Below are 288,358 nucleotides of genomic sequence, written 5' to 3' on the forward strand. Positions count from 1 at the left end.
ATCCCACAAGGACTCAGAGGCAAAGAATATACAAATCAATTTTCACTGCAAAGTAAAGGAGCTGTTACAGTGGAGGATTACTGGACTGAATGTCAATATTATGACATAGTATGAGTGTGTTTCATGTTTGGTAATTGCAATCATTGTTGCTTTTGTTGTGGTCATCCATGTACAATGCTTGGTGTCAGTCTATTTATCTGTTGTAAAAATAAAATACAGTGTGTGTGTGTGAAAAAAAAAAAAAGAAAAACCAAAAAAAAAAAAAAAAAAAAAGACTCATCCTGTAGAGCCTGACCTCCAAATTGGAGGGGTGGCTGAATGCTAGGTAGCACAAAACAACAAACATCAACTATTGGAAATAACAACAACAAAAGAAAATGAAAAGAAATACCCTCTGCTATTCACATGAATATTTTCTTAAAAATTCTTTTAAATAATTCAAGTTAAAGAAGAAATCAATGTTGAAATGACAATCTATGTGGGAACGAATGAAAATGTGAGCAAAATCAAAACTGCCAAGGCAATACTTAGAGTAAATTTTTTAACAAAATTATGTATTAGAAAATTACATATAAAAATTATATATTAAAAAATTGAAGATAAAGCACATCACTGAATAAAGTAAAAAATAACCACTGTTTCAATGACAGAATACCTGAAGATATGAATAATCAAGGGAAAACAGAACACAGTTGCAAATCTGTCACATCAATGAAGCTACTGGCCTACATTACTGAAAGGAATTCTACCTAATCTTGAAGGGATAGGTAATTCTATTTGAACTGTTCAAACAGAAAAAGACAAGAAGTCCACTAATCTATTCTATGTAGTTACAGAGTCCTCATGAAAATTACTGGACAACGATAGCATAAAGAAAACTGTAGATCAATTTTACTTGAGAGCATTAATACAAAAAAATATGAGAATGTTATTTTCAAATTAAGTACAGAAATGGATTGACAGAATAACCACATTCCAAGCATTGTTTATTCCAGGATTGCAAGAATGATACAACAATTGAAATCTATTACTCTGAATTAACATATTAATTGAAAAAACAAACACATATTATCTTCTCAATAGATGTCACAGGAGTTTTGATAACATTTAATATTCTTTCCTGATTTTTAAAAGACCTCATCAAGCTAAGACTAGAACCGAGCTTCCTCAGGCTGATAAAACGCTCTATCAGAAAATTACAGTACCCAGCCTAATAATTTCTTTTTTTAAATTGAAGTATAGTTATTTCAATGTTGTGTTAATTTCTGCTGTACAGCAAAGTGATTCGGTTATACATATATATATATGCACATTCTTTTTAAATTTTCTTTTCCATTATGGTTTATCATAGGATATTGAATATAGTTCTCTGTGCTATACGGTAGGACCTTGTTGTTTATCCATTCTATATATGACACAAATGAACCTAATAATTTCTGAAACATTAGACATAGCCTAATGTAAGTCACAGTAAGTCAGGGTGGCAGGCACTCTTGGTTGTCTACCCATTATCCATTCTTCCTTTCTTCCTTTCTAACAAAACGACACTGTCCTTTTGGGGGACGAAGATGCTCAGTTAAGTACTCATTTTCTCAGCTACTTTTGCTGTAAGAGGTGGTTATAGGATTGAGTTCTGTCCACTCAGTTGTACATGGAAGTCCCCTGTGCATTCTGAGAAAGCTTGTTTTTCTTTCTTCATAGAAGGAGGTACCAGACTGTCCCGAATTTCCCCTCATTCTTTTGCCTTGATTGTGAGAAGGACCCATTTTTCAACCCACAAATAGTGAGTCTAAGGAAAACCCAACATACTAAGGAAGATGCAGAGAAAGATATAAAGAGCTCGACTCACTGTTGACACTCTTCTTGAACAGTTGTACCACACCAACTACCTATGGACTTCTAACTACTGAGGGGAGAAGGAAACTTTAGTTGAATTATTCAGGACTGAACACATCTAACTGAAACAGCCAGAAATAAGACAAGAATACCCACCATAACCAATATTATTTAGTGGTGTATTAGAGCTTAAAGCCAATGTAGTAAGATGAAACAATTAAACAAAAACTTTAGGAAGGCAATAGGACAAATTTTCACTATTAACAGACAATATGCCTGCCTATAAAATTCAAGAAAGTCAAACTGAAAGATATTAGAATAAAATAGAACAGTAAAGTAGCTGGTTACAATACCTATGTTTACCTATGTTCAATGATCATCAGCTTTCCTAATCAATATTTACAACCAATTAGAAAATATGGTGGAGTAAACAGCCCCATTCACAAGAGTAATAAAATCATAAATTATTTAACAGGAAAAGTACACGATCTGTATATAATAGGAAAACAACTGAAGGTCAAATAAAGACAGGAAGACATACCATGTTCTTGGATAGAATGACTCAATGTTGTAAAGATGCCAATTATTGCAAAATTATTTTTAAAATTCAATGGACCATGCAGTTAAGCCCCTGGTAGGATATTTTATTAAGCTTAACAAGCAGGTTTTAAAGTTTCACAAAAGACAAAATGGACAAAAAAGGCAAGTATGTTTGAAAACATCAAAATATAAATGAATCTACCCTATCATATGTCAGCGTATTACAAAGCTATAACAATGAAAGCAATGTGGAATTGTCACAGTAATAAATCAATCACAGAACCGGATAGAGTCATGTTAATAATCAGTGTGTCTGTGTGTATACATATGTAGGCCCCAGCCTCTTCTATGTCTGGAGTTAAGGACAACACGATGCTTTGGAGATTTTCTTTTTATTAAAAGAAGCATCATTTAGGTGGGCTACATTAGTTATGTAAGTGTAAGTGACCCGTTGTCCTAGTAGAAGGGTACTCAAAGGTGCTAGTGAGAATATTGTTCAATTAATATATGGGAGGAAACGCCAGACCTCTAACCCCTTCCTTTTTATAGTCCAGTGTTGTTATAACTCTCTGATGACTTGAGATTGTCCCACTCAGATCTATTAGAATCAAAAGACATTAAGAACCTAAGAGGGTGCTCACTGGAAAGGCGGTGTCTTGTAGGGTTGAGGCGGGGTCCTCTGGATTGGCAACCAGCACTCCACAGCAGATCTTGGATTGCAAGAAAGAGTAGGGGGCTCTTTCTCACACCAACTGTAGCGAGTCTTGAACCTCCTTCAAGCTTTGCCACTCTGGCAAAGCGTTGTGATTTGGGGATGAGAGCTGAGCATGTGTGTGTGTGCTAACAGATTGGCCACTTTGGAAGAGAAGGCAACTGCAACTGCAACCTTGGAGACATCTGAACCAGCAAGGACACAAACACAGCAGTGGAAAAGTGATCATCATACTGTGTCGGGGTCAATGTTTAAGAGCAAGGCCCTATGGCAGGACAAAAGTGATGGTAATAGTGAATAATTTAGCCTTTTCAGTGCTATTAGTTTGTCTGGTATATGGAAGCAGGCTTGAAGAGGACGCCTCTCCCCCCACCCCCAGATTTTGTACAGAATTTAAAGTTAAGAAGGTGAGAAGCCTTCCAGAAAGATACCAGATTTCCTACTGGTAAAATATTTGAGGTTTGATGATTAGAAAAATAAATCAGATATGACTACATATGTTTCCCTGATTGATGAAGATATTCACAGTGGTGCAATAGATGAAGTCTATCTTTTCTTCTTAAAATTGCAGATGGAATTACAGTACAAATGTATTGTTATAAAATTTAACTGTTTTTACTTCATATATATTTTAGACTTATTCTACGTCAGTACACATAGATATAATCCATTCTTTTAAAGTGTTTTCTAAGATCTTATTGTAGGGATGTACAAAAATGTATTTATTTTGCCCCCTGTTGATGATTATTAATTCTTTCTAGGTTTCTGCTGTTATAAAAATGCAACGAAGAATATCCTTGTAACGATATCTTTGCAACATTGTGTAATTTATCTGTAGAATGAATTCCTAAAAGTAAAACTGCTGGATCAAACTGTATGTATAAAATATTTTGAAGCTACTGCCAAATTGAAAATTATGTTTCAGTTTATAGTCACCAAAACAATATTTGAGTGGGCCTGTTTTCTTATTAGCAAATATTGAATATTCTCAAACACATCTTTGCCAATCTGATATATGGAAAATTGCATCCCTTTATCACTTTCTTTTGAATTTCTTAAAACATGAGAGGCTGAGAATATTTCTGAATTTGTTGCAATTTATATATGGGTTTGTAGTTCTTTATATATGGTTACCTGAATTATTCTTTGAACTGAATATTTAGTAAGTATTAATATTACTATTTTTAATTTTTTCATTTTACTGATATATTTTTCCAGGTTTTGTTTTTAACCTTTCTGTGTCATTCTGTTTTATATATTTCCTTGGGAAATAATAATGAGCTATTTTGAAACTAATATAATATTCTTGATTTTAAATAGATAAGTTGAACTTATTCATATTCATTATAAACTCTGATCTGCTTGGTTCACTTTAGGACATATTATTTTATTTTATTTTACCTCTGTATACTGTGTTTTTTAAGTTAAATGTCCTCTCCCACTTCCCATTTCCTTAACAGTAAGACAAATACGTTTTCTGTTTCATCTTAATTCCTTAAGTGGTTTGGGCATGATAGATCTCAAGTATGTTCTAATAATAGCTATGCTTAAATTTTTAACAGACTTATTTGAATTATCTATCAAAATGAAAAATCTATACACTAACAACATACTATCAGAAAGAGAAATTAAGAAAACAATCCCATTTAAACTTGCATCAAAAGAATAAAATACCCATGAATAAATCTAACTAAGGAGGTAAAAAACCTGTACTTGGAAAACTGGAAATACTGATGAAAGAAATTGATGATGATGCAATCAAATGGAAAGATATACTGTGCTCATGGATTAGAAGAATTAATATTGTTAAAATGACCATACTATCCAAGGCAATTTACAGAGTCAATACATTCTTATCAAAATACCAATGGCATTTTTCACAGAACTAGAACAAATAATTTTAAAATTTGTACGGAAGCACAAAACACCCCAAATAACCAAAACAATCTTGAGAAAGAAGAACAAAGCTGGAAGTATTATGATTCCTGATTTCAAATGATACCACAAAGCTACAGTAATCAAAACAGTATGGTACTGGCACAAAACAGACACACAGATCAACAGAACACAATGGGGAGCCCAGAAATGAACCGACACTTACATGGTCAATTAATCTATGACAAAGGAAGCAAGAATATACAATGTGGGAAAGACAGCCTCTTCACTAAATGGTGTTGAGAAAACTGGAAAGCTACATGCAAAAGAATCAAATGGACTACTTTCTCACACCATGTACAAAATAAACTCAAAATGGATTAAAGACTTAAACATGACACCTGAAACCATAAAACTCCTAGAAGAAAACACAGGCAGTACACCCTTTGGCATCAATCTTAGCAATATATATATATTTTAATGTCACCTTGGGCAAGTGAAACAAAAGCAAAAATAAACATATGGGACTGTATCAAACTAAAAAGCTTTTACACTGCAAAGGAAACTATCAATGAAATGAAAAGGCTACGTACTGATTTGGATAACATATTTACAAACGATATATCTGATAAGGGGTTAATATCCAAAATATACAAAGAACTCATACAACTCAACACCAAAAAAACCAAACAACCCAATTAAAAAATGGGTGGAGAAACTGAATAGACACTTTTCTAAAGAAAACATACAGATGGCCAACAGACAGATGAAAAGATTTTCAACATCGCTAATCATCAGGGAAATGCAAATCAAAACCACAATGAGATATTACCTCATACCTGTCAGAATGGCTATTATCAAAAGGACAGCAAATAACCAATATTAGTGAGGGTGTGGAGAAAAGGGAATCCCATGCATTGTTGGTGGGAATGTAAATTGGCGCAGGCACTGTGAAAAACAGAATAGAGATTCCTCAAAAAATTAAAAATAGAACCACCATATGATCCAGCAATTCCACTTCTGGATATTTTTCCAAAGAAAATAAAAACGCTAATTTGAAAAGATGTATGGACCCCAATGTTCACTGCAGCATTATTTGCAATAGTCAAGATATGGAAGGAGCCTAAGTGTCCATCGATAGATGGATGAATAAAAAGAGATGTGGTATATACTATATATACAATGGAATTTTACTCAGCCGTAAAAAAGAATGAAATCTTGCCACTTGTGACAACATGGTTGGACCTAGAAGGTATTACACTAAGTGAAATAAGTCAGACAGAGAAGACAAATACCATATAATTCCACTTGTATGTGGAATCTAAAAACCAAAACAAATGAAGGAACATAGCCAAACAGAAGCAGAGTCATAGTTACAAGGAACAAACGTGGTTACCAGAGGGGAGAGGGGTGGGTGGATGAGTGAAATAGATGAGGGAAATTAAGAGGTACAAACTTTCAGTTACAAGATAAATGAGTTACAAGAATGAAATGTAAAGCATGGGGAATATAGTCAATAATAATATATCTTTGTATGGTGACAAGGGTAGTGAAAAGGTACAAATGTCTAGTTATAAGGTAAATAATTACTAGGGCTGTAATGTACAACATGATTAATGTAACGAACATTGCCCTATGTTGCTTATGAAAGTTATTAAGAGAGTAAATCCTAAGAGCTTTCAACACAAGGAAAAATTTATTTCTTTTTCTTTTCTTTTGTATCTATATGAGATAATGGATGTTCACTAGACTTATTGTGATGATCATTTCATGATGTATATAAGTCAAATCATGGTGCTGCACAGTTTAAACTTATACAGTACTGTACATCAATTATATATCAATAAGACTGGGAAAAAAACCAAAAAAATTTAAATGAAGAATTATATTATTATTTTTTTTTGTTTTTAAACATATTTATTGGAGTATAATTGCTTTACAATGGTGTGTTAGTTTCTGCTTTATATCAAAGTGAATCAGTTATACATATACATATGTTCCCATATCTCTTCCCTCTTGCATCTCCCTCCCTCCCACCCTCCCTATCCTACCCCTCCAGGTGGTCACAAAGCATGGAGCTGATCTCCCTGTGCTATGCAGCTGCTTCCCACTAGCTATCTATTTTAAATTTGGTAGTGTATATATGTCCATGACACTCTCTCACCCTGTCACATCTCACCCCTCCCCCTCCCCATATCCTCAAGTCCATTCTTTAGTAGGTCTGTGTCTTTATTCCCGTCTTGCCACTAGGTTCTTCATGACCTTTTTTTTTTTTTTCCTTAGACTCCATATATATGTGTTAGCATACTGTATTTGTTTTTCTCTTTCTGACTTACTTCACTCTGTATGACAGACTCTAACTCCATCCACCTCATTACAAATGCCTCCATTTCATTTCTTTTTATGGCTGAGTAATATTCCATTGTATATATGTGCCACATCTTCTTTATCCATTCATCAGATGATGGACACTTAGGTTGCTTCCGTGTCCTGGCTATTGTAAATAGAGCTGCAATGAACATTTTGGTACATGACTCTTTTTGAATTATGGTTTCTCAGGGTATATGCCCAGTAGTGGGATTGCTGGGTCATATGGTAGTTCTATTTTTAGTTTTTTAAGGAACCTCCATACTGTTCTCCATAGTGGCTGTATCAATTTACATTCCCACCAACAGTGCAAGAGTGTTCCCTTTTCTCCACACCCTCTCCAGCATTTATTGTTTCTAGATTTTTTGATGATGGCCATTCTGACCGGTGTGAGATGATACCTCATTGTAGTTTTGATTTGCATTTCTCTAATGATTAATGATGTTGAGCATTCTTTCATGTGTCTGTTGGCCATCTGTATATCTTCTTTGGAGAAATGTCTATTTAGGTCTTCTGCCCATTTTTGGATTGGGTTGTTTGGTTTTTGGATATTGAGCTGCATGAGCTGCTTGTATATTTTGGAGATTAATCCTTTGTCAGTTGCTTCATTTGCAAATACTTTCTCCCATTCTGAGGGTTGTCTTTTGGTCTTGTTTATGGTTTCCTTCGCTGTGCAAAAGCTTTTAAGTTTCATTAGGTCCCATTTGTTTATTTGTGTTTTTATTTCCATTTCTCTAGGGGCTGGGTCAAAAAGGATCTTGCTGTGATTCATGTCATAGAGTGTTCTGCCTATGTTTTCCTCTAAGAGTTTGATAGTGTCTGGCCTTACACTTAGGTCTTTAATCCATTTTGAGTTTATTTTTGTGTATGGTGTCAGGGAGTGTTCTAATTTCATACTTTTACATGTAGCTGTCCAATTTTCCCAGCACCACTTATTGAAGAGGCTGTCTTTTCTCCACTGTATATGCTTGCCTCCTTTATCAAAGATAAGGTGACCATATGTGCGTGGGTTTATCTCTGGGCTTTCTATCCTGTTCCATTGATCTATATTTCTGTTTTTGTGCCAGTACCAAACTGTCTTGATTACTGTAGCTTTGTAATATAGTCTGAAGTCAGGGAACCTGATTCCTCCAGCTCCATTTTTCGTTCTCAAGATTGCTTTGGCTATTCTGGGTCTTTTGTGTCTCCATACAAATTGTGAAATTTTTTGTCCTAGTTCTGTGAAAAATGCCAGTGGTAGTTTGATAGGGATTGCATTGAATCTGTAGCTTGCTTTGGGTAGTAGAGTCATTTTCACAATGTTGATTCTTCCAATCCAAGAACATGGTATATCTCTCCATCTATTTGTATCATCTTTAATTTCTTTCATCAGTGTCCTATAATTTTCTGCATACAGGTCTTTTGTCTCCTTACGTAGGTTTATTCCTAGATATTTTATTCTTTTTGTTGCAATGGTAAATGGGAGTGTTTTCTTAATTTCACTTTCAGATTTTTCATCATTAGTGTATAGGAATGCAAGAGATTTCTGTGCATTAATTTTGTATCCTGCTACTTTACCAAATTCATTGATTAGCTCTAGGAGTTTTCTGATAGCATCTTTAGGATTCTCTATGTATAGTATCATGTCATCTGCAAACAGTGACAGCTTTACTTCTTCTTTTCCGATTAGGATTCCTTTTATTTCTTTTTCTTCTCTGATTGCTGTGGCTAACACTTCCAAAACTATGTTGAATAATAGTGGTGAGAGTGGGCAACCTTGTCTTGTTCCTGATCTTAGTGGAAATGGTTCCACTTTTTCACCATTGAGGACAATGTTGGCTGTGGGTTTGTCATATATGGCCTTTATTACGTTGAGGAAAGTTCCCTCTATGCCTACTTTCTGCAGGGCTTTTATCATAAATGGGTGTTGAATTTTGTCGAAAGCTTTCTCTGCATCTATTGAGATGATCATATGGTTTTTCTCCTTCAATTTGTTAATATGATGTATCACGTTGATTGATTTGTGTATATTGCAGAATCCTTGCATTCCTGGAATAAACCCCACTTGATCATGGTGTATAATCCTTTTAATGTGCTGTTGGATTCTGTTTGCTAGTATTTTGTTGAGGATTTTTGCATCTATGTTCATCAGTGATATTGGCCTGTAGTTTTCTTTCTTTGTGACATCTTTGTCTGGTTTTGGTATCAGGGTGATGGTGACCACGTAGAATGAGTTGGGGAGTGTTCCTCCCTCTGCAATATTTTGGAAGAGTTTGAGAAGGATAGGTGTTAGCTCTTCTCTAAATGTTTGATAGAATTCGCCTGTGAAGCCATCTGGTCCTGGGCTTTTGTTTGTTGGAAGATTTTTAATCACAGTTTCAATTTCAGTGCTTGTGTTTGGTCTGTTCATATTTTCTATTTCTTCCTGGTTCAGTCTCAGCAGGTTGTGCATTTCTAAGAATCTGTCCATTTCTTCCAGGTTGTCCATTTTATTGGCATAGAGTTGCTTGTAGTAATCTCTCATGATCGTTTGTATTTCTGCAGTGTCAGTGGTTACTTCTCCTTTTTCATTTCTAATTCAATTGATTTGAATCTTCTCCCTTTTTCTCATGATGAGTCTGGCTAATGGTTTATCAATTTTGTTTATCTTCTCGAAGAACCAGCTTTTAGTTTCATTGATTTTTGCTATTGTTTCCTTCATTTCTTTTTCATTTATTTCTGATCTGATTGTTATGATTTCTTTCCTTCTGCTAGCTTTGGGGTTTTTTTGCTCTTCTTTCTCTAATTGCTTTAGGTACAAGGTTAGGTTGTTTATTCGAGATGTTTCCTGTTTCTTGATGTGGCTTGTATTGCTATAAACTTCCCTCTTAGAACTGCTTTTGCTGCATCCCATAGGTTTTGGGTTGTCGTGTCTCCATTGTCATTTGTTTCTAGGTATTTTTTGATTTCCCCTTTGATTTCTTCAGTGATCTCTTCGTTATTAAGTAGCGTATTGTGTAGCCTCCATGTGTTTGTATTTTTTACAGATCTTTTCCTGTAATTGATATCTAGTCTCATAGCGTTGTGGTCGGAAAAGATACTTGATACGATTTCAATTTTTTAAATTTACCAAGGCTTGATTTGTGACCCAAGATATGATCTATCCTGGAGAATGTTCCATGAGCACTTGAGAAAAATGTGTATTCTGTTGTTTTTGGGTGGAATGTCCTATAAATATCAATTAAGTCCATCTTGTTTAATGTATCATTTAAAGCTTGTGTTTCCTTATTTATTTTCATTTTGGATGATCTGTCCATTGGTGAAAGTGGGGTGTTAAAGTCCCCTACTATGATTGTGTTACTGTCGATTTCCCCTTTTATGGCTGTTAGTATTTGCCTTATGTATTGAGGTGCTCCTATGTTGGGTGCATAAATATTTACAATTGTTATACCTTCCTCTTGGATCGATCCCTTGATCATTATATAGTGTCCTTCTTTGTCTCTTGTAATAGTCTTTATTTTAAAGTCTATTTTGTCTGATATGAGAATTGCTACTCCAGCTTTCTTTTGATTTCCATTTGCATGGAATATCTTTTTCCATCCCCTCACTTTCAGTCTGTATGTGTCTCTAGGTCTGAAGTGGGTCTCTTGTAGACAGCATATATATGGGTCTTGTTTTTGTATCCAATCAGCCAGTCTGTGTCTTTTGGTGGGAGCATTTAATCCATTTACATTTAAGGTAATTATCGATATGTATGTTCCTATTCCCATTTTCTTAAATATTTTGGGTTTGTTATTGTAGGTGTTTTCCTTCTCTTGTGTTTCTTGCCTAGAGAAATTCCTTTAGCATTTGTTGTAAAGCTGGTTTGGTGGTGCTGAACTCTCTCAGCTTTTGCTTGTCTGTAAAGGTTTTAATTTCTCCATCAAATCTGAATGAGATCCTTGCTGGGTAGAGTAACCTTGGTTGTAGGTTTTTCTCCTTCATCACTTTAAGTATATCCTGCCACTCCCGTCTGGCTTGCAGAGTTTCTGCTGAAAGATCAGCTGTTAACCTTATGGGGATTCCCTTGTGTGTTATTTGTTGTTTTTCCCTTGCTGCTTTTAATATGTTTTCTTTATATTTAATTTTTGATAGTTTGATTAATATGTGTCTTGGCATGTTTCTCCTTGGATTTATCCTGTATGGGACTCTCTGTGCTTCCAGGACTTGATTAACTATTTCCTTTCCCATATTAGGGAAGTTTTCAACTATAATCTCTTCAAATATTTTCTCAGTCCCTTTCTTTTTCTCTTCTTCTTCTGGGACCCCTATAATTTGAATGTTGGTGCGTTTAATGTTGTCCCAGAGGTCTCTGAGACTGTCCTCAGTTCTTTTCATTCTTTTTTCTTTCTTCTGCTCTGCAGTAGTTATTTCCACTATTTTATCTTCCAGGTCACTTATCCGTTCTTCTGCCTCAGTTATTCTGCTATTGATCCCATCTAGAGTATTTTTAATTTCATTTACTGTGTTTTTCATCATTGCTTGGTTCCTCTTTAGTTCTTCTACGTCCTTGTTAAATGTTTCTTGCATTTTGTCTATTCTATTTCCAAGATTTTGGATCATCTTTACTATCATTATTCTGAATTCTTTTTCAGGTAGACTGCCTATTTCCTCTTCATTTGCTAGGTCTGGTGTGTTTTGACCCTGCTCCTTCACCTGCTGTGTGTTTTTTTGTCTTCTCATTTTACTTATCTTGCTGTGTTTGGGGTCTCCTTTTCACAGGCTGCAGGTTCGTAGTTCCTCTTGTTTTTGGTATCTGTCCCCAGTGGCTAAGGTTCGTTCAGTGGGTTGTGTAGGCTTCCTGGTGGAGGGGACTGGTGCCTGTGTTCTGGTGGATGAGGTTGGATCTTGCCTTTCTGGTGGGCACGTCCACGTCTGGTGGTGTGTTTTGGGGTGTCTGTGGCCTTATTATGATTTTAGGCAGCCTCTCTGCTAATGGATGGGGCTGTGTTCCTGTCTTGCTAGTTGTTTGGCATAGGGTGTCCAGCACTGTAGCTTGATGGTTATTGAATGAAGCTGGGTCTTGATGTTGAGATGGAGATCTCTGAGAGATTTTTGCCGTTTGGTATTACGTGGAGCTGGGAGGTCTCTTGTGGACCAGTGTTCTGAAGTTGGCTCTCCCACCTCAGAGGCACAGCCCTGATGCCTGGCTGGAGCACCAAGAGCCTTTCATCCAAATGGCTCAGAATAAAAGGGAGAAAAAAATAGAAAGAAAGAAAGAAAGAGGATAAAATAAAATAAAACTATTATAATAAAAAATAAGAAAAAAATTAAGAATAAATTTATTAAGAAAAAATTTTTTTTTAATTTTTAAAAATAGATTTATTAATTTTTTATAATAAAAAATAGAAAAAAATTAAGAAAAAATTTATTACGAAAAAAATTTTTAATTTTTAAAAATAAAAAATATGAAAAAACTTATTAAAAATTTTTTTAATTTCTAAAAATAGGAAATAAGGAAAAAAATATTAAGAAAACATTTATTAGGAAAAAAAATTTTTTTAAGTAAAAAAAGAAAAAAAAGAAAAAAAAAAACAGACGGACCTAACCCTAGGACTAATGGTGAAAGTAAAGCTATACAGACAAAATCTCACCCAGAAGCATACACATATACACTCACAAAAAAAGGAAAAGGGGAAAAATTAATATATTCTGCTCCCAAAGTCCACCTCCTGAATTTGGGATGATTCGTTGTCTATTCAGGTATTCAACAGATACAGGCACATCAAGTTGTTTGTGGAGCTTTAATCCGCTGCTTCTGAGGCTGCTGGGAGAGATTTCCCTTTCTCTTCTTTGTTCGCACAGCTCCTGGGGTTCAGCTTTGGATTTGGCCCCGCCTCTGCGTGTAGGTCGCCTGAGGGCGTCTGTTCCCACCCAGGCAGAACGGGGTTAAAGGAGCAGCTGCTGCGGGGGCCCTGGCTCACTCAGGCTTGGGGGAGGGAGCGGTACGGAGGAGGCGGGGTGAGTCCGCGGTGGCAGAGGCCAGCGTGACGTTGCAGCAGCCTGAGGCGCGCCGTGCGTTCTCCCGGGTAAGTTGTCCCCGGCTCACAGGAGGCTGGCAGTGGCGGGCTGCACCGGCTCCCGGGAGGGGTGGTGTGGAGAGTGACCTGTGCTCGCACACAGGCTTCTTGGTGGTGGCAGCAGCAGCCTTAGCGTCTCATGTCCGTCTCTGGGGTCCGCGCTGAGAGCTGCGGCTCGCGCCCGTCTCTGGAGCTCGTTTAGGCGGCGCTCTGAATCCCCTCTCCTCGCGCACCAGGAAACAAAGAGGCAAGAAAAAGTCTCTTGCCTCTTCGGCAGCTGCAGACCTTTTCCCGGACTCCCTCCCGGCTAGCTGTGGCGCACTAGCCCCTTCAGGCTGTGTTCACACAGCCAACCCCAGGCCTCTCCCTGCGATCCGACCGAAGCCCGAGCCTCAGCTCCCAGCCCCGCCCGCCCCGGCGGGGGAGCAGACAAGCCTCTCGGGCTGGTGAGTGCTGCTCGGCGCCGAGCCTCTGTGCGGGAATCTGTCCGCTTTGCCCTCCGCACCCCTGTGGCTGCGCTCTCCTCCGTGGCTCCGAAGCTTCCCCCCTCCGCCACCCGCAGTCTCCACCCGCGAAGGGGCTCCTAGTGTGTGGAAACCTTTCCTCCTTCACGGCTCCCTCCCACTGGGGTAGGTCCCGTCCCTATTCTTTTGTCTCTGTTATTTCTTTTTTCTTTTGCCCTACCCAAGTACGTGGGGATTTTCTTGCCTTTTGGGAGGTCTGATGTCTTCTGCCAGCGTTCAGTGGGTGTTCTGTAGGAGCAGTTCCACGTGTAGATGTATTTCTACTGTATCTGTGGGAAGGAAGGTGATCTCCGCGTCTTACTCTTCCGCCATCTTGCCTCGTCAAATTATATTATTAATAGTCTTCCTTTTTTAAACAAGACAAGATCTCAACCTGTTTTAACTTTCCTCCTTTCCTCCCAGTCTATTCTCAAAAATATTTGTTTTGCTAAAATAATCTGGAATTTTAGCTTTAGGTTGCTATTATTATTACCAACTTTATTTTATATTTCCCACTTGTATTTAAATAATTTTTTTTCCCTAATAAGAGCAGTCAATTTCACAGACATTATGAGCAGTGGCTTAGATTTACTCTAAGTTTTCCTGTTTGGAGCTTATCACTATTTCTGCTATAGCATGTCTTCTCCCTTCCTGAAGTATTGCTCAGATTCAGTTTTGCTTATTTGGTACACTTCATCAGGGATTTTTCTCCAAAATTTATTTAGGAGAAAAATAAATAGTATTTTTTTGTATTTATGTATTTAAAAATGTCTTTATTTTTCCCTCACATGGAAAAATAATCAAATTTTCCTGTTTATAGCTTTTAAATGTCACAATCTTTGAACTGAGCGTGTAGGAATGAGTTTGAATTCTAATCTCTAAGTTAACTGAGAGAGACGGGAACATTCCAGACAGAAGGAAAGGTATTTGGAGAAATTTTAAGGCACTGATTTTCATTAGATTTATCTTTGGATATAAGGAATGATGAAAAGGAATATATTGAAAATAAGGAGATAGTTAAGGAAGAAAACAAATGGAGTGGCTTGGGAAGTAGAAGAAAAAACATAAGCATAATGCTTTATGACATCATTTTCCAGTTGAGAAAACTGGTAGAAGTGGTAAGAGCATACAATATAAATGAGAAACCAAGATCAAAGAGAAGCATAAAGAGAGGTTCAAGAGTTAAAAAAGGAGAAAGATTCAGACTTAAAAAGTTAGATAGATGGACATAGAGAGATGATAGATGATAGATAGATAGATAGACAGATGATAGATAGATAGATAGATAGATAGATAGATAGATAGATAGATAGATAGATAGATAGAAAGAAAGAATTGGGTTTGGCTAGCAAGAATAAATTGATGCCTCAAAGAAGACAGTGGACATGAAAACTATAGAATGGTTTATTTGAGAAACTTGGTTTAAGGAAAAGAGAGGTCTAGTCTAGTAGTTGAAAATTAGCCTTCATACAGAAATGGTGAAACGGCTGTAATTGTCCTGTTTCCCTCAATGTGTAGAACATGCATCTGGAAATATAAGGAGGTCTGACATTGAACTCTATCTGCTTTTCCAAACAATTGTTCCCTCACTTGACTTTAACTTAAAATATGATTTTATTGTTTATTTAGCTGATGATTTCCCATGTTTCCCAGGAAGAGGTATAAATTCTACTATTTGGGAAATATTCCTGACAGGGGCATCAATTATGGTTATATCATAGCACTGACTACTGGCACAGGGAAAGCCTCCTCTGACAGACCTCCTTTGCTATCTCTGACCGCATGCATTTATTTCTAGGTAAAATGATTACTGCAAATGGAAGACTCTTCTCAATAAATTTCCTATGACATTCTTTGAGCGACCTCAGTTTACCTTCAAATGAGAAATGTTCAGGTAAGAATTCCGCAGAGACTGGGTTTAACATAGCTAAGATTATCTGTCCTTTGTAGTGGAAAATGTTTTCTCTCTCTTTGGATGCTTGGATTCAGCCCCATGGGCTTTCTCTTAGATGAAGCAAGGACATCAGTCTTAGTTACAGCTGGGGTCTGCCCAGCTGCTGGCTTAGCTTATCTAAAATTGCTCAGAGATGGAGTAAATATCATTGAGATGGTATAAGCCAAGAGGTCCACACTGGGCATGTTCTATTTGGTTTTATGTATCAGGCATTACAAAACAATTAAGCTATCTTAAGTAAACTTTTTTTTCCTGCATTTGCAAAGAAAAGCCAAGTAAAGAGAATGATTGGATATTAATTCTGTGCACAGGTATTCCAATTTTGAGGTTTACTCTAGGAGATAGAGTTTGTTGTAACCTCTTCATACCCCTTCCTCCTAGTCTCCTGGCACAAATAGCCTGCCACTGGCCCAACAGGGAGGTGATTTTGGAAACATTTTCTCTTCTGTCCTAGGGTAACATGTCTCATTGGGTAAATATCCCTCCCTTCTTCCCATCACCACCCCCCTTTAAAGAGCAGTATAAATGTAAATGGGTTGAGTGATTTACAGCTGCTCTCACTCATAAAGCTGGAGAAAATTGCTTTTATACGGAGCTGGTTCTTGCTTAGTGCTCTTAGATATTTTCTGATTTTTCCATAAGCAAGCTGTGCTGACCAGGGAGAGGGGGCGTGTGTAATCCTTCATTAACTTGACAGCAGAAAAGCACTTGACAATGTCACAGCATCCCAACTCCTGGCAGTGTGGAAAGGTGACCTGTCTCTTTATAGGGGAACAGGGAATGGAAGAAGGTATCTTTTTCCCTGAATGAAAGCTGGAAAGAAAGGAAACACTTATTATATATTTCTTACTCTGTATTGAGAACTGTATTAAATGCTTTTGTTTGCTAGTAGTTATTACTTTGACACTCTATGAAGTAGATAATAGTGTTCCCATTTTTATAGATGAAGAAACTGAGACTCAGGAAGTTTAAGATACTTGCTAAGGCCATGTGGCAACACTCTTTGGCCAATAGCAACTGTCCAGTCCTGCCGAATAGTGAACCTGATCATCAAATTCTTTGGCTCCTTTGGAGGGAAGAAGTGCTGAACTAATTCAGACCACGTGATGATCAAGTTCATTTGCTCCCAAAAAGATTCAGGAAAAGTTTAAAAAGCCTCTTGCACCTTCTAGTGCACACAGTAAACATGCTTGTAGGTCAGTGGGCGTGAAACATTTTCTAGAAACACATTTTATATTGTGACCCATAACCAAACATGCATACTGTTTTTCACAGATGTCTATTTCATTAGAAAAATGCTCATTGGTGCACCACGATTTCATGATCACTTATATAGTGGCCTGCCATCCTAAACCACAGAAATGAAAGAAAAAAGAAAGTTCAATCCCTAGCCTCACCCAATCTTTTAAAATATTTCTCCAACTTTCTCTGACCTTCTACTAACACTCCTCATTTCAAGATCTAACTGCTAGATCCACTTTTTCCTTCAAACTACTGTGTTTATTGAAGACCTTTGACTATCATGGGTGTATTTGGTAGAAGTTAAAATCTGGACTTGACCTTCAAAGGAAGTTTAAGATTTGGACTTGACCACTCAGAACCATATATTAAATTTTAATAAAAGGTAGAGGAATGGTGTTTGTTTTAATTTTGTGAATTCTTCATGTCAGGAATGGTCTTAAACCACATAGCATACTGTGATCCCTTGCTTTAAGATGTCATGGTATCAATATTTAAACTTGAAGATGCCTGATGAATGTTCCGCATTGGTGGGAGGCCAGAAAGTGGAACAGAAACTAGTAACTTGCGTTGCTTGAGTGATGGCCTCTTGGAGCTATTTCATTATAGCCACAGGGGTATCCAGAACTCCTGGGTACAAAACTTAGAATTCATCAGTTATACCATGAGACTTATCGTGAGTCAGAAGACTCAATATTTCACCTCATCTCCTTTTTTAAAAAATGATTTATGAGCAGTCTGACACTGCCCTTACCGTTCTATTTCTTTAGTTTGCAAAGTTGAATATAGTAATTAACTATAGAGGTGAACTGTAAAGGCAGAAATCATCCTGCATAAATGTTAGTATAAATATGTGACATTCTTTGCTCAACTTGTGTCCCAGTCCAAGTTCCAGAACCAAAAGGGATTTAAAGGCTTGTTATTGCTGGTGGCTCCAGGGGTTTCTGGGGCTACTGATTTGTAGCATCTCTGTGGGAAGTCAGCAAACAGAAGCAGAGGTGTCATATGCTTCAGTGGTGAGGCATATCATCAGGCTCCAGACAAATTGTTTTCAGTTCTCCTCATGGAATTCCACGCATCTTATGAGCTCAACAAACAAATATGTATTTTGTAGGAAAAACATGGGGAAAGGAGGACCCAGCAAAGCCTCCCAGAGCTGTTGGTATCTTTGGGGGGACAGAACTTCAGCAGAGCTTTCAAGCAAGTAACATTTATCTGCCTGCATATTTTCTAGGCTTTCAGAGTACAAGAAGGGGACAAATCCAGGTTGTCATTAGTCTCTCAAGACTGAGGCTATTGGAGAAGTGATTAAATGCTCTCACTGAAGCTAATCAGGGAGAGTTCAGGGTAAATAACCCTGTGCTTTCAAATGTAGTGCAGACCCAAACTAAATGTCTAAATGACTTTTGTTATTAACACCATCAGGGCAGGCTATTTCAAAAGCTGTCAGTTGTCTTGTTGTGGAAGATTTCCTCCTAAAACAGGGCAGGTCATAGTATAGATATTTATTTATTTATTTAATATTTCTTTTTTTTAACTTTTAATTTTATGTTGGAGTATAGCCGATTAACAATTTGTGACAGTTTCATGTGCATAGCAAAGGGACTCAGCCATGCATATACATGTATCCATTCTCCCTCAAACTCCCCTCCCATCCAGGCTTCCACATAACATTGAGCAGAGTTCCCTGTGCTATACAGTAGGTTCTTGTAGGTTATCCATTTTAAATCTAGCAGTGTGTGCATGTCGACCCCAAATTCCCTAACTATCCCTTCCCCACATGCTTCCCCTTGGTAACCATAAGTTTGTTCTCTAAGTCTGTGAGTCTGTTTCTGTTTTGTAAATAAGTTTATTTGTACCATTTCTTTTTAGATTCCGCATATAAGGGATATCATATGATATTTCTCTTTCTCAATCTTCCATCTCCATTTTTACCTGGACTAGAGAAATATACCCAGGCTTGGATGTCTTCCTCATATTAGTTTCTTACACACCATAAATTTTAATTTCTTAAACAACAATCTGCAAAAAGACTGCTTACTACTGCAATCTATTTTGCTTCGTTGCCTTGGAAATAGATTAATTTCTAATGTAGATAAAAACTCTCTTAAAACTCATTTCTATTTTTCAGTCAAGAAAAAGAAATAGGTTGGAAAAATATAATGCCATATGTAGAGGCACTCCAGTTCAAGAATTTCTTGACCTTTCCTCAAAACTTGATTGAACGTGAGTCCCCCAAGGATGGGTATCTTTGCTTTCTTTACTGATGTATCTCAAGCCTCTAGAACCTTGTCTGACATATAATAGTTGCTCAAAATATTTTGTTAAATCATTTGCTAAACTCTTGGATCTTCAGAAGTCTGGTTTCATCTTCCTCAGGGACATGACAAGATGCAATCTGGACTTACAATTGAAATCAATCATCCAGTGGGAATTTATGGAACACCTCATATGTGTGCGTTCCAAACTATTTTTTAAAATATGTTTGTTGCAAGGAAAGGCATTGAGATTGCCTTTGGGTAAAATATGGAATAGGAAAATTTTCATATTGCTTAGATTCCTTTCTTCTGCTCCCATATAGAGTAAATGCCCTGTTGCTCATTACCTTTTCTCCAGCCCACAGCACCTCATTTATCCTTGTTTAAGGAAGATATAGCTCAATTATTTACACCATAGTTTGAAATTAGGTAAAAAAGATAATGAATGGGAATGCCTAACTAAGTAGGGATAAATAACTATGTGTTCCTTTTAGGACAAGATTTCTCAACTTTGCACTATGGCATTTTTGGACCAGATGATTCTGTTGTAGGGTCTGTCCTGTGTATAGTAAGATGGTTCGCAGCATCTCTGAACTTTATCTATTAGATGCCAATAACACCCCTATTCTCCCCACTCCCTCTTACCCTGTTGTGACCATTGAAAATGTCTTCAGACATTGCAAATATCTCCTGGGGGAGTGGGAGCAAAATATCCTGCTGGTTGAAGACCACTGCTTTAGAGAAATATATGATTTCTCCAAGTATATTCAAGCTGAGTTTCTTGCTAGAGGACTTTCAAGAACCTACAATTGGTATAATAGGGAGGTATTTGTTGGGAGGTCTTTTGAAATGTTTTTAACGGGACTGCTTATTTCATTTGCCTTTTAGAACAGTCCTAGTTCAGATTCTTATGACCTTGCACCTGGGTAGAGGTTGAGTAAATCAAGCATCTATGGGATATCCGAGGACTCCTTTTGATTGTATATATCGGGTTAGACCTTGCCCCATCCTCATCCCCACTGACCTTGCCCCAGTTTTCAAGATTGTTGGGATACAATTTTTCTATACTTAATGATAACATTATAGTGATGATATGATTATGTTATTATAGTGATGAACTGGCTATGGTATTATCATGATAATTATAATAAAAATGCTAGTGAGTGCTTTGTATGTGCAGGCACTGTGTTAACTGCCTTATGTAAAATAACTCACTTAAACATTTCAGCAGCCCTGTGTAATGGATGACGATAACAATTGTGTAGCAGGTAGAGCAGATTTTATGCTAATAGTCATCATTATTAAAACCTGATTGCAGAAAAAAAAAAATCTTCCTGAATAGTTGATATGGGCAGAGTACCCTGGGGAATAAAAGGAATTATATCCCACACTAGCTGTCTTTAAATAGTTGTTAAATGGTTTATTGTGTCATCCATCCTTCTGCCTCGCAACTATTTGTATGCACGTCTGTCTCTCTCCACTAGACTCTTTAACTATTTGTGAGGGTCTCACTTATTGCTTTTGGTATCCTCAGTGCTCACCTCATAACAAGTACTTCAACGTGTATTGAATGTGTAACAGACAGAATTCCCTGGCGGTCCAGTGGTTAGGAGTCTGCACTTTCACTGCCGAAGGTCTGGTTGGGGAACTAAGATCCCACAAGCCGTGAGTAGCGTGGCCAAAAAAAAAAAAAAAAAAAAAAAAGTTGAATGTGTAACAGAATGGGTAAGCAAATAGCGGGTTGTTAAAGAGAACAACACAAGTTCTGCTGGCTTGCCGTTTCCAGATTATTTGGTTCAAACATCAAGACTCTTTTTTTTTAAATTTATTTTTTTATTTTCTTGATCCCTTTTAGTTTCTTTTTCTTTCATATCTACTATGGAATTCTTATATGATGTCTTATAAATGCAGTTATATAGAACAAATGTTATTATTTTGACTGAAAATTATAGTCACAACTGAAAATTTTTGGAATTTGCCTTTGTTTTCTTTTTAATTTTATTGAAGTATAGTTGATTTACAATGTTGTGTTAATTTCTTCTGTACAGCAAAGTGACTCAGTTTTATATATATATATATATATATATATATTCTTTTTCATTTTCTCTTCCATTATGGTATGTCACAGGATATTGGATATAGTTCCCTGTGCTATACATTAGGACCTTGTTATTTATCCATCCTACATATAATAATTTGCCTCTGCTAATCCCAATCCCAAGGAAAGGATTGAGAGTTTGGGATCAGACATCAAGACTCTTAAAAAGTATCCTCTCCCATACCTCTTGCTCTGGGGGTAGAAAGTTCTTAAGTCTTATTTTATAATGCCATCCTTGAGGGTCAGAATGAAAGAGAGAGTGGCATTTCCGTGTCACCCATTATGTGTTAAGCACATTCTCAGATGTTATTTCATTTTATCCTTGCATGGACCCTTATAGGTGGGCATTATTGCCATCAGCTTGACGATTAAACAACTAAGGTTTAAAGAAGCTGTTATATTCCTTTTGTTTCAGATTGATCATTATCTTTACAGGGCATTTTGAAAGCAGGTCTTTTGCTCCTTTCCTGTTTGCCCATTTCTGTTCCCCTCTAACCTTAGAAGAACCTAATTATAGGAATTGTGATCTGAATTCACACCATGCCTTGTCTAATCTGTTGATTCTTTTCCTAGATAAAAAGAAGTACCCCCAACAGCCCCCCTTAGCAATCCTGCAGGCAGATCACGCAGGCAAGAAAACATCTCAAGAAAGAGTCAGCCAGTCTGCATTCAATGGAGAATGATGCAGAACCCAACCTCCTGCCTTGATGATTCACTGAGATTCTTTCTCCCCATTTTTCCCTTTGAAAACTATCATGGCTGAGCAGAATCTTTGGAGTTGGTCTCTGGACATGAGTCCACCATCTCCCCAGATTGTTGGCTTTTCTGATTAAAGCAACTTTCCTTTCTACTGACACTTGCCTCTCGAGTTATTGGCTTATGAGTGGCGAGTGGCTGAACCTGGGTTCGGTTACAATTTCACTTGTACTGAATTTTTAATTTATAGTCCAAGATGCACATTGATCTGACCTTCCTCCTCCCCCAGAAAACTCTATCATATAAAATGACTGTGCATTCCAATGTAGGGACCAAATTTTATTATTGCCTTTCCTTTAACTTACTGTGGGATTCTGATGTCTCATCTTTCTCATCCTTAAAATATGAGCATTGTTCATTTCTGCCATCAGACCATGTCAGTGAGTACTTTGAAAACCTTAAATGAAAGACCCTACATAAACAACAAATACGGCATTCCAGTGGCAGTAAACAAGAGAAAGAAAGTAACTTGGGACTAAAGTGTCAAGTTTAATCCTTTGAAATCTCTTCTCTCCAAGCAGAGCCAGGGTGGATACATCTTTCCCTAAACTTCCCAAGAACCACACACTAAAGAGTTGGGAATTCTCTTTAGTTCTGCAAAAGATAAAGAGTTAAGTAAATCATACCAGGGCTTCAGCCCATGGCTCCAAGGAGTCTAGGTACATCAAACCAGATGTTCAGACCACTGAGCCATGCCCTCCAGCTGTCCCAGGAAAACATTTTTTAGACTAAGAATGAACATCTTACATGTCATTGTCGAGCTGCACGTAGCTTCCAGCAAAGTGAAGGCTGGTATATTTTTAATTTGTTTTGCTATTCTTAAACTTTGTTCATTCTTGTGGTCTACTTTATTTGTGTGTGAGAAAGAAAGGCTTAAGAAAAACCACACATATTTGTTCTCTGTTTCTTTTGGTATTTTCTTGGGGACAGTCTTAATTGAGGACAATTGGGGATTTGCCCATTGGCCAGTAGAGTCGTGCAGACTGTTGTCTTGTTTTCCAATAGGAGGATAAAGGCCAGCAACTGTTTCCTTCTGAAAACTGTCAATATGCAGAAATGTCTGGCCCCAGTTTTTGGGTGTTATCTTCAATTTTGTAGAAAATATTATTTTGACACTTTAGTGTTCCAGAACACCTCTACCTTCTACTATTTCATCCTTTATGATAATTGAGACTTTACCAGTATAAAGATGCAACAGCTGGAGCACAGCATTAATAAAAAGCAGGAAAAACATCTGGATTCACTTATCTTTTGGACATCTGCCTCTTCCCTTGCGTTTAATCTACCATGCACGAGCTCTGGGTACCAGGTTAGAGAATAGAATGTCCTAGGACATTGGTGTCCGAGATATTTTCCTTCTTCATGATATCAGAAAAGATAAAATCATTTGAAAAGCATTTTTCCATCTTTCAACTAGCAACTGTAAGGTAGAAATTAGGTTAAGTTCCAAACCAGTGCCTTGGTAAAGCTGATGTCTAACAAAATAAATGGGATAGGTAGCATTCCCCCCACCTCTCTTTGATGGCAGTTTTGACAATGGAAACATTGTTACCTTAGAAATATGCACCATTGCATAAAAGGCTTTTTATCTTGGGACCAAAATAAATGCTTTTGCGGTTTTAAATACACTAAAAGAAACCTCAAGAAAACCTGGAGCAAATTAGTCAATTGATGTCAAAATGACAGAGGCTGGTATATTTGCCTTCTTACTGTCACAGACTGGCTGCTACAACCTTCTGAGTTTCTAATAGCTTCCCTCCACTTAATTTACAATATTCAATGCATTTTTGTTTTGGTTATTAGGTATTGTTTACTTTCATCCTTTGGCAGACTAGCTAGTTCTTGGACAGAGACAATTTTTTTCTCCAAAGTGATGTAAAAGGAGGAAGTATACCATTTCATTTTAAATCCTGGGGTTTCTCAGAAAGTGAAACAGAGCTTTAGTAATATGCACTTAAAAGGAGTCAACCAGACAAAACTAGAATTCAGAAAGATACCTGCATCCCTATGTTCATAGCAGCACTATTTACAATAGCCAAGACATGGAAACAACCAAAATATCCATCAACAGATGAATGGATAAAGAAAATGTGGTGTATATATATACATTGGAGTACTACTTAGCCATAAAAAAGAACAAAATAATGCAATTTGCAGCAACATGGATGTAACTAGAGATTATCATGCTAAGTGAAGTAAGTCAGAAAGAGAAAGACAAATACCATATGATATCACTCATATGTGGAATCTAAAATATGACACAAATGAACCTATCTACAAAACAGAAACAGACTCACGGACATAGAGGACAGATTTGTGGTTGCCAAGGGGGAGGGGGTTGAGGGAGGAATGGAGTGGGAGGTTGGGGTTAGCAGATGTAAGCTACTATATATAGACTGGATAAACAACAAAGTCCTACTGTGTAGCACAGGCAACTATATTCAATATACTATGATAAACCATAATGGAAAAAAAGAATGTATATACGTATAACGGAATCACTTTGTCGTACAGCAGAAATGAACACAAACATTGTAAATCAACTATACTTCAATGAAAGAAAATCAAAAAAAAAAAGAAGTCAAAACCTCTGCTTATAAAATCTGTGTTTTGCAGCATCTTGAATCTTTTGCTATCCCTTGCCTGATACCAATTCATGAAAGGCACACTCGTGCTTGTAGTCAAGATTCAGGAAACCACCTTCCATTTCGAAACTGGGTGACGTTGAAATACTTTCCTCTTCCTTACTCATCTGAAATTAAAGCTTTGGGCATTACTGATGGCCTGACAGTGCCAATGTGGAGCAATTAATAACTGAAGACAAATATGTCCAAGGAATGCATTCTCAAAACAACAACTTAAGCCAAACTTTTTGAGAGACAGCATGGGTCCTGTGCCACATGAGTTCACCATCACATTTTCCTGTTGTTTTGCCCTCCCACATGTCTCACTCTGTTTCCCACTCTTCTTATATCCTTTATTCAGATCATACTGAAATGTATTGCCTTTCAGTCGGCCTTATGACTTGGACATGGTACGAACGCTAGAAACCTTACAAGTAATCAATTATGGAAAATGGTGAATTTCAATAAAATAAACACGGAAGTATAAGAAACACATTTTATTGCTGAAACTTGACTTCCCAACTTCCTTCCTTTTCCTCTTCTCTCCCTTTTTAAACTTTTATTGGTTCTACATCTTATTTGGGGAGAGGGGAGGTTCTGGATGCTCTCAAGAATCTGAGATATGCCATTATTTCAGTATAGTTTTCCAGAGTAAAACGATTAGGATAAGTATATTTGTTGGAGGTATATGATTTTTCTCCATCTTGTCATTGATTGGCATTAAGATTCATTAGGGCATTAGCAACAAGCTTATCCCTTAGGTTTCTTGGTTAGTATTAATAAAATATTTAATAAAATTCTATCTGAGGCATTACGGTATGTAAAGCACAGTGCACAAAGCAATTTTACAAGACCCATCATTGCTATATGAGCTTATGCTCACAGATACTCTTCAACATGATCTGGTGGGGATAAAGTTTGAATTAGGAAGTACAGCCCAATTCTTTCTGCCTATTCAAGAACTATTTAATGAAAAGATAGCTCTATGTGGCAGTACCATAGAACAAGTTACTGGATATACAGAAAAGTTATGTAGAAACTGTCAAGTCTCTTAAATTAGACCCATGGGATATGCAAAAAATGCAGACGAACAAAACTTCAAGATAATGATATGGGATTCAAAATATCCACAATCTTTCTGTCAGGTGTTTATGAGTGAATTTTGGGAGATATAAAAGATGAGTTTAACCAAATAGGAAATACAAGAAGAAAAATTCCGGGATTCTTTTTATGTCATGAAATTACATTGTTGATCAAGAGTAATTAAGATCATGTAACTTGGTTCCAAGTTACTTTGGGATACATTTTTTCATATGTATCCTCTGACTGAAGACTCACCAAAAAAATAAATAAATAAAAGAGTAATTGAGATCATAGTTATAGGTCTGATTTTTCACATGCCACTGAAAGGCAAAGTTTTAAAAGACTTTAATCTCTGAATATGAAGAAGGTTTAGAAATAAGCTTTTGGATATGGAAAAACAGTAGTTATGTTCATTTGTATAAATGAATGTTTTTGCTGGACTTAAATATATGTCTATACTTAATATAGTGTTTCTTATCTCCAAAAATCCTGTTATTTAAATTGAGAGTATATTAAAAATATTTAAAATATATATTTTATCTAAACTCTGAGGGTATAACAGTGACAAAAGTCCCTCTTCTCATGGAGTTAATCTTCTCAACAGAAAAGATAAGAAAAAATTTTGCCTTTGCTGAGTCTATCTTATGAGCTTAGTAAGTAAAAAAACAAAAACAAAAACAAAAAACCAGAAATGAAATGATTTAATTTAGTAACACATATTGTGGACTAAATAAACTGGGCTGTGAAGTAAGTTCTTTTTTCTCCCTGAAACTCAGTCTCCTCATCTGTAAAAATGAGGTGTTGATTTACCTGTTCTTGAAGCTCACCTCTGGCTTTAACAGTCTAAGGATCTATTGAATATGTACGTATTAATGAAATACACTAGCTCATATAAATTTTACAAAAGATGTATAAAATCATCATTATTACACTTGGTGCAGTCAAAGGGGCAGAAGGTCACTGACAAGTTTTGATGGGGATTGACAGTCAGCACCACTTTCGCCTTCTAGATTTAAGGAGAAGCTGGGGACTCAGAGATGGTTGGAACAGTGACCGAGAGCTGACAAGTTGATATAGAGAGAGCAGGTACTATGGACTGAATGTTTGTCGCCCCGCCCCACCCTCCTCCACCCCCGCCATTCATATATTGAAGCCCTAACCTCAAAAATGTGATGGTATTTGGAGGTGAGGCCTTTGAGAAGTGACTAGGTTTAGATGAGGTCATGAGAGTGCGATTTTCATGATGGGATTAGTGTCCTTACAAGAAGAGGAAGAAAGACCAGAAGTCCCTCTCTCCATTCACAAGCACTGAGGAAAGGCCATGTGAAGACACAGAGAGAAGGCAGCTGTCTACAAGCAGGAAGCAGGGCCTTACCAAGAACTGAATCTATCAGCACCTTGGTCTTGGACTTCTCAGGCTCCAGAATTGTGAGAAATAAATGTCTGTCATTTAAGCCCCCAGTGTATGGTATTTTGTTATAGAAGCCCCAGTTAACTAAGACAACAGATAATGGTGTTGACCAGGCCAAACAACTAAATAGGAAGGGTTAGAGACAGCAGGCATGCAGAGGAGTGAAGACCAGACTCAGAAGGGCTTGAACCCAGCCCTGCACTTTCCTGTTGTGTAACTTTAGCCAGTAGCTAAAGTTGACTTCTTCAAGCCACCGCCTCCTCATTCATTAAGAGAAGATAATATCTAATTTACAACATTGTGAGGATTCAAGATATGTGTATAAATAGACTGAAACATGACAGACACATATTATTTTTTTCTTTTTTAGGCAAGAATTTTTGAAAGGCAACAGGCTCTAAGGCACATCAACAGATTATGCAATTCTGCCCTAAAGATTCTCTGTGCCCTGCCTATTCATCCCTTGCTCCAACTTGGAAACCACTGATTTTTTATTGTCTCCAGAATTTTGCCTTTCCCAGAATGTCAAATAGTTGAAATCATACTGTATGTAGCATTTTTAGATTGGCATTTGAGGGCTAGTAATATGCATTTAAGTTTCTTCCATGTCTTTTCATGACTCTTTAGCTCTTTTTTTTTTTTTAGGTGCTGAACAATATTCCATTGTCTGGATGTACCACCATTTATTTATCCATTCACCTACTGAAGGGCATTTTGGTTGCCTCAAAGTTTTGGCAGAGATGAGTAAAGCTGCTATAAACATATGTGTGCAATTTTCTGTGTAGCCCTAAATTTTTAACTTCTTTGGGTAAATACCAAGGACCATGATTGCCAGATCAGAGTACTTCTTTTTCAACTAGAATTTGAATTATTAATGTTACAAATCCCCACAACTAATAGAGATTTAAACATTTAGATTTAACATAAATCTTATTTTGCTATTTATCTGCTTCTATTACTATTTTTTATTGTGGTTAAATAACACATAACATGTAATCTACTCTCAAAATGTTCTTAAGTGTATATTACAGACAGTACTGTTAACTATATGTGCATGGTTATACAGCAGATCTCTAAAACTTTTTCATCTTGCATGACTGAAACTCTATACTCACTGAGCAGTGCCCCATTTCCCCCTCCCCCAGCCCCTGGCAACCAGCATTCTACTTTCTGCTTCCATGAGTATGGCTACTTTAGTTACCTCCTACAAGTGGAATCATGGAGTATTTGTCCTCCTGTGACTGCCTTATTTCACTTAACATAATGCCCACAAAGTTCATACATGTTGTAGCATATGACAAGGTTTCCTTCTTTTTCAAGGCTGATTAATATTCCAAGTATGTATATAACCACATTACCTTTATCCATTCATTCATCAATGGACATTTAGGTTGTTTCCACCTTTGGCGATTGTGAATAATGCTGCAATGAAAATGAGAGTACAAATACCTCTTCAATATCCAATTTTTAATACTTTTGGATAAATCCCCAGAAGTGGGATTGCTGGATCATATGGTAGTTGTATTTTTAATGTTTTTAGAAAACTCCATGTTTTTCAGTTACTGCACCATTTTACATGCTCACCAACAAGACACAGGAATTCCAATTACTCCACGTCCTCATCAACACCTGTTATTTTCTTTTATTCTCTTTCTTTTTCTCTCACTCCTATACTCCCTCCCTCCCTTTCTCTCTCTCCCTTCCTCCCTTTCTTCCCTCCCTCCCTTCCCCTTTTCTTCTTTTCTTCCTCCCTCCTTTCCTCTTTCTTTCTTTCTTCCTTTCTTCCTTCCTTCCTTCCTTCCTTTCTTTCTTTCTTTCTTTCTTTCTTTCTTTCTTTCTTTCTTTCTTTCTTTCTTTCTTTCTTTCTTTCTTTCTTTCTTTTCCTTCTTTCGGCCATCTCAATAGGTGAGAGGTGCTATCTCATTATGGCTTTGACTTGCATTTTCCTGGTGATTAGTGATGTTGAACATGTTTTCATATACCTGTTGAACATTTGTATATCTCTTTTGAAGAAATGTCTGTGCAAGTCCTTTGCACATTTTTAAATAAGTTTATTTTTTTTTTGCTTTTGAGCTGTATGAGTTTCTTATATTTTTTGGTTATTAACTCCTAGTCAGGGATATGGTTTGCAAATATTTTATTTCATTCTGTAAGTTACCTTTTCACTCTGATTTGATGGTTTCCTTTGCTGTGCAGGAGTTAGTTTGATATAGTCCCACTTGTCTATTTCTGCTCTTGGTGCCTGTGTTTTGAGGGTCATATCCAAGAAATCTTTGCCAAGACCAGTGTTATAAAAATTTTCTCATATGTCTTCCTATTGGAGTTTTATGGTTTTAGTTCTTGTTTGTAAGTCTTTAATCAATTTTGAGTTGTTTTTTGTGTATTGAGTTGTTTTTTGTGTGTGGTATAAATTAAGGGTACAATTTCATTCTTTTGCATGTGGATATCCAGTTTCCCAAGCACTATTTGTTGAAGAGAGTATTCATTTCCCTTCATGTAGTCTTGGTACCCTTATAGAACGTGAGTTGACTCTATATGTGCGGGTTTATTTCTGAGCTCTCTATTCTATTCCATTGATCTATGTGACTGTCTTTATGCCGGTATTATAGTTTTGATTATTATAGCTTCATGATATAGTTTGATGTTAGAGGAAGTATGATGCTTCTAGGTTTGTTCTTATTTCTCAAGATAGCTTTGACTATTCAAAGTTCTTTGTGGATTCATAAGAATTTTAGAATTGTTTTCTTCTCTTCTTCAAAAATGCCATTGGGATTTCAATAGGAATTGCATTGAATCTTTAAAATGCTTTGGTTAGTATAGGCATTTTAACAATATTAATTCTTCCAACCCATGAACATGTATGTCTTTCCATTTGTTTGTGTGTTCTTTAATTTCTTTCATCAGTGTTTTGCAGTTTTCAGTGTATAAGTCTTTCACTTCCTTAGTTAAGTTTTATCCTAAGTGTTTCATTTTGGGGGGGCTATTGTAAATGGTTTTCTTATCCTTAATTTTATTTTCAGCTAGTATATTGTTAGTGTATAGAAATGCAACTGATTTTGGCATGCTGATTTTTTATCCTGCAACTTTATGGAATTTTTTTGTTAGTTCTAACAGTTCTTTTGGAATCTTTGGGGTTATATAATATCATGTAATCTGCAAACAGAGATAATTTTACTTCTCTCTTTCCAATTTAGATGCTTTTTTTTTCTTGCCTAATTGCTCTGGCTAGGACTTCCAGTACTATGTTGAACAGAAGTGGTGAGAGTAGGCATCCTTGCCTTGTTACTGATCTTGAAGGAAATGTTTTTAGTTTTCCCCTTTTGAATATGATGTCAGCTGTGAGCTTTTCAGATATGGCTTTTATTATATTGAGGTAATTTCCTTCTATCCCTAGTTTGTTGGAATTTTTATCATGAAAGTGTGTTAAATTTTGTCAAGTGTTTTTTTGGTATCTATTGAGATGATCATGTGATTTTAATCCTTTGATCTGTTAATGTTTTTCATATGTTGAATCATACTTTCATCCTAGGTATATCCACTTGGTCATGGTGTAAGATCATTTTAGTATGTTGTTGAGTTCTATTTGTGAGTTTTTGTTGAGAATTTTTGTATTTGTACTCATCGGGGATGTTGGGCCATAGTTTTCTTTTCTTGTATTGTCTTTGCCTGGCTATGGTATCAACGTAATGCTGGCCTCATAAAATGAGTTAAGAAGTATCAATATTCCCTCCTCTTCAGGCTTTTGGATAATTTTCAAGATTAGTACTAATTCTTTATTAAGTATTTAGTAGAATTATCTAGTGAAGACATCTGGTCCTGGACTTTTCTTTGTTGAGAGGTTTTCACATTCTGGTTCAATACACTTATTAGTTATAAGTCTGTTCAGATTTTCTATTTCTCCATGACTCAATTTTTGTAGGTTGTATGTTTCTAGGAATTTATCCATTTCTTCTATATTATCCAATTTTTGGCATATAATTTTTCATATAATTGCCATTTTGTTAATTGTTTTATGTTTGGTTTGTAACATTTTTATCCCTCTTTCCCTCTCTTGCTGTCTTCTTTGTGTTTTGTTGATTTTTAAGTGATATTCTTTAATATCTTTTTCTTTTTCTTTTTGTCTTCTATGGGTATGTTCTTTGTGGTTACCATTGTGCTTACATGAAACGTCTTATTCATGACAGTTTATTTTCAACTGATAATAGCTTCAATTACTTATAAAAACTACTATTTTACTTCTTCCCTCTCTCACCACACTTTATATTATTTATGTCACAATTTATATCTTTTATACTGTGTATCTATTAACATGTTTTTATTACAGTTATTTTTTATACTTTTTCCTTTTAACTTCTACACCAGAATTAAAAGTGATTTATCCACCACCATTGTTGTAATACTATATTCTGTATTTGTTTATATATTTACCTTTACCAGCAAGCTTTATACTTCCATATGCTTTTGTTACTATTTAGTATCCTTTCATTTCACCTGGAAGGACTCACTTTAACATATTTTTTAAGGCAGGTTAGAAGTGAGATACTTTCTCAGCTTTGGCTTATCTATAGAAATCCTTATTTCTCTTTCATTTTAAAAAACAGTTTTGCCAGAATTTGCATTTTTGGATGGCAGTTTTTTTCTTTTAGTACTTTGAATGTATCATCCTATTCCCTTTCTACCTACAAGGTTTCTGTTGAGAAATCTGCTGATAATTTTATGGAGACACCCCTGTATGTGATGAGTTGCTTTTCTCTTGCTGCTTTCAAAATTCTCTTTTTGTCTTTGACTTTTGACAAATTGATTATAATGTGTCTGGATGTTCACTCTTGGTTCATCCTTATTGGGATCCACTGGGATTCTTGAAACCAAATGTACTTTTTCTTTGCCAGCTTTGAGACATTTTTGGCCACTGTTTCTTTAAATAAGCTTTCTGCGTTTTTCTCTCTTCTTCTCCTGGGACTCCCATAATGCATGTATTGTTCTTTTTGATGGTACCCCATAAGTCTCCTAGGCTTCCAATATCGTTTTTCACCCTTTTTTCTTTTTACTTCTCTGACTGGATAATTTCCAATGATCTGGCTTCAAGTCCACTGATTCTTTCTTCTGTTTGATCAAGTCTGATGTTGAAAACCTCTCCTCCACCCCCAGTAAGTCTTTCAAATTCATTATATATTCTTTAGCTCCAAATTTCTCTTCGGTTCTTTTTAATATTTTTTTAATCTCTTAGTTTATATTCTCATTTTGTTCATGCATTGTTTTCCTGAGCTTTTCGAGCATCTTTATAAAGGTTATTTTGAATTATTTGTCAGATAATTCATATACCTCCATTTGTTTAGAGTTAGGTTTTGGACTTTTATTTTTCTCCTTTGAATGGCTCATGTTTTCCTATTTCTTCACGTGTCTTGTAACTTTATGTTAGAATCTGCATATTTGAAAAAAAAACCACTTTTCACAATCTGTATGAACTGGCCTCACAAGAACTTCACCAATCAGTTTGACTAGAGATTATGTGGACCTCTCAAACTTCTCCTGTGGAGGTATCTTCTCTGGATTTGTGGGTAAATTCTCAATTTGAGAAATTTGCTGGTGTCTTCTTTTAGGAATCTGTAATCTCTTGCTCCCTCTCATGTCTATCTGTGGTACTACAGGTGCTCCAGAGCTGCTGCAAGCCTCCCAGCTCTCTTTTTTACCCTCAGCAAGCCCCCAGGCTTCTAGAGTATGCCAGGTATCATCCATGCTCCAAATTTGTGAAACAGAACTTGGTGTCTCAGGTAGCTCCCGGAAAATCTAGAATGTTGTACACATGTTCCAACTCTTTCCCACCTCAAGGAGAAGCTGGAGGTTAGGGGTTTTCTCCTGCTTATTCCAAGTTGAGCCAGGAGGAGGGATTACGGTCAGTAAGTGCATGCTAGCCCAGAATGTCACCTTTGTCCTCAGTGGTTCCCAACCTGCAACCCTTTCCTTCCAGCACTGAGATTCAAGCAAGACAGAAGCCAGTCCCACAGGCAGCCCCTCAAAATGTCTGAATATTGGATGTACAGTCCAGTGTTCTTTTTCCCTCCTCAGGAACTAACCTGGAGCTGAGAGTTTCCTCCTAACTCCAGTGCACTATGCTTGTGGGAGGGACTATGATGAGTGAATGCCATGAATTTTCCTACCAGCTTTGATGAAACTGGTTTCATGCTCACTTGAGGTAGAAATGCCTCTTAACTGTTTTGTTTTGTTTTGTTTTGTTTAATTCCTCACAAAGGGAATTGGTCCATATATTGTTGTTCAATTGGTGTCTCCATGGGGAAAGGAGGATCTGAGGTTTCCTATTCCACTTCCTAACTGACATCATCTATTATTTTGCTATTTATAAGTGTAGCAAATTTTAGTAATCATTTTTTAAGAAGCATTTGATTAATATTTGGTAACACATATAAACTTAGTTAATTAAAGTTTTTAAAATATTTCAAAATGCGTTTATCATTTATCATTTTAATATATCTTAAGTACTTTGATTGTCTGATAAACCTTCCCAAATTCTTAAGTAGATTTTATAATCTAATAAATTAATTTTCTCTAAAAATCTCTTAATTTGTAATTGTATATTAAGTTTATAAGACTTTGAAACTTTTGAATATCAATTATTCAATTATACATTGTAAATTTGGAATCCTAAGACTGATCAGTCAAATTCTCTTTATATTGCACCTAAATGCCAAATACCTATCTTTTAGAACATAAATCAATAATTCTACTGACAATTAAGAATTGGAAGTGGATTATGTCCAGTTCTCTCAAGCCACTGTTATCAGAAACTTTCTCAGGTATCTTGTCCTCCCTCCACCCAAACTGAACCTATTGTCTTATGGAGCTGAGCATAACCTAGCATGACTTGGCCTTAGGGGAAATTTTATTCTTTTGACTGGAAGCATATTGATATCAAGAGCTCTCCCTGACTTGATCTGTTTCATCTGATGTCAGGGGGATAGTTTTGGTGGTTTTGAGATTTTCAAGGGCAGTGTTTATCATCTTCTTGGATCTTTCTAGCATAAACAAAACCTTAAAAATAGCCTCACTCTCCTTTTGCCTTTCCAGTGGCAGGTGGATCTGTACTACTTCTCCAGATTAAGGTAGACAGAAAAATATCTCCAGCATACTTTTCATCTTCCTCCTGTATCCTTTTGAAAGTCTCAGTTTACCATTAATGTCTCCACATTGCTTCACTGTTTTCATTTATTTATTTATTTGCTTGTTCCACATGGATGCTCTTTATTATATTACTGCAAGGAGGTTTTTTTGCATTTAATTATTTTTTAAATTTTAATTTTCTTCCAGTTTTATTGAGATATAATTGAAATGCAGCACCGTATAAGTTTAAGGTGTACAGAGTAATGATTTGACTTACATACATCGTGAAATGATTACCACAATAGTGAACATCCACTGTATCGCATAGATAAAAAATCAAGGGAGTAGAAAAATTTCCTTGTGATGAGGACTCTTAGGATTTACTTTCTTAACAATTTTCATATAAAACATACAGCAGAGCAATTATATTTACCATGTCGTGCATTACATTCCTACTACTTATTTATCTAATAGCTAGAAGTTTGTACCTTTTGACTGTCTTCATCCAGTTCCCCTTCCACCAACCCCCACCTCTGGTAACCACAAATCTGATCTCTTTTTCTATGAGTTTGTCTGTTTTTGAAGTATAATTGAACTCCAACTCTATGTTAGTTCCTGTTGCACAACAAAATGATTCAGTATTTCTGTACGTTTCAAAATGATCACCACGGTAAGTCTAGTTACCATCTGTCACCATACAAAGATAATACATAGTTATTGACTATATTCCCCACACTGTACATTTCATACATGTGACTCATTTATTTTACAACTGGAAGTTGGTGCCTCTCGATCTCCCTCACCAATTTCTCTCCTCCCCCCAACCCTCATCCCTCTGGCAACCACCTGTTTGTTCTCTGTATCTATGACTCTGTTTCTGTTTTGTTGTGTTTGTTCATTTGTTTTCTTTTTTAGATTGCACATGTAAGTAAAATCATACAGTATTTGTCTTTCTCTCTCTGACTTTTATTTCACTTAGTATAATACCCTTTTGGGTCCATCCATATTGTTGCAAATGGCAAGATTTCATTTTTTTTTTATGGCTGAGTAGAGTAATATTCCATTGTATACATATACCACAGCTTCTTCATCCATTCATCTATTGATGGACACTTAGTTGCACACTCAACTTTATGGTTTGGTGGGTCTGATAGCACCAAGTTCATGAAGGACAGCTCAGGTCCATGGTAATTTGGTGGACCATGCTCAAGCATTCAGTCTATAGTAAGGACCAGTGGCAGGCCAAAAGCTGTTTCTCAAAAGAAGGGTAATTATCTGCAGATGATGTCAAGGCCTTTCTCCAAACTCTGAAAGGCCTGTGCTGCAGTTCCAAATAGCATCCCTATGTATCAGTGACACTTCAACGTCATTGAATCTGCTGGATCATATGATCCAACTGGTGAAGCAGCTCACACAGCACCTTGGACCTATTGTAAAGCTTTCCCTTATTCTGGGCTCCACTCAAAACTAGCAGCTTTTCTGGTCACTCGATTAACAGGCTGGGATAAGACAGCCAAATTAGGAAGATATTGCCTCTAAAATCCAAAGAGAGCCACCGGATGTTGTGCTTCTTTCTTGACTATAGGATGGACCAAATGCAACACCTCATCCTTCACCTTAGAAGGGGGATATCCCAACATGCCCTACACCACTGTACCCTTAGAAATTCCACTGAAGTAAAAGGCCCCTGAATTTTAATCCAATTTATTTCCCACCCTCTGTCAAACAAACGCCTTACCAATAAGTCTTCTATGTCTGATTATTTCCCTTTCCCCAATGTATGGTGTACCGTGGTAAAAAATAATAGGTCATGGAACAAGATTGGAAAATTGGTGACAAAGAAATTTGGTAAGCGGTATATGGGTAGACCTCTCTGAATTGGCAAAATACATGAAGATATTTGTGTTCCACCAAAGGGTGACCTTAACAGAGGATGATTTTAATAATCAAGAGTCTACCCTTCGGTAGATTCCTGTCATTGCCCAACGGGCTCATGAACATATTGCCCAGGGTGGCAGGGACGCAGATTATGCATGGACTCAGAATCATTGATTTCCACTGACCAGTGCTGACCTGGTGATGGCCACGGCTATGTGCCCAACCTTCCAGCAGCAGAGACCAGCGCTGAGCCCCCCTGATACAGCACCGTTCCCTGGTGATCAGCCAGCTAGCTATCTGGTGGCAAGTTGATTACGTTGGACCACTTCCAACATAGAAGGGACAGAGTTTTTGTTGTAATAGACACTCTGGATATGGATTTGCCTTCCCTGTACACAATGCTTCTGCGAAAACTACCATCTGTGGACCTAAGGATGTCTTATCCATTGTCATAGTATTCCACACAGTATTGCTTCTGATTATGAAACTTATTTCACAGCAAAATAAGTGTGGCAATGGGCCCGTGATGGTGGAATTCGCTGATCTTACTATGTTTCCCACTATCCTGAAGCAGCTGGCTTGATAGAATGATGAAACAGCCCTTTGAAGACTCAGTTACATTGGCAGCTAGGTGACAGTAATTTACAGGGCTGGGACCTCCAGAAGGCTGTATATATTCTGAGTCAGTAGCCAATATGTTTCTCCCATGACAAGGATTCATGGGTCCGAGGATCAAGGGGTAGAAATAAGAGTGGCATCACTCAGTAGTACCTCTAGTTACCCACTAGCAAAAAGTTTACTCCCTGTTTCCATGACTTTATGCTCTACTGGCCCACAGGTCTTATTTCCCGAGGGAGGGTTGCTTTCACCAGGAGATACAACAATGATTTCCTTGAACTGGAAGTCAAGTCAGCCACCAGGCCACTTTGGGTTTTTCATTCCTCCGAATCAACAAACAAAGCAGGGAGTTATGGTGCTGGCTGGGATTATGTATGGGTCATAGGAGATCCTTTAGAGTGTTTCTTAGTGTTACCGTGCCCATGATTAAGGCCAGTGGAAAACTACAACTCAATCCAGGCAGAAAGAGTAGTGTCCCAGACCCTTCAAGAGTGAAGGTTTTGTTCACTCCAGCAGCTAAAGAACCGTGAACAGCTAAGGTGCTTCTGAAGACAAAGGGAATACAGAATGGTAGTAAAAAATGGTAGTTATAAATGCCGGTCATAACCATATGACCACCTACACAAATGAGTAGTGTAATTGTCATGAGTGTTTCCTCTTTATTTTGTTATGAATATGTTGTATGTATATATACATATATTAAGCAAATTGCTTTGTTTTCTTTCCTCTCTTATTCCCTTATCACATAGTATCAGATGTTAAACACTTTACATCAGTGTTTAGGGATTGCTAATTTCACATCTAGTATTTAAGTTACAGGATATCGGAAGAATAAACGTTATTTAAGGACTTTGCCTCCTCTTCTGGGGAAGGAATTAGTGAATTTTTGGTTGTATGCAGGATAGTTGTATCATGTTAAGTTGGATTAGGAGCTTGTTAATATATTTATTTGGAGATTAAGTTTGGTTTAAGGAGATGCATATGAATGCCAAGTTGACAAGGGATGGACTTGTGATTACAATTACCTCACTGGTTTTCCTGGTTCTCCAGCTTGCAGATGACAGACTGTGGGACTTCTCAGCCTCCATAATCACATGAGTTAATTCCTCTAATAAATCTCTGTTGGTTCTGTGTTTCTCTGGAGAACCCTGATAACACACTCATATCATTAACCAGTCATTCTTCATTGATCTGAATTAAAGTGAAAAGAGTATTTTACTTTTTGTTTTCTTTTCTCTCTGATAATTACAATTGACTTTAAGGCAACTCAGGAATAAACCTGATATATCTGATTCTAGCAGAATTAGACCTTGAGTTGATCCCTTCTTAAATTTTGTTCCCCTAGAAATTGTTATATCATCATCATCTTATCGCTTTCATAATTACAAAACTAGAGTCACACATACATTAAAATATCTTTCTATATTTCTTATCACATATAGGATTCTCTAAGTGCAATCAATTTTATCTCATGTTGCTCCCTAGTGCAGCTAGGGAGCTGCTAGATGTGGAAGCAACACAATATTTGAAAATTTCATCTTTTTATTGCATATTTGATGACAGTAAAAGGGGTGTTACAGAGGTGTACATGGTAATAACCATATATCCTAAAAATAAGTGTTATAGGCATTCTGAAGGAGACAAGATGACATCAGCCTGAGGTTGACAAGTATGGCCTTAATGAGGAGGCAAGATTCAAGCAGGAAGTATGGTGAGATTCAGAGAGGCAGAAAAACTTGGGATGATGGGAGCAAAGACTTGATCTGAAAGCATAAGATGAGATTTGGAGAAAGCTGATCTCTTTGGCTAGATTGAAGAATTAGAAGAAGATTGATGTGAGATTTAAACCTGTATGAGTTTAGGTAGAAGAGGAACAGAATCCTAGAGATGATTGAAATGTTAATGCCTGGAGCCTTGAAGAGGAAGTGGCCTTGACCTCTGAAGAGGAAAGTTTGGTACATGGAGGGAGCATGTGAATTAAAGAACGGCCTAGACTCTATGCTATTTAATATCCCCTGGTATTGAGCCATTCTGTTTGAGATAGCTTACAAAAAGGAAAGAAAGGAGATTGTTCAGAGGTTTATCAATGGATGTGCTGTCTGTAAGCATTTTTATAAAGTCACTGTGTCTTGCTAGCGTACACTTTAAAAAATTCTGTTGGTCTTCCTTTTCATGTTCATACTGCTTTGCGGCTCACCTGGAATCTTATAGTGCTTGTACAAAAAGGCTCAAGTCATGCTGGGCATCTCAAGAGCCAGAGATTAATCTGATATTAAATCTGGGTTTGGCTTGCATGTCTAGATGAAGAGATGGACTTTTTGTCCAAGTTTGGCAGTCGCTTAGATGTTGAAGTCTCAATGTTTCAAACTCAGCTCAAAATCCTTTGGTGTGTTTTGAGTTTGGCTCTTGGCAAGGGATGATTTCCTGTTTCTAAGAAAAAAGACTCATGAGAGAGCCTCAATAAAGCTTCTTGGACATCAAAACAACATTTTGATGAATTAATTGTAAATGAATCAGAAACATATGGATTCATTCTCTTGAGACACACATGTGTTTAAAAAAAGAGGGGGGCGGTTATTGCTCAGGGCTAAATGTGTTTTGGGTTTTATCAAATGCAAAATGCTTAGGGGGCAAAAAGAGCAAAAAGGATGTATTGGAACTTCTTCCTTGTCTTTAAATAGATGGGCCCATTAACGATCTTATTTACTGCCACCTATTTTTGTTCCAGAAGAAATTCAGCAGTCATGACTAATCACTACCAGTCACGCCTGGTGATTTACACCATTACATAGTTTTCAGTCTTAGTGGCTTGAGACCTTAAGCAAGGCGTTTGAGGCTTAGGAAAGAATAGGTCTTGTTTTCATATTATTAACAGAGTTAAGGTTGGTGAGGATTGTTGTCTCTTATGAATAACTTGTAAATCTACTCATCTTTTATTGAATACTCTTTTGTCCTCTTAAGTGTAATGGCTGAAATGAAGAGCAATTTTCTGAAAATCCTGTTTCAAAAACTAATGGAACAACCATGAGATACCATTTCACACACGTTAAGATGGCTACTTCACAAAAACAGAAAATAACCAGGGTTGATGAGGATGTAGAGAAATTGGAATACTTGTGCACTGTTTGCAGGAATACAAAATGGTGCAGCTGCTATGAAAAATGGTATGGCAGCTCCTCAAAAAATTTAAAATAAAATTACCATATGATTCAGCCATTCCATTTCTGGATATTCCCCAAATAATTGAAAGCAAGGCCTCTAAGAAATTTTTATATACTTATGTTCATAATAGCATTATTCACAATAGCCTTTACATGAGGTATCTCAAGTAGTCAAAGATAGACTAAAGATAGAAAGTAGAATAGTGGTTCCTATTGGATGGGGACCATCCAATGGAGGGGGATGGGAAGTTGTACTTTAATGGGTATAAAGTTTCAGTTTTGCAAGATGTCAAGTGTTCTGGAAGTGGATGGTAGTGATGGTTGCACAACAATGTGAATGTACTTAACACCATTGAAATGTACACTTAAAAATGGTAAAGATGGTCAATTTTATGTTATGTATATTTTACTACCATTTAAAAAAACAACAAACTAAGGGACCTTTATTTGAATACTGTCAACCAGAGTGGTCTCAAGTATATATGACATCTTCAGTCCAAAGGGTTTTGTTCTTTGCATTGATGGAGTCCAATTTCTAGACTAGAAGGATTTGGTTATACCCATGAGAAGGTGACTTGACCACACACACACACACACACACACACACACACACACACACACATACACACACACAGATCTGCCCCAGCCCCACCTCAGACTAAAAGTTCTATGACATTTTCCAACATATTCCCCTGGCCCAAAGGCTGTGCTTGGTGTTCATTTTAAGTAACTATCACCTGGAAATCAATCTTGTGCTTGGAGAAGGGAGCATAATTGATTTCCCAAGTTCTGCTTCCTTGAGGATGGTCCTGTTTATTTCTGCATATTATCATGCAACTTACATCAAGTTCTAATAGGGTTATTTACATATAGGAAATAAAGGAGAGTGTTGTTTCTTGGTTAAGCTTCATAAATGGCATTTTTACTACTATATAGAATACATTTTACCCTGGATGTTTCTTTCCAGCTTATGCCTATAAACACTTTATCTTTTTTTTGAGAAATGAGAAAAAATGTGTAATTTATGGATTATATGATTGATTTATACTATAGCTCATTCCAAAAAGGATGTGAAGTAACTTACAAATAAGATAAAAATAAATCGGTGGTAGAATTAGGATTAGTATACAAAATATATGCCATAGGAACGCTATCATTGCTACAGAGAGGTTAAAAATTTAACTCTGGGCTTCCTAACCAATAAAGCAAGGAGGAAAATATACATTATAAGACTCACAGAAGTGAATCTTTCTCCACCTGACAAAGGGCCTCTTGAAATAAATACACTAGATATCTTAGTCTGATTTTATTTTATTCTCCATATTTGCTTAATTCAATTCACCAAAAAATTTGTTTGGTGCTGTAGAGTGGCCAAGAGACCCAAGGTTTACTAACTTTAATAGACAATACTGGAATTGATAATCTATGAACTACCTGTTTTTTGAGTCATCAAGATCTTTGCTTATTCCTTCCTCCTTCAAACTCTTCTAATTCTCTATTCTTATTAATATCTCCTGGAAAAGAAATAAGGATTAGATGAGAGGAAATAAAATTCAAGTTTGTCAAGTTTTTCACTCTGTTTGCTTAGTTGATTCCTTTAGAAAATCTCAAGTTTAGTCACTATTTGGTTCTTCCTGTTTAAAATATTTACCTGGAGGTCTAAACAACCATGTGACTTTGGGAACCTTCTCTAATCCTTATTCTGTGCTGTGTTAACAACTGGGTAGATTGGCAGAGTGGAAAAGTCAATCTATTAAGAGTTAGCTAGAACTAGCACGTGGTGTGAGAAGTTACTGGCTTGTCTGTGCCTCTGTCCTGGTCTCTAATAACACAAGGAGGGTTATTTAGACAGTCTCCTAGGTCCTCCTCAGCTCTACATTATACGAGTTCTTTAATCTTCTTGCTCAGAGAAGACTCAAGTACATGGAAGTATCCTTTTGTGTAGTATTGTCTTTCAATCATCTCTATTCAACAACCTCTAGCTAGGAAATGTTGATAATAAAAAGACTGCTTAAAAGTGCCTCTGAGTTTTTTGGGGCAGGAGTCCAAGAAGAATGCTTTCTGTAATTAAAAAGACAGGGACATGAGTGAGAGACAAGGGAAAAGAGGTTGGGATATTACCTTAGGACGAAAATGACTACTCTGTACACAATGGAATTTGGCAGCCTAGATTGTTTTGCCTTTATTTCCATTCTCTTAAAACAAGTGTGTGCGGGAAGAAGTGTGTGGGAAGTGGGGATGGAGGAGATATAAGTTATTTTGGGTATTGTGCATTAGTCATTTTTCATCTGTGAAGTCACCACCTGAAAGAAACATCACATGGCAACAGACGTCATTCATAAGCAAAAGCGAGACTTTTATGGATGTGATTAATCCCTGTTAAACATCCTATGCCACTGGGACTGGAAGCCATTCTCATTGTGTATTCTCACTTGTGAAATGTCACGACTCAGGAAATACATGAACTTTAAAAACTCTTCTGGCTGGATCCATACATACTTTGGGAACGGGGGAAGGGAGATAGAGTAATCTGACTATTCAAGCCTTGAAGATTTGGAAATTTAGTCATAAATCACCCAGATGATTCCCTTAATTTTCTGTGTCCTTTTTTTGGAAGTAGATACTGTTGATTTTGCATCCAAAAGCAACTTTTTTTTTTTTTTCATTTAACTATAATACTTCAAATTATGTCCATGGTAATTTACTGGTACAACTTGGAGCAATAATTATACACACATTTACAGTAATTCTCTACAATGTTGCTTGTGATGGTCTTAATCTAAAACTGGTGGACAGGATTTATTTTTAATGTAACCTCAGTATTTTGCTAGAAGGAATGAAAAAGTCTTTACAAAAGGAAAGGACAAATAGCTTTTGTATTAAGGTAAAGCCCTGGGTTAATATATATGTCCAGACAACTCATTGACTAAACAGGCACACCAGTGAACAATCTGAAAGGGTGGTAGCCATGAGGTGGACCTGTGATGTGGGTTTTTCCTTTCCCAAATTTAGCCATAATTGGAAAATGTTCCAGACTTTATTGACAACTCAAATGATCAAATCCACATTTGATGTGAATTAAAATACGTTTAAAAATATTTTGAGAAAGAGCCCATAGTAAGTAATGCCATTTTTATAAATTTGAGTTAGTAGTGAGTTGTAATTTTATTTGGGTACATAAATCACTCTAGCAGTATGATGTTAATTCCTACCTTGCTGATATTTTAAAACTGGCTCCATCCACAGTTTAATTGATTAATTAAATGTAAAATACCGAAATGTTTAATTTGCCCTACCACTCCCTGGTTTGACAAAGACTGTCATGACACAAAACTACAAAACCAAAGACAATAGCAAAACCCAATGAATATGTGTATCCAAAAGCCAAAAGAAGCTACTTGGCATATTTTAACAGTTTAATTCTATTATAAACTTCCTATTGATTCAAATAAAACTCACATATAATAAATTCATTTGGAGGATCTAAGTTTGGTGACAAGAACATGTCTTCAGGGTAGTCTTTGATATATATAAGATGTAAAATTGGTGAGTGACTTTGTGGAAGTTCAGACAACAGGTGCTCCTGGAAGGCTTTTATTCTTAAGCTTTGTGAATAGACATTCACCTCTGAATTTTGAAGTTTCCTGGTTACTTTCTGCCTGGAACCTAGGAGCAATCCATCATTGTAGTTCCAAGGTATAAAACATCTTCAAAAGGTTCATATCTTGAGAATTGTTCAACTCTCTAAAGAGTGAGCCTTGATCCTCAACAATTTATTTTATCATCTATTTGGAAAGAATCTTACTTAGTTAAATTATAGTCCACTCATTTTAAAAAATTTTTAATTGTGTTAAGATACCCATAACATAACATTTACTGTCTTAACCATTTTTAAGTGTATAGTTAGCATTAAGTACATTTAGTAGCATTAAGTACATCAGTAGCATTAAGTACATTAAGTACATCAATAGCATTAAGTGCATTCACATTGTTGTGCAACCAATCTCCAGAATACTTTTCACAAAACTGAAACTGTATACCCATCAAACAATAACTCCCCATTTCCCTCTCCCTCCAGCCCCTGGCAACCATCATTCTACTTTCTGTCTATGAATTTGACTATTCTAAGTACCTCACACAAGTGGAATCAAAAGTATTGTCTTTTTATGTCTGTTTCATTTCACTTAGCATCATGACCCCAAGGTTCACCCACGTTGTAGCATGAGTCAGAAGTTCCTTCCTTTTTAGGCCTGAATAATATGCTATTATACGTATATACCACAATTGGTCACCTATTTATCTGTCGATTGACACTTGAGTTGCTTCCACCTTTTCACTGTTGTGAATAATGTTGCTATGAACTTGCTTGCACAAATACATCTTTCATAGTATTTCATTTTTTAAACCAAAATTTTATACCTTACAAATTAGAGAAGAAACAGCTTCTGAAGCAGTCAATCTAAAATGTATGCTTAATTCTTTATTAAAAAATTCTAACTATAATTCATAGAGGAGCTATTCCTTGAATTATCAATGTTAAATCCTCTAATACTTTGTTAAGAATTCCTGTGTGACTCGCATAATGTATATTGGCCTGACGTTGACCTTTCACTAGCATTTAATTAATGAACAAGAAAAGTTATGAATTAAATTAAATGAAATCACCTTAGATCTCTGATTCTTAAAATTAAATCAAAACCTATGCTTGATTCTACTTTTCAGAATCATGGTACATTGGAATGATCTTTAAATAGATCATATATCAATTTCCAGTGAAGTAAAATAAAATGGGGGTGTGTTCTGCTTTCTCCTTTTAAATTTCATCTTAATGATTTAACAACACTTTTCCCCCCATGCACTATCCATTCCCTAATTCAGTTATACAGTCCATGAATCTTTATAGAATCTCTACTGTTTCAGGCACTTTTCTAAGTGATGGGCCCATAGCTATGAATAACACAAAAAATGTCCTAAATTACACACTACTTACATTAAATACAAACAATAAACAAATAATTCACCTCCCCCTAAAGTATTTTTTTCAATTATGGGTAAGTGCTACAAAGGAGACAAATCAGGGCAATACGGTAGCTTGAATTTTATTTGATGTACAATATGATAGTTCTGAGAAGGAGAGTGACATATTCTGATTTTGTCGCTTAAAAATCACTCTGGCTTTTTGGGGGATAGGAGAATTGGGGGATGAAAGAATAATGGCAGAATCATAGGGACCAGATAAGAAACTGTTGCATTAGTTAAGGAGTAAGGTGACTTGGACTAGATGCTAACCTTTGAAATGGAGAGAAGTGTAGATATGGAGAATATATTTTGGAGAAAAGGGTGATGGAAACTCTTGTTATCCCACTCTCTTCCTGCCACCTCATAAACACACGTAGTCACACCACATATAGTCACACCAGTATAGATTTATCAATTAGAGTTCTTTCAGCCACAAGTAACAAATACCCCAAATCTAACTGGCATGAATTACATCGATTACTACTGAGTCTGACAATTCTTAAATGTTGTTTGGTCATTTCTGTGTCTCTTGTTTTTAATTAATGTCTTGCCAGATCATATGCTCTACTTTAGTTTTTTTCCTTTTCTTAGTGATTCATAAAAACTTTTAATATATTAAGGATATTAAACATTTGGATGATGTGTGATGAGAATGATTTTTTTCACTTTTTATCATTCACTTTAATTTTCTTAACAGTGATTTTAGTATTCAGATATTTTAAATTTTCAGAGTCATATATAAGTATATCATTTTGAACTCATTTCAATTTTTTCTTAGAAACAGTAACTATCACATAAAGGAGATTAAGTATACTTACACATACATTCTTCTATCATAAATGGTTTATTTGGTTTTTTATGATATTATGGACATGTTGTACATACAGATAAAAAGTAAATACATCATGATTAATCAAAGGCAATAGCTGTCATTATTTTGGTATTTATGATTCCAGATTCTTTTTAACATTAAAATATACATTGTTTTTTAACTTGCTGTTTTCACTAAATAATATATAGTACATTTTTTATCATTTCATATTCTATAAAATTATTTTTATAACTCTATGATTTGTATTTCTTTATTAAGAAAATCTTTTTTTCTTGAACATTTTCAATCTTCTGCTATTGTAAAAAAAAATGTTGCTGGGATACCATGGTAATTAAATCCTTGTGGACATTCATGATTATTTCCTTAAGATCTGTTTCTAACACAAATTAGTATGTCATGGGTATGTCTACTTTAAAGTCTCCCGTCAGGGCAACAGACTACTAATTTTGAAGTGGGACTATGAGGTCAGGCTGCTTCAGTTAGAATGCTGGTTTTGCCCCTCACTAACCATGTCACAAATTCTCTGTGTCATTTTTCTCATTTGTATATCATCTGTAGTAGTATCTGCCTCAGAATTGGTATGAGATTATGTGAGCGAATATATATACTAGCAAGAGTGTTTGGTACATAGTAAGCAATCAATAAATGCTTTTTATGGTTGTGTACAGCCAAATTGTTCTTGTAAATATTGTGACTATTTACAATTTTACCATTACATTAAAAATTCCCACTCCTACAGGTTGTTATTTTATTTAAAAATCTTATCTTATAATTAGTTTTATGTTTTAATTTGCATCTATTTAGCTTTCTAGCAAGACTAAACTTTTTAATTCATATATTTGTAGCTGATATATGTATATATATATTTCTGAATTACTTGCTTAAACATTTTCCAAAATTTGTATTGAGATGCTTGTTTCTTATTTATTAATAAGATTTTTTAAAATGCATTGATATTAACTCTTATACCTTAAATACTACAATTATTTCCTGTCAGTTGTTTGCCTTTTAATTTGTATACATGTTATGACTAATTTTGTTTGACTAATACTGTTTTTATTATCATGGGTTTATAGTATGTTTTACTCTCTGAGAGGATATTAAATCCTTTCTGACTCTTGTTCTTTAACATTTTCTGGCTGAACTCTCCTCTTTATTTTTCCCAAAAAAGTATAGGATTTCTTAAGAGAAAAATAATTAAAACTATTCCAGAGGGATTTTTTTCCCAATTTTTGAAAATTTATGTATACATTTGGTGAGTATTGCTATGTTTATAGCATCTTCCCATCTGGGAACGTTATATATGTGTAATTAATATTTTATTCTATGTCCCTAAAAGTAGTCATACTGTATAGTCTACCTATGTATCTATGTATGTATGTATGTATGTATCTATCTATCTATCTAGATATACATATATATATATACACACTTTGTGCATATTTAGACAATTTATAAGTATAAAATGGTTATGTACTCTTGCATATTTAATATTTTAAAATTTGAATTGCCAATGCAAGATTTTACTCATATATTCTTTCAGAGAATTGCTGATAAACAGCAATACTACTAGTTGTCAGACATTTATTTTCATCTGGATATCTTAGTAAATTATTTTTAAGTAGTGCATCATTCTCTTTAGATTTCTAGATAGGTAATCATGTCATCTACAGATATGAGATGCTATTCTTTTATTTCCCAGTAGAAATTACTTTTTTTTCCAGTTTCACTCACTTATCAGGCACTTATAGGATAGTGTAAATAACTGTAGTAAAAATTATTTCACCTTAAGTTTTGCTGTTCTCTTTACTTTCAAACATTTCTCAAAGAAATGGTCGAATGACGTTTTCTACTATCTAGTCTCCAAAGAACACCAGTTTTGACAATCACCCACAGGCAAGAGTGCCTTTGTGGAAGTCCAGGAATCCAGCAGAGAAGTTCCTGCATATCACTTGAGTGAAAAAATATAAAATTGATGCATCGACGAGGGTAAAAAAAAGTTTCACTTTACCTACATCACCCCTCACTCGTGGCAGAACAGGAAGTTCCAAGAGAGATGTTCTCAGCCAGAATTTCTCCCACAGGGAAAAGTGAGGGTATGTGAGTGAAAAGCTGGTGTTCCCAGAAGTGCACGCCACTGCCAAAGGGCTCAGTTTGGTCTTGCCCCATCAAGAATAGAGGAGTTCTGCATAACTAGAGGGCAGGGAGAAGCTGGGGGAACATCACGCAGGGTTTTCAGAAAGGACCAAAGGGACTTGGGTTTTGCTAACTACTGTAGGGTCCATCAGGAAGTCTGCCCATGAGTCACTGGGGGTGCTTTGACTGAAGATTCTCTCAGCAGTCAGTTGGAGGAATCTGGAGGTGGTGATTGCTTCTTCAGATTTGAAGATAGCAATGAAAGACTTCAAGGAACATGAAAGATCAAGGAAACATGACACCACCACAGGAAAACTAAAATTTTCCAGTTGCTGACCCCAAAGGAAAAGAGATCTGTGATTTGCCCAATAAAGAATTCAAAATGGTTATTTTAAGGACGCCCAGTGAGCCTCTGGAAAACAATACATGAACAAAACAAGTTTAACAGCTTTAAGGACACATATAGGTGCAAAACGATGGGCTAGAAAAAGGTATTTCATGCAAATGGAAACCAAAAGAGAGCAGGGGTAGCTATACTTATATTAGACAAAATAGACTTTAACTCAAAAGCTGTAACAAGAGACAAAGAAGATCCTTATTTAACGATAAAGGAACCAATTCATCAAGAGGATATAAAAATTGTAAATTATATGTACCTAACATTGGGGCACCTAAATATGTTGAGTAAATATTAACAAATCTGAAACAAAGAAATAGCAATACAGTAATAATGGGGAATTTCAATACCTCACTTTCAACGAAGTAGATCCTTCAAACAGAAAATTGATAAGAAACCATTGGGCTTGAACTACACTTAATACCATATAAACCTAACACATATGCAGAACATTCCATCCAACAGAATACACGTTCTTCTTGAGTGCACGCATAACATTCTCTAGGATAGATCACATGTTAGGCAAGAAGACAAGAGAAATTAGTCAGAGAGAGCAAGAGAAATACTGTATGATCTCACTTATATGTAAAATCTAAAAATGAAAAATTAAAGTTGAACTCATATAAACAGAGAGTAGAATGGTGGATACCAAGGGCTGGGGGATGGAGGAGATGGGGAGATCCTGGTCAGTCAAAGAGTCCAAGCCTTCAGTTATAAGATGAATAAGTTCTGGGGATCTAATGTGCTGTCTAGTGACTATGGGTAATAGTATATTCTTAAAAACATATTTTTTATAAGTATTCTTTAACACTTCTCTATGTGTATTAACAGTTACATTCATTCACTGATATAACACCTTTCTCAAATGTAGCAAGCAAGTAGCATTTTTAGAAATGTCCTTTTTTTAACAACTGTACTTAAAATATTTCTCTAAATGCATACAGAATGTACTTGAAATTTTCTGAGAGTAGACCATAAGTGTTCTCGCCAGACACACACAGAGAAAGGTCACGAGGCGAAGCAATGGATGTGTTAATTAACCTGATTGTGGTAGTCATTTCACATAGTATGACAAATCATCTATTTGTACACTTTAAATGTACACAATTTCATTTGTCAATTATACCTCAATAAACCTAAAAATTTCTTTGTTTTGTTAAAGAAAAAAGTATTTTCTAAAAATCAGGAATAGGAGTTCACTCATCAAATTATAATTGAAAAATTATTAGTCAATACTTCCTATGAGCACAGTATATCACATGTCCGATTGCATTGAATCCCCACAACTCTATAAATCAGGTATTATAATCTCAGTTATACAGATTAGGAAATCATATTTTGGAATGTTAAAAAAAACTTTTCAAGTATTATATTTGAAAGTGGTTCCTGAGTTTCAAATTCGTGATCTTAAATAATATTCTATGCTCTTTTTTTTAGGGTTTTATAAACTTCTTTGTCTTCTTTGACTTATTATAATGAATTAAAGTAACTAATTTTTCTTTAAATTTTTTCTTTCAATTTCTACAATTGGCCACGCCAGTTACTTATCGTGTAGTGTTGGATTCAAGTAGGTAGCACTTATTTATGATATATTAAATTATATACATACATGCTTCTCTGCACTTGTTTTTGTTTTGTTCAATTTAGAAACAAGAATTAAAGTATATCATACTTATGATCTCAATTTCTCTATTTTCATTTCTCTGGCCACACTCCAATCTCACATTTCTACCACATTATTCAAATTCAACTGAATTTGTCACTTCCATGCTATCTGTCAAATTTAATGGTCAATTCTCTGTCCTTATTCACTATCTTCAGCAAACTTTGAGACAGCAAACCCATCCCACTATCTTGAAATTCTTTCGTCACTTAGCTTCTGAAACGAATCACTGCCAGATTTTCTTTCTCCTTCAGTTTTCCTCTTTCAATTGCCTTTTCTCGGTCATTTTCCTCTTCCCCAGCTCCAAATGTTAAATTTTTCTAAGACTTAGTGCTTGGACTCTTATTTTCTCAAATTACACTCTCTCTCTCTAGATGATCTTAGTCAGTCTTGTGGCTTTAAATGTCATCTATATGCTAATGATATTTGTGTAGGAAAAACCCAGTTCTCTTCCTGTTTCTCCTTTATTCTCATACTACTACCACACTCACATTTCTGACACCAGATGTATGGGGTTTTTTCCACACCAAGTAATTCTGCAACACCAGCTGTGTGTCCTACAATTTAACTCAATTCTGAAACTATCTACCTAGAGATAGTGTCAGGACCTACACGTTACAGGGCCCCCTTCCCAACATCAAATGCCATTAAGGGCTCAGTTTACAAGACTGCTTCCCCTCCTCCAATTCAAATGCCAGTTGCATATCCAGTTTTTTACCTGTGCTGACCAATTGGCTATGAATTGGAGGTTCCGATGGCCCTCCCTCTTCAGTTTTGATTAATTTGTTAGAGCAACTGACAGAACTCAGGAAAAAAGTTTACTTAATTACTGTTTATCAGTTTATTGTAAAAGGATACAATAAAGGATACAGATGAAGATCCAGAAGGAAGAGATGCATAGGGAAAAGTATGTAAGAATGGACATGGAAATCCCATGCCTTCTCCACTCTCCCCACCTCCACCTGCTCACCAACTCAGAAGCTCTCCAAACCCCATATTAATTCTATTTTCAGCCCTCATCCCTCTCTGGAGAGTCAAGGATGAGGCTGCCAATTCCAAGCTTCTAATCATGGCTTGGTCTCTCTGGTGATTGGTCCCCATTCAGGAGCCCACCGAGATTCACCTCATTAGTACAAAAGACACTGCTATCAACAAATTCCAAGGGATTTAAGAACTGTGTCAGGAACTGGGGTAAGGAACAAATATTAGAACAAAAGAGGCTCCTAGTGCTTCAAGGACATTACACTTAGGAAATTATAAGAGTTTGGGGGGCCCTGTGCTGGGAATCAGGGACAGAGACCAATATCAATATTTTCTATTATCTCACAATATTCAAATGTTTCCAGTCGTGGTTTATCCAGTGAAATCCAGACTTTTGTTTTTTTCCAACTAACTTTTTGATTCCTCCATTTGGATATCTAGCAGAATTCAAAATTGGCATAATCAAAATGAAACTTAGGACAATTACCAATTTTTAAAAATAAGAAAAATGTTGTCTTATATTTACTTCATTTCTGTTGTTTCCAACCCTCTTCCACATTTCTGTCTGGTATCATACTCCTTCAGCCTAAAAATTTTCCTTTAACATCTCGTATATCTCAGATGTTCTGAAGAGGTTTTATATTTTATCTTCACTTTTGAAGGGTATTGATATGTTACAGAACTCTAGATTGCCATTTTTTCAGTACTGTAAAAATGTCACTCCATTGTCTTTTGAATTGCCTAATTTCTGCTATTGTTCTTATCTTTGTTACTTTGAATATAATTTGGTTTTTTTCCACCTCTGACTGCTTTGTGGATCTTGTATTTATCTTTGAGTGTTAGCATTTTACTATTTGTCTGTCTGTTTGATATTTATCCTGCTTGGGTTTCTTTGAGCTTCTTGGATTTAGGGTTTGATGTATCTCATTATTTGGGGAAAATTCTTGGTCATTTTCTCTTTAAATATTTCTTCTACCCATTCGACCTTTTCCTCTTAGGGTTTCAATTATCTGTAATTAGATTGTTAAATACTATCCAACAGCTCTTGAATGTTCTGTTTTGTTTTCAGTCCTTTTCCCTTTGTGTTTCAATTTGAATATTTAAAAAATAATGTGTATCAGCTTATTTTCTAGGTCACTGATTCTTTTATCACCTGCAGTAAATCTACTGATGAGCTCACCTAAAGAATTCTTTATCTCTGCTATTGTGTGTGTATTTATTTATAACATTTCCATTTAACTCTTTATCAGTTATCAGCTTAAATTTCCCATATGTTTATCCATGTTTTCCATCTTTTCCACTAAGCCTCTGGCATATTAATCACAGTAATTTTTTTTTAAATTTTATTTATTTATTTATTTATTTATTTATTTATTTATTTATTTATTTATGGCTGTGTTGGGTCTTCATTTCTGTGCGAGGGCTTTCTCTAGTTGCGGCAAGCGGGGGCCACTCTTCATCGCGGTGCGCGGGCCTCTCACTGTCGCGGCCTCTCTTGTTGCGGAGCACAGGCTCCAGACGCGCAGGCTCAGTAGTTGTGGCTCACGGGCCTAGCTGCTCCGCGGCATGTGGGATCTTCCCAGACCAGGGCTCGAACCTGTGTCCCCTGCATTAGCAGGCAGATTCTCAACCACTGCGCCACCAGGGAAGCCCCATAGTAATTTTTAAATTCTCTGATTGATAATCCCAGATCTGATTCATCTCTGAGTCTAGTTATAGTCATTGCTTTAGTTCTTGACAGAGGGTTGTTTTCTCCATGCTCTGTTCATGTCTTATAACTTTGTGTTGAATCCTGAACATGATATAGTGGATATTGAGGTAAATTATATCCATGGCTGGAAATGGACATGCATCTTTATCTGCCTTGCTGTTTGTGTGGAGGTTTCACTTATTTTAGCCAGGGGTTGAACTATCTTTGGGTTTTGTTGCTGCTATCATTACCTCTAATGCTCCACTGAATTCAAAGTTCTCTAACAGTGGTCTTCTGTTGTCTTGTGGTTAGGGTGGGGACTGAAATATCAGAGGGTTTTTGTCAGTATTTCTTCTCTGCCCTCAGTTTTCAACCAACCCTTCATGCCTGAACCACATATGGGGCTCTTCCCACGTTCCTTCCCTTCTCCCGGCAGCTGACATATCTTGTTTGTTACTCAGGGCCAGGTTCATGGCTGGGGCAGGTGGGTCTTCGTCCAATCTCAGTCTTAACAACCTCAGTCTTGCTGTGCTTGAATCTCAAGTTTAAGATTTCTCAGTGTTCTTGCCTGTCCTCTCCTTGGAAGGAAATCCCTGTCTTCACAGTTGATTTTGAGAGGGAGAGATTTTTTTACTCCCCCAGTGGTAGTGGACCTCTGCTTAGTCTGCTGATGATTTCTTGCCCTTCCTGCGGAGAGATAATTTATCTCATCTTTTTTCAAGCCTCAGTGCTTTTTCTAAGCATCCCTCTCCAAGGAGACCAATGTGTCCTACAGTTGGAAAGGTCTCCGATTTCTCCCCAAGAGGTAGACAGACTGTGCTTCTCTTCAATTCCCTAGAAGCAATCAGTCTTTATTTGTGCCAAGTCAGGAAGTGTGCTATTCTCTTACAGAAGTCCATGGGTGTTCTTCTGATGAGAGTGTTATACAAACTATCCAAAGACGCCCTCTGTATATTGGTTCTATGTTATTTATTTCTTTACAGCAGGCTGGCACCTTTAGCTCAAAAGCCTGCTGGGGCCACACTAAAATTTTTACATATGCATTTGCTCAAAAATATAGTCCAAATCAGCATATTTTTAGTGACTTAGAGCATGCCTGCTTTGCATCTTCCGCAACATTGCACCCAAAATCTGTTAGCCATAGATAAGACCAACACTGGGATTAGAAAAGACCCAAAACCACTGGTGCCTTTTGGAATTCTTTTCCCCAGAGACTCCTCAATGAACTGCTCAGTGACATTATCCAGACACAAAGGCTCCCTCACAAATTTCTCCCTCTCTCAGGAGTTCCCTAGTCTTTTTCCCCTCCTAGAGGGTAAGCCTGTACCATTGTCTCTGGAAGCTCTCATGCTATGAGGTACTCCCTCCACCATCCCACATGCAAATCTATCACAATGCCACCCAAATAAAGCTTATTGTTTGTTAGTCACCTTGTGGTCATATATTTTTCCTTAATCAGCTCCAAGTACATGAAATCACCGCAAGTGGCTATGAGGACCAGGTGATTTTTGGTGATGATCAAGGAATTCTATGGTGTCTAACCAGTCCGTAAAACAATCTATTGGCAAATCCATCCTGGACATCCTTGAGTGGTTGAAATGCCAAAATTTGGAATGCTTATGTGTTAGTTTGGCATGGCATTGCTTAGTGCTGTATTAGGCTCTATATTTTTCATGGTCTCCTCATGTGCTTCATTAGCCTGGCAGTACAACCAGTATTTGAGCAAACCCATACCATTAGAACTGACTTTGGGGGTCAGAAACACCGAGCTGCCCAGGGAAAGTGGTCAGCCCACCTGCCTGGGTTCCCCACTAAGCAGGTGTTGACTTTTGTAATACCTGGGGACATAAGTAGAAAAAGGGGAGAATTGCATGCCTCGAGACTAAGGATGGGCCACTGATAACCCCATAACCGGCTAAAGTGGCAGGAATTCCCCATAGCTGGGCCAGTGATTTGGGGTACTCTGAGACTAGAGGATTTCCTCACCTCTGAGGATTTGTGTAGTTGGTAAACAAGCCAATAAGGCACAAACATGAGGCTGCGGCCAGTCTCCAAAGTACAGTTGGAAGAATAGCCTTTGCAAGCAGCTAGCATGCCTCTGTGGTACTTAGTTATGCTGCTGTGATGTCATTATTGCAGTTTCCCCTCAGAGGAATATTCAGACCCCATCCCTTGGCCTGAGCTAGGTAGATTGTAATTTTAAGTGAACAAAGGCAAGGGGATTTAAATCCTTGTCCATCCCAGGACTCCAAAGAGATAACTGTGCTGCTGAACAGATGTTCCAAACCATAAGTTACGTGCTGGGCCTTGCTTGTGGCAGCTTCTCACCAGGAGGTCACACAGAGAGGAGGAGAAGTCCAAGGTCTTGAGGGAGATGATACAGATTGGAAAGACCCTAGGAAGGTGGATTGGTGCTCTCTAGATGAAAAGGCAGCACAGTGTCTCCATTACTGTGACTGGGATAATTTGCCCTCTGCTTTGACAGTAACCATCCACAAAGTAATAAGAAATACAAAAGTAAAGGGACAAATCTTTTCCCATTTAGGTTATTACAGGATATTGAGCAGAGTTCTATGTTCTACAGTAGGTCCTTGTTGATTGTCTATTTTATTTAATTTATTTATTTTTTGAAGTGTATTTTATTTATTTTTTTGTACAGCAGGTTCTTATTAGTTATCTATTTTATACATATTAGTGTATGTATGTCAATACCAACCTCCCAATTCATCCCACCACCACCACCACACCCCCATCACTTCCCCCCTGTGGTGTCCATACATTTGTTCTCTACATCTGTGTCTCTATTTCTGCCTTGCAAACCAGTTCATCTGTACCATTTTTCTAGATTCCACATATATGCGGTAGTATACAATATTTGTTTTTCTCTTTCTGACTTACTTCACTCTGTATGACATTCTCTAGGTCCATCCATGTCTCTACAAATGACCCAATCTCATTCCTTTTTATGGCTGAGTAATATTCCGTTGTATATATGTATCACATCTTTATCCATTTATCTGTCAATGCGCATTTAGGTTGCTTTCATGACCTGGCTATTGTAAATAGTGCTACAATGAACATTGTTGTGCATGTGTCTTTTTGAATTATGACTTTCTCAGGGTACAGCCCAGTAGTGGAAATACTGGGTCATATGGTAATTCTATTTTTAGTTGTTTTTTTTTTTTTTAAAGAAATTAGTTTTTAATTTATTTTTATTTATCTTATTTTTGGCTATATTGGGTCTTCGTTTCTGTACGAGGGCTTTCTCTAGTTGCGGCAAGTGGGGGCCACTCTTCATCGCGGTGCGCAGGCCTCTCACTATCATGGCCTCTCTTGTTGCGGAGCACAGGCTCCAGACGCGCAGGCTCAGTAGTTGTGGTTCACAGGCCCAGTTGCTCCACGGCATGTGGGATCCTCCCAGACCAGGGCTCGAACCCGTGTCCCCTGCATTAGCAGGCAGATTCCCAACCACTGCGCCACCAGGGAAGCCCTATTTTTAGTTTTTTAAGGAAACTCCATACTGTTCTTCATAGGGGCTGTATCAATTTACATTGCCACCACCAGTGCAAGAGGGTTCCCTTTTCTCCACACCCTCTCCTGATTATCTATTTTAAATATAGTAGTGTGTCAGATACAGTAGTTAAACATGTCAGATAAATGTATGTATAACTGAATCACTTTGCTGTACACTTGAAACTAACAGAGCATTGTTAATCAACTATGTTCTAATATAAAATAAAAATTTAAAAAAAAAGTAATGGGCCAAGAAGGAGGAGAAGGGCCTCAATTGGAGGGGAAACACAGCTTCTTTCTTACTGTGGGGACAAATCTCTCCTCAAGGAGCTAACCCAGGAAACAAATTAAAAAGGGGCTACTTTGTTATGTAGACTGTATCTGGTGGGGAGTGAGCTCCAGCTAACAGGGGCTGAATTTAAACAATTGGCTACTATAGTTTTGGATGCAAAAAATGGATTTGGATCCTACTAAAGCATCTTGCACAATTAGCTCAGAAGGTGGGAAAAATCCACAGAGGAAGCTTTGGACCCTGGTACACATATACTTTGCTGATGTGGATTTTCAAGTCCTGGAAAGCTATTCAGCCTACATTAGGTCTTATAATGGCCTGGGCAGACTGTCAATGGAAAATGTTAGCTGAGGCCAAAGATATCTTCCACCAGTTAGGGATTTTGTAGTAAGTTTATCAGGCAACAGATGGTGTTGTAGCATGATGACTTGGCAGGTCCAGAGGACGCTGATGAGTATTGAATCCATCTAGATGTTTCTCAGAGTGGCTTCTAAAAAATATAAGTTCTCTTTACTGGCAACGATGGCCAATACATAATTTAAGAGACCAGAGATATCCTGGATTTATAAGAAGTTCTGATAATCATGTCCCAGGAGTTATCCACACACATTAAACAAATGGCCTAAGAACTGGAACTCATGGCTGAATCTCATCATACTTTAGGGCCCATGGTGTTAAATGACCACATGATGCATTACTTATTGGCTGATGAGGGGAGGGGGTGGTCTGTGCCCTTGCTGAGACATCTTCCTGTAGATAACACTCATCAAGTTTTACTGATAATCAGAGACATGTACCAAAGGGCCATAATGTTACTCTATTATAAATAATTAAACAAATCAAAGTCTTCTTTTCATCTATCCTCCTGAATTTCCCCAACAAACTGGACAGACTGGCTGCAAATGGACTATGAAATCCTAGTTTGTGGCAATATAGGATTTTGGGTCTTTAGAATGCTTTATCACTGACTCCAAACTCAGGCTTTATGAAATAACTTACCCTTAGATCGTATAGCAACATGGGTCAAGGGATATATTGTAATACAAATGAGCCAAAAATTACCTCTATATATTGGTCCAATGTTTAATTCTTCACATCAGGCTTTTGAGAGTGGGACCACTCATCCAATTGCTTTAAGTATAGCCCATGAAATTTTGAGAGAGTCTAGAAATTAAAAGAGACTTTGAACTAAAATAAAATGGAAATACAGGGACTTCTCTGGTGGTCCAGTGGTTAAGACTCTGCACTCCCAATGCAGGGGGCCGAGGTTTGATCCCTGGCCAGAAAACTAGATCCTGCTTGCCACAACTAAGAGCCCACATGCTGCAATTAAAGGTCCCACACACAGCAACAAAGATCCTGTGTGCCGCAACTAAGACCTGGTGCAGCCAAATAAATAAATAAATATTTTTTAAAAATGGAAATACAACTTATCAAAAATTGTGGGATACAGTGAAGCAGTGCTTAGAAGACATTTTGTAGCATTGAATGCATATATTATTAAAGAAGAAAGATTAAAATCAATAATTTAAGCTTCCATCTTTGGAAATTAGAAAAAAAGAACAAATTAAATTCAAAGTAAGCAGGACAAAAGAAATATGCTATTAGAGTGTAAATCAATGAAATTAAGAACAGGAAGTCAATAGAGAAAAATCAATGAAGCCAAAAGCTGGTTATTTGAAAAGATCAATAAAATTGATGTAACTTTAGCCAGATTAAGAAAAAAAAGGAGAGGATACAAATTATAAAGTAGAAATGAAAGAGGGGACATCACTACATATCACATGGACATTAAAAGGATAATAAAGGAATATTATAAACAACTCTATGACTCTTAGAGAGCCTCATCCAACAGAGGGCAGACAGCAGAAGCAAGAAGAACTATAATCCTGCAGCCTGTGGAACAAAAACCACATTCACAGAAAGATAGACAAGATGAAAAGGCAGAGGGCTATGTACCAGATGAAAGAACAAGATAAAACCCCAGAAAAACAACTAAATGAAGTGGAGATAGGCAACGTTCTAGAAAAAGACTTCCGAATAATGATAGTGAAGATGATCCAGGGCCTCGACAAAAGAATGGAGGCAAAGATTGAGAAGATGCAAGAAATGTTTAACAAAGATCAAGAAGAATTAAAGAACAAACAAACAGAGATGAACACTACAATAACTGAAATGAAAAACACACTAGAAGGAATCAATGGCAGAATAACTGAGGCAGAAGAACGGATAAGTCACCTGCAAGACAGAATGGTGGAATTCCCTGTGTGGAACAGAATAAAGAAAAAAGAATGAAAGGAAATGAAGACAGCCTAAGAGACCTCTGGGACAACATAAAACGCAACAACATTCGTATTATAGGGGACCCAGAAGGAGAAGAGAGAGAGAAAGGACCTGAGAAAATATTTGAAGAGATTATAGTCGAAAACTTCCCTAACATGGGAAAGGAAAGAGTCACCCAAGTCCAGGAAGTGCAGAGAGTCCCATACAGGATAAACCCAAAGATAAACACACCAAGACACATAGTAATCAAACAGGCAAAAATTAAAGACAAAGAAAATTTATTGAAAGCAACAAGGGAAAAACGACAAATAACATACAAGGGAACTCCCATAAGGTTAACAGCTGATTTCTCAGCAGAAACTCTACAAGCCAGAAGGGAGTGACATGGTATACTTAAAGTGATGAAAGGGAAGAACTTACAACCAAGATTACACTACCCGGCAAGGATCTCATTCAGATTTGATGGAGAAATCAAAAGCTTTACAGACAAGCAACAGCTAAGAGAATTCAGCACCACCAAACCAGCTCTACAACAAATGCTAAAGGAACTTCTCTAAGTGGGAAACACAAGAGAAGAAAAGGACCTACAAAAACAAACCCAAAACAATTAAGAAAATCGTCATAGGAACATACATATCGATAATTACCTTAAACGTGAATGGATTAAATGCTCCAACCAAAAGACACAGGCTTGCTGAATGGATACCAAAACAAGACCCATATATATGCTGTCTACAAGAGACACACTTCACACCTAGGGACACATACAGACTGAAAGTGAGGGGATGGAAAAAGATATTCCATGCAAAGGGAAATCAAAAGAAAGCTGGAGTAGCAATACTCATATCAGATAAAATAGACTTTAAAATAAAGAATGTTACAAGAGACAAGGAAGGACACTACATAATGATCAAGGGATCAATCCAAGAAGAAGATATAACAATTATAAATATATATGCACCCAACATGGGAGCACCACAATACATAAGGCAACTGATAACAGCTATAAAAGAGGAAATCGACAGCAATACAATAATAGTGGGGGACTTTAACACCTCACTTACACCAATGGACAGATCATCCAAAATGAAAATAAATAAGGAAACAGAAGCTTTAAATGACACAATAGACCAGAGAGATTTAATTGGTATTTATAGGACATTCCATCCAAAAAAAGCAGATTACACTTTCTTCTCAAGTGCTCATGAAACATTCTCCAGGATAGATCACACCTTGGGTCAGATATCAAGCCACAGTAAATTTAAGAAAGTTGAAATCATATGAAGCATCTTTTCTGATCACAACCCTATGAGATTAGAAATGAATTACAAGGAAAAAAAAAGTAAAAAACACAAACACATGGAGGCTAAACACTACGTTACTAAATAACCAAGAGATCACTGAAGAAATCAAAGAGGAAATCAAAAAATACCTAGGGACAAATGACAATGAAAACACGATGATCCAAAACCTATGGGATGTAGCAAAAGCAGTTCTAAGAGGGAAGTTTATAGCTCTACAAGCCTACCTAAAGAAACAAGAGAAATCTCAAATAAACAATCTAACGTTACACCTAAAGGAACTAGAGAAGGAAGAACAAGCAAATCCCAAAGTTAGCAGAAGGAAAGAAATCATAAAGATCAGAGCAGAACTAAATGAAATAGAAACAAAGAAAACAATGCAAAGATCAATAAAACTAAAAGCTTCTTCTTTGAGAAGATAAACAAAATTGATAACCCATTAGCCAAACTCATCAAGAAAAAGAGGGAAAGGAATCAAATCAATAAAATTAGAAATGAAAAAGGAGAAGTTACAACAGACACCGCAGAAATACAAAGCATCCTAAGAGACTACTACACGCCACTCTATGCCAATAAAATGGACAACCTGGAAGAAATGGACAAATTCTTAGAAAAGTATAACCTTCCAAGACTGAACCAGGAGGAAATAGAAAATATGAACAGACCAATCACAAGTAATGAAATTGAGACTGTGATTAAAAATCTTCCAACAAACAAAAGTCCAGGACCAGATGGCTTCACAGGTGAATTCTATCAAACATTTAGAGAAGAGCTAGCACCCATCCTTCTCAAACTCTTCAAAAAAAATTGCAGAGGAAGGAAAACTCCCAAACTCATTCTATGAGACCACCATCACCCTGATATCAAAACCAGACAAAGATACTACAAAAAAAGAAAATTACAGACTAATATCACTGATGAATATAGATGCAAAAATCCTCAACAAAATACTAGCAAACAGAATCCAACAACACATTAAAAGGATCATACACCATGATCAAGTGGGATTTATCCCAGGGATGCAAGCATTCTTCAATATATGCAAATGAATCAATGTGATACACCATATTAACAAACTGAAGAATAAAAACCATATGATCATCTCAATAGATGCAGAAAAAGCTTTTGACAAAATTCAACACCCATTTCTGATAAAAACTCTCCAGAAAGTGGGCACAGAGGGAACCTGCCTCAACATAATAAAGGCCATATACGACAAACCCACAGCAAACATCATTCTCAATGGTGAAAAACTGAAAGCATTTCCTCTAAGATCAGGAACGAGACAAGGATGTCCACTCTCACCACTATTATTCAACACAGTTCTGGAAGTCCTAGCCACGGCAATCAGAGAAGAAAAAGAAATAAAAGGAATACAAATTGGAAAAGAAGAAGTACAACTGTCACTGTTTGCAGATGACATGATACTATACATAGAGAATCCTAAAACTGCCACCAGAAAACTGCTAGAGCTAATTAATGAATATGGTAAAGTTGCAGGATACAAAATTAATGCACAGAAATCTCTTGCATTCCTATACACTAATGTTGAAAAATCTGAAAGAGAAATTATGGAAACACTCCCATTTACCATTGCAACAAAAAGAATAAAATACCTAGGAATAAACCTACCTAGGGAGACAAAAGACCTGTATGCAGAAAACTATAAGACACTGATGAAAGAAATTAAAGATGATACCAACAGATGGAGAGATATACCATGTTCTTGGATTGGAAGAATCAATATTGTGAAAATGACTCTACTACCCAAAGCAATCTACAGATTCAATGCAATCCCTATCAAATTACCAATGGCAGTTTTTACGGAGCTAGAACAAATCATCTTAAAATTTGTATGGAGACACAAAAGACCCCGAATAGCCAAAGCAGTCTTGAGGGAAAAAAACGGAACTGGAGGAATCAGACTCCCTGACTTCCAACTATACTACAAAGCTACAGTAATCAAGACAATATGGTACTGGCACAAAAACAGAAACATAGATCAATGGAACAAGATAGAAAACCCAGAGATAAACCCACGCACCTATGGTCAACTAATCTATGACAAAGGAGGCAAGGATATGCAACAGAGAAAAGACAGTCTCTTTAGTAAGTGGTGCTGGGAAAACTGGACAGCTACATGTAAAAGAATGAAATTAGAACACTTCCTAACACCATACACAAAAATAAACTCAAAATGGATTTGAGACCTAAATGTAAGACTGGACACTATAAAACTCTTAGAGGAAAACATAGGAAGAACACTCTTTGACATAAATCACAGCAAGATCTTTTTTGATCCACCTCCTAAAGTAATGGAAATAAAAACAAAAATAAACAAATGGGACCTAGTGAAACTTCAAAGCTTTTGTACAGCAAAGGAAACCATAAACAAGACGAAAAGACAACCCTCAGAATGGGAGAAAATATTTGCAAAAGAATCAACAGACAAAGGATTGATCTCCAAAATATATAAACAGCTCATGCAGCTCAATATTAAAGAAACAAACAACCCAATCCAAAAATGGGCAGAAGACCTAAATAGACATTTCTCCAAAGAAGACATACAGATGGCCAAGAAGCACATAAAAAGCTGCTCAACATCACTAATTATTAGAGAAATGCAAATCAAAACTACAATGAGGTATCACCTCACACCAGTTAGAATGGGCATCATCAGAAAATCTACAAACAACAAATGCTGGAGAGGGTGTGGAGAAAAGGAAACCCTCTTGCACTGTTGGTGGGAATGTAAATTGATACAGCCACTATGGAGAACAGTATGGAGATTACTTTAAATACTAATAATGGAATTACTATATGATCCAGCAATCCCACTACTGGGCATATACCCAGAGAAAACCGTAATTCAAAAAGACACATGCACCCCAATGTTCATTGCAGCAGTATTTACAATAGCCAGGTCATGGAAGCAACCTAAATGCCCATCAACAGACAAATGGATATAGAAGATGTGGTACATGTATACAATGGAATATTACTCAGCCATAAAAAGGAACGAAGTTGGGTCATTTGTAGAGACATGGTTGGATCTAGAGAGTGTCATACAGAGTGAAGTAAGTCAGAAAGAGAAAAACAAATATCGTATATTAACGCATATATGTGGAACCTAGAAAAATGGTACAGATGATCCGATTTGCAGGGCAGAAATTGAGACACAGATGTAGAGAACAAACATATGGACACCAAGGGGGGAAAGCGGCTGGGGGGTGGGGGTGATGGTGTGATGAATTGGGCAATTGGGATTGACATGTACACCCTGATGTGTATAAAATTGATGACTAATAAGGACCTGCTGTATAAAAAAATAAATAAAATAAAATTCAAAAAAAAAGAAAGAAAAGACTTGTTCATCATTAGGAAATCTATTAAATAAAAAGGTAAAACCAAAAACAAATAAAATAAAATAAAAAATAAACAACACTATGCCCACAAATTTGATAACCTAGATGAGATGGACCAATTCTTTTAAAGACACAATCTCTCAAATCTCACACAAGAAGAAATAGATTACCTGCTTAGGCCTATATCTATTAAGGAACTTAAATCAATAATTAATAGGAAAATTAAAACAGGAAACACTAGGCCCAGATGGGTTTATTGGTAAATTCCACCAAATATTTAAGAAAGATATTATGCCATTTCTCTAGAATCTTTTCCAAAAGATAGAAGCAGAGATAATAAATCCCAACTCATTCTAAGCCAGCATTAACCCAATACCAAAACCAGACAAAGACATATGAGAAAAGAAAACTGCAGACCAATACCTCTCATGAGCATAGACACAAAAAGCCTCCAGAAAATATAAGCATATCAAACCTAACAATATATAAAAAGAACTATACACAGAGACTAAGTGGGACTCATCTCATGTATACAAGGCAGATTTAACATTCAAATATCAAGTAAACTGATCCATCACATCAACAAGCTAAAGAAGAAAAATTACATGATCATATCAATAAATGCAGAAAACGCATTCAACAAAATCCAACACCTATTCATGATAAAAACAGTCATCAAACTAGAACAAGAGGGGTACTTCTTCAACTTGAAAAGAACGTTTGCCAAAAAATCAACAATTGATATTATATTTAATGATATTAAATCTGAAACTCCAACTTATTCACCAAAATTAGGAGCAAGGCAAGGATGTCCTATCTTACCATTCCTTTTCTGCATCATACTGGAAGTCCTAGCTAATGCAGTAAGACAAGAAAAGGAAACAAAACCTATGTAGATAAGAAGGAAGAAATAAAACTATATTTGTTCACTTATGACATGATTGTCTATAAAGAAAATCCAAAAGAATTGACAAAAAGCCTCCTGGAACTAATAAGCAATTACAGCCAGGTTGTAAGACATAAGGTTAATACACAGAAGTCAATCACTTTCCTGTATGCCAGCAATGAACAAATGGAATTTGAAATTAAAAACACATTATCATTTATATTAGTACCTCTCAAAAATGAAATACTTAGATATAAATCTAACAAAATATATTTAAGTTCTATATGAGGAAAACTTACAAGCTTTGATGAAAAAGACCAAAGAAGAACTAAATAAGTAGAGAAAGATTCAATATTTATGCATTGTGAGACTCAATATTGTCAAGAGGTCAGTTATTCTCAACTTGATCTGTAAACTCGGTACAGTTCCATTCAAAATATCAGCATATTATGTCTTGTATATCAACAAACTGATTCTAAATTTTATATGGAGAGACAAAAAAAAGTCAGAATAGTCAACTCAATATTGAAGGAGAAGAACAAAGTTGGAGGACTGACATTACCCAACTTCAAGACTTTCTATAAAGCTACAGTAATCAAGACAGCGTGTTATTGGCAAAAGAATAGACAAGTAGATCAGTGGAACAGAACAGAGAGCCCAGAAATAGACCTCCATAAATATAGTTAACTGGTCTTTGAAAAAGGAGCAAAGGCAATATAATGGAGCAAAGATTTTTTTTTTTTCAACAAATGATACTAGAACAACTGGACCACCACATGCAAAAAAAGAAAAAAAAAAGAAGTAAAAGAAAAAAAGAAGAAAAAAGATGCATCTAGACACAGACCATACATCCTTAACTCAAAATGTATAATATATATAATGGACCTAAACGTAAAATGCCAAGCTATACAATTCATAGAAGATAACACAGTAGAAAATCTCCATGATGCTGTGCATGGCAATAACTCTTTGTTACAATAGCAAAGTCACAATTCATGACAGAAATAATTGATAAGCTAGACTTCACTAAAATTAAAACTTCTGTTTTATGAAAGACAATATCAAGAGAATGCGAAGACAAGCCACAGACTGGGAGTAAATATTTGTAAAAGCACATCTGATAAAAGACTGTTATCCAAAACGTACTAAGAACACTTAAAACTCAAATATAAGAAAGTGTACTACCTGGTTTAAAAATGGGCAAAATTACCAACCAAAGAAGGTATACAGATGGTAAATAAATATATGAAAAAGTGTTCATTATCATATGTCCTTATGGTATTGCAAATTAAAACAACAATGAAATAAACCACCCACCTATTAGAATGACCAAAATCTAAAACACTGACAACACCAATGCTGGTGAGGATGTGGAGCAATAGGAACTCTCATTCATTACTGGTGGGAATAAAAAATGGTACAGCCGCTTTGCAAGGCAAGTTGGCAGTTTCTTACAAAATTAAACATACTCTTAACCATATGGTTCAACAATTGCACTCCTCGGCATTTACCCAAATTAATTAAAAAGTTATGTCCCAAAATAAATGGGCATGAGGATATTTATAGCAGCTTTATGCATAATTGCCAAAAGTTGGTAGCAACCAAGATGTCCTTCAGTAGGAAAATGGATAAATAAACTGTGGTACATCCAGACAATGGAATATATTACAGCACTAAATGAAAATAAGCTATCAAGTCATAAGTAGACATGGAGGAAACCTAAATGCATATTACAAAGTGAAAGAAGCCACTGAAAAGGCTACATATTTTATGATTCCAACTACATGACACTACGTGACACTTTTTCTTACAGAAAAACCCGAAAGAACTTTTTGGCCAACCCAATATATTAGTGGATACACGTCATTACACATTGTTAAAACCCAGAGAATGTGCAACTCCAAGAGTGAACCCTAATATAAACTATAGACTTTGGGTGATAATGATGAGTCAGTGTAGGTTCATCAATTGTAATAAATGCATCACGGTGGTGCAGGACATTGTGAGGTATGAGTGCAGGGTGTAAATGGGAACTCCATATCTTCCACTTAATTTTGCTGGGAACCTAAAACTGCTCTAAAAAATAAAGTCTATTAAAAAAATCTGTACAGTTAATTCTCAAAGTACTTTCTCAAAACACTTTTTGGGTTTTTTTGTTTATTTGTTTTTAGGTTGTCTCCTATCCAGCTGCTGAAAATAGTCTAAAGTGGAAAAAAATACCATTGAGTTTTTGGTAAAGGATTTTTTACTTCTCTTCCTCTTCCTCCTCCTCTGTTTTTTTTTTTTTTTTAACCTGAACTTTTTTTTACTGGTAGACTATAGAATGTAGTGTTTTAGAGTGCCCTGGTGGTATCAGACTGACTTCATTCAAATCCAGGCTCCACCCCATACTTGTATGGCTTGAGGAAATTTACTTACCTACTCTAATCCTCGAGCTTCTCAGATATACAATGACAGGGGAAAACACATACCTCCTTTGTTTGTCATGAAGCATTCTGTAAATTTTAAATTCACAGAAGCTATTGTTAATATGATTGTTGCCACTGAGGAGGGAAATGGGTTGGTCCTGGGGAAATGGGTCTATTGTACAGAGAAGTCTACTCGAATCCCTGATCCTGTCCATTGCTTGGTTGTACTTAGTCATCCTAAAGAGTAATTTCTGCCTTTTAGGTTATGCCCATTACCTGTCTTTAAAGATTTGTTTTTTGCACAAAATTTATACTTCTTTGTGGACCCAAAGATGGAAGAGGAAGGAAATTTTTCTTCACAATAAGGAAGAACTCCATGAGAATAAGTCTCACTAAGAAATACAGATTGCCAGCAAACACATGAAAGAATTCTCAACATCACTAATCATTAGAGAAATGCAAATCAAAACCACAATGAGGTATCACCTCACACCAGTCAGAATGGCCATCCTCAAAAAATCTACAAACAATAAATGCTGGAGAGGGTGTGGAGAAAAGGGAACCCTCTTGCACTGTTGGTGGGAATGCAAATTGATACAGTCACTATGGAGAACAGTATGGAGGTTCCTTAAAAAACTAAAAATAGAACTACCATACAACCCAGCAATCCCACTACTGGGCATATACCCTGAGAAAACCATAATTCAAAAAGAGTCATGTACCACAATGTTCATTGCAGCACTATTTACCATAACCAGGACATGGAAGCAACCTAAGTGTCCATCGACAAATGAATGGATAAAGAAGATGTGGCACATATATGCAATGGAATATTACTCAGCCATAAAAAGAAACAAAATTGAGTTATTTGTAATGAGGTGGATGGACCTAGAGAATGTCATACAGAGTAAGTCAGAAAGAGAAAAACAAATACCATATGCTAACACATATATATGGAATCTAAAAAAAAAAATGCTTCTGAAGAACCTAGGGGCAGGACAGGAATAAAGACACAGATGTAGAGAATGGACTTGAGGACATGGGGTTGGGGGAAGGGTAAGCTGGGATGAAGTGAGAGAGTGGCATAGGCTTATATACACAACCAAACGTAAAATAGATAGCTAGTGGGAAGCATCTTCATAGCACAGGGAGATCAGCTCGGTGCTTTGTGGTCACCTAGATGGGTGAGATAGGGAGTGTAGGAGGGAGGAACAAGAAGGAGGGGATATGAGGATATATGTATACATATAGCTGATTCACTTTGTTATACAGCAGAAACTAGCACAACATTGTAAAGCAATTGTACTCCAATAAAGATTAAAAAAAAAAAGAAAGAAAGAAAAGTCTTACTAGTTTAGGGGTGATTAGCAGTCCTTACAAGCTTTTTTCAATTATTCATTTATAAAATGGAAATGATGATATTTATATTAGATCATGGTTGCAAAGATTAAATGAGATTCAGGGTGCCATGCTCTCAAAATATTAGCTCCTTTTGCAAATCCCTGTGATTTTCATCCTTTTATCTTATCTGAAAGGAACAAATCTCAATTTCCCACTTTTATCCATAGTTGTCAGGGTGCCACACATTATGCACAGAAAGGCCCTGTTTTCACCTTCTGCTTTAACGTAGCACTTATTCTACTGTAGCTAGGGCAAATATAAATATAAGTGCACGTACTTGAGGACAGAAATTTGCTAGAAAGCTAAAAATGTTCCAGCATCCCCTACTATACTTTTGTTCCTAACTTTTCATGTGTGTGTGTGTCTCCTATCAAGGAGGGAGGCAAGTATTACCCTTGTGCATGCACGCTTCAAGTAAGCATTCATGAGGGTAAATGGCAAAGCAGTCAACGAATGGAGACCCAGGTAGAAAGCAGAATTCCTGGGCAGGGTCCCTGAGTCCATCTCAAAATGAAAGTATTTCCCTCTTGCTAGTGTCAACATGTGTATATATATATATATATATATATATATATATATATATATATATATATATACAAATATATATATATATATAATATATATATATACATTTTAAACTTTTTATTTTATATTGGAGTATAGCTGATTAACAATGTTGTGATAGTTTCAGGTGCACAGCAAAGTGACTCAGCTATACATATACATCAATGTGTACATTTGATACAGTCATCAGGAAACTATATATAGCAGACTGCAGTCATTGAACTTGAATTCGAATTATTACACTGTCACTCACCAACTATGGGGCCATAAGCAAATTTACATCTGTGAACATGAATTTCTTCATCTGTGAAAATAGGAATTATACCTGCTTTGGGGTGAGATAATGAATATGCACAGAAAAGATAAATGTTTGTGTGACTCTAGTCAGAAAGATCTATGTAAACTTAGCAGAATACATTAGTGTCCAAGTGGAAGAACATTTCCTCAATCCCTCACTGCTCTAGCCTCCTGCAGTGAAAAACCCAACTTTAAAATCCTCACCAATTAAGACACAATTAATTTACTTTTTATGAGTAAGTAATTGCAGAATATCAAGTGCTTTGTGTTTGTAATTTCCATGTCAAGAAGAGTACTTTCAAGTGAAGATTTATGTCCATTTCTAAGCAGGATCTTAATGAGAAAGTGAATATTACAAAGTCCATTCAACCCTTTGTTCCCAGTGAATATTAGAAATGTCCATTTAGCCCCACAGCATGTGGTTATCTTCTTGATATCTAGTTTATAAATATAGGGAGTTCCGTGCCCTCAATTTTAAGTCCCCTTAATAAATATATACATTGCTTTCACTGATTTATTTATCCCTATCCCTTACAATCTTCTTTTCTCAAGAAAGACAGAATAGTAAAAGATAGGGAGGCACATTTGTGTCATATTTATCATGGCTCCCCTTTCTTGTGCCCACAGCAGACATCATGAATCAATAACAGAACTCATGGTCTCAGAATCATTCACAACACAGGGTTTCAAGTAATCACTACCGATCTGTAATGTTTGACTAATAAAATGAAATCCACATGCCATCCAGTCTATAGGGAAAGGAAGAATGCACAGGAAGTCAACAGGATTGCTTTACTCTCAACTCTCTTAAAGGTCTTAGATATATCATACAACTTGTCTAAGACTTACTTTTCACATTTGTAAAACAAGAGAATTGTAGTGGTTTTGTGATGTGTCAACATGGCTGGGCTGAATTACATACCCATAATTTCCTTTCCTGTGTGTTTCCAGCTAGTGCTGGCCAGAAGAGAGATCCTTACAGGAGACTTGGAGGACAGAAGTGAAGCAGCAGCCATTCTGTAGACCACACACACTGTCACTCATCTGCTGATTCACCTTGCTTGTGTGAGGCAGCAGATGGGCCTGTGATAGCTTCCCCTTGCCAAGGATCCTCTTTCTATTTCTCCAAGTCCTGGGCCAGGTATGTTTGTGTCCCTGGCTCCTGCAGGATATCCTCATCACCAAGTACAGAGGTGACAAGCCTGATGCAGGTTTCACACCATCCTTTAGCTTGTGTTTGTGGGTTCCCACTTGATCTTACTCTTTCTCATCCCTCACCCATCTTCCCTTCCCAACTTCTGTCCTGTGAACTTTAGACTCCAGAACTGGACACAAAAACCACAACCTTACTGAGACCCACAGCTGCATAGGATCAAGTCACTGTAACAAATCCATGTATAACCTAGGGATTCTGCTTCTGTGATTGAACCCTGACTGACGCAGGAATTAAAATCACATGTCAGATAATTTCTAAAATTTCTTCTAGTTCCTTCTTCTTACATATGGGAAGCTCAAACAGCAGAATGGTTAGGAGCCCACATTGTGTGGTCTAGGCTAACTCACGTTCAAATCTTAGTTCTGACACTAGCTGCTCATTTGTCTTTAGACAGTTTTTAACCTCTCTGAGTATCAGATTTCTTGCCTGTAATAGAGTGGTATTAATGTTTATCCCTGTCATAAGACCATTATGAGGATTAAAGAAAATTATAGAATGCCTAGCATAGTGCCTGACACTCAACAAATAGTAGCTTTAAAAAAATGTAACTATAGATCTTTAGTCTGATTACATTTTGGATTGACAGGATACTAAAATAAAAACTCTAAAAATCTTCTTTGATTAACTCAGCTGTGAATAAGCCACGTACGAGAAGGAAAAAAATAAAAATATCAATGTTATCAACAAAAAAGTATATTGCTTATACTTCTATTTTCTTTTCTTTTTCCTTAAGCTATAATTTGCTATAATTTGATATTTGATTTATAGTTCTTTATTTTAAATCAGTGGCTTTACATTTTGAAACAAAATACTTATCTGTCGATTAATTCTTTTTTATGCTGTCCTAAGTCTGTGTATGTCAATGTTGTACAGTGGAAAGTACACCCAGACAGCTCCAAGGTCCTGGATTCAAGCTTGACTTCCCTGCTTCTGACAGGGAACAATTAACAGAGCATTACTAAAAATTGCTTCCTTATCCATGAAATGAGGGTAATACCTCATAGGAAAACTTGACTTTAAAGGGTTGTCATGAAGGTTAAAGGTGAAAGAATGTTGGTAACTTCAGAGTGCTATATAAATGTATGATAGTGTCATCATTATTAGACGTATTCTTATTAAATGCCAATCTGAATTGTTCTCTTGCCTCTGTTTAGCCAAATAGTAGTACTATTTAATTTCCACTTTAGGAAGATGACTTGGGAAGCATGAAGTCCAAAGGGAATCAAGGTTTGCTCTTATTCCGCAAATGAGAATAATGCAACACATTGTGTTTATTCATTATTTAACCATTTGGAAATGTGGGAGGGAAAAATACAGAACTCCCAACTTTCTCCCATTACACTTCTTTTTGCATGGTAGGTGTTTATTTTGAATAAATGAATAATTAAATGCTAGCTCTAAAAAATAAAGTTAGCACACATTTATTCAGTGCTTAGAATAGTCAGGATACTTGGCCAGGTGTGATAAGCGCACCAAAAATGAAATTGATAGAATCTCTGTCTTTAAAGAGAAAGAGACCTAATAGGGAGAATAGATCATGTCACATGTACAAATTAAATATAATTCACAATAGAAGATGAGTGTCAGCATCTGGAGGAAACCCCAGCTTAGATAATCAGATAATTTCTTTCTCGTCCAGGGCATTTTTATAGGACCTTATACTTTTTACGACCAACTAGCATGATCCAAGTGAACTCCAAGTTAGGCAATTAGGCCAAGGCTTGGTATCTTGATCAAAAATAATAAAAATAGAGAAATAAAGAAAAGATGGCTCCATTGCATGTATTTGTTAGTGAGCCTGTTGAGAACGCTGAGAGGAGATGATATATTTAAACAAATCTATTTCTTGATCTTATTTGTGTAGAGAAGAATGTCATTTTTGATGAAATGTGATTTATTTAGACAATGACACTCGGTAATGCAAGGAAAGGAAATTTTTTTCACATGGTCAGGAATATTTTGGAGAGGAAGTCTAAACTTGGTCATGGGAAATAAGTTTTGGTGGAAAAAATTGCTCAGATAATTCCTCGTATTCATAGTTAAAACATGGGTAAATAGGATTTCCAACTATCAGATCAATATCTACTTCGTCTCTACTAAACCCAGATTCTATACAGGTCTTGATTTTCTGTCTGCACACATAAGGAGCTATTCATTCCAGATTTCTCTAGCACACTCTTCCCAATCCCTGGAATACTTTCTTATAAATTAAGATTCACTTGATTTCTTTTAATTACCTATCTTGAGTCACCATTTCTGCTATTTAGGATCATTATTAATTTTAGTTTATTGACTTTTTTGCAATATCTTATTTCCAATAGGTCATCAATTCACATAGATTTTTAAATTTTGTTTTCAAATTTGTGAATGCAACACACATTCAAAAAGAAAATAAAGAATAGATGTCCAGTACAATGAATAGTAAAATAAATATCTACACAACTATCGCACAAGTTAAAAAAAAAAGAAAGGAATACTGACAAAATCCCAGAAGTGCTTCTTATGTGATTCTCCTGGGTTTTCTATGTAGAAAATAAAATTGTCTTTTTATAACAAAAATTTGTTTCTTCATTTCTAATTATCTTATCATTCTTGTTTTGTTGAGCTGCATAGAATCTAGAGTATTATAATTACTATTTCTTATGTGGGACCGCATTTAAATGACATAAAACCCAAATAGAAATTTTGAGATACTAGATTTTCCCAAACAGGAACTGGCAAGTGGCATCTCTCTCATGGTGACTATAGAATCCCTTTTAGTATCTCGGATAATTAATGACCTTTTTTGTAATTTCCTGTCATATTGGTACTTTTTATTTATTAATTATATAATTTTTTCATGTTTTTGTTTAATAAATGTGAATTAGCAATTCATAAATGGACTCACTCACCAAAAAGTTTATGATCTAGCTGGAGCGCTAAAACATATACACATAAAACTTAAAAATTTTTACTGAATATTTAACAATGATGTAGTAATTAAAAAATGATGTAGACAATAAATGCTTTAAGATTTCTCGTGAGATGACATGTATAGAGAGAGCTGATTTACAGCTGGACTGGAAATGCTGGATCTTTATCTCTGGGGACCCCTGAATGTCTGGTTTTACTTTTAGCCAAGATAATGGCAGTGGTATTTATGATGCGCTGAAACTCCCCTAGTGACCTCTAGGTCAGTTTCTTTACTGAAGGTCTGTAACTGGCCTAACCGGTTTGATAACCTGACTTGATTACTTAAAGAGCCACTGAGAGCTTTTGGGAGGATTTCTCCCTAAGATCCCTGGCACAGATTTTCTGGTTCAAGCAAGAGGCTCAGTCCATTGCCTGGTGCACAGAGAAAGGGTCCTGGGGAGTTTGGGCCAAGTGACATCTCTTGGACCTCTGATACTCCCCTGCATTCTCTTTTTCCTGCTGTCCTGTACCCTTTACCTTGAAATAAAAGTCTCACGTGAGTGCACCCTGTAGAGTCCAGTGGTGGCATACCCAAACTGGAGAACACCTTAAACTTATTGAACACCAGACAGCCACCCAGATGGGACATCTGAAATGACACTCCCCAATGCTGTAATTTAGATAAGAAAGGCTAAGGCGTTGTCTAGGAAAAGGAAAAATGAGGTAAGCGGTTAGGAATGAAAACATTGTTTCCATGTGGTTTCTCCCTGTCCACACCTAGGCTGAGGTCCCAGAAATATTCCTTCTACTCATGAGCAGAAAAGCATTTGTAGACCCAGGGCCTAGGGAGGTAGCTAAATGGATAACACAAGGGATTCAAACAGAGGGGAAGTCGGTCAAGAAGATGTGTCTTTCTAGTGAATATAACAAAAAAGATTGGGATTGACATATACACACTATTATATATAAAATAGATAACTAATAAGAACCTACTGTATAGCACAGGGAATTCTACTCAATACTCTATAATGACCTATATGGTGGACATATGTATATGTATAACTGATTCACTTTGCTGTACAGCAGAAACTAATACAACATTGTAAATCAACTATACTCCAACAAAAATTAATTTTAAAGAAAAAGAAGCAGACTCACAGATACAGAGAACAAGCTAGTGATTACCAGTGCGGGAGAGGGGCAATATAGGGGAGGGAGAGTGGGAGGTACCAACTATTGGGTATAAGATAGGCTCAAGGATCTATTGCACAACACAGGGAATATGGCCAATATTTTGTAATAACTGTAAATGGAAAGTAACCTTTGAAAATTGCATAAAAATAATTTTTTTTTGTAAAAAAGTAAGAGGTGGCTTTTTGCTCCTGTCTGTTCTAACTAAAATGACTGAAAGCAGAGTGAAGCTACCAGAGTCACTGTGTTAGGACCTGTGACTGTCTGTCTGTAAGGGGGAGGAATGGAGTGTCCAGGAAGAATTTGCTTTGACTGGAATTTGGTAAAGAGTTAAGTTACCTTTTCCATACATTTTGCAGCTCTTTTTGGAATTGCTTTTGAAATGGAAATTGGATTTGGAAGGTTAGAGGTGACAGCCTGTGCAATCTTACTCAGGATCCTACACTGGTTTGCAGCCTTCCTAGAAATGGGTATAGAGGGACGAACTCTCACTCTGTTAAATTGCATAAATTGCATAAAGGCAAGAGTATGTGGTGTGTGCCCTGAAAAGGGATATTGCCTACCTCCTCTCTTACATATTAAATGGAATACCCTGAGGCTGCTGAAACGCTGGAAATGCTAGTAGCTTTCGATTGGTTGCATGATGATGCATAACCCAATACTAAGACTCTGACTCAGGTGATGACTAATGCTGAGATAAAAGGGAGCTACAACTTCGTGGAATCCTCAGTACCTACATCGTTGGGGGGATAAGAGCATGTGAGGGAAGTTGCCCCAGATCTCCTTGTTCAGCTCCCCTGAATGGGACTTAATGATAGGAAAAGAAAATTAAGAAGACTGAGAAGAAATGGAACAATAAGAATATGAGAGACAGGGGAAAAAAAAAACCTTGGACAACTGAACCAGACAGAAATGTCTTATAGTTGATTAAAAATGGCATGGAAAAGGAAGAGATCAATGAAGTAGTCAGTAAGTGTTAACGAATCACTATAAAAGATTACAAAAGCTCCAACACCAACTCCTCAGATTATAAAATGACAGTCACTCAATTTATCCTAGCTTTGATGGATTAAAAATCTGAGTATTACACATAAGCAAAGTCTAAAATCTCTTCAGAGCCTAGGCCAATGGAAAAAGTGCAGAGCAAAGAGAGGATTATGACTTTGAGTGATGGGAGAACCCAAGTCCCAGAAAAGCTCCAGCCAGGGACCCAAGGCCATTTACACTGGTCTGGTACCAGCAGCCTATGGGTGGTGAAAAAACTATTGGGATTGCTGGACATTGGTACCTAAACCTGCTCATGAAGGGTTTAAGGGCAATATAACTACATTTGGAGAATATGGTGATGTAAGTGTAGAAGGCTTGCAAGTGAAAGTATAGTTCAAAGTGGGGATTTATGAATACAAATTGTGCATGGTTATTGCCTCGCTCTTACAAAGAATGTATCATTGCAATGGATATGATGTCTGAATGGGGACCCTTCCCTTATCCGAATCATTGAGAAAGGGATGTTGTGCAAGTCTGCTCTGGTTAATTTAAAACAATATAGGATGCCCTGGAGAGCAATTTTGGCTTTAAGTATGGATCTGTGATATGCGGTGATATCAGTGACCACAAATCCCTTGTTTCATAGTTCAGTAAAGTCTCTAAGAAAAGCTGAGAGCTTGGAGGTTAACTTTACATAGTAAGAGAACTGAATAAGGAAATCAGTGATGATGGTGGAAGTTTCTACTACCTGCAGTTCTGCTGACTGGAGCTTCTGGCAAAAGTCTGTTACTGCCATCCAGCGGCAAAGGCCAGGATTATTGGATGAGGACTAATGGACTGGTAAAGTAATTTGGAAAGGGGGGCTTAGATGACTAGAAAATTAAAGGAACATTGAACTGGGGTCCTCTGTTATGGAAAGCCTTATGGATCTGAAGAAGGAAATTAAAGTGGGACATATTTTTGCACATCAAAAAGCCCCCTTCCCATTTCTAAGGTGACGAGCCAAAAAGTAAAAGCCCCACTTGCACTTTGAAGGTAGACTTTTGGATACAGGAGATCAGTGGCTGGAGAGACATTCAAGCAACGCAACAATGGGCAGGAAAAAGATGTATTCAACTATCCCACTCAGAAACTTGAAAGGTGATTAAAAATTGTTATTTTTGTTGACAAGAACATGAGAGACTAAAGATAGCCATGGGCTTCATACCAAGGTGATCTGGGTCCACCCATAGCTGGCAGGTAAATTTATGATTCTGTGGTGGATTCCAATGGGTCTTCACTGGGATAGATATTCATTCTGGGTTTGGATTTGCATATCTGGTAGCTGAAGTAAATTCCCCTAACACAGTAGAAGCTAGAACAGAAAATACAGTTTCAATTTGGACTTCTTGCTTATTTATCACCTAATCAAAGAACCAATTTTATGACAGGTACACTGCAATGTGAACTAAAAAGCATCATATACAAGGAAGTTTACCCCTACGAAGTCATGGGTTGACTACAAATTGGAATAAGCAGATGAAACACTTGCTTACTAAATTGGGAATGATCATAGACTGACGGGATGGCTTCCAAGATTGGATAAATGTGTGCTCAAATTTAATATGCATAGAAGTAAGGGGGGGGGGTGTTGTCATTAGATAGATTGTTGAGAAACTGTGGAGAAGATGGAGAGGAGGGGGTGGGGCATAGGAGCTTACATAAACTTTTTCTCTACTTGTAATTTTTTTTCTTTATCTTTACCTGATACTGTAGTGCCAGGACTTGGGTTTCATGTAAGAGTTTCCGATAAAGAATCAATTGCTTAACATGACACCATGATGGTAGCCCTAAATATCACTGTACAATTTCCTAAGGGAATGATGGGTTGTTTTTTTTCCCCACCTGCCTAAGCTGGATCTCTGTCTGCTTTTCTACCCAGTGAATGGGATAGTCATAAGCCTGTACTTATCCAACCCTACTCCATTTGACTGAAATGGACAAAGGGGAAGACATTGACAAGACTCCCTCTTGCCGCCTGTATGGGTCAGTCCTCTGCTGAACCTTACGGTTGTACTGAGAGGATGGAAGGAGGATGTGGATGAAAATCAATAACAAATTAAAAGAAGAAATGTTTTCTGATCTCGGGGGCTTTCAAATTACAATGATGGGGCAGACATAGAACAGATATTCCCTTTCCAAAACTGAGAAATGGCAAGGAAGCGGGGGGGGGGGGGGGGGTCATGGGTCCTCAACAAGTCTGAAAACTAGCAGAGCAAATTCCATTAGATTTTAAGGCTTGAGACTAACCCTCTTTGGTTGAACGCTTTGTCTTCTGGGCCCCTTGGTGGCAGCCCTGGGTGATGATCTGCTTCCTCTGCTTCTGGGAAGCAACCCCGCCCCTTGGAACTCATGATGTGGCCCTACATTTTGGAACTGAGAAGGCTCCCTTGACCTTTAGCCTCAAAGTCCTAATGTCAATGACAGATCCACTGGCCTCTGAACTTCCCTTGAGGTCATTCTTCCCTTTTCTCAAAGAATAACTGATATTCACAGCCAGATAATTCTATTTGCCTGTTTCCTGCCTGTAGAATCCCAGATGTCTGACAGCCTTCCTTTATTTCATCTCATCTCTATCTCCTTCAGTCCAAGCTGCATGTGTTTCTGCTGAAATGGTGGATTGGACTCACAAATCACATGCCTAGTCTCTTTAGCAAACGGTTGTCCAGCTACACCCCTGATGTTCTCTCTAGAACATGCTTCCTAATTTTCTGCAACGTGGATTGGCTGACAATTTCCACATCTTCACATTCTGGTTAAAAATTCCTTCTTTGGTTTATTACTTTACCCACTTACAATTTCTTCTTGCAGCCCAACAGAACACAATTCAGATAAGTTCTCTTCCTCTTTATGATAAGGATGACCTTTCCTCCAGTTACCCATAAAATGCTCTTCATTTCTGTCTGAGATACCCCCAGAAGCACTTTTAACATTCATATTTCTACAATAGTCTCTTCAAGGTAACCTAGACTTTTTCTATCAAACTCCTCAAACCCTTCTAGCCTCTACCGATTACCAAATTCCAAAGTCACTTCCACATTTTAAGGTATTTGTTACAGCAGCACTCCACTTACTGTTACTAACGTCTATATTAGTTTCTGGTGCTGCTATAACAAAGTACTACAAACTGGGTGGATTAAACAACATAAATTTATTTCACAGTTTTGGGGGTTAGAAGTCCAAAAATCAAAATGTTGGCAATGTTGATTCTTTCTGAGAGCCGTTCACTCCATCTCTATATCCCCCAACTCTTAATTATTTCATCATTAACTCCAAGTCTAAAACCTTATCATCTAAATCAATCAAATCAATTAATGAATGAGACTTGGCATATGATTCTGGTCTGTGCTTCTCTCCTAGTTTCTGGTCATTTCAGGCATTCCTCAGCGAGTAGATGGCATTCTCTCTACATCTTTACTTTGTCTTCCTTTTATGCGTGTCTATCTCTGTGTCCAATTCTCCCCTTTCTAAGAACACCCATAGTATTGGTTTACACCATAATGACCTCATTTTAGCTTGATTACCTCTGTAAGGACCCTATTTTCAAATAAAGCCACTTTCTGTAGTACTAGCAGTTAGGACTTCAAGATAGCTTTTTTGGAGGAAACAATTCAACCCATAAAATTATCTATATTATTTGCCTTCTCCTTGAATAACTTATTTTAATATTTCTTGAGGGTCTTATCTAATTGCGATGAATTACCTCAGCTCTTGTTTGTCTGAGAAAGTCTTTATTTTTCCTTCACTCTTGAAGGATAATAATTCTAGGTGATTGGTTTTTTCCTTCAACACATAAGATATTTCACCCCATTCTTTTCTTGCTTGCATGGTTTGTGACAAGATGTATGCTGTAATTCTTATTCTCCTACCTCCCAGCTGTCTTTGATTTTCTGCAGTTTGAATATATTAACCTAAGTATGGTTTTATTTGTTTTTGGTATTTAACTTGTTTTGTGATTTCTGACCTTCTCGAATCTATGTCTGTCATTAATTTTGGAAAGTTCAGGACCATTATTACTTTATATAGTTCTCATTTTATATTCTCATTTTCTTCTCCTGCTGGTATCCTTATTACACTAAAATAACAACTTTCCATTAATTAAATAAATATGTACTGAACACCACTATGTAACAAATACTATCTTAAGAACTAGAAATATACCTGTGTACAAAAGAGACAATAATATGGTAGATGAATTTTAAACTGTATAGAGATATGGTCAGAATGTTTCTAAATGATTTCACCTTTAATTAGAAACTGTATACTGTTGAACACTTTAGGTATAACTTATTTTGATCACATTATTGAGATATAATTTATATAACTTGCAATTCACCACTTTAAAGTATAAAATTCAATGGCTTTTGGTACATTCACAGAGTAATTCATCTACCGTCACAATCTGTTTTAGAATATTTTCATTGCTCCCAAATGAGAGCCCACATACCTTAAACATCACTCTTCAATCCTTCCATTCTACCCTCTAGGTGAAGACAACTAATAGTCTGATTTCTGTCTGTGTAGGTTTGCCTATTCTTGACATTTCATATAAATTGAGTCACAATATGTGGTCCTTTGTGACTCTTTCATGTGGCATAATGTTTTCAAGGTTTGTCTATGTTTTAGCAAGTAATCATACTTCATTTATTTTTTTTCTTAATAATATTCCATTGTATGGATATACCACATTTAATTTATCCATTCATCATTTGATAGACATTAGATTGTTTCTACCAATTAGCTCTTATGAATAATGCTGCTGTGATCATCCATGCGCAAGTTTCTATAAGGGCACATGTTTTCATTTATCTTTCATTTCATTTCATCTCTCTTGCTTGTACAACTGAGAGCAGAATTGCTGGGTCATATGATAACTCTATTTTAACCTTTTCTGGAATTGCCAGACTGTTTTCCAAAGCAGTTTCACCATATTACATTCACACCAGCAGAGCAAGAGGGTTCCAATTTCTTCACATCCTTGACAACCCATTATTATGTTATATTGTTATTTTTATTATAGTCATCTTAGTGGGTATGAAGTGTTATCTCATTTGCTGTGCACTTCCCTGATGGTTAGTGATGGTGAGAATATTTTCATGTGGTTTTTTGTCCATTTGTATATCTTCTTTGGAAACATAACAGCTCAGATCCTTTGACTATGTTTTAATTGGGTTATTTGTTGTTTTATCATTGAGCTGTAAAATGTTTAAAACGTATTTTAGATTTCATGAGTGCAGTTGAGCTGGGAGACAGAGCACAGCTGCCAGGTGTCAGAGTAGCCATGTAAAGCAACAAGGCAAAATTGAAGGAGTTAAGCCTTTAATCACTAACCAAGATGGTATAACAAGAGATTAAAATCAGAGAAAGTACAGACTCCCCTGTTCCATTTTTCCCCATGGAACAATGTACCATTCGAGGGTCATGTGGATCAGCCTGGTGCGGGGGTTGTCTCATGGTCAAGGAAGCCCCCAACAACAGCCTCTGGCAGTTTTATGGACCATGGATTTGGGAGGAGAAAGAGGGGTAAAGCTTGTGAAAGTGCTGGGTACTGAGTTGGGGTAGTTTAAAGTGTCTTCAAGGTGTTCTCCTCCTCCCCTACATAAGGAGGTCTTAGCAGAGGTGTTTGGGAAGATCTGCCCAAGGCTAGGAATGGAGCTAGGAATGCAAAAAAACAGCATGACCTTGACCAGCCAGAGACGCTTGAGTCCTTGACTACAACTCTCTTCAGAAACTGCAATGCGTAGCTATGCACCAAATTCGATGTGAGGAGGGAAAGCTTTCCCATATGAGGCCTGCCTGGTAAAGCCTTTGTAATTGCCTCTGCTCAGATATGAAAAATCACACACAGATTTTTACTCAAGAGTTGAACTTCTTATTAGATACAAGTTCTAGTACTAGATACCAGTACAAGTATACTAATTACAATATGTTTAGGGAAACTTTTCTCCTATTACCTACATTGTCTTTTCACCTTCTTGATGGTTTGGGAAGTTTATATTGATCTATCTTTAAGCTCACTGATTTTTTTCCTTAGCCGTGTTCAGTCTACGGATGAGCCCATCAAAGGCATTCTGCGTTTTTGTTACAGTGTTTTTGATTTCTAACATTTCCTCTTGATTCTTTCTTAGAGTCTCCATCTCTCTGCTTACATTACTCATTTGTTTTCACATCCTGTCCACTTTTTCCATTAGTGCCTTTAGCGTATTAATCATAGTTACTTTAAATTTCCAGTGTAATTCCAACATCTCTGCCATATCTGAGTTTAGTTCTGATACTTGCTTTGATCCTTCTGTCTTTTCTTGCCTTGTAGGCTGCCTTGTTATTTTTGTTGAAAGCCTGACATTACGTGTTGGAGAATAGGAAGTGAGCTAAATAGGCCTTTAGTATGAAGTTTGTGTTAATCTGGGTAGGAGTAGGTTGTGTTTAACGTTTACTATAGCTGTAGGTGCCAGAGTCTCCCAGTGAATTTAGTGTCCTTGTTTTTGTTTCCCCTGTTGACTTTGTACTTTCCTAAATATTACTCCCCAGAGGGAGTCTGTGTCTTGGAAAACTAGCAGCTGCAATCCACTGTTATTCTACTGGAGGCCTGTTGGTGTGGTGGTAATGTGGGGTGGGGGAGAAGAACCATTTTGTAATCATATGATTAAATCACCTTCTTTTAGTAGGTCTATGTCCCTGTGCTCCGACCTTCACAATTTTTTTTAGGAAACATTTTCAATTTTTATTCTCAGGATTATTAACCAAAATTGCAGAAGCTTATTTACAGAGCCACAGATCAATAACAGAACAGGAGGGAAATGAAACTTACAAGAGATAGCTTGAAAAATTCCAAAGGAATACACACTAGCTAAAAATCTACAGTTAAATTGTGGCTGCACAACTGGCTATAGTCAATCCTGTATTTAATCAGTAAGCTCTTCTTTATATCGTAGGCTTTCTCTTTTCCAACTTGTCACGATTTGGCTTTACATTCGAGAATTTTTTTTTTCTTCCAGTTTTAGCCTAGTGATAACCACCTTGCTCAGATGAACTTCCATGTGGACAATTGTACTGTTAGCCTTCTTGCACCCACTTGATGTAGATGATATGTTTCTTTCTGTGCACCTGCACTGCGTTGCCAATTTGCTGACCTATGTAGTGTTCCTGGGCCACCTGGAGCTCGTTGTCCTTGCAAAGGCGGATAGACCAGACGTTGTACTTCTGCTGCATCTCCTCTGAGAGCCAGGCAGACATGGGCCAGGGGGCACTGAAGTGGTGTTTGCTGCAGTCCTAGGTCACAAAGGGATTGAACTTCATGATGACTGTCTACCTGGCACCGGCTGGGCTCAGAAGTGTGCGCCTTCACATGTATGTGTTAGATCTCCTCACCTCCTTTGGTGAATCATGAAATCTAGAGGATGACGCAAGTGAGAGAAGTGCCCTTATTGCAGGTGTGACAGGCTCTGATGAAGTTTTATTTTTCCCTGGAGAATAGCCCTTTGTTATGGAGAAAACTTTAGGCATATTTCACAATTGTTACTCTTCCTCCTCTCCTGCCAGAGCCAGGAGGGGCTCTTTCTCAGAATTTCACCATGAGGACCTAGTGGGTTTCCTCGAGGTAAAGCCCAGGAAAGTGTGAGGCCCCATAAGGCTCCGACCACCAGGAGTTTCTCTCCCATAGGTTGGTCCAATTCAGTCTCCAGCAGTTTATCAAAATTACCATTGAAGTGTTCCTACCAGTTTATGATTCCAGTGGTTTCTGCTCTTCGGGTAAACAGATCTCAGCTGTGACTCTTTGGAGTCACCTGTCTAGATTTTGGGGTGGCAGTTTTCCCAACAACCTCAGTTCTCTGGTAGGTCCAAGAAGAGTTGTTGATTTTTAGTTCGTTTTACTTGGCTTAGTTTTTTTTTCTGGTTATAAAGATGAAAATGATGACTTCAAGCTCTTTACATGTCAGAGATGCTGGAAGACATATGTGGACTATTAGAATATTAACTCTTTATTCTCTGATTTCCAGAGTGGATGCATCGTCCTCTTTAAAAAAAAAAAAAAAATCCCTCTCAGTTCAGTTTTTTTTTGGTTGGAAATGACTGATTGTGGTATTTCATGTCACTGCAGGCAATAGGCAATGCACTTAAGAACTTGACTCTGAAGTCGAAAGATGAGAGTTTGAATTCTGGCTCTACTTCTTTTCCAAGTACGTTACTTTGAGAAAAATATTTCACATTGTTGTTCCTTAGTTTTTTCATCTGTAAAATGAGGTTCATAATAGTAACTTTCTCTCAAAAAGAGGATTAATTTTGTTAATACATACAGACATCTTAGAACAGTGTCCAGCACAAATTAAGGACTTAATAAATATTGACTATTAATAAATTTCTCAGAAGTTTATTTGTTCCTCTATTGGTGTGAGAGTACGGGTGTGTTTTTAAGACAGTGTTTTCACTGTCCCTGTAGAGTTTAGAGAACAGGCTCAGATTGGCATCAGAACTGATAGAAATCAGCAAGCAATGTCAAGCCATGAGCGTAGGCTATAGCAAAGGGTTTTCTAATTGAGACACGCCTTTGATTCTGACAACGAAGGGCAAAAGTCCAAGAGCTTTGTTTTATTTTGTTGAAATCATTGTGTTTTTGAAGAATTATCTTCACGGATAGTTTATGGATTCTGGAAAACTCCCTACAAAAACAAGACTCTTTGATCTACAACTGTTTGTTTTTTATCTCAAAAAAAACAAAAAACAAAAACAAAACAAAACCACCACCAACAAATAAACCCAATAAAAAATTTTAAAATAAAAAGTTTTGAGGAGGTTTGAAGGCCTGTCCTTCTCCCTAGAAAGCATCCCTCACTGTTATGATATACACAACTGCATTGCCATGACTGGGAATGTGACCCAGGTCCTTCAAGCGAAATGGAGATGTTCACGTAAAGGGGGATGACCATGTAGGAGGATGTTCTCTTCTGAGCTGACTGTTTGGTTCCACAGTGATTTTTTTATCCATGCCAAGACTGGCTAATAATGACATATTGAGGTAAAAAAGTTTGTCCTCAAGAATACCCAAACTATTTTGCTCTGTTCACCAGTTTCATCTTACCTTCAAGCCTATAAGCTTCCAGTATCATCAACAGCAAACATTAATAGGTGTCTGCAAGTTGTATGCAAATGTGTTGTAAATTATGAGAACTATCACATGGGGTTCTTGCTCTCCAAGGTTTCACAGTCTAGTCTTTTATGCTGCTCTTTGAAACTTCGACTTAGTTCTGCCTTCCTTGAATCTTACTCTTTATTTTCTCTTTAATTTTTCCACTAAATTACATACCCTTGGAGGGAAATATAAAACTCATTTAACCCCATTCATTTAACATTTTGTGGCAAAGATAATGCTCTCATGCTGTGTGCCCAACGTTTCAGCTTACCTTATATCTAAGGAATTCACTTTATTCACTAATTTTCAGAATTGATGTAGGTTATCCACTCTGTGGATATCATGGAGTTTTTGTCTATGGAATGTAGTCAGAATGATAGAAGCTATCTTCAGGTCTGGCTCTCAAATGATCCTACAAGGTCTTTCTTGCTTTCTCTCTCCCTGTGGAGCCAAAAATGAAGGACTCCAAAATAACAAAGGCACAATATGGAAGGGGACTGGTCCCTAAATTACTTCTTGTCAGAGTGCTACCCCAAGGGCCATTTAAGAGTCACCTGATAAAGAAAATCTTCATCCAACTTTGAGATCAGAGAATATAATTTATTATGTATTAATAATAACTGATTTATTAATACACAATAAATGAGGTTTTTTACAGGTGTTTGTTACAGCAGTTATCATTAAGTAATACCCAGGTAGAGAACTGAATCTCAGAGAGTTGAAGTAGTTTGTTCTAAATGACATATGGTTTTGTGCCAGGGCTGGAACTAAAAGTTTCTGATCTCTAATTTGATGTCATTTTCTCTTTATTCCTTTCACTGTCCAGTCTCAGCTAGTTATAAAAAAAGGAAAAAATATCAAAACATGAGAAATTAACATTGAGCTGTTTAATATATAATAATTCCACTCAATTACTTCCTCTCTGCACTTAAAAAACACAACTACTGAATTTCAAGACACTCATTCTTTGGGTACTTGCCATTGCTTCTCCTAACATAATTTCTAAAATTGTGAATTTCAAGAAGTCTAGCTAAAAGTTGGGGAGATGTATATGGATATTAGACAATTATTCAAAATTAAATCACAAGATAACTCTGTTTATGAAATAAGTCCATTTTCTGTCCCAGGGATGAAATTTCCCTTTGAATTGAAATGATAGTCACATGAGCTTGTTAATCTTTAATTCCATTTAATACTCCATCTATGCCAATGGGATGAGTTGGACAGTTAAATGGATCTGAGTAAATGAAATAATTTAGGGCCAAAGTAAACAGTTGAAATGCGTTGCAACAGAGCAAATGCAAATCTTAGTGGGTTTCTCACCATCAGCTGAGAAAATAATAAAATATTCATATCCCACAGAAGCATTTTAAAAAAGGTTGAAGACAGGGCAAGGTTTGTTACTTGTTTCCTCTATGCTGCAAATCTGAGATCAGTTGCAGTAAAAGTTGAAGATTACTTGAAGAAGTCTGGCCTGTTTCACACCGGGTACATAAAGTGTTCCCAACTCAAAGCTCTTTAGTTCAATGGCTCTGAAAGTAAGTGGTTATGGCTAAATCACAGAACATGACAACTTCTGAGGACCTGGCTGTCACCTCAAATGCTCCAGTGAGTAAATGAAGAATGCCAGCCAGCGATAGGAAGAGTATTTTCTTGCCCAATTCTCTTTTTTGGCATAGTGAAACATTTGCATAAAGTGACTCAATCAAAAGCAAACTGCATATCTGTTGTTATGAAATCTTACATTCTTCCACAGTGAAGGGGAAGAGGAAAAAAAAAGCATAGAAGAAGAGGGCATTTTTATTTTACAAGCAACAAGAGGTTAACTTTTTCTGTGAGTTTTTCCTTAGGAAATTGTTGGGAATCTGGTAGTGTTATGAACTATATTTCAGTTTTGATTGCTGGATTTTGCATTTTCCATTTTTGGAAACTTTCCATGTTCTGTTTCTTTCTTTCTTTCTTTCTTTTTTTTTTTTTTAACATTTGTAAAGTAATTCCATGAAATGACTTTTTAAAAATCTTTCCAGAGTTCTCTGCCAAAGATCTTTGAGTAACTTTTCCTACACTGTGTTACTATAGGTCTTTCTTCAGAACTGATGAGCTACTCAGATGCCCTAGGGCAGGGCTATATGGACAAATAAGAACAGCATGGCTTTTGAGACGTATTCATTCATATTATTTTGGCATTCATATAAAATGAATACACTGCACACCATACAGTTTCTATGTAGTAATTGTCTAACGAAAATATGTCTGTGTAGTATAAGGATAATTACTACAAAAATCTCATCATAGGGAGTATTCTAATGTGAACTTTAGAGAAGGTATTTTAGAATAGAGTCAAATATAGAGAGTATACATATATACTATCTTATGGTGTTAACTTAAACTTTGACATTATATGTAAGAAGCATTGACCTGAACAAGATAACCTATATGTTTTATACTCTATTAAAAGTGAAGAATTTCCTCATTCAATCCTCAGAGGATAGGAGAGATTGTGCTACATACACCCTTATTAATGCTGACAATCAGATTGACTTTGGACTTTGACCTAAAGCTCAAGGGCTCTGGACTATCAACTAAGGAAGCGACCTCATTGGAAAGACCAAAAACCCAAAGGAAAGCCACACCTGTTCTTCAAGGGGAAAACAGATGATAAATGACATGATGTACTTTCTCCCATAACTATTTTCTTTTTTCCGCTTGAGTAATTTTTCAGATATAGGCGGTCCCCATCTTGTAAGTTCACAAAGTTCATTTGTCAGGAGAACTGTTGGAACTGAGAACATAACATCCCATAAAATCAGTGTTATGCTGGTGGTTACTGAGGTTGATGTGGTTTGTTTTGGTTTTTTCTGGATAAATCCCTCCCTTTTCTGCTGTAGATAGTACCCCCTTCTCTACCTCTCACCCCATGGCCCTCAGAGAACACCTCCATACCCCTTGACAGCAACTTTCATCAAAGTTCAGTGATAGTCAAAGAAGAGGACACAATTTAACTTGGGGACAATCCTAGTAATCCTCCCTAGCCCTTAGTCATAATGACTTATCTAAGTGGTGGACATGTGGCTCCAGCTGAGCCGGGCTAATTGGATTCCTTTCCAGGAATATTTTTCAATGGAGCTGTAAAGAAAGAACTCTATTATCTCTGTTCGGAAGCTGTGAGGCTGTGAACCCACTGCTTCTAGAGTCAAAGTCTCCCACTGTGTGAAGACACCGGCTTATAATAAGAAAGAGGAAAACTAACAGGCAAGACCAGAGATGAAAAAGGAAGCGGGGGAGGCAGAGAAACCTGACAACATTGGATCCGGTTTTCATTACCTGAGGACCAGAACTGCCTTAGTTTCTGTTTTCTGAGGTTGGTTGTTCAACTCTTTGTTTGAGTATATAAGCCCCCAGTACTTTTCAAGCAAAGCAAACAAAACCTCTCTCATCCACATTTTTTTTCCTTAGGTCGTTTAAAATTGTGTTTCTGTCTCTTATAATCAGATGTCCTACCTAAAATGGTTGATTTCTGAGGCTAGGATTTAGAAATGTATTCTGTCTATAATGTAGGAAACTAGCCATTCCGATGAGTGTAAGGACCCTCTTCTTCCTTTTTCCTCTGATCTGCTTTCAACAAGGGTTCAGTGAGAGCACATAACCTAAAGAGAGAAAATTCAGGCCCAGGATTTTAAATTAAATATCTCCTCCCCTAGCTGTAATCACAAGTGATAACAATATAGTGAAAAGGGAACATATTGATATGAGAATTATTCCAGTTTTCTGGGACCCTCAGCCCAAGTAAAGAGTCCATGCAGACCTTTAATGTTGTGTAGGCTGACTGTTAAAAACAGTATTTATGAAGGAAGCAGGTACAATGCTGACAATAACTGAGATAGCCAGGGCTTTAATCATTTAAGAAGGGCTTTCATGGCATACTCACCCACTCATTTGTACTTTGTTTTGTTTTCCGAAACAGCTGAATCATCTCAACAATGGAAAAAAACTTTAAAAAAAGTACTGCTCAAAATAGCAGTTACATTATTGTGATGATTGTGATTATAATCAACATTTATTAGAGTAGTTCATTTCAGATGAGAATATTCTTCATTTTTAGAGAGGCGCGAATCCTCTGAGTCTCTGATAATACTTTGCCACACCCTAAAACAATTAATTCTTATGCACTTTTAAATTACAGATGTTTAATCTTATGTATGTGCTCTATCATCTCAATGACCACCTAAAAATACACACACACACACACGCACACACACCACTGCTTCTTGACATAGCCACACTCAAACCAAATACACCTGTATAACAGTGTCTTTGGTGAAAGGCAGGGGGTGATTAGAAAGAAGAGTACATCATTGAGCTATTAAGTAAAAATGTTTAAAACTATTATACACATAAAAAGGATCCAAAACAACAAAAAAAGATGATATAAAAATACTCAATAACAGAGTTAAATGAAATCAAATAGAACTTTTAGATATAAAAGTGACTTTTGGGGTTATTAGCAAGATCTTAGAATAGGATGTCCCAGCCCTTGTTCTCTCACAGAAACACTGATTTAACATCAATGGATGGATCAAAATAACTTTATGCAATTTCCAGAATCCAGTTAAGAGGCTGCAACGTCCCAGATGAGCACACATCCAAGAGTAAACTCATTGAAATGGATAAGAAGAGCAGTTTCACTTTTCCCATGTTAGACCCTCCCCCAAGCTGTCTCAGGTCAGCACTGAGAGAGATCACCTTGGCCTGAGATGTCTCTCTTGGGAGAAAGAGAGAGTAAAACATGCATTCAATGTCTCTAGTCTTTTGAGGCATTGCCCAAGAGACCTACTTCTGTCCCACTTAACCCAGAGTGAAGTGTTGAGGGAATCAATAAAGTGTGAAAGTCTAGGGGTAGATAAGAACAAAGAAAATGGGCAGTTGGCTCTCAGCAGCCAGCATAGATCTGCAAGGTTGGGAAAAGGTGTATAGGCCATGAAGCTTTCCCTTTAGGAAGGAAGGAGAGAAGTGGAACTTGCACCCAACATCCAGGCCATTCACTGCACCAACCTAATGAAAAGGAGTGGGTAATTTATGGTGACCTGCATGGCTCTGCAAGATTAGGAGAAGGTGCATACCTCTGAAACATCTCTTCCAGGAAGAAGGATGAGGAATGGACTATGCATGTTCATAGAGAAGGTTTTCGAGGGTCCCAGAATTTCAAGCCAGGATGATTAGTGAAGATCTTTCCCTGTCAAAGTCAGTCCACAAAGACTGAAGGGATGACTCCTTCTTCAAATGTGCCAACATGAATGCAAAGCTACAAGAAGTATGAAAAATCAGGGAAATTTCCACAAGCAAAAGAACAAAATAAGTCTCCAGTAACCAACACTAAAGTAACGGAGATCTATGAATTGCCTGAAAAAGAATTTCAAAATAGTCATTTTAAAGAAGCTCAGTAAGCTACAAAACATTAAAAAACTAAATTAAATCAAGAAAACAATACATGGACAAAATGAGAATATAAATAAAGAGAAACCATAAAGAGAACCAAACAGAAACTTTGGAGCTGAAGAATACAAAAACTGAGCCTAAAAATATAATAGAGAATTTAAATAGAAGACTTGATCAAGTAGGAGAAAGGATCAATAAACTCAAGACAGGTAATTCCAAATTATACAGTTAGAGGAGGAGAACAGAAAACAAGAATTAAAAAAAAAAAAGTGTAGAGAGCCTAAAGAACTTATGGAATACCATTAAGTGAGCCAATATGCATTACGGCTGAAAACGTCCCAAATCTCGGGAGGGAAGTAGACATTCACATTCATAAAGCCTAAACCTTCCAAAGAGGATGAATCTAAAGAAATCTACACCAAGACACTTTATAATCAAATTGTTAAAGTCATGGACAAAGAGAAAATTCTGAAAGCAACAAGGGAAAAGCAACTCATCACATATATGGGAGCCCCCATGACTATCAGCAGATTGCTCAGCAGAAACCTTGCAGGAGAGAGTGAGATGCTATATTCAAAGTGTAGAGAGAAAAAAAATTGCCAGCCAAGAATACTGTATTCTGCAAAACTGTCCATCAAAAAATGAAGGAGAAATACTTTTCAAGACAAAAGATAAGGGAGTTAAATCTTCACTAGACCTGCCATATAAGAAATGGCAAAGGGAGAAATGCTAAAGGGAGTTCTTCAAGTTGAAACAGAAGGACATTAAGCAGAAACACAAAAGCATATGAAAGAATATAACTCACTGTTAACTCTACAGACAAGTACAGAATACTGTGGTATTGTAATGTTGGTGTGTAAAACAATTTAATTTTAGTATAAAAGTTAAAAGAATTTGAAAAAGAATAGAAAAAAGTTAAAAGACAAAAGTATTAAGTATAACTACTATTACAAAAGTTTGTTAATGAATATCCAATATAAAACACGGAAATTGTGACATCCATAAGATAAAGAGTATGTGTGAGAGAAGTAAAAGTGTAGACTTTTTGTATGTGATTGAAGTCACTTTGTTATCAGCTTTAAAAAGACTGTGTAACTAAAAGCTGTTTTATGTAAGCATCATGTTAACCACAAGCAAAATACCTGTAGAAGATACACAAAACAGAAAGAAAAAGATATTCAAAGAATATTACTCTTAAAAAATCAACAAAACACACAGATAGCAAGAAAGGAAAGCAGACACAAAAGAACAAGAAGATGGACAGAAAACAATGATAAAAATGATGTAGTAAGCACTTCCCTATCAATAGTTACTTTAAATGTAAATTAAACTCCCCAATGAAAAGATATAGAGTGGCTGAATTGACTAAAAATCAAGATTCAACTATATGCTGTCTACCAGAGACTCACTTTAGACTTAAGGACACACATGGGCTGAAAGTGAAACCACAGAAAAAGATACCCAAAAGAGGGCAAATGTAGTTATATTTAGACAGAATATACTTTAAGCCTAAAATGGTCACAAGAGACACAGAAAGGCATTATATAATGATAAAGGATCAATTCATCAGGAAGATATAACAATTACATATAAATACATATGCACTCAATATGAGAGCTCCTAAATATATAAAATGAATATTGATAGTACTGGGGGAAAAATAGACAACAATAAAATAATAATAGGAAAATTCAAAACCTCATTTTCAACAATGAATAGAACATGCCAATAGTAAATCAATAAGAAAAGGGAATTTGACCAATACTATAGACCAAATGGACCTAACAGACATGTACAGATCACTTCATCCTACAACAGTAGAATACAGACATCACAAGTGCACAAAGAATGTCCTCCAGGAGAAATCATATATTAGGCCATAAAACAAGTCTTAAAAAATTAAGGAAAACTGAAATCATACCAACTATCTTTCCCAACCATATTGGTATGAAGTTAGAAATCAAAAACAGAAGGAAAATTGGGAAATTCACAAATATGTGGAAATTAAACAACACACTCCTAAGCAATCAATAGGTCAAAGAAGTAATTAAAGGAGAAATTTTAAAAATATCTTAAGACAAATGAAAATGAAAGCACAACATACCAAAACTTATGAGATGCAGCAAAAGCAGTTCTAAGAGGGAAGCTTCTAGTGATAAATGTTACATTAAGAAAAAGGAGATCTCAAATAAACAACCCAATTTTACACCTCAAATAAGAAAAACAAACTAAGCCCAAAGTTAGCAGAAGGAAGGAAATAATACAGTAGAGCAGATATCAACAAAATAGAGATCAGAAAAAATAGGAAAAAATCAACACAACTAAGATCTTTTTTTTAAAAAAAATAAACAAAATTGACATTTAGCTAGATGAAGAAAAAGAGAACACTCAAGTAAATAAAATTATAAATGAAATGAGACATTATAACTAATGTCATAGAAATAAAGTGCAGAATAAGAGGCTAAAGTGCAACATATGAAAAATTATACATCGACAAATTTAATAAGCTAGAAGAAATGGATAAATTCCTAGAAACATACAACCTATCAAGACTGTCATGAAGAAATGAAAAATCTAAACAGACAAATGTGAATAAGGATATTGAGTCAGTAATCAACATCCTCCCAACAAAGAAAGGCCCAGGATCAGATGGCTTCACTGGTAAATTTTACCAATCATTTAAAAAAGAATTACCACCAATCCTTCTCAAACTCTTCCAAAAAATTGAAAAGTAGGGGACACTTCCAACCTCATTTTATGAGGCCAGCATTATCCTGATACCAAAGCCAGACAAAGACACTGCATAAGAAGAAAAACTATAGACCAATATCCCTAATGAAAGTAGATGCAAAAATTCTCAGCAAAATACATTATACGCAACAGTTAAAAGCTGAAAGCTTTTCATTTAAGATCAGGAACAACACAAGGATACCCACTCTCATCACTTCTGTTAATATAGTATTAGAAATCCTAAGAGCAACTAGGCAAGAAAAATAAATAAAAGGCATTTAAATCAAAAAAGAAAAAGTAAAATTATCCTGTTTGCAGGTAACATATATAATAGGTTGTACACAAGCCTAAGGACTCCACAATAAAACTGGCAGAACTAATAATTCCATGAATTGGAGTAAAATTTTTAAAAATTAAAAGAGAAGTGAGAGAATGGACTCAAGGCACCAAGTGGGAATGCATTATGTTATGGAAGAATCTTTTACACTCATTCTCTTGGAAAAGAAGGATTTGGCAAGTTATGTAGTCTTTTCTCTTAGTAACTCTTCTATCGCTCAGATCCTCTTCACTATGAAGCATTGTCCATCCTTGACCATGGCTGTCACACAACCCTCAAATATTCATGGCATTTCACAGTAATTGTTTTTTTCCCAAGAATTCCAAAGAGAACGTTTCTAGGCATCTGAATGATGTTACTTGTAAGACCAGATATTTAGTTTTAGGTTGCAGTGTACTAACACAGTGTTGACTTCCAAGTGACAATAGTTTTAAAATATTCTGTGTGTGTGTGTGTTGTCATATGCAGGACATTTTAAAATACGGGATCCAAGAACCTCTCTTTCCCAAGTGTTCAAGTAGTACTGCCAACTGGAGTACTGGAAGGACAGAATAAAGAGAATGCAGTATTAAAGAAGGAATGGGTGGAATTTTCTCAGAAATAAAAGAAGACATAATAGCTTAGAAGCTCAGATTCAGGAAGCCTAAGGAATCTAGTGAAGGATAAATAAATTAGATTGAGCTAAACACATCACAGGGAACCTCAAGACACCAAAGGAAAAAGAGATTCTATAAATAACTGGAGATGAAAAGTAAATTTTCTACAAAGAACATGTTTACCATTAACATACTCATACTGAAGGAGCCTCAAAGAATGTACTTCCTGAAGAAAAACAATAAAAACCTAAGGAAGATAGGATATGCAAGACAGAATGGTAAATAAATAAATTGGTACACATGAGGGAAAGTATGAACCAACATTAATGGTATAAAATAATAATAATGAAGACTAATTTAATGGAGGGCATATACAGGTGCAACTAATATATTGGCCAATGATATGATGTAAGTTGAAAGGAGGATAATTGAAATTTAAGTGTTCTAAGACTCGAATATTTTGGGAGAAGAGTGAAAATTATGGTTAACTTTATACATTGTTGAGGAAATACATGTGCTACAAATTTGGGGTAATCAACCAACAACAGAAATATAATGTATAAATGTCAAACTTAGTGAATAAAAGAAAAAATAAAACAAAGAAATCTGTAGCAGCAACATGGTAAACAGAAACACAGAAAAAGATGGTAAACATAACTTTAAATGTATCGGTAATAAGACAAAGCTTATCAGCTAAAAACTTGTGAAATTTAATAAAAAGGAAAAAAGGGGACTTCCCTGGTGGCTCAGTGGTTAAGAATCCGTCTGCCAATGCAGGGGACACGGGTTCGAGCCCTGGTCCAGGAAGACCCCACATGCCGCAGAGCAACTAAGTCCACGCGCCACAACTATTGAGCCTGCGCTCTAGAGCCCACGAGCCGCAACTACTGAGCCCATGAGCTACAATTACTGAAGCCTGCATGACTAGAGCCTGTGCTCTGCAACAAGAGAAGCCACTGCAATGAGAAGCCCATGCACCACAACAAAGTGTAGCCCCTGCTCACCGCAACTACAGAGGGCCTGCAGGCAGCAACCAAGACCCAAAGCAGCGAAAAATAATTAAATAAATTTTTAAAAAATTTAAAAAGAATTTCGGTTACATAAAAACGTATCTAAAACAAAAGTGCACTGAGAGGTTGAAAGTAGAAAGATAAAAGTTGCAATAGACAAATCACCAAATAAAAGCTAGTGAAGTTACAGTAGTATCAGAAAAAATATTTTAAGGCAGAAACATAGAGATAAAATGGTTGCTGCATAATCATAGAAAGAAAAACTTATGAAGAAGATACAAATGTGTATGCTTAAAGCTTCACACTGTATAAGGCAAAACTTGATAGAATTACAAGAAGAAAAATATAAATACATCATTGTAGTGACAGAATTTAGAGTATGTCACTAGGTAATTATTTGATTAAGAAGAAAATATCTTGGTTAACCATATATAAAAGTTAAACCACACAATGAAAACATGATAGATAGATAGATAGATAGATAGATAGATAGATAGATAGATAGATAAACCATGATACATAGATAGATATGGATATATGTAGATACATATAGATATATACATAACTTATGAAATTACCTCTATTCAAAGATTTTTTTAAAATTTTTTTATTTTATTTATTTATTTTTGGCTGCATTGGATCTTGTTTGCTGCCCACGCACTTTCTGTAGTTGCGGTGAGCAGGGGCTACACTTCGTTGTGGTGAGCAGGCTTCTCATTGTGGTAGCTTCTCTTGTTGCAGAGCACAGGCTCTAGTAGTGTGGGCTTCAGTAGTTGTGGCTCATGGGCTCAGTAGTTGTGGCTCACGGGCTTAGTTGCTCCGCGGCATGTGGGATCTTCCTGGACCAGGGCTCGCACCTGTGTCCCCTGCATTGGCAGGTGGATTCTTAACCACTGAGCGACCAGGGAAGCCCTATTCAAACATTCTTGACTTAATACTGGCAATTAGTTTCATATGGTTCAATAGAGAATATAGAAGACTAAATCCATTACACATTCTTTTCAATCACTCTTGATAACTAAAAGTTATCACAACTAATAAAAGTTTATTAAGGTAGCTGGATACTAGAGAAACAAAAAATTAACTGCTTATTGTAGCCCAGAAGGCAAAGGTAAAATCTAAAAAGTAATGAAAGAAATGTTTATTTCCCAATTGCAATTTTAAAAGACCCTTAAAATACTACATAGAAATAAATTTAACAGAGCTACATAAGACAAATGATGAATTAGTAAATTTAATTATACAAGAAAATAATTTTAAAATGTTGTGGTGTTCTATTTTTAAGTATAAGAACACTAAAGACTGTTGACTGATAATTTTCTGGCAGTTTTCATCTCTACAAAAGAGGAGATAAAATATTCTGGAACTGATTTAAAGTAGTAAGTTTGTGGATGTGGCAGAAGGAAAGGAATAAAAAGGAACTGAGGGTTCTGGTAAAAGGGTAAGTGATTGTCTCTGGGGCCTTGCCTTGGTAAGATTAAGTGGTAAGTGAGGGTTGAGAAATTTTTTTTAAAAATGGTGGCTAGAAACATATAAAGGCAATGGTAATGGAAACAAGAGGACATATTCAAGAAATGCTAATGAATTAAAATAGGTAGAAATTGTGATTAAGTGAAAGTGGGGGTTGATGGTGAGAGAAATGCCTGGAATAACTCCAATGCTTCTGTCTCGGATAACTGAGTGCATTTATACATTAGGGAATATGGAAGGGGGAGCAGGATTAGGAGGAAAAGGATAAAATCAGTTATCAACAAATTGAGTTTAAGGTGCATGGGGATAATCCAGGTGACCATGTTTAATAGACAATTTTATAAATAGATTACAAGTCCAGCAGCATCTTAGGTCAGTTTGCCCAGGAGATTCTGGGAGAAAAATTTATGGGCAAGTGATTTATTAAAGTGCTTCCAGCAGTAGTGGAGGCTGAATGAGGAAGAGAAGTCAATCAAGGATGCAGTCTCTGGTGAAGTCCCAGCCTCCTCTGATCTTAAAAGGAACTCTGCAGAATAAACCACACCTCAAACTTGTCTTGCTCAAAACAAGGGAGCTGGGCTTTTATACTGTTGCATCCATCATTAGCTATGGTCTGCGCCACAGGACAAAATTCCAGGTACTTAAGTTCTTCACATGTTCAGGCAAAGTGGCTCCAGTAGCCCAAGAATTGCCTTCAGAAGAGGGATGCAGATGCAGAGGCAAGCCTTCAGAAACAAAGCATGCAGAACCTGAGGGTGGGCACATGGAACAAGAAAACAGGATGTGAGAAGGATCTAGCCAGAACACTGAAGCATCCAGAAAGAGACCTAAGTTTAGAATTCATCCACCTGTTTGTAGAAGTTAGAACAAGAAGTGGATGGGATGTGAAAACAGATGGTTTAGAAGATAGAAATGATCCTTGAGAATAACATTTCAAAAGAAGAAAGGCCTGTGAAGAAGCTTGAAAAAGCGAAGAAAACATCAAGAAAAGTCAGAGAGGAGCAGACCATGGCGATATCCTGGGATGTAATCATTATTGGCTTTTGATTATTTGCTTTATAACTATTCACATACTCGTACTGCTGTTTTAGAAGAGCCAGTTGTGGGTACCAGTGGAAAATACTTGTCAGAGTGGTACAGATGTCTCTCCTGGGGAAATCCAGGCATCTATCCCAGAAGCACCGTTCAGCTTCCTCCCCTACTTTCCATAGAACCCCAACTAAAGCCAAAGGACCCTCACAGCTGTGATGTACTGAGCCACGTTTGAATATGGAGAGTCTTGAGAGAGCTCAAAGCCTTCTTGACCAAATGTGGAGTGTTTTTAATTAGGCAATCTAGGAGGCATCAATAGGACGATCAAGCACAGACATTCTGAAAGGGTGAAGGGAAATTGCCTGAGGGACTCGGAAAAGCCTTGGGTAATATTTATTTAAAACAGTGGGTGAATCAGACTGTGCTCAAGTCTTCTGGTCTGAGTCCCAAACAGGAAATAAAGCTATAAGAATTGTGACTCAGAGGCTAATCTCACTACATACCTGGCGGGAAGAGGGAGAAGGGAAGGGAAAGGGGGAGGGAAGGGGAATCTGGGATGGGGATGGAAATCTTTCCCATTGCACAAGAAAAGTCTTCTGATACTCTCAACAATTCTGATTCTTTCCCTCCAGGTCCATCCTCTTCTTTTTGTTTTAAAGGACAAATTTTGCCTTGGGTCTGTTGTTATTTGATACTTGTTACATAAGAATTATTACTTAAATAACACAATATTTACTTTGGAAAAATGATAAAATCAAAAATTATTTTGAAAATCACCTACATTCTTATAAACATAACTTTTGGACATTTCACATGAGTAAAAGTGTTGATTCGTAGAGTTACATTGTGCTTTATTTTTATGTTAATACATATTTTAAAAAATAATATTGTCTTATGGCTATGCCTTATAGAATATCCCTTTGTAGAAATATCACAATTTATTCAACCTCTTGACTATTGTTTGACATTTTTTTTCTAGCCTCCTGTTTTGTTTTTTTTTTAAATTTATTTATTTATGGCTGTGTTGGGTCTTCGTTTCTATGCGAGGGCTTTCTCTAGTTGTGGCAAGCGGGGGCCACTCTTCATCGCGGTCCGCGGGCCTCTCACTATCGCGGCCTCTCTTGTTGCGGAGCACAGGCTCCAGACGCGCAGGCTCAGTAATTATGGCTCACGGGCCTAGTTGCTCCGCGGCATGTGGGATCTTCCCAGACCAGGGCTCAAACCCGTGTCCCCTGCATTGACAGGCAGACTCTCAACCACTGCGCCACCAGGGAAGCCCTAGCCTCCTGTTTTTAAACTAAGTACAATAAGCCTAACATAATAACTGAAATTTGAAGCCTGTGTGAAATCTTGGAATCCAAGGGGACTATCTCCAGTAGCACAACAGCCACCACTTCTCACTCCTCTTCATAGAGTAGGATAAGAAAAAAAATGTAAAATATACTCCCTGACCTGAAAGAAAAATGCCATCTAACTGGGAATGCAGAACAACATAGGCAATATAAAAATTATTCCTGCCACTCTCTCTACTGCCCCCCAAAATACCCTTTTGATATTCTTAACCTCTTTACAACCACTGCATTTATATCCAAATTTTATCAAACTCTCTCTGCCATGTCTGCACTTTGAGGCAAAATGATTCCAAATGCCAGTGAATTTGGATTCTATTTCTCTTACTAAACTCTCCTTATTTCTTTCATGCCACCTGCTCATTCCAATTTTTTCATCCTGATCTCCAAATACCCAAAGCTGTATGTTTTTTCTCTTAATTCTTGTAACTCATAGCTAGGTCCATTACCTTCTAAAGTTCTGGATCTTATGGTCAGACATTCAAAACCTTTTTTCATGAATAGCCTAGCATTCTTGTTTCTTTCATACTCCACATGTTTACTTCTGATTCCTAGTCCGTTATGTGTTGCCAAAGAAAGTCTCAAATCTAGGATATCATATTCTCTATAAATTCATGATTTTCCACCTTCATTGTTGTATTGACAGATGCTCAGCAATCCTTTCATTCACATTTTATGGATTTCTTATGGCATTATCCACAGCTGCTATTCCAAAACCTTTCCATACTCCTTTGAACAATCTCTGTAAATTGCTTGACCTGAAATATTTCCCCCTTTGTTATTTGCTAACAGAAACCCACTTTTATTCAGGAAGCAAAATGCTCAGCCCCGGAATAAAAATTGTGATTATTCTAAGCCAGTCATGCTAATCTCATTTTCTTTGCTCATTTATGGTCATTTATTGACCAGTATTGGTCAATGAGATTAGGGGATATTTGCTAGTGGCTTCTGTAAAACATTATATATGTGTGTGTGTGTGTGTGTGTGTGTGTGTATATATATACACATATATACATATATGGTGTGTATATTTATATATAAAATATCCATATGTAATATCTATCTATATTCAGGAGAAAATGTGTTTCTTTTCTATCTTTTTTCTCCCTTCTTTGGAGAGGTCATGTAAAATCGTGATGCAACAGCCATCTTACCACTTTCAGAAGAAGATGGAGAAGATTTTGAAAATGACATACCTGTATCCTAACATTTATTGAGTTCCTCAAGTCATCCTGGAATTGCCTGTTTCTAGGTTTCTTACATCCGAGACAGTCAGTTGCCTGTAAATTACTCTTAGTTGGCAATTATGCTACTTGTGAGCCAAAATATCCTAAGGGATCAACTTCTTAAGCCCCAAACCTTATTACTGCCTCTTGATCTCGCAGATGTCACTGCTTCCTACTTTACTAACTATCCTGCAAGGGCACAGCTAGATCACCACCCGTTCTATTCTCCCTTTCTTCTATTTAATAGGATGAAGCTCTCTTTCTTGGCAAAGTTAACTTATTTATCTACCCATTGGAGTCCCTCAGCTTATCCCTGCTCTAGGACATTGCTCCATCAAGCCTCTATTTCACTTGAGCCTCCATTTCTTTTTTGTTTGTTTGTTTTTCTTGCCTCCTCCTCACCATATTGGTTACAGAGGGATTCCCACTGTAGGGTTATGGGGATGGCCAAACACATGAAACCTGACACTGTACAGGTTCATTTGACAACAGTTTATTAGTCACATGTACTCACAGACCAGAGGAGGACACCACTTGTGACGCATGGTCACATGGGGTTTGCATTCAGAAAAGAGTGAACAACCAGAGGCTGCCTAACAAGGGCGTGAGGGGAATCCTGGTACCTATAAGAGGACGTGAGTTGTTTGTTTGAATAGTTCTGTGGGCTGGCAGGGAACTGAAGCCCGCTACTTAGGGATAAGGAGGTCTGTGCCTGGTCCCCATGATAAGGAGGGTTGTTTGGCTAAGGGAGCTTATTGAAAACACAAATGTGAACATATTGTTCACATAACAATAAACTTAACACCTAAACATAAACTTAAAATATACTATTGATATATTTTTAAGACTTGTTTTCTTTTAATTTTGTGAATACTTTTCCATTCATTTAAGCGTATACATCTACAGTGTATTACTCATGATTGTATTGTCTTTACTCAAAGACCAAAGTTTAGATACTTATTTGTTTCTGATGGTATGCTCTTGTTGTATTTTTGCCGACTAGTCTTATGGCTAGATATTTGCACATATAAGTGATTTTTTCCCTTTGAATTAATGCTAGGAAATAGAAATGTAAGCATTAGCTACATGTTAATTGTCATATAAAAAGTTCATCCTAATTTATACCCTCAAAAATGTACTAGAGTGCACATCCAATACTTTTGATAACACCAAGCTTTATACTATTTTAATTTACTTCAGTGTGATAAGTAAGAAAACTGTCACTCTTGTTTAAATCTTTGTCTCTCCATATGTTTATTGGCTATTTATATTTCTTCTTTCATAAACCAGGGATTAATATTATTTCTCATTTTCCTATGTATATGTTCATATCATTTTCTGACTGAATACTTATGGGATATTTTTGTTCTAGAAATAATTTTTTAAATTTCCTATGTCTAGTGACAAATATATTGTTGGAGTGGGTACTTTTTCATTAAAATTATCTAGTTTTTATTTAGGACCCCTCTGCATCTAAATATCAAAGTTTTCTTATCTTAGGGCAATTTTCCTCCCTTTTCTTTACTGTCTTCTCCTCAATTCATTTTTTAAAAAATTCCTATTATGACTACATTTGACCTCCCTATTCTGTTATCTACATTTCTGACCATTTCTCTCTTCACTTTTATGTCTTTATAGTCTTACTCTGATTTTTCTAAGTAACATTAAAATGTCCTCTAATTTTTAAGTTTCATTTTAAGCACACTGCCTCCCTTGTACTTTTTTTTGTTTAACAATCAAGTTTTGTTTAACTTCTATTCTGTCATGAGTTTCTTTCTTTTTCCAATTTCATACATGCAATATCTGCTCAGGTTTCTTTGAAAGTTTAATTAAAGATATTCTAAAGTTTTCTTCTGCTTCTTTCAGTAGCTGTGTTCCATAAGATATATTCACTTACTGATTTCTCCTCTATAGTGATCCTTCTGTTTATTAATCTAATAGAAAGAGACCATATTTTTCTATTTTAGAGAGTTGAAATGGATGCTTTTGGATAATGTTTAGGCCCCTGTTTAAGTCACTGATACCCTATAGGAGGTGGAAAGATTTATATTTATTAGAGTTTAACTTTGCCAGATCATATATCCAAGACCATTGCTGAAAACAGAGGGCTGTATCTCATGAAGGCAGGTTTGCTTATGTGTTAAATAGTTGCCCTTTACAAGGTTGTTGTGACAGCCTAATTATATCTTAGCCCATGACCCCCCTCTTTAACTAATCCCAACACTGGCCAGTGGAATATTACCCACGTTTCATTTAGCTTGTTCTTTACTCAGCAACTCAAAGGTGTGACTTTAAAAAGGGAGTCTTTACCTCCCCAAAAATATCAGTAGGCTAGAAAATAGGCTTTTACCAATCCCCCCAGAGACTTCTTCCCTTTCCGTGTCTTGTTTTCTACACCAGAAGATGTTATTATAGTTCTGCTGGGTAGTGAGTTCTGTGTTCCTAAAACAGACTTTTTCTATTATGTGGTAAACAGCAGGTCACTCAGAATTCCCTCAATTCTGTCTCACAAGCAGGTATATGTCAGATATTTTTCTTCAATATTATTCAAAGTGTTGGTGTATTGCTGGAACTATTCTTTTGTTTTTAGTGTCAATACAATTTTTCTCCCACTATTTTTATTTCTTATGATTATTTTTAAAAAACTTTGATAGGGATGAGGAGGGATGATTCTCTTCAGTGTGTATTAAATATTTTAAATGGATAGTTGGTACTCTTTTCTCATAATTTTTTAAAATCAATAACTCATTATTAAGTCCTTAAATCCACTTACTGTTTAGAAATATACAAGTAAAAATTCTGGTTATTTTAATTAGTCTTATTTAATAAGTTCTTACTTTTTCTTACTCCCTGTATCAGTCAGGATAAGCTATCTGTATGCTACAGTAACAAACAATCCCACCACCTATGCCTTTAAACAAATGAGATGTATTTCTCGCCCATACTGCATGCCCTTTGTGGGTTGGCAGGGGGCTCTGATGCACACACACTATGTCCTCATGCTTTGTCCCAAGCTAATGAAGCAGCCATTATCTGAACCTTCCATCACCATGGCAAAGGAAACAAAAGGAAGCATCGGGAAGTTCTCATTGACACTCAAAGCTTTCAATGGAAAATAATACATATCACTTTCAATCACATTTCATTAGCAAAACAAGTCAGGGAAACACAACCTTTAATGTACCACGAAGAAGAGAGAGCTAGAATATTTATGGACAGTTTTAATAACTACCACATTTCCTATCATTTTTAACTTTTAATACTATTGCCAACCCAAACTTCTAAAATTTCCTCTTTGTTTTCCATGACACGAAATCCCTAGCTCTCTGATTGTTTATCATATTTTCCTCCAACTTCTTCTCTTTTTGCAATGACCTAAGTGTAGTTGATCCTTAAATTTCTGTCCTTGTTCATTTTCCATTTTATCTCTTTTGTCTGTCCTTGAGTGACCCTATAGTAACATTAGATACATATTATCAACCCAGTCTTTCATCATTCATTTACCAGGCATTTATTGCGAGTCTTGTATGTGCTATGGGACATAATCAAGATAAAAGCCCTATCTTCAGGGAAGTCACAGATTAGTTGGAATGGCAAAACTCAAACAGTTTTAGGTAAAAAATGTGCTGCATGTTTTAGTAGATTTGTGGTATATGTGATATTAGAACTTATGATTCTGATGAGTAAGAGAACTAAGTAATTTGAAATCTGACAACATTTGAAGTTTTTCTTATAAAATTACATTTAAAATATGAATAATAGCAGCTAAATCTCTGAAATTCTTAATGGCATCTTTTACTTAATCATTTTCAGGTAAAATTTGCTGTTTGAATATTTACATGAAAGAACTCTGGAGGAAAACTATCATGAAAAGAAAGTTTCAAAGGCATGCCATTTTAAATTTAATACTTCATGTGGATTATTCCTGGTTGTGAAAACACTACTAATCTGGAAATTTGAAATGGCACGTGCCAAGGTTTTTTTTTTTTTTTCATTTTCTCTAAAATGATTAGAAAGTGTAAGAAATGGTTCTGACTACTTGAAAGTCAAACTCTACCTCTTGATCTCTGTGTCAAGCAAAACACTACACAAGGTAGTGCCTGAAAAATATTTATGAGATGAAATGAAATTGATTTATTCTCTATCTTAGGAAAATTTGGCTTTTTCATCCACTTACTACCTGGAAGTTAAAAAAATCCAAATGGAATATAAAGATTAATGAAAACAATAAAGTAAGGGCTATTAGAGAAGAATGAGATTGGAGATTTGAATCTACCACTGTCTGTGCATGAGCAAGTTACCTTACCTTGCTGTGGTTTGGTTTTCTAGCTTTAAAGCTTGAGGAATCAATGATTTTGAATTGGAATGGGATGGTGATAAGAACAAGTCTAAGGTAGTACCACTTTTCTTTTTGTACCTTTGGATTTATGTGTATTTGAGCTCTTCAAAGAATCTAACACCCTTAAAACCGTAACCTCCAATGCCAAAATCTGTATTATATATTATTTTGAGAGTGGACATGATGTACAATTGTTATAGGTAGTTTATGGAAGTCAATCTGCACCCATCTTAGAAAAGTAGACATCTGAGGTAAGTGTCCAAATTAATAAGGTAAAAACAAATATTTTCCCATAAAACCCAATAAATCACTGGCATTTCTCAAATTTAGTATAATGGGGACCTGAGAAAGAGGTAAGTAAGAGAGAAAGAAGTACTATTTAATTACTTTCCATTTCAGGACCTGAAGAGTCTCTGAATTGTATATTTTTATAAAATGAAAATCAGTTACTTGCAATCATATTAGTTCCCTAATACCTTGGAGAAACCCTTTATATAACAGATGTGTGTTAAGATCATTTGAACTATTAAGGAAGCCATACTCAAGCATCATTTAAAATTTAAAGAAAACAGTAGGGATTTGGTGAAAAAAGATGACCCTGAAGGGTGAGTCTGTTAGGTTTAAACCTGTAAAGGGACAGCCAGACTCAAACATGAGGGTGAGTGAACGTCCACATCGTAACTCAGAAGTTAAAGGCACATGTTTAGTATTTGGAGAAAATGTGAGACTTTTCATTAGCAGGTGAGACCCTAAATGACTCTGCAGGAAGAAAGCATCTTAATTGTGAATTACACATCAGCCATTGCAAATGCTCTCAGTGGAAACTTTCACTATAGCAATCTTCTCAGTAGATGACTAAGCCAGACCTAACTGTCTCTGTTAATTAAGTGCTCTATCATGATGTTTCTTTACTAAACCTTGTTGGAGCATTTAATTAACACATTAAAGTCTGGAATATTTTCTTTCTTTTTCAAAAATTTACTTATTTTATTTTATTTATTTTTGGCTGTGTTGGGTCTTTGTTCCTGCTCGCGGGCTTTCTCTAGTTGCGGCGAGCGGAGGCTACTCTTCGTTGCAGTGCGCGGGCTTCTCATTGCAGCGGCTTCTCTTGTTGCGGAGCACGGGCTCTAGGCATGCGGGCTTCAGTAGTTGTGGTGCACGGGCTCAGTAGTTGTGGCTCGCGGGCTCTAGAGAGCAGGCTCAGTAGTTGTAGCACGGGGGCTTAGTTGCTCCACGGCAAATGGGATCTTCCCAGACCAGTGCTCGAACCCACATCCTGTGTATTGGCAGGCAGATTCTTAACCTCTGTGCCACCAGGGAAGCCCTGGAATAATATTTTCTTATGTGGGACAAGAGTTTAGCTTTTTCTAATACAAGCTGAATTTTTTTCTTTACCCCTTTTATCATTTTTTTTGGCAGAAAATGGATAAAAGATGCATGATTTCCAATACAAATCTGAGTACATGCTTGAGGAATAAAAGTATAATGGATTATTTATGCTATATTGTTTTCATGATGTGCTTTAGAATCAGTACATTCAACTTGGCACCTTTAACTACACTTAGATAGTTGAAAATAATTTTGTTTTGGTTCCCTCCTTGGCTGTGGAGAGCATGATTTCTTTCCTAGTAGAACGTATGAGTCTTTCCATTAGATATATTTGAGTTTGGGACTCTGACTTCTCAGCTTATTGTTTCTAAGGAAATGGCTCGGAAAGGTCACACATCAGTTTTTTAGAGTAAAAATAATGAATGGGCATTTGAAATGAATAAGAATTAGTTCTCACCCTCTGTCCCACCTAGGCCACGTGTTTGCCTTGTGCCTCATTTCCCACAACTGGAAGCTCCCAGCTGAATAATCACATCCAAACATGCTGAGCTAATTGAAGAAAGGTGCTATATAAACACGAGGTAATATTATTATGGTCATTTTCCCAGACCTTGGGCTTCCCCACCCACTTCCTCTAAACTTACAATGAGGTGGAAGGCATTGCTTCCTCCAACTAGATGCAGAGTTTGAGAGCAATGCCTTTGGTGCCCTCAAGTGGTTGCCTCTAGTAGACATGAGCTGTGGAGCTGAAGCTCATGGCATAGAAACAATGCCCTAGAACACGCCAGTTTAGAGGGGGAAATATATATATATATATATATATATATATATACAAAAGCATATAAGGCTTCTTAGGTTAATATTTTTCAAACAAAATTATTTACATGTATTAAAATACCAGGCAGTCTTCACTATATTTGTTTATTTATTTTTATTTTATTTTTTTAACATCTTTATTGGAGTATAACTGCTTTACAATGTTGTGTTAGTTTCTGCTTCATAACAAAGTGAATCAGCTATACATATACATATATCCCCATATCTTCTCCCTCTTGCATCTCCCTCCCACCCTCCATATCCAACCCCTCTAGGTGGTCACAAAGCACTGAGCTGATCTCCCTGCGCTATGCAGCTCCTTCCCACAAGCTATCTATTTTACAACTGGTAGTATATATAAGTCCATACCACTCTCTCACTTCGTCCCAGCTTACCCTTCCCACAACCCTGTGTCCTCAAGTACACTTTCTACGTCTGCGTCTTTATTCCTGCTCTGCCCCTAGGTTCTTCAGAACCTTTTTTTTTTAGGTTCAAGATATGTGTGTTAGCATATGGTATTTGTTTTTCTCTTTCTGACTTACTTCACTCTGTATGACAGACTCTAGGTCCATCCACCTCACTACAAATAACTCAATTTCGTTTCTTTTTATGGCTGAGTAATATTCCATTGTATATATGTACCACATCTTCTTTATCCATTCATCTGTTGATGGACACTTAGGTTGCTTCCATGTCCTGGCTATTGTAAATAGAGCTGCAATGAACATTGTGGTACATGACTCTTTTTGAATTATGGTTTTCTGAGGGTATATGCCCAGTAGTGGGATTGCTATGTCATATGGTAGTTCTATTTTTAGTTTTTTAAGGAACTTCCATACTGTTCTCTATAATGGCTGTATCAATTTACATTCGCAACAACAGTACAAGAGGGTTCCCTTTTCTCCACACCCTCTCCAGCATTTATTGTTTGTAGATTTTTTGATGGCCATTCTGACTGGTGTGAGGTGATACCTCATTATAGTTTTGATTCACATTTCTCTAATGATTAGTGATGTTGAGCATTCTTTCATGTGTTTGTTGACAATCTGTGCATCTTCTTTGGAGAAATGTCTATTTAGGTCTTCTGCCCATTTTTGGATTGGGTTGTTTGTTTTTGTGATATAGAGCTAAATGACCTGCTTGTAAATTTTGGAGATTAATCCTTTCTCAGTTGCTTCATTTGCAAATATTTTCTCCCATTCTGAAGGTTGTCTTTTCATCTTGTTTATGGCTTCCTTTGCTGTGCAAAAGCCTTTAAATTTCATTAGGTACCATTTGTTTATTTTTGTTTTTATTTCCATTTCTCTAGGAGGTGGGTCAAAAAGGATCTTGCTGTGATTTATGTCATAGAGTATTCTGCCTATGTTTTCCTCTAAGAGTTTGATAGTGTCTGGCCTTACATTTAGATCTTTAATCCATTTTGAGTTTATTTTTTGTGTATGGTGCTAGGGAGTGTTCTAATTTCATTCTTTTACATGTAGCTGTCCAGTTTTCCCAGCAACACTTATTGCAGAGGCTGTCTTTTCTCCATTGTATATTCTTGCCTCCTTTATCAAAAATAAGGTGACCATATGTGCATGGGTTTATCTCTGGGCTTTCTATCCTGTTCCATTGATCTATATTTCTGTTTTTTGTGCCACTACCATACTGTCTTGATTACTGTAGCTTTGTACTATTGTCTGAAGTCAGGGAGCCTGATTCCTCCAGCTCCATTTTTCTTTCTCAAGATTGCTTTGGCTACTCAGGGACTTTTGTGTTTCCATACAAATTGTGAAATTTTTTGTTCTACTTCTGTGAAAAATGCCATTGGTAGTTTGATAGGGATTGCATTGAATCTGTAGCTTGCTTTGGGTAGTAGAGTCATTTTCACAATATTGATTCTTCCAATCCAAGAACATGGTATATCTCTCCATCTGTTGGTATCATCTTTAATTTCTTTCATCAGTGTCTTATACTTTTCTGCATACAGGTCTTTTGTCTCCTTAGGTAGGTTTATTCCTAGATATTTTATTCTTTTTGTTGCAATGGTAAATGGGAGTGTTTCCTTAATTTCTCTTTCAGATTTACATCATTAGTGTATAGGAATGCAAGAGAGTTCTGTGCATTAATTTTGGATCCTGCAACTTTACCAAATTCATTGATTACCTCTAGTATTTTCTGGTAGAGTCTTTAGAATTCTCTGTGTATAGTGTCATGTCATCTGCAAACAGCTTTACTTCTTCTTTTATGATTTGGATTCCTTTTCTTTCTTTTCCATCTCTGATTGCTGTGGCTAAGACTTCCAAAACTATATTGAATAGCAGTGGTGAGAGTGGGAAACCTTGTCTTGTTCCTGATCTTAGTGGAAATGGTTTCAGTTTTCACCTTTGAGAACGATGTTGGCTGTGGGTTTGTCATATATCGCCTTTATTATGTTGAGGTAAGTTCCCTCTACGCCTACTTTCTGGAGGGTTTTTATTATAAATGGTGGTTGGATTTTGTCTAAAGCTTTTCCATCAACTCTTTTTGAGATGATCATATGGTTTTTATCCTTCAATTTGTTACTATGTTTTATCACATTGATGGATTTGCATATATTGAAGAATCCTTGCATTCCTGGGTTAAACCCCACTTAATCATGGTGTATGATCCTTTTAATGTGCTGTTAGATTCTGTTTGCTAGTATTTTGTTGAGGAATTTTGCATCTATGTTCATCAGTGATATTGGCCTGTAGTTTTCTTTTCTGTGACATCTTTGTCTGGTTTTGGTATCAGGGTGATGGCGGTCTCGTAGAATGAGTTTGGGAGTGTTCCTCCCTCTGCTATATTTTGGAAGAGTTTGAGAAGGATAGGTGTTAGCTCTTCTCTAAGTGTTTGATAGAATTCACCTGTGAAGCCATCTGGTCCTGGGCTTTTGTATGTTGGAAGATTTTTAATCACAATCTCAATTTCAGTGCTGTGATTGGTCTGTTTATATTTTCTATTTCTTCTTAGTTCAGTCTCAGAAGGTTGTGTTTTTCTAAAAATTTGTCCATTTCTTCCAGGTTGCCCATTTTATTGGCATATAGTTGCTTGTAGTAATCTCTCATTACCCTTTGTATTTCTGCAGTGTCAGTTGTTATTTCTCCTTCTTCATTTCTAATTCTATTGATTTGAGTCTTCCCCTTTTTTTCTTGATAAGTCTGGCTAATGGTTTATCAATTTTGTTTATCTTCTCAAAGAACCAGCTTTTAGTTTTATTTATCTTTGCTATTGTTTCCTTCATTTCTTTTTCATTTATTTCTGATCTGATCTTTATGATTTCTTTCCTTCTGCTAACTTTGGGGTTTTTGTTGTTGTTCTTCTTCTTTCTCTAATTGCTTTAGGTGTAAGGTTAGGTTGTTTATTTGAGATGTTTCTTGTTTCTTGAGGTAGGATTGTATTGCTATAAAATTCCCTCTTAGTGATGCTTATGCTGCATCCCATAGGTTTTGGGCCGTCGTATTTTCATTGTCATTCGTTTCTAGGTATTTTTTGATTTCGTCTTTGATTTCTTCAGTGATCTCTTGGTTACTATTAGTGTATCATTTAGCCTCCATATGTTTGTAATTTTTACAGTTTTTTTCCTGTAATTGATGTCTAGTCTCATAGCGTTGTGGTCAGAAAAGATACTTGGTAAGATTTCAATTTTCTTAAATTTACCAAGGCTTGATCTGTGACCCAAGATATGATCTATCCTGGAGAATGTTCCATGAGCACCTGAGAAGAAAGTGTATTCTGTTGTTTTTGAATAGAATGTCCTATAAATATCAATTAAGTCCATCTTGCTTAATGTATCATTTAAAGCTTGTGTTTCCTTATTTGTTTTCATTTTGGAGAAAGTGGGGTGTTAAAGTCCCCTACTATGATTGTGTTACTGTTGATTTCCCCTTTTATGGCTGTTAGCATTTGCCTTATGTATTGAGGTGCTCCTATGTTGGGTGCATAAATATTTACAATTGTTATATCTTCTTCTTGGATTGATCCCTTGATCATTATGTACTGTCCTTCTTTGTCTCTTGTAATAGTCTTTATTTTAAAGTCTACTTTGTCTGATATGAGAATTGCTACTCCAGCTTTCTTTTGATTTCCTTTTGCATGGAATATCTTTTTCCATCCCCTCACTTTCAGTCTGTATGTGTCCCTAGGTCTGAAATGGGTCTCTTGTAGACAGCATATAGATGGGTCTTGTTTTTGTATCCACTCAGCAAGGCTGTGTCTTTTGGTTGGAGCATTTAATCCATTTACATTTAAGGTAATTATTCATATGTATGTTCCTATTACCATTTTCTTAACTGTTTTGGTTTTGTTATGTAGGTCTTTTCCTTCTCTTGTGTTTCCTGCCTAGACAACTTCCTTTAGCTTTTGTTGTAAAGCTGGTTTGGTGGTGCTGAACTCTCTTAGCTTTTGCTTGTCTGTAAAGGTTTTAATTTCTCCATCGAATCTGAATGACATCCTTGCTGGGTAGAGTAATCTTGGTTGTAGGTTTTCCCTTTTCATCATTTTAAATATGTCCTGCCACTCCCTTCTGGCTTGCAGAGTTTCTGCTGAAATATCCGCTGTTAACCTTATGGGGATTCCCTTGTATGTTACTTGTTGTTTTTCCCTTGCTGTTTTTAATATTTTTCCTTTGTATTTAATTTTTGATAGTTTGATTAATATGTATCTTGGCATGTTTCTCCTTGCATTTACCCTGTATGGGACTCTCTGTGCTTCCTAGGTTTGCTTAAACATTTCCTTTCCCATATTAGGGAAGTTTTCAACTATAATCTCTTCAAATATTTTCTCAGTCCCTTTCTTTTCCCTTCTTTTTCTGGGACCCCTATAATTCAAATGTTATTGTGTTTAATGTTGTCCCAGAGGTCTCTCGACTGTCCTCAGTTCTTTTCATTCTTTTTTTAAATTCTGCTCTGCAGTAGTTATTTCCACTATTTTATCTTCCTGGTCACTTATCCATTCTTCTGCCTCAGTTATTCTGCTATTGATTCCTTCTAGAGAATTTTTAACATCATTTATTGAGTTGTTCATCATTATTTCTTTGCTCTTTACTTCTTCTAGGTCCTTGTTAAACGTTTCTTGTATTTTCTCCATTCTATTTCCAATATTTTGGATCATCTTTACTATCATTACTCTGAATTCTTTTTCAGGTAGACTGCCTATTTGCTCTTCATTAGTTTGGTCTGGTGGGTTTTTACCTTGCTCCTTCATCTGCTGTGTGTTTCTCTGTCTTCTCATTTTGCTTAACTTACTGTGTTTGGGCTTTCCTTCTTGCAGGCCACAGGTTCATGTTTCCCCTTGTTTTTGGTGTCTGCCCCCAGTGGCTAAGTTTGGTTCAGTGGGCTGTGTTGGCTTCCTGGTGGAGGGGACTAGTGCCTGTGTTCTGGTGGATGAGGCTGGATCTTGTCTTTCTGGTGGGCAGGACCACGTCCGTTGGTGTGTTTTGGGGTGTCTTTGACCTTATTATGATTTTAGGCAGTCTCTCTACTAATGGGTGGGGTTGTGTTCCTGTCTTGCTTGTTGTTTGGCATGGGGTGTCCAGTGCTGGAGCTTGCTGGTCGTTGAGTGGAGCTGGGTCTTATCGTTGAGATGGAGAACTCTGGGAGAGCTTTTGCCATTTGATATTACGTGGAGCCAGGAGGTCTCTGGTGGACCAATGTCCTGAACTTGGCTCTCCCACCTCAGAGTCACAGGCCTGACACCCGGCCGGATCACCAAGACCCTGTCAGCCACACAGCTCAGAAGGGAGAAAACAAGAAAGAAAGGAAGAAAAATAATAAAATAAAGTTATTAAAATAAAAAATAATTATTAAAAATAAAAAATTAAAAAGTAATAGAAAAAGAAAAAAAAGAAAGAAAGAAGAGAGCAACCAAACCAAAAAACAAATCCATCAATGATAACAAGTGCTAAAAACTAAACTACAAAAAAAAAAAAAAAAAAAAAAAGGACAGACACAACCCTAGGGCAAATAGTAAAAGCAAAGCTATACAGACAAAATCACACACAGAAGCATACACATACACACTCAGATAAAGAGAAAAAGGAAAAAATATATATATATATTTCTTTGCTCCCAAAGTCCACCGCCTCAATTTTGGGATGATTCATTGTCAATTCAGGGATTCCACAGATGCAGGGTACATCAAGTTGATTGTGGAGATTTAATCCACTGCTCCTGAGGCTGCTGGGAGAGATTTCCCTTTCTCTTCCTTGTTCACACAGCTTCCGGGTTTCAGCTTTGAATTTGGCCCCGCCTCTGCGTGTAGGTCGCCTGAGGGCGTCTGTTCCCACCCAGGCAGAACGGGGTTAAAGGAGCAGCTGCTGCGGGGGCCCTGGCTCACTCAGGCTTGGGGGAGGGAGCGGTACGGAGGAGGCGGGGTGAGCCTGCGGTGGCAGAGGCCAGCGTGACGTTGCAGCAGCCTGAGGCGCGCCGTGCGTTCTCCCGGGTAAGTTGTCCCCGGCTCACGGGAGGCTGGCAGTGGCGGGCTGCACCGGCTCCCGGGAGGGGTGGTGTGGAGAGTGACCTGTGCTCGCACACAGGCTTCTTGGTGGTGGCAGCAGCAGCCTTAGCGTCTCATGTCCGTCTCTGGGGTCCGCGCTGAGAGCTGCGGCTCGCGCCCGTCTCTGGAGCTCGTTTAGGCGGCGCTCTGAATCCCCTCTCCTCGCGCACCAGGAAACAAAGAGGCAAGAAAAAGTCTCTTGCCTCTTCGGCAGCTGCAGACCTTTTCCCGGACTCCCTCCCGGCTAGCTGTGGCGCACTAGCCCCTTCAGGCTGTGTTCACACAGCCAACCCCAGGCCTCTCCCTGCGATCCGACCGAAGCCCGAGCCTCAGCTCCCAGCCCCGCCCGCCCCGGCGGGGGAGCAGACAAGCCTCTCGGGCTGGTGAGTGCTGCTCGGCGCCGAGCCTCTGTGCGGGAATCTGTCCGCTTTGCCCTCCGCACCCCTGTGGCTGCGCTCTCCTCCGTGGCTCCGAAGCTTCCCCCCTCCGCCACCCGCAGTCTCCGCCCGCGAAGGGGCTCCTAGTGTGTGGAAACCTTTCCTCCTTCACGGCTCCCTCCCACTGGGGCAGGTCCCGTCCCTATTCTTTTGTCTCTGCTTTTCCTTTTTCTTTTGCCCTCCCCAGGTACGTGGGGAGTTTCTTGCCTTTTGGGAAGTCTGAGGTCTCCTGCCAGCGTTCAGTAGGTGTTCTTTAGGAGTTCCACATGTGGATGTATTTCTGATGTATTTGTGGGGAGGAAGGTGATCTCCACATCTTACTCTTCCACCATCTTGAAGGTCTCTCCTCAGTCTTCACTATATTGAAAAATAATATTAGTATCTCTTCTGAATGGCAAAGTATAGCCACAATAAATTTTTTTCTTAATAATCTAATCACTCAGCAGGTTGTTGGGACAAAGCTTTCTGTCCCTACACTGAAAGCTGCCTTGTGGATACATGAGGGCTTATGGAGGTACTGAGCAGACAATCGGTTCTTCATAAATGTTTCCTGAATCTTTCTCTTGTCTCAAGTCAGCCACTATCAAGCTGGGTGAGGTCAGATAGTTACTTGTCCTAGTTGACCTATAATTTCTTTATTCTTAAAAGATAAGCACTTAAGCAAATGACTGGTTTTTAAAGTTATCTATTGGTTTGATCCTCTGATCCTCTTTTTATAAAAGACATATTCCATACAACTTCAAAATGTCAAATAAATGGGAGTGGGACTATTCTGGCTTAGGCTGTGTTGAAGAGGCTGACTTTTACCTGTTTAGTCTTCTTTTCTTTTTATCCTCACCCCACCCCCAAAGTCTTTGATACACCTTAGAGAATCCCAGAGCTCCAGAGAACACAGTTATAAAATCATAGTACTAATTATCATTATTATTTATTTAAGCTCCAATTTTAAAAACTGTTTCAAAATATTTAGTTAATTGCCTTATAGGTTCCTACAATTTTAATTTTTCTATTGTTCTGTAATAAAACTTTTTTTTTCACTTCAATCATCAACATGTGCACAAAGGCAGTAAAGTAGAAAAGATGAACTTTCAAGGTTCATATCTATCCTCATGCTTTGGAGACTTTATGAATCTATAAACAATTCTAATCACACACACTTGAGTATCAGAAACTCAACTTGATGTTGGATTTGGTCAGGATAAAGAAACTGGTTGAGGTATAATCTAATTGACAAAACTTTTGAAAACTATAAACTACTGTATCATAACTAATTGAATAACACTAAAATATATATGAGCGTTGAAATTCATGTGATAAAGTTGTCTGAATTTTATTGCTGTTCAGAGGAAAGGGAGGCCAGTATATTTTGCAGGAGTCAGAAAAAGGACAAAGTGAGATGAGCTGAGTCTAGAAGAAAGCAAGACTTTGGACAGACAAAAGGATCAGAGGTTGATGAGGTCCTTATACAAGTTTGGTGGCAGGACTGAATGCACGGAACCCAGCTTTGTGAGCCTGTGTGGTATGCAGAAGGACCAAGAGCTGGGGTCAACAGCTCTGCTGCTAGACCCTGACTTTCCTCCTTAGTCAATGAAAGAATGTTTGTGAAGACACAAAGAATATTTGGCACTAAAAACCATTCATTTTTTCTTCTCTCTTAGAGGAGGATATGAGGAAAAACTTAATCCACTCTGCTCCCACCTATATATTATTTTGACCGTGTCAAAATATTGGAAGAATACAACGTATTTATGGTATAAGTGCACAACTTATACTTTGAAATGTGTTTAAGTTTTGACCTTTACTCTAAGCAGAGAATTCATTTTTCATATGTAGATTGGTGATGTTAAGAATTGGTATAATATCTTCAAACGTGAATGCATATAGTTCTGTGAAGTATTTCTTACTGTCAGGTAGTCATGCGTAAGGAACTCTGCCTGGTAGGTCGATGCTGCCCAAAACAGACGGCACAAGTCATGGGGCATCAGCTGTTCCAAGAAGTGGGATATGTTATGTTGGAAATCTAGCTTTTCACATACAAGAGGTGGAATAAGACTAAAACGAAGGGTGAAATGTCATTTTTAAGGAACAAGCCCCAGATAGATAAGGTAGGATCAACTACTACCATGTTACCTCTTACCATATCTATCTGGGCTTTGTTCCTTAAAGAGGACATTTCACCTTTCGTTTGATGATTTTATAAATCATCGTTGATCCTATTTGGTGAAGGAACAATAAAAATCTACCCCTCCATAGAAGTTGGTGGTGTTTCTCCTCTTAAATTGCTATTATTTTTCTCTTTCATTTCGCACCCTGGCTCATGGGCTTTCTGGCCCTGAAACAGGTTGAAGCAAAAACAGGAAAACATCATTTCTCCTACTCTGTTTCCTGACAAGTCAGCACTAGGAAGTTCTAAGGACCTGGAGGTGTGGACTCAAGTCAGTTCCTGAAATCTTTCTAAATCAGTCTGTTTCATTCCCTGAGAAGGAGACTTGCTGTTAATAAGATTGTGACTCCCACCAAAAAAGAACATTGATAGAAAGTCAATTAACATATTTTATCACATATATAGGCCGAATGGAAGAAAAATATGATACTCTCAAACAATGCTGGAAAGCTATTTGAAAAAAGAAACTCAACATCTGTTCACCAATGAAAAATATTTTAGGACACTTGGAATCAAAAGATGTATAATACTAGAATAAACAGGCAATATGTTTTTTAGGGAAAATAATATATAAATAATGGAAAAGAGGACAAAGAATTATTATTATATGTACATGATGCACCAACCAGGAAAATGAATAAATTACTTTGACAACTATTTAGAACCAAGAGATTTTAAGTGCATGATTATAATATTTACATATGAAAATTATTAGATGTTCTCTTTAGAGCAATAACAAGTTATAATGTGAATGGGAAATATTCCACTTACAATATCAAGAAAAATGAAAACATCATGAATAAAACATACCAAGAAATGTTTTAGAAAAAATTTTGAAGGACATAGTAATAGAAAATGATTTAATGTAGATATAATCTATTGTGTTACGGAAACTTGCAAAGTTTATTTCTTTAGCTGTGTCAGCTTTGGGGTGCAAGAGGTAAGAGATTATAGCTATGCTACTATTAGGAAAATTCTCTGCTTTTCAATCTATGCCCTGAGCTGAGAATTCTGGACTTTTAAGTTGTTTCTCCCTATCTTTAAGTTGTCAATCACTATTAGGAGCCACCAGTTCACCTCCAATCCCTTGAAATTCTCATGCCCTACATATTCTTCCATGCACAGACCACTCAGACTTCCAAGCTTTGCCTGTAATGCACCTTTTATTACATGTGATCCCAGACAGCCCATGCATGCCTCTAGCTGCCAGAGTTCCAGCCCTTAATTGCACCAGGATTTTTCACTGCTCTCAGCACCAACTAGGCCAGTAATACATCCTAAATTTCACAAACTTTCTTGGTGGAATTGTTGTCAATTGCATTAGTTCAGTTGTAAACATGAGAGTCTAACTTATAATGTTAGGAGTCCAACAAAACATTGCTATAAGCAAAAGGATGATGGTTTATATAAGTAGGAAAGGATTATTAAAAGGATGGTGGTAACTGACAGAATCTCTTAAGGTGCCAGACAAATAGGTGTAGAGGTTACACAGAAAAGAATGCCTCAAATCCTACCCAGTACTCTTCTGCTGCTGCTGGGACGTAGGTAGTACATATGACTAAAACTGGACACTAATGCCACTGGAATGCTGTCGCTGCAGCTCTTGGAAACTAGAAGTAGCTGCTGCCTCTGCTACTACCTATCAACACAACGTGAATTTCCAATCACTAAGGGTGTGATTGGAAAGGGTGTGAGGGATGGTGTGTCTGATTGGCATGGCATAAACTGTGTGACCACAACTTGAGCTATGGAGGCTGGGAATACAAATACTTTACATTTACAAGTCTTCTAAGGAGGCAGCCTTAGCTTCTTCAGGAAAAGGAGTCCCTAAGCATAGGAAGGGGTTCTGTTGCCGGGATGCAAAAACAATGACAAATAGTAAGTAGGGGAAGTTCTTGCTCATGTATTTTCTTTCTGAAAAACATTTCGTCTCAACATTTCTATCTTATTTTTTGTTTCCAAAGGAACCATAGGGTCACATGATATGTTTTGAAATAATTAAGTAGAGTTCCAACTTTCATTAGAGTAGATTTAAATCAATCAGATAACTTGAAAAAAATTTACGTTTTATGATACCCAGTATTTCCATCTAGGAATATAGCATGACTCAATTGATTTACATATTCATTTATATTTTATAACAAAGTCTGCAAATATCTTCACGTGAAGATAAATTTACGAAATTTATTCCAAGGTAATTTTTCTGTTTTAAATGATGTCTTCATATGGTTTTTAAACTGGCGTTTGCCAAAATATAGAGAAGTCATTGATTCGTAAGATTGTTTTATTGAAATATAATATACATTTAGAAAAGTGTACATATCACATGAATTTTCATAAATTGAATATATCCTTATAATCAGCAACTAGATCAAGAAACAAAAAATTACCAAGCTTGACACCAAAGGCAAAAATCTTAGCATAATTTTCTTGAGCTCTATCCTTGTTGCTTATACGTATCAATAATTCATTTCCTTAGAGCTGAGTAGTATTTCATTGTATGTATATATCCCAATATATTTATTTATTCATCTGTTGATGGACATTTGAATTGTTTCTAATTTTTGATTGTTACAAATGAAACTGTTACGAACATTATGTGTAAGTTGTTGTATGGACATATGCTTTCATTTCTGTAGGATAAATATTCTGCCCTAAAAACTTACCTCAGGTTCCCATCCCCATCTTCATAAATCAGGGAAACTACACATTGAGTCTGCCTTCTTGTGCTTTGTCATGGAAAATCTTTCTAGGCTGGAGCAAATGTAAGGCTTACCTCTGTGTTTCTCATCATTCTGGTATCACTGTCTTTGAATTGCTAAACGTCCAAATTCTTGAAAACTGTTACTTAATGAATTTTTTCCAGTTGTTTATTTGTGTCTGCTAGGAGGGTTAATGCTACTCCATCTTGGCTTGAAGCTGAAGTCCTAGTAGATTTTTTTTTTTTTTTTAATAAATAGCTTTACTGAGAGATACTACACATGCTATAATGTTCACTATTTCAAAGTGCAGAATAATCATTCTGTAGGTTGCCTTTTTCATTTTGTGAATAGTTTCCCTTGCTTTGCAGAATCTTTTTAGTTTTATTTAGTCTCACTTGTTGATTTTTGCTTTGGTTGCTTTTGCTTTTGGTATTAGATTCAAAAACTCATCACCAAGACCCGTGTCAAGTAGTTTACCACCTATATTTCCTTTTAAAACTTTTATGGTTTTAGGTCTTATAGGCAAGTCCTTAATCCATTTTGAGTTAATTTTTGTGTCTGGTGTAGGATAGTGGTTCAGCTTCATTCTTTTGCATGTGGCTGTCCAGTTTCTCCAATACTATTTATTGGTGAGATTGTTCTTCCTCCATTGTATATATTCTTTCCTTCTTTGTCATTAATTAATTGAACATATCTGTGTGGGTTTATTTCTAGGCTCTCTATTTTGTTCTATTAATCTATGTTTTCATGCCAATACCATACTCTTGATTACTGTAGTTTTGTAATATAGTTTGAAATCAAGAAGTATAATGCCTGCAGCTTTATTCTTCTTTCTGAAAATTGCTTTAGCTGTTTGGGGTCTTTTGTGGTTCCACACAAATTCAGGATTGTTTGTTCTATTTCTGTGAAAAATGCCATTGGAATTTTGATAGGGGTTGTGTTGAATCTGTAGATAGCTTTTGGTACTGTGGACATTTTAACAATATTAATTCTTCCAATGTATGGGCATGGAATATCTTTCTATTTATTCGTGTCTTCTAATTTCTTTCACTAGTGTCACAATTTTCAGTGTACAAGTCTTTCACCTTTTTGCTTAAATTTTTTCCTAGATATTTTATTCTTTTTGATGCAGTTGTAAATGGTATTTTTTTTCCTCAATTTTTCTTTCTTGTCATTATTATTACTGTATAGAAACACAACTGATTTTTGTATACTGATTTTGTTTTCTGCAAGTTTACTGAATTTGTGTGTTAATTCTAACAGTTTTCTGGTGTCTTTATGATTTTCTCTATATATAATATCATGTCATCTGCAAATAATGACAGTTTTACTTCATCCTTTTTAGGGTTAGGATGCCTCATTTCTTTTTCTTTCCTTGGCTAGGACTTCCAGTACTAAGTTGAGTAAAAGTGGTGAGAGTGGGTATCCTCGGCTTGTTCTGATCTTAGAGGGGAAAACCTACACCTTTTCACCATAGAGCATAATTTAATTATGGGCTTGCCATATATGGCCTTTATTATGTTGATGTCCATTCTCTCATACCCACTTTGTTGAGAGTTTTTATCATGAATGAAAGTGGATCAACATAGTCTTATATTTTTCTTTGTACATTTGTTTTAAATCAGATAGGAGAAGAAAAGTGTTACAAACAAAAATACACTCATATAAAAGAGTAAATGGATTTCATTTTATTGCTGTTTTTTATTTCTTCAGTCAATCAAATCTTCTAGTGTCCTTTAATTTCAGCCTAAAGTACTCTTTTAAGCACCTTGTAGTGCAGGTGTCTTAGCAAAAGAGTCTCTCAATTTTTGTTGTCTACAAATGTTTTAATTTCACCATCTTATTTTGGAGGATAGTTTTGTTAGACATAGAATTCTTGGTTAACAGTCTATTTCTTTCAGCACTTTCAATAGATCATTCCACTGTCTTCTGGCCTCAATAGTTTCTGATGATAAATATTCTGTTAATCTTATGAGGATTCCCTAGTATATGATGAGTCAAAAGTGACTGTTGATGTTGTCAACATCCACTCTTTTTCTTGACTTTTGACAGTTTAACCATGATGTTTCTAGGTTGAAACTCTATGAATTAATTCCAGTTAATATTTGTTGAGTTTCTCAGATGTTAGATAAATGATTTTCCTTAAGCTTGGGAAATTTTTTGGCCATTATTTCTTCAACTATTTTTTCTACCCAATTCTTTCTCCTTTTCTTCTGGGACTCCAGTTGTGCATACTTTGGTATGATTTTTGGTCCCCACATGTCTTTGAGACTGTATTTTTCTTTATTATTATTTTTCAGGGAGAAGCCAGACGGGTCAAATAGTGACAATTTCCTGTTGGGTGTTTAATAAAAGTCTGTTGTTAACAACAGTATCTAATCCTTAAGTTTTATTGTATGTCATGAGAATCGATACCTGAACAATTTTGAGTCTTCCAATACATAAACATGGTTTATTTCTCAATTCATTTAGCTCCCTTTAATTTCTCTTAGCAATATTTTATAATAGTCAATGTATCAATTTTGTACATATTTAAAAAATTTTGTCCCAATTATTTCATGATTTTTGTTGCCATGGTTTATGGTATTTTTAAAATTTCATTTAAATTATTTGTTGATAATATGTAAATATACAATAAATTTTGTATATTCACCTGTTTGCTACACTCCTCTTTAGTTGTAATACTTTTACTGCAGATTATTGAAGATTTTCTACTTAAATTATTTTGTCTTCTATAAATAAAGACAATTTTACTTCTTCCTTTCCAAACTGTTAGCCTTTTATTTCTTGCCTTATTGCACTGGTTAAAACTTCTAGATAAATGTAGTGAGTAGATATTCTTGGCTTATTCCATATTTTAAGTATAATGTTATCCAGAAGTTTTTCATAAATGTCCTTAATCATGGTTGTTGAATTTTTTCAAATATTATTTTTCTTCATCTATTGAGAAAATCACATGTGTTTTCTTCTTCATTCTGTTAATGTGATAAATTACACTGATATTTGTGGTAAACCAACATTGCCTTCTTAGAATAAACTATGGTTAGTCATGATATATTATTCTTTTTAAACGTAGCTGGATTAGATTGTTAATAGTTAAAAAAATTATTTTTGTATTTGTGTTCTTGAGAGAGGTCACACTGAGCTTTCGTTTCCTGTGATACCTTTGTCTGACTTTAGATCAAAAGTATTCTGTTCTCATAAAGTGAATCTAGAAGTATTTGTCTCATCTATTTTCTGAAGGAGTTTGTGTAGGGTTGGTCTTATTTCTTCTTTGAACGTTTTGATGGAATTCATCAGTGATATCATGTGAGTCACCTAATACTCTGAGAATAGATACATGTATAGATTATAAATTCAATTTCTTTAGTAGTTATAGGACTACTGAAATTTTCTTTTTCTTCTTGTATCAATTTTGGTAATGTTTATCTTTAATGGAATTTGTCCATTTCATTTGAGTTTTCAGGTTTATTGGCACAATTTTTTTCTATAATACTCCCTAATTGCCCTTTTCATTTCTATGAGAACTATAGTACTGAAATCTGATTCCTGATATTGGTCATTTGTACCTTCTCTCTTTTATCTTGATCAGTTTAGCTAGAAGTTTATCAATTTTATTGACCATTTCAGTAAAACAGCTTTTGGCTTCATGGATTACTTATTGTTTGTCCATTTTAAATTTTATTTATATCTATTTATTACTTTGTATGTTTCTACTTACTTGGGTTTAATCAACATTTATTTTTCTAGCTTGTTAAGATGGAGACCTAAGATTATTAATTTTATAATTATTATTTATTTTCTAATATAAATTTAACTGTTTCTAACACATTTTGATACACTATGCTCTCATTATCATATAGAAGGGCTTCAAAATAAAAGAAACAAAAAAACCCTGATATGAAAAGAGAAATAGAAAAATATGTAAGCTACAGCTGTTTTATTATTTGTGTTTGTATAATGCATTTTTTCCTATTTTTTTAACTTTAAACTTATTTGTTTCATTAAATTAAAAGTGAATTTCTTAAAGACAGCATATAGTTGGACTCACATTTTTATTCAGTCTGATAGTCTGAAAGTCTGACTTTTAATTGGAGTATTTAGTTTATTTAAATTAATGTTATTGATAGAGTTAGATTTAATGTACCATCTTGATATATAAACTGCCATTTTATTTTTTTCTTCAATTTTATTGTCTTTTTTTGATTAACTAGTATTCTTAGTGTTCCATTTTATCTCCAATACTGTGTTGTTAACTAACTCATCTACCTTAAAATATTAAGCATTTACAATATGTATTTTCAACTTTATTAAGTCTTTTTTCAAATAATGTTATTCTAATGCACATATAATTTGGGACCTCTGTAAAAATATACTTTCATTTCATCCCCACTGCTTTCGTATACAACCAATTTTTAAGGAATAAAAGTTTTTAAGGAATTTAATAATTAAGAACAAGTAGGTTACATTTCCCACATATTTCTGTTGCTCTTCATTCCTTTGTTTGGACACCATTAGAAAATGAAATGCAAATCTCATTCTGAATTAATTTATTTGCAATGTATATATATGACAAGGAAGTAGGACCCTTAATAGATAAAACTCATAAATTAATAACAAGATAAAGCAAATAAAAATGGTCAAAAGATTTGAATTAACACTTTACTAAAGACGGTCTTGAATGGCTAAAATGCATGTTGAAAGATGCTCAACATCATTAGTCACCAGGAAAATATCAAGATGAGACTGTAATAGATATTATATAGCCTCTAGATAGCCTCTAGAATGGCTGTAGTCAAGAAGACTGAAAATACCATGTGTAGGGGATCTTGTGGAAAACTGTCACTTAAACACTGCTGGTGGAAGTATAAAGTGGTAGTAATACTCGGGATACTTTTTGGATATTTCTCATACAATTAAACATTTTGAGAATAATCATAAAATCCAGCAATTTTACTACTAGGTATTTATCCCAGATAAATAAAAATAGATGTCCATACTTGGTCTTGAACAGAAATGTTCACAGCAATTTTGTTAATAATAACTTCAAATATATATCAACAGGTGGATGAATAAGCAAATTACGGTGCATACATGCATTGGAATTCTACTTATCAATAAAAAGAAACAGTCCACCAATACAGGTATTAACACGGATGACTCAAAATATTTCACTAAATGAAAGAAGGCAGATGTATAATAATACACACTGTATGATTCCATTGATATGTTCTATATAAAACAAAGCTTGATATTAATAGAAATCAGGTCACTAATTATCTGGATTAAGGAAGAGGGATAGCCAGCAAAGGGGCAGGGAGACTTCTTTGTGTAAGGAAACATTCTCTGTCTTGATTGTGATGGTAGTTACATCGGTGTATACATTTTTCCAAACTCATTGATCAATTTAATTAAAGTAGCTGGATTTTATTGTAAGTAAGTTATAACTCAATAATATTGACCTAAAAAACAAAGAATAGAAGTTTGTACTTTAAAGGACCACTGAGGGCTGGTCATTTTGGGAGGAGAGGATTTTAATAACTTCTGCTATTTCCTCTTTGAAAATCAGTATGTTTTTAGTTCCTATGTTTTCTGTAGTCATTTGAGTATATATTACATATTTTAAAAATATTTTCCATTTCATTCATATTTTCTAATTTATTTGCATAGAAAACAAAGTTGTCTTCTATGTATCTACATTTTTCTCTTTTTCTGTGGTTATTTTCCATTTTTTAATTCTTTAGGTAACTTTTCATCTGTGTGTTTTGTTTTGTTTTTTTTACTAGATTTAGATGGTGATTTATTTTCTTACAGAACCATCTTTCTTTGTATTTATTAGTTTTACTCTGTTTTCTAGTTGATTTTTGCTTTTATCTATCAGTTTTGCCTTTTGTTTTCCTGTAATGGCTTGTTTTTCCTTTTCTACTTCTGAATTTATATGCTTAATTTATTTTTTTTAATTTTTTCTTAATAATGCTATAATTTTTTCTGAGCTATACTTTAACTGCAGCCTACAGACTTTCCTATATACCATCATATCATTATTTTTGGAAAATGTGAAACGTTTGCTTTATTATATAATTGACCCACAAGTTATTTAAGGTAAAATAATTTTTATTTACAAGCAATAAGAGCTCTTTGTTTTCTGGTTTTCTTAGTAGTTTCCAGTCTACTGCTTGAATCCCTTTTCCCCCTAGGATGTTTTTGAAGAGATTTTGCCATCTACTCCTTTGAAGAGGCTGGAGCAGTTTTGGGGAAACTTGTTGAGAATATCAGTGACATTGCCAGTAATATTTATTTTAGGGTCCTCTTCATTCTCATTCACACTTTTTCAGAAAAAAAGCAAAGCATGTGAAACTAGACTTCTACTAGAGAACGGACTTGAGGATATGGGGAGGGGGAAGGTAAGCTGTGACAAAGTGAGAGAGTGGCATGGACATATATACACTACCAAACGTAAAATAGATAGCTAGTGGGAAGCAGCCGCATAGCACAGGGAGATCAGCTCGGTGGTTTGTGACCACCTAGAGGGGTGGGATAGGGAGGGTGGGAGGGAGGGAGACGCAAGAGGGAAGAGATATGGGAACATATGTATATGTATAACTGATTCACTTTGTTATAAAGCAGAAACTAACACATCATTGTAAAGCAATTATACTCCAATAAAGATGTTAAAAAAAAAATAAGTTAGAGTCAGGGACTTCCCTGGTGGCACAGTGGATAAGACTCCACGCTCCCAGTGCAGGGGGCCCAGGTTTGATCCCTCGTCAGGGAACTAGATCACACATGCGTGCCGCAACTAAGATGCCACAACTAAGGAGCTCACATGCCGCAACTAAGGAGCTCACATGCCGCAACTAAGGAGCCCGCCTGCCACAGCTAAGTCCCAGTGCAAGTAAATAAATAAATAAATGAATAAATGGGGGAATAAGAAATAAGAAAGATAATAATCTTTAAAAAAGGATAGACTCAAATAGGGATTACTAAATGTACTGAAATTGGTTCTAAAGTCAATTAATTTAAAAAAAAAATTTCAAGACGTTAACTAAGGCAATGGAAGAATAAGTAAAGGAGATAACTTTCAATGGTGACTACTTTGAAAGCAATAACATTCATATGCATCTGCAAACTCTGCATTGTTTAAAAAAACATATTCTCATTGTATCAGTACAGTCTTGTTCAAAATATAACAAATTTGGAGTTAGCTACCTGAGTTGGCATCCTGCCTTAATCAGTCACTAATTGTGTGATCTTGAGCAAGTTCTATAACTTCACTGAGACTCAGTTTTGTCATAGTTAAGCATATAATAATAATAATGTCTCATAAAGTCATGATATGAGGGTTATAAATGTAGTTTATTGAAAGCACAAAACCTGCCACAATGAAGACATCCTTCAAATGGTAGTTATTTCTGTTTGTGCTGTTATCAAAAGAAGCGAAGTAAGAGCGGAAGTATAAGAATCCTCATCTCACTCATTATATTGTACTATTTTCAATTTTGTGAATCAGTAGTATGCAAGCTTTTTAAGAAACAGGATTTATGCATCTTCCACAGAACCCAGATATATGACTAATGTGGAAGAGTTATCCAAAAAATTTATTCATTCCGCGTTATCTTATCGAGCACTTATTATGCTCACAGAAACATAAAACTGAAAAGTAAGTTGAGAGTGCTTAGATCCGTCTTGTCTTGGTGTGTCACAGAAAGATTTAACCACGAGGTGGCAGCAACATATAGGGAAAGACTCTGACTTTCTCTTGTACAAGTTAGCTGGTCTGTGTCAGCATTAACCAGCGCGTCAGCTTCCCGGCTGCTGGTAATGGCCTGAGTTACTTCCTAATCGTCACCATGAATACATTTCATAGCTGATGCTAATGAAGGAAAGCCATAGGTTCTCTCCTGGACCATCCCAACAGGATTCTCAGAGTGATATTTGGGGATTTCTTTTTGTTTCAAGTGAAAAAAATTACTAAATGAACAATATACTTTAAAAGTGCTCCCATTGCACTTGGTACTATCTCTACTTCAGCTCAAATCAGCTTGTCCTCTGTCTGTTTCTGTAGCTGTGTTACGAGCCCCTGGTGAGGGTATACTTTTTTTTACCTTTAGCATATTTAAATTTATATATTATTATCATTCTTCAAATTTAGTTATAATATTCTCTAGGGGCATTTGTTTTAACCAATTAGAACACAGATTGTGGAACTAGCTGTGATTTTTCTAAATTTTATCCTTTTTTATTTTGGAATAATTTCAGGTTTATAAGAAAGTTATAAAAATAGTACAAAGAATCCCCAACTATTCTCCCAATGAGGATATTTTACCTCTCTCTGTAACCTTGATGGCTAGTACCATTCCCCACAGTTGAGAAAGAAAATGATTCAATAATAATTACTCCAGAAATAATCTTACTTCCGAAATGTATTGTGTAGGGTGGTTTTAAGCAAATACCAGAGTCCAGATGAAACTTTCTGTATCTAGTCACCATCCAGAGAAATCCAGCATCTGATAGTTACCTTTGTTTGCCCAAGGTTTTGAACCAAGTTGTTTCTTATTGCCATTTCAAAACTCTCTTCGTACCTGCCTGCTTGCATTTTATTCACAATTCTCAAAGGATTTTCATGTATTTACTCTTTACTGCAATCTTTATGAGTAGATGAAACAGGCATTACTGTGTCAACTTTACAGATTTTACAGATCATTAAAGTGACAATTAGAGACATTAACTACATGGGAACTAAATCAGTGTAGGAATTTATACTGAAGAGTTTGACTCCCACTTTACCGTTCTTTCTTCTCTACCTTGCTGTTTTTTCCTCAGTAGAAATATCATGATGCTGTCCTGCAAATACATCTTAATAAGAGGTAAGAATGAATTAGGCTCTAAGGCTTTGAACAGCATTTAATCTGCAGCCTAGACATTTGAAGACAATCTCTCTTACTCTACAGTTTTCAGTAAAATGGCTCAAATTGTCCTGGCAAGAACTATCCCTTATAAATAACCTTTGAGGGCTTAGAGATATAAAAAATTTCTCTTCATCCGACATTCACACATACCCTCTGTAACAGTCAGGGCCCTTTGATCACAAGTGACAGAAAATCCAGCCTGCCCTGCTTTACACACCAAAGGGATTATATTGATTTCTGACTAAAAGTACAAATGTGGGTCTGACTTCAGAAGAGACTTAATCTGGACACTCCAATCATGTTTTTAAGATTCTATTTTCTCTCTCTCTTTATCCTGCCTTCTGCAGTGTCAACGTCTTCCTCAGGCTCTGTGTGTCCTTTTTCCCGTCCCAATCTCCTTGTCCCCAAACAGCTCCATGAGCAAAATGACTGCTGTGGTTCCAGACCCCAGACTATACGATCTAAAGATGGAGAGAAATTCTCTTCCGGAAGATCCCAAGCAAATCCTGGGATTTATCTTTTCTCTTTGGCCTGAATAGAATATTATGACTATTCCTCAAACCATACAGAGCAGGAGATAGGATTCGCTGATTGGCTTTAACTAACCAGGGTCCATTCCCATAGCTGGAAAGGAGCTAATCTTCCCAAGTCCCAGGCCAGAGAATGGAGGCAGCCTCGATTCTCCAAAGTCTTTGGGCAGAACAAGAGGGAGATGGATATTGGGTGGCAATCAGCAAATTATACTTCCTTCACTGTGCCCCTGTTTTTAGGCTTCTTCAATATATTATTTCATCAATTATTACTTCCTCATATTTCCTCACAGTTACTTCCTCTCTTTGAATTGGAATACTTGGGGTGAGATTTATAATAACTGAGATTTTTCTGTAGTATCAAGACCTTTTATCAGGAGTCATATCTTGCTGTTGGCTAAACACCAAGATATTTAGCCATATTTAGATGGTTAGCTAGATTTTGCTGGACACAAAACTTACTAACCATCTAACTTAAACACATCACGAATTCTGAGTCAACAATAAAAATACTTAATTCTTGAGGGATTGAGATAGCAGAGGTTAAAGCACCTAGCAGAAAATTGGTTCCCTTTTTTCTCATGAATGTCTTGAATGGCTCAACTAGACACTGACCCCTCATCTACCTGAGTTCTAATAGGGCTTGGCACTAAAATGTATGTTCCAGAAAGCCCTCCATCCACTTCATCCAGGTGTTCTAACTTACCCCTATTGTCCAGATAGCTATTAATAAAGCCCCCTTTCATCCTAATCATGGAGCAAGCTTAGCCCCCAGAGTGAACACATAGAGCCCACACAGGGAAGGATTATATTTCTTGAGCGCTTTGCCATTAGACTAACATAAAAGTACAATTTTAAGTGTTTATCCTTCCCCTATGTTGTAATTCATTTTTTAAGTTTTCCTAACCCTTCAATAAAATCTGATCTAAAGTTGTGTCTGGAAAATAAAGAAACAGGCCTGTCTGTCTCACCCTCATTAGCAACCAGCAGCCAAGTACAGAGTTCAGTGACCAGAGAGGTCGTCAGAGGCAGATCTGGGAGAAGAGGCCAGTGGGGAGAAGCAACCTGGGTAAATCAGAAGGATTTAGGTCTTTTGAATTAACGTTTTTTGACTGGGGACTTGAAAAGCTGATTTAGTTATCAAAAGTTTTTTTGTACTTTAATCACATTCTCTGCACACTGCTTGGCTCCATTTTATTTATTTATTTATTCATTCATTCACTCATTCACTCATTTATGCATTTATTATGTATTCCTCATTTCCTGTAAAACTCCTATTTATCCTGCCTGAGTATTGGACGCTACGCCTCTCCCCTCAGGCGGATCTGACTGCTTTGTTCTTGCTTGTCAACCAGACATTTCATCCACTCTTTATATAGTTCTTGGAATTAAATTTGTTCCATGACATGACTTTTAAGTCATGGAGCAAATTTAATAACTTTCACGGTTATTCATCTACTCATGTTTCAACATACTCACATTACTGCTTGTGTTTCTCCTTGAGACATAGGAAAAAAATAAAAGCAGAGTCCTGGCCTTGTGTGGCTGGTATAAGAGAGAAAGTAACAATTACATTTCTGGATTGGTCCAAGGTCTGAAAAGTGGAGCTGAAAATGGAGGTCCTCCAGGCATTACGAGAAAGGAAACCAAAAATATGGAAGCCCAGAGAACAAATCTGGGGTGGAAAAGCTTAAGGCAGTATGCTCTCACACCTGGCAGGTCATCACATTACCTGTAAAATTTATAACGCATAGATGCCATGCCCACCACAGATATGCTCAATGAAAATCATCCAGATTGGGATCCAAGGATCTGTACTTTTGGAAAGCATCCCAGGTGATTCTGAAGAGCGATCAAGTTTAAGAAATTGGGCTCTGGGGATTTAAGGTGAAGAGCTGCCTTGCAGGTGTGACTGCACTTATGGATCCTGCCATATCTGGGGACAGGCTTACAGAGTTTCTGAGATGCAACACGTATTGCTGGCCCCTGAGTCCTGCTTGGGCCCAGCTTAATTTGCATCATATACCCTCCTGTACTCCAGTCTGGGGGGGCCAGGTCCTCACTGCCTGTGTTCCTGGCTTTAGGTAGAGCACTGACCTAATATATAGATCCCATCAATTTGTATTGGGCCTTACTCTCTTTCCCTTGGCTTATACTCATGGCACAAAAAGAGATGAGACTAATTTTTTTAAATTAGCCACAATCCCGTATATATATATTATTTTCCATAAAATCTGTGCCACAAGGAAGGAGTGGTTTCCAAGCCTGGGAAGCCTCTTACAGCTGGTGTGTGCGATTTTGTTACTGAGCTGCCTCTTCTGAGTGGCTTGGCTTATCTCACTGCTTGCTGCTGGAGATTTTTAAGCTACAAAATATTAATTGCATGATTTTCAGGGAATTGGCATAATTCTGTACAAAGGGACCTCCTGTTTAAAAAAGACCTTGCCCCAATCCATATATAATATGTCTCCTAATCTTGCACTCGTGATTTCTTTTAAAAATTTGAACATATTTATTTGTTCTTCTGTTTACCACACTTTCTTGTTTTTTTTTCTTAACTACCCTGTTATTAAGAACACCTTCCCATTATTAAAAAAAAACCAAAACAGTGATTATAGTAATGTATGACTTAAAAGTACAGTCTTCCCACAGGACCTTCTGATTTAGGTATATTTAATATTCTTAATTTGCAACACTGTTGTATATTAAGTGTAATGTGTACATATGTTTAAATATAAAAACACAGAGGCTCATAATTTGAAAGCATAAAAATAAAAACTAACCTGGTAAAAAGCAGGCTTGGAGTGTGTATCATTGAATGGATTCTGAGATGACATCCCTATACTAATTATATGAGTCAATGAACAAAAAGATGAGCTTACCCTCAGCATTTCAGGGTCATATCTTTGGGGTTTGGTATAAAAAATTAAAACTACATGAGGTTAAAATGAAACTCGGGGATTCCAATAGCATTTTATACTTGGTGAATTAGTGCCTTTATAAAAGAGGCCCCAGAGAGCTTATGAGGCCCCTTCCACTATGTGATGATAAACGAAGTCTATGACCTGGAACAGGACCCTCACTCTACCGTGCTGGTACCCTGATCTCAGACTTCCAGCCTCTAGAACTTTAAGGAATATTTTTTGTTATTTATAAGCAACTCAATCTGCTATTTTGTTATAGTAGCCAGAATGGAGTAAGACACTTTAATATAGTGGTCAGTGTCTGGTCCCTATTGAATTCATGATATCATGTCCTTGCTTCACTACCATCCTTAGGTACTCATCATTCAAGGCCAAAAATTAAAATTATCTAGTTTTATATTTCCAATAACTTTCATGATCTGGCTATAATCAATCCTTCAAGCCTCATTTTCACCTAGTTTTCTCTAAGAACCCTCTGTTTCACCCAGACTACACAGTTTCCTCATTCCTAGGGAAAATACCTTTGTTCAGGATTTCCCACTCTTCAGAAAGGGCAACCAAACTTTTTTCCATATATCTGAGTCCTACTTGTAATCTAACACCTAGTTTACATTGGACCCAAACTGAAAAGCCTTTCTTGACCTCCCAAGACCAAAGTGTTCTTTCCCAGAATTTCTGTATCATTGAAGGCCCATTTCATTCTTCTGGCCCTTAACATAAGTTGTCTGCACTGTCAGTGAACTTTAAAGCTATGTTTGTATCTTGTTATCTCAGTTATGTTGAAAGTCCCTAAGGATAGAAATTTGGAGGTTTCTTCTTTGTAATCTTTCATAGCATAAAATAGTGCCTTTCATACCACACTCAAATATGTATTTAATTTTTGGTACACCCAACAGAAGTAGATATAGAGTAAGTATTACACAACTGAATATCTAACTGTTTGTAACAGTAAGGTATTTTTTAATATATGAAAAAAGTTAGTATTCGTTCCAGTCACTTATTTTTTTATTTTCATATTATCTTTGGATAACATGTGAGTTTCTTTTCCAGTTGTTTTCAACAGTCCCTAATTTTAAATGTTCAAGCACAATTTTTAAAGAGGTTAAGTGGTAATTCTGGCTAAAAATAGTTCTTATTGAATGGCTCTGATTTGGGACTAAACTTTGAAAAGAAGACAATCAATGTTTTTCCTAGAGCTTCTTATTAAAAGCACAATAAACATTCCCAGAATTGTGGAGAAGTTATAGCACAGTTAAGTTTGTTTGTCCTGGAGCCAAAAATTCAAAGGAACATATGTTTGTCAAGTTAGTGGAGTGTGAGAAGATGGGTTTAAATAATCACAGGATAAATCTGTTGCTAAGTTTTTCAAGGATTTGAAAGTTTTAGATGAATGTGATTGAGATCAGGGGACTGAGGGAATGAACAGAGCCTGTAATTGTGGTCATTTAGTCTATATTTCTTTACACTTACCATGATTATGTTCTCCTTTCCCACAGCAAACAGATGTTTGCTCTGTAGTATTCCATTACTCAGTTGGAAAATCAAAAGCTACACATTTCCAGGATTGTTCAGTTACACACTGTATTAGGGCCAACCATCCTAACTCATTCTGCCTTCAGAGTTAATCATGTCCATAAGACAATTACATACATCGCTAACTTAATACCCTGACAATAACTGAGGTGGTATTTTCCAACTGCTTGTATTATAACTCACCTAAATATCCCGAGAGGACGAGACAGAAGTAAGGGGACTTGACTTTCCCATTCAAGACTTCAGAGAGTAATTTGGCATTTATTTGTTTCACTCTCAGAATTCAACTCTTTAAAAAAAGAAAAACCCATGTGGTTTTAATTAAAAACAGAGTACAGACTTATACTAGATAATTTGGAGGCAATAAACAAAGAAAAAAAAGAAAAAATTTTCTCATATTTCCATCCATCTGTCATGACCCACTATTAGTATTTTGTAGTATTACTGTTTTTTCTTGGAATAGATAACATATTCTCAATAAAATCTGAATCACATGATACTATTTTATAATTTTCTTTTAAATTTAACAATACAATGTGCATGTTATACCATGTTATACATTACTTATCTTCTATAATGTCATTTAAATATTTTTGTAGTATGCCATTATCTCCCTATTCTATATTTTAATTAATATTTTAGTAAGGAATGTTTATGCTTCTATTTGTAACTATCATAAATACTTCTGCAGTAAATATCTCTGCTTATTTTTTGTTACAGTCATTGCAATTTTCTATTATATTCATATTGTATCAGATGAGTTCTTTGTTCCTCTTTATATGTTTTCTGTGCAAGCACTTTTCTTCTGAATTCAGGACAATTTCTCAAGCTTGTTTTCTAATTCCCTTTCTTATCCAATCTAATATATTCTGCCTCCTCTACACTTCAGTAGAGATTATATTTTTCGTCCTAGAATTTTCCTTATTTGAGCTTTTTCCCCCCTCATAAAGGCCTGGCCTAATTTCAAGATGTAATATTTTATCAGATAACTTGATGAACAAAGATTAAATATTTACAAACATTTCTTCCATTTCACAATGTATGTGTTTCCTTGAGGGCTATTTGTTGATGTCTCAGCTCAACTCCTTTTTTTGAATAGCTGTCCTTTCATGTGCAGCTAATCCTCCCCTACACAATGATCCTATGTAATAAGCCATAAAAAGACACATGGTCTGAAAAAAATTTTTTTTTAATTCTTTTTTTTTTTTTTTTTTTATTTATTTATTTTTAGCTGCGTTGGGTCTTCGTTGCGGTGCATGGGCTTCTCACTGAGGTGGCTTCTCTTGTTGCGGAGCACAGGCTCTAGGCACGCGGGCTTCAGTAGTTGTGGTGCACAGGCTTAGTTGCTCCGTGGCATGTGGGATCTTCCTGGACCAGGGCTCGAACCCGTGTCCCCTGCATTGGCAGGCGGATTCTTAACCACTGAGCCACCAGGGAAGCCCTGAAAAAACATTTTAATGCAACTTCTGGGTGACAAAAAGCATGCTAAGAAGTATACCCTAAATGTTAGAATTTCTGGAGTATCTGGAAGGTATGTTCTCTACGATGGAGGCTGTCTGTCAAATAGTATTCTGATATTAATGGTTTCCTTCAAAAATGGACAGGATCGAAATTTATTTATAGATGAAATCACTGAAATTAATAAAAGGAAGACTAATGGTTAGTGCATGTTACTATTTATGTCAGCAAATTTTGTGCAGTCTTTTATTAACATGGCTTTACAGAAAGAAAGCAAGAAATCCATTTTATCATGTTAGGAGAATTTTTTCTAGTTTCAGGTCTATCTTGTAATCTCAAGACAGTGCTATTTTTAAAATTCTAACTTTAGGTGTAGGGTAAAAAAATCTCTGTTAATGGCTATTTCTCATTAGCTACAAATTTCTGAGTTTTATGTTTTGGAGGAAAGGGGTCAGGAGCGTGTGTGTGTGTGTGTGTGTGTGTGCACGTGCTTGCACAAGTTTAGGAGGAAGTAAGGGAGAGAGAGAGAGAAATAGAGAAATGGGGGGGGTTGTTAAGAGAAGCTCTAATAGAGAGGATCACTAAGAGACATTTTATACTGAAATCATCAAGAATGATACCACCTAAAATAAGTGAATGAATGACAACGAACACTCATCAGATTATAACCTTTGTGGGAGGGCAGGTTTGATGCCAGCAACTGGAGACACCTGTCATGCTGAGACGCTAGATGGCTGATATAAGTTTATGGCTTAACAATGACAAAATTCTTTTCAACTCCTGTTAAAACTGAGTTGAGAAAAACTAACAGTATCTCTCTATCTTACAGTGGTATTGTGTTACAATGTTGTGAGTTGCTGGGGCAAGGAATAAGATAGCGACTTTATTTGGAAAGCCAGTAAACCGAGAAGATGGTGGATGAGTGTCCTGCAAAACCATCCTGTCTGGATTTGGATGCTAGTTTCTTTTATAGAACAAAGAGGGGGTGATGAGAAGGTAAAGTAAAAAGAGGATAAGTTGTAGCAAATATTTCCTGGTTCCTGACAGACTTTGGTGGGAATGTGTTCATTTCTTCTTTCCTCCAGCCATTGACAGGTGGGCCTGGTCAGGATGTTTCCTGTGGGCTTGAAGAAAGGTGTTTTAGCTTAACATTTAGGCTTGGGAGGCAGAATTGCCAGTGATGGATTATTATGTATACTTTATGCTATGGGCAACATTCCTTCAGTGATTAACTTGTGGTTAGCAAAAGGCATAGAATACAAAAGTTAAAGTAAAAGAAACAGACCCAATATGGAGTCAGATTTGTTCTTCCTTATTACAATAATAAGAGATATATATCTTGATCCTTGTCCTTGACTCCTGGCCAGACCTCCTAAAACCCTTGTAATTTCCTAAATAATAAGAGCAAAAGGAGCATCTTTAGTTACATTCCTTTTTTGTCCCTAGTTCCTGAAAATGGCTTTGGAGCTATAAATGTGAAATTTGCATCTTTTCTTATTCATAACAGGTTCATTTCAACCTTTATTATGTTAATAAAGTGACTTTTGGAAAGCCTCTCAGGATGGGGGTGCTGGTTGCCAGGAGAAACAACCACATGACTAAAGAGGGTTAATCACCAATGACCAAAAAAATGGGCAGATGACCTGAATAGACATTTTTCAAGAGAAGACATATAAATGGCCAATGGGTGCATGAAAAAGTGTTCAACGTCACTGAATAGACATTTTTCAAGAGAAGACATATAAATGGCCAATGGGTGCATGAAAAAGTGTTCAACGTCACCAATCATCAAGGAAATGAAAATCAAAACCACAGTGAGATATCACTTCACACCTGTTAAGATGGGTATTATCAAAAAGACAAGAGATAAGTACTAGCCAGGGTATGAAAAAAATGGAAAACTTGTGCACTGTTCGTGGGAATGTAAACTGGTGCAGCCACTATGGAAGACAGTATGGAGGTTCTTGAAAAAATTAAAAATAAACTATCATATTATCCAGCAATCTCACTTCTGGGAATTTATCCAAAGTAAATAAAATAATTATCTTGAAGAGATAGCTGTACTCCCATGTTCATTGCTGCATTATCCATAATAGCCAAGTTGTGGATGTAAGCTAAGTGATCATCAATGGATAAATGGAAAAAGAAAATTATATATATAATTTAATATATATATATGTATTATATATATCTCCAACGGAATATTATTCAGCCTTAAAAAAGAAGGAAATCTTGTCATTTGTGACAACATGGAAGAAGCTGGAGGACATTATGCTTAGTGAAATAAGCCAGACTGAGAAAGACAGATACTACACGGCATTCCTTACATGTGGAATCTAAATCCCCCAAAAGTGAAACTCATTGCAATAGAGAGTAGAAAAGTGGTTGTCAGGGCTTGAGGGTGGGGGAAGTAGGGAGAGGTTAGTAGAAGGCTACAAACTTTCAGTTATAAGATGAATAAGGTCTGAGGGTCTAATGTATAACCTGGTGACTACAGTTGATAACACTGCGTTGCATAATTGAAATTTGCTAAAACAGTAGAATTTAAATGTTCTCACCAAAAATAATAATTATAATAATAATAAGGTAAATATGTGGGGTGATGGATAGGTTAATCAACTCAGTGAGGGAAATCCTTTCATAATATATACAAATATCAAGTTGTATACCTTAAATATCTTACCATTTTATTTGTCAATTACACCTCAATAAAGCTGGGAGGAAAAAACCACTAATGTCCAATGATGTAATCAACGATGCCCATGTAATGAAGCCTTTATAAAAACCCCAACTAACGGGATTCGGAAAGCTTCTGGGTTGGTGAACACATCAAAGTCATGGGGGCGGGGTGACACATTCAGAGAGAATATGAGAGCCCTGGGCTCCTGCCCCCCCATGCCTTGCCCCATTCATCTCTTCCATTTGGCTGTTCCTAAGTTGTATCCTTTCAAATAGACAGGTAATAATAAGTGAAGGTCTTTCCTGAGTTCTGTGAGCCATTCCAAGAATTTTTTTGAACCTGAGGAGTTGTTTAACCCTTTTCTATTTATAGCTGGTTGGTCAAAACTATTTGAGGCCTGGACTCGTGATTGGCATCTGAATTTGGAGCAATCTTGTGGGACTGAGCCCTAACCTGTGGGATTTGAAGCTAACTCCAGGTAGATACTGTCAGAATCGAATTGAATTGTAGGGCAACCAGCCGGTGTCAGAAAATTGGTCAGTGTCGGGAAAAAATCCACATGTGTGTGTTAGAAGTATTGAGTGATGGAGAAACATTTTTTTCCCCTTTCCTTACATATGTCTACCAAACTGAGATGTTAAAAGAGTTTTTTCAATTATTAAAAACACAGAGTACATTGTCTTTTCTCAGCAACAGAGAGAATCACCAAATAAAAGCTGTTTTATCAGCCAACTCTGAGTCATTATTTATTTATCACTTAGTGACCAGTTATTTGATATACTTTGCAGTAAAGAGTAGAAATAGAGTTGAATACACAGGATTGAGTTTCTGTGATACGGCCTATGGTAAATTAAACTTTAAGGATTGGAATAATCAAAGAAGACACTTTGTTAAATTAAGTATTGATGATATATGACAAACTGGAGTTTAGAAAATGTTCACCAAAGTGCCTGAAAAAATGGTTTAATATCCTATTCAAGAGTCAATAATTTGTCCTTAGACCCAAAACACCGGTGCCAATCATTACACCGGTCTTAAAGACAGCAAGATGGCAATCAACACAAGTTTTATATTAAGTATTTTGTTCTTGTTTTGATAGTATCTTAACATGTGCCTAATTTGTAGACTGTCTTTAGCTTTCCACGGTGCAATAAAGTCTATCTTTTCCTCTACTATCTGTGGGACAGGGAATATATTATTTTCTTTTTCTTTTTTTTCTTTTTTTTTTGGTTGGGTTGGGTCTTCGTTTCTGTGGGAGGTCTTTCTCTAGTTGCGGCGAGCGGGGGCCACTCTTCATTGCGGTGCGCGGGCCTCTCACTGTCGCGGCCTCTCTCGTTGCGGAGCACAGGCTCCAGACACGCAGGCTCAGTAATTGTGGCTCACGGGTCCAGTTGCTCCGCGGCATGTGGGATCTTCCCAGACCAGGACTCGAACCCGTGTCCCCTGTATTGGCAGGCAGATTCTCAACCACTGCGTCACCAGGGAAGCCCGAAGTAATATATTATTATCCCCTGTTTACTAAGAAGAAAGGACACGAGACTGGAAGTGATTTGTTGAAATCACCCAGCAAGTCAGTGGTAATTCCTGGGTCAATATATTGGTAGCTTGACTTCTCAGCTGCTGCTTGCTTCCCCTCCACCCATCCCTTCCACACATACCAGCAGAATCACAGCACAAGCTTGCCCTTGTGCTCAGTTCTCTTACTGCTCCTTATGACATTGTACACTTTAAGCACATTTCTCACAGTTCAGTTTAAAGGTTATATTTGAGGGCTTCCCTGGTGGCACAGTGGTTGAGAATCTGCCTGCTAATGCAGGGGACACGGGTTCAAGCCCTGGTCTGGGAAGATCCCACGTGCCGCGGAGCAACTGGGCCCGTGAGCCACAACTACTGAGCCTGCGCGTCTGGAGCCTGTGCCCCGCAACAAGAGAGGCCGCGATAGTGAGAGGCCCGCGCACCGCGATGAAGAGTGGCCCCCACTCGCCGCAACTAGAGAAAGCCCTCGCACAGAAACGAAGACCCAACACAGCCAAAAATAAATAAATTTATTAAAAAAAAAGGTTATATTTGAATCTTTTGATTGGTGCTGTTTAACAGGTAAATACTGTACATAGGACACATTTAAGATTTTCTCCTAATGTATGATTATATCTCATAAAGTTTCTACATTTTAATACTATTCTCTTCTTAATTTGATTTTTCTTCATTTTTCCTTTTTTATGTCATGAATTATGTTCTGAACAGCAAAAGGGGAGAGGGGCCAGGCACAGGCAGAGAAAAACTTGCATTTATACCATATGTTAGGAATAAGTTGTAATAAAAGGAAGGTTTGTTTTCGTTTGTTTGTTTGCTTGTTTTTGCGTGATGTGATTTTCTAAATACATATTTGGTTTTTGATAGAAGTTTAATTTTGTTTTTGATCTTAAGCTGGTGACAGCTGACAGAGTAATAGTTATAACATCAAAGATCAGCAAGTGAACTCTCTTCTTAGTTACCTGTATTAACCAGTAATTTGCTGTGTCATTTGTTTATTATCCTTTTGCACAGGTCTATGTATTCTAGCCAAGGTCAAGGTATATACAGTTAAATGTTGTCATATCTGACATGTTGACTATAACTTGACTTTGATGAGAGACAGCCATTCACCTTGAGGCTGAGCCTCACAAAGGATTGCTTCTTTTGCAATAAAAATCAGGTTTTAAAAAGGCACAAATGCATTAATCCTTCTTAGGTCCAATGATTCATATACATTGTAAATCAACAAATACGCATTCATTATCCACACCGTGATAATCTCTGGGACATAACGTAAGCTCTTCAAGAGTGTTCAGTCTAATATACTACTACTACTATCACTGCTATGATGGCGTCTGCCAAGCGCTATGTGCCAGACACTATTCTAAGAGTTTGACATACATTAACTTGTTGAATTTTCCCAATAACCTAGTGAGACAGGTAACATATTACATCTAAGAGGAAACTGAGACAAAGAGAAGTGATATCACTCTAACTAGTATGTGGTGGAGCTGAAATAAGACACATACGTGGAAAGATCATTGATGTTAAAAAAGAAAAAGAATTGCACTAACTGCCAAATGAGTGTTAGAGGCCGTAAGTATCATACAATAGTTGTTCATTAAAGCAAGAAATCAGTGTGGGCTGTGTATGGTCAGGGAATGTGTCTTGGTAAGTACAGGATCTTGGCAGATAAAACAATCTCTTTCAAGTATACTGTGAGCTTACTGGAGCATAGTTGATTAAGATATTGTCAAGCTCCATGATTTTTACCTAACCATATATTTGCAGTGAGAGTTCAAAGATGGGGGCAGAGATGGCACTTGGTCACTGCCTGTACTTCTTAACTATTCTTCTTTTTTATAGGCAATCCTCTGTTTTGTGGGTTTAGTGATTTCAAAGAAAACAAACCATTTAAAGCAGAAATCAAGGTGAAATAGATTAGGTTTGAACATGAGAAAATGGTTTGTAAGACTCTACTGAGTTTTGTTTCCCTTCATTCTCTTTAAGGCTCTAAATAAATCTGAAATAGCTTTAGCCATGTCTTTAATGATTACCTGAGATCTTTTCTCAAAGTGACTAAGTCGACTTTGGAATATACACAATAGGTGCCAAATAAATACTTGTTGTCTAGTAGACTAAACTGTAATATTAGCTCTTGATGTTGTAGACATATGTTGTTGATTGGATAGTGTTAAGGCAATACTTGAATCTTCCTAAATCTTTCTCCTCAAGGTGCTAGTAAACTTTTCTTGTTAAGACAGCTTATTTTTTTTTCTTTTATTGTAATATAATTGACATATAGCATAATATTAGTTTCAGACACACAACAAAATGATTCAATATATGCATATATTGGGAAGTGATCATCACAATAAGTTTAGTTACCATCTATCACCACACATTGTTACAAATTTTTCTTGTGATGAGAAATTTTAAGATCTACTCTCGGCAATTTTCAGATATACAATACAGTATTAGAGTCGCCATGCTGGGTATTATTTATTTTTTAACTGAAAGTTTATACCTTTTGATCCCCTTCACTCATTTCACCCACCCCTGATCCCAGCCTCTGGCAACCAACAATCTGTTCTCTCTACCTATGAGTTTGGCTTTTCTTAATACATGTTTACATATGAGTGAGATCATACGGTTTTTGTCTTTCTCTGTCTGACTTATTTCACTTAGCATAATGCCACAAGAGCCAACCAAGTTGTAGCAAATGTCAAGGCTTCCTTCTTTTTTTAAGGCTGAATAATATTCCAGTGTGTGTGTGTGTGTGTGTGTGTGTGTGTGTGTATCACATCTTTTCTTGATCTAGTCACCCTTGGATGGACACTTAGGCTGTTTTCATGTCTTGACTATTGTAAATAATGCTGCAATGAACATGGAGGTACAGATATCTTTTCAAGTTAGTGTTTTCTTTTCCTTTGGATAAATACCCAGAAATGGAATTGCTGGATCATATGGTAGTTCTTTTTTTTTTTTTTTTTTTTGAGGACCCCCCCCGCCGCATACTGTTTTCCATAGTGGCTGCACCAATTTACATTCCTCCCAACAGTGCCCAAAGTTTCCTTTTGTCCACATCCTCGCCAATACCTGTTTTTTTCTTGTCTTTTTGCTATGGCCATTCTAACAGCTGTGAAATGCATATCATTGATATATGATATATATCACTGTGGTTCTGATATATCATTGTGATTCTGATTTGCATTTCCCTAGTGATTAGTGATGTTGAGCACATTTTCATGCACTGGTTGGCCCTCCGTATGTCTTCCTTGGAAAGATGCCTATTCAGATCCTCTGCCCATTTTTTAATAAGATTGTTTGTTTTACTATTGAGTTGTATAAATTTTTACATGTTTTGGATATTAACCCCTTATAAACTTATGATTTGCAAATGATTTCTTCCATTCAGTAGGTTGCTTTTTCTTTTTTAATGGTTTCCTTTGTTGTGTTGATGCTTTTTAGTTTGATGTGGTCTCACTTGTTTATTTTTGCTTTTGTTGTCTTTGCTTTGGTGTGAAATCTAAAAAAATTCATTGCCAAGACCTATGTCAAGGAGCTTACGGCCTATGTTTTCTTCTAGGAGTTTTATGGTCTCAGGTCTTAACAAGTCTTTAACAGCTTGTTCTTTGTCTACTTTAAATCTGACATTTTAAAATTTCAATTTTCAATTTCCAGTGGATGTGTTTCTTAGACAAACTTAAAGAATAGACTTACTTTATTTCAAGATACATCAAAAATTAGTCACTTCCTATTATAAAACTCTTCAGCAATACTTAGGAAAGGAGTCACAATAATAAAATAGGGAAATGAGAACAATTTATTCATGGAGAAGGGAATTTTTACAAAGGGAAGTAATGAGCTAAGACAACCATCCAACCTCTTTACCCAGATATTTTAACGAAGCAGATTTATGGACCAAAAGCCTGAGATTAGAGGTTCTTAAGCCTGGCTGAGCATTACAGTCATCTGGGGAGCTTTTAACAAACACCAAAGTCTGGGTCTCACCCCTGGAGTATCTGATTTAATTGGCTTTGGTGATGTCTGGGCATTGGTGCTTCTTAATAGCTCTCCAGGTGATTCTAATGTACAGCCAGTGTTGAGAACCACTGGTCTAGAAACTGTCTCTACTGCCCCTATGAAATATACAGATAATATAATCAGAAGTACGTTTCATTGGTTTTTCTACTCTACCTGTTGAACTTAATCATCTTAAACTCCTTTCAGTTTCAGGAAATATTGTAGTTAGACATTATACACACACAGGCACAACAGAACACCCGACTGGCTCAGATCTTTAGAGCAACAAAGAGGTTCAGACTTTATCATGGTCTTTAAATGCTATTGCTCCAAATCTTCAAGTGGCAATACCTGTCACAGTGATAATCACTGGTCTTTAATAAAAATAGAATTTCACAGTTTGTGCCTCTAAGATTAAACATTGAATAAAGCTCTTAACTCTAGTAGTATAGACATGAATTGACAAATTCTTTGGGAGAGGCTGTCCAGCGATCTTTTATTCATTCCCTCTTGGAGGTGAAAGTGACGACATGTGGAGAGTGAGAGTAGGGATGTGGATGGGGGTGCAGCCCTCATCAAAATTTTCTTCCACATTGAGAAACTGCTATAATTCAAAGTAGTTGGGCTGAATGTAGTCAAAGACCCCTGGGAATATGCCCATAAGCTTCACAATTGAAGAGCAAATAGATAGGTAGGAAGAGAGTGGCAGGATTCAGCATGATGAGGAAGGAGGTAGGGTCTCCCTACTAGAAACATGCAAATTTTTTTTTAATAACCATTTATTATTTACTTTTATTAGATTATACTAGTAATTTAACATACTTTCAGAGATTAGTTGGAAGTCAGTGCTGGACAAGAATGAAACATTGACTAGGTAGCAGAGTTGAGGCGAAACATTTTCCACCAATATATTGGAAGCCAATATCCAAGTGTTTTCGCATAGATTTCTCTTCCTCAAAGATTAACATGAGTGGACTTCCCAGTCCCCTACTCCCCAGATTCTGTTATTGCGACCTAGGCTTGCATCCTTTCCTTCTGTACTATCTGAATCCTTCTCGGCCATTGGCAGGGTGCCTATTGGAGATCCCATTAAAATTCTGGCTCATAATACTTATGTGACATTTGTCAACCTCAGTGTGTAAAATGGAAATGATATGACTTGTCCTATGATTTTTATTAGAGCAAAAATTAGATTAACGTATGGGAAAGTATACTGTAAACTTTTGCTACTCAACCTTAACCAAAGCTCAACCTAGGAAAATTCACGTTGCTTACTTTCTTTGTTTTTTACTGCCAAAGATCAATGTGGGAAGTATTGCAAATATGCTGATCCTATTAACATATTCAATGTCAGTCTGTACCTCACTGCCGTCCTATAATTCTTTTCTTTAACTTTTGTGGCCTCTCTGTTGCATTATCTAAAATGGTTGTTTCATACTTTTTTCACTTGCCTCAAATCTCTACTTCTGCCTCATTTCAGCTCCTGTGAGTAGATGGCCTTGGCTCTATTATCAAGAATGATTGGGTCCGTCCAATGGGAGGTCCCTTTAATGATTTTGCATTTTATCTGGATGTATTTTCCTGGATTGTCATCTTTCCTACCTCTCTTTGCTCCTGCCCAAAATCTCTCCTAAAGATTAGCTTGACTGAAGCCCATCTTCTCCTGCTCCTATGAAGCCTAAGTCATTATCCTCTCTCCACTCAGCCTCTTCCCTCACTCCCTACTCATTGACTTGTTGCCTTCAGACATGTTCAGGTCTCACTACCTCCATATAAACTCTCCTTCACCCCGGTTCTATTTTATATTACCATGATATCTCCCTCTTTCCTGGATCCCAAGTCTCTTATGTGAGTAGTCTTTCCTCATCCCCCTTTCAATATTTAACCCTCGTTATTTCTCACACCCTGTTTCCTGTGACTTTTCAGTTGTCCTTCCCATCTTTGTGGCACTAGCATCTTCTTTGTTCTCTGTGACAATGGCTGTCCTCATTTTTGTCTTACATCTCACACTCTTTCACTGACTCCCTTTTCTTTCTTGTCTTCCAAATAGTTTTACACTAAATCCATTCCACAGCCATCTTTTCATTTTAGAATTTCTCCCTTAAGATTATTAACCATTCTCACAAATTCTAATATGTACATAACTCTCAAATTTGGTCAATGCCAGTCTTTTGAGTTCTATTCTTGTATTTCCAATTGTTTGATGATTACCCCCACCAAACTCATATTTAAAATTGAATTTGTTGTATTTCCCTCAAGCACATTTTCTCCAGTCTTCTTATTTCTATTAATGACATTATCAACTGTATAATACTGGCATTTCAATCTCACTCAACCACTGACTCAATCATATTAGTCTAAATGTCTAAACGTATTAGATTCATATTTAAAATCATGTAATCAGTCTAGTCCATGCAGTGAAAACACCTCCTAAATACACACACACATTTTTCCTCTTTATCATTTATTTTTGTGAATAACATGTAAATATTATGAGTATGAAATTGGTTACTAAGGATAATCTGATTTGATGGCATTGTATTTATTGGAAGAAAGGAATGTATTTATAGTAATTGGACATGCAACTATTGTCCAGGAACTAACCAAATCAAATACATATTGTAGCATGACTGTCTTTTACAGTAACAAATGCATTCTGCCTTTAGTGTATTTTAAAATTTGTCTTATTTTATATCTTAGGTTGAAATGTTAAGTGATAGCAGAAATTGTATTCCATTCATCTCTGTTTTATCTGTGGCCCCTAGAACTTGCTCTTGTAAAATAGGTAATCAGTAAACATTCACTAAATTTACAAAGGCATTCACAAAGTTCTTGAGGTATAATGCAAAAAGCCACCCCAAATGTTGAATGGCTAGTGGAACAATTGCTGACAACAGAGTAGAAAGGTTGCAAAGAGCAATCTTTACTTATTTATGCATTTTTTCCTAGGCCCAGACATTACTGTGGCATCTTCAGTAAGAAACAAGGACATTAATACAAGAAATGCATACATTTCTACCCATATTAACACTTCGTGTTTTTTAATTTTTATATTATTTATTTACTTATTTTTAAACTTCTTCATTGGAGTATAATTGGTTTACAATGGTGTGTTAGTTTCTGCTTTATAACAAAGTGAATCAGTTATACATATACGTGTGTTCCCATATCTCTTCCCTCTTGCATCTCCCTCCCTCCCACCCTCCCTATCCCACCCCTCTAGGTGATCACAAAGCACCAAGCTGATCTCCCTGTGCTATGCGGCTGCTTCCCACTAGCTATCTATTTTACATTTGGTAGTGTATATATGTCCATGCCACTCTCTCACTTTGTCCCAGCTTACCCTTCCCCCTCCCCATATCCTCAAGGCCATTCTCTAGTAGGTCTGCACTCTGTGTTTTTTATATCCCATCTTTTTCGTTGTGATTGGCAAGCCCTACATATTTAGCTTAATGTTCATTCTGGGTGTCCTTCTAGAAATATCATGAGATTAGCTCACTTATGAAACTTGAGCAATTGTACTACATGATTATTACTTGTAATAATGATAATGAGTTAATAAAGAGAAACATGGATTCAACAATTCTCAAGACCAACAGAGCTCTATGGAACCATTTGAAGTCCAATTGGAGGCAGTGCTTAAAGAGACAGTGAGCAAAATTTAGACATTTTATAAAAGCAGTCTGTGCCAAGAATTATGAAAACATAAACCTTAGGGAAACTAACTTCCAACTTTATAAATTTCCTCTTTAAGTTTCAAAGTTATTTGTTTAAAAAAAATTATAAAATTCCAGTACTTTCCATTTTATTTTGGAACTGGATTGTCTCAGAATCAAGCCACTGCTCTTATCTGACTTTTGGTTGGTTTCATACTGCCTTTTTATTAGTTTGGCTGGTGTTGGTTCTAAGCACCATGCCTAAAATTGTGGGCATGTCAACAAAATCCAGTTTTTTATTTTCGTTGCCAGCATGTTATATATACCCTCATAGAATACTTAGTGGGTAAGCGGAATAGTCTCCATTCTTTGTGGCAATAGGAATTATTTTCAAATGAGTCATTTGCTGTAAATGAATGTGCTGGTGTGGGCTACCGCTTATACCAGCAGTGTGTAAAGTTAGAAACATATTCTAAGAAACCTTAGAATATGAAGACATGATTTAAATCTTGGAAAGTTTTTAAATTGATAGTTTGATATTTGATTTCTTAGACTCACACATGATGTATGGAATATTTACCAGGGAAGAAATAAGGGGAAAAAAAGGAAAAGAAAGGAAAAAAAAAACCCCACAAATACCTTTTCTTTGACTTTTATTTTTTCTTTTAGCCTACACAGATAAAACAAAGTTCAGAATTTACTGCCAAACACTTATTCATGAGTGTAAGTCAAATTAAATAAAGACAAGTTAATAACGGCACTTTGTAAAATGATAAATAGCTAAATAAAAGGAAGGCATTATTATATTGCAAATCATTTAAAGCAATATTGGACAATATGGAGTTTAGGAAAGATTTGAATTTATGACGGATTGTAAGCTCCTCAGTGTCAGGAAAGAAGTTCTGCTTCATCTTTGTATCTATTCAGAAAAGCGGTATATTTTAAGTGAAGATATAGATGTGAATGTATTAATATAAAATTTTATATTTATATATAAAATATATTAACATATAATTTGCATATATTATATATAAATGTTATATATATATGAAATTTTCAAAGAAGTAGTGCAACCTTAACAAGTTTTTTTTTTAAATTACCTTAAGAGTCACCAGTATATGTTTCTATTGTTTTATGGAAACATAAAGAGTTAAATTCAGAAAAGTAAGAGAAAGCAGGGGCCAGAATTCTCCAGTGTGACACACTAGAAATATTCCTACAAAACAGAAATGTCTATGGATTGATGTGTTGTATCTCAAAATATGGCCCTACAAATATAATAGGATGAAGAAAACATCTTGCTGACTCATCTATTTTCAATAGATGCTCTAATGCAGTATTGTAAATGGGAGGTATTCCTGTCCTAAAATAACACACCCAAACCTGTTAAATAAATTCAACTTCATATGTCTGTTTCTTTACAGGAAATTTTAAAGCCAGTTGTTAACACACTTTGGAGACTTAATAAAGGTTCACCAAAAACACAGAATAGACTTCCTCCCCTGTTCATTAATCCTACCAAACCCTCCAAATCCAGGTCTCACTTTCTCCTGGACACATCCACACTGCAGAAAGGAAAATTACAAATCATCTTATCTGGCTGTTATTTCACAGGTGAGAGGATTGAGCTGTCGAGAGGTTATGTGAGTGGCCTGAAGTCACACAGTTGTTCTGAGGCCAGAACCCAGATCTTCAAGTCCAAGTCTACTTCACTTTCACCACTTCCTCACCATCCCTAGTGAATTTCTCAGGCTTTGAAGATGACCAATAAATGCAATTTAGGGAGGTAGTGTTCTAGGAAATGGGTGAAATGTTCCGGGACCACCTCCCTAGTAGGGTCTTTCTGACAAAGAAAATACGTGTAAGAGGCTTCTTAGAGGTGAAACCTCACTCTTTAGTTTGAGGGGGTGATGTTGGCAGTTACAACAGAGTGGGAACAACCTCCTTGCCAACATTATTATAGCTTACCTTTGATATCAGGAATGAGTGTACGTTCTAGAACACTGGTTTTGAAAACAAATCAATAAATGGACTTCACAGGCTCAGTACTTCTCATGAAAATCTATGCAGAATTTTGTTAATTTTTTTTTTTTTTTTTGCATTTATTGGCCAAGTCCAAAGATTTCCTCAAATTATCTAAGGGCTTTATGAGCCAAAGAAGACATAAAAATCACAGATCTAGACTGTCAAAGGAAGTAAATCCTGCTCTAAAACTGCAAAGTTGATGCTTTTATGTTTAGTATTTCCAGCCTCTCCTTTCTGTAATATTTTGTCTTCATTAACAATATTCTGTTCCAGTCATTTCCTTCCACCATATCAATACTCTGTTCTGATGGACTTTTTCTCCCTCTTCAAAGCCTGTCTTCAAGAAAAAAAATATTCAAAACTCTTTCCTCCCCACTGAGATGGATGTGACCCATAAAGCGGTCATTCATCTACTCCCGTCTGTTTAGTTGAGCTGGAGGTTTGAAGGTGTCCAGCCACTTCCCGCTTTGGTAATGAGAGGATGTCCTCAACATTCCTTGGCTATTTGCCATCCTCTCTTTCAGACCAACTTTAATGATTCCAGATGGGACATAATTCTTTTCCTGTGTTTATCAACTTCATGTTCTAGAGAACATGCAGTTTTTTTTGTGAAATGATTACCACAATCATACTAATTAACTTATCCATCACCTCCCATAGTTATCATTTTGTGTGTGTGTGTGTGTGTGTGTGTGTGTGTGAGAGAGAGAGAGAGACCTACTATCTTGGCAAATCTAAAGTATACATCATTATTAACTCTGGTCACCATGTTTAACATGAGGGCTCCAGAATGTATTCATTTTATAACTGACAGTTTGTCCCCTTTGATCAGTGTCTCCCCTTTTCCCTTACACCCCCATTCTCTGGTTACTATCATTCTACTCTCTGCTACTCTGCGTTTGACTTTTTTTTTTTTTTTTAAGATTCCACATATACATGAGAAAAGGACTGCTGGACTAGCCTGAAGAGAAGGGATCTGCTTTGGGAATTATAGGAAGTAAGGCTGAGCACCTACAGGAAGATAAGTTATGTAGGGTCTTCTATTTCTATTCCATGGTGAATTTGAACAGTGTTATCTTTACAGATTTAGGTACAGAACATGGTCTCTTTGCGGGGACTTTTGGAAAAAAAAGATGCTCAAGAAAGTGACTTGCCTGCAAGGGGGACTCTAGAGGTGCAGATGGGTAAAGGGGACAGAAGACGATTTGGTAAAGAATGCAGGTGGCCAGTGAATCAGGTATTCAGAGCAAAATAGTAGGGAATTTAGGCAAAGGTTAGTTTTCAGATTTCGGCGGGAAGGTAAGGAAGTAGTTGTTATTTGTGAAAATTCTTCCTGGATGGCAAGATTCTTCATACTGACTTAGGTCTAGGGCAGCACTCGAGTCTTGAGGTGGGACTAAGACAGGTGTCCGGTTATCTCTCTGTACAAATACACATGTGCACGTTTGCACATACATTATCCCAAATCAAAGACACAGGACAGCAGGCTAGGCCACCATTTGGTTAGGCTGGTGGAGGAGTTATATCAGTTGTACAACTTGTATCCAGAACTCTTTTCTGGAAATACAAAGCTCTGGGTTAGCAAAAGGGACTCAGAGGATAAAGTAGCAACCCAACCGGTACGACTGGACCACCCCTACCCCCTCTTCTGGTAGAAACAATTCTTAATCTAAAAAATTCCAGTGTATCACAGAGAGTATTGAAAAAAAACTAGAAAAGCTCTCTGTTTCTACTTGATGTTTTAGACTGTTGCTGAAACATCTCACTAGGGGCTAAATTTATGCTTTTAGGTGCATTGCTAACTTTCTAATTTTGCCAAAAGAGATTCTGTGCAACTGAATAAAAGCTTTTGCTCCAAGCCATCCAATGTCCTTTCTGGACCAGTAAAGATCTTCATTTCAAGAATGGGCTAGACAATGAAAAAGAATGAAATAATGCCATTTGCAGTAACATGGATGGACCTAGAGATTATCATACTAAGTGAAGTAAGTCAGACAGGGAAAGACAATTATCATATGATATCACTTATATGTGGAATGTAAAAAAAAAATGATATAAATGAACTTATTTACAAAACAGAAACAGATTCACAGACTTAGAAAATAAACTTATGGTTACCAAAGGGGAAAGGTGTGGGGGAAGGATAAATTAGGAGGTTGGGATGAACACGCATACACTACTACATATAAAATAGAAATCAGCAAGGACCTACTGTAGAGCACAGGGACCTCTATTCAATACTCTGTAATAACCTATATGGGAAAAGAATCTGAAAAAGAATAGATATATGTGTATGTATAACTGAATCACTTTGCTGGACACTTGAAACTAACACAACATTGTAAATCAACTATACTCCAATAAAATTTTTAAAAAGATGTGCTAGACAGAACTCAGGGGTGACACCCCAGTTTATTAGGCTGGAATGGAATAAAACTCAGGTTTCTGGGTAGCTTGAGCTCAAATTACCTACCCGATACCTCCTGAGTGCCTCATTCTGATCTACAAGATCATGTTTGCTCAAAATGCCATCTGAAGTTTCCCTGAAGTAAACATTGACAGGCCAAAACGAAGCTAGAGTGACAGTAAGAGCATAGAACCATGGTTAATATGCACGTAGGGCTTTTGGAGAAGACCTGAGTGCTACACCATTTACGCTGGGATCAAGCATTAATGAGACGTGATAAAGAGAAGCAGAAAGTAATCATGACTCACTTTGTCATCTGGTACAAACCACACCCTCTGGTGTGCAAACATGTCCCTCTTTCCCATCCAGAAATGGTGGGAACAGATGGCTTTGGAAAAACTTGTTTTGTAAGATGAGCCTCTGAAGGGTCTAGTGTGTTTTTTACATGACCCTGATCTCCAAACACAAGGCCCTCAAATCCTGTATTTTTTCTCACACTGTGTGTGTAGGGGGCTGGGGGAGGGAATGCAAATTCTCTCAGTCCATGCGAATAAATCTCTTGCCCTGGCCCTGGTCCATTTCTGCCTAAATGAACTCATAAGAAATACTATAATTGGAGCCAAGGTTTGCAGCAAAAAAAAAAAAAAAAAAAAGAAAAAGAAATTTTTTTTGACTGAGAGAGAGAACTGACTTTATTTCCTCCTGGGACTTTTTAAAAAGATAACTTAGCCTTGTTGACTCCAGCTTTCTTATCAGGAAAATAAGTAGGTTTGGCTAGAAGGCCCCCCTAACTAGTTATTCTGTAACTCAGATCCCTGATACATTCAGCAGCATTTCTGTTGGGGTTAATAATGGTGTATTGTGCAAAGCAAGCTTGATTTTCACAGCTCAGTCTTTCCTTTGCTTGGTTCTGTCTTCTCCCTCTCCTCCAAATTATCTTCTCGCCACGCACATTATCAGTTCACTTCACGTCACATAGCACCACCGGCCTTCCTGTCCCTTCTACCTTTCATTAGTTCTAAATTCTAAATGTCCTCTCCTCATTTCCTCACTGGTTCCTCTCTCTCAGCCTTCAATCTTGTACCCAAGTCATGATCAATCATTACAACTGTTCTCTTTATGTCTTCAGCCTGCTTCTTCCTAAGTCTTGTTTATTCTTTTTTTTTTAATTGGGGTATAGTTGCTTTACAATATTGTGTTAGTTTATACTGTACAGCAAAGTGAATCAGCTATACATATACATTTATCCCTTCTTTTTTGGATTTCCTTCTCATTTAGGTCACCACAGAGCACTGAGTTTCCCTGTGCTATACAGTAGGTCCTCATTAGTTATCTATTTTATACATAGTATCAATAGTGTATATATGTCAATCCCAATCTCCCAGTTCATCCCACCCCCTTTTCCCCCTTTGTATCCATACATTTGTTCTCTACATCTGTGTCTCTATTTCTGTTTGTAAATAAGATCATCTATACCAACTTTTTCAGATTCCACATATATGTGTTAATATACGATATTTGTTTTTCTCTTTCTGACTTACTTCACCCTGTATGACAGTCTCTAGGTCCATTCATGACTCTACAAATGACCCAATTTTGTTCCTAAGCCTAGTTTATTCTTATAAGAAGTTTTCTTGCCTGGACAGAAAGAATCAATAAAACACGACCAATGAAAATATTGCCTCTCTCCTGCCATCTTCTCCCATACGTAGTGTGTTATTTAATCATTGATTTTATGATATTCAGGTCACCGGTTCTTGATGATAAATTCTCAAAGAAGAAAAACGTTCTCTACTTGAGCAGTGGGCATGGGAGAACCCAATTCTCGTGCTTATTTTGTTACTTGTTTCGTGATCTTTGGCAAAGGACTGCTGTATGATGTATGCAAATTCATGTTAGTACCTGTCGCATGATCTCAGAGTGTCATCATGGTGTAAATGAGTTGCTTTCTTCCGTTGCTCTATTTTTTTCAAAAATGCTCAGATTAGGAGCTTATGTGAGCCTCTTGAAGGTAGTTTCTTTAGTGTCTGCTCTGTGTGTGTGTGTGTGTGTGTGTGTGTGTGTGTGTGTGTGTGTATGTGTATGAGAGGGAGAGGGAGAGAGAGAGGGAATGTGAGAATATAAAGAAGGTAATGAGTAATCACTTATGGAGTGAATGAATGAAACTGGTTAAAAGATATGAAAATCAATGGGGTGTCATTTTCTATTACTAATTAGAACAGAGAAACACATTCACCTACTAATTTATTTGTACTTAAGTAAGAAAAGCCAAAGTTTTGAAAAATTCAATGAGATTTTTTTTGTAGCTCCCACTTTTCAGATTTATTTCAGAATTTTCCAAACCCCACATCTTCTTAGAAGGTGTATTTAAGGTTTTTAAATGTAAGTAAAATAAATCGTGCTTTCAGGAAAATGTCACCATGCTAAGAATTAGTTGATTTCAAATTCTCAGATGACTATGCCTATTAATTCTCAGTTGATAGGGACTTTGTGAGCACACTACACTCAATAGCGTGAGATCTGCCAACAACAGGTATATTTTTGTTTCCAGTGAAAGGTGTTACCTCTTTTGGCAAGAGTAGAACTAATTTATAAATCACTAATTTACACTGTTGTTGTGTGTATACACACACACACACTTACACACATGTATATTTATATATGCATACAGTCTCCCAGCAAACAGCCCAGCTATCCAAGACTGCATTCCAATTTGCCAGTATCAGTAAAATTGGCTACAATACCAAAAGATGTTCTAATAAAATTGCGTGTCTATCCCCAAATGGTGAGAATATTCACAGGCTTCTGCACGAGTATTTTCTGTAACGTTGTGACCATGAAACGTTGGAAGCAATCCCAGCAAAAGTGCATTAGTTAAATTGTTGTACATCCATCCAGTGGAGCACTGGGCAGCAATACAAATGCTTCAGAACTGTACCTATTAAGTTAAAAGATCTTCACAATACATTTTTAAATGTAAAGGAAAGCTATAGAACTTAATATCATGGTCTCATTTTGGAAAAAGTAACACACATATAGATGTGTTGAAAATTTTCTAAATGAATATACCCTGGTGGGAACTTGTCTCTGGTGTGGAGAAGTTAGAGCCTTTAAAAGCCTTTTTCTCTTTTTTTGCTTGTTGGTACTTTCTGTTCTTCTTTACTCAACATGAGTTAATATGATAATAAGGAAAAACACTTTCAGGATGGTTATTTGGCCATATATGTTAAAGCCCAAGAATCATCATGCCCTCAGCATAAGAAAAAATTTACACTTTGGAATAAGACCCAAGAAAATGATTAGAATGTATACAACGTCTCCAAAATATTGGACTAATTTCCCCTTCCTTCAGCAGTGATATCCTTGGCAATATTAAGCACTATCATTTTAAAAATCTGTGCCAATTTGATGGGTGAAGAATATGTTTATTTATATTTATATTTTATATATTAATCTTTAATTAATGTGGAATTAGTATATCAGACAGGAATTCTAAGTCGATGTTTTTCTTTTCTATATAGTTAATTAGTTGGACTCACTAATTAGTAAACCTACTAATTAATACCATTTATTGAGGACCATAAGCTGGTATGAAAATTTAACCTTATTATACACTAAATTTATAGATATATTATGGTCCATTTCTGGGCTATCTAGTCGATCTCATTTATCTGTCTGTTACTCTGCCTGGACAAGACTTTTAAATAGTGTAGCTTCATGATTTAACTCTGGTGAAAATTTGCCCCTCCTTCTCCTCACTTTAATGAAGGGGTGTTTATTAAAATGAATAGAGAATTATTAATCAAGGAACTCAAGAGCATGAATAGGACTGTTTGGGGACCCCTGACAAAGTTTTGACAGGTAAACCTGTGATGTATTTCTCTAGGTATCTGGGTCAGTGATATCACTACGACTTGTTTGCACGTATAGACAGTGTTCACCTGCAGATCAGTATTTCTCCTAATCAGCTTTTCTACTATAAATGTTCTTACTCCTTGCCACCCAGCTTCTTTCCTAGGAACAAGAAATAACAATGTAGAAACTTCAGATAACTCCTTGGGTTCTGTGGGTCATGTTTCATTCTGTTCATCCTGACCCCATTCACAAGGTTGTTCCTGATAAATACCTTTCCTATATATAGTAAGACATGTGCTAAGGTTTGCACCTAACAACTCTGGTAAGTCAAGCAAACTTGGCAGTGATTCATTAGAGAACTGCATACTGGAGACATCTGAGATTGCTTCTGCAAGTCTCTGTGATCTATGAAGATAGTTCAAGACAATATTTGTACATGATGCTCTCATCTCCCATTCTGCATTCTTCTTATTCTTCCAAGTATGTTCTCCTAGAGCTGTACCTTTTTCTTTTTTTAATTTAATTTTTATTTTATATTGGAGTACAGTTGATTTACAATGTTGTGTTAGTTTCAGGTGCACAGCAAAGTGATTCAGTTTTATATATATATATATATATATATATGTACATACACATATATATATATGTATGTATGTGTATATATATATATATATATATATATATATATATATCTCCATTCCTTTTCAGATTATTTTCCCATATAGGCTATTACAGAGTATTGAGTAGAGTTCCCTGTGCTATATATTAGGCCCTTGTTGACTATCGAACGGTACCTTTTTCTTTCAAGTCCTGCCATTCGTGGTCATCTTCCAGGTGAAAAAGACTTTGGTTAATTTTTTTCTATATTCTTGTCTCGAAATTTCTCTGTGCTTCTTGTGCCACCTTGTCACCACACCACTGCTCTCTTTTCAGGCTTTCCATTGTGCCTTCCAGAATGACTGTGGCATTGTTTACAAAACCTGTGTTACTTTTGACATCGCTTCACTTCATTCATCTCTAGCAAGGATAATGTACATCTGTAGCTTTTTAGTAGACAATCCTCATTCTATTACCTCCTAGGTATGCAGGAAGCAGTGTTCAGTTTTCCTAAGTTTCCCAGCTATTGGTATCTTTCCTCTTCTACATGTGTGCAAATCTTTTTTCCTTTGAAGCTGGGCAGCACTCTATATTTGTTTAGCCTCCGAGCTACTTCTGCGTATTCATCTACAAGTTAGCACACTTTTCACAGATTTTCCTCTTTCAAACCCTAGTTTGTACCATCATCGAAGTGAGTACAGTGTTCATGTAATCTGATAAAAAAAGCTGAGCTTATCGCTCGGTTCCTTGACATTCTGTTGCATTTATCTTCCCTTTACGTCATTCTCAGAAACAGCTTCATCCTCAACCTGTTCATCACTCTAAAATTCTCCAGTCTTGGAACATTAAAAAAAGTTTTTGATTTCTAATTTATTATATAAAATTAATAATGTTCACTTTAGAAAAATTTTAAGAGAATTTAAGTATATAAAGAACATACAACTCACCAGTAAGCCCAGGATATTGATAATTTGTAAGTTATATATCAATCTACCTCTATATCGATCTATCTATCCATCTATCTATCTCTCCATCCATCCATCCATCCATTTATTGTCTATAATATGCATGTTATCTAGCTAGCTATTTACCTATAATTCTCCCTCTCAAAACCCTCAGCCACACACTAACACACACGTACTAATATATAGGTATACATACATCACTTTTTCTACGTCTGCATGAAGTGGCAATTGAAACTCATTCTGGCCCAAACTGCTAAGCATAAACACGTGCCCTGGAACTATGGCTACGTAGATGAATTCTCAAAGTTGTAATGTTGAGATCCAAGCAGATTTGAGCAAGAAACACACAGTTTTAGCCTTATTGATTCTCAGAGTCTAAACAGAGCACCTCTTTAACTGCCTATTGCTCTTGAATAATCATGAATAGTGTGACCAACAGCAGTGCAGCAACTATACTGCAAGACACCCAAGTTCCATCATGTTCTGTGTACCTCCAGGGGACTTGTAGTGTCTGGAGCAGAAAGATTAACTCCCTAGGCTCACATGGCCATCTGACACAGGTGTTCTTGTGCATGTTTTTTTTCATTACAGGTAGCTCTCTTTGCACATGTAAGTGTGTTTCCTTCTCATGGCTTTCTTCACCTGTTATACAGAGATTTAAAATATATGTACTTTGCAGGGGGCAACATATGACTCCTAAATTGTTTTATATACCTTTTAAAAAATTATTTTAACAAGCACGCTTTTTTTTTTTTTTTGGAAACTTGAGAGCAATACTTCGTTGCCTCATTTCTGCATATATTTTTATAGACCTCAAGTTGGTTATTTTATCTATATTCAGTTTGAATGGAAAGATATCATTCTAGTTCTAGTGTTTCCTAATATACACGCTGGTGGGATTGCAACAACAGATTTATGAATCCTAATGTCCAACATGCTCCCCCAGTCCCTCACCTAGCCCCTACCCCTTACTTTTAACACATGACTTTGCTCTTAGTTTATGGAGAAAGTACTTTTCATAGTGTGTATACTTCTTCACCAACCTTCAGTAATACTTTTTAGATGTTCCTTTACCTTAACAATTTATAATCCAGAACCTTAGTTTAATCCATTTATAAACCCTCACATAAATGATCAATTAATATTTGACAAAGGAGCCAAGAATACTTAATGGAGAAAAGATAGCCTCTGCAATAAATGGTTTTGAGAAAACTGGATAATAACACACAGAAGAAGGCAGTTGGACCCCTATCTTATACTGTACACAAAAAATAACTCAAAATGGATTAAAGACTTAACCATAGACCTGAAATCACAAAACTCCTAGAATAAAACATAGGAAAAAATATTCTTGACAATGGTTCTGGCAATGATTGTTTGGATTTGATGCCAAAAGCAAAAGCAACAAAAACAAAAATAAACAAGTAAGACTACATCAAACTAAAAAAATTAAAAATAATAAAACAACAAAAAAACCAAAACTGCACAACAGGTAAACAATTGACAAAATGAAAAGGCAACCTACAGAATGAGAGAAAATATTTGCAAATTATATATCTGGTAAGGGGTTAATAACCAAAGTATATAGGAACTTATACAACTCAATAACAAAAAAATACAATCCAATTTAAAAATGGGCAAAGACCTGAAAAAACATTTTTCCAAAGAAGACATACAGATGGTCAACAGGTACATGAAATGATGTTCGATATAACTAATCATCAGGGAAATGCAGAACAAAACTACAATGAGATATCACCTCACGCCTGTTAGAATGGCCATCGTCAAAAAAACAATCGATAGAACGTGCTGGTGAGAATGTGGAGAAAAGGCAACCCTTGTGCACTATTGGTGAGAATGTTAATTGGTGCAGCAACTAAAGAAAACAGTATGATGATCCCTCAAGAAATTAAAAATAGAGCTACCATATGATCCAGAAATCCGACTTGTAGGTATTTATCAAAAACAATTGAAATCAAGATCTTGAAGAGATGTCTGTACTCCCCTGTTCAGTGCAGCATTATTCACAATAGCCAAGATTTGGAAACAATGTAATGTCCATTGATGGATGAGTGGATTAAAAAATTTATATATGCATACACTGGAATATTATTCAAGCTTAAAAAAGAAGAAAATCCTACCATTTATGATAACATAGATGGACCAGGAGAAGGTTATGCTAAATGAAATAATCTAGACATGGAAAGACAAATACAGAATGATCTCATTTATATGTGGAATCTAAAATCATCAAATTCATAGAAGCAGAGAGTAGAATGGTGGTTACCAGGGGCTGGGGGGGAAGGGAAATGGGGAATTTATGGTTAAAGGGTACAAAATTTCAGTTTTGTGTGGTAAATAAGTTCTAGAAATCTACTGTACAGAACAGTGCCTAGATCTAACAATACTGTATTGTATACTTAAAATTTACTAAGAGGGTAGATCTTATGTTAAGTGTTTTTACCACACAAAATAATAATAATAGTAGTAATAAACAATAATTTACAAAGGAGGTGGGAGGAAACTTTAGGAGGACTTGGATATATCTATGGCCTTGATAGTGGTGACGGCTTCACAGGTGTATACTTATCCCCAGACACATCAACTTGTATACTTTGAATATGTACAGCCTTTTACATGTCAATTATACCTCAATAAAGTGGTTTAAAAAAAAGTCTGCTGATTTAAATGTTAATCTCATCAAAAAACCTTCATAGAAAGATCCAGAATAATATTTGAACAAATATCTGGGTATCATGGCTCAGCCAAGTTGCCACATAATATTAACCATCACATATTTATAAGTTAAATTCTAAATCTTAATTTCTTCAAACTCTTCTCAGTTCCTTGGCATTCAGTTGCATTTATCTTTTCTCTTCTTAAGCCACTCTCAGAAATGGTTTTATTCTTTTTTTTTTTTTTTTTTAAGGAAAGTTTCATTCTTTTTTTTTTAAATTTTATTTATTTTTGGCTGCGTTGGGTCTTCATTGCTGCATGCAGGCTTTCTCTAGTTGCGGCGAGTGGGGGGCTACTCTTCGTTGCGGTGCACGGGCTTCTCACTGCAGTGGCTTCTCGTGTTGTGGAGCATGGGCTCTAGGCGCACGGGCTTCAGTAGTTGTGGCACGTGGGCTCCATAGTTGTGGCTCGCGGGCTCTAGAGTGCAGGCTCAGTAGTTGTGGCACACGGGGGCTTAGTTGCTCCGCGGCATGTGGGGTCTTCCCGGACCAGGGCTCGAACCCGTGACCCCTGCATTGGTAGGCAGATTCTTAACCACTGCGCCATCAAGGAAATCCATGGCTCTATTCTTGACCTATTAAGAAGATCTGCTCAACACAAAATTAATTTAATTTATGAGTAATTGAATGGTTTTCATTCATACATATAGTGCATAAATGATCACACATTAATAAGAGCACGGGTTAGCAGCTTTGCTTGGTTAAGTCCAGAGAGAAATCAGAAAGGATCACCCAGTCCTATATTCTTATTCTATCAAGCTTACAGAGCACTTCTTATCAACCCAGAGCATGTGACACAGAAGTAGAGTTTGTAGAATGACTAAGTTACAAATAAATAAATTTGTTGAATGTGACTTCTGGAACAATGTTCTTCTATACAGTTTGTATAAGAGTAAGGACAATGCCTTCAGCCTCAAGGTTTTTGTTGGTCCTGGTTTTCATGATCCCACCAGGTCAAAAGATGAACAATTGGGTCTGAGAACCGACTCAAAAAACATTTACTCAGAACTTGCAATCAGCATCTTGCTTTCACTTCCTGTTGTGAAAGTTCAGGTGTTTAAAGTTCATTTTAATTAACCTGTCACAGCTTTGGGCATTATTACTCATGTGGGTATCCCTTCCTTTGTACAGTGGGCCCAAGATTTCTAATCCTGAGTTGATCCTCTTTGTCTGGCAAAGGATCTCTTGGAGAGCCCTCTTTGATATGCAAATGTAGGGCTAGCAGGAACACATTTTTCTAGGATTAGAGAATTAGTGTATAACCAGTTCTTTTTTTTTCTTTTTTCAATGATGAAATAGCTGCAATGTGGAGTACATCTCTGTGGAGGGAGTGACAATTTAAATAAAAAGCCCTGGGCTTTCTGGAAGGAAAGAGTCAAATCCCAATCTATATGCCCAGTGTATGATTAATTTTCTATGTTAACTTGGCTAGACCACAGTACTAAGATATTTGGTCAAACAATATCCTGTTCCTGTTAAGATATTTTTGCAGATGACATTAACATTTAAATCAGTAGACTTCAGCAAAGGAGATTATCCACCTTAATATGTATAGGCCTCATCCAATTAGTTGAAGGCTTTAATAGAAAAAAGAATGACCTCCCCTGAGAAAGAGGGCATTCTGCCAGTAGCCTGCCTTCAGACTTGAGCTGCAATCCTAACTCTTCTGGGTTTCCAGCCTGCTAGCATACCCTGCAGATTTTGGACTCGCCAGCCCCCACAATTGTGTAAGGCAACTCAGGGAATACTTCAGGATATGAGGACCAAAGACAGAGACCTCTGAATTAAATAGCATGTGGGAAAAGGGAATTTAAGCTGGAGAACAGGCTTTAGACAAGGCCTTAAGTTTGACTGAGAAGAGTTGATTTGAAGCAATACGCAGCTGCCACTTCCTTTAAATCTAGCTATCCTTCCATGAACAAGCAATGTGAACAATAGCTAATGAAGTCAATGTGAACTAAGAACCTTAGTGCCTTATTTGGAGTACCATCACTATCCAGGGAGGGTTCAGAGCCTGTAAAAATACTTCTATATTATGGACCAGTTTTTCCATCCAGTGACAAAACAGTTGCAATAATAGACCAGTCAGAATCCAGTTCCCTGTCTCTGCTTAATATCTTGAAAAGGCATGACGTACTTTCAACTATGTGAATCTGTAAGAGTTTTGAATGATTTGGGGAATGGAAGGGTGTGTACAGAGAATTATAATGGGTTTCCTGTTAAGTGTGTAATGGGGGCTGAAGCAGGTTACTAAAAACTTTCCTAAAGTTAAAATATATATCAGAATTTTGTGTTAATAGATAAAAGAATTTTTGCTCCAATTTTTTAATGTTTAATTTAAATTCATCCATTTAAAAAACATTAACAAATATTTATTGGGCACTTTTTCTAAAACATGCACAGTTCTAAGTGTCAGAGCTAACTTATTGAACCATTACTTGCTTCATGGAATTTACATTCAAGGGGATGAGAGAAAGGCTTTCAAAATGAATAAATAAACACACAAATGCATAATGTAGAATGTTGGTGTGTAATAAGTGCAATGGAGAAAAATAAAACAGAAAGGGTATGAGTTGTGCTAGAGAAAAGAAAAATGGAAATTTCTGATTAAGTTACATCTCATTGAGAAGGCAATCTTTGACCAAATACTTGAACTAATTATTCAGGTACATATCTGAGGGAAGAGTATTTCAGGCAGAAGGAAGAGTCACAGCGAATGCTGAGGCAAGCCTGTGCCTGATTATTCAAGAACTATGGAGTAATCCAGTGTGGCTTGATTAGAGTGAGCAAGAAGATGAGCTCAGACCAGAAGGGACTGAGGGGTGAGTGCCGAGTGTCAGAGTACAGGTCCTGTACAGCCTTGAAAGTCATTGTAATGGATGGAGTTGAGTTTAATTAGGATGGTGAAGATTTTTCAGTCAGTCTGGATTTTCAAGTGTAGGAAGACCATGAGGGGACGACCATAAGAAAACTTTCTCTACCTTTGATTGTAAATAAGAGGAATGAGATTTCCCTATGGGAGTTTAAATGTGAAATCAACACATAATGAATCAAAACAGATATAAGCAGAATGCCTCCCTGGTCCCTTTGGAAAGGATTACTGTTTGATTAGGGAACCTTATCCATAAAAATAGAGTAGGGAGGGGAATTTGTAGTTAGGCCAATCCAGGCCCTCTTTTTTTTTTTTTTTTTTTTTGCCATATCAAAGCACACATATTATTGGATCTTAATTTTAGCTTTTATACCAGATGAAGGGAAGGGGAGAGTGTAGGTCAGCAATGGAGCACAGAAAAGCTAGAAGAATCACAGATATAAAGATGGACAATGTTTATTCTCATTCCACCTGGAAGACAGAGTGTTCTGACAGCTCTATCTGCTTGTTAAGTACATCAGATTATGCAAATGATGCATCAGTTTGATTGGACTCAATAAATCTCTGTGATTAGCTACTGCTTTTTAATTTAGATATTGTATGATGAGAGGAAAGGTCACTTCATGTTACAAAGAGCCTAATGCAATGTATCAAGTCTTAAATAATAGCTAGGAATTCAGGGTGATTCAGTGTGAGAGGAGTTATTGGCTGATTATAACAGTAAAACTTAAGCAAGAAAGTAAAATCTTATGTAAATATAGCACCTGAAAGGAGATAACAAAAACCTCTTGGCTTTCGTATGTAAAAATGTATTTACAGAGCTTAAAAGCCAATAGCTTTCTTTCTTTGTGTTACACTATCTACTTACCACAGGTGGGAACATAATAAGTTAGAAGAGGAAACCTTAAGGCTTTACCTTTGTTCTGGTTTTAAAAGACTAACAGCGCTTTTCTCTCTTTTCTTCTAAGACTCAGCTGCTCATGGCTTGTAGATCAGGGGCTCTACTTGTTTTTTGAGTGATTCTCCTTCAAATCATTAAATCAGTGTGCAAACATATATTCATTAGCTACTATTTTCTAAGCACTATGTTGGGGTCTTGAGGGTGCAATGATGACTAATATGTATCCTCAAGGAGAGCTCAGTTTAGGGGAGAATAGGTCTGTCTATAGTTTTGGAAAATATTTTGATTTTTGTGTTTACTTTATGTAATTTTTAAATTATAAAAATAATAGCAACCACTACTTAAAAATTAAGAAATACAGAAAGAAAAGAGGTAAAAACACTCATCTTGCCAGCACATACAGAAACACCTCCCTAAATATTTGGGAATTTTTTTGCTTTTTTTTTTTTACTCCAAATAGGTTTTTGAAATTTTTATGTAGTTGTGATCATTTTGTATATAAATTTGTGGCTTCAGTTTTATTCCAATATTATAATGTTAAGATTTCCCATAATATTAAATTTCATTGTAAGTGGCTTAATATTTCATTGAGTAGGTATGTAGTTGACTATATGCCCATCTCTTTATTTTTGGATATTTAGTTTTAGTTTTATTCCTTATAGATAATGTAATTAACATCTTGTTGCATAAAACCCATTTTATATTTCAGACAATTTTCTTAGAGTGATTCTCAGTGGTTGAATTACTTGTTTAAAATAGAAAATATTTTAAAATCTTGAATTTGATGACCACTCTGTCTTCCTTTAAACTCTAGGTTTGTATTTTTGTTTGTTCTGTTATAGAGATGTGATCCAATAAATTTTCAACATGTGTACAGTACGTGTATAGAGCAGGCAGAAGGAATGCATTCAGCCGTGTTAACGCCTGAGTTCCTTATGTTCTACAACACATCCTTTAATAGCGTCTCTGGAAGCTATTTAATTTACTCAGTGCGAGCTCTGTGTAGTTCATTTCTGGGCACAGGGAAAAACAAAGGTGGTGCCTCAGTATTCACTGACCCTGTAGTGTGTCTTTGGGTTGAAGGAATGGTACCTCTCTGTTCCAGAAGCAATTTTGTAAGAGCATAGCAGTGTAGGAATGTTTTAATTAAATAAAAACATATTGAAGAAAGATCCTACACCCAGTGGTCCCAAGATTTGTCACACATGCTCAGAAAAGATCAATACTGGGACTTCTCTGGGGGTCCAGTGGTTAAGACTCCACACTTCTGCTGCAGGAGGTGCAGGTTCGATCCCTGGTCAGGGAACTATGATCCCGCAAGCCAGAGCGGCCAAAAAAAAAAAGAAAAGATCAATATCAAGTCTTTGATAATTCAATGACACTTCCTTCTCTAGGTTCTAGGTTGTGGTGAAGATGATTCATGTTAATACAAAGCAACTGGCACATTCTAATCACACAGTAAGCATTTGCTCCTTTCTCTCTTCCTGCTAAGAAGACTCTGCATCCCCTTGGTCTGAGTGGCATCAGGTAGGTGGTGACTGAATCATCCTTTTCTCCCAGTTCCAATACTAACACCATTTGGTCTTTTTTCTATGTGATGTCCTTTGAACTAATCCGAACGGAAAGCAGAAAGAATAGTGAGAATTCTGGGCTGAAAAGAGATTTTTGTGAAGTTCTTTTGAGGAAAAATACAGTCTTCCATGTGTGCTATTCCTCTTTGCCCTTAGTGAATAGGGACAGAGCTATAATGGTCCTGGGAGGTGAAACAGTGACAGTAAGATCTTCCTGGAGCTTCAGTGAGAACCCATCTTGGGCAGAGTTCAAGACTTGATCTCTCATTCATATGATTTGATGATTCTAAATAATTACTGTTGAAGAAATTTTGAAAGCCTTGAATGACATAAACATACAGAGAACACAGCAGAACGATTATATTTATTAAATCTGATACAATCTATGAGTCTTAGTAACCTACCCATAATTGGGTCCTTTTTTTCCCATGATCCCACTCTCGGTTTTAGGTCCATCTACTCCTAAGAGGTAAAGATAAGGTGTTTTAAACCTTGATCACCTCCCCTACCCATTTATCTTTGTCTGTTTCTCCAGAAGTTTCTTTTTTGAGGCGTGCAGCAGGGAGGAAAATAAGAAGGGAGGGTATCCTATTGTGGTACAGATACTCTGCTCCAAGAAACACTTCCCAAAGCATCAATGAAAAGGCAGAGCTCAAGACCAGATCCTCCTGGATACATTGATCCTCACTGTCTGTCTCCTGCTTGGTGCTGTGGGGTCCTTTCACTACCAGTCTTTCCCAGCCAGCATCCCTAAAGGATTTCCTTTTTCTGATAATCATCTCCCAGTGAACTGTGGCCCTGAAGGATGGAATAGGATCTGAGTAACTCCAATGCTACCAAAAAACAATCCTTCATAAGCTACACACTGCTGGAGTCCCTGCAAAAACTCCCTTAATACATCTGGACCTCAGTTTCTGCATATGTAACTTGGAGTTGTTGATACCTACATCGAAAAATTTTAATAGGAACTAGCGACATCACATACAGTGCACTTCAAATGGCATCAGGCATCTATTAAAGGGAAGGGGCTTTACAAGTGTCTCATACATTACAATGCATAGGAACTACACAATCTGGAACACCAGTTCAAAGTGGTAATGTTCTGACCTGTGTCCGGATCAGATTTCATTCCTATTTTTAATCAAATGATTCAAATGGATCATCTTGTGAGAATCCTCTTTTTAGGTGACATTTAACTAAGAGAAATTTGTGTAGAATAGAGGATAAAGTGAACATTTTACAAACGCTTTTCAAATGTATATTATCATCTGATCCTTATAAAGTCCAGTGAAGTAGAATGCTGGAAGTTATTTGCTACGTGACTTTGGAACTTAACTTTGCCCGTAATCAAGATTTAAGAGAAAGTTATATTCCCAGTGTAATAAAGCAAGTGGCAGAGTAAGAACTTGAACCTGTATTTTCCCACTCAAGATCCTGTGCTGATATCACAACATCTTCCCATTCCCCCAGGCACTCTTTGCTCCAAAAACACCAAAACATTACCAGCCATAAACTAGTGTGTTATGTGGCATCCTCCTAATTTCTTCTCACAGTTGGTTCTTCATTGATCTCATTGTTCTTGCCTCCAGGAAGCCTTCCTTGCCCTGCTAGGATTTCGGCATAGAGGTCACCTCTGACCTCTGACCTCTATGCCTAAATCTATCATAGCACTAAACACAAGGTACTGTGATATACGGACAGTACTCACTTTGCACAACTTCATGGTAACCGTTCTTGCCTATCTGCCTCACCAGACTGTAAGCGTCTCAAAGGAAATGATTGTGTTTTCAGCCATGACCTCAGTGTCCTACGCATAAGATACTAATGAATGTGTACAGAATTAATGGAGAAAAACCATGTAATCATTTAAAAACAGATGTATTCTTTCTGTTCCCTGAAAGAAACAAACCAGTAGAACTTGGATGGAAGAGACAAGACACCTGTGAGATTCCCAGTCCTGATGGCTGAAATGTTCAATAACTAGATTAAAAAAATTCCCTTATGCTTGTTGGCCAATATGTGTATTATCATTTAGAGATATCCCTTTTCATTGCAATCACTAGTATAAGAATGTGCTTCAGAATCCATAAAATGATGCATAATTTTAGTGGACCAGGAATGGGTTTTGTAATAATACTTCAGGGTTTTTTAGTAGGAATTGTATATTTATTTCTCAACAGAAATATAACTGGGTGTATAAATCAGCTCCATAAGTAGGAAGCATTAGAGCCTGTGAGTAGGAGATCAGACAACACCAGGTCCAAATTCCACTCCTACCACTTACTAGCTAGGTAACTTTGGGCAAGCTGCTTACTCTTTTTATTCTATAAAATGAGGAAAACTGAGTCTTAATCTTCTGAATTTTTAATCTTTTTAAACCCCCGTTTTTTTTCATATACAAAATACGGGTAAGATGATATTTATCACACAGGAGTATCATAAGAATCAGTATGATAATAAGTATAAAGGACCTGGAAATTAGTAAGCAGCTCTAATTAATATTAGCTATTTAATTAGCTATACTGTGTGATATCTGGGCATGCCAACTTAGACTCACTACCACCTGTGACAACTCCTGAAATTTTCCTGGAAATTACATTTTTTGAGTCTTAAAGGCTTCCCCCAACCCCCTTCTCTTGGTTGTTATTGATGATACGAATACCCTTGGGGAGCTGAAAAACCTTGAGCTTATAGAGTCCTATATTCTTATTTCATGATAGTTCAAGCTCCCTGAGATCACCATTGTGGAAGAACAGGCTAAGGATACAAAATAATTGGAAAAGAGAATTTTATATAATAATGGGATTGGATCAGAAATTGCTTCACTGAACCACATGTATATGTGAGAGAATAACCTTCTCAATACATTTTTGCCAACATAGCAAATACATATATAAATACATAAACATGTATTTATTTTGCTTTTTATTTTTAAAATTTTTATTTATTCATTTTTTTATTGAAGTATAGTTGATTTACAGTGTTGTGTTAGTTTCAGGGGTCTGCAAAGTGATTCAGCTACATATATATATATATACTTTTATATATACATGTATATATGTGTGTGTGTATATATATATATATATATATATATATATATATATATATATATACAAATATATATACTTTTTCAGATTCTTTTCCTTTATAGGTCATTACAAAATACTGAGTATAGTTCCCTGTGCTATACAGTAGGTCCTTGCTGGTTATCTATTTTATATATAGTAGTGTGTACATACACATGTATTTATTATACACATAATAAACCCACACATTTATCAAGCTACATTGAAGCCACTATTGCAGTGGCTTATTGGAATATAGTATTTTATTGGAAATGTACTACTTCTGAGTGGGGAATATGGGGAAGAAAGAAAGAGAAACAATAGCGTAGGATCAAGGCACCTTAGAGCCAGACTGCGGCCAGAACTTCCGCCTGTTGTGCCATTGTCACAGGACCATAGCTCTGAGGTTGTGCAACACCTTTAGTAAACACTTCCTGAAGCAGAGACAAGAATGAGCCCTGAGGTTTCATTCTGTCTCACTTGAGAGGAAGGTTCAGACCCAGCAGCGCACGTCTGCTTGAGACAGAAGGACAGACACCAGGCTCCTGGGATCCCCCAGCATGTGGCGAGGGCTTCTTTTGACGACCACTTTCCTCCTTTCTCCACCTCCGGGTAGGTGTTTAACTCCTTTTCAGGTTCTGTTAAATACCCAGGGAACTGGCTGCTTTTCATCTTCTCCCAGTATTTTTTTTTAACCAATTTTACTACCCAGTTGAGCTGGTTTAATTTGTTGTTTTGGGGGGCTCTGACTGATTTAAACACTCAGTGTAAAGGAGAGGCAAGCAGACTTATTGAATCAATATTTACACATCTGATCTGAGAACACTTAGAAATCAAAGGGGAAATTTCATTCAGCATCATTTAAACAATGAATGTGATCTTTGCATTAAAGAATGGAAGGCACCAAAATCAACCCTGTCAGTTTTTAGAGCAGTTAAGATGAGGCAGAGTTGACTGGTTATTGTGGTACAGAAGGCCTCAGAAAGTATCTGTTATTATTATTGAGGCCAGTTTGATTTGTCCTATTCCTTTCGATCACATTTTTATATTTAGTCCTTTCATTATTGGTGATGATAAATATGACGAATTAGAAATAAGTAGTGGACCCATTTCATGTTTATAAAGCACTGTGATATTACTTGATCAAAACAATGTTGCCGTTGAACTTATGTTGATCATTCACTTCCATTTTGCTGGTTAGATCAAACATTTGTCGACTGAAAAAAAAAAAAAGCACAATGTGAGAGTTGTGAGTGAAGTTTTATTTGGGGCAAAATGAGGACTATAGCCTGGGAGCCAACCTCTCAGATAACTCTGAGGAACTGTTCAGAAGAAGTAGGGCAGGGAGATCGGTATTATGTGTTTTGTTGAAGGGGGATCCATGGAATCAAGCATACATTTTGGCAGGAGGTTGCTGCTAGTCACCGTGAGCGGATGTCTCCATTAATAATTTTAGAGCTTTTCTAGATATGAGAAAATGCAAGAAATTGGGTTCATAACATCTTCTCCTAAAAGTATCTAATTATCTGAAGGTCTGTTCTGCCAGTTTTTCCCAGAGTACAGAGTGTCTCATTTCTGATCTTTGCCGGCCCTGAACTCCTGTTTCAGGCTGTGTGTTGAAGGTCAACTACTGCAGTGGCCAGTGACTTCATTCTTGAAGTGCCATATGGCGAGCAGCAATTTTTAGTTTAAGAATTCAAAAGTAGAGTAATATTACTTCCTAATAATCAATTATATCTAGCATGTCTCTCCATCTCTGATGAATTCTCCAATTAGATTTTGGTTAAATTAGATTGGCTAACACATTTCCTTTGTTTATTTCTACTTCGAGAGCTTATTGAAGTCAGCACGTTAGCGTCAGTGCGTGAGACTCCTTCCCTGGTAAACCTTCTCCTGGGCTTTAGAATGTTTGCCGGGACCTAGAAATGGGAACAAATTATCAACAAGAAGGATGGGGTTAGGTAGGGAAATATTCTCCTACCCCTTTTGCCCACACAGTACTTTGTCACTAAAAGCGACTTTCCTTTCATGCTGGTTTCTGATTTGTTTTTCAGACTTGGGAAAGTTTTAACTTAATATCTTTTGGTATAGAACTGTGCTAGGAATTTAAATTATTGACTTTAAAATTCCTATTTTTTGAGTCAAAGTTATTAGAAATCTTCTTTCCCTACATTCTCCAAAAGTAGGATCACTGAACACTCTCTGGGACACTTTGCTTGGTTGAAACATAAGAATTGTTTGTGTACTAGACTTACCCAAGAGCATAAAGATCAAGCTGGATCTGTTAACAGAATAACATAGCTACCAGTGCGGTCCACCCACATTATATAGCCTTTTCGGTGAATTTGGGCATACCAACTGATTCTGTTCTCCTGTCTTTGCATTCACATCATTTGCCCCAAGAGACAAAACATTTTTAGAGGTCGTGTCTCAAAGTGTGCCGTCTCTGAATACTTGGTGAGAAGGGGACAGAGGTTCTGCAGTGGCTTTTGAGAGGATGGGGGGACGAACAGAAAGCTGCCTTTCTGTTGAACTTAAGTCCAACTTATCTTCCATCTGGAACAGAAAGCTGCCTCCTCTTTTTTATTTTCCATCGTGTACTTTCAAGAATGTCTCCATGAATCTGCCTGCCAATTCAAGGGACACAGGTTCGAGCCCTGGTCTGGTAGATCCCACATGCCGCAGAGCAATTAAGCCTGTGAGCCACAACTACTGAGCCCACGTGCCACAACTACTGAGCCCACGTGCCGCAACTACTGAAGCCCATGCACCGAGAGCCCGTGCTCCACAACAAGAGAAGCCACAGCAATAAGAAGGCCACGCACCGCAACGAAGAGTAGCCCCCGCTCACCACAACTAGAGAAAGCCCGCGTGCAGCAACCAAGACACAATGCAATGCAGCCAAAAAAAAAAAAAAAGGAATGTCTCCATGGTCACTGAAATAACTCTGAAATGAAATACCCACTGAAATGTAAGGCGTAAAGCAATTTCCATTTTCCCATCTCCTCCTTTTTTTGTTTCTCTGCCCCCATCATCCAGAGAATAAGTATGTGCCCCTCCAACCATGACTTCTGCCCAGTTCTTACATACGCAAAACTTAAAAATGAGGTCAAATCAGGCCAACTGTTTGTAATGAGCTTTACAATCCCCTGAGAAAAATAACTGATAAGATTTCATTGTAGGAAAGGGAAAAAAATTTAAAGAATGTGACAGGTGCTTGGGGGTGAAGAAGTAAGGAGAAATTTCTTTACTTCAGCAGAATATCCAGGGGGTACAGTACTTTTTGAAATTATTTTATTTCAAATTGCAATTTCTTCCTGTCTTCATAAACCGACTGGAAGACCCCAAAGAGTATACGTAATTTAATCTTTATAGCCAAAGTGATAGACTTAATTAGGATGTGTTTTTTCCCTTAGTGTTTGTACTCACTTTCACTGCATGAAGTTTAAAATCACCAGATAGTTTGATGGGGTACAGAGAATCCCAGAACTTAAAAGTCCATGTCATTGCATAAACCCTGATTCAGGGCTTAACATCATGTGTTTAGTTTGAAAAGACATTGCTTTCAACAGTTTGGAACAGATTTGAAGAAAAATGGAAATACCAGTATTATGTACAAAGGGGCTAAACTCTAAAATGGCTCCAAACACATTAAAAAATAAAGTAGCCATCCAGACTAATGTCTGGTATATTAATCTTGTCAACAAGATTTAACTTTTCTAAAGACAGAGGGAGGAAGGCAGAGAGAGAAAGAGAGGTAGAGGAAGGAAGAAAGAGAAAGAAAGAAAGAAAACGGTTGGAAGGAAGGATGAAGGGAGGGAGGAAGGAAGGAGAGAAGTTTCCAGATTAAAAGAGAGTAAAGAGACATGGAAACTAGATAAAATACCTGACCCTAGAGTGGACCCTTCACTGGAATGGGGAAAATGCTATAAAGGATATTATTTGGTCAATTGACAAAACTGGAATACAGATGGTAGATTAGATAAAAGTACTGGCTCAGTGTTAAATTTCTTAAATTTGAGAGCTGTGCTATGGTTGTGTAAGAGAATATTCTTATACTTGGGAAATACTCAAGTTTGTAGGGGTAAAGAACCATGATGTATGTAGTGTAACTCATCCTCAAATGGTTAGAAAAAATTGTGTGTATGTGTATGTATATTTATATACATATGTATGTGTATATACACATATGTATATATGTGAGAGACTGAGAATATTCAAAATCTCAGTGACAACAACCTCAAAATATTGGTGGCTTACAAGAATACTTTATTTGTCACTCATGAACATGTTGGCAAAAGGGTAAATCTGTGAATTAGGTAAATCTGGGTGAAGGATATAAAGACGTTATTTGTACTATTCCTATTCTTGCAATTCTTGTATACATTTGAAATTATTGCCAAATAAAAAGGGTTTAAAAGTACCCCCCCCCAAAAGATTTAACTTTTCTAAAACTAATAAACAGTGAAAATAATGATCTAACCCAAAGCCAAATAACAGTTTTATTTTTCTTGATCCGGTTTTGCTAGTCAAAACTAATCCATCCTGTGAGTTCTGTGGGAGGGAGAAAAGCAAGTATTAAAATGAATTAGTAGAAACATACTGTGTTTCATCTCAGCTTTGTGTAATCCCTGGATGACAGTTAGTTGTGTTTGTTCCACAGGCCTCAAAATAATTAGTCTGCTGTTATTCAGCTGGGAGGAGACTGCACCATCACACTTTAGGATGAGTGAGCCAAACAACACTTAGGTCTATTGCCTCTCTTTAACTGCTGTATAGTTTGTTGTATCTCAAATCTCATTCTTTCAGGGCCTTCTTGGTTTCAGAAAAAGAAGGGTCATTAAGGGAAATTCTATCTGTTATCTTTAGAGAATGTACCCTGTTGCAAGAATGTGAAAAGCTGGAAATCTTTTCACTTCAAACTGAAGAAAGTGAGAGGTTGCTGGAGGCCTCTTCAAAAATATCCTGGTTTAGGGGCTTCCCTGGTGGCGCAGTGGTTGAGAGTCTGCCTGCCAATGCAGGGGACACGGGTTCGAGCCCTGGTCTGGGAAGATCCCACATGCCACGGAGCAACTGGGTCCGTGAGCCACAACTGCTGAGCCTGCGCGTCTGGAGCCTGTGCTCCGCAACAAGAGAGGCCTTGATCAAGTGAGAGGCCCGCGCACCGCGATGACGAGTGGCCCCCACTCGCCGCAACAAGAGAAAGCCCTCGCACAGAAACGAAGACCCAACGCAGCTAAAAAAAAAAAAAAAAAAAAAGTCAATTAGCCTTTCTGAATTCTGATATTAAAGCCTATTTTAAAAAAAGCAGATAATGAGAGAACTCATTAAAAAAAAAAATAATAATTACGTTTAAAAAAAAAATTCTGGTTTAGTTTATTCATTGATTTGTTTTGGTTGCCATTTGGAAGTGCTTGGCCATCAAAGAGTTGGAAAGAAATTTCTCCACTGATTTACAAGTTTAGACTCCATATTTCATAGTCAATTGGGAAACATTAGCATTTAGATACCAACTAGAGGCATGGAGATCAATGTGTATATCAGAGAAAACTTGTGTTGGTTGGATTGGCCTGTCCCCTTCTCACCACTTCTGATGGGGAACATGTGAGTGTTATCCCTTTCTGCTTTTATAAAAAGAATTAGTTGGGTAGTTATTATTTTATGAACTGAGGGCAGCTTGGACTAATATTTCCCATCAGAATAATGTGTGTTTCATGCAGCATTTTTAGAAGAGTTACTCTGGTTGCAATGTTGGTGAATATATGGCTTCATGAGCTCCATATTAATGGGACTAATTGCATTGATTGAACACAGTCCTACAGACAGCATGCGGGTGCCTTATGGTGTACTTAGAGAGCAACAGGAGGCTGTATGGAATTGTGTTGCTATCATCAGTTAATTTCTGGCAAGAGTAATTTTCTTACTCTTGGCATCCTATTATTTTGAAATAATTATGATAATTAGGACAATTTTCACTCGATGGAAAGAAAATGACTGATTTACTGTTCCTTTAGGCTTTGGAACCTCGCTTATTGTTTTAAAACTAACGTTATTATTTTCCTCTACCAAAAATTAATTAAATAGAAATAAAAGATGCCCAGTGATTAGCTCTATAACAGCAAGAAGTAAGTGACTGAGGGAACTTGTGATGTAATTCTTGAAGTGTGACTGTGTAATGAGACATTTTATCACAAGGTTCTGATTAGAACATTATTGAAATGATCATCACCTATTCAAAGAGATCACTGGAGATTCTGTATTTATCTGCATAAAATTGTAGACTACTTGAATTGTTCTTCAAGATCATTTAATCTGCCCCCTCTTTTCACAATTAAAAAACCCAAACTAAACCCAGAGTTAATGTAGTCTAGTGTTGATGCCATGGCTTTAAGTGTTTTTGAATTATTTTTAACAGTAAATCTTGAGCCAGTGAAAGAAACGCCATTTCATCACTTTAACACTCCATTTTTGACCCAGTGAGCCTTTAGCAAATTTAATCACTTTTTCTATTCTTCAAAGTTAGATGCAAATGGCTCTTGAATGGTCAGATGAATGAAAGCCATCCTAAAATGATAAAAGAAAATCGATATCACTAGGAATTTTGAAAAGTTTCTACTTTAGTTTCTGAAGAAACTTTGAAAAAATAAGCATTTATTCTCTGGGGCATCACTGGGATAAGTGTACATTCATGCAAGGTGACTAATGAAAAATACTGTTTTATTTGCTAAAAGATCAACCCCAGTCACATAAATTTATATTACCATAGAATTTAGGTCTGCCTATTTTAACGAGCTAGAATTACCCTCTAGTCATTTAAAGCCTGTCCAGTTCCAGTTAGGAAACTGCTGGGTTGGGGCCATACTGTGGATCCCTGTTCCCCTGTACCTACATTCTCTGTGGATCTGCAGCCCCTTAACCTCTAAAGAGCTGCTCTGTTGACATTTCCTCAGGCACTTCTTTATACAGAGCAGGGACTGGACCATGTGGGCAAATAAAAAAGAAAATAGAAAATTCAGCGTCAGCTTTGGGAAAACTGAATTTCTCTAAAAAAAGTAACTTCTAGAAACAACATTGAAATGAGAATTCAAGATGCCAATAGTAGGTTGAATCTTTCCAATTCTCTTTCAATATAACTGCAGGTCCAGAAGTTTTCTTTCCAAGCCAGTCCTAGTGTTTTAATTGTCTGCTTCTCCAAGTTTCATATTTTTCATGTTTTGTATTCAAAAAATGAAGGTATGTCTGTACTGCAAAAGTCAGCCCATTCTATGGAGCTGATATTGGAGCCTTTTCTTACTGATTTCGTTTCTTTCATTAGTGTAAAATATTGCTGTTGGAAAACCCAAGAAAAATATATTAGAATCTGAAATGGCATCCATTAGTTATTTCATTTTTATGACACTGTGTAGTTTCAGAGTGCTTCAACTTGATTATTCTGACACTGATTAGCTTCTTAGAGGATTAGTTTGGCTTCTGTTCTCCTGTCCTGGCTTTTGCCTGTACTGTTTGCTACCTTCCCCTAGGGGACACAAAGTGGTAAAGAGAAGCGGGAAAATTCCAAAGAAATATGTTCACTAAGCTGAGAAACACCGGTAAACTTTCAGTGGGAAAATATCTGAAGATATAGATTAAAGATCTGAGAGGAAGAGTGGGCTTCTGATTTTGTTGATCTTTTCTGGTATCTGCACTTTTATAACTCTCTCACATAACTCAGTTAAAGCCCCTGCGTGTGGCATCATTCATCAGAAACGCAATCCAGATGACCACTACCGAACAGCCTATGTTACTTCTGCTTAGCTGAATCTTCTCTAACTTTTTTTTTTTGGGCTCAGTAAATTCTATAAAAGAACTCCCTGGAGTGAAAAACTATGAAGTGGTTTATCCCAGAAGACTTCATCCACTACATAAAAGAGAGGTCAAGGATCCAGGTCAACAGGTACAGCTTTTGATTTAATAAAGAATTTTGAATACGTGCACACACACACACACACACACATACATATATATATATATATATATATACACACAGACATATGCATATATATAACTATATTTAATATGTAGATATATATACATATTTTTGTATATATACATACACACATTTGTGTAGGTTTTTTAACCTATCTTATCTTTATTAATCTTCACGATAACCCAACATTCTATTATTAGCTTTATTTTGATTTTAGAGTTCTGGCAGTTGAAATTAACTGTCCAAGGTCACACAGAGGGTAAAGTTTAATTATTTATGGTAATTTATAACTTATTCTGTTACTTCTAAAGAATTTGATGCAACTTCTTTTATCTATCTCTTTATATATCTCTATCTATCTATCATCTATACATACACACATACAAACAAAACCGTGAACACTAAAATTGAAGTAAAAAATAAAATATTGTGGGTGAATAAATGCATATATGTGTAGTAAATTAGGATTAATTACTGTAATTGAACATAAAATTTACCTCTGTTTTTTCAAAAAAGTCGGCTATTAAAGTTTGTAGAATTCTTACCACTTGACAAAACACACATTCTCAGTCAAAAGAGGAAAGCTAAAACATGATGATTCATTCCACAGCAATTTTCTAATTACCTACACCTGGAAGTCTTCTGCTGGGAACCAGGAAAATACAAATAAATGAGACATAAATGACAACTTTTACATCTACCTATTGTGAGATGAAACTCACTGGAAGCTCATATTCCCCAACTGGACAAAGTTTCTCACAAATTATTTTTTCTAAAGCAAACACATGTATAGCAACAGAACCCAGAGTAGACTCTGTTTCCCAAAATAATTGTCTCTCAACAAAATGTTTCTGCTAAATTTATATAGGACCCATATGCATTGGATTCCCTGTCAATATGGCTTTCTTCAAATGCTTTCTGGCAGTCTCTTAAAAATGCCAGCTACATTTTTCACTGAATATTTTGAGGTGAAAGCCAAGTTCCTAGAAATTAACTTTGTGGTTTCTGTGTTGAGACTCTTGGTCTTCCTTGTGCAAATAATTGATTAGCAATTACTCGAAACATTTAGAATTTAGAGTGCATGGGACAGAGGGGATCTCTGTATCTACATAGATCTCAGTCTGGATTGATCACTTCTCAAGGCAGTGAAGAGGAAGACTCTTGTACTTATTATTATACCACTGTGCCCTCTGCTGGACCAGAGAACTAAAGCACCAACATTACCTGTCAGGTATGCCAAGAACATGGCCCATCTTTCTGACTTCGTCACACCTGGCCACATTACTTAAGATTTGAGCTAGAATGAAGTAATCCTCTGAAAAATTTTCTGGAGGAGGCACTAACAGCCAAGGCAGAATCTTAAAGATTTGATTCATGATTGTATCCTTGATTGTATTTTACATACATGGCATAAGGAGACCTGAAGAAGCGTTTGTTGAATAAGTGAGCAAATGAGTAAGTAAACAAATAGACAAATGAATGAGTGTAAGTGGAATACATTTCCTATAAACCTGCATAGATGTATAGTCAACACATTCTCAGTCAAGGTCCCTGATGTTGAAACTTACATTCTAAAGGTGGTCACTATTCTTCCTAGGATTCAGTCTTCAGATCACATGCTTCCTTAGAGGCCAAAATCATCTTGCTGTTGGTCCATGCCTTAAAACAGAATATCTGGCATCACAATGCTTCCCCTATTGGGAACAATGTCAGGCCTTAGCTAGGTCCACCAGGGCTTTCAGAGACCTCAGATTAGTGTATGTTATCACAATAGTTGGGCTACAGGGTTTCCTTTGTGTACTCACAGGCATCATGTTGACTTTACACTTCTGTTTCCATCTCAGAACCATACAGGAATCTAACCGTCCCAATCCACCCACTAGACCTTACCCATGGTGTTTCCTGGAGGAAATTTTTATTTATATGTCCCTGTGCCCAGCTAATCTTACTCAGTGGGCTCCAAATCATTTCCTTCTAGTGGAAGCTCTCCAAATCAAGGTGCCTATTTCCTCTCCCAACCCATAGCTCAGAACCTAGATAGAATACAAATAAGACACACTTCTTATTAGCAGGCATTGTTCTCCACCATGAGCTTCTGCTTGAGAAGTACAGTTATAACATTACCCAGTGCACCCACTTTCGTATAGTCTCTGGTTTTCTTCTTTGCTGTTTTCTTTCATCCATACCCTCTATGGTAGTATTGGCTAAAACTCCCATTACCCAATTATCTTTTCTGAAACAACCTCCAAATAATATTTTATCTGAAAATCTACTAAAATCCATTGCTGACAGAAAACAGATATCTGGAAGGCTCTTCTGTATGGAAGGTCATATCTGGTATCCTCCTAATATTTTCATTTTATCTGGCCTTTCTTAAGCCTGAACAAGAAGTGGTGACAACAATTCTCCATGACGTTTGTTTTCAACCCTCAGGCTTTTTTCCAGCTCTTGTTATTCATGAAAGTGAACTGAATTATAGCAGCTTCCCCTCATCTAGACCCACAATGTAGGATATTTATAGTCTGAGATTTTTGACAACAGAGAAGGCTTCAATAACTGAAAATTTAAAGGAAATTTTAGCTGAAATAACTGACCTTGGAGATGGCAAATCCCTGCACAATATTCTGACCAGATGGCTCTAACTTTCTTTTTTTTATCAACAATTTTATTTTTAAAAATTTTTATTGGAGTATAGTTGCTTTATAATATTGTGTTAGTTTATACTGTGCAGCAAAATGAATCAGCTATATGTATACATATATCCCCTCTTATTTGAATTTCCTTCTCATTTGGCTCTAACTTTCTATTGTCCCTGGATGAGCTCAGGTCCTTTTCTCTCCTTCAGGAGAGGGAGGAGACAAGAAAGCTTGACCTTAGGTGTAACACAGCAGCGGAAGCATCACTGAGTCCATAATAACCGGTGCTCTATCACGTTTGTTCTGCCATATTGGATCTCTTTAATAACGACAATGTCCTGGTACTTCCCAGTGAATTGGTAGATATTACGTGTCACCATGGCTAATAACCTTGTTTTTATAGAACAAAGTCAGAATTCAGTACCTGATAACATCTTCTTTAAAATTCTTCTGTATAGACCTCTCTATCTCCTCCTGTATATATAAATCTAAACTTAAAATAGTTCTCCTTTTCCACACAGTTTACTAGAAGTGACATTTTTTTCTCTTTCTGAACACCCGAGACTATGTTTTCTTCCTGATGACTTATTCCTGCCTTGGGGTACAGATTCCTGTTATTTTGTCCATATTCTGCCCTCCATGTAGCCTTGAGAAGACCTCTAGACCAAAAATCATCAGTTGAGAGGCTTGCAGGTCTTTGGGTCTGTGTGCATAGTAGTACTTCTTCTCAAATAACTTCCCCACCCTGTGTCACCTGGCTAATTCATATCTCAGCTTACATGTTCCTTCCTCAAGAAAGCCTTTCCCTGCCCTTAAGATGTTAGACATCCTACCCTGCTTCCAGATTCACACCCCTTATCATATAACTCACGTTTATTGTCTGTCTTTCCACAATATTATAAGCTTTCTGACAGTCAGCACCGATTTCTCCTGCTCAGAGGCCAGTTTCCAGAACTTAACAGTGCCTGGCATATAACCCGCACTCACATCGTCTTTGTAGAATGTGAGGCTGGCTGGATGGATAGATGGGTTTGTATAAAGGTCTCAGATAATTTGTCTATTCAGTTGGCAGTTGTTTGACTTGTTAAAAGAGACAGAAGCAGACATTTGGAATTATAGAGACCACTGTTAAAGAAAAGCAGGCATTGCTTTCTAATGATGAGACAGATGGACATAGCCAAATGAATCTGTGTGTGTATGTTTCTAATCACCAGTAAGTGTTTGTGCATTTTTGCAGGAAAAATTTGAAACTGAATTGAAGTATGAAATGACAGTTAATGGAAAAATCGCAGTGCTTTACTTGAAGAAAAACAAGTAAGAGTCTTTACTTCTGATACTGTCCTCACCAACAGCCAGTTAGCATGTGGCAAGTGTGATAATTGAGTCTGTTACTACTTATGACTCCCACAAACCTTGGCTAATCATCTTTTACTCTCAACTGACCCAAGGGCTTCCGCGAGTATTTGTTCGTACTGAAGTAGTAGAGACACTGAGTAAGGTAACAGTTTACTAGTGTTCTGCTAGTTGAAGTCATAAAACACAATGAATGAGGTGCAAGCAGACGTATATTTTATCAACTTCTATGAAACAGCACATAGATTTTTAAGCCTCCCCCATGCATCACTGCATTTTGTTATTTTAACACTGAAAGATTAGATATTAAAAAATTTTGCAACTATTTTCATCAGAAAAACAAGACATACATAAGTTAAATAAACTCTAGAGCCAAAAAACAAGTCAGTGGTAAAAACTGAATCAGGGTCTTCTGATTGCAACGCCAATGCTCTTTCTACCCAGCCAACAACTAACCCTCCATTTTCTCATACATTACATTTTCCTGTATTCCTTCATTCTCTTCATTCGGTTCATTGAAATTCAACATTCTTTTTCAAATTTCACTACCTCAGCTCTCACCCAGATCTTGACCATCCTATATCTAGACTATATCCAAAGTAGTTTTTTCCTAATTCTATGCATTCAAGCTTTTTTAATCCCTAAATTGTTCAATATAGGGCAACGAGATTTTTTTTTTCCCCTCAAATAGACTATCACCTTTTGCAAAAAGTCACAACTGTCGAGAGTTTGGAAACAGTGTGGTACAATGGAAATAGTACAGGCTTTGAATTCAGGCAAATCTGGATAGGATTCTTTGCCACTTGAACTGTTTAATCTCATCTGAAAAATAAGGAGAACAATATTTATCTGGTAGGATTGTTGAAATGATTAAATGATATGTGTAATAGGTCTATCCCAGTGGCCAGGATAGAGATGGTATAGAATACATATTAGTTACTTCCTTTTCTCCTTGCCCTGCCTCTTTTAAAAATATATTCAGACTCCTATTTGCTGGTGGATAATTGAAAGAACTTTAAGAAGCTCAGTGAGAATGCTGAAAGAGCCCAAACTACCAAGTGCAAGTCAATTTTCAATACACTTTCCACTGCTGCAACTGTTAACAGTCACTGGTAACTGACAAGGACTGGGTGAAAAAGGCAGTCATCCTTATCTGTGGGGAAGAACACTGCTCTTTTCAGTCATTTTTATCAACTTTGCCCTACTCAGTTCTATTTCTTCCTCAAATCTCTCCTCAGACAAACATGCAGAGTCTGATGAGGAAACAGACATTGTTCCACACTACTCAGGAATGTCCCTGCCCTTCCCACTCTCTCCAGTTTAAGCATCCCTTTCATGCTTGGATTTGTCCTGAGGGGCTAAGAGGTAAAACTTTTCTCCACACCCAGGGAAAGCTCTCGCTTTGATCACAGGACTTTGCAATTAGCATGAGTAAACATGACATTTTCCCCCCACCCCCAGGGGTCTCCTTGCACCAGGCTACACGGAAACATATTATAATTCCACTGGAAAGGAGGTCACCACGAGCCCACAGATCATGGTAAGACAGAGTATCCTAAATTCATTGCTAATTGACATGTGACCCACACACTCAGAGGCAGTGTCATTGCCAATTAGTGAAAGTGAAATGGTGTTATAGCAACGATGTTTTTTTCAGCAGTAGTAATTTCTTTTTTTTAATTTTTATTTTATATTGGAGTATAGCTGATTTACAATATTGTGTCAGTTTCAGGTGTACAGCAAAGTGATTCAGTTATACATATACATATATCTGTTCTTTTCCAGATTCTTTTCCCATATAGCTTATTACGGAATACTGAGTAGAGTTCCCTGTGCTATACAGTAGGCCCTTGTTGATTGATTATCTATTTTATATATAGTAGTATATATAAGATGTGGTACCTATATACTATGGAATATTACTCAGTCATAAAAAAGAATGAAAAAATCCCATTTGCAGCAACATGGATGGATGTAGAGATTATCATACTAAGTGAAGTAAGTCAGACAGAGAAAGACAAATACCATATGATATCACTTACATGTGGAACCTAAAAAAAATGATACAAATGAACTTATTTACAAAACAGAAACAGTAGTAATTTCTTAATAGATCCTCTAACATTTTTACAGTTTGGCAAGAACAAATGTATTCCTTGACCACCATGGTAACCCTTTCCAGCCTTTAAGGACTCCTTATAGGAGAGTGGGCAGAAAGAGCTTCTTATTTTCATTTGAAAAGTAAAGAATTAAATGTATCTGGTGTTCTTACTCAGTGCCAATCACCTTTCAGGATCATGTAGTCTCTCAAACTCAAGACTATTTCCTCAGTGGTAGAATTCTATGTTTTCCCTAAATAATTTCCACTCTGGACTCTTATTCAGAGAAGAAGACAGGATGAAGTGGTATGAGGAGTGTTTTATCCTTGCCATCTATTCCGAGGAAGTTTTTCAAGCATTTTCTTCCATAGCAATGCACAGAGGTTTATGTGGGCCAATACCTCACCTGTTCCAAAGTAGAAAGGTGAATCTGACTGAAGTACATCCATGTGAAAAAGTGCTAAGACTGAGCATTTTGCTTTGAGTGGATACAGGGATGTTAAACTAATCTAGTTAGTCTGGTGGCACTCTTTGGATAAATCAAGAAATAACCACACAAACTGAATAATCCATTCATTGGAAAGAGCTCATCAGTGTTAGGAAAATTTAATGAGCAATTAGCCAAGGGAAAGAATGAATGTCTGGTGTTTTGGGGGCTCAGGTTTTAAACTTATACCTGTGAGTTGGTTTTTTCCAGACTGTATTCATCCCTGTTATCCTTCTTCTGCAACAACAAAATTTACAACAGTGTTTAGTTAATGCCCCCTAAGCATTTGGGATCATTAGCTAAATAGTAAAGATTTTAACCACAAAAGGCTGCTTTAAAAAAATTTTTTTAGGTAGATTTCCCTGGTGGTCCAGTGGTAAAGAATCCACCTTCCCATGCAGGGGATGAGGGTTTGATCCCTGGTCGGGGGACTAAGATCCCACATGCCGTGTGGCAACTAAGCCTGCATGCCACAACTACTGAGCTCGCGTGCCTCAACTAGAGAGCCCACACACCACAACTAGAGAGCCCACACACCACAACTAGAGAGAAGCCAGCACGCCGCAACGAAAGATCCTTCATGCCTCAACAATGATCCTGCGTGCTGCAACTAAGACCCGATGCAGCCAAAAAAAAAAAGAAAGAAAGAAAATAAATTAAAAAAAAATTTTTTACATCTCTAATTGACTGTTGTTCAGCATAAAATGATTTGAAAACATTATAGATCTTGTTTCAAGATTTCAAATTCAAATTTAGTAGCACACTTTTTACATGCACACTTTTCCTTTGTCAAACCCCTTTTCCCTTTTCTCTAGGATGACTGTTATTACCAAGGACACATCATTAATGAAAAACTTTCTGATGCTAGTATCAGCACATGTAGGGGTCTAAGGTAAGGCTTCATAATGGTTTGTATGTACCTGTGATGATGGGTGTGTATGTGTGTGTTAATTACCTAAAGAATCTCAAATATAATAAATTATACTATAGTTGAGTATGAATTCTAAGGGCTCAAAATTTTTGAAATTTGAAGGAAACATGGCTTTTCTTGGTAGTAGTTTGTAAGTTACCCCTCTGAATTGCTTGCAGAGTTGTTTTTGTTTGTTTGCTTGTTTTCAAAATATAGGTTTTCGAGTCCCAGTTTTAGAGTCAGAATCTTTAGGGAATGGGAGCACCTCTCTTCACTCTAAACTCTCTCTAGTGTGTCCAATCCATGCCTATGACATCCATTTCTTTCGGGATGTTAATGACTTGTCATGTATTTGTCTACAGTAAGATATCTCTTCTGATGCCCAGACTTCATTATCTCACTTCCTCTTCCATATCTCCGTATCTCTCCATATCTGGATATCTTAAGGAAATCCCAATCTTAATATACTCCAAATCAAACTAATGATATTCTCCCCAATGTGGTGTTTTTCCAGTGTTTCCTAACTCAATAAAAGATATAGTCAACCAACCACCTAATACAGAAACCTAGGTTCCTTGATGACTTCTTGCCTTTCAAATACGCATTTTCAATCCATTTAACAAGCCCTACTGATTATGTGTTCTAAATATTCCCTGAGATTAGTCACTACATTCTCTCTCTACTGCCACATCCTAGTCCAAACTGCCATGATCCTTTAGGCAGACTATTGCAATAAATCACCTAACTTATTTCCCCAATCCACTCTTCTACTTCCATGTATGCTTAGTCCAGTCTCCCTGCTATATATTCTCAGACTTTTTCTTCCTAGCAATTATCTGCCATAATTGCATGTATTACGTATACATCATATAATTGTATATATTTGTGGATCAAATGTGATTATTCGATCCACATCCATCTTCCTTACTTGAATATAAGCTCCATGAGATGAGAGACCACGACTCTTTTCCTTTTACCTTCTGCCCTTGCTCCAATGTCTAATGAATAATGGGTGCTCCCTAATTCATGGTTAAATGAATCTTAGCTCAGGGCTTCAGCAGAGAGAATCGAGAAGAAATTGATAATATTCATTGATTATGTGCCTTACGTATCATCTCCTTCAATCTTTACAACTATCCTATTAGGTAGGTATTATTATTCCCATTTTAGAGGCGGAGAACTGAGGCTATGTGAGTTTAAGTCATTTTCCCACGGTATCACGGATAATAAGTGATAGACCCAGAAGTTTAACCCTATCTATAAGACTTCAAAGTCTCTTTTATTGTCAGTGTATCTTTAGAGCAGACCAGGCATGAGAATCGGAAGGACACTTGACTGAGAGTCAGGAATTTTCCATTCTAGCACCAGTTCTGACACAGGTTAGCTATATGACTGCAGCCGTTACTTCTCCCCAACTAGTCCAATTTCCTCATAGAGAAAATAAGTTTAGGTAATCTCTAAGGGTCTCTTCAGCTATAATGTTATAATATATTTTACTGCCATGAGCTTAGAATGCTTTGGCATTGGTCATTTTTTGAAGTCGACAAGTCGTTAGTGCTCAGAACTGGAATATTTTTAGGAAGCTTAGATTCTTGTGTTTTTCAGGGGTTACTTCAGTCAGGGAGATCAAAAGTACTTCATTGAACCTTTAAGCCCCACAAATCAGGATGAACAGGAACATGCACTCTTCAAGCACGATCCTGATGAACAGAGGACTAACAGCAACTGCGGGATGGATGACATGTTATGGGTACCTGAAATTCATCAGAATGCAGTCCCATCGGCCACCAGTCTTGTGGTATGCCTACTTTTATTTTTTATTTGCAGTGCTCTCATGTATCTCATCCTGGCTGCTCAGGGCTCCAGTCTTAGTAGCTCCAACTGACTGAAACTTTACAGTCATTGTTGAAACTAGTAGGTTACAGAGACATTAAAACCTTACTGTGCATTGATGATTTATTTAATGAGTGTGTAAGAATCAACTATTATTAACAATATGTTGTGTGCAAGGGTTAAAAAGATGCATAGATGTAATGCTGGCCTCCTAGAAGCAGACAACTTTCATGATGCTACAACATACAACAAAGGTGTAAAGTATCATTACTGCTTTGAGATAAAATACCCTGCTGTCTCCATGAATGAATTTATTCAATAAATCTTTCTTAAAGTACTGCCATAGGTGCTGGGGATATAGCAATGAGCAAAATAAATATCAGATCTTCCCACAGGAACTTAGAATATTCTTTCATATCTGGAATTCAGCTTCTGGTCACAGAAGGAAAATGAATATTGCTTGTGTTTGAAACTATAAAATATATACACAAAAACTTTGTCATTATTACCTTCATTTTCTTTAGGATACACTTCACATCCAATCATCTCTTCTACTGATACATGTTCTCAGAATGCATAAGCACTGGACAGAATAGGTTTGAATAAAATAGAATCTCTGTTGGGTTCAATTTGCTATGGGTTTAAACTCTACCAGCGGTATGATATCTAAGGGTCCAGGAGAATCGCTCTGAGCTATATGTTCCTATGAATGTTGATCTACTGGTTTAGCTTGGTACAGGCCTCTAGTCTTTCTGTCTCAATTCCTTGGTAACTGTGTGCAAATAACCTCGCTCTCATGACATCTTATTGTTTGGCTTTGCTACTCCTTCTCAGTTCCTCTCACTGTTATCCCGCCTCTGATGGACCACTAAATATTAGAGGCCTCATGTAACTCAATACTGGGTCCCATTCTTTACTTTATCTACACATTCTTCCTAGGTAATCTCATCCAGTGCTATGTCTTATTTAAATAGGAACTCTGTGCTAATTACCATCAAATGTATATCTCCAGCCTTTGCCTTTAGAGGCCAGACTGTTACAAGTAGCTACCTACTTCATGCTTCTAACCCTTGTCTGAATCTCTCATCTGGCCTCTTATCAATTTGTATTGATTAAAGAGTTCAAGAACCCAGGTCAGTAAAAAATCTACTGTGAAACATGGTTTTTGTTTTTGTTTCGTTTTGTGGAGAGGAAGAAACTGAAAATAGGGAGGCTTGGAATGTGGGAAGGCGATCAAGAACTATCTGAGAAGAAAGGACAGACTGGGTGCCGTGGTGGCTCTGGGCTTTGCACCATTGGTAAAGAAGGGTGTATTCACTGGGATAGGAATAAAAGGCAACCAAAACAAAACAAAACCCAGGAGGATGCTGAAGTTAACATGCCTCTACTTCACAGCAGGCTAGTGGAGAAAGTCCACCGTTCAAAAAATATGAAGACTTTGGTTTTATTTTTAGCACTCAGTTGTGTAATCCTTTACACTCTTTGGTAGAAATGAAGGGGCTAGACTAGAATATCACCAATGTCTCTTCTACCTCTGACATTCTGAGCCTTGTCTATAGATGATTCTGGATGGTTAGCTAGAGTCAAAATGGTAATATTGTCTTCCTTCATTCCCAGACCAACCAACTCTTACAAAATTATACATTTAAAATTTAAGAATGACTCTTGCAGAGAAAGATGTTGTCTTAGTAATCTTCTTTTTTATGTTTATTATAGAAATCCAAAGACCAGAAGGCTTGGGAACAAAATAAATACATAGAATATTTTTTGGTCCTGGATAACGGTGAGGTAATTATATCAGATAAATGTGTCTTTTAAAATGCTATACTACATAAATTTATTACGCAAGATATTAAATAATGGATGTTTTTAAAAATAATGAGTATGAGCTATTCTTTTTTACAAATTGTTTTGAACCTAGGAAATATGACATATAATTAGACTGATATGATCTTACCTTTTAAGGAATGTACACCTAATATGATATGCATAAACTGATTTTTTTGCACTATAATGCTCCTTTCTCATTGTCTTAAGAGCCCCAAACTTATTTTCCAATTAAATTCCTTTGTCACTTTTTCTTCTGTTAAGTAGTTAAATCATTGGTAAATTAAAGTTTATGCTCATCAGGGAGTGGTAAATAAAAAAAAACAACAACTAATGGATAGAATTTTCTGAAAAAAATGATTTTTTGGTAATATTCATTGTTAATCTTCTTTTATAAGAATGCATTTTATATATTGATTGTTCTAAACCTGAAGTCCACATGCATGCTCTCAAAAGGAAAAATTTTGTGTTATGATAATATGAGTTAGTTCAGACCCTAAAATTTTGACCTCTCTTATTATACTCAATTCACTTACTGCTCATATTTTTTGAAATAAGTAGACTATTCCTTGCACTAGTGCTCCACAGCTTAGGAAACCATGGTATTTAACTGAAAATATGTCTGCAATAGCTCCTTAGAGCTTTACACTGAGAAAGTACTTCAGGGGACAAAACATCATCTCTTCTCCCAAACTGCTTTAATTTAGGTAGAGAAATAAGGAAGTGCTTCGTTTTTAATGTTTAAATATTAACTTTTATAACTGATCATTAATTATAATAAGTAAAATAAAGTGAAATTGCTTTTTTTTACCTTCCAATTATATTCATTTCTATCAATGTCTATATTTTGCCTGTAGTTTAAAAAGTACAATCAAGATCAAGAGGAAATAAGAAAGAGGGTGTTTGAGATGGTCAATTACATCAACATGGTATGATATATTTTATTAAGTGTAATTTTAACAATTTGCTAGGTGGTGTCATTGGGTGTTTCTATGAATGCTCATGAAGCAGGGAAGAAAAGCCAATAGTCCTAAGACTAATACTGCTTACTGGCTCTTGAAGGGTGACCACAACTTTGGCAACTTAATTGAATATTAATGTTACATGATAGAGAAGTAGCTCACATACTCACCACACTATTCTCAGGTCCATGAAGGTATAAGATGTGGTTTTGTTTCATGGTTTTTGTTTTTCTAAAACCCAGTAAGAAAATGCTGACATACAAATCCCAGTAGAAAACCAATCTAAGGAAGAAAATGGAAAACCAACCAACCAACCAACCAAAAAACAAAATAAGCCAAGCTCTGGTACAGTAGCAGCTTTCAATACCTAATCTCATTTAATCCTTGAACAACACTAACATATTATTAAACGTAATTTATAGCTAAGAAATTAGTTTCTAAGATGCAAAATAACTTGCTTAAAATCACAAAGTTAGGAAATGGTAGAGAGAAGATTTGAACTTAGATCGGTTAGATTTCCAAGCCTACTTCCATTGTACAACTGTTGGTAAGGTTCTTTAAACATGATTTTATTATCTAATTTCTAAAAACTTTTAAAAAATGATTTTTATATCCCTTCTATTTAAATCTTGTTAGTTTCCTATTAGTTGAACATTTGGTTACCTACTTAGTTGAAATGGCTGAGTCACTTGTGGTCCTCCAAATCCTCTGAGGATAGAAATAAAACAAAGGTGGATACAATGACCAAGGTCATATCTCATCTTCTCACCACAAACAGTATGCTGACTCCTCTTAAGGAGCCCCAAGAACTGGCCATATTTATTGAGCACCCACTTTGTGTCAGGTACTTTTCTAGATTATGGAAATAAAATGGGGGACAAAACTGACAAATATCCTTTTTTCAAGGAGTTATCCTTCCCTTCAGGAAGTTAGCATCCTTGTTCAAGGAGGCAAACAAACAAGTCAAATAAAGAGTACGTAAGATGGTGATAAGTGCTATAAAGAAAAATAAAGCAGAGTTTTTAAAAAGAGAGAGAAAGGGAGAGAGAGAGAGAGGAGAAAGATTGAGATATCTTGGGTGCTGTGTTAGACAGGGAAGTCATTTCTAGTAGGGTGACATTTGAGTAGAGACTTGAAGGAAGGGAGAGAAGTCTGAGCCTAGGCAGAGCAAAGGACCTGAGGGCAGAACCTAGATTGCCTTGTTTGAGGAATAAGGGGAAGGCCATTGTGGCTGGTTGTAATAAGCCAGGGCTAGGGTGGGAGATGACATCTAAAGGTAGCAGTGACCAGAACCTGAAGGCCCTGTGGGTCTGCATAAGGACTTTGTCATTCTTTTTTCTTTATTGAAGTATAGTTGATTTACAATGTTATGTTAATTTCTGCTGTACAGCAAAGTGATTCAGTTATACACACACACACACACACACACACACACACACACACACACACACACATATATATACATTCTTTTTCATATTCTTTTCCATTATGGTTTATCACAGGATACTGGGTATAGTTCCCTGTGCTATAAGTAGGACCTTGTTGTTTATCCATCCTATATATAATAGTTTTCATTTGCTAATCTCAAACTCCAAATCCTTCCCTCTCCCACCCCCCTCTCCCTTGGCAATCACAAGTCTGTTCTCTATGTGTGTAGTCTGTTTCTGTTTCATGGATAGGTTCATTTATGCCATATTTTAGATTCCACATATAAGTGATATCAGATGGTATTTAGCACTTTGTTATTCTTAATGAATGAGGAAGACATTGGAAAGCCTGAGCTGAGGTGTGACATGTTCAGATCTGTGTCCTTAAAAGATTACGTTGGCCATTCTGTTGAAAATAAACTGAAGGAAAGCAAGGGCAGAAACAACACCAGGTAGGGGAATCGTGTCATAATTCAGGGCAAGAGAAGATGGTGGCTTGAGAAAAGGTAGTGATGGGGGACCTATTGAGAAGATCTGATGTCTGGATAGAGTCAACTGGGTTTATGAGGTGGGTGGAAGATAAGAAGCATAAGAAAAAGAGTGGAGTCAGGTGACATCAAGGGTTTTGACCTAAGCAACTTCAAGAATGGGGAACAATGGTGGGGGATAATGGAAATCTATCAGAGGAAAGATTAGGATTTCCATTTTGGACACATCAACTTTGTGATATCTCTTTGTATAAAAATTTCTAGGTGGAAGTGCTGGAGATACAAGATTGAAGTTCAGGGCAAGAGATGGCAGATCCAGGTCCATAGATATAAATCTATGTCTTTACCACATATAGATGGCATAAGACACAGGTTAGCAAACTGTAGCCTGTGGACCAACTCTGGCCTGTTGCCATTTTATTCAAACACAGTCATGCCCATTTGTTTACATTGTTTATGGTTGCTTCCCTGCTACAATACCAAAGGTGGTGAGTAATTGCAACCAAGACCACATGGCCTCAAAGCCTTAAATATTTTCTACCTGGACCTTTGCAGAAAATGTTTGTAAAATCACCAAGGGAATGGGTGTAGATAAGTAGGAAAAGGACACAAAGTTATAAACTCGAAGTACTTCTCTAAGGAGGAGTAAGAGGGGAGGAGGTGAGAGTGGAGGTGAGACCACGGAGTAGACAGTGAGATAGGAGGAAATCCAGGAGAGGTTGTTATTCTGGAAGCTACTTGAAACAAAAATCTATCAAAGGAAGACATGATCAATGATGTGAGATGCTTCTGAGGGCCAGGGACTGGCCACTGGATTTAACAAAGTAGAAGTTATTGGTCTCCTGGATGAAGCAAGTTTCTGTGGAGTGTAAAAGCATGATTCCAGGGAGTCCAGGAGACAATGAGAGAAGTGGAATTAGAGGCAGCAAATACAGAAGTTTGGTTATAAATGGAAGCAGAGAAATGGGGCATAAGTCATTGGAGGAAGAATCATAAGGAGAAATTCCAGCCCCGCCATGATGAGGCATCCTTTTTATGCTGAGGAGAACCATTGCACGAAAGGCTAAACACTGACAATGCAAAAAAGATGGAATAATTGTTGGAGGAATCTCTTTGACCTGGGGAGAGATGGCAGGTCCAGTGCATGCGTGGAGAAGTTGCCCTTGGGCTCACAGTTCATTCATATAGTGAGGAAGGGGAAGCACAGGTTGTTTGAACAGGTGTAGACCAGTGGGTGGTCTGGGTGGGAGCTTGTGGAAATTCTCTTCTGGTTGCATCTATGCTCTTCGATGAATTTGGCAGCAGGGACATCTGCTTGAAGTGAGGATTTAAAAGAAAGTGCCAGAATTTTTGAGAAAGAAGAGCAAGCATGAAAAAAATGTATAGAAGGTTGTGAGAGTGAATGGGTTTTGGAAATGCAGCAGGTTTGCTGGAGGGTGGTTCAGACCACTTGAGGTTAGTGGTCATGGCTTCTAAGTGAAAGCAGCCAACATCATTTGCTTTCCCCTGTCTGTGTTCGGGGCTTGATGGAGGAGAGACAGAAGGGAGAGTTTGTTTTAACTGGGATTGGAGTTTTGTCAGGTGAGTAAAATAAAGAAGAGAGGAATAAGGAAGTTGGAAAAAAATCAAAGGCAAGATTTTAATCTGATTAGATTTTTACTTTACTTTTGATGATAATTGCATTCCTCAACACATTTCTTGTTTTCTTGTTTTTTTTGAAAAAATATCTCCTCAGGTTTCTCAGCAGAAAGTTGTCCCAGGAGAAAGCCTGTAACTGTAGTTTTTCCCCCAGCTTTATTGAGATATAATTGGCATATTACATTGGGCAAGTTTAAGGTGTTCATTGTGTTGATCTGATATACTTATATATTGCAAAATGATTAGGTTCGCTCACCTAATAGGTTGGCTAATACCTCCATCACGTCACATGATGCCACCATTTCCTTTTTGTGATGAGAACATTAAAGATCTACTCTCTTAGCAATTTTGAAGCATAGAATACAGTATTATTAACTTTAATCACCATGTTGTACATTAGATCCCCAGAACTTATTCATCTTATAACTGGAAGCTTGTACTCTTTGACCAACACTGTGCAGTTTTATAAATTATAGTAGTAATTTAAGTTTTTATCTTTAGAGTAAGTGTATTGTCTCATAAGCTTAACTAGTTATTTCTAAAGGTTATTCTATATGCATTGTAGATTATTTGGTTCAGTCCAGTTTCAAGTATTAGAGGTCCTTTACTTTATTGTAACTCACATATGCAAGACTTTTTCATGTAGCCTGTTCCTTTTCTGATGTCCAAATCAGCACCGAGTCAAGCCTGCTAATTCTGAAAAATTATGACTCTGAGGAGGTTACATAACATTTGAGGAAATATATTTATAGTAAAGTCATAGTCATGAACTACTAGCAGGAAATTATAATATTTTTTGAGGTTGCAAGCAGGAAAAGTTTTAGACCCTTTGTCCCAAAAAAGGGAGTTTATAGACCTGAAATATCTAAGGGTGTCTGTCTTGCCTACAAATGGGGACGCTAGTGTCTGCCAAAAGAGATGGTAACTTCCATTTCACAAGTATGTTTGGAAAGAAGGTTTTTACAGTGCTGTTGTAAATAAGTTTCAAAATCTAAAGTACATTGAAAATATTAAAAGATAATAACACCATTATGCATTGTTACTTTGCAATTTATTCTCTTTCAACAGCTTTATAAAAAGCTCAATACTCATGTTGCCTTAATTGGGATGGAAATCTGGAATGACAAGGATAAGATAAAGATATCCCCCAATGCAAGCCTCACCTTGGAAAATTTTGCTAAATGGAGGGGGGGTGTCCTCCTAAGAAGAAAGCGTCATGATGTTGCTCAGTTAATCACGTATGTATAGATTTTCCCCTTTGTATGTTCTGTGGTATTTGCCATAGACATTTTTCAAAGCCTTGGCAAAGCAAATGGTATCTCAGGTTACAGGTTTACACACAGAGCGTTAAAGTTTAAAAAGTATTCATTTGGATCGTATGTTGCATGTACTCTTACTTTTGTTCCCACTATTTCTTTTTCTTTTTCTTTTTTTTTAAGAGAGAGGCTAGTAAGTGAGCAATGATTCATAACAAGCTTGTTTGTTTTGATTGTGTAGAACAGAAAGGAAAGGCAGGTTTAGATAATGGCAAGAGGGATTTAGATTCAATGTTTTAAAAGAATGGATTAGCTTTATGCACCAGTCAGGACAAACTTCTAGGACAGAAGGAAAATTGAACATGATATTCTAATCCCATACTTCTACCATCCTGCCAAAATGACTAATTAGTGACTAATTTAAAAAATAGGGGAAATAAATCCAACAGCTATACATGACACAAGACTGCTAAGCATATGCCTCAAGACAGTTCTGCTGGATGGTTTGCAGCTGGAATCAGTTTGCAACAAAGAGTGATTTAAAATTACTTGAGTTTCACTACCTAAGAAAACAGTGGGTGTCATGGGAAATAAGTGGATTAGGTCCTGTCAGAATTAATTGATATTCTGTGCTGGTTATCTATGACTGCATGATGCATCAGCCCACAACTTCCAGACTTAAAATAAGTCTTCTTCATTTATATGTCTAGTGACTTGCCTGGGGTGCTGGTTGGTCATCTCTTTGCATATACAGCTTTTCATGTGGCTAACTTGGACTTCCTCCAATATGGCAGTCTCAGGTTTCTGGAAATCTTAACAAGGTGACTAGCTTTCCCCAGAAGAAGCATTCTAAGAGGCCCAGGAGAAAACTTCAAGGCTTGTTATGACTCAGTCTTAGAAATCACACATCACTTCTGGTGTATTCTGTTGGTCAAGAACAAGTCATAGACCTATCCAGTTTTAGGGAAGGTGCTACACAGGATATGAATATCACAAGGCTGGCTCATTGGGTTATCTTTGAAGGCTAGCTGCCACAGTTCCTTAATTTGGAAAGATGTGTTCCAGACTCAGGGGCCCACCACAAGACATAGCTCATTTTGGGGAGTGGTTTGGTGATTTTCCAGGGTCTCGAAGGTAGTGAGTAGTAAGGGAATTCAACTCTTACCAGACTGGTCCCAGGACAAAGCCAAAATTGTAGTTGAATCCAGTATTGTGAAGTAATAGGGTAGAGAAATATAAATTATAGACAAGATGACAGATGTATAGATAAAAAATAGTAATCCAGTATCAAGAGTAGATTTCCTGAATAGACCAGAATAAACAGGATAAAAGAACTAAAAAGATAAGGATGGAAGGAAATAATTGTCCTTTCATGTGTAAATTGAAAGCCTTACCATTTACCTGACAAATTAACAATATATACCCATACCTGGGCATAACCGGGTATGAATCTTAGAGTCCAAATATACTCTATCTACTGAAAAGAGAAACCAAAATAGTTAATCCCATAATAGAGGAAGATTTTATTTTTTTATAAATGAGCTAGTAGTAAGAATTAAATCCACAAAAATGTAGACTTAAGTATAATTTTACAATATAATTTTAAAAGAGAATATAAATGCCATAAATCTTTAAAATATCATGTATGATACAAAATATCATTTCAGAATAACAGATATTGAAAACTCCATAGGGAATGGAAAGTGGCAGGAAGTTCTCTAATTTCCTCATTTTTCATGGCAAAATGTGTACTTGCCATTCTTTATGTTGATAAGTGGGAAAATATAGGTTCAACTTTTTATGTAAATGCACCTATAAGGGAATTTTTAAAATGATGCATACTTGCAAATTTCTAGATGCAAATCAGGGTCAGATTCTTAACAGACAATAATAACAGAATAATAATAACCAAAAAAGCACATGGAATTATTAAAAATTGAAAGAAAAAATGAAACAAAACCAAAATAGAAATTAAAATTACTAAAGACCAAATATATCATCTATGTAAATAAATGCAAGTGGTTCAAATGTCTCTCCAATAGGACAAATATTGCAAATGCATAAATGCTTCAATAACACAAATACTTATAGAATGAGCCCAAACTTAAATCAAGCTACAGCTAAAACAGTGCAAAAATAAAAGTAAACGTATATAAAAATACATGAGGAGAATATAAATTAAAGCGAGACATGTTTCATCTTAAGTTATATATTTATATAGATTTATACGTACATATGTACATATAAAGCAAAACATTTGTTAGAAAAAAAATCCCCCTTTATTTCCTGACAAGAGATGAATTCCACAATGAAAAATATAAGAATCATGAGTAAGAGATATAAAATATTAAAGTGATTACTCCCAGATGCTTGCATTTAGGTGGTATGAAAACCATCATATTTTTAAAAATGCCTTCTGCAAACTCAAACGCTGAAGGAAATATTTGAGTGATGATTTGCGATGTGAGTTTCTCTGTTAATTAGTTAGGGTTCTGGATGAATTGTCTATAGAAAATATACTTAGAGTCATAAGCTTTATCAATTTCTCTCTTTTTCGCAGGGCAAGTGAATTTTCTGGAACAACTGTGGGCCTTGCTTTCACGTCTACAATGTGCTCTCCGTATCATTCTGTTGGCATTGTTCAGGTTTGTTTAAACTGTTGGTTCTACAGCTCAAGCCTGTCAAATGCTGTTCTGCTCCATCTATTGAGAAGGTCATGTAGTTTTTCTCCTTTGGTCCTTTGGCATGGTAAAAAACAGTGACTGAATTTCAAATGTTGAATCAATCTTGCATATCCAGTATAAACCCAACATGGTCATAATGTATTATTTGTATATATGCTGGAGTCAACATGATAACATATGTTGAGGATTTTTGCATCTATATTCATGAGGGATATTAGGCTGTAGTTATCTTATCCTGTAATGTGTTTTTCAGGTTTTGTTATTAGAGCAAATATCAGGGTAAAGCTGGCCACATAAAATGATGTGCTCCCAACTCTTCGATTTTCTGGAATATTTGAGTAAAATTAGTATTATTCCTTCCTGAAATGTTCGGTATAATTCGCCAGTAAAACCATATGGGTCTGGCATTTCTTTGTGGAAAATTTTTAAACTACATTTTCAATTTCTTCAATAGATATTGGACTTCTCAGGTTATTTATCTCTTCTTGAGTGAGCCTTGGTAGTTTGTGCCTTCAAGGAAAGTTGTCCATTTCATTTAAGTTGGCATATATTTGTCGATGATATTCCTTTACTATCCTTTTAATATCTGTAGGATTTGTAGTGATTTTCCCTCTATCATTCATGATATTAGTAATTTGTGGGGGCTTTTTTCCCCATGATCAGTCTGGCCAAAGGTATATCAATTTTATTGATCTCAAGGAAACAGTTTTTGCTTTACTGAGGCTTTCCTAGTTTCAATTTCATTGATTTCCGCTCGTCTCTTGATTATTGATTTTTTTCCTGCATTCTCTGCATTTAATTTGTTACTCTTTTTCTAGTTACTTAAGGAAGAATTTTAGATTGTGAATTTGAGGGTTTTCTTCTTTTCACATATAATCATTTAGGAGTTAGCAGTTAGGAGTTAGGGCTTCAACATATGAATTAGTGGGCAGGACACAATTTAGTTCATAGGAGTCTGGGAATATACTTCGTAGAATTTTGATATTTTAAATTTTTTTGAGGTTTGTTCTTGGTCATTACCCCATATGAACTTCAAAAAGAATGTGTCCTGCTGTTGTTGGAGTGTTCTGTAATTGTCAATTATGTCAAGTTGACTTATAGTGTTGTTCAGTTCTTTTGAATCGTTTATGGAGAGAGTGTTTAAGTACCCAAGCAGAACTGTAGATGTGTCTGTTTCTTCTTTCAATTCTATAAGTTTCACTTCATGTATTTTGAAGCTCTATTGTAAAGTGAATACACAGAGTTGTCATGTCTTGTTGGAGAACTGATCCATTTATCATATTATGTCCCTCTATTTCCCTGAAATATTCCTATTCTGAAGTCTACTTTGTTCAAATTCAGTATAATCACTCCAATACTTTGTGGCTATAGTGTACTTGATACAACCTCTTCCTTACTTTTATTTTTAGCATATGTATTTCTTTACATTTAAAGAAGGTTTCTGCTAGACAGTATATACTTGGATTTTATTTTTTATCTAATCTGACAATCTCTGTCTTTTATTTGGTATGTTTAAATAATTTATATGTAATATCATTATTGATATTGTTGGATTAAAATCTTTCATTTTGCTAGATGTTTCCTATGCCATCTCTTCTATTATTTTCTGCCTTTTTAGGATTGAGTATATAAAAAAAAATTTCATTTATCTCCATTATTAGCTTTTTATTGATTTGTTTCTTTTTAATGGTTACCCTGGGGCTTATTATACATCTCTGCTTGTATGTTTTACCTTGAAATGGTATTAACTGGTTCACATATAGTATAAGGACTTTACAAGGGAGCACCTCTAATTACTCCCTTCCATCCTTTGTGCTATTTTTATCAAATGTTTAACTTTGCATGTACTATAAATACAATATACATTGTTACTAATTTTTCTTTAAAAGTCATCTTGCCGTGCAATTTAAAATGAGAAAAAATTAGTTTTCCATTTATCTTATCTTTACTGGTCCTTATTTTGGTTACATTACCAACATTCTTCATTTCTTTGCAGAGAGAAAATTTCTATCTGGCATAATATATTTTTTCTTCCATAAGAATTTTTTAAAAATATTTCTTATAATACTAGTCTCCTGTCCATGAGTTCTTTCCATTTTTTTAAGAAGATGACCTTATCTCTCTTTCCTTTTTGTATATATATTTCACTGGGTTTACAGTTCTGGGTGGATAGCATTTTTCTTTCAGCACTTTCAGTGATTTAACTGTCTGCTGGAGTTCCTAACGAGAAATCTGCTGTAAACTTTACCTTTGTTCCTCTCTAATGTGTGTGGGTTTTTTTTTTTTCTGATTTTAAGATTTTTCCTTTGTCCTTAATTTCTTCAATTTGATTATAATTATAATTATGTTATAACTAAGGGGTTTTTGTGGGGAGAGGTAATTATCCTACTTAGTGTTCCTTTGTCCTGGGGCTTGGTATTTGTGATTAATTTTGGAAAATTTTAGGCCATTATGTCTTCAAATATTTCTTCTATTCCATTCTCATCCTTTTTACTTTCTGGGATTTCAATTACATATAAGTAATTGAACATATATGTACGATCATTCTATATTACCCCACAAAACTTGTATCTCCATTGTTTGTTTCATTTTGTTTGGTTTTTCCTTTTTATCATTTTTTTCACTTTGTGTTACCATTTGGGTAATTTCTGTTGAAATATTAAATCCACTGATTCCTTCCTCAGCTATTCCGGATCTACTGTTAAGCCTATGGAAGGCATTATTCATCTCTGTTACTGTCTTTTTCAATTCTAGTGTTTCCATTTGATTCTCTCTTATGGTGTCCAACTCTCTGAAATTTTCCATCCAGTCTTATATGATATTCATCTTTTCCACTGGAGCTTTTAACATATTAATCATAGTTATTTTAAAGTGCCTCTCCGAAAGCACTAATAACCTGAGTCTGGTTCTGTTGATTGGCAGGGTATTGTTTTTTCTTGTTTCTTTTTCTTTTTTCTTTTTGGATGCCTTATTATTTTTTGTTGAAAGTTAGGCATCTCGTGAAAGGCAATAGTCTGAGGTGAATAATTTTTTTTTTTTTTTGGCCTGGAAATGATCACTTCTTTCCTTCTTCTAGGACTTCAGTGTGAGGATTTGACTCAATCTAGCAGGAGTTGAGCTGGGTTCGGGATTTTTTGGTTGGTATGGCCATCTTCAGTACATCACAGATGTTACATTCCTTTCACATTACTTTGTGTTTAGAATGAAGGATGGTTTGCCAGAGTTTTTCTCACTGTGTGTTCCACACTCGTCTTTAGGGCTTTACTGCACCTCACAGGGAGTCTCTTTAAGCTGTTATCCATCTCCCATCAATAGGTTGTTGTTACTTGTTACTGGATGATTGTTGGACTTTTGGTGGGAGGAGGGCATTCCCTTCTGTTCTCATTAAGCTCAGTCTTAGGCAAGTCCTGCATCTCTTAGTTTCTGGCGTGGACTCAGGAGTGAGGAGACTGAAGCTAAAATCAGACTGAAGCTAAAATCAGACTCTCTACTCCACTTGACTACAGTGAAAATACTTATTATGTCCTGAGTGATAAGTCAATTTGCAAACCAGAGGATCTGTCTCCCTATTCTCATCCTCAGGACCACAGTCACAACATGCTTAGCGTTGCAGGGACCATGGCCCATGAAATGGGCCATAACTTCGGAATGTTTCATGACACCTATGCTTGCAAGTGCCCTTCTACAGTATGTGTGATGGACAGAGCACTAAGGTGAGCCTTTCTGGGAAGATGCTATTTATCCGTGTTTTGGGTTCACTCTGGGCTGTCATCTTCAGTGACATGTTTAAACTTTCAAGTTATTAAATGGCAGTATCAGGACAAAATCATGGATGTGTATCTATACCAAACTACCTTGTACCTCATCTATGTGTAATGTTTTTCATTAACTGAGACATAGTTTAAACATACTGTCTCTTTGCTGTTGGGGTGATGTGTCACTTTATCCTCATCTTAGCTACACAAGATCTGGGTTCAGAAAATTATTAGCATTTATCACATTCTCAGTGAATTCAGACTGGGTGGTGGTAATGGAGAAGTTTTAGAAGAAAAATGTAAATAAAGAAGAATGAAATTAGAACACTTCCTAACACCATACACAAAAGTAAACTCAAAATGGATTAAAGACCTAAAGGTAAGGCTGGATACTATAAAACTCTTAGAGGAAAACATAGGCAGAACACTCTTTGACATAAACCACAGAAAGATCTTTTTCAATCCACCTCCTAGAGTAATGAAAATAAAAACAAAAATAAACAAATGGGACCAAATTAAACTTAAAAGGTTTTGCACAGCAAAGGAAACCATAAACAAAACAAAAATACAACCCTCAGAATGGGAGAATATATTTGCAAACGAAGCAACCGACAAGGGATTAATCTCCAAAAATATACAAACAGCTCATGCAGCTCAATATCAAAAAAACAAACAAACCAATCAAAAAATGAGAAGATCTAATTAGACTTTTTCCCAAAGAAGACATACAAATGACTAAAAAGCACATGAAAAGATGCTAAACATCATTAATTATTAGAGAAATGCAAATCAAAACTACAATGAGGTATCAACTCACATGGGTCAGAATGGCCATCATTACAAAACCTACAAACAATAAATGCTGGAGAGGGTGTGGAGAAAAGGGAACCCGCCTACACTGTTGGTGGGAATGTAAATTGGTACAGCCACTATGGAGAACAGTATGGAGGTTCCTTAAAGCACTAAAAATAGAGTTACCATATAATCCCACTCCTGGACATATATCCAGAGAAAACCATAATTCGAAAAGATACATGCGCCCCAATGTTTATTGCAGCATTATTTACGATAGCCAGGACATGGAAGCAACCTAAATGTCCATCAACAGAGGAATGGATAAAGATGTGGTACATATATACAAAGGAATATTACTCAGCCATAAGAAAGAATGAAATAATGCCATTTGCAGAAACATGGATGGACCTAGAGATTGTCATACAGAGTGAACTAAATCAGACAGAGAAAGACAAATATATGATACCACTTATATGTGGAATCTAAAAAAAGGGTACAAATGAACTTAGCTACAAAACAGAAATAGAGTTACAGATGTAGAAAACAAGCTAATGGTTACCAGGGGGTAAAGGGGGGGCAGATAAATTGGGACACTGGGATTGACATATACACACTACTAGATATAAAGTAGATAACTAATAAGGACCTACTGTATCACGCAAGGAACTCTATTAAATACTCTGTAATGGCCTATATGGGAAAATAATCTAAAAAAGAGTGGATTTATGTATAGGTATAACTGATTCACTTTGCTGTATATGAGAAACTAACACAACATTGTAAAGCAACTATAATAAAATTTTTTTTAAAAAAAGAAGAATGTTCTCACAGGAAGATGATGAGAGTCTTTGAAAAGAGATTACACATTCCTGCCACACCTTAGGCAAAACTGCCCTGGAATTTTATTTTTAAGAACCCCACAATCCCTTTTATGTGTTCATTTCCTCTCCCAGCTCATTCAAGCTAGGGTTAGTCTCCCATGCCTTCCCACAAAATAGCATATGGCTGCATGCCAGTTACATATCTTATGCTATCTCTCACAGATATTACTGCATTTTAAAAATTTTTTTAAAATTTTATTTAAGTATAGTTGATTTACAATGTTGTGTTAATTTCTTCTGTACAGCAAAGTGACTCAGATAGATAGACATATATATTTTTTTCATATTCTTTTCCATTATGGTTTATCACAGGATATTGAATATAGTTCCCTGTGCTATACAGTATGACCTTGCTGTTTATCCATCCTATGTATAATAGTTTGCCTCTGCTAATCCCAAACTCCCATTCCTTCCCTCCCCCCTACTCCCCTTGGCTACTGCTTTTTTAACCTCATTGTTATTTGTGGAATGAAGAGAGGCTGTCAATAGAAATCCCTCTGAAGGAAAATGAATTCTTAAACATGTAAATAAATATAATTTTAGTGCCTTTAGGACTTCAAAACCAAAATGACCGAAGACTGAATGAGATTATCTGGATAAATTAGAAGGGTTTTTAGTTTATTAAACAGCAGCCTGGATGCTCTATTTTGAGATGTGACCATACTTGCCTTGCTCATTAAGCCGGAGGTGTTTATACCTGCCCGGGTGGGCTAATTCAGGCGCAAAAATAAGAGCTCATGATTTAGCAGTTGGTGGGTGTATTCCCTTTGATCTTTTGGGTCACGTTTTGAGCGTATCACACCCAATGTCTGATATTTCTCCTTATCTGCTCAGCGTGACTGTATTCCATTTTCTTTTTCCTTACCTTTACAGCTTCTACATACCTACGGACTTCAGTTCCTGCAGCCGTGTCAGCTATGAAAAATTCTTGGAAGATAAATTATACAATTGCCTCTTTAACGTTCCGCTGCCTACAGATATCATATCCACCCCGATCTGTGGGAACCAGTTGATAGAAATGGGAGAAGACTGTGACTGTGGGACCCCCGAGGTACCACCAAGTTCTTTCTAAAATGATCTACTTTGTTTTTCAATTGCTGAGAGATAAACTATCAAAGAATGTGCAGTTCACTAAAAAAATCACACTTCTTGTAATTTTGTAAATGTTTGTTTGTAGACATTTGTCAGGCCAACTTTGGGACTCAGGACTTGTTACCATTCGAAGTGCCTGGCTTGGTCCCATCCTCTTGACAGGGCAGCCAGGATTCTGAATGGGACCTTTGCCCCCATCTTATTAACACCTAATGCGAGTACCAGGCCAAGCTCTCAGGGGGTCAGCTTTTCAGTAACTTCAAAATAGGATTACACATTTATCCCTTCTGTGAGAAAAAGGAATCTTTCCCAGATGATGTTTGTTTGAATAAGGGCAAGAGTTTTAACCCTAAAAATTGGTAACTGAAAATATCTCACTCTGAGGTTCCCAAGGTAGGAGTTTCTCCAAAGCCTTGTGCAGATGCCTGATTTCTCAGAAGCAAGGTGGGGAGAACAAGACAAAGTATACTGCTTTACAGAGAGCTGAATTAAATGTCAAACTTGAATAAAGAACTATATTTTTAGATTTTCAGTACATGCTCTAGAGATTAAGTTTACTGCTGCATAGATACAAAATTGATGAGCTGAACTAATTATGTTCTATAACTATTCAGAGGAATTTGATTTTCAAAAACTGTCCCTTTCTTTTGTTTTCTCTCATATTTCACCAAAAATAGACCATGTTCAGTATTACTATGGGAGATTGGGGGAACTAGAAAAGATATTCAAATAAAAAAATGATATAAGTAGAATTCAGATAAACTCAGTATTTCTTTTTTTTTTTAAATTAATTAATTTATTTATTTATTTTTGGCTGTGTTGGGTCTTCGTTTCTGTGCGAGGGCTTTCTCTAGTTGCGGCGAGTGGGGGCGCCACTCTTCATCGCGGTGCGCGGGCCTCTCACTATCGCGGCCTCTCTTGTTGCGGAGCACAGGCTCCAGACGCGCAGGCTCAGTAGTTGTGGCTCATGGGCGTAATTGCTCCGCGGCATGTGGGATCTTCCCAGACCAGGGCTCGAACCCGTGTCCCTTGCATTGGCAGGCAGATTCTCAACCACTGCGCCACCAGGGAAGCCCCCAAACTCAGTATTTCTAATGTTAAACTTTGTACTTTTTTTTTTTAAATTTCCCCCCAAATCATTTTCAGACTGCATCAAAGAAAGGTCTGTGTGATGAATAAATTGTATTATGAACTGTGCCGAAATGAGACCAAAAGGTAATCTTGCATTTGCATTTGTTTCTGGTATTTCTTAGGAATGTACCAACGTTTGCTGTGATGCAAAAACATGTAAAATCAAAGCAAATTTTCAATGTGCAGTAGGGAAATGCTGTGAAAAATGCCGGGTAAGATTATTATTTTATTCTATCTTAATAATTATGATTACTCTTTGTTTTTTCTGTATTAAAATCTTAGGGATTATGTTAAAATGAAATAGGTGAAGTAATATTTTTCTGTCTATAAAATAATGTTACCTACCATCTATCAAGTCCTCACTGAGTACTCTGCGAAGATGGGCTCTTTAATCTTCCAACAGCCTTTTGAAGTGTATATTATTATTTAATTTTGTTTTAGAGGGGACAGAGTCTCAGAACAGATAATGTACAAAATAATACAGCCACTAAATGGCAAAAGCCAAGTATGATCAGTTCCAAAGCCAATGCTTTGTTACTCCCACCTGCTATTTCTTCTGATGCTGTGTGACCCTCTTGGACCAAATCCAGTAATTGCTTGCATATCCCTTTTGTCGGCAAAAAATTAATCAGTCGATCTAAGAAAGAAATGGAAAATTTTATTCTAGCCAAATTGAGGATTATAACCGGGGAAGAGCATCTCAGAAAGCTCCAAAAACTGTTGAGCCAGTTAGAAGTCAAAGCACAGTTGTGTAAGTTTTTTGAGACAGAGGGCTATACGTTAAATGGCATATGATTGATAATTTACACAATCAATATCTAAGCGTCACCATGGTCCCTTACAAGATCAAGAAGGAATGTTATCTTTTAAGGAGTTATCTTGTTGGTGCTGGGAGTATGTTGGTCTTTATGGTTGAGCAGGTATTTCTGCTGATGGGGAGGTCTGGTCAATGCCTAATGCAGATACGCAGTGCACGGTGTGGGGAGAGAGGAGGCCAGAGGGCAGAGACAATTTCTTATGTTTAAATTTTCCGTGTCTTGCCATAAAATATGAATTTTATTTCACACTTTAATATGGTGTAGTGGAAAAGCTTTTAATTTTAGTAATATAGGGGTTCCTCTGTCTTCAACCTTTGAAGTCACTTCCAGGTGAAATTCTTAGAAAAAAGACATAAGATGAGGATACCGTGTCATTTTCTCTGGGGGGCTTTTTTGACTTTCTCTTCCAGCTAGAGTTCAGCATGTTACATTCTACTGTTGCAGAGAATTCTCTGTTATGATTATTTGTTTATGTGTCTTCTTAGTTAGACTGGTTCTTAATGTCTGGAGTCTGATTCATGCTCACGTAACACAGAATTGCGTTCATTTTAAAAGCCCAATAACCATCTGTAAAAGGAATGTGCAGATGGCATGCCAGGTTATAGGCAGTGTTTGAGATAGGGTTTTTTTTGTTTGTTTCTTTTTTCTTTTTTTTTTTTTAATGTTGGAGGGAGAGGAAAGAAATAAAGGAGGCCAAAATGAAGAAAATTTGAGAACTTAAGCAGTATTCAACAAGTGTTTATTAAGTCTTGTTTGTTAGAGATTATGGGTGATAAAGAAAACTAGTATTTGACTTCAAAAAACTTGCTATTTCTTTAGGGTGATGATATACATAACTAGAACAGACGAAAATATAATACGTGATTAAATGCTCAGGTAGATTTTATAATGACAGACGGCCATTATATGGGTAATAGTTTCCACATATATTTTCACTTAATGTTCATAATGACCTTATAAAGTTAGTATTGGATCGGGAAATGGATTTTCAGAGAGATTAAATCCATTTGCTAAGGGTACACATCTAGCCACTGGCAGAGCCAAGATTCAAACCTGTATCTTTCAAATCCAAATCCAGGGCTCTTTTCCTACCACATGTAGAAAAGATGAACAGTGATTTGCATTGAAGAGGTCAGAGGAGACTTCATGGAAAATGAGGCTTTCAATTAGTCTGGAAAGTAGTGAGTAGATTTTAGATAAATAGAAAGAAAAAATTCCAAGTGAGCAGGCAAGGAGAAAGAAGAAAGAAAAGAAGATATAAGCATGGTTTGTGTGACATCTGGTAAGAAAGCTAGTCTGACTGGAGTAGGGGGGGCTTGAATTTGGAGGGTCTCATATGTTCTGATGAAAATTTGGATTTTTAAAAAAATATTTATTTATTTATTTATTTGGCTGTGCCGGATCTTAGTTTTGGCACATTCTTTCACCAGTGTAAAGATATGGAAAGCCTTTTGATGATATGAGAGCATGCCTTCTCACTTCAACTAGAGAAGGGTATGCTTCCAATATCCACACAGGCCTCTTCAGATTTGTACGAATGGCAGAATTTCTTTTCCTAAGGTTTCTCTGAGCTCATAAGAGCAAGACTCGCAATAATAGATTGCAATGGAATTAATTAACACATGAAATGAATATTTGGTTGTTTCCTCCTTCTGATAAATCATTCCATAGAAAGACGTGAGTTGAAAAGAAATATCTGACCATACAATAAAAGGAATTAAGGATTAGGAAACTCTATGCCTGGGAAAATCTCAGAGCATGCTGATCTGGGCTTGTAAACTTATCTTCCTTACTATGGAAGATTTACTTCACCAATAAATCTCTGAAGCTGCAGATTTAAATCTCCTTGAAAAGCTTGTCAAAGATGCATTCAGCAAAGGGAGAAATAACTTCCTTCTTTCCATCTAAGATATTGCTCAGTTTTCTTCTGTATTTTTTCATTGTTATTTCTATAACGTTTGCTCTACAAATTCAGAATTATTGATTGCTTAAAGACTCAGGGCTTGGCCAAAGTCAACAGAAGTGACATTATAGGAGATGGCTTTAGCTTATACAATGAAAACGTGAACTAAAATAGAAAGATGCCTCTAACTACGTTGCCAATAAAAGGCCACAGGGAAAATATTATTTGAATCAATTTGAGACATTAGGGTTAAGTCAGGTGGAAAAAAAGCCTTCTCTCCAATTTTATTTCCCTACAGTTTAAAAAGGCTGGTGAGGTGTGCAGACCAGCAAAAGATGAGTGTGACCTGCTCGAAATGTGTGATGGCAAATCCGGTCTTTGCCCCGATGATCGATTCCAAGTCAATGGCTTCCCTTGCCAAAATGGGAAGGGCTACTGCTTGATGGGGATGTGCCCCACCCTGGAGGAGCAGTGCACCGAGCTATGGGGACCAGGTAGGAGGACAAACCCCAGTGATGCTGGCACTGCCTTTGTACATACAAAGGAAAATCGTATCACTCCAAGTGACAGTGTTTAATCATGGCCAAAGTAGCATTCTGTCCCTTTCTTCCATCTTAGAAACTGTGCCACTGCTCAAAATCCTGGATAAGTGGAGAATTTTGGTGCTGCTAGATTTAGCAAATAAAAATAAGGACAGTCCAGTTAAATTTGAATTTCAGATTAACAATTTTTTTTTTTTAAGTATCAGTATGTCTCATGCAATATTTGAGTTAGACTTATGCTGAAAAAAAGTCTTTGTTTATCTGGAATTTAAATTTAACAGGATGTCCTGTACTTTATCTGGCACCTCTAACCAAAATCCTTCCCAGTTAAGCAGACCCTTGGAATTGTGTGTGTGTGTGTGTGTGTGTGTGTGTGTGTGTGTGTGTGTGTGTAGGGGTGGAATGCAAAGGAGCAGTGAGGAAAACTGAAAGTTCTTAAAATGTTTATTTTGTCCATAATACCAGAATTTTAGAGGTCATATTCTCTGATTACACCATAAAAAAGAAATTAAAAGTAAAAGCATAACTTAAGAATCTTCAAAAACTTTAAACCCAAATTTAAATTATGCTAAATAACTTGATTAGAAGAGCAATTTTTAAAATATAAATTCTTTGGACTTCCTGGATATGATGTATATTGTGTACATATATTTAATTTTCATACCATTTTCTGCTACATTTCCAGATTCCTACTTAAATGGCTGAAGGACTATTTTTAATAGGGAAAATACATATTCCTAAAAACATTTGAAGAAGGTTATCATATGCTGGACACTTTCCATAATTCCTGAAAATATACATAAGACAAGACGAAAGAAAGCAACAAAAATCACTGATTGACAGTACACCCAGAAAAAAAGAAACCTGGGAAATCAATGAACAGGAACCTAGAAAAACCCCTGAATGAAAGCCTCTGTATCAGACTAGGGTGAGCTGAGACACAATTTGAGGAGAAAGCTTGATACCATTGGTGCATCAGGAAGTGCTCTGATGGTCTGGAATTCGGTTCTGGCTCTCCTCCAGTTTATAGGTAATGCAGACGGACGTGCTAAGTTACAGGTGCAAGCAAAGATGGCTTTGCTGGTTAAAGAACTTGTACTTCCTTGGCTAACTTCAGTACATGGCAGAAACCTGGGGAAAGGGAATCTTCAGCACAGAGATGAAGCTCTGAACATCTCCTTTGTTACTTGGCTATAAATCACTGCGATAAAAACTATTACTTTTCTTCTTTTTGCCTGACCCTTCAATATCGCCTCCCTTACAAATCTGTAACTTTTCTAGTACCTAGACGCTGTTTTGTTCATAGTTGTTATTCCCAGTGTATCCTAGCACAGGGCCTGACTTTAGTAAATGTTCCAAGTGATCTATTGAATTAATGTTGAATATATTTATCCGATATTGGAAGAGAGAAGAACTTCTAAATCATATATTTAAAGGTGGCCTTTATAAAAGACCAGAAAAATAGATTTGCCTAAATAAAATTTCAAATTTTACAGTTCACAAGGATCACACCTTTATTTTAAATTAGTCTTCAAAGTTTGAAAAGTCTTATAACACATATAAGGGGGAAAAAATCAGTCTTTAACCTCCTATAAATCATTTGGAATTCCAAATATTGAAAATGTGACCAAGGAATAAACAGGCAATTCATCATAAAGAAGTACAAGTGTTTAATAAACATTAAAATCATTTTAACTCACAAGCAAGAAGTATGAAATACTATTAATACATCAGCACATGCAATATATGGTAAGAAATATAAATGAAGACAAGTTAATCTTCTACACTTGTTAAATTGCAAAGCTTTGTTACAGTTAATGCTTAGTGTTGGTGAGGATGTGACAAAACACTTAGTTTAATATGCTCTGGTAAGAGTATGAATTAGTACAATCATTTCACAGAGAATTTGGAAAAATGTATGTGCAACCTAAAAAGAAAATGTGCTCCTTTCCTTAGCAATAGTACCCAGGAATATTTATTTACAAAGGATTTTCAGCCAGCATTTTCTTTCTGAACCATGTACTACAGAACAGGCACTCTTCTCAGTGGCTCACATATATTAACTCATTTAATTCTCATAATAACGCTATGGGGGAGGTACTATTATAGAATCCTTATTTTTACACAGAGCAAACCAAGAGGTTAAGGCACTTGCCAAAGACCACACAGCTCTTACTTAACGCCTGAGCTCTTAACCACTGTGTTCTGTTGCCCCAGTTGATGGGGATCTGAGGAAGATTACATGAGAAAGTAAACATGCGATGCTCATCTCTGTGCCTGGCAGAGTAGAAGTTTGACTAAGCACAGCATGTACTTGTCACAGCTGCACCCTCCAGCAGGATAACATTCCAGTATCTGCCTGTGGGCTGCGACTACGATAACTACAGCTCTTCCAGCTAAGTCTGCAATCATTCAGATGTTTCCAAATATTTAGATAGCCATTATTCAAAAATAGGCTATCTAAAAGATTGTTTTAACTCCAGCCATCTCTCTTGATATCAAACCAGTGCAACCTATATTTACAAGAAGGGTCAAGGGGATGATGCTAAAATTGTATTCCTCATGCTGGTTTTCTGTTTCATGAATCCTTTAGGGCACTGAACTATTTATCTCTTTCCTTTTCAACTGTGTGCCTACTGACTATGCCTGGTCCCAGGAACCCAGGTTGCAGATAAGTCATGTTTTAGCAGGAATGAAGGTGGGTCAAGTTACGGGTACTGTCGAAAAGTGGATGACGCACGCATTCCCTGTAAAGCAAAGTAAGTGGCCTTGTTATTTGAACCTTCCTGCTCATTTTGACACATTCTGATTTATCCCATTTAAAGAGAAAGTGAATTTGGACATCATTCATTTGATAAACATTCATTGAGTTACTATTATATGCTATATTTTAGGCTGGGCACTGAGTTAAAAAGACAAATAGGGAATGATCCCCTTTTTCCAGTCTCTCATAATGGATGCTTCAAAGGACACCAAGTACAGCTGTTGTTAAATAGAATGAATGTTTGAGACCGAGCATGCAATAGTTAAATGGGCCTGCTTGAAAATTTGCACACTGATTCTCCAGTATACTTTAGATGCTTTTCCATCTAGTGTCTTTCATTATGATTCTAGGGTATAAATATGTATCTACTCAGAGGAATAAGCAATACGATGATTGTACAGTTTTATTTAAACTTGCCATGGCATTCCATAAAGAAAAAATACAGTAAGGGAAAGATTGAAAATTTACCTAAAGCATTTGTTTTCCTTTTTGTATTGATAGTCTGAAAAAAATGATAGAACACCATAAGCAATGAACTTGAGATTTTTCTATATATTTTCCTTCGATTCTGCAATTTTAAGATGACATTTAAAATTCAAATGATAATAGATTAAACTTTATACCTGCTCCAAATTTTACACATACAAACTAATGTGTAACCAGAGATTGAATGAAAAAAATCAGCATTTCTCAAAGTTTTTCTATTAAAATAACACTAATTTTTCTCAATGATAGATATTACCAAACAAACTATATTTTGGACAGGTCATCTCTTGGGGAGTCTGAGCCTCAAAGATAATCATACCCTGTGGGCTCTTCTTTACAGGAAATCAGGGAAAATTATGTAAAAGGCAATATGTGTGGGAGAGTGGGGTGGGAGTGTGGCACTATTTAGTCTGAGAGGTCGTGACAGGGAAAAGAGACTAGGGTAACTCCATCTTTCCTCTGTAGAGTGTATACACCCTTGTCCTGTATAACTTTGCGTGAACACTGGGTAATTTCTGCAACCAGAGGCACAAGCATTTCATTTCTTCCCACAGGCTGACCTCCTGGTCACTTCTTGATAGTCTTTGGCTGTAGTGGGAAGTAAGCCTGAAAGTCCCTGTGTCCTAGAGCTTTTCCTCATAAAGCTCTCCTAAATGATTCAAGAAAAACCCCCTCTCAAGTCTGGAGAGAATGCGTGCCTTTCTCCACTCCTCAATGGTATTTTCTAAAAGCCTCAGAGACATCAGAAGAATCTGATTCTACCACTCTCAGAAGAGGTTTTCAGAGCATTCCTCTAAATTCTGCATAAAGCAATTGTTTCCAATTTTGTTGGCGATGACTTTTTTCCTCTTGCTAGTGAAGGCAAGGCTTTAGTTGAGCACTGAGCAGTTTCAACTGAATTTGCAGGGGTTCTTTCAGTAACACACACGATGCCTTGGAGTGACAACCAAGGCTCAGCCTTATACTGATACAACTATAGTCGAGGGAATTATTCTGCTGCCCTTCATGGCAATAAATAAGCTTAGCTGAAACAAGACCGAAACTGATTTCCTAGGTGCCCTCCGTGATGTTAGACATCCATCCTCCTTATAACTTCTTTCTCCATCATACGTATGACCTCCTCTCCCAAATGTTTCTCTCGGTCTGTGATGGCTTCTCCAACTCCAACCGTCATATTCCAATAAGCAAAAAGGAGAAAATATTGAGGAGAGGACATATACCCTCACGTAAGGCCACCCTCAAGAATCTGCAAGAATCTGTTAAGATTCTGCTTCCTTCCCATTGGCTACGATTTAGGCAACTGGCCAAAATTTGGGAATATGGGAGACATGGGATTTTTTTCTTGAGCAACATTGTGCCCTGCTAATATTCAATGGTTCTATTACTGAAGAATAAGGGGGAAATTGGTATAAGGGAGAACTAGAAGTCTCTGCCATAGGGGGAAATACCATTAGTTAAATATCGATAGGGGGCTGATTTACATTTGTATAAAACTGCATTTGGGATCCTGCTATTTCAAAGGCAGCAAATTTTGGCTTTTCTTCAGTGATGCCATGTGTGGGAAGTTGTTCTGTAACGGTGGGTCAGATTATCTGCTCTGGAAAGGACGTATAATAACATTCCTGACATGTAAAACATTTGAACCTGAAGACAGCAGTCAAGAAATCAGCATAGTAGCCAATGGAACCAAGTGTGGAGAGAATAAGGTACGTTGAAATGGTGGCTTTTACTCAAAATGTCCTGGTTGTTTGTTCGTTTTGTTTGCTTGCTTCTCAAGGCCTCCTTGCGTTTCATGGAGCACAGTTTTCAAAGCAATGTTTATGCCATTCATGTATACGTGACTGCATTCTTCCCTTCAATGTTATTTAATAAGTACCTATCATGTGCTTAGCACTAGCTTGTTAAATTTAGGTAAATTTGATTTCCCCAAAATTGGTAGGTTCTCAATAAATGATAGCCATTCTGATGATAATAATGAAAAAAATCATAACAATACTATTTATTTTTACATGAATGATAATTATCTTAATATTGGAGATGATGTGATATTACCATGTTTTCCATAGTATTTTTGTTTAGGATGGGTACCTTATATCATGTGCAATGCTTAGCTCAGTGCTCTCAGTCTTCAGAGTTGGACTAAAGAGGTGCATTAAAGATGACCCATGAGGAATGACGTGAAGTAAGGAAATCTTCTTTAAAGAGGACTTCCTAAGTATTTTATTATAAAAATTATCTAGATGCCATATTCCTATTTTCAAAAGGATTTGGTGATTTCCCTAATAAAAAGGCAAGCTTAATAACAATAAGAGTAGCTAAAAATACAAGGCTAAATACCAAAGAGTCGACAGTTTGCAGAACTGAAACCACTGGACATTCATGTCTACTTTGTGTTTTTCATATCACTTTCAGGTTTGCATTAATGCAGAATGTATGGATGTCGAAAGAGCTTACCAATCGGCCAATTGCTCCTCTGAGTGCAAAGGACATGCTGTAAGTCTTGACAACGTTTCCCCAGGCTTGCTGAATCTTGTGTCATTTTAGGTCAGACAGGTTGGATGATGTTAAAATAATGTTTCAGCGTTGAATGATTGAAATTATTATCTAACTCCTCACTAGTTTGATTCAATGAAAAATTCCTTCAAAGAACCTGGTACTGAAATTCCTATTACTGATTCATACATTATGTAGACAGTTGAAAGGCTACAGAGCAGAGGTTATTCTTTTTTTTGGAATGGACTTAATTATGGATGAATCGGCCCTCGGGTTGGGGATTAGTCCAGAGAGAAAACTAACAGGATCATTGCTCCTCTAGGTGTGTGACCACGAGCTCCAATGTCAGTGTAAAGAAGGATGGGCCCCTCCTGATTGCGATGGTTCTTCCATGGTCTTCAGTAAGTAATACTGCACATCTAACGTGAGACAATTTCTCTCCTCTTCCAAGCTTTTATTTCCTGTTACGTAAGATTTCATTGCCTTTTTTCCACTCCTCTTGGAACTCCTATTCTGTAGATATTGAATCCACAATATTAATCCCCAAAGTCTCTCCAGCAACTTTTTAATCATATTTTCCACATTCTTATGTTTTTATGCTACATACAAAAAGATTTCTTGAAATTTTATATTTGTCATTTTATTTTAATTTTCCAAATTTTCTTGCTTTATGATTGTTCCATTTTCATAGCAAACTTGACTGAATGTATACTAGATATAATATCCTCATAAAACTCTAAGAATATGACATTATTTTTGTAGGTTCACTTTGTTCTCGAGATTATCTCTATTTCTTTTGAGTTGAGTTGTTTTGTTTTTTTCACCCTGTCTCTTGTATTTCACTGCGCTGTTTTTCTTCAGGATGTATGATCCTTCTTTGAATGTGGGATTAGGTTGACTTGCTCTTTATAACTAATAATAATAATAATAATAATAAAATATTTTCTTATTTTTTTGGCCATTTGGATTTTGTCTTTTGCAAAACATTTGTTCAAGCCATTTTGTTTATTCTTCTATTGGGTGTCTCCCCTGGCCCCTTAATAACTTGTGTAAGTTTTAATATATTCTTGATATAAGCTATTTTTTCATTTATATATGCTGCAAATAACTCCCTTCATTCTGTCTTTTCTCACTCTCTTTGTGATGTCATGTGATTAAAGAAGCTTATCTTATTATTATTATTATTATTATTTTTAATCTATTTTTGGCTGCATTCGGTCCTTGTTGCTGCTCGCGGACTTTCTCTAGTTGCAGCGAGCGGGGGCTACTCTTCATTGCGGTGCACGGGCTTCTCATTGCAGTGGCTTCTTTTGTTGCGGAGCACGGGCTCTAGGCGTGCGGGCTTCAGTAGTTGTGGCTCGCGGACTCTAGAGCGCAGGCTCAGTAGTTGTGGCGCACAGACTTAGTTGCTCTGCGGCATGTGGGAATCTTCCCAGACCAGGGCTTGAACCCGTGTCCCCTGCATTGGCAGGCGGATTCTTAACCACTGCACCACCAGGGAAGCCCTAAAGAAGCTTTTAATTGTAATGCAGTCAATTTGTTAATCATTTCCTTGATGATTAGTTTTTTTTCTTTTTGTGTCCTTTTTAAGGAAATTTTTCCTATCCTGAAGTTATGAATGTATACCCATATATTATCTTCTAAAAAGGATTTTTGTATTGCCTTTTCAAATTTAAGTCTATAACGTATCTGGAATTATTTTGTGTGTGATGCAAGTGTTCAATTTCGTTTTTGTCTCGGATAGATGCCCAGTTGTCACACCATTATTCATGTAATAGATCATCCTTCCTTAATGCTCTGTAGTGCCAGTTTTCTAATAAAGCACGTGTGTCCATGCACGTGGGTTGTTCTGGGATATCTGTTCTTTTCTGGTGGTCCTATTTGGCTATCCTTATGCCAGTATAACACTCTTTTATTACTGTATCTTTAAAAAAATTTTGTTATCGTATAGGAGGTCCTTTAACTTTGTTCTTCAAGAACGTTTTGGCTGTTAGCTTTTGTATTTCCACATATATTTTTATAATCAGATTCTCAAGTTATACACACAATTCCTGTTGGGATTTTAATTTAGTGTAAACTACAACTATAGATTTACTTGCAGAAAATGAGCATATTTAAATTATTGAATTCCAAACCTACTGACATGAAATATCTATCCATTTACTTAGTCTTCTTTAATTTTGACCAATAATAGTTAATGGTTTTCACCATAGAAATTTTACATATATTTTGTTTGATTTGTTTTATAAGAAATTAATTTTTATTGTATTTTTAAATGGTATTTTTTGAAAAAATATTTTTCAACTATTACTAGAATATAGAAGGTCAACTAATTTTTGTATATTTATTTTTATATCAAGCACCTCTGCTAACCTCTCTTAATAATTTTAGTAATTTATTTGTAGATTCTGTTAGATTTTCTACATATTCAATCATTCTGTTTCAGAAAAATGACGGTTTTGTTTCTTCTCTAATCTTCACAATTTTAATTTCTCGTACTTGTTTCCCTTCACTGAGTAGTACTCTTGTGCAATGCTGAATAGAAATAGAGATAGCAAGCCTCTTTATTTCTTTCCCAATCTTAGGAAAGACTTTCAGTATTTTGCCCTGTTATCTGAAGGTATTCTGTACATATTGGATCCTCTTCATTTGATCAAGAAAATTCACTTCTATTTCTAGTTTGCTAAGAATTTTATCAAATACTTTTTATTTATTGGTTAAGATTTTTACCTCTTTACTCTGTTGGTATTGCAAAATAAACTGATTGATATTTGAACATTTATCTAACTGTTCGTACTTTGGATAAACCCAACATGGAAATAGCTCTTACGGATACTGATGGATGATGTTTGCTATTATTTCATGTTCATGAGTGGTGCCTGTACTTGCTAAATTTGAGTATCATGGTTATGCTAGACATATTAAATGAAGTGGAGCGTTTTCATTCATTTAAATTCTCTGGAAGAGTTTGTATAAGAATGGAAGACTCTTTCCTTAAATATCTGGTAGAACTTGTCAGTAAGCCATGTAGGCCTAGAATTCTGGATAATATTGTAGTTAAAGATTCAGTGTCTTTAGTAGCTATAAGACCCTTCAGGTATTTAATTTCTTCTTATGAAAGTTTTAGTATGTTATATTTTTCCTAGACATTTTCCCACTTCACCTAAATTTCAATGTTTTGGTTTAAGATTGCTCATAATACTCACTTATCTTTTCAATATCAATAGTATCTGTAGCATTGTTTTTTCTCTTTTTTTATATTATCCTAACAAAATTTTAAAACTTACTTATTATTGTTTATGATTTATTTTTTTAACATTTTTTTTTGCTATTTCAATTTCTACTTTATACAATTCCATTTCCTTAAGTTTATTTCATCTTTAAAAAAAAAATCTTGAAAGGAATCTTTGGCTCATTAATTTTCAGTTTGTAGACCATATCATAATTGGTATTTTCATTATCATTTGGTTCAAATTATTTTCTATTTGCCATTTGCTTTCTTCTTTGGCCCTTGAACAGTTTAGACATATATTTCTCAACATACATGCATATGGAGATTTTCTAGCTTTTGTTAAATTAATACTTAGCATAATTCCATAGGGATCAGAAAACCTACTGTGTTGAGAATATGCTGAAATTTGTTGACACTTGCTTTATGACCCAGCATATTCCCATATTGTAAGTGTTCTGTCTATGCACACAAAAATGTGTGTTCTGCACTTATGTGCAGTGTTTTCCATATGTTTTTAATGCCATGTTTGTTAATTGTGTGTAATATATTAACCCTTACTGATATCTTGTTTGTTTGTTGTACCAATTACTGAGTCAAGAGTGTTAAAATCCCCCACTATAACTGTGAATTTGGCTATTACTTCTGGTTCTATCAATACCTATATATTTTGAGACCATGCTGTTATCTACAATAAAGTTTAGAATTGTATGTCTTCCCAGTGAATTAACACTTTTGTCATTATGAAATGCTTTTGTGTATCTCCAGTCTTCTTGCCTTTTAAAAAGTCCACAGTTCCTGGAGAAAAATATAGCTGTACCATATTTCTCTTGGTCTCTTTTGCTTTGGTGTAACTTTTTCTTCATACTTTTACTTTCATTCTTTCTGAATCCTCATGTTTTATATCTGTCTCTCATTAAAAAAAATACAGATATATTTTAAAATTTTAGTCTCAATCATTTTTTAAAAACTTAGTCCATTCAAATTAAATGTAATTATTGATATATAGTTGGGTGTAATCTACAATCTTATTATATGCTTTTTATTTGTCCCGCCTGGTTCCTCTTCCTTTTTCTCTCCTTTCTTGTTTTCTTATGGACTTACTGAGGATTTTAATCACTTCATTTTTATTTTTATTAATTTGGAGATTACACATTTATTTTATATTCTTTTAGTGGCCAGCATAAAAATTTCCATTTTATTATTTTTAATAGAGACTTTACTTTTTAGAGCAGTCTTAGGTTCACAGCAAAACTGAGCAGAAAGTACAGAGATTTCCCCTATATCCCTGCCCCACACGTGCACAGTCTCCCACGGCTAACATTCCCCAACCAGAGTGGAACGTTTGTTACAATTAATGAACCTTCATTGACATGTGATTATCATCCAAAGTCCACAGTTTACATTAAGGTTCACTCTTGGTTTATTTACTTTTCATTCCTTTCTGCATTTCTGAGCTTCCTTTTATGATCGTTTTCCTTCCTGTGTTTCTGAGTTCCTGCTTTCTCAATCCAAAGTAATTTTCTCTCACTCCAAAATAATTTCCCCCTATTTCTTCAGCACTTCTGTGCTTTTAGGAAGATTCTTTTTTAAATTCATTAGTTGTTTTTAGTGAGAGAGCTAGTCCAAATTTCCTAGACCACCATTTCCAGAAATGGCTGAAACAGAAAGGGCTGTATTTTTTGTTCACTGACATCTTCAGCTGTAAACCTGCTTCCTGTTATAATACTCTCCATCTACCTTATGCCCCGGCTTTACCTCTAGACCACATCCTTTCAAACTATGGGTGTCTGTGAAGTACTGCCAAGTTCCTCTTTATTTCCTCTGGACCGTGTCACTCTTTTGAAAATAGCTACAATTCTGTTGTTAGTGCAAGTACACTTTTAAAATTCTGAACACATCTATACTGTTTCTAACACAGATGCCTCAGAACTTTATTTCCTTTGACTTTTTGGGTAGGAATTTTTATGGAGGGTAGAGAGTATTAGGTATTTGAACTGTGATTATCTTACCTAGAATTCTACTTCTGAGGTCTCTATCTTTCTGCATGTATGTGTGCTCACACTTGTGAACTTTATGCAAAAATCATTCTTATTATTGATTTACTGATCTCCACCATCTCTGTAATAAGAGAGCAGTAGCTGTTTGCATTGCTCTTCAAATTTGTACCTCCTGGTCTTTGTGCTTTCAGATTATTATAAGAGAAATGAATATATGAGATAGCAAAAGATTGAAGTTGCATTCATTAATTAGATTAGTAGGTAAAAAACACCCTATAAACCAAAAAACTTTGTTAAAACCATTCCCCAATTCACAAGGTCACATAATTTTTTTGTCCATAATAATTCCACTATAGAGCAAACATCAGCAGGACACTCACTTGTGTCCTATCTATCTATCTATCACTTATCAGTTATCCATCAATTCTCTTTTTCACGTCTCAGCTTCTTACTTGCTACTAAGAGGAATATGACTTCAAGTCTTCAGATTCTTTTCACTGGTTTTATTCCAAGGCTGAATTTTAACGTTTCCCTCTTCTTCCGCATCCTCCTTACTTCATATTCTTTCTGATCTCCCAGCCTTTTGTTTTCAATTTATTACAAACATCACCCCTTCTAAGAATTCCCAGTAGTATGATGCTTTACCTATCTCATGTAAAATGTTTTCCCTAGACATCCTCTTAATTTCTTCTATCTAAATAATATTATAATAATCATTATCAAAATATATTTTCATTTTACTGGCTATGAGAGATTTTCCAGGGACTGCATATTCTTTGGGGAAAAGGTAGGTGGAGTTTGTGATAAATAAAGAAATAAGGACCAGTGTGATGTATATTTGTGAATTTCCCATATTCTCACGAGGCCCTCATTCTCTTGGTTGCAGATTTCTCCATTGTGGTTGGGGTGCTGTTCCCTGTGGCCGGCATATTTGTGGTGGTTGCTATAGTAACCCGATACCAAAGCACCAGAGGAAAGCAGAAGGAAGTCCAGAGGTAGGCATTATCTTGCCTTGGGGACTTTTTTGGCCTCTAACTCACTTTAAATGTAAGGACCCAAATTATCCAATTTAATTTTAGTTTACTTCAAATACACAGAAATAAGTACAGATACATTTTTCTTGGACCAGAGGCTGGTTATTCTTTTTATTGGGAAATTCTTCACAGTAAGATCTCCTTTTTTTCTTCTCTTAATCACCATTTATAATTAATAATAAGAATAACTCTCATTATTAAAGATTTTTACGCTCATTATCCAAATACAGTATCTAAAATGTATTGATCATAGCTTTATGACAAGCACTCTGCTTAGCCCTTTTACATATATTATGTCATTTAATCTTCATAAGGAAATAATAGTTACTATTATTTCCATTTTATAGATGAAAAGGTGTTATAGATTGATCCTCACAACAATCCTGCAAGGTCAGGCACTTCACTTTTTTACTGATGTGGAAACAGAAGCTCAGGGAGATAAACTAACATGTTCAAGGTCTTACAAAGTAAGTAATGGAGTCTAGGTTTGCACATAGATCAGTCAGTCTTTCAAAGATAATCTTGACACTACAGTCTCTTTCTAACATTTTTAAAAATTGATTTATTCACCCAGAATGGGCTTTTAATAAATATTGAATGAATAAAACAAATCTATAATTAAATGGCATAATTTAGATAAAAGTTGGATTCAGCACCATCATTATTAGGTTTCAGGGATTGGTAGAGAATGGAAAAGAAAATTAGTGGTAATGATTATTAATTACAGGACAAGAAAACCTGCAGGATGTCCTAGGGAGCAGCTGAAAACCCAGTCAATTACCAAGTATGAAACAATGGGCAGAGGAAACTAGCAGACTTCTCTTGAATCTCCCTCTCATGGGGAAGGAATTTCTAAGTCAGTTTATATGATATGCTTTCCCATACAGGCCACTGTCTACCACTGACACCGGGCCACACAAGCAGAAGAGGAAACCACAGACGGCGAAGACTGTTCAACCCCAAGAGGTGAACCATAGTCTGTACTGTGTTTGCCCTGGGTCCCAGTTTGTGATTCTCTCACTCTCTTGTCCTGACCAGCTGGCTGTCATTTCTACCCAGCAGTGTTTTACAAATCCATCTCACTAGTTAGTATGTAGCAAGGACTGTGGGCTCTGTAACTACACATTCAGAAAATTCACCTTTGCCTTTTGTTCAATGCAAAAGAGTCTCTCTACAATTCAGAGGCTGCTTTGCTGGGGTTCACAAAATGCAAAGAGAATAAAGAGAAAGGAGAGGGCAGATGCCCGCTCTCTCTTTCTCTCTCTCTCTGTGATTCTAGGTTGATTCCTTATTCCTTTTGCAATATCCCAATAATGGCAATAACATGTATACTTGTACGGCAATACCTGTAATATGTATAATCCTTAATGCCCTAGTTGTGTCCTGCAAGTTTAAAAATTTAAGTGGCAGTTACCTAATGACAGTGACATTGGTAATAATGTTTCTGATGGAAACTTACCCATCTCTGATAGCTCTGTACACAGCAGAATGCAGCAGCTGGGCCACTGTGATTTTCCATCCAATCTCTTAGTGTCGTCTTAGTTCTGAGCTCACACGATCAGAAAGGGGTGCTTATTTGGAAGCTGAAATTAGGATACCAATCGTTTCATTTTTTTAAATTTATTTTTATTGAATGAAACATTCTTTAAATTCTATAGTGCTTTACAATTTTCAAAATTTTCACACATGATTTCATATAAACCCATTTTAAAATTTTATTTTGTTCTTTTTAGATGAAGCTTGACACACCTGACCTTCCGGCAGAGGAGGATGTGCCTCCAGCTTCTGTTGTGAGTTGGTAACTTCTCTTAAAACTCCCTTCCAATCTAACCTCAAGGGAATACTAGTGAAAGACATAACCCACAATGCCCAATTATTTCTTCAGGAGAATGTTCAGATCTGTGTGAATATTCATGGAAAATATGGATTCTTCTGCAAAACTTTTTGAAAAGACGAAATACGAGCTTGCCTTTCCATTATACTACTAAATTTAACCCTTCAACCTGAATTACCGGGTCTGAAAAGCTAATTCATTAAAGAAGAGAACCGATCTGCTTCATAGAATGCTATCTTCATCATATGTCTGTTGGCATTGAGCTTATTTCTGAACTGCATGTGTGCACCTAAGTGAAAGCAATTAAATGTACAGGTTTAGAAGATTCCTAGTCTTCCATTTCTGAAAGTGATTTAAGCCTTTCCGTTAAGCACACCTGTTTTCGAGGCCCCGTTTTTTAATTTTTTTATTTTTACCTTCTTACTAGCTAATTACGAAGCCAGATTTTTCTCCACCGCCGATTCCTACATCTGTGTCATTCTCTTTCCTTGTAAGTATCAGATGGTCACTGGCGGTGTTTTAAATGTCTCTTGTGCCCAATGTGAAGGGTGTCTTCAGATTTCTGGGTTCCCTTTCAGGGTATGCTAAGGTAACCTGAGATATCATAGCCCATAGGAATATCTGAGAAAGAAGGCCTACTCACTGTCTACAAATTAGAATGGCTATTAATTTTTTACTGTTAAAAATAGTTCTACTGTTACATAATTGTTAAGAAATGATAAATGGTTCTGCTGTAGAAGTTGAATTGTCTCCTTCACAGGTTAGTTTCTAGACGCTTGTTTTGGAGGATACAAAATTGTATTATAAATTAGACTGTACTTGTTTATTCTAGATAGAATAAGGCCTATATTATTCACAGTTTTCTAGAGCAGGAAGGGTATGAAAAATGGAGCACATGAAGGCAAACCCAGAATAAAAGCCAAGCACTCATGAAGTAACAGGTAGAGTCATTCGCTCAAGTGAATCCGGAACATATTCCCCTCATACTTGGTACTTTGTTGTGAGTAAATGAGAAGGAATTAAAACTTAAGGTCATTTTTTTCAATAATTTTTACATTTTTGGTGGGAAAACAAGTCATATGCATATGGAGCACTTAACTCCTCATATATTACGTGTGCCAAAGCAGGCAGTACTACTGAGAGAAGTATGGTGAGGGGACAATGAATGGGGTAGGAATGGGAAAGTAAGAGGAAGGTCCATTGACTAAGTGGTTGGAATTTGTACTGGACCCTGAGAGTTGGGTAGAATTTAAAATAAGTGACAAGGAGGTAAGGAAGGATTTAAATAAGGAAATAAGTATAGCAAAGATGGGAATTGCACAGCATTCCTAATGCCCTACCATTATTTTTGTCCCTAATATAGCATAAAGACACAAAAAGACTTTCCTCTACTGTTTTCAAGGATAAGCCAATGTCTACACTTAAGGTAAGAGATCTATAACCAAACTATTCTAATCTTGTAGCCCTCCTAGAATCAAGGACAGAAGTTCTAACCATGTCTTCCTAGAAGATGTTCACTAAGGACAGTGTCTATATGAGTATATTTTGGGTTCTAGTATACGTCTTCCTTCTGAGCTTGGACAAAAACCAAGAGAAAGAAGATGTAAGGGTCTTTGCTAGAAAGTGATGATGACCCCAGTATTCTTTGTTTTCTCAGAAAAATTACCCAGGGATAGTGAGATGGAGAAAATTCTCCACAGAAAAATTACTCAGCATGGCATAATTCTTCTCCCGATGCCCCACCCTCTACATTTGATAAGTGGCCAGGTGGATAGTTGAATCCCAGTGTGATGTTTTTCTCTCCTTTCTCTACCCTCTTATGTTTCCACTCCTTCACTGTGAAGTGTCAAATAAGCTACAGAATAGGAAGTGTGACTACAGAGAAATCATTTTAATTTCTTAATAGTTCAAAGTTATGTAATATCTAAATTTTTAGAAAAGTTCATTATTTAAGAGCTCTGTCTTTTTTTAGGGCTCCAATCCAAAAGTCTGAAGTAACAGCTAAGCAAGGATTGGTGGGTAAATGACCAACTTAGAAGACTGGACAATCTGGATGGAAGAGAAATGTACTAATATTGCTGTTGACACTCAAGGAGGTTACTATTTCTTGATTATACTTTGAAGACATAAAACTTCCAAGAGAGACATACTCTTGAGAATCTTTGTATGAATTAAAATTTTCTGTTCTCTATACTCATGGGAAAGAGGATGGCTCTAAAGAAAGAGCTATAAGGCTGAAATCTCTAATTAGGTGAATTTCCTAACCTTTCCCACACACACCCCCCCCTTTTTTACTGTGATGTTGACTAATATTTGTTAAAGGGTTTTGAGCACCTTGATTTTCTCATTCAGTAGGAATTAATTCACCCTCTAATGAAAACAAAAAACAAGAAATCACAGGAAACTGGGAAGGATGGGAGAAAATTGTATACTCCTCATTTGATGACTAGCAATAGCTTAACTGTTTTAACCCTGAAACTGTCAAATTAGAACCCTCAGTTACAAAGAAATTTATACAAACATTCTCTGGTTTTTATCATGTCTTTCTCCTACCCTACATTATCTTCTGGAATTCTTATTAGCTGTGTCATTGGAAGTTCACTACAATTGATTAAGACTTTATTAATTAAATTGTTTTTTCATAGAAATTTGTATAATTCAGTTACTGGCAAGCTTAAAGTGAACATTACTTTCTAAGTAGAAAAAGTTTTAGTTAAATAAATTAATAACGTAAACCAGAGGTTGTAAACTGCTGGCCAGCAGGATGTGTCTGGACTGCAGATTTATTTTATTTGGCCTCAATGATTTTGGCCAAAAAGTATTTTTTAATGTTTTGAATGTATTGCCAATATTTAAAACTTGGGAGATCTTGCGTAAACATCCAGATCCCCAGCATTTTAAAAGTAATCAAATGGTTTGTCAACACTGGAATCACATTGCCCACAGCAACCATCAGCTTAGTTGACTGGTGATGAAACAAACATTGTAGGTTACCTACCAAAAACTCCTTTCTTGCTTTTCAGAACCCAAATTTTGTTCAGTTTTCCATATGCATTTCCATTTTCATGCATGCATGAAAAGATAATCTCTGTAATAACCTATATGGGAAAAGAATCTGAAAAAGAATAGATAAATGAATACGCATAACTAAATCACTTTGCTGTACACCTGAAACTAACACAACATTGTAAATCAACTATACTCCAATATAAAATAAAAAATTAAACAAAAAAGATAATCCTAACTCCATCTCCTGGATACATTTCTATCACTCTAAGTCAATCATAATAATCTCATTTCCCTTACCAGTGGTTGATTGATTTGGAGGTAAGTGTATTAACCCACCCTACCCCCATCCCCCACCTTTTTTGCCAATGGGACAAGACAGGAGATATGCTGGGGAATTTCTAGGAAAGATATCCTTGTCCCTTCTGGCTATTTGGATAGCCTATCTGGCATTGTAGCAGCCATGTTGTGATTATGAGGGCATGGCTGATATACTGAATAAGATAGGGCAGAAAAAGGAAAAGACTAAAACCTGGTCTTTTAATGATGTCATGAACTAGTAGATTAATAACTGCCTGAGTCACCGTGTACTTTCTTGGGACTTCTGTTGCATGACCAATAAAATTTTCTTATTGTTTAAGCCATTTCAAGTTAAATTTGCTCTTTTTTGTGACAGAAGCCATCCTGACTAATAAAGTAGCTGCTCCTATTATTAGGGCACATGCTTTCCACTTCATCATCACCGCTATATATTGCTTCCAGAAAAAGACCTTCCCTTGCCAATGACAACTTTAGACATTGCTTAGCAATGAGTCCTGGACAGTCTGCTATTCTGCTCAACACTAATACAATATTACTATTCTTAATCTGCTAAATAAGTAATATTGTTATGGAAACTAAATCCCTAAGCAGAAGAAAATTATGGTATGCAGTTTACTATGAAAGTATCTCCTTGTTAAAATTTAATTCTTTTCTCTCTCACACCTGGTGTTGAAGTCCATACTCTTTTTAATAAAATAAATTTTTAAAAATGTATTGTGGTAAGAATATTTGACATGACATCTGTCCTCTCAACAGATACTTAAATGTACATCAAAGTATTGTTACCTGTAAGTACAATATTAGACAGCAGCTCTCCAGTTCTTATTCATCTTGCATAACTGAAATTTTATACGCATTGACTGGCAACTCCCCATTTTCCCCTCCCAGCCTCTGGCAACCACAATTCTGTTTTTTGCTTCCAAGAGTTTGCTTATTTCAGAGATCTCATATAAATGGAATCATGCAGTATCTGTCCTTCTGTAATTCACTTATTTCATTTAGCATAATGTCCTGCAGGTTCACCCATGTTGTTGCATATGACAGGATTTCCTTCCTTTTTTAAGGCCAAATAATATTCCTTTTTACGTATATAACACATTTTAAAAACCCATTCATTCATTGATGTTACATTGCTTCCACATTTGGGGTATTATGAAGAGTGCTGCAATGAACATGGGATTGCAGATAACTCTCTGAGACCCTGATTTTAATTAGTTTATATAAATACCCAGAGGTAGAACTGTTGAATCATATGGTAGTTCCATTTTAAATTTTTTGGAGGAATCTTCATACTGTTTTCCATAGCAGCTGTACCAATTAACACTCACACGAACAGTGCACAAAGTTTCCCTTTTCTCCACACCCTCGCCAACTCTTCTGATCTCTGGCCTCTTTGATACTAGCCATCCTAACAAGTGTGAGGTGATATTTCATTGTGGTTTTGATTTGCATTTCCCTGATGATCAATAAGGTTGAGCACTTTTTTATATACCTGTTGTCTGTTAGGCTCCTTTGCCCATTTTTTTAAACCTGGTTGTTTTTTTGAAAATATATATAAAAATTTTACCATTTTAACCAATTTTAAGTTTACAGTTCAGTGGCATAAGTACATTCACAATGCTGTGTACCCATCACCACTATCCATTTTCAGAACTTGTTCATCATCCCAAACAGAAATTCTGTACCCATTAAATACTTCCCATTACTACTTTCCCCAGGCCTGATGATAACCTTTCTTCACCTTCTGTCCATATGAATTTGCCGATTCTAGGTACCCTAATAAGTGGGATTATACAGTATTTTTTTCTTTCACAGAACTGGTTTATTTCACTTAGCACAATGTTTTCAAGGTTCATCCATGTTGTAGAATATATCAGAATGTCATTCCTTTAAAAGGCTTAAGGGCCTAATATCATTTTAATATATTTATTTTCTCCTTAAAACAGCTGGAGGCAATTTGTGGGGTTCCACATCCTCACGCACATTACCACTGTTTTCAGACTTGCTCATTTCCTAACCCACTAATTCTTTTTATATGTTGCTTCTTGGTGAACATATTTTTGAGTTGATCATTTTACTCACTTTATTCTTAGTATTTTAGAACCTTGTTTTAAAGCAAGGGTCTTGCTAGCCTCTTCTTAGCAAGAAACATGTCTTAGGTTGCTTTCCTAGCCTTACCAAGCATCTGCATGAGCTGAGTGTTGAAATCCTTAGTGTACAACCCTGATGGGGACCTAAAGGAAGCTGGTAAGTTTGTCTAAGTGAAAAACAGGGTGATAACAATCTGACTATAGATAATGGTCTCCTCCTGATGTCCCAGTAACTTCTGATGAAGGTGATTGCAGCCTCTGACTGCACAAATTGTTGCATTTGAGAAAGCCCCTGATTCAGAGGCCAATTACATAATGACTCAGTATATAACATTTTCCCTCCTAAGTCAATGTGTGTCACCCGTTTGGCTTTCTAAACTCCAACTGCTGTGAAGTAGCCTGCTGAGGTTTGTGTGTCTTTGGGGACATCTTATAACTATAATTAGAATGGAGTCTACAGCAGCCAGTTCTAGGCAGACTCCTTTAGTCCTACTTGCCAATAGCAGGCCGAGCAGACCCAGCGAAAAGCTGAAGTGTCAGATGGGGACCCGGAGAAAGTCAAGAGCAAATTTAATGGAAATGTTCAGAAAAGAATCAGGAAACGTTTTAAAAAAATGTTATGTGTGGGGGATATACAATACACAGGGATAAAAGCAGAGACAGTTCTCCCAGCTCTTCCATTAACTAGCCTTTTAGACTTAGTAAATAATTTGAACTCTGTGGGCATCTTTAAATTTCCTATGAAATGCAATTAACAATTCACAAATTGCCAATATCTAAAGAGGGTTTTCTAAGAAATGTGTAAAGGTAGTATGAAAAACATAAAAAGAAAAAGAGAAAAGAAGAGAGATGTCCATAGTCTAGAAGGGCTGATAATGTCCATCTGTCAAGGATCTACCCATAAGATGCTTCCATTCTTAGATTTGTCAAAGGTGGAGCCCTTCTCTGTACAGGCTACTGTTTCACGCATCTTTGAGCAGGAAGTAGGGCAAAGTTACTTATTATGTGTAGATACTTCATTGGTGAGCCTCTATTTTTTTTAGTGTTTTGTTGCGTCTATGAAGTGCTTTTAGAATTTGTCTCCATACCCTTATTCCTCCTCTTCCATTAAGTCTAAATCTCAGCCAGAACTTCTGGGTTAAATCAAACACTGTCCTAGATTTGGGGCTGCCATGTAAAATGACCTGGAATGATATCTGAGGGAAATCAACAAGCACTGGATCCATAAAACTATTACAAAAAATGAAATCACAAATGATTGTAAATTTGGTGATTTTTTAAAAAGTTAGAATATCATAGGGTAATGATAAAAGTTTACAACTGTAGAGTACAATATGATTTATACAAGCCTGTGTGTATGTGTGTGCATGTATGTCTTCGCTTAATCCTTACAACATTGTCCTCATTTTACAGATGAGAAAACAGAGATAAAAATGAGAGTAGGTTATTTTTCTCTAGATTACTCAGCTAGGACGTGTTGAAATAGGGTCTCAAACCCAACTATTCTGACTCCAAGTTTTTAGTCCCTTCTACACAACCATACTGTCTGCAGCAAAACTATTTTGAACAGAAAGGCTCATTTAACGTTATAGTACTAAGTAGAGAAATTCCCCTTTATCTCCAGCTATAATTTCCTTTCTACAGTGTTACCAGTGAAAATTTATCTATTGCTGGAGTCAAATTTTATGCCCCTTGGCTGTCCACTCCTTCTGAAAATAACTTTTAATTTTTCTCCCCATTCTTCCCGCTATTGATAGCACAGAGCCTGGAAAATGGTAAGTACTCAAAAAGTCCTTAACAAAAGTCTTTGGTCAAGACTCTGGATTTAGCATTATGCAACTTACACTTACCTGGTTGTTTTCTTTTGTTCTTTAATGCAAACATTTACAAAAATGTCAATTTACTATGTTGACTTTTGGGATAGAAAGATTAACCTCTTTCCCTGCTGTCCTGGGACACACAGCCTCGTTCTAAAGACTGATGTAAATAAATATAGAAATAAATTTATTGCTAAAATAACAGCACCAGGGAACACGGGGGAAATATTTATCAAAGCAGGGCATGAGAAATTTCTCAGGGAGGTGCCATTTAAACTTAAAATAGCAGGTTTGTCAGGCCTATAAAGGAAACAAGAAGAAAGGGGCATTCTAGGGAGATAATGAGATTCAACAATAGCATGTATGAAGTTATGGTTCATCAGGTTTATCGAGGTTAGCCTGAAGTAAAGCGTTTTATTTATTTATTTTTTAAGGAGTCTCTTTATATATTTACATACACCACCCTTCATTAAACATACACACACATTGTGCACACACAAATTGTGGAGGTTTCAAAAAGTATAACAAAAGGAAGAGAAACAGTTAAGAGAATTAGAAAATAAGAAAGCAAGAAAGTTCCAGAAACCATAAAGCCATGGGTAAGATGAGACCAGTGAAATATAAAACATACAGCCCTACAAGTTTAAGTATGAGCTCTAAGTTTTACTCCAAACTATCTGAAGACAAAAAAGTAAACAAACAAGAGAAGTAAACAGGATTGATAGGAGATGGATAGCACCCATAAAATAAAAACAAACATACTATCAACAAGGATAATAAAACTACATAAACAGAGCAAAGCCGACCAAACAAATACATAAAAATTAGAAGGAGCACAGCTCTTCCTGTTTCTGAGAGTTTTCATGGTGGTATCGTTATTGGATCAAACTTGAAAACCTGACTTTGCCTTTTTCCTGAGCTCTCACACTGGTATCCCCCAGGTATTTCACAGATACAGATTCTCGACTGCTTGCCCTAACCCATGCTATACTCACACCCAGTAGGAAAAGAACCTCAAAAGGGAGGAATGTGTAGGCTCAATTCAGCTCATTGGCCCAACCTTTTCACCAGTGACTTTAATCCATTACTTGTCACAGTAATGGAGTAATTATTTCTAACTAAGCTGTAAACCATGAATTGAGAAACCAGATAATTGACCTTTCTCATGCTAATATCTCATATCATCGCTGAACAAATGAAATAGGTATTTTAACCTGTTTTAAGAGTACTTGCAGCAATATGGATGGACCTAGAGATTATCATATTAGGTGAAGTAAGTCAGACAGAGAAAGACAAATATCATATGATATCACTTATATGTGGAATCTAAAAAAATGATACAAATGAATTTATTTACAAAATAGAAGCAGACTCACAGACCTAGAAAACAAAGGGTTTTCCAAAGTGGAAAATCAGGGAGAGGGATAAATTAAGAGTTTGGGATTAAAATATACATATTATATATATATATATATATATATATATATATATATATATATACACATATATACATATATACACACATATTGTTACATATAAAATAGATAACCAACAAGGTCCTACTGTGTACCACAGGGAACTATACTCAATATCTTGCAATAACCTATAATGGAAAAGAATATATATATATGTATACACATATGAAACTGAATCACTTTGTTGTACACCTGAAACTACCACAACATTGTAAATCAACTATATTTCAATAAAATTTTTTTAAAAATTAAAAAGAGTACTCAAATTTTTTAAAATGTGCATTCATAGCATATTTAAATTTGCCACTGAGAAAATTTAATATCTGAAAACTGGATGGCTTTACACCAAGTGACACGGGTTACATTTTATATCATTTTACAATCATTAGTTATAAATGTTTCTATTTCAATTGATTATTTGAAAACCTGAATCTATTGTTTTTCTATAAAATCATTTCTAGCCTCATTGGATTGATAGTTTTTGGTCACTAAAATATTTAGAGAGAGTATTACAATATTCTCTCTCCTGCAATAATGAGTCTTGATGAAAGGTGAGCACTGAAATCATCTATATTACTTTAAAATAATAAGGGCCCCACTTTATACCAACAGAATTTGAACAGAGGAGGAAGGAATCAAAACATCAGATTTTTAATAACTTCTAGAGGTGATCCCGATGTGTACTCTTCACTAAGAACCAAAGATTTAATGGGAATATGTCAGCCATCATTTGCTACCTATATCCCATTCCTATATCCTAACTGATCTTGTTTGTTCATGGAAATTAGCATCAGGAACAGGAAAAGTTATTTGATTACAAAAATATTTTAAAATATATATGTTTTTCAGCAGTCACAACCTCTTATCCAATACACTGTAATCAAATTATAAACATAAGGTATTTTATTGGTATTGATATTTCATTCCAACTGATAAAAAACTTTGGGGCTTTAACTGAAGTAAAAGGAAGCCAAAGTTAAGTATTAGAAACAAAGGCTACAGAGGGGAGGAGAGAAGATGGCGGAAGAGTAAGACGCGGAGATCACCTTCCTTCCCACAGATACAGTAGAAATACATCTACACGTGGAACTGCTCCTACAGAACACCCACTGAACGCTGGCAGAAAACGTCCGACCTCCAAAAAGGCAAGAAACTCCCCCCGTACTTGGGTAGGGCAAAAGAAAAAAGAAATAACAGAGACAAAAGAATAGGGACGGCACCTGCACCAGTGGGAGGGAGCTGTGAAGGAGGAAAGATTTCCACGCACTAGGAAGCCCCTTCGCGGGCAGAGACTGCGGGTGGCAGAGGGGGGAAGCTTCGGAGCCACGGAGGAGAGCGCAGCCACAGGGGTGCGGAGGGCAAAGCGGAGAGGCTCCCGCACGGAGGAGCGGTGCCGACCAGCACTCACCAGCCCGAGAGGCTTGTCTGCTCCCCCGCCTGGGCGGGCGGGGGCTGGGAGCTGAGGCTCGGGCTTCGGTCGGATCGCAGGGAGAGGACTGGGAGTGGCGGCGTGAACACAGCCTAAAGGAGTTAGCGCACCACAGCTAACCGGGAGGGAGTCCGAGAAAAAGTCTGCAGCTGCCGAAGAGGCAAGAGACTTTTTCTTCCCTCTTTGTTTCCTGGTGCGCGAGGAGAGGGGATTCAGAGCGCCGCCTAAACGAACTACAGAGACGGGCGCGAGCCGCAGCTAACAGCGCGGATCCCACAGCAACAGGGGCGCAGAGGAAAAAACGGAGAGACTCCCGCACAGAGGCTCGGCGCCGAGCAGCACTCACCAGCCCGAGAGGCTTGTCTGCTCACCCGCCGGGGCGGGCGGGGCTGGGAGCTGAGGCTCGGGCTTCGGTCAGATAGCAGGGAGAGGACTGGGGCTGGCGGCGTGAACACAGCCTGAAGGGGTTAGCGCACCACAGCTGGCTGGGAAGGAGACCGGGAAAAGGTCTGCAGCTGCCGAAGAGGCAAGAGACTTTTTCTTGCCTCTTTGTTTCGCTGCGCGCAAGGAGAGGGGATTCAGAGCGCCGTCTAAACGAACTCCAGAGAAGGGCGCGAGCCGCGGCGATCAGCGCGGACCCCAGAGACGGGCGTGAGACGCTGGGGCTGCTGCTGCCGCCTCCAAAAAGCCTGTGTGTGAGCACAGGTCACTCTCCACACCGCCCCTCCCGGGAGCCGGTGCAGCCCGCCACTGCCAGGGTCCCGTGATCCCCGGACAAATTCCCCGGGAGAACGCACGGCGCGCCTCAGGCTGGTGCAACGTCACGCCGGCCTCTGCTGCCGCAGGCTCGCCCCGCCTCCTCCGTACCCCTCCCTCCCTCCCCGCGGCCTGAGTGAGCCAGCGCCCCCGAAGCAGCTGCTCCTTTAACCCCGTTCTGTCTGGGCGGGGATTAGACGCCCTCAGGCGACCTACACGCAGAGGCGGGTCCAAATCCAAAGCTGAACCCCAGGAGCTGTGTGAACAGGGAAGAGAAGGGGAAATCTCTCCCAGCAGCCTCAGAAGCAGCGGATTAAAACTCCACAAACAACTTGATGTGCCTGCATCTATTGAATACCTGAATAGACAACGAATCATCCCAAATTCAGGAGGTGGACTTTGGGAGCAGGATATATTAATTTTTCCCCTGTTCCTTTTTTTTTGTGAGTGTATATGTATATGCTTCTGGGTGAGATTTTGTCTGTATAGCTTTGCTTTACAATAGCTTTATTTTACTTCACTATATTATAGCCTCTTTCTTTCTTTCTTTCTTTCTATTTTTTCTCCCTTTTACTCTGAGCCGTGTGGACGAAAGGCTCTTGGTGCTCCAGCCAGGCATCAGGGCCGTGCCTCTGAGGTGGGAGAGCCAACTGCAGGACACTGGTCCACAAGAGACCTCCCAGCTCCACGTAATACCAAACGGTAAAAATCTCTCAGAGATCTCCATCTCAACATCAAGACCCAGCATCACTCAATGACCAGCAAGCTACAGTGCTGAACACCCTATGCCAAACAACTAGCAAGACAGGAACACAGCCCCATCCATTTGCAGAGAGGCTGCCTAAAATCATAATAAGGCCACAGACACCCCAAAATACACCACCAGACGTGGATGTGCCCACCAGAAAGACAAGATCCAGCCTCATCCACCAGAGCTCAGGCACTAGTTCCCTACACCAGGAAGCCTACACAACCCACTGAACCAACCTTAGCCACTGGGGACAGATACCAAAAACAACGGGAACTACAAACCTGCAGTCTGTGAAAAGGAGACCCCAAACACAGTAAGATAAGCAAAATGAGACGACAGAAAAACACACAGCAGGTGAAGGAGCAGGGTCAAAGCACACCAGACTTAACAAATGAGGAGGAAATAGGCAGTCTACCTGAAAAAGAATTCAGAATAATGATAGTAAGGATGATCCAAAATCTTGGAAATAGAATAGACAAAATGCAAGAAGCATTTAACAAGGACGTAGAAGAACTAAAGAGGAACCAAGCAATGATGAAAAACACAATAAATGAAATTAAAAATACTCTAGATGGGATCAATAGCAGAATAACTGAGGCAGAAGAAAGGATAAGTGACCTGGAAGATAAAATGGTGGAAATAACTACTACAGAGCAGGATAAAGAAAAAAGAATGAAAAGAACTGAGGACAGTCTCAGAGACCTCTGGGACAACATTAAACGCACCAACATTCGAATTATAGGGGTCCCAGAAGAAGAAGAGAAAAAGAAAGGGACTGAGAAAATATTTGAAGAGATTATAGTTGAAAACTTCCCTAATATGGGAAAGGAAATAGTTAATCAAGTCCTGGAAGCACAGAGAGTCCCATACAGGATAAACCCAAGGAGAAACACGCCAAGACACATATTAATCAAACTGTCAAAAATTAAATATAAGGAAAACATATTAAAGGCAGCAAGGGAAAAAAAACAAATAACACACAAGGGAATCCCCATAAGGTTAACATCTGATCTTTCAGCAGAAACTCTGCAAGCCAGAAGGGAGTGGAAGGATATACTTAAAGTGATGAAGGAGAAAAACCTACAACCAAGATTACTCTACCCAGCAAGGATCTCATTCAGATTCGATGGAGAAATTAAAACCTTTACAGACAAGCAAAAGCTGAGAGAGTTCAGCACCACCAAACCAGCTTTACAACAAATGCTAAAGGAACTTCTCTAGGCAAGAAACACAAGAGAAGGAAAACACCTACAATAACAAACCCAAAACATTTAAGAAAATGGGAATAGGAACATACATATCGATAATTACCTTGAATGTAAATGGATTAAATGCTCCCACCAAAAGACACAGGCTGGCTGAATGGATACAAAAACAAGACCCATATATATGCTGTCTACAAGAGACCCACTTCAGACCTAGAGACACATACAGACTGAAAGTGAGGGGATGGAAAAAGATATTCCATGCAAATGGAAATCAAAAGAAAGCTGGAGTAGCAATTCTCATATCAGACAAAATAGACTTTAAAATAAAGACTATTACAAGAGACAAAGAAGGACACTATATAATGATCAAGGGATTGATCCAAGAGGAAGGTATAACAATTTAAATATTTATGCACCCAACATAGGAGCACCTCAATACATAAGGCAAATACTAACAGCCATAAAAGGGGAAATCGACAGCAACACAATCATAGTAGGGGACTTTAACACCCCACTTTCACCAATGGACAGATCATCCAAAATGAAAATAAATAAGGAAACACAAGCTTTAAATGATACATTAAACAAGATGGACTTAATTGATATTTATAGGACATTCTACCCAAAAACAACAGAATACACATTTTTCTCAAGTGCTCATGGAACATTCTCCAGGATAGATCATATCTTGGGTCATAAATCAAGCCTTGGTAAATTTAAGAAAATTGAAATCGTATCAAGTATCTTTTCCGACCACAACGTTATGAGACTAGATATCAATTACAGGAAAAGATCTGTAAAAAATACAAACACATGGAGGCTACACAATACATTACTTAATAACGAAGTGATTACTGAAGAAATCAAAGGGGAAATCAAAAAATACCTAGAAACAAATGACAATGGAGATACGACGACCCAAAACCTATGGGACGCAGCAAAAGCAGTGCTAAGAGGGAAGTTTATAGCAATACAAGCCTACCTCAAGAAACAGGAAACATCTCGAATAAACAACCTAACCTTACACCTGAAGCAATTAGAGAAAGAAGAACAAAAAAACCCCAAAGCCAGCAGAAGGAAAGAAATTATAAAGATCAGGTCACAAATAAATGAAAAAGAAATGAAGGAAACAATAGCAAAAATCAATGAAACTAAAAGCTGGTTCTTTGAGAAGATAAACAAAATTGATAAACCATTAGCCAGACTCATCAAGAGAAAAACGGAGAAGACTCAGATCAATAGAATTAGAAATGAAAAAGGAGAAGTAACCACTGACACTGCAGAAATACAGAAGATCATGAGAGATTACTACAAGCAACTCTATGCCAATAAAATGGACAACCTGGAAGAAATGGACAGATTCTTAGAAATGCACAAACTGCCGAGACTGAACCAGGAAGAAATAGAAAATATGAACAGACCAATCACAAGCACTGAAATTGAAACTGTGATTAAAAACCTTCCAACAAACAAAAGCCCAGGACCAGATGGCTTCACAGGTGAATTCTATCAAACATTTAGAGACGAGCTAACACCTATCCTTCTCAAACTCTTCCAAAATATTGCAGAGGGAGGAACACTCCCAAACTCATTCTATGAGGCCACCATCACCCTGATACCAAAACCAGACAAAGATGTCACAAAGAAAGAAAACTACAGGCCAATATCACTGATGAACATAGATGCAAAAATCCTCAACAAAATACTAGCAAACAGAATCCAACAGCACATTAAAAGGATCATACACCATGATCAAGTGGGGTTTATCCCAGGAATGCAAGGATTCTTCAATATACGCAAATCAATCAATGTGATACACCATATTAACAAATTGAAGGAGAAAAACCATATGATCATCTCAATAGATGCAGAGAAAGCTTTCGACAAAATTCAACACCCATTTATGATAAAAGCCCTGCAGAAAGTAGGCATAGAGGGAACTTTCCTCAACATAATAAAGGCCATATATGACAAACCCACAGCCAACATTGTCCTCAATGGTGAAAAACTGAAACCATTTCCACTAAGATCAGGAACAAGACAAGGTTGCCCACTCTCACCACTATTATTCAACATAGTTTTGGAAGTGTTAGCCACAGCAATCAGAGAAGACAAAGAAATAAAAGGAATCCAAATCGGAAAAGAAGAAGTAAAGCTGTCACTATTTGCAGATGACATGATACTATACATAGAGAATCCTAAAGATGCTACCAGAAAACTCCTAGAGCTAATCAATGAATTTGGTAAAGTAGCAGGATACAAAATAAATGCACAGAAATCTCTTGCATTTCTATACACTAATGACGAAAAATCTGAAAGTGAAATTAAGAAAACACTCCCATTTACCATTGCAACAAAAAGAATAAAATATCTAGGAATAAACCTACCTAAGGAGACAAAAGACCTGTATGCAGAAAATTATAAGACACTGATGAAAGAAATTAAAGATGATACAAATAGATGGAGAGATATACCATGTTCCTGGATTGGAAGAATCAACATTGTGAAAATGACTCTACTACCCAAAGCAATCTACAGATTCAATGCAATCCCTATCAAACTACCACTGGCATTTTTCACAGAACTAGAACAAAAAATTTCACAATTTGTATGGAAACACAAAAGACCCCGAATAGCCAAAGCAATCTTGAGAACGAAAAATGGAGCTGGGGGAATCAGGCTTCCTGACTTCAGACTATATTACAAAGCTTCAGTAATCAAGACAGTTTGGTACTGGCACAAAAACAGAAATATAGATCAATGGAACAGGATAGAAAGCCCAGAGATAAACCCACACACATATGGTCACCTTATCTTTGATAAAGGAGGCAAGAATATACAGTGGAGAAAAGACAGCCTCTTCAATAAGTGGTGCTGGGAAAATTGGACAGGTACATGTAAAAGTATGAAATTAGAACACTCCCTAACACCATACACAAAAATAAACTCAAAATGGATTAAAGACCTAAGTGTAAGGGCAGACACTATCAAACTCTTAGAGGAAAACATAGGCAGAACACTCTATGACATACATCACAGCAAGATTCTTTTTGACCCAGCTCCCAGAGAAATGGAAATAAGAACACAAATAAACAAATGGGACCTAATGAAACTTAAAAGCTTTTGCACAGCAAAGGAAACCATAAACAAGACCAAAAGACAACCATCAGAATGGGAGAAAATATTTGCAAATGAAGCAACTGACAAAGGATTAATCTCCAAGATTTACAAGCAGCTCATGCAGCTCAATAACAAAAAAACCAACAACCCAATCCAAAAATGGGCAGAAGACCTAAATGGACATTTCTCCAAAGAAGATATGCAGATGGCCTACAGACACATGAAAGAATGCTCAACATCATTAATCATTAGAGAAATGCAAATCAAAACTACAATGAGATATCATCTCACACCGGTCAGAATGGCCATCATCAAAAAATCTAGAAACAATAAATGCTGGAGAGGGTGTGGAGGAAAGGGAACACTCTTGCACTGTTGGTGGGAATGTAAATTGATACAGCCACTATGGAGAACAGTATGGAGGTTCCTGAAAAAACTACAAATAGAACTACCATACGACCCAGCAATCCCACTACTGGGCATATACCCTGAGAAAACCATAGGTCAAAAAGAGTCATGTACCAAAATGTTCATTGCAGCTCTATTTACAATAGCCAGGACATGGAAGCAACCTAAATGTCCATCAACAGATGAATGGATAAAGAAGATGTGGCACATATATACAATGGAATATTACTCAGCCATAAAAAGAAATGAAATGGAGGTATTTGTAGTGAGGTGGATGGAGTTAGAGTCTGTCATACAGAGTGAAGTAAGTCAGAAAGAGAAAAACAAATACAGTATGCTAACACATATATACGGAATCTAAGGAAAAAAAAAAAAAAGAACCTAGTGGCAAGACGGGAATAAAGACACAGACCTACTAGAGAATGGACTTGAGGATATGGGGAGGGGGTGGGGTGAGATGTGACAGGGTAAGAGAGTGTCATGGACATATATACACTACCAAATGTAAAATAGATAACTAGTGGGAAGCAGCCGCATAGCACAGGGAGATCAGCTCGGTGCTTTGTGACCACCTAGAGGGGTGGGATGGGGAGGGTGGGAGGGAGGGAGATGCAAGAGGGAAGAGAAATGGGAACATACTGTATATGTATAACTGATTCAGTTTGTTATAAAGCAGAAGCTAACACACCATTTTAAGGCAATTATACTTCAATAAAGGTGTTTAAAAAAAAAATGTAAAATAGGTGGCATTATAAAACACTCTGTAGTCTACATTTTTATTCTAAAATATTCCGTGGTTGTTCTAATATAAAAATATCAGAACTTATTTTTACATATTTTTTAAGTTTCACCACTGCTTTCCTTTCATTTTGTTTATGTTTATAATGTACATAATATAGAAGTAAAATAATAAGATGATAATAAAAGATAACAAAAAAAAAAAAAAGAAACAAAGGCTACAGACAGTATTGAAAATTTAACTTGTAAAGAATCAAGAACGAGCAATATTTATATTTGAAGCTATCATTTTCTCTCTTGGTGGTCGCTGAATAAGAAAGTTGTATAAGGATATCAAGTGTAAACAACAAAATATATGCAACTGTAGCAGAACCCAAAGCAATTGGGATAATCTGATTAGTTGCCACACACATTCATGGTTCACTAAATTTTTGAGGTTCATTCCCATGATTGAAGAGAAAAGAGAAAGCTTTTATTTTCTAGAGCAGTTTTGGGTTCACAGTAAAATTGAGTGGAAGGTACAGAGAGTTCCCACGTACCTCCTGCCCCCCCCCCACATGCACACAGCCTCCCCCACTATCAACATTGCCCACCAGATGGTACATTTGTCATAATCGATGAAACTACATTGACACATTGTTATCATTCAAAGTACATAGTTTACATTAGTGTCCACTTTTAGTGTTGTCTATTCTAGGGGTTGGACAAACATATAATGCCATATATCCACCATTATAGTACCATATAAAGTATCTTCTTTACTCTGCACATTCATTCTTCCCACCCACCCAGCCCCTGACAATCACTGATCCTTTTATTGTCTCCAAAGTTTTCCCTTTTCCAGAATGTCATAGAGTTGGAATCATAAAGTATGTAACTTTTTTCAGATTGGCTTCTGTCATGTGGCAATATGCATTTAAGTTTCTTCCATGTCTTTTCATTCTTGATAGTTCATTTCTTTTCAGTGTTGAATAAAATTGCATTTCTGGATGTACTACAGTCTATTTATCCATTCACTTGCTAAAGGATATCTTAGTTGCTTCCAATTTCTGGCAATTATGAAAAAGCTTCTATAATTATCCATATTCAGGTATTTGTGTGAACATAAGTTTCATGCATTTGGCTAAATACCAAGGAAAGAGATTGCTGGATTGTATGGTTACTCCAAATTGTCTTCCAAAGTGGCTGAAACATTTTGCTTTCCCACCAGCAAAGAATGAGAGTTCCTGTTGCTCCGCATCCTCCCCAGCATTTGATACTGTCAGTGCTCTGGATTTTGGCCTTTCTAATAGGTGTGTAGTGGTATCTTATTGTTGTCTTAATTTGCAGTTCCTCATGATATATGATGTTGAGTGTTTTCATATGCTTATTTGCCAAACATAGCCTTTTGAACTGATCCAGGCACCTTTTATTTTGTTGCAACTGAAGATAATGTCATAATAAAATTTATATTTGAGTCCTTCTAATATCTCTTGAGATTGTAAATCTTCCATGCAGTGACTCAGATGACCTCAAATGATACCTCCATTAGCAATAGGTGGGTCTTACAACTAAAGATACATGAGCTGTTTGGTTTAGACTTCTGCTTTCTTCTTAAAACACAAAATGGAGAAGTAAAGAGGGAAAAAGGAAGCTAGGCTGATACAAATAGGTTTTGTAATTAGAAAGGGATTTTAAAGGACACATTCAGCTGAATGATCTAATTCTAGGTAAATTTATTTAGGAAAGAAAACATGCATATCTTGTTTACATTTAAAAATCATCCAGTCATTTCAAGGAAATAAGCTGATGTGGCACATCTGGCTATTTCTTTAGTCCCAGGAGAACTTAAGGAAGCTGGAAGACTTCCCCAGATAATGTGGGAGTGGGGGTGGATTTGTTTTTAGATTTCTGTGTGTGGCTTTGGCTTGGAACAGGAGGCAGCTTGGAGATCTGTGAGAGGATAAAAGAGGAACAGAAGGTATTGAGCTTCTCTGGCTGTTTGCCAGCTTTGCCTTGAATACACAGTGTGGTGTATTATATCTGCTCCAACTGGGATTAGTCCTGGTGGACTCAGGGATAAAATCAGGGCAATAGAGAAACGCTGAGCAGTATGATTCCAGAGGAAATGAGACTAACTAATCCTTGACAGTTGCTTTCTCACCTCACCCGCTCTAAACTGACAAAGGAAGTAACATCTAAGGAGTTTATCTTACTAATGCTATTTCTCTAGGGGCAAACGATGAAGGTCTGAGAGCTGTGTGTGGGTGGGGAGTAACTGACTTGTTTCCTTGTGTTTGAGGTTTTCTACCCTGTGGGAGATGCATCAACTTCCCACTTTCTAGCTTTTCTAGCTGACAATATCTGAGGCTGTCCTTCTCTATATACATTTCTTAGTAGAATAAGCAATAGTGTTGTGTAAAAATGAGGCAGCTGACCCAAAAATAACACATTAGGGAAACAAACATTTCCAAAGACAAGCAATATGTTGGATTACAGATTCCAACCTAGGCAGAAATATTAGAAGAGAGGAGACAAAAATAATAATAAACATACTAATAGGAGTAAAGGAAGATAGTTCAAATATGAAACTAGGACAAGAAAACATATAGAAAGGAACCAAGGGAAAATATGAGACATAAGAAAACATAATAGTTGAAATATATAGAATAAAATAGATAGAATAAATAATAGAATGGATAGAATTGAGGAACAAATCAGTAAACTTCAGAGACCAAATAAAAAGTTTTTTCCAGAAAGAACCAAAAAATAACGAAGAATTTTTTTTTTAAAAAAAGGAGAGCCAAAAATTATGGAGGGTAGAAGTAAAAATGCTGAAGTCCAAATAATAGAAATCCCAGAAAAATGATATCTCAACAAAGGGGAGCTAAGTAAATACTTGAATAATGGAGATGAATTTTCCAGACTTAAAAAAGAGAAAAGAGCACCGTATGAGAAAAGCCATGGAGAGTCAAAGGGGGAAGGGAAACAAAACATAAAAAAAAATCTTGCCCCTAGCAAATGTATGGCAAATTTAGGAATATCAAAACAAAGAAAAAAATCCAATGATTCCAAGAGAAATAGCATATCAAATAGAAAAAAACCGAAGATTTTCATTGACCTCACATTTTCCAACAGTTGTAATAGATTCATGAAGGAAATACAATAGCAATTTTAAAGTTTTGAAGGCAAAAACTTAGAACTAGGATTTTATACCCAACCAAACTCTATTTAATTGTAAGGGTTTGTTCAACAATATTCTCAAGCATCAGGGGTTACAGAAATTAACTACACAAAGACCCACTTGAAAAGCCTTTTGGATAAATTAATAAATAAGACAAATAAAAATCCAGAGTACACCACAAGAAATATATGAAGCAGAGATGATTAAACACCTTGATAAAATGTATGTATCCTAAAACAAAATAGTTATAGCTCCCTCCCCCAAAGTATATCCATAATTTCCCTGATTTGAAAGTCTGGATCAATTCTATTCAAGAAAACTTTCTGTTATGATGGAAGTATTCTACATCTTCACCCTGTAAATGGTAGCCACTAGCCACATAACTATTGAATGTTTGAGATATGGCTTCTATGACTTAGGGACTGAATGTTTAAATTGTATTTAATTTTAATTAACGTTAATCTTAATAGCCACATGTGGCTAGTGACTACTTTTTGGACAGTATAAGTCTAGATGATATCAATAAAATGTAAGACTTGGGAAAGAGCAAGGAATATGAAAGCCAGGTGAATTCTCGTCTTATTTGGGGAGAGAAATAGTTAGCAATTATTTAAAAAGTAAGAAAGAATGTGAAAAGATGAAAACAAGGACAAAAAATACCAATAGTAACAATAAATATAATTAAACTAAACTTACAAGTTAAGAGACAAAGATTGATGAACTAAATAAAAATAAAATACAGATATGCATAGTTTACAAGTGAAACATCTAAAATATAATTTCATGTAAAGTGAAAAGATAGGAATAGAAATATCAGGCAAATATAAATAAAAAGAAACCTGGGGTATCCAATTATCAGAGAATATATACTTTACGGTAAAAAAGCATTATTAGGGATGGAGAGGGTAGGGAACAAAGAGAGTTATTGTATAATTTTAAAAGGTACAAAATAAAATGTAGTATTTTATGCATCCGTACACCTAATAAATTTCTAGAACCACAAGGGGAAAGTGATAAACTTGCCTTCATTGTAAGAGATCTCAACATCTTCCTTTTGATTATGAACAGTTCAAACAGACAAAAAATTAGGAAGAATATATAGGTGATGTGGACAATATAATTAACAAGCTAGGACTAATGTAATTATATAGAGGTCTGCATCAAACAACAAGAAAAAAAATCTAAAAAAAGTATTACAAAGAGATATAGCCAAAAATCCAAATACAGGGATTAAAATGTGACACTAAAAAAATATTTGAATACCCAAAAGAAGGCAAGAAAGGAAAAACAAGAGAATAAAAAGCAAATGCATGCAGACTCTGAAGGGGCTCATGCCAGGGAGTGCTTCCTGGGGCTTCTGCTGCCGGTGTCCTTGTCCTCACGGTGGAACAGGGCCACCCCCTGCCTCTGCAGGAGGCCCTCCAACACTAGCAGGCTTTTAAAAGGCTACTGCCAAAAGTTGTTTACATAAAAACTCAAAAGAGAAGAGGAACCAAGATGGTGGAGTAGAAGGACGTGCTCTCACTCCCTCTTGTGAGAACACCAGAATCACAACTAGCTGCTGGACAATCATCGACAGGAAGACACTGGAACTCACCAAAAAAGATACCCCACATCCAAAGACAAAGGAGAAGCCACAATGAGATGGTAGGAGGGGCGCAATCACAGTAAAACCAAATCCCATAACTGCTGGGTGGGTGACTCACAGACTGGAGAACACTTATACCACAGAAGTCCACCCACTGTAGTGAAGGTTCTGAGCCCCATGTCGGGCTTCCCAACCTGGGGGTCTGGCAATGGGAGGAGGAATTCCTAGAGAATCAGACATTGAAGCCTAGTGGGATTTGATTGCAGGACTTCAACAGGACTGGGGGAAACAGAGACTCCACTCTTGGAGGGCACACACAAAGTAGTGTGCACATCAGGACCCAGGGGAAGGAGCAGTGATCCCAGGGGAGACTGAACCAGACCTACCTGCTGGTGTTGGAGGGTCTCCTGTGGAGGTGGGGGGTGGCTGTGGCTCACCGTGGGGATGGGGACAGTGGCGGCGGAGGTTCTGGGAAGTGCTCCTTGGCGTGAGCCCTCCCAGAGTCTGTCATTAGCCCCACCAAAGAGCCCAGGTAGGCTCCAGTGTAGGGTTACCTCAGGGCAAACAACCAACAGGGAGGGAACCCAGCCCCACCCATCAGCAGTCAAGCGGATTACAGTTTTACTGAGCTCTGCCCACCAGAGCAACTGTCAGCTCTACCCACAACCAGTCCCTCCCATCAGGAAACTTACATAAGCCTTAGATAGCCTCATCCATCAGAGAGCAGACGGCAGAAGCAAGAAGAACTACAATCCTGCAGGCTGTGGAACAAAAACCACATTCACAGAAAGATAGGATGAAAAGGCAGAGGGCTATGTGCCAGATGAAGGAACAAGATAAAACTCCAGAAAAACAACTAAATGAAGTGGAGATAGGCAACCTTCCAGAAAAAGAATTCAGAAAAATGATAGTGAAGATGATCCAGGATTTCGGAAAAAGAATGGAGGCAAAGATCGAGAACATGCAAGAAATGTTTAACCAAGACCTAGAAGAATTAAAGAACAAACAGAGATGAACAATACAATAACTGAAATGAAAACTACACTAGAAGGAATCAATAGCAGAATAACTGAGGCAGAAGAACGGATAAGGGAACTGGAAGACAGAATGCTGGAATTCACTGCTGCGGAACAGAATAAAGAAAAAAGAATGAAAAGAAATGAAGACAATATTCATTTCTGGGACAACATTAAACGCAGGAACATTCACATTATAGGGGTCCCAGAAGGAGAAGAGAGAGAGAAAGGACCAGAGAAAATATTTGAGCAGATTATAGTCAAAAACTTCCCTAACATGGGAAAGGAAATAGCCACCCAAGTCCAGGAAGTGCAGTGAGTCCCATACAGGATAAACCCAAGGAGAAACATGCAGAGACACATAGTAATCAAATTGGCAAAAAATAAAGACAAAGAAAAATTATTGAAAGCAGCAAGGGAAAAACGACAAATAACATACAAGGGAACGCCCATAAGGTTAACAGCTGATTTCTCAGCAGAAACTCTACAAGCCAGAAGGGAGTGGCATGATATACTTAAAGTGATGAAAGGGAAGAACCTACAACCAAGATTACTCTACCCAGCAAGGATCTCATTCAGATTCGATGGAGAAATCAAAAGCTTTACAGACAAGCAAAAGCTAAGAGAATTCAGCACCACCAAACCAGCTCTACAACAAATGCTAAAGGAACTTCTCTAAGTGGGAAACACAAGAGAAGAAAAGGACCTACAAAAACAAACCCAAAACAATTAAGAAAATCGTCATAGGAACATACATATCAATAATTACCTTAAATGTGAATGGATTAAATGCTCCAACCAAAAGACACAGCCTTGCTGAATGGATACAAAAACAAGACCCATATATATTCTGTCTACAAGAGACCCACTTCACACCTAGGAACACATACAGACTGAAAGTGAGGGGATGGAAAAAGATATTCCATGCAAATGGACATCAAAAGAAAGCTGGAGTAGCAATACTCATATCAGATAAAATAGACTTTAAAATAAAGAATGTTACAAGAGACAAGGAAGGACACTACATAATGATCAAGGGATCAATCCAAGAAGAAGATATAACAATTAAAAATATATATGAACCCAACATAGGAGCATCTCAATACATAAGGCAACTGCTAACAGCTATAAAAGAGGAAATCGACAGTAACACAATAATAGTGGGGGACTTTAACACCTCACTTACACCAATGGACAGATCATCCAAAATGAAAATAAGTAAGTAAACAGAAGTTTTAAATGACAGAATAGACAGATTTCACTGATATTTACAGGACATTCCATCCAAAAACAGCAGATTACACTTTCTTCTCAAGTGTGCACGGAACATTCTCCAGGAGACATCACACCTTGGGTCACAAATCTAGCCTCAGTAAATTTAAGAAAATTGAAGTCATATCAAGCATCTTTTCTAACCACAACGCTATGAGATTCGAAATGAATTACAGGGAAAAAAACGTAAAAAAACAAAAACACATGGAGGCTAAACACTATGTTACTAAATAACCAAGAGATCACTGAAGAAATCAAAGAGGAAATCAAAAAATACCTAGAGACAAATGACAATGAAAACACGCCGATCCAAAACCAATGGGATGCAGCAAAAGTAGTTCTAAGAGGGAAGTTTATAGCTATACAAGCCTACCTCAAGAAACAAGAATAATCTCAAATAAACAATCTAACCTTACACTTAAAGGAACCAGAGAAAGAAAAGCAAACAAAACCCAAAGTTAGCAGAAGGAAAGAAATCATAAAGATCAGAGCAGAAATAAATGAAATAGAAACAAAGAAAACAATAGCAAAGATCAATAAAACTAAACGCTGGTTCTTTGAGAAGATAAACAAATTTGATAAACCATTAGCCAAACTCATCAAGAAAAAGAGGGAAAGGACTCAAATCAATGAAATTAGAAATGAAAAAGGAGAAGTTACAACAGACACCGCAGAAATACAAAGCATCCTAAGAGACTACTACACGCAACTCTATAACCAATAAAAAGGACAACCTGGAAGAAATGGACAAATTCTTAGAAAGGTATAACCTTCCAAGACTGAACCAGGAAGAAACAGAAAATATGAACAGACCAATCACAAGTAATGAAATTGAAACTGTGATTAAAAATCTTCCAACAAACAAAAGTCCAGGACCAGATGGCTTCACAGGTGAATTCTATCAAACATTTAGGGAAGAGCTAACACGCATCCTTCTCAAGCTCTTCCAAAAATTTGCAGGGGAAGGAACACTCCCAACCTCATTCATGAGGCCACCATCACCCTGATACCAAAACCAGACAAAGATACTACAAAAAAAAGAAAATTACAGACCAATATCACTGATGAATATAGATGCAAAAATCCTCAACAAAATACTAGCAAACAGAATCCAACAACACATTAAAAGGATCATACACCATGATCAAGTGGGATTTATCCCAGGGATGCAAGGATTCTTAAATATATGCAAATCAATCAATGTGATACACCATATTAACAAATTGAAGAATAAAAACCATATGATGATCTCAATAGATGCAGAAAAAGCTTTTGACAAAATTCAACACCCATTTATGATAAAAACTCTCCAGAAAGGGGGCATAGAGGGAACCTACCTCAACATGATACAGGCCATATACGACAAACCCACAGCAAACATCATTCTCAATGGTGAAAAACTGAACGCATTTCCTCTAAGATCAGGAACAAGATAAGGATGTCCACTCTCACCACTATTATTCAACATAGTTTTGGAAGTCCTAGCCATGGCAATCAGAGAAGAAAAAGAAATAAAAGGAATACAAATTGGAAAAGAAGAAGTAAAACTGTCACTGTTTGCAGATGACATGATACTATACATAGAGGATCCTAAAAATGACACCAGTAAACTACTACAGCTAATCAATGAATTTGGTTAAGTTGCAGGATACAAAATTAATGCACAGAAATCTCTTGCATTCCTATACACTAATGATGAAAAATCTGAAAGAGAAATTAAGGAAACACTCCCATTTATCATTGCAACAGAAAGAATAAAATACCTAGGAATAAACCTACCTAAGGAGACAAAAGACCTGTATGCAGAAAAGTATGAGACACTGATGAAAGAAATTAAAGATGATAGCAACAGATGGAGAGATATACCATGTTCTTGGATTGGAAGAATCAATATTGTGAAAACGACTACACTACCCAAAGCAACCTACGGATTCAATGCAATCCCTATCAAATTACCAATGGCATTTTTTACAGAACTAGAACAAATCATCTTAAAATTTGTATGGAGACACAAAAGACCCCAAATAGCCAAAGCGGTCTTGAGGGAAAAAAACGGAGCTGGAGGAATCAGACTCCCTGACTTCAGACTATACTACAAAGCTACAGTAATCAAGACAATATGGTACTGGCACAAAAAGAGAAACATAGATCAATGGAAAAAGATAGAAAGCCCAGAGATAAACCCACGCATCTATGGTCAACTAATCTATGACAAAGGAGGCAAAGATATACAATGGAGAAAATACAGTCTCTTCAATAAGTGATGCTGGGAAAACTGGACAGCTACATGTAAAAGAATGAAATTAGAACACTCTCTAACACCATACACAAAAATAAACTCAAAATGGATTCGAGACCTAAATGTAAGACTGGACACTATAAAACTCTTAGAGGAAAACATAGGAAGAACACTCTTTGACATAAATCACAGCAAGATCTTTTTTGATCCACCTCCTAGAGTAATGGAAATAAAAACAAAAACAAGCAAATGGGACCTAATGAAACGTAAAAGCTTTTGCATAGCAAAGGAAACCATAAACAAGACGAAAGACAACCCTCAGAATGGGAGAAAATATTTGCAAACGAATCAATGGACAAAGGATTAATCTCCAAAATATATAAACAGCTCATGCAGCTCAATATTAAAGCAACAAACAACCCAATCCAAAAATGGGCCGAAGACCTAAATAGACATTTCTCCAAAGAAGACATACAGATGGCCAAGAAGCACATGAAAAGCTGCTCAACATCACTAATTATTAGAGAAATGCAAATCTAAACTACAAGGAGGTATCACCTCACACCAGTTAGAATGGTCATCATAAGAAAATCTACAAACGACAAATGCTGGAGAGGGTGTGGAGAAAAGGGAACCCTCTTGCACTGTTGGTGGGAATATAAATTGATACAGCCACTATGGAGAACAGTATGGTGGTTCCTTAAAAAACTAAAAATAGAATTTCCATATGATCCAGCAATCCCACTACTGGGCACATACCCAGAAAAAACCATAATTCAAAAAGACACACGCACCCCAATGTTCATTGCAGCACTATTTACAATAGCCAGGTCCTGGAAGCAACCTAAATGCCCATCAACAGATGAATGGATAAAGAAGATGTGGTGCATATATATGATGGAATATTACTCAGCCATAAAAAGAACAATATTGGGTCATTTGTTGAGACGTGGATGGATCTAGAGACTGTCATACAGAGTGAAGTAAGTCAGAAAGAGAAAAACAAATATCGTATATTAACACATGTATGTGGAACCTAGAAAAATGGTACAGATGAACCGGTTTGCAGGGCAGAAGCTGAGACACAGATGTAGAGAACAAACGTATGGACACCAAGGGGGGAAAGCTGTGGCGGGGGTGGGGGGATGGTGGTGTGATGAATTGGGTGATTGGGATTGACATGGATACACTGATGTGTATAAAATTGATGACTAATAAGAACCTGCTGTATAAAAAAATGAATAAAATAAAATTCAAAAATTAAAAAAAAAGCAAATGCAAAAAAGAGAAAGAAAACAGCAAAATAGCGTATTCTCCCCACCATAATAAAAATATCTAAAATGAAAATGGGCAAAACACCTAAAATAAAACAGCCTAAGCAGATATATTAGAAGAGAGGGTCCAAAAATAACAATAAACTTATTAATAGGCATAAGAGAAGTTACTCCAAATATAAAACAAGAAAACATTAAAAAATATAAGGAAAAATATTAGGCATGAAAAACTTAACAGTTGAAATACAGAATAAAATAGAATAAATTGTGGAATGCATGGAATTGAAGAACAAATCAGTAAATTAAAGAAATCAAGTAGAGAAAATATTTCCAGAAAAAAGTTTAAAGTTTGATTTACATCCATAGAGACATATACTCAATAGTACTGTAAAATAGAATTGACCATAAAAACACATATCATGTAAACACTCTTTAAGAAAGCTAGTGTGGTTACATAAATATAAGAAAAAATAGATTTTATACAAGAAATACAGCTGGAAACAAAAAGGGACAATCATCATGAACATATAATAATGTCAAATGTTGTGCACCAAGTAATAAAGCTTAAAAATACATGAAACACAAACTAAAAAGCATTAAGGGAGAAATAGGTAAATCCACAATTATGGTAGGTGATTTAAAATACCTCTTTCAGGCATTGATGGAACAACCTGGAAAATTTTAACAGTACAGTTATAGAAGACTTGAACAACACTACCAACTAGGCAACTAGTATGACCTAATTAATAATGAGTACAGTATTATATTCATAACCACAGAAAATATATGATTTTTAAGAGAACATGGATTTTTCACTAATATGTTGATGAATGTCTCATATATTTCAAAAGACTGTAATGTTACAAAAATTTTCTCAGAACACAACAGAAATATATTAGAATTTCATTTAAGTGAGATATATTGGAAAGCTACAAATATTTTGCAATTAGGCAGTATGCTTCAAAATCTCATAAATTAATAACAAAAATAAAATTAGGAGATATTTTTAACTGATATTTTAATCTCTTTTAAATAAAAGAAATAGTGGATAGTGCTGAGAAATATATAGCTTCCCAATGTTTATGTTAGAAATTTAAAATCAATGATTCAAATAATAAAAAATTAAAAAGAAAATAAATTAATTAAAATTAAACTTATAAAAAATAAGAAAAATGAGGGACTTCCCTGGTGGTCCAATGGTTAAGACTTCACCTTCCAATGTAGGGGGTGCGGGTTCAATCCCTGGTTGGGGAGCTAAGTTCCCACATGCCTCGTGGCCAAAAAATCAAAACATAGAACAGAAGCAATATTGTAACAAATTCAATAAAGACTTTAAAAATAGTCCACATGAAAAATATCTTTAAAAAAATAAGAAAAAATGAAATGGCACACAAAAAATAATAAAGGAATGAACAAAGTAATAATTTGATTTGAAAAGAGAAATTTGGTAAAGGTTTGATAAACTTTTACCAAACATATCAAGTATAAAGAGAAAGCAGAAACTACTAATATCAAGAATCAGAGTGATGCCATCACAACAGACCCTTTAGACATTAAAAGGATAATAACAAAGTAGTGTGAAAACTTTACAGTAAAAATTCAGCAGCTTAGATAAAACAGAAAAATTCCTTTAAAAACAATTTAACCAGGAAGACAGAGTAGGTGTACTTTTCCTTATTTCTCACATGAAGTACAACTAAAAACCGTACGTGGAATATATATAAAATAAACATAATAAGACTCAAAGGTGGAGAGAAGACAGAACATCTAGGACCTTGGGCTGCAAGGAAGGACATAATGGTGAGTTCCCTGGGTTTTCTTTCACCCAGACTGTATCTGAAGAAGCCATCAACTTGGAAATGTCAATGGACACAGACAAGAAAATCCTCAACAGAAGTCTGTTCATTTTAGTCAAAGAACCAGGAAGAAGACAGGTTAGCAACACAGAAAACTTCAAATGCTCTACTCCAGCCAAACACTACACAAATATTTATGGCTACACTCCAACTATATCAGCAAAAGCCTTTGACCCCCATACTGGGGTGATGTCAGACAAGGCTAAGTGGAGGCCTGAGCTTTTTTCATTCTCACCAGGTGGTAATGATCATGACAGCCCCCTCCCCTTGGTCTCAGTGGAAAAGAGGTAGAGAGCCTCGACTTCTACTCCTACCTGGGGATAATGAAGAGCTCCCTCCCCACTCACTGCTGCAGGGTTGTCAGAGGAAGCTTAATGGAGAGTCAAGATTTTCATCACCTCCCGGGTGTAACAAGGCCACTTTCCCTAACCGAGGTGTCAATGGAGACCATGTGGGGAGCAGTAACAAGGTGCTCCTACCTCTCCAGAGAGGGAAGTGTCAGTGGAAACCTAGTGGGGAGCCAGAACCTCCACTCCTACCCAGGAGTGATAAGAAGCATTCCCACCTTTAGGTGTCAGTTGAGTTAGAGAGGAGAATGTGGATTTCTACCTGCAGTAGGAAGTAATGAGGCAGTGTCCCCCTTCTCCTGCCAGAGAGGTGTTAGAAGAAGCCAGCTAAAACAGAAAGTTTAAGTAATATTTAGTGTTTCAAAGCATAATATCTCCAAAGCCCAAGTTTTAATAAGAAATTACTCATTATACCAAGAACAGTGGGTATCTCATACTAAATGATAAAAAAACAAAAACAAGAAAACACCCAGTATAGATGACAACACTGAGATGATAGAGATTATAGAATCATCTGACAAAGATTTTAAACCAGTCTTTATAAAGATGCATGAAAGAGCAACTATTAGCATGCTAGAAACAAAAGCCAGTATTTAAAAATCAATCACATTAATAGACTAAAGAAGAAACATCAAATGATCATATCAATCAATGAAGAAAAAATTTAACAAAATTCAACTGTAGTGCATGATTAAACCCTCAGAAAAAAGGAATAGAAGGGAATTTCCTTAATTTGTTACAATTTTTTATATTTAATTATATAATATTATATTTAATTATATTTAATGATGAAAAACTCAGTGTTTTCTCCTAAAACTGGGAACAAGGTGAGGATATCTCCTCTCATCACTCTTATTCATCAGTGTAATAGAAGTGCTAGCCAGTGCTACAAGCAAGTAAGGGGGAAAAAATCAGATCAGAAAAGATAAAATAAAACTTTATTTGCAGATGACATGATGGTCTATATAGAAAATCTCAAGGAATCTACAAAATAATCCTAGAATAAGTAAGTTCCACAAGGTTGCAGGATACAAGATAAACATATAAAAATAAGTTTTATTTCTCTATATTACTAATGAAAACAAGGAAGCTTAAACTAAAACTACAATCCCATTTGCAGTTTTTTAAAAAATTAAACATGCATGTAAATCTAACAAACATATATAGGATTTATATGCTGAACAATAAAAAATGCTGATGAAGTATATCAAAGAAGATTTAAATAAATGGGGAGACCTACCATATTCATGGTTAGGGAGACTTAGTATAGTAACATGTCAATTCTTTGCAAACTGATACATGGGTTCAACACAATTCCTATCCAAATCTCATGAGGATTTTTTCTATATACAGACAAGATAACTCTAAAATTTATAGGGAAAGGCATAGAAATTAGTATAGCTAAAACAATATTGAAAAGGAAGAAGTGAAAAGATCAATTTACCTAATTCCAAGACATATTATATAGCTATTCTCAAACTCATTTTAATAGGTTTTATACATTTTTTTTCTCTAGCTCATGAACATATTACTAGTGGAGGACTGGTCTGATACAACCTAGTCCACAATAGCTGGGAGTTTTCTTTGGTTGATACCCAAAATACTCTTCTCTTACCCAATTCTGTATTTTCTTTTCCCTCATGCACCGTTCCACTTACTGTTCAGTGTAATTTTCCTCACAATTATACTATTGAATCTCACCTCCCAAAACCCTTATACAAAGCCTGGAACATAAGCAATTCTAAATATTTGTTGAATGAATGAGCAAACCCAACTGAACCCTCTCTCATTCCTTTTACTTTATTCACCTGAAAATATACTTACCCCTCATCTTCAATCTCTTTACCATCTGTCATAACTGAAATCCCATTCTCCATTCAATGACCTTGTTACCTTGCATGCATTTTAGGGATATTTCCAACATACTCCACTTATTTCCCACATTAATTGGGAAAACTGCTAGTTCACCAAAGATGGCTTTAAAACTATTGCATTTTCACTTTTACTTCCATTAAGTCTCATGTTGCTCAGCTATCACCTTCTATTTTTACTTATCTTTGATATCTAACAACTTGATGATAGCTAACAAATACACATTAAAGCTGTGTGATGTAGCTGTTCACCAAACCCATTTCCCTTTCCTCTGGAATCATGTAGCTGGACTACTGTCCCAGCCTCCCTTACAATTAAAATGTGACCCTGTAAGTTCTGGCCGATGGAGTTCCAAAGATGTGATGTTATTTCCAAGCCTAGCTCCATAAATGCTCCACCCTTTCTCTTCCTCCATCTTTCAGATGGATGTTGATGTCCATGGTAACACTGAAAGTTACGTGTTGAAAATGGTGGGGCCTCCATCATCCGGTGTCTCCGAATGACTGTGTGGAACAGAGCCCCTTGCTGCTGATTGGATTTTAAGTGAACTATATGTTGTGTATAGCCACTGAGATTTAAGATTTACATGTTACTACCCTTAGAATTCCCTTTAATAGTGCACCGTGGTACTTCTCTGTATCAATAAAGTCTTCTATAACTTTAGAACTTTTAATATTTAAAGACCCGGAAGCATACTAACATTATAGTTCTTGGATCTTACTGCAAGACAAAACTTTAACTCTAGTGGTATCAAGCCTTACTATCATTTCAGATAACTTAGGTACCTAATCTATTGCCTAATATGAAACTCTTGTACATCTACCTCTTTCTGTGATTTATAACCTTAGTTGTTTCAGTAATACTAACTAAACAATCTTTTTACCTTTCCTTAGTCAGCTCCCCTTCCATTGTTTTGAATAATTATTCTGAGTACTTATTTATTTTCTTATTAAAGTATAGTTGATTTACAATGTTGTGTTAATTTCTGTTGTACAGCAAAGTGATTCCTTTATACATATATATATACATTTAATTATTCTAAACCCTCTCTTCTCATCTCAAACCTCTCACCCAACCCACTAATTCCTATCCTCTCATATTCTTAAAATAGGCTTCTTCCTTGAAGGAATTGAAGCCATCATGGATCTCTCCCGTAATAAGATATTTGAAATACTTTAGCTCTCGTATCAAGCAACTCTTCTCCTATGTCAGTGACTTAGGAGACATATATTACAGACCTTCTGGATGATTTGAGGTCTCTTTGAGTCATCTATAAAATTGGAATCATAATCTTTGAACTGACTACTTAGATCTATTATGATTACCAAATAAAAGAATGTATGTAAAATATTCACATTTTAAGGGATTATTGTAATTTTTATCCATGTTGCTGTTCTATTCTCATTTCTAGTTAGACACTGTTTAAACATCTTTCCCAGTCATCAAGTATACTTTATTATGAAACATTTCAGAATGTTAAGTTTTATGGGAACAAAATTCTCTATGGTCAAGACGTTGGTCATGATTTCTTAGTTTTATGATAATAAATTAAGTCCTATGGTTAGTAAATACTTGGATAATGTGTTCATAAGGATACATGTATATGTCATTCCTCATTCCCTCCAGATGCATCAAGTAAATAATCTCTTCACTATTATTTCCACAGTTTTAATTTATAGACTGATACGCAACCATTTAACAAACAGCATTAGTATCTCAGGAAGATAGTTCAGTTTACAAACTTCTTTCATTGAATATGAGTATTTTTGAACATCTATTATCTTCAAGGTGCTGTGCTCTTGAAAGACACACCAGGAGATATATATCCAGCCTTTAATGGTTATAACTAAACAGTCTGATCAACTGACCAAATGGGAAGATGTCATCTATAAGATTCATACAGTTGCTCAAGCTGCACCTTAGAACTCATTCCAGATTTTTCTATCTTCCTTAGTTGTTACATCCAATCAATTAGCAAGTGTGACAATTTTATGAGCTAAATATTTCTCAGATAGGTACCATTTTCTTTAAGCCCTTTAGCATTTGTCTCTCCATAACTTGGCTCCCTGCATATCTCAAAAGCTTTATGCCATATACCTATTACTTTTTCTGTTATGTTCAATCATGGAGAATATATTGTAGTTCTACACACATATTATGATTTTCTACATATCCATGGCTTTTCTCACATAGTTTTCTCTCACAGAATACTCATTCCCCTATTTCCTTTCCAGCTAATATTATCTGACTCTCTCTGCCCACCAAATGATGTATTCTAAAATCTACCTGAATGTAGTGCACAAGCCTCAATCATAATGTTTACCATTTGTATAAACTGACCTATTTGTAAATTAATCTCTAATCTTATTAGACTTTGTTATGGGACTATCACAATACTAAGGGTAGTATCAGGGTCATCTTGAAATGCTCAGAAATGTAGTATTAATTTAATATAAACTCAAATTTAACATGATCTCAATAAATATTTAACTTATCTTGAAATACTAGCTGTATAAGTAACCAAAAATTAATGTGGTGTTTAATAGTCTGAAAGCAGACTTTTCAACAGCAACACTAGTTGTCAAAAAAAAAAAAAAAACAAAAACCCAGTAGAATAGCTCACAAATGCTGAGACATTGTCATTCTAAAACTGTATTCCCAGCTAAACCACCATTGAAGAATAGGGTGAAATAAATACCCTCAGAAAAAAAATTTTTAAAAAAAGTAGTGTTTACTCTAAGAAATGATTTGTCAGAGAATATGTTTTATAAAGACTTTAAAAAAATAAAATACTAATGCTAAAAGGATCTGTAAGCAAAGAAGGTGGTATGAGTGTGAGTAATTTCAAATAGTATTATCTGTATAAAACACAAACTAATGATAATGACTAACTTAGGGGTGAAAATCATGGTAGAACTAAAATACCTGACAACAACATGTAAGATGGCAAGGGGTGGGATGTTGATAAGAGTTACACCATTCTAAGGTCTTGTATTATTTGATGGTAGATGTTAATTAAGATTATATTTTGTGAAATTTTAATGGTAACTACTATAGGATATATGTAGACTGTTGATCTTCTGGACCAGCAAAAAAAAAAAAAAAAAAAAATATATATATATATATAATATAATGTATATATTAATAATATATATAATATATATATTATATATATTATATATATAATTATATATAATATATATATATAATATATATTATATATAAAGTTATAGAGAAAGCTTAAATGACTCAACAGAATGTAGAAGAACAAAAAGAAGCATAAACATGGAGAGGTAACTATAAAACTTACAATCCAATGCTAGCAAACTCCCAAATGTATCAGTAAAAACTAAGCTCAGTAGTTAAAGAGCATAGATTTTTAGACTGGGAAAACTCTGCAAATGGGAGTGTAATTTGGAGCTAATTCTCTGAGAATTACCAGGTCAATGAATACCAAGAATCTCAAATTGTTCTACCTTTTTAACTAAATAATAGCATTTCTAGTAATTTATCGAAAAGAACTAATCAGAAATTCAATCATAGAAATATACACATATAGCGACATATAAAACATTACACGCAAGGCAATATTCTTAAGTCATTAAAATAACACATTAATATACAATAGGATGACAATGTTTATGTTATAATGCTATGCAAAAAATAACAGGTTCCCCAAACCTTTTCTACAGTAAGAACTATAGTTTATAAAGTTTAATTTTCTTTTCTTTTCTTTTCCTTTCCTTTCTTTTACTAGTGCATGGAAGAGAGATGAAAATAAGTTGTCAAAATGTTAACAGAAGTCACTTCTTGATGTTGGGCTGTTGGGTGACCAACTTCTTTGCCTCAATATACCGTTTTGATGCCTATGGCCATGAAAATGTGTTATTTGTGTAATCAGAAAAATAGTTATTTTCCTTCAGTAGAACTCATAGTGCGTTTCAAAAATACTTTATATGCAGTATAATTTGAGGCTAACACTGTCAAGAGAATTTACATTTGCACATTTCCTTATAGTTTTGCGTGTGTGTGTGCATGCATGTGTGTGTGTTACCTTGTATGAACTTTATAAGAAACTTAGGGTAGGTATCGTTATCATCATCCCCTTTTCACAGATAAGGAAAGTGAGGGTCAGAGAAATTATAATATCCTAGCTTATAAAACTTTGGTGCTTGTTTTACAGATTGTTTTCTCTGTGCCAATTTTTCAAAATATGTACAGGCTACTGAAATATTTTCTAAATGTATGGATCAATTTCTATAACATTACCGAACAGCATGAGCAATGGTTGAATTTAATGAATATGCAAATATATGCACACACATCTCAGTCTCAGTTGGTACTTTCCCACTACTATAGGAGCACCAGGGCCAAGCAGCTGTCCAGATGTGACTCCTTAAGCTGTAACCACAGACATAAACACTTCTCATAAATGAAGAACATTCTCACGATCTTGACACTGCAATCTCTTAGCAACTTCCCAGTGTCATTAGGAAACATCCCTCAATCTCCCAAAGAAGGTCTGAGGTTTTTAACTTTATTATTTTTTTCAATTTGTAAAGAGAAGTAGGGGAAGATAAAACTGGACAGCTGGGGGGGACAAAATCTTCATGTTGTGTGGGACGTCTCAGCTACCTACCGTAGCCAGCATGTCTTTGGTCCTGCTTTCCACCCTCTGGCTCATCGTTCAAGCTCAAGGTAAGTACTAATATACTGACAGTTCCAAAGAATTGTTTCATCATTGTCACATCTTTCCAGAATAGGGAGAGAAAACTAAAGAAAAAGTTTTTGTTATCAAAGCTGAACTGGAGGAGTAACTTGTTCTTCTCAATATTTCCCTTCTCAGTGGAAATTGTCTTCCACTCAGTTTCAAGAAACCAACCAACAAAAACCTTAATTTTGTCAGTATTACCTCTCTTTCTCTAGCAATAGCCATAAAGCCGACTCCTGAACTACAGCCCTATGAAGTAGTTCGTCCTAAAAAACTACACATTTTACACAAAAGAGAGATACAGAACAACCAGACTGAGAAGCATGGCAAAGAGGTAAGCAATGGGATGACCGTGGGATTTTGCTGTCATCTAAAGAGACAGTAAAGGACCTTTTTACTAGTAGAAGTCATGTCACAGTCAACATCTAGTAGTTTAGTCTTGAAGCCCATTTACACAAATGCTCCCCTTTGCCCAGGAGAGGGCATAGGATTTCTCTAAGTGCTTTTACAATTAAGCAGCAGGAAGGGAGTTAACTCCCACACTGGCTCAGAAAAAATAAAAGTTTGGGTGTTTCTCCAAGTCTGTGGGGGGAACAAAAAAAAAAGGAGGACAGAACGGCAGTATATCTAGGAGGAGACGTTCCTTGCCAAGCCCACCAAACCCATGTCTCCTCCCTACCCTCACCCCCTGGCCCCACTGAATTGCCTTTTGTCTATAATAGAGAAATCATATTATCTCATTAATTAACAAGATTTTAAAAATGTATTATAGATATTAACTTTCTGACTATTACATTTGTAATTATTATTCTATACAGCTACCTATATCATTATATTATAATTATTTTAGATAGACTCATAAATATAAATTATCATTATATTATTAAATATTTTTAGGAAAGATATGAACCTGAACTTCAGTATCAGATGATATTAAATGGAGAAGAAGTCATTCTTCGCCTACAAAAAGCCAAGTAAGTTGTATTTCCTGCAAGTCTAACCACTGGATTATACCTAAGAGAATGTGGAAAAATAAATCTTCTTGAGACTCTGTATACTGTAATTTGACATAGAAGACATGAAGCATATTGAGCATTAGATTCTAATAATTGGTGTTAATATTATCTAAGAAGTTTGATGTTTCCCTAGGAAATTGTATGCAAAGAGCAAAACAAACAAAGCTGCACGAATGACTTTTCTTCCCTGCTGCTTTTGGAATTTACTGAAAATATTTTCCACCCAGATAAACTGAAACCTTTGATGTGACTTTCCATTACTTTTTGTTGCTGTTGTTGTTCTGTAAAGCATTTTTATTTTTTTAAACATCTTTATTGGAGTATAACTGCTTTACAATGGTGTGTTAGTTCCTGCTTTATAACAAAGTGAATCAGCTATACATATACATATATCCCCATATCTCTTCCCTCTTGTGTCTCCCTCCCACCCTCCCTATCCCACCCCTCTAGGTGGTCACAAAGCACCGAGCTGATCTCCCTGTGCTATGCAGCTGCTTCCCACTAGCTATCTATTTTACATTTGGTAGAGTATATATGTCCATGCCACTCTCTCACTTCGTCCCAGCTTACCCTTCCCCCTCCCCGTGTCCTCAAGTCCATTCTCTACGTCTGCGTCTTTGTTCCTGTCCTGCCCCTAGGATCCTCAGAACTATTATTTATTTATTTTTTTTTTAGATTCCATATACATGTGTTAGCATACGGTATCTGTTTTTCTCTTTCTGACTTACTTCACTCTGTATGACGGTCTCTAGGTCCATCCACCTCACTACAAATAACTCAATTTCATTTCTTCTTATGGCTGAGTAATATTCCATTGTATATATGTGCCACATCTTCTTTATCCATTCATCTGTCGATGGACACTTAGGTTGCTTCCGTGTCCTGGCTATTGTAAATAGTGCTGCAATGAATACTGGGGTACATGATACTTTCTGAATTATGGTTTTCTAGGGTATATGCCCAGTAGTGGGATTGCGGGGTCGTATGGTAGTACTATTTTTAGTTTTTTAAGGAACCTCCACACTGTTCTCCATAGTGGCTGTACCAATTTACATTCCCACCAACAGTGCAAGAGGGTTCCCTTTTCTCCACACCCTCTCCAGCATTTATTGTTTGTAGATTTTTTGATGATAGCCATTCTGGCTGGTGTGAGGTGATACCTCATTGTAGTTTTGATTTGCATTCCTCTAATGATTAGTGATGTTGAGCGTCCTTTCATGTGTTGTTGGCAATCTGTATATCTTCATTGGAGAAATGTCTATTTAGGTCTTCTGCCCATTTTTGGATTGGGTTGTTTGTTTTTTTGATATTGAGCTGCATGAGCTGCTTGTATATTTTGGAGATTAACGCTTTGTCAGTTGCTTCGTTTGTAAATATTTTCTCCCATTCTGAGGGTTGTCTTTTCGTCTTGTTTATGGTTTCCTTTGGTGTGCAAAAGCCTTTAAGTTTCATTAGGTCCCATTTATTTATTTTTGTTTTTATTTCCATTTCTCTAGGAGGTGGGTCAAAAAGGATCTTGCTGTGATCTATGTCAGAGTGTTCTTCCTATGTTTTCCTCTAAGAGTTTTATAGTGTCCGGTCTTACATTTAGGTCTCGAATCCATTTTGAGTTTATTTTTGTGTATGGTGTTAGGGAGTGTTCTAATTTCATTATTTTACATGTAGCTGTCCAGTTTACCCAGCACCACTTATTGAACAGGCTGTCTTTTCTCCATTGTATATTCTTGCCTCCTTTACCAAAGATAAGGTGACCATATATGCATGGGTTTATCTCTGGGCTTTCTATCCTGTTCCATTGATCTATATTTCTGTTTTTGTGCCAGTCCCATGCTGCCTTGATTATTGTAGATTTGTAGTATAGTCTGAAGATAGGGAGCCTGATTCCTCCAGCTCCGTTTTTGTTTCTCAAGATTGCTTTGGCTACTCAGGGACTTTTGTGTTTCCACACTAATTGTGAAATTTTTTGTTCTAGTTCTGTGAAAAATGCCATTGGTAATTTGATAGGGATTGCATTGAATCTGTAGATTGCTTTGGGTAGTAGAGTCATTTTCACAATATTGATTCTTCCAATCCAAGAACATGGTATATCTCTCCATCTGCTGCTATCATCTTTAATTTCTTTCATCAGTGTCTTATACTTTTCTGCATACAGGTCCTTTGTCTCCTTAGGTAGGTTTATTCCTAGGTATTTTATTCTTTTTGTTGCAGTGGTAAATGGGAGTGTTTCCTTAATTTCTCTTTCAGATTTTTCATCATTAGTGTATAGGAATGCAAGAGATTTCTGTGCATTAATTTTGTATCCTGCAACTTTACCAAATTCATTGATTAGCTCTAGTAGATTTCTGGTGGCATCTTTAGGATTCTCGTTGTATAGTACCATGTCATCTGCAAAGAGTGACAGTTTTTCTTCTTCTTTTCCAATTTGGATTCCTTTTATTTCTTTTTCTTCTCTGATTGCTGTGGCTAAAACTTCCAAAACTATGTTGAATAATAGCAGTGGGAGTGGGCAACCTTGTCTTGTTCCTGATCTTAGTGGAAATGGTTTCAGTTTTTCACCATTGAGAACGATGTTGGCTGTGGGTTTGTCATATATGGCCTTTACTAGGTTGAGGTAAGTTCCCTATATGCCTACTTTCTGGAGGGTTCTTTTCATAAATAGGTGTTGAATTTTGTTGAAAGCTGTTTCTACATCTATTGAGAATATCAAATGGTTTTTACCCTTCAATTTTTTAATGTGGTGGATCACATTGATTGATTTGCGTATATTGAAGAATCCTTGCATTCCTGGGATAAACCCCACTTGATCATGGTGTATGATCCTTTTAATGTGCTGTTGGATTCTGTTTGCTAGTATTTTCTTGAGGATTTTTGCATCTATGTTCATCAGTGATATTGGCCTCTAGTTTTCTTTTTTTGTGACATCTTTGTCTGGTTCTGGTATCAGGGTGATGGTGGCCTCGTAGAATGAGTTTGGGAGTGTTCCTTCCTCTGCAATTTTTTGGAAGAGTTTGAGAAGGATGGGAGTTAGCTCTTCTCTAAATGTTTGATAGAATTCACCTGTGAAACCATCTGGTCCTTGGCTTTTGTTTTTGGAAGATTTTATTCACAGTCTCAATTTCTATGCTTGTGATTGGTGTTTATTTTTTCTATTTCTTCCTGGTTCAGTCTCGGAAGGTTGTGCTTTTCTAAGAATTTGTCCATTTCTTCCAAGTTGTCCATTTTATTGGCATAGAGTTGCTTATAATAATCCTTCATGATTCTTTGTATTTCTGCAGGGTCAGTTGTTACTTCTCCTTTTTCATTTCTAATTCTGTTGATTTGAGTCTTCTCCCTTTTTTTCTTGATGAGTCTGGCTAGTGGTTTATCTATTTTGTTTATCTTCTCAAAGAACCAGCTTTTAGTTTTATTGAACTTTGCTGTTGTTTCCTTCTTTCTTTTTCATTTATTTCTCATCTGATCTTTATGATTTCTTTCCTTCTGCTAACTTTGGGGTTTTTTGTTCTTCTTTCTCTAATTGCTTTAGGTGTAACGTTACGTTGTTTGAGATTTTTCTTGTTTCTTGAAGTAGGATTGTATTGCTATAAATTTCCCTCTTAGAACTGCTTCTGCCAAATCCCATAGGTTTTGGGTGGTCGTCTCTTTACTGTCATTTGTTTCTAGGTATTTTTTGATTTCCTCTTTGATTTCTTCAGTGATCTGTTGGATATTTAGTAGTGCATTGCTTAGCCTCCATGTGTTTGTACTTTTTACAGTTTTTTTCCCTGTAATTGGTATCTAGTCTCATAGCATTGTGGTTGGAAAACATACTTGATACGATTTCAATTTTCTTAAATTTACCAAGGCTTGATTTGTGACCCAAGATATGATCTATCCTGGAGAATGTTCCATGAGCACTTGAGAAGAATGTGTATTCTGTTGTTTTTGGATGGAATGTCCTATAAATATCAATTAAATCTATCCGGTCTATTGTGTCATTTAAAGCTTGTGTTTCCTTATTTATTTTCATTTTGGATGATCTGTCCATTGGTGAAAGTGGGGTGTTAAATTCCCCTACTGTGATTGTGTTACTATTTCCTCTTTTATGGCTGTTAGCATCTGCCTTATGTTGAGTTGCTCCTATGTTGCGTGCAAAAATATATACAACTGTTAGGTCTTCTTTCTTGGATTGATCCCTTGATTATTATGTAGCGTCCTTCTTTGTCTCTTGTAATAGTCTTTATTTTAAAGTCTATTTTGTCTCATATGAGAATTGCTACTCCAGCTTTCTTTTGATTTCCATTTACATGGAATATCTTTTTCCATCCCCTCACTTTCAGTCTGTATGTGTCCCTAGGTCTGAAGTGGGTCTCTGGTAGACAGCATATATACGGGTCTTGTTTTTGTATCTGTTCAGCCAGTTGATGTCTTTTGGTTGTAGCATTTAATCCATTTACATTTAAGGTAATTATCAATATGTATATTACTTTTACCATATTCTTAATTGTTTTGGGTTTGTTTTCGTAGGTGTTTTCATTCTCTTGTGTTTCCTGCCTAGAGAAGTTCCTTTAGCATTTGCTGTAAAGCTGGTTTGGTGGTGCTGAATTCTCTTAGCTTTTGCTTGCTTGTAAAGATTTTAATTTCTCCATCGAATCTGAATGAGATCCTTTCTGGGTAGAGTAATCTTGGTTATAGGCTTTTCCCTTTCATCACTTCAAATATCTCCTGCCATTCCCTTCTGGCTTGCAGAGTTTCTGTTGAAAGATTAGCTGTTAACCTTATGGGGATTCCCATCTATGTTATTTATTGCTTCTCCCTTGCTGCTTTTAACATTTTTTCTTTGTATTTAATTTTTGATAGTTTGATTAATATGTGTCTTGGCGTGTTTCTCCTTGCATTTATCCTGTATGGGTCTCTGCACTTCCTGGACTTGATTAACTATTTCCTTTCCCATATTAGGGAAGTTTTCAACTATAATCTCTTCAAATATTTTCTCAGTCTCTTTCTTTTTCTCGTTTTCTTCTGGGATCCCTATAATTTGAATGTTGTGTTTAATGTTGTCCCAGAACTCTCTGAGACTGTCCTCAATTCTTTTCATTCTTTTTTCTTTATTCAGCTCTGTGGCAGTTATTTCCACTATTTTACTTCCAGCTCACTTATTCGTTCTTCTGCCTTAGTTATTCTGCTATTGATTCCTTCTAGAGAATTTTTAATTCCATTTATTCTGTTGCTCATCATTGTTTGCTCTTTAGTTCTTCTAGGTCCTTGTTAAACGTTTCTTGTATTTCTCCATTCTAATTCCAATATTTTGGATCATCTTTACTATCATTACTCTGAATTCTTTTCCAGGTAGACTGCCTATTTTCTCTTCATTTGTTTGGTGTGGTGGGTTTTTACTTTGCTCCTTCGTCTGCTGTGTATTTCTCTGTCTTCTCATTTTGCTTAACTTACTGTGTTTGGGGTCTCCTCTTCACAGTCTACAGGTTTGTAGTTCCCGTTGTTTTTGGTGTCTGCCCCCAGTGGTTAAGATTGTTTCAGTGGCTTGTGTAGGCTCCTGGTGGAGGGGATTGGTGCCTGTGCTCTGGTGTATAAGGTTGGATCTTGTCTTTCTGGTGGGCAGGACCGCACCCAGTGGTGTGTTTTTGGGGTGTCTGTGAACTTATTATTATTTTAGGCAGCCTCTCTGCTAATGGGTGGGGTTGTGTTCCTGTCTTGCCAGTTGTTTGGCATGGGGTGTCCAGTGCTGGAGCTTGCTGGTTGTTGAGTGGAGCTGGGTCCTAGTGTTGAGACAGAGATCTTGGGAGAGCTCTCACCAATTAATATTATGAGGGGCCGGGATGTCTCTGGTGGTCCAATGTCTTGAACTTGTGTCTCCCAACTCAAGTCTGAGACCCAACTGGAGCACCAAGACCCTCTCAGCCACATAGCTCAGAAGAAAAGGGAGAAAAGAAAGAAAGAAAGAAAAGAATAAAAGGGAGAAAAGAAAGAAAGAAAGAAAAGAATAAATAAAATAAAGTTATTAAAAAAAATAAAAAGATATTAAATTTAAAAAAATTTTAATTAAAAAAAAAAAGACGAGAGCAACCAAACCAATAAACAAATCCAGCAATGATAAGAAGCACTAAAAATAATACTAAGATAAACATAAAAATCAGAAACTAGTCAGTCGCATACAGCAAACCCCAAGTATACAGTTGCTCCTAAAGACCACCACCTCAATTTTGGAATGATCTGTTGTGTATTCAGGTATTCCACAGATGCAGGGTACATCAAGTTGATTGCAGAGATTTAATACGCTGCCCCTGAGGCTGCACAGAGAAATTTCCCTTTCTCTTCTTTGTTCGCACAGCTCCTGGGGTTCAGCTTTGGATTTGGTCCCGCCTCTGCATGTAGGTCACCCTCTGGCAACTCTTCTTCGTCCAGACAGGAGGGGGTTAAAGAGCTGCTGATTAGGGGGCTCTGGCTCACTTAGGCCAGGGGGAGGGAGAGGTATGGAATGCAGGGCGAGCCTGTAGCAGCAGAGGCCGGTGTGATGTTGTACCAGCCTGAGGTGCACCATATGTTCTCCTGGGGAAATTGTCTCTGGATCACAGGACCCTGGCAGGGGCGGGCTGCACAGGCTCCCAGGAGGGGAGGTGTGGATAGTGACCTGTGCTTGCACACAGGCTTCTTGGTGGCAGCAGCAGCAGCCTTAGCATCTCATGCCCATCTCTGGGGTCTGCGCTGATAGCTGCGGCTTCTGCCCATCTCTGAAGGTCATTTAGGTGGTGTTCTGAATCTCCTCTCCACGTGCACCCCGAAACAGTGGTCTCTTGACTCTTAGGCAGCTCCAGACTTTTTCCCGGACTCCCTCCCGGCTAGCTGTGGCGCACTAGCCCCCTTCTGGCTGTGTTCACACAGCCAACCCCAGTCCTCTCCCTGGGATCTGACCTCCAAAGGTGGAGCCTCAGCTCCCAGCCCCCACCCACCCCGGCGGGTGAGCAGAGAAGCATCTCAGGCTGGTGAATGCTGGTTGGCGCCGGTCCTCTGTGCGGGAATCTCTCCACTTTACCCTCTGCACCCTTGTTCCTGCACTGTTCTCCGTGGTTCTGAAGCTTCCCACCTCTGCCACCCACAATCTCCGCCCGCAAAGGGACTTCCTAGTGTGTGGAAACTTTTCCTCCTTCACAGCTCCCTCCCAGAAGTGCAGGTCCTGTCCCTATTCTTTTGTCTCAGTTTTTTCTTTTTTCTTTTGCTCTACCCAGGTACGTGGGGAGTTTCTTGCCTTTTGGGAAGTCTGAGGTCTTCTGCCAGCATTCAGTAGGTGTTCTGTAGGAGCTGTTCCACATGTAGATGTATTTTTGATGTATTTTTGGGGAGGAAGGTGATCTCCCCATCTTACTCCTCTGCCATCTTGAAGGTCCTCTCCTCCATTACTTTTATAATAACATATATCTAATGCTCATTCAGGGCACACAAGTTTGAGATAGATCCCAGGGGATGGGGCTCCACCAAGTTCTATAATAGTCAGTAAACTTCTCCCTGAATGCAATGGTCTTTCATGTGTATTTATGACCCAACACCCTACAGAGATCCTTTGGAGGCTATATCCTTGGTTCAAAGAATCCCAAAATAATCCATTTGAAGGTAGAAAAATTCCTATGTAATTTTTCTATCAGTAAAGTATTTCAGGGTATTTCTTTCCTCAGATCTAAGAGGTATAACTAATGCTTTGATTTGCTTCAGGAGCAGACTTCTGATGTTGGAAAAGGACCAGTGGGTCAGAATGCCAGCTCTTTCTCACTGTAGACATTATCATTCCTTTAGTACTGATGATCATACAGGAATATTAGCCTTTATTACCACCATGAGAGTATCATGCAACTTTCTGCTCTCTACAGGCATCTCCTGGGGCCAGACTACACTGAAACATATTACTCACCCAGAGGAGAGAAAATCACAACAAGCCCTCAGAACATGGTAGGTTCCAAATGCTTTCTGGGACTCTTACTTGGATCTGCTGCTTACATCATAAGATTCATAGGTTCAAGGACAACTTAAAAAAAATTAAAGGACTTGAAAACAGGGTGCTCATCTAAGACCAATGAGATAACAGATGAAAAAATGTGTATCTTTTTTAAAAGGTAGAAGTAGTAGGAGGCTTCCAAGTGTTGCATTTTTAGAAGCAACCAAAAGTCTGCTTTCCCCTAAACCATCTTATCAATAGGTTAGAAATATTCTCCCCTAGGTACTTGAAAGGTCATGTCACTGTTTACTGTTTTCTAATGATATATGCATTTATCCTGAGATCAGCAAAGGTGTATCAATTATTTAATTAATATAATTTTTTATCTGGTTAAACCACCATCATATGAATAATGCCAAGGTACAGATATCAGACATAGAGAATCAAGGCCAAGGAAAAACAGGAAGAGAATATAAAAAGACTCATTCATAGAGTATTACCAAGCTAAGCGAGTTTCTCAGAGCCACCCTCCACGGTGCCCCAAACATCTATGTTTCTATAAAAAAACAGACAAGACTTATGCCACTGAATGACTGTCCATTCCTTTCTCAAATCAAGACTCTCATTTCATGGACGTCTGGATTGTTGCTAACATTGACCTCTGGGGAAAGTATCTGATAAATTAATTCATGCTCAAGTGTGAATGGCCAGTGATATCTTAATGTGGTACCTTTTCCAAGTCATCTATAAGAAAATGTTTATGATGACAAGGTTTCTTACAAAGGAAAGAAAGACACAGATGGATTTTCAGACCCTGAGGCAAGTCAGTTTATTTTGAGCAAGAGTTTATTCATTAGCTTTCTTGGACCATTCTACGTAAGTGAGCCACTACTTTGCTTCTACAAAGCGCCAACCATGTGTGAATCTCTAGTTGTAGATAAATTCTCTGGGCTTTGGATGCTGGTAAAGGGTTGCCACTAACACACTAGTTAAAATAATGAGTTGGACCCGTTAGTCTGAGGAGCTCAGGAGTGGTGGTGTGGCCCCTTGAGGACTCTAGAATCTGGAAAAATGAATACCTCATTTTATTGATATGTGATGCACAGTGGAGCTTGCACAAGGGAACTAAATTCTCAAAAGTTGGCACTCAAACCTGAGAGCTCTTGGGGAGTGCTGTAGATCCCATGGGGGACCTGGCTACTTCTCAAATGCAGCATCCACTCTTGCCATGAGTCTATTTAGATTCAAATTCCCCGGACTTTTCTTTAGTGTGAATTAGTATCAGAAAGACAGCTCAGCCACCAAATATGGAGAGTTTCCAGGGTCAGTGGTGGAGTAGTTCATGAAACCACTGAGGTTCTCAATGTTTTTGTCTCTGGGAACTGGTCTGGCCACAGCCACTACTTGAAGAACTTTCCTACATATTCAAGATAAGAGCTTTCAACACAACTGTGATATGTTTATTTTTGTAGTTAAAAAAAAAAAACAAACACATTTTTTTCCAACCTTAGGAACACTGCTACTATAAAGGACACGTCCTAAATGAAAAGGATTCTGTTGCCAGTATTTGTACTTGTGATGGGTTGAGGTGAGTGTCACTTGCAAAAATGTTAAACATCAAGCACCATTTTGTTACACAAAATTGAGTCTTTCTGAACACCATATCTTCTTGCTATCTTGGTAAAATTGTCTCCAATAATAAAATGTTGAATATATGTGGTTAAAGTGAAGAATAATGTATCATCCTTGCACTCATTTCATTATCTGTGGTTCTAGTAAAAGTTAAAGTTAGCAATTTTTAAACAAGTACTACATTCTGGAGCATGATGATATCTGGATCCATTTTCATGTTTATCACCCACTCTACCACTCACTCCCCAAAACTACCTGTTTCATTTTCTTAAAGATTCTACCCTGCAATTGTCATGGTTGAACATAATTTTTAGAAGTTTGTGTGTATGGGTGTGTGTGTGTCTGTGCGGTATTTCTGTTTACTAAAGTAATTCTTGCCAATTAGGGAAAATTTGTAAAGTGTGAGAAAGCACAAATACAAAATTATCCACCATAAAATTTTACCTCTGTGTATCGCTATTATTAATATTTTGTCATGGTTGCTGCCTTTTATGCACATAGACAAATATATCTTTTACATGATTGAAATATGAAATAAAATATACATGATTCTTCTGCCAACCTGGGACATACCACATGACATCATAAGCCTTTTCCCAGATCATAAAATACCCTCATAGATGTAATTTTTAACAGCTGTGTTGGCTTTCTAATATTCCATCATATGGATTTACTTTGTATTTCTGAACTAATTTTCCTTCTAAAGAGAAAATCTTTAAGTTAATACTAATTACAAACTGTTCCTCTGGCTGATCTGCTCATCATTCTTTCTCTCTTCTGGGGTTCTTAGTATCTAAACATGCCTTTACTGCATTTTCCATTATATGTCTGGGACCTGCCAAGAAATATTTGCTAAATGTGAAAATAAACTATGGTGTAAATTCCAAATTCTTTGGGATAGCTTCATCTTAGTACTTCTTGTTCAGAATTCTCTGGGTAATTAAAATAGGCTCTATTTTAGTATTGACAAATACTGAGTATAACTTAAGTTAGCAAAAGTTAGCTGCAAGGCCTACGAATGAAAACTCTTGTGTGTGAGCTTGGGATTGAGGGAGAGGTATCCCTCCACTCTGGTCAGTGGATGTGACTCTGGCAGACAATCTTGAAATATGAGCCTCTGTATCTCACAGGGGATACTTCACACATCACAATCAGAGACACATGATAAAGCCTCTGAAAATCACAGACCAAGAAGAACATGCTGTCCTCATATACAACCAGGAGGAGCTAGACCCAGCTAATCACACCTGTGGTGTAAGAAATGTTGGCAGGAAACAGGGCCTTATTCGAACCTCAAGGTCACTCAAAAGGCCAGAGGTGAGTGCAGCTTTCCGACCAACATTCATTTCAACTATCTCAGTAATGATATATGAGATACTGGTGCACCCAGCAATGACTCGTATGAGTAAAGCCCAACCCTTATTTACTTATTTAAATCTCTTTGTAAGCTTTTTAATCTCTTAGGTTGAAGACATTATTAACAATGTTCTTTCACTCTTTGTAAAGAAAGACTTTCTTCAGGCTGAGAAATACATCGATCTCTTTTTGGTGCTGGATAATGCCTTTGTGAGTATGAAATATAAGTACTTCTTGGCTAGTTAAGTCAATTTTTAAGTTTTCTTATCAAGCGGACACAAGCAATAAACTATTCTAGCTGAAAATACAAAGCCTGTCCACCAGATTGTCTTGTCTGTTCTATCTGCTTTGTCAGAAATAGTTTTCATTCATCCCCCCCTTTAAAATCTTCTGCCAAAATATTCAGATATTGGAAATATACTTAATGCCAGATAGCAACAGTAAAACAACCACAATAACTAGAAACATAAAAGAATGGGTTATTAATATCTTTTTAAAGTTCTCACTATAATACGTAAATATAGACATAAAACCATATATACTTTACAAATTATATTCATATGGTCAAAAATACTAGAATCTGTGCTTCTAACTCTCAAATACTGCTTTATAACCAAATTTTAATAATATTAAATTGGTTTAAAAACATTGAAATTAATTTGATTTATTCAACTTAATTTGAATTGAAATTTTATATGAATGCCAAATTGTTCTCCTGCCAAAAACTTCTTACATTTGAATTAGAATTTGTTGAAACAGATTCTTATGTAAGATAGACGTGGAATGAATAGACATTTATTTACATTGAAATGTGTAATTTTTCTTAGAATGTAAAATCCTGTACCCCATCAGCTTTCTCACTTTAATTTGTGGTTTTAATTACTCTTTGCATTTTGTGTTTTACAGTATAACATGTATAATAGGAATATAACTTTGATAAGAAGCTTTGTGTTTGATGTGATAAACCTACTCAATGTGGTAAGATATTTGTTCTCTAAACATGTATTTCCACACAGGGGCTTAGGGCTTCCCTATGTGTTCACCAAATAAGGAGCTGGGAGAGTCACAATGGCTTATGGCCAGCAGTTTTGGGAAATTTAGCAGATAATGATCAACATCAAGGTAAAATCACATATACTGTAGCAAAGGCAACTTCTAGGTTTTCTATTTTCAAAATTCGGATACATTTATCCATCACTTGTGGTCAGTAAAATATCTAAAATACTAAAGAAATCTCTTCTACTATATAGCACAGGACACTATATTCAATATCCTGGGATAAACCATAATGGAAAAGAATATGAAAAAGAATATATATATATATATATATATATATATATATATATATATATATATATATATCTGAGTCAGTTTGCTGTACAGCAGAAATTAACACATTGTAAATCAACTATACTTCAATCAAAATTTTTAAAAAAAGAAATCTCAAACATTTTCATGAAGAAAAATGTTCTTTCCACAGATTTATAATACCATAGACATTCAAGTGGTCTTGATAGGTATGGAAATCTGGTCTGATGGTGATAAGATAAAGGTGGTACCCAACACAGGTGTCACCTTTAACAACTTTCTGAATTGGCATCGTTCTAACCTGGGGAAGATGAAGATCCATGACCACGCTCAGCTACTCAGGTGAGCACACGCTGGACAGGGCCAGGCCTATTTTGGCAGAGAAGATAGTTATCCCAAAGGTTTCTTGGCAGAGATTCCTGTTCAATTCTACCTCCCTGATCAGATGTCAGAGAGCCTAAAGTTCTACTAATAGCAGTTCACCTGTGAGATTATTGGAGACCCATGTCAGATCACTAAAATCGACTCTTGGATGTGGGATAGCCATCTGTGGTCATTATAGTGCTATAGAACAGCAGAAGCTTTTCTGGGGCCTCATGAATATGAAAAGGGTAGGGGAGCTAGGGAAATCTCAAACATAGTTGAAAAAAGCTGATGGTTCCAAAGATTCAAATTGTGACAATGTACCTGTAACTTTCACACAGTGGAGTTGGCTTCAGAAATCGAATTACAGGACTGGCAGCCTCGAATTCCTTGTGCTCCCCATCATCTGTTGCCGTTATTGAGGTTTGTAAAAATATAGCTCCATGAGGTTCTATAACCTCCAGGAAGACAAGCACAATGTCTTATTCAGAGTTAGCACAATGTACATTTGCTGAGTCAGTAAATAAAAGTAGAAATGAACCTCCTGCTAGATCACTACACTGAAGATTCCTTGGATTATGAAACAGAATATCTCTTTACATTGACCATCTCAGAGGTTTCACTCTTTAGTTTGTGTTAGGGAATAAGAACAGGAAGATTGGGACATAAAGGGAATCCAGGTACCCTCTGGGGCCCGAGGCAACTTCACATTAATCATCCTTAGTATCCATGGCCAGGAAGGTCAGACAAAGTGCATGCTGGTGTCATATGGCCAAACACTACCAACGTCATAGGCATCACGGCAATAGTTTTTGGAGGTTTTGAGTACATACTATGGTGTATTTTAGTACTTCTTATGAAGAATGGAATTACCTTAATTTAACCATGGTTTACCAAGAATTCATCATTAATTCAGCAAATATTGATTGAACACTGGCTCAATGGTTAGATTCCCAGGAGGCAATCATTTCAAATGTTTATGCAACAATTTACAATAACCAATGACAGGGGAAGAAGCTCAATGATTCAATAATTTTCACCCGTCAAACTATTTTTTTGTAACACTGAACATTGCCAAAAATTAACAAATAACTGAATAAAATCAGAAGTAATAGATATTTCTATTTGTTTTCCAGGGTAAGAGAAAGAATAGTGTCTCTCTTGTAGGAGTGATGGCACATGAGTTGGGTCATGTCCTCGGTATGCCTGATGTTCCATATAACACCAACTGTCCCTCTGGGAGTTGTGTGATGAATGAATATCTGAGGTGAGCCCTTGTCACCCTAGAGAAAAAGATATTTCTTAAATCTTAAAGAATTCAGATGCAGCCTATATAGTTGGATGGACATTTTTTTTACATAGGGCTTTGCTTCCTGCTAATTCACCCTCCAGCTTCTTTTTTCTTTTCTTTTCTTTTTTTTTTTTTGGCTGCACCACACAGCATGTGGGATCTTAGTTCCCCAACCAGGGATCAAACCCGTGCCCCCTGCATTGGAAGCACAGAGCCTTAACCACTGGACTGCCAGGGAAATCCCCACCCTCCAGCTTCTTGATGTATAGGATTTACCAGCTAGCAGAGTTCATTATTAAAGATCTCCAAATATGCCAAGATAGAGTTTATAAGTATAGTGACCATGTTATTTTAACTTAAAATAATATATTTTCTAAAAATATTTATCTAATTAAGATGATGACATCCTTATAAATCCCCATCACCAATCAATTCATTTTTATGTTATTAATAGTTGCCTTTTAATTCCAGGCACTTTGCAAGGACTTGGGATAGAAAAATGAATAAACATACCTTGCTTTTGAAGTGTTCATAAATAGAAAGATAAATATGTCCATAGAACCTCTAATTCTGCAATTATTTCCTTTCACTATTCATTGTTATTATCGCTTACCTCTTAGCCCTTGGCGAGATGAGTGAATGAAAACAAATGGCGAGGCTCATCACTGCTGTCCTTTAGGACAGAAGTGAATCCACACGGGAATTTGAATTCTTCCAACTCTACAACTGGGTGTCTAGGAAAAGAATTTTCCAACCAGCATAGTATGCATGCTCTATCACGCTCCACATATAACATGGTCCATTTATACTAAATTTGGAATTTTCATTGACCTACGTAATATAGTTAGACAAGTCAGATTCTCGTGTTGACTTATCACTGTGTGTCATGGTATTTCTCATTTTTCTTCTGGTTACAGTTCAAAATTCCCAAAGGATTTCAGTACAGTCAGTCGCTCACATTTTAAAAAATATATTTTATCTCAAAAACCAAGATGCTTGCTGCAAACATTGGTTCCTAAAAATATGATGATAAAACCAGTGTGTGGGAACCAACTTCTGGAAGTAGGAGAAGTCTGTGATTGTGGCTCTCCTGAGGTATGAAAATATCCACGGTTTAAAACATTTACTAAAGAGTTATTGTTGCATAAGAATTATACTGTTTTCTTTTTTTTTTTCCTTTAAAATGTTCTTTTGGAAATTCTTTTTAAAGACAAACTTGGCATCTTAGTAAAAAGTAGGCTTGTGCTTGTTTTCAGTACTGCTTTTAGTAATCTTTTGAAAAGCACTTCAAAGCCAGGATACACTTATGACATGATTTTATGAAGTTCAGTGTAAAGAAGTAAATCATTAACTATAGCGTGTCACTTATGATCTTTCCTAGATATATTAGTCAGAAATTCCTAAATCACATAAAGTCACAGCTGATCATTTGTTGAGCAATAACAATTAAAAGTCTAGAAGTAAGTTCTCTCCATAGGAAAAGCTGGCCTTCTCTCATCAAACCAGTGTGTAAACGAGGAGAAATTAAAACAGAAGGAGAAAAAAGAAAAATCACACAAAACTGTAGGAAATGGGTTAACATAGAACGTCTAAGATAATTACTATACTTCTGCTAATCTTCATAAAAATCTGACCCCTTCAAGGCATCAGTGTACTCTAAAGAATGTCTCTGATAGAATGTTCACTAGCAATCCCAGACTAGGCTTCTAAAAGAAAGCATTCTATTTTCTTAGCAATCTTCTTTTACTTTGAAGACTAAGAAAATGAGTTACTATTTGAAGAGAATTTTTATGTGTCAATCGCAAAATGCTTTTATAATCACAATCTCCTTATTACTCACAACAAATCTACAAAATAGGTTTGTTATTTTCCCAATTTAGAAAAGAAGTGAGACTCAGAAAATTTAAGTAACTAGATCCAAGGATACAAAGCTAGTAACTGGTGAAGCCTGTTGCAACCCAAGACTTATCCATTACTTTAAGAGGCTCTATGACAATGGGGAAGGCATGTAATTTCCCTATGCCTGAGTTTATTTATTCAGAAATTTTAAGCTATTGAATTATATTAAAAGTTTACATGGTGCAACTTAATCATTTGCAAAGAATATTGCAAATATTCTCTTAATTATAATGAGATATGAAATTTACAAATGATGTGATACTTTACAATAGGTTAGACTTATTCTTACTTCCTTACATTCCCATGTGGTTTCTTGGGTGGAGGATCATTGAAGTTGTTCACAATCCTTGGTATTTCTAATTTCAGCAGGTAAATTACATGTATTCAGTACATACAGACACACATACAAAAAAAGAGGGAGGGAAGGGAGGAGGAGAGGAGAGAGAGAAACTACTACTATATATATGATGTATAATATCTAATAGTCTTTAAGTATATCATCCAACTGCTATACTGTTTCCATATCTTGTTGATTTTCTTCTTCTGTAGTTGAATAAACTCAGACAGAGTTCGAGCTTACGAACAACTGAATTTTTAAACAACTGTTTTCTTATCTAAAAAGTAGTGTATATATACTTTATATAGTATCCTTTAGTGAAAAATCCAGTTTTCCATGATCTTATATGCTACTTTATTATTTTTCTGTATGTATTTAGGTATTTTTCTAGATTTAAAAAATAATCATTCTATCTGTCTAGATATTATCACACAACCGGAATGCTATTTTAATGACTGTAACTATGTAACACACTTTAATATCTTTAATAGAAAATTTCTTCACTGGCTTTTTTTTTTTTTGCAGTGTTTACATAGCAATTATTCAGTGTTCATTCTTCCATAAAACTCCCGGTATTTTTTTTTTGTCAACTTGCCCACAAATACAATTGAGATTCTGGTTGAAATGTGTTAAATTCATAATTCACTCTGAAGGCCACTGGCATTTTCACAATGTTAAGTATTGTTTTAAAAGACAAGTTGCCTTTGAAGTTTTTCAGGGAAGTTATATAAAATGTTCTTCATGCAGTTCTTGCACATTTTGAAAGTTTATTTTGAAGTATTTTCAATTTTTTCTTTTTGCTATTAATATGTGTAATGTTTTCTTTTTTATTTAGGTTCTAATTTATTAGTATTCTTGACGTTATTTTATTGTTATCTTAAACAGCTATCTTAGTGACTCATTCAAAGTTTTTAGAGTTGATCCTCTTTTTTCCCTAGGTCAAGAATTGTATCACATATGAATAATGAAAGTGTGATTTTATGTTCCAATTATTATACTTTCATGTATTTTTTCACTCATAGCATTTGTCAGAATTTACATTAAAATATAGCCTATGAGTAAGTTTTTAAAATTAATTTTTATTGGAGTATAGTTGCTTTACATAGCTTATAAATAATTCTTGTCTTATAGTTTACATTATTGAATATATTTTTGCTATTCATCAGATAGATTTTATCATAATGATGCATAACTCTGTTCATAGTTTACTAATATATGCTTAAATAAATAATGGCTACCTAATTTGTACTAATTTTTGCCATCTATCACAATAATATTAGTTGTTTTCTCCCCTCAGCCTTTTAATATGATGGATTATATTACTTTATTCTGTACAGTTGAGTCACTCTTGCATTTTTGGTGACAAAAAAACCTGCATAGTTTGTAGTAGAGAGTTGTTATATTAATAAGCTAGTGTTTTACTAATATTTTATTCAAGTTTTTGCATTTATATTCATAAATGAGAATAGTATGTATGTGTATATTCATTACCAAATCTCATTATTGAAATTATGCAGGCTTGGTAAAATGAATTGAGAATTAAGAAAATTTTTTTCTCTATCTTCAAGCTGTTTGAATAGTATAGAAATATTGTCCTTTGAACTTTTAAATTAACTTACATGTAATATCATGTGGGCAAATTTATTTGGGATAATTCTTGGATAATTCTATTTTTGTCCTTTTAGGAGGTAGTTTTCATTACTCAGCATTTTTTCTATTATTAAATTTCTTTGGTCATTTCCATTGGAATTTGTATAGCAGAGTAATTTAGTTTAAAAAGTGAAATTTCACTGTCATCTTGTACCAGAATTCTGTGCACCTAGTCTACAGGAAAAAAAAATACTTGAACCTACTTTCCCATTGTTTGTGTGCTTTAAAGGAATGTGCCAATCCTTGCTGTGAGGCCATGACCTGTATGTTAAAACCTGAAGCTGACTGTGGAAAAAACAGTAAACCATAACACGTAAGACTTTTTTTTCTTTCTTTGTTTCCAAATATGTTCATACTTCTATGTGACTTAAAAAAGATGTGACACTGAGTTCTACAATACACTAAAACACAATTTATTTTACATTTTTTAAATGACAGTTTCAGAAATGAAAAAAGCCATCAATATGAACGTAAATAGCTCAGAGTTGTGTGTATACTAATATAGTAATGAGAAAAGTGGCTACTAGATCAGGACTGCTGAAATCTGTGCTAAAATTTGTATAAATTTCTATTAGATAGTTATAAGTTTAATACAACGTAGTATGACAGACAGAAAATTTTATTTAAAAAGGTCTCAATTAAAGAGCAAATTTTGTTCTTAAATGCTGGTCATTGAAACTTGCAGCATAGTCAGAAAATAACATTTAAGAACACACTACAAGATTTAGCAATTTTATTCCTTTCAAAATGCCTCAATAATTCATAATTCACTTATTATTTTTGTGTTTCACACACTCTTACATGAGTTAGACTAGGAAACCTAATTGTTCTGAATACATTCCTTCCAGTGAAAAACAGTCTCCAAATCTAAAAATGGTAACAACAACAAAAAGTTATAAATAGGGGAAAGGTTCAGGATAAATTATATTAAAGGAGCTATTCTTACAAATCCCCACCCTTTCCTGAATTTCCTGAATCTTTTCTGGGACGGAACCTGCAGAGAGATTATAAAGGGAATAATTGACTCAAAGACCATTGACTATAACTTCCTCAAGGAAAGGCTCAGAAAGGTCATAAGATGAGGAGTATCATTCATTCTCTCACCAAGCATCATTGCACTCAGCTGAACCCCTGGTGTGATCCACTCTGCAGGGAATGCTAGACATTAGGCCCATTTTCTTCCTCTGTCACAGAGACCAGAAGCATAGCATCACAAAAGATATCCATTCAACTCTTTAGGGGCTTGGAATGATAGGTGGGCATGCCCCATTACCGGGCAAGATTGGCAGTTTAGTATCATGGAAAGAAAATTGGACTTGGACCCAGGAAACTTCAATTCTTTTCTTAGTTCTTCCCAAAACTAGGGACTTCAAGCCAAGTTCTTTAATTAGTTTTCTCACCTGTAGAATGAAGCTAATGATATTGTCTTTCAGTAGGGTTGTTAGCATTTTTAAAATTCTATAAATATTTATTATCATTACATAATATTTTATAATTTATAATAACCATGGCTTCCAAGCTTTTTTCTTTTGATCAGAGAATGAATCCAAAAATCCACTTCATTGAGATGCTACTTGCCAGGACAAGAATCAAGAAATCTAAACATGCCAAGAATCTTGCATATTCTCACTGTTGTCCTGAGATATATTTTGCTTTTCACTTGTCATTATGCTTCCTATATTTTTACCACTCCAGCCAACAGGTCAATAAATGTATTTAGAGAAGCTGCATGTTTTCCAAGCCTGATCTTTAATGTATTTTTAAGGACCCTGAAGCTGTTGTTTAGCTCTGCTCTTTGGAGAACAAAAGAAATTAGCCTTTGACTAAAACACCTCAAAATGTTCCGCTGAATTATGCAGGCTCAATTCAGAATTGTAAAATGACAAGTGTCTTGTGTTTTAACCCCACTTTTATTTTAGTATAGTCCATGAAAATATAAGGCCATTTGAAGAGTGAAGTCTTCGGTGGAAGAAAGGAAAGCAGAGTTCCCGCGTCATTTCTTGCTCTTCAGTGTTCTGCTTACCTTGCTCTTAGAAATGTGGTATTTTTCTATATCATGTCAAGACTAATTAAGCATTTTTAATTTTGTCATGTGTAATCCTCTCACCATCACACTTAATATTAATTTGGAGAAGTCTGCATTGCTCACACTGGAATTTAGCCACCAAGGAATGCTTCATTCATCTCTTGGCGTAATGAACCACAATGTCAATGAATAAAAGCACAACTTTTTGAGGATTTTCTGTGTGGTCATTTTCAAAAATGAATATTTTCTAGCTTCGCTATAGGTCTGTGTTAGACGTTAAAGCCTCACATAATTAGACAATTTTCCTTCTGGTCATTTGATGGCATTGCCATGGAGAGCTGGGCATCGTGATGGAGATGGAAAAGGTTACATCATATTTTAATGCCCAAAATGAAACGACTTGAGGCCAGTTGCACAAGACTAGACTTCTTTTTGAAGTTTCTCTAAACCCTTTTTAACAATTAAAATAATTGCCCACATTTCCACTGATGCCTGGGCTGGGAGAACAGGAACTTAAACATACTTCTAAAGATTAGCTTTTGAAACAAGCAACCTTCCAGAAAGCCCTGCTTGCTGGTGTCGGCTGTCTTCCCCTTCCTTGTTTCCATGTTATTGGTGGGTTTGTAACTACAAGTGTTACAGTGAAGCTGCACATCTGAGGTTGCTGGTAGCCCTGCTGCGGCCAGGACTTGTCAATATCCCCCACTGTCCACTGGTCTGATACAAACTCTCACCCAAATCTTCCAAGGAAAAAGGGTTTCTTTAGGTTTATTTCTCCCCTACCCCATGCTCAGATAGAGGCTTCTTATAGTAAAACTGCTTGACCTGCAAGGATTATAGCCAGTGGCATGCTGGAGACAGCTAGTATTGGTTGTAAAACACAGCCATTACTAAAAAACCAGCCTGTAAAAAATTTATAATTAAATACATTATATTAAAACCTATATTAGAGCTCCCCAGAGAAACACTATACATACTATATTTACATTTATTCACTCTATATGATAGATATCATATACATATGATATCTATTTATCATATACATATGACAGATAGATAAATACATATCTACATCTATATTTATATCTGTCTGTCTGTCTGTCTATCTACCTACCTATGTAAGAGAGAGAGAGATTGAATTTTGCTGTGAGGAATTCGCTCACACAATTATGAAGGCTGAGAAGTCCCCAGATCTACCATCTGGAGAACCAGGAGAGCTGGTGGTGTAATTCAGTCCAAGGGCAGGAGAAGTTGAGATGAGGTGCCCCAGCTCGAGCAGGCAGGCAGGAAGAGAAAACAGGAAAATTCCTTTTTCTTCACCCTTTGTTCTGCTCAGATCCTCAACAGATTGGATGATGCCCACTAACCTTGAGGAAGAATCTGCTTTCCTGAGCCCTACGACCCCCCGTGGTGCAGTCAAGTTGACCCATAAAATTAGCAGTCACAAAAGCAAAGGACATACTGAAAACTTATCACTTCCTATTATACTACATTTTACTAACCTGTGCTCTTCTTGTTGTCTAGGGCTACCATAATCATGTGATAGAAATCTCATACAGATCTTCCTTGATTTATGATGCGATTATGTCCCAACAAACCCATCATTAAGTTGAAAATGCAGTTAATACACCTAACATCGTAGCTTAGCCTCGCCTACTTTAAATGCGCTCAGAACACTTCCATTAGCCTACAGTGGGGCAAAATCATCTAACAAAAAGTCTGTTTTACACCAAAGTGTTCAGTCTTGCAAGTAGTTTATTGAATACTGTACTGAAAGTGAAAAACAGAATGACTGTCTGGGTACAGAATGGTTATAAGTGTATGGGTTGTTTCCCATCATGACTGCATGGCTGGCCGGAGGCTTTGCTTCCCTGCCACTGCCCAGCATCTTGAGAGAGGATCATACCGCATATCACTAGCCCGCGAAAAGATCAAATTTCAAAATTCGAAGGACAGTTTCTACTGAATGGGTATCGCTTTTGCACCATCATAAAGTCAAAAAATTGTAAGTTGAACCATCGTAAGTCTGGGACTGTCTGTATACCCGTGTGCTACTCTGTGTAGTGGGTACACCTCTACTCTGTGTTCAGTGACGTCACATTAGTAGCTTTGAAATGGACCCTGGCGGGAGAATTTTATTACAGAAACAGGCAAGTGCTATAAATCATTGATTGTTTTGTGTATTGTCTATACTTCAGAAACTGATGGAGTCGTTTCTTATCATGCAGATTCAACTTAAAAATGAGTCTTTATAGCAATTACAATGTGAATAGCACAACAAAATTGAGAGACTATTCTGTCAGTATTGGAAAACTATTATCCACTTAAACAAAGTCACTCACATCTTTGACAAATGAGAGAAATTCCAATATATATTTTTGTTGTTTCATTTTTGTTCATTTGCATAAACAAAGATACAAGTTCTGATATTCATATCAGAATTACCCTCATTCATCACTTGCAGCAGCTAGTTTGGCTACAGACACAATTGTTCAACAGAAATCGAAGAAAGCATCCTGTGAGAATCCAAAGGCTGTATGGAATTTACAATAAAGAATATTGTATGTTTTATTATTATTTAAAAATTATATGACACACATCCTTTATATCAGTAAAGTTTATAATAAGCATATGTACTTATGTGCAAACATGCCTTTTCTCCCCCCTGAGAGCCAGTTGTTAAAATTTTACCAATGTACCACTGATTAGAGCATTTTATATCTAAAATTTTTAAGTCATACTCATGTGACTTAAAATCACTTTGTCCAGGGTATATCAGTGTTATCAGAATGCTCAGGTCATGGGAATGGATTCTAATAGCCCAGAAATATGATCTCCATCCCTTTTCCACTCTCTTCTCACCTACTAAGTCCAGATACATAGTCTGGTCCTTTCCTCTTCCTTTCAGTGTTTTTTTTTTTTTTTTTTCCTAAAAGATCCCTAGTGTTTTTCTGAAACTTGCGTTGATTAGGGCTGCTCCAGTCTATCCAACTTGGGCTTATATCTATAAACCTCAAAGGCAAGAGTCAGGATTTTGATTTTTTTCCACCTTAAAACAGTATATAAATACACGGACTAGAGTTGAAGTAGGGAGGACCCCTTCCAATTCTACTTAATAGTATCTAAGCTCCAAAAGCTGATGTATATTGAGGGGGAGGGGCGACACCTAACTCCAAGTGGCTTCAGGCTGTAAGTCCCAAGCCCTTGCCTAGCTAAAATGTCCTATTACATAATTTTAAATTTCTAAACAACTTCTCATTTTGTAACCAAAAGTGGGGTCTAGCTGCTTGCTGCTCAAAAGCCAATAAAGAGGCAAGGTTGGTGGAAAGGAAAGTTTGCTTTATTTTGGATGCCAGCAACCAGGGCGGACACCTGTCCAAAGGCTGACTCCCTAACTCGGACAATTGGGGGCAGAGCTTTTATAGGCTGAGGGAGGAGACTACATGCGGAAACAGCACATTCAGCTCTGACAGTCATCTTGAAATTGCTCATGAGGTGGTCTGACCACTGCCATCTTGATTGTTTTAAGTACAGTTAATCTTCAGTTCTAGGGTTGGTTTGTTCCCATTTCCTTGAGGCCAATTCTTGGAACTGTGGCAGCTTATGTCATGGCTACAGTCTGGGCATCATGTAGTTAACTTCTTCCACCTGGTGGGGGTTTCAGTATCTATAAGAGGCCTCACAGGATATGGCTCATAATATTATCTATAGCCCTTGAGAAGGAACTAAGGGTCCTTGACTATGCTTAATGACTAAACTATTATTATTTGGTCTCCTTTGACCATTTTCCTTTGTTTCTGCATTTTCTCACTTCTCTGATTAAACTTATTCTTTGGCTAAAGTTTTTCCACAGATGAAAGACAGGCAGAGGACATGGGGGACAAGGACCATAGGGTCCTGTTCTGTTTCTATCTGTCATGAAAAGATAGCATCTTCAGAAAAGTGGCTTAGAGATTTGGACAATTTTTAAAGGCTGGGTATAACTGGCATATTACCAAATAACCAATTTATATAAAAGTCTTCCCATTGAATTTATCAGGAGTCATCAAACTATTTGGGGAAAAAATTGCTGTGATAAAGACTTAAATAGTGTTTTTGGAAACCTTCAGATGATTGGCATGTTGGTAGACCAAACATCTGGATAGTTTGCTTTTGATGTTTGGTAATATGCAGACAGTCCAACAGTTAAATGTGATGTGTTTTTAACATCTAGAAATTACTTTTCAAAGGCATAATTTTGTTTCCAACCAAAGCAAAATCAAAACACCACCATACATCTGTTCGATGCTGTAAGTTTTTCAAACTATTTTTATATCTTTTACTTAGTTTGATTCTTAATGAAATCAATAAGAGATATGCATGAAAAATATTATTATTTTTATTTCATAAGGAAAGAATCTGTGGCCAAAGAGGTTGTTTAGTGATTTATCTAGACTTCTATAGTAAAGTTTGACAGAACTCAGACTCAAGTGCCCTGAGTCCCAACGTCAGATCACTTACAAATAATTCAGATTTTTACCATTTTATCCTCCCTTCTGATGGGATTATCTCTGGAAATGGATGAACCTCACATCTTAAAGCATTCAGATGGCATTTATATATTAAACCTTAGAGTGTGTCATAAATCCTAAGAGAACCTAGGATGTTGGAAAATTAATTTGAGCTCAAAGGCCTAATGTCTACAGATAGTGCTCAGTAATGTGCTTTCTAAAGACACTGCAAATGTTACTTCTGTTTCCTCCAAAGAGCTTCCTTTTCAAATACATGTTTCAGGAAGTCTTGAAATGTTGGAATAAGTTTTTACATTGCCTTTCTCCATCTTCCTTGTGATCACATAGTCAACAAATTCTAAGAGAAAAACGGAGGCATAGAAACAGAGGGTCAGTAAAAGCTCACCAGGGACTTCCTGGGTGGTCAGTGGTTAAAACTCCACGCTCCCAATGCAAGGGGCCTGGGTTCGATCCCTGGTCAGGGAACTAGATCCCGCATGCCGCAATAAAGGTCCCACATACCGCAACTAAGACCCGCACAGCCAAATAAATAAATTATTAAAAAATAGAAGAAGCTCACCAGAAGAGAAAAGGTAAGAGAGAGGGGAAAGAGAGGAAGTAGAAGGAAAAGAAATCTACTCTCCTCAATGGATATATTAGAAAATACCCTTTCTAGGTGGCTACCACTCTGTACCAGGTGACTAGAAAAATCATTCTTCATCTTGACCATCAAATATCAACACATCAGAATATTAGACAGTTACTCACAGCTATTCAGCTTTGCCTATCCCCGAGTCTACCACCACCTAGGGACAGCCCAAAATTGACAGAGCTTTTAATTTCTGAAATCAAATTAATCAGGATTTTTGGCAACTTCATAGACAAATGACAATAATCAAGAAAAGATAAACCTGTAAGAGGGAGAGAGTGCCCCTACACATCTTAGGGGTAAAAAGAGAAGTGCTGTTTTCTCAGGTATAATAAGGTCCATGGGATACAAGAAAGCAGTGAGAAATCAGGGTCAAGGGTAGGTAATAATGTTTCTGTGGACCGATAGGAAGAAGCTGAGAGGGAGAATCAAGGTTTGAAAGGTCAGTGCTGTGGAATCAAATTAGAACTACACAGTTAGATCAGCTATATAGAGACTGCTTATAAGGAATCTAACCCATCATACAGGAAACATGTATAACTCTTCAAATATTCTGGAGCCCCTGACTGTCCTCCTAGACTGGGCTCACTCATTTTCCTTCTGCTGATGCACCACGAAAATTCCTGATATAGCTCTTCCTCACCTGTTATCGACACAAGCCTATCTTAAATAATGAAAAATAATGACTTCTTTCTTGTTTCTCTTAGCAGAGCTAACTAAAGTGCTTTTTGAAAAAACTCACTTTACTATAGACTTAATAACAGGAAAAAATAAATAACAGCATAAAAAGGAAACATAAAACATAGCCGTCTTCCCACAGTGTGGCTTTTCTGACAAGCGCCAGTCCAAAGGACTGTACATCTTCATGTACTTTGCCCAGAGCCCTTCCTCCTCCTCTTTATTTCCACGGGAGGGATTCCATTTTATTATCTATTAACTTTTCGTCCTGAATTTCTGATCCTTATTCATCCCTAAAAAATCCCACTTAAGAACCATCTGCAAGGCCCTCCCTGTAAGTTTCCAGGAAAGCCGCTTACTTCCCTGCAGGAGACTCTCTTCCAGGAAGGCTTTGGACAAGGAGCCGAGTTCCAGTGACAGGGAACAGACAGCAGATTTGCTCAGCCCAGCGGCCTTGGCGACACAGAGCAGGGTGGGAGGGGCTCTCCGAGGCCGGCTGATCGTCAGGACCTCCCGGGAGCAAGGACTTCTTGCCTTTCCCCATCTTTGCATCTCAGTCTAGTCCACTTTTCTCCCGCATCAGAGGGGCTGTGACCAGTGCGCGTTGTTGAACAGAGTAGAGGACTCCAGGATCAGGGCGGGTGGACTTTACTCTGAAGTCTGGAAGCTTAGAGAGGGGCTCAGGCAGGGCCAGGACTTGTGGACTCAACGCTGGCTTTCGCAGTTGTGGACACTATTTAGGGTTTTACGCGCCCTCGTGTGGCCACAATATATATCGCAGCAGAGCCCAGGTCGAAATTCTCTGTTGACCGAGTAAATCCTCAGCGCTAACATGACCCTCAGAGAATGCCTTTAAGACAGGCCTCGGACTGTGCTGGTGAAGCATATGTGACCATGCCAGCGTGGCAGAGAGAAGAAACCCAGCTCCAAAGAGAATTACTTAGGACCTGTCCCTGACCTAAGTCCTACCTGTAGCCTTTACTACCGGTCCAATCTGCATTTCCTTCAAGTCATCTTAACAAAGTTGATCCCCTGGGGTTGAAAGCTGCACCCCTGGCCAAGCTTCATCCATTCAGTTCAATACAACAAACTGCTCTCTGGTTAACTGTTGAAATGAGGATGTTGTCATCTTGGTTCTACTTTTGGTTTGAAACTGTATTGAGTTTTAAGAGTTTATAAGGACACTCTTCCTTATTCCTTTCAGATTTGACCAGTTTCCCACCTAAGAAGACTCTTTGAAGGAGCTCAGAGGACAGATGGGCATGCATGCTCTGGAAATGGTCTCCTCCCAGCACTGCTAATGTACTGCACATACACACATACTCACACACCAAGCTGACTGCACTGATTACCTGGGATAATTACCCACGGGGTTCACAGATTCCACGCAGCTGTCACTCAGAGCCTGGGCAGGGGGTATAAACCACAGGATTATTGTCCCTAGTCATAAACACAAAAGGAAAGGTCAAATACTGAGGACACTCTGGTTTATTTCCCAGGGATACAAGGAAAAAAAAAAAAATTGGATCAGAGGAAATCAGAGGTCTGAAGATTGTTCTGGCAGATTGCTTCTGCTCTGGCAGAGTGACATATGTCAGAGACTTCAAGCATTTGGGTTTCATTCCCAGACTCGCAGGCCCTAGAGGTAAGCTGGTTCATTCAGCCAAAAGGAACCCTGCTAAGCCCTGTTGGGTGGATGTTCCATTTAGTGAGCTTTCAGAAAGTTTAGGGCCAAGAGTAAACACTGAATCACTAGGATACATCCTCTATTCTGCCTAAGAATTAAAATTAGTCCAACCATGCTATCTCCTATCCAAGGGTTCATCAAACTTTTCCTTTCCCCTTCTACTCAAAAGGAAAGCTATCTTCTCATTAAATCCTACACAAGCTCCCTCCTTTCTCCTTAACCTTAGCCTAGAGACACAAGATGCAGGATGACCTGCTCCCTTGTTTTTCCTTGTTAATTCTACCTGGGACCTGAGACTTACCCCTCATTCCTTGCCTGTGGACCACAAATCTCTTGGATTATGGCTATCCATCTACTACCATTTTTGAGTGCTAATATTCTGGACACAAGTCCTTTGTCAGATATATGTATTACAAACATTCAGATAAGCCAGAATATGAATATATATATATATATATATATACACATATATATATATATATATATATATATATATATATATATATATATATATATATATATATATATATGTATCTCTCTCCCCATTGGGTATAGTGCAACTTGCCTTTTCATTATCTTAATGCTATCTTTCCAAGATTCAAAGTTTTTAATTTTAATGAAGGCTAATTTATGATTTTTTTAAATGTTTGTTGTTTACTCTACATTAACACATCCTTCTTCCCTTAGGGTTGTTAAGATTTTCTCTTATGCTTTCTACCAGAATTTTTATTATTGTATTGATGGTTTTTACATTTAGCTCTATGATGAATTTCAAGTTAATTTTCATGCGTGGTGTTAGGTAAGGTCCAAAGTTCACTTTTTCCATATATATATATATATATGGCCTGTGGTTCCAGCACCATTTGTTGAAAAAAAAAGTATCAGTTCCTCATTGAGTTTCCTTGATGCATTTGTAAAAACAAAAAATCAATGGTTTATATGTGAGAGCGTGTTTCTGGATTCTTTATTCTGTTTCATTGATCTATGTATCTAATCTATGACCTTGCTCAACTAACTTATTCATTCTAACAGCTTTTTTTTTTTTAAGATCAAATTTATAGAGAGAATGTTTTGCTTATCTCTTTTTAAATTTTATTTATTTATTTATTTTATGGCTGTGTTAGGTCTTCGTTTCTGCACGAGGGCTTTCTCCAGTTGTGGCAAGTGGGGGCCACTCTTCATCGCAGTGCGTGGGCCTCTCACTATCGCGGCCTCTCTTGTCGCGGAGCACAGGCTCCAGACGCGCAGGCTCAGTAGTTGTGGCTCACGGGCCCAGCTGCTCCGCGGCATGTGGGATCTTCCGGGACCAGGGCTCGAACCCGTGTCCCCTGCATTGGCAGGCGGACTCTCAACCACTGCACCACCAGGGAAGCCCCTAACAGCTTTTTCTCCCCCCTAATTTAAATACTGCCTTTTTTTGTTGTATGCCGTCTAGAGGACTACAAATCCCAATGCTCTTCATTGATGTGTCACCTTATTTAGGATCTAGCGGCTATTCCTAAGTCAGTTTGTGCAGCCAGTTCAGTGACCGCCATTCAGTCTGGATGTGGCATGTGCGTTCTGTTCCACACCCTGGTGCCTCACTCTTTCCTAATGCTGCTATGTGATGACTTCCTGTCCCGTACACATGCCCTCCCACCAAGAACCAGGCTGATACGACCATCACTCTGCCTTCCCCATCCTCCAAGTCAGTGGCATCTTCTACATTTTGCTTTAGGCAACATTGCTAGCCCAGTAATTCAGACACTGGAGATTCCAGCTTTTACCCTGGAGAGGGCTGTCTCCATGGGGGGGAAAAAAATCTCATATTCCATAATTGATAATTTAGGATTTGTATTTTTTTGCTTTTTTTGTTGTCTATTTATTTGATTGTTTAGGGCAATATTTCTTCCTTTTGTAGAATAAATAGAAGTACAGAAGAAATTGTAAATTTGAGGAAGATGGACTCATGTTTGGAATATGCCAGGATATTTTTCACAACTCAGCTACAAGAGGACATCTTCTTTGACCACAGTACATGTAGACCTCTTGTCTTACATAGGGATATCCACCCAAAAGGATGTGATGGTCTTCGCTAAAATGAGGGGCCCGGGATTGAGTGCAGAGATGTATTATATGAAAAACTAGGGGCTAATTTACTTTTTTTAAAAAAGGGAAATACAAACAAACAATATTCAATAGTAAAGTCTTCTCTAAGAATGTGAGCAAAGAAAGATAAAAGCTTCCGCTGAACACTGGGGGATAAAGTTTCTCATGGTCTGCTGCCAGGGTTGGGATGGTCATTGTGCAGAGATTGTTACCTGGTTTATTTTTCTTGTATTTATTGAACTCCTACTGTGGGCCAAGGGAAAAAAAAAAAACAGCAGGCACTTGCTGCAGGCTCCTATTTCAGGCAGCAGAGAGAATTCTTTATTTCCCTCTTAACCACTCCAAAAATGCAAATGGAAAAGAGGGTACCACCTCCTGTGTCCATCAGCAAATACCAGGGCCCACCACCATCCTTCATCACCCCAGGCCCTGTGGCCTTGAAATTCTCAGAATTCTGATAATGTATAGCATCATGTTGTTTTCTTAAAGCATCAGCCAGCAGGTGTATTGACACTCGGTTGGCACCCTCCAGAATTAGGCTCTGCGCAAGGGAAACTGAACAGGGCAGATGTCTGGGAAACTGGGAAGCAGTGGCAGGGGTGTGAAACTCACCAGCCACTTGCAAATAGCATGTGGTTAGTGACCATACTTCCTTGGTGCTAAGGGTAACATCCTTTCACATTTTAACATTTATGAAGTTGGGATATTGCTTGTAGTATATATGGTTGTATATTTTTACACACACACACGCACATTTGATGAGGTAGTGTTCTATTTTTCTCTTCAATAACTATAATTAAATCAATGCTGTAGTTTACCAGCATGTTGCTTGCCAATGCGGGAATGCACTCATTACCATGTCAATTCTCACAATGTGTTAATGATACTAGTTGCCTGTATTTTAAAGCCATATGTCAAAGTGATTAGTGCCTTTCTCTTTTTCATTAAGAAAACTTACAGCATGCTTCTCTTTTATTAGGCAATTGTGACACCTGCTGTCAGAAACAAAGAACTTACTTTCCAATTCCTTGCTGGTCTTTCCTATGGAAAAGAGATAAATATTGCTAGAACATGAAAACTTCTAGGAGAAAATGAGCAAAGAACAGTTAATTTTTCCTGACCATTGAAATTCCAGTATTAAGTAGGTAGCATTATGTGTTGAAATATTGTAAGCAGCCCAAAGCATGTCTCTGTGTCTCCCCCTTGTTTTTTCCTGAGGATTTGGTGATGAGTGATTTAGTGACCACCAGATGGACAAATATTTGTAGACATCTACCCATTCTTTGAGCAGGTAGATAGCACCCTTCTGTAGTTTCTAGTTCCTTTTGTATGTTTGTTCCTATGTTTTGTTTTGAGCATTTTCTTTTCTTTTCTTTTAATTTTTATTGGAGTTTAGTTTGCCCATGGGCTCTGTGGGTTAGGATTTCAACAGGGCACGGTGGGGACAGCACTTTACCGTCTGGGGTCTCAGCTGGAAGTACTAGGAGTGACTAAATGCCTGGGTGTCAGAGCAATTGAGGCGATGTCACCCATGCATCTAGCGGTTGATGCTATGGGCAGAGACCTCTGTGCTCTATAGACTGGGACACTTATCTGCTGCTTCCCCACAGCATGGTGAGTGAGCATTAGCATGCGGCAGGGTCCTGGATCCAAAGGCAGCGTCCAGAACCAGGCAGAAGCTGCATGGCCTTTTCTGACACAGTCCCGGAGGTTGCATAGCACCACATGTGCTGTATTGTATTGCTTGCAAATGCACCCCTGTGGTCAGTCTAGATTCAAGAGGAGAGGTCCATGTTCAGAGAATCTGTGAACATGTTTTAAAACTATCGCATCTATTTAATTGTGTGCCCTGGCAGTTCATTTCTTAAAATCAATTAGTAGAGCACGAGTGTATGGCTGTGCCATACTTAGTGTAATTGATTTCACCTTTCATAGATCTTTAGGTGGTTTCTAGTTTGTGGCTATTATGACTATAACTGCAATAAATATTTGTGTACAAGTCTTTCTATGGACATATATTTTTATTTCTCAGGAAAATACTGAGGATAAAATTACTAGGCCAGGGGCTTCCCTGGTGGTGCAGTGGTTGAGAATCTGCCTGCTAATGCGGGGGACACAGGTTCGAGCCCTGGTCTGGGAAGATCCCACATGCCGCGGAGCAACTAGGCCCGTGAGCCACAGCTACTAAGCCTGCGCGTCTGGAGCCTGTGCTCCGCAACAGGAGAGGCCGCGACAGTGAGAGGCCCGCGCACCGCGATGAAGAGTGGCCCCCGCTTGCCACAACTAGAGAAAGCCCTCGCACAGAAACGAAGACCCAACACAGCCAAAAATAAATAAATAAATAAAATTAAAAAGTGTTTAAAAAGAAAATTACTAGGCCATATGGCAGTATATATTTAACATAAGAAAGTAACACAATGTTTTCTAGAATATTATGACTTTGTATCCCCATCAGTTTATATGTGAGAACTCAAGTTACTCCACATCTTCACCAACAGTTAGTATCATTCATCTTTTTTAATTTTAGGCATTCTGCTGTGTACGCAGCATTATCTCCATGTGATTTTAATTTGCGTGTTCTTATTGACAAATGTTATTGAACACATTTTTGTATGCTTATTGGCTATATGTATTTTCTTGTGCAACGTGTGCATTCAGATCACCTGCACATTTTTATTATGTTGTGTATCCTATTATTGAGTGATAGTAATTCGTTATGTATCTGGACACAAGTTCTTTGTCAGATATACTTATTACAAGTATTTCCTCCTAGGCTATCTCTTGCCTTTTCATTTTCTTAAAGATTTCTTTCCAAGATTAAAAGATTGTTGTTTTAGCATATATGTGGAACCTAGAAAAATGGTACAGATGAACTGGTTTGCAGGGCAAACATAGAGACACAGATGTAGAGAACAAACGTATGGACACCAAGGGGGGAAAGTGGCAGGGTAGGGGTGGTGGTGTGATGA

The 288,358-nt window shown here is 36.7% G+C and overlaps 2 protein-coding genes and 1 pseudogene across 4 annotated transcripts; 2 read left to right on the forward strand and 1 right to left on the reverse strand.

Annotated features, from left to right (window-relative positions):
• Positions 1-13,308: 13,308 nt before the first annotated feature.
• On the forward strand, positions 13,309-220,626 carry ADAM28 (ADAM metallopeptidase domain 28). Of its 3 annotated transcripts, XM_068552535.1 has the most exons (25): positions 166,779-166,830; positions 174,048-174,143; positions 174,984-174,991; positions 178,058-178,134; positions 179,635-179,713; positions 181,575-181,651; positions 183,275-183,467; positions 185,219-185,290; positions 186,187-186,258; positions 190,913-191,082; positions 193,661-193,745; positions 197,367-197,497; positions 200,089-200,266; positions 201,561-201,650; positions 204,458-204,653; positions 207,358-207,460; positions 209,498-209,657; positions 210,364-210,444; positions 210,767-210,845; positions 216,560-216,668; positions 217,595-217,673; positions 218,441-218,497; positions 218,969-219,031; positions 219,905-219,967; positions 220,514-220,626. In XM_068552535.1, the coding sequence occupies exons 1-25, from the start codon at positions 166,779-166,781 to the stop codon at positions 220,532-220,534; spliced, it is 2,391 nt and encodes a 796-aa protein (XP_068408636.1). In that variant the 3' UTR covers positions 220,535-220,626. The 3 variants fall into 3 exon arrangements, with proteins under 3 accessions (XP_068408637.1, XP_068408638.1, XP_068408636.1); XM_068552536.1 differs by lacking the exons at positions 166,779-166,830; positions 174,048-174,143; positions 174,984-174,991; positions 178,058-178,134; positions 179,635-179,713 and adding exons at positions 13,309-13,356; positions 15,649-15,744; XM_068552537.1 differs by lacking the exons at positions 166,779-166,830; positions 174,048-174,143; positions 174,984-174,991; positions 178,058-178,134; positions 179,635-179,713 and adding exons at positions 13,861-13,976; positions 15,649-15,744.
• LOC137770539 (ribosomal protein uL24-like pseudogene) lies at positions 82,290-82,695 on the reverse strand (annotated as a pseudogene).
• Positions 220,627-254,856: 34,230 nt separating the features above from the next.
• ADAMDEC1 (ADAM like decysin 1) lies at positions 254,857-275,972 on the forward strand. Its single transcript, XM_068552942.1, has 14 exons — positions 254,857-254,985; positions 255,214-255,332; positions 255,896-255,972; positions 263,871-263,949; positions 265,447-265,523; positions 266,698-266,884; positions 267,074-267,133; positions 267,830-267,901; positions 268,404-268,573; positions 268,936-269,017; positions 269,731-269,861; positions 270,803-270,980; positions 274,001-274,084; positions 275,691-275,972. The coding sequence occupies exons 1-13, from the start codon at positions 254,898-254,900 to the stop codon at positions 274,079-274,081; spliced, it is 1,401 nt and encodes a 466-aa protein (XP_068409043.1). The 5' UTR covers positions 254,857-254,897; the 3' UTR covers positions 274,082-274,084; positions 275,691-275,972.
• The last annotated feature ends 12,386 nt before the right edge of the window (positions 275,973-288,358 follow it).

Source organism: Eschrichtius robustus, chromosome 10, assembly GCF_028021215.1.
Source record: "Eschrichtius robustus isolate mEscRob2 chromosome 10, mEscRob2.pri, whole genome shotgun sequence".
NCBI classification, from domain to species: domain Eukaryota; kingdom Metazoa; phylum Chordata; class Mammalia; order Artiodactyla; family Eschrichtiidae; genus Eschrichtius; species Eschrichtius robustus.

Bases quoted from the DNA above. Each gene is read 5' to 3' on its own strand.
- ADAM28 (XM_068552535.1), top strand. From the start codon at position 166,779: ATGTGGCGAGGGCTTCTTTTGACGACCACTTTCCTCCTTTCTCCACCT. The intron at 193,746-197,366 runs GTTTGTTTAAAC...TCTCATCCTCAG, and splicing joins ATTCTGTTGGCATTGTTCAG to GACCACAGTCACAACATGCT. The intron at 210,445-210,766 runs GTAAGTCTTGAC...TTGCTCCTCTAG, and splicing joins CTGAGTGCAAAGGACATGCT to GTGTGTGACCACGAGCTCCA.
- ADAMDEC1 (XM_068552942.1), top strand. From the start codon at position 254,898: ATGTTGTGTGGGACGTCTCAGCTACCTACCGTAGCCAGCATGTCTTTG. The intron at 269,018-269,730 runs GTTTGTAAAAAT...TTTGTTTTCCAG, and splicing joins CATCTGTTGCCGTTATTGAG to GGTAAGAGAAAGAATAGTGT. The intron at 270,981-274,000 runs GTATGAAAATAT...TGTGCTTTAAAG, and splicing joins GTGATTGTGGCTCTCCTGAG to GAATGTGCCAATCCTTGCTG.